Genomic DNA, 252,246 nt, shown 5'->3' with positions numbered 1-252,246 from the left:
GTTTTCCAGTTGTAGAGGTCTGTGGTAGAGAAGGGAGTATAAAGGTAAGAGACTGGGACAGGTGTTGCCTCCGGAGTCGGGGTTTGAGAGTTTGACGGGATCAGTGGGGGGGGGGGGACCCCACTGGAGAGAGTAGGAAGGAGAGAAGATGGGAGCTGAGTGGCCTGGAGGCCCATGGGGGATTCCCTGAGGTCCATGTGGGATTCCCTGCCCGCTATGTGGAGAGAGAAGACAGAGCGGGGCAGGGAAGACTGACTGGCAAAGAGGGAAACAGGAGGAGGTGTGGGGAGGCCAGGTGGGGAACTGAGGGCGGAGCCGGGGGAGTCGGGATACCCTGTGGGGTCTCTTGTGGGCATGGGAGGGTGAGAGGACAGGGGAGATGGTGGGCGGGAGAGCGGATGTGGGGAGGTGGCGGGGGTGGGAGTGGGGGGAGATGGGAGGCAGAACAGAGGAAGGGGAAGCAAACAGAGCGCAGAATGTGCGGGGGGGGGGTGGGGTGGGGTGGGGGGAGGGCGGTGGTGGAGCAGAAGGTATGGGAAGGTTTGGGGGGAAACAGGGATGCGTGGAGGAAGTCAGGTGTGGAGGCGTGGGATAGGAACCCGTTCTGGAGATGTAGGCAACTGAGGTAATCTGGGCAGGAGTACGGGGTAGGGTGGGGTGTCCGTTGGGGTGGGGGTGAGGATGGGGTGGGTGGGGGCTGAGCCAGGGTGGGAGGTGTTGGGCTTTCTCCCAGCATCCCTCAGTTCCTACCTGCTGCAGGGCACAGCTGGCATACCCCACCCTCTACCCTGAACTTTCCAGCCTGGGGCAGGGTCTTCCCTCCCTTCACTCTATACTCCGGACATTTTGGTTCCCTCCTCTCTCTCTTCTCTGTCTTTCTCCTCTTCCCACTTCGTGGTGGCTGAGATCTGTTTTCAATAAACCTGCGTGTATATACTTGCACTTGTCCTGTATTAGATCATATCACCGTGTCAAGCGTGTTTATCAGTAGGCTCACATGCCAGAGGAAGCTGTAGAGAGAGGCGGTTATAAGGGGGTATGGGGAGGAAAAGTTTCATTTCTCCAGCGATTCCTTGCGCTTGCACAGCGGAGTCCAGTAGAGCAGGCGTTGGAAAGGACCCTGAGTCTGGGCCGTGGCTTTCTAAGGGCCCTTTTACCAAGTAGGAGAACCTCCCTGAGGGCAGCTGCACTCCCACACCTGACAGCTAGCTGCACCCTGCCCTTAGGGTCCCCACCTGACCCCCTGACCAGCCACAAGCAACATGGGATCTGCTTTTACCAAGAGGAAAGGAAGCCGGTGCCTTTAATCCCAGCACTCAGGAGGCAGAGACCAGTGCGTCTCTGTGAGTTTGAGGCCAGCCTGATCTATAGAGTGAGTTCCAGGACAGCCAAGGCTACATAAAGAAACCCTGTCTCAAAAAACCAGGGAAGGAGTTGGGTGTGGTGGTGCATGGCACTCGGGAGGCAGAGGCAGGAGGATCACTGTGAATTTGAGGCCAGCCTGGTCTACAAAGTGAGTTTAGGACAGCCAAGGCTACACAGAGAAACCCTGTCTTGAAAAACAAACAAACAAACAAACAAACAGGGAGGGGGAAGGAAGGACCAGTGAAAAGGGACTTTAAGGCTTATTTTTTCTTTGAATAACATATATCAGGTTCCTTGGTCCCATTTTAAAGTAATTTGAGCCACATTGTGGTATCATGTATTTGTTATTCCAGCACATAGGAGGCTGAGAAGCAGGAGTCCAAGGCAGCCTAGGTTGCATAGTGAGATTATATCTCAAACACACACACACACCATACATAAACACACATACACAAACACATCCATACATACATACACACACACCACATACACAAACACATCCATACATATGTACACACACACACACACACACACACACACACACACACACACACATACACACACACACAGGGACTGCTGTGTGGTAGGTCACCTACCACATCTAATAACCTGAATTTGATCCCTGGGACTCACATGATTGAGAGAATTGACTTTTACAAGTTGTCCTCTGACTGCCATGCATTTACCATGGTATGTCCCTGTATTACCCCCCCCCCACAACAAGTATATGAACAAGTAAAAATGTAAGTTTAAGAGGGTCTGGAGAGTTGGGTGGTGGTGGCCCACACCTTCAATCCCAGCACTTGGGAGGCAGAAGCAGGTAGATCTCTGAGTCTAAGGCCAGCCTTGTTTACAGAGTGATTCCAGGACTGCTAGGGTTAAATACAGAGAAACCTTGTCTTAAAAAAAAAAAAAAAAAAAGAGTCTGGACAGATGGCCCAGAGATTAAGAGTGCTGGCTGTTCTTCCAAAGGTCCTGAGTTCAATTCCCAGCAACTACATGGTGGCTCACAACCACCTATAATGTGATCTGGTGCCCTTTTCTGGTCTGTAGTTGTACATGCAGGCAGAACACTACATAATAAATAAATCTTTGAAGAAATTTTAATTGAAAAAAGAAAACATGTACATACACTTTCTAAAAGATTTAAAGCTAGGGTTATGGCCCATACCTGTAATCCCAGCACTCAGGGAAGCAGAGGCAAGCCGATCAATGTGAGCTCGAGGCCAGCCTGGTCTACAGAGTGACTCCAGGACAGTCAAGGCTACACAGAGAAACCCTGTCTTGAAAAACAAAAAACAAACAAACAAAAAACCAACCAGCCAACCAGACCAAAAAAAAAAAAAATCAAGAAAATAAAAAGCAAATAAATATATAATAAAATAACAATAATAAAGTGGGCTGGAGAGATGACTCAGCAGTTAAAAGCGCTGGCTGCTCTTGCAGAGGACCTGGGTTCAGTTTCCAGCGTCCACCCAGTGGCTCACACCCACTGCTCAATTCCTCTTCCAGGGGCTCCAGTTCCCTCTCCTGACCCCCACAGGAGCCAGGCACACATGTGGCAAGCAGGCATACATGCAAGGCAAAACACTCATATAATAAAAGTAAGTAACCATCTAAAACAATGTGCTCATTATAGAAGCTTGAGAAATCTGATAAAAATGGAAAATAAAGAGAGCCACGTATCAGTCAGTTCACTATTCCATTAACGCTTGTTTCCTTGCTAGAGACACCCAGGTGTCTCCAGGAGACTCAAGACCTCTGGAATGGGGCAGTAATTGCATCTTACTGCAGTACCATGATCCTTTATTGGATGTTCCAAGGGCACAGGGCTCAAAGAATCCGAGAGGCGCCACACCACACAATCACATAAGTGGCAGACACACCTTTTCTTACACACACAGCCCAGACGATGCACGCACGTCCCCCCTACTTTGGGTCCATGCTAATCTCACACCAAAATTCACTCTTGGCTCCAGGATACGCTTTTGCTCACTTACACCTGCCAACGTGTGTTGACGCTATCGACATGGATCTGCAATTTGTGCATCACCTCTCTCCCGGCACATATAATATACCTGTGTTGGTGCCCTGAAAACAGTCCAACAGCTTGGCTTGAAGAAATTTAGGCAGGCTGCCAAAGGGTGGCTAATGTCACAGACACTGCTGCCGCCCACAGGCCACATCTTGCCCTTGCAACCTTTTTAGTTTTTCCCTCTGTTTACATCCGCCAGCTGGCCAGTCTGACCCTCATCCTTGGAGCTGTTGGCTCTTAATAAGCATATTAATTGAATGAACTAAAAACACTTTAGTTTTTCCTTTTTGGGAGTGGTGGTGGTAGGGTCTCTTCTTTAAATTAATTTTTTGGGGCCAGGCGTGGTGGCGTACACCTTTAATCCCAGCACTCAAGAGGCAGAGTCAGGCGGATTGCTGTGAGTTTGAGGCCAGCTTGGTCTACAAAAATGAGTCCAGGACAACCAAGGCTACACAGAGAAACCCTGTCTCAAAAAACCAAAAAAGAAAAAAGAAAACTGGGGCTGAAGAGATGGCTTAGCACTTGTTCCTGGACTTAATTTGTAGACCAGGATGGCCCAGAACACACAGCGATCCACCTGCCTCTGCCTCCCTGAGTGCTGGGTTTAAAGGCGTGTGCCACCATGCCTAGCTGGTGGCAAGGTCTCAGGTGTCTCAGGCTCTCCTTGAATTAATTCTCTGTGAGGCCCGGCGTGGTGGCGCATGCCTTTAATCCCAGCACTGGGGAGGCAGAGGCAGGCAGATCTTTGTGAGTTTGAGGACAGCATGGTCTACAAAGTGAGTCTAGGACAGCCAGGGCGACACAGAGAAACCTTGTCTCAAAACAAAAACAATTAATTCTCTGTGTAGCCAAAACTAGCCTTGAACTCGTGATCCACTTCCATCCCAAGTGTTACAGGCATGTACCACCAGCCTCAGCAAACACTATTTTAAAGCTGTCTGCCAAGTAGCCAAGGGCGGCCTTGAAGTCCACATTGTCCGGCTTCAACCTCCTCAATGCTAAGATTATAGGCGTACACCACCAGGCCTGGTTTTATTGGATGCTGGTGACAAATCACGGAGTTTAATGTTGTCTAGGAAAGCTACATCCCCAGGCAGGAAGTGAGTGTTTGTCACAAATGAGGAGCTGGAGGGAGGGAAGAGGGGAAGTGACTTGCCCACAGTCACATGGCTGCTTCTGACAGAATGGTGCTCCGAACAGAAGAAAGAGGTCAAGCTGAGAGTTTTTGCTGGGACAGGAAGGAGGCACAGGCAAGATCCCCTTCCATTAGAAGGTCAGGAGGAGGAGGAGGAGGAGGACCTCCCTCCCTCTCCTAAACTGCTTCCTTTAACTCATCCATTCAACCACAGGCATAGCCTGTGGTGTACCAGGCTCCGTGCTCAATAAAGGGAAGAAGCTAGTGGAACAAGGCCACGCCCATGGCCTCCATCCAATGTTTGGGCTCCAGATGGGCCCCTTCCTCCGTGCCCTATTCCCGAGGGCTTTGGGGACCTCTTGGACTTCGCTTTACAACTCTTTGTGAAGGGGATCGAGGGTCCAGATAAGAGAGTAGGGACAGATGGGCAGGGATGGGCAGGGATGGGTGGGGATGGTTCAATCCCCAACATCCAGCATGAAAACCGAGCAAAGAGAGCCTCAGACCTGAATCCAGCAGACTGAACCCAGCCGTGGCCATGACATCACCTGTGAGCCTGGTCCAGTTCTCTGCTCTTGCCTGTCCTCACTTTTCTCACTCTGTAGACCAGGCTGACCTTGAACTCAGAGATTTCCCCCTGCCACTGCCTCCCAAGTGCTGGGACTGAAGGTTTGCATCACCACACCCCCTTCCCCCCACTTTATTTAATTATTTATTTTTTGTGCATCACCTGCTGCGTGCTTGGTCTTTAAGGACATCCGATGTCCTGGAGCTGGAGTTACAGATGGCTTTGGACCACCACGTGGGGGCTGTGAGTTGAACCCGGGTCTGATGCAAGAGCAGCAAGTGCTCTTAACTGTTGACCCTTCTTTCTCCCCGCTTTTTTCAGTCGTTAAAGCAAAGAGCTGGAATTAGAGCTGTGGTCCCAACTTCCGTTTCCCTATAGGGACAGGAGAGAAGGAAGGGGCCGCCCACTGCTGCTGCGTGCCTGCACACCGGCTGCTTCCTGCAGAACAAACTGCCTCTTGCTTCCTGTTCAGGGTTTCAGGGGATTAAGAATTTGACAGGTAGGGCCAGGAAGATGGCTCAGTGGATCAAGACTCTGAGGTGGTGCCCGCTTTTAATCCCAGCATTTGGGAGGCAGAGGCAGGCAGATCTCTGTGAGTTCAAGGCCAAGTCTGGTCTTCAAAGCAAATCCAGGACAGCCAGCATTGTTACCTTATCTCAGAAAACCAAAAAACCAAACCAAAACCCAACACCAGAAATAGCTGGGCAGTGGTGGTGCATGAGTTTAATCCCAGTGCTTGGCAAGGCAGAAGCAGGAGGATCTCTGTGAGTTTGAGGCCAGCCTGGTCTACAGAATGAGTCCAGGACAGCCAGGGCTACACAGAGAAACCCTGTCTCTCTCTCTCTCTCTCTCTCTCTCTCTCTCTCTCTCTCTCTCACATACAGACACACACACACACACCACACACACACCACACACACACACCACGTACCACACACACACACACACACACACCACACACCACACACACTTGTCACCAAGCCTGATGACCTCCATATGATCCCTGGAACACACATAGTGGGAGAAGAGGACCGACTCTTGCACGTTGTGCCCTCTGACCTCTCTACCTGCGTCCACCCATCCATTCACACTCAAAATAAATAAGCAAATGTTTAAAAAAAAAATTGGAAGAGTTTGACAGGTGTGTTGATGATGGTGCACAGCGGGACTAGTGGACCCACCAATGATTTAAATAATGACACTAGGCTTATTAATATATTAAAGCTTAGACCTTTTGCTGGCCAGTCTCCCAACTACTCTAACTTTATTCCGGCGGGTCCACGTGGGCAGGTCTACCTCTCTGCCCCTGTTTACGTCCATCCATCTGTTCATTTCCTTGCCCCACTGGCTACTCTTGTCTCAGGTTTCTTCCAGAGTCCCGCTCTCTGCCCGGAAGTTCCACCCTCCACTTCCTGTCCGGCTATTGGCTGTCAGCTCTTTATTACAGCCAATAGGCAAGTAAGGAAGAATAAATATTTATAAAATGCGACACCGGTGATGGGCTGCAGAAATGACAATACTAAGATCTAGTTAATGTTTAGCTCTTTGCCGGCTCAGAATTAACGATTGAATAAACAGAAACACACCTTCACACAGTGCACCCCAATATCGCCTCTTTTTAGTTCAATAAATGGCATTTTTTTCTTCTAACACCAATAGGCTATACACAATAAAAACAATTATGGGAACTATCAGGTAAGAATTATATTTACAATGTCCAGTCCATTTGTATATGAAGAAAGTATTTCAAGCCGGGCGTGGTGGTGCACGCCTTTAATCCCAGCACTCGGGAGGCAGAGGCAGGCGGATCGCTGTGAGTTCAAGGCCAGCCTGGTCTACAAAGCGAGTCCAGGACAGCCAAGGCTACACAGAGAGACCCTGTCTTGAAAAACCAAAAAAAAAAAAAAAAGAAAGAAAGAAAGAAAGAAAGAAAAAAGAAAGTATTCCACTGTCTATCTTATATTGGAGAGTTCAAAGATTGTACCTAAATCACTTTCCGTCACTATTCACGTTTTTTACATCCTCTAACCCTTATAACCTGCCTTTTTGCAATGGCCAAAACACCTTCATAGATCTCCCAACCTTTGTAACTTGCATTTATCACCTTTAAAACATCTCCTTAGATCCTTCACAACTTAAACTTTTATGTCTTTATAATCTTACAGCTCTTTGGTAAGTTTTATTTTTTTGCATCTTTTGTTCTGTTTCCTTTTTGACAGAATTTCTCTGTGTAGCCTTTGCTGTCCTGGACTCACTTTGTAGACCAGGCTGGCCTCGAACTCACAGTGATCCGCCTGCCTCTGCCTCCCGAGTGCTGGGATTAAAGGCATGCGCCACTGCACCTGGCTCTTTTTTGAATCTAATAACAAGGAAAACTGTAAGACTATGACTATCTAGCCTTCAACCCCATCGGACACCTGAGAAAGATAAAGTTTATTTGAGTAAACAGGAAGTAGACGGAGACTGCTGGCTACCTGGACAGTCACCCAGGGTTCAGTGTTTTGGTGCCACATTCATCTTCAGCCATCAGACCCAGAAGGTCTGACAGACCATCTGTGAGGCGGGAATTCTGAAGGACTTGCCTTTGTAAAGTTGGTCACTCCTCTTATCAGTGTCTTGCTTGTCCACAGTTTGGACAGCATGCTGTCAGCAGTTGAGGTAAGGCAGTTTTTTGCTTAACAGCCATCTTTGCCACACTTGAAGTGAACTCCAGGTGGAGGTTCTTTGGTACCCAATATCTTCTTTGAAATAGATTGGGGGTGCTGCCAGGAGCTGATGTGTTTCTCTGATAGCAAAGTCTTTTATTATTAAAATATCTTTTTCTTTCTTTCCTCCCCCCTACCCCCCAGACAGGGTTTCTCTGTGTAACCTTGACTATCCTGGACTTGCTTTGTAGACCAGCCTGGCCTCCTGGCCTTGAACTCACAGTGATCCACCTGCCTCTGTCTCCCAAGTGCTGGGAATTATTAAAATATCTTAAATGCTGTTTTCTGCAGATCTTTGAAGGGTTTTAGGACCATTTATCTATCTAAAGTATATCCCCATAGACAATGTTGCTTGTTCTAGCTCTTTACTTTCTGCTTAGCTTTGAAAACATATACAGGATGCAAAATAAAGCTTATTTCTGTAATTAACTAAACTAGTACCTAACAAGACTACAAGTAATATTATTTATTTATTTTTAAAAAATATTTATTATTATGTATAGTGTTCTGCTGCATGTACACCTGAAGGCCAGAAGAGGGCACCAGATCTCATTATAGATGGTTGTGAGCCACCATGTGGTTCCTGGGAAATGAACTTGAGACCTTTGGAAAAGCAGGTGGTGTTCTTAACCACTGAGCCATCTCTCCAGCCCCAAGTAAGATTATTTATAAGTGACTATTAACTTGCATTTCTAGTTATCCTAAGCAGTTTGCAGTAGTAGCTTTCATAGGACTAGACTTTATATTACATTTTTAAAAAGTTGCATATGTACAACACCTTAAACAAGAGCTGAAACTTATATACACTATGTTTTTAACAAATACAGTTTTAAATTTCTATCAGTATACAATAACCCGTACAAATGTAAATATTTGAGACTTGCTGTCCCAGGAGGAGAAATAATAATCTACCCTTTCTTCCTTTTTTAAAAGATGTATTTATTATTGATACAGTATTCTGCCTGCATGTACACCTACCCACCAGAAGAGGGCATCAGATCATATTATAGATGGTTGTGAGCCACCACGTGGTTGCTGGGAATTGAACTCAGGGCCTTTAGAAGAGCAGACAGTGCTCTTAACCTCTGAGCCATCTCTCCAGTCCCCTTTCTTCCTTCTCAATGAGATACAATAAACCACTTTTATTTTTCCTATCAAGGAGATACAATAATCCATATTTTCTGTCTTTATATTCCTATATTACCCCCTTTTTTTCTTTCATTCCCCTAAGACTAGATAAGAGAGGAAGAAGGCTAGAGAGGAGAAAGAGATCTCTGAATTTAACCTCCTTTACTTCGTTTCCTCTCTGACCAAAACCATAAACAGCTAGCAGCCAACCCCCATAAATGATGACAAACATCCATAACACACTGAAGGACCAAAACCCACCCACCCAACATGTCGGGAACGAGGATGTCATGTTCCTTAAATTATTTCCTGCTGTCTGGGGCCACAGGCGTCTTTGGGGGATCCTAAGACAGTCTGGATATTGGCTAAGTCCTGGGAGAGCTAGCTGTTTCACGTGTCCAGTCTCTGTGAGATAGGAAAGTGTAGACTTTAACTAAAGTCCTCACTGGACTTCACTCTGGGAATCTGGACCATTTGTGCTAGCTTCTTTGAAGTTGTCCTGGATGCAATTTTTTTTTCCCCAAGACAGAGTTTCTCTGTGTAGCCTTGGCTGTCCTGGACTGGCATTGTAGACTAGGCTGGCTTCAAACTCACAGGGATCCACCTGCCTCTGCCTCCCATGTGCTGGGATTAATGGCATGTACCACCAGTGCCCAGCCTTGGATGCAGTTTTTGAGGAAACAGCAGCTGAGGCATTGGGTTGAGGCTGGATCATCTGGGATACTTGCTTTGTCTTCATTGGGCCTGGTACCTTTGCTCTGAAAATACACACAATTTGTTGTTGTTGTTGTTGTTGTTATTATTATTATTATTATTATTATTATTATTATTATTATTATTTAGTAGTAGTAGTATTTGTCACGACCCCTCCAGTGGAGTCTGTGTGACAAATACTGCACAACCTGAGGCAACAGCCCCTGCCCAGGGAGAGCCTCTTGGAACGGGGCTGATGTTCCTGCCAGGGGTAACTGATTGCAGCCTTCTTTTCTCTCATTGTGTTATTCTACCCCTGTTCTTTCTCCTAACTTTACTCCCATATCAGGACTTTTCAGGCATGACAACGTTGCTATGAGACAGCCCTAACTCGGGACTGCAGCCAGGGACCGTTCAGGCCCGAAGTAGTTCTGCTCCACTTCCACTTATTAAAAGAAACATGGCTGAGAATTAATCATTAGTTAATAGTTTATATTATGGTTTACAGAGAAATAAAGAGTTTCGCCGGGCAGTGGTGGAGCATACCTTTAATCCTAGCACTCAGGAGGCAGAGACAGGCGGATCACTGTGAGTTCTAGGCCAGCCTGGTCTACAAAGTGAGTCCAGGACAGCCAAGACTAACACAGAGAAACCCTGTCTTGAAAAACCAAAAAAAAAAAAAAAAAAAAAAAAAAACCAAAAAGTTTCAGAAAGCTCCAGATAGTGGCGCTCAGATATTAGAAAGGACAACTAAAGAAAAAACTGTCAAACAAAGGACAAAGAAAGAAGAAAATTCTACAATCTGGATCAGTTGTGTTATCTCCTGCCGCCGCAGCAAAGCCCTGTCTGCCTTTCTTGGAATTTAGGTGTTACTGCTCTGCACAGGGTCCTTAGCAGAAGGAATGACAGGCATCTTGCAGCCAGAGAGCTCTGAGTTCCAGCTGCTCTCAATTTCTTTTTTTTTTTTTGGGGGGGGGGCGGGAAGGCGGGGTGGGGGTGGGGGGAGAACCTTTTTCTTTCCTCTACTCCCCTTGCCCCCATCCCTCGAGACAGGGTTTCTCTGTGCAATTCTGGCTGTCCTGGGCTCACTCTGTAGACCAGGCTGGGCTGGCCTCAAACTCAGAGCTCCACCTTCTGCTGCCTCCCAAGCGCTGGGATTAAAGGTGCGTACACTGCTGCCCCCTCCTTCCTCTAGAATTCCACGTCTCAGTCCTCTCTTCAACTAAGTCTGTTTTATTTTGATCTCTCTTAGAGAGAATATAGAAAACTGTGATCATTGCTGAACATAAGACAGCAACTGAAACTAAATTATATGGGGTCAAAGTATCCTCTTTCTAGTGTTTTACTTTTTGTTTTTAAGACAGGGTTTCTCTGTGTGATTGCTCTGCCTGTCCTAGACTTGCTTTGTAGACCAGGCTGGCCTCAAACTCACAGAGCTCCACCTGCCTCTGCCTCCCTGAGTTCAGAAATTGAAGGCATGCGCCACAACACTTGGCTGTGTTTTCCTTTCCTTTTCTTTTCTTTGTTGTTGTTGTTGGTTTTTTTCAAGACAGGGTCTCTCTGTGTTAGCCTTGGCTGTCCTGGTCTCACTTTGTAGACCAGGCTGGCCTCGAACTCACAGCGATCCACCTGCCTCTGCCTCCCGAGTGCTGGGATTAAAGGCATGCACCACCACGCCCGGCTATATTTCGTTTTCTTGAGACAGGATTTCTCTGTGTCACCCAGGCTGTCCTGTACTCACTTTGTAGACCAGGCTGGCCTTGAACGCACAGGGATCCACCTGCCTCTGCTGCCCGAGTGCTGGGATTACAAGTGTGCACCACCACCACCCAGCATGTTTTCCATTTTTTAACATGGAAAATATTTTCTTTTTAATCTTACTAACTCTCTCCTTCCTTCAGAAAGTTCATATTTTTATGCATAGTTACATAACGTTTTTATTGTTTTTCTTTCTCCTTCCTTTGGGGGCTTTCCTTTATTATTTTCAATTAATATTTCCCTTTATGACTGCATTTAGTTTCTTTTTTCTTCAGTGTCTACACACACACACACACACACACACACACACACACACACGGCATATTGACCTATTTTTCATTCATTCTCTCTCCTTCCTTTGGAGACTTTATTACATTGATAAATATTTCTTTTTTCTTTTCCTTTTTAAAAAATATTTATTACTTATACAGTATTCTGCCCACATAGGTGCCTGCAGGCCAGAAGAGGGCATCAGATCTCATTATAGATGGTTGTAAGCTACCATATGGTTGCTGGGAATTGAACTCTGGACCTGTGGAAGAACAGACAGTGCGCTTAACCTCTGAGCCATCCCTCCAACCCTAAATATATCTTTTTATGACTCTCTATATTCAGTTTTCTTTCTTTCTTTCTTTCTTTCTTTCTTTCTTTCTTTCTTTCTTTTTTCTCTCTTTTCTCTGAGACAGGGTTTCTCTGTGTAACAGTTCTGGCTGTCCTGGAACTTGCTCTGTAGACCAGGCTGGCCTTGAACTCACAGAGATCCACCTGCCTCTGCCTCCCAAGTGTTGGGATTAAAGCCGTGCGCCACCACCACCTGCCCAGTTTTTTCTTTCTTCAATGTCTAAGCTTATTTTTAAATGTTTCTGTTTATTCCTCTTTTATCTCTGTATCTAAGTTTCTATAAACTCTATTGTCTGGAAACTGCTCACTTTAGCTTTTCAGTCACACTGCAGCTCCGGGTCCGTGTTCCTTCCCCGTGGCAGCAGGGGCTCCTCCATCTAGTGCACGCTCTCATGGGCTGCAGCATAGGTGCTCCTGTGCCTGCCTTTGACCTGAAGCGGGCTCTGCTGCTCACAGAGCAGTGTATGGTTCCTAGGATACCAGTGCTGCTTCCTGCTTTCCACCCAGGACTTTCAGCCTAATGCCTCAATCTAGTGAAAACCTTGGACTTCTGCCCCACATTGGGCACCAGCTGTAACAGGAAAAGTGGACCTGTCATTAATATAAACAATGACACAGAAGTTTATTGTATTAAAGCTGAGCCGGCCGTGGTGGCGCATGCCTTTAATCCCAGCACTCAGGAGGCAGAGGCAAGTGCATCTCTGTGAGTTCGAGGCCAGCCTGGTCTACAAGGAGAGTTCGAGGACAGTTGGAGTTGTTATGAAGAGAACCTTGTCTGGAAAAACTGCTTAGGCCTTTTGCTGGGCAGTCTCCCAACTGCTCTAACCTCGTCCCAGCTAATCCTGGCACGAAGTCCCATCACGTGGCCAGGTCTACCTCTCTGCTCCTGTTCACGTCCGGCCATCTGTTCATCTCAGTGTCCTGCTGGTGAGTCTCTTTTTTGTTTCTGATTTCTTCGGCCATAGTCCCTTTTTATGCCTGGAAGGTCTGCCTCCTGCTTCCTGCCCAGCTATTGGCTGTCAGCTCTTTATTACAGCCAATAGTCAAGTGAATAAGGATAAATATTTACAAGATATCAGTCAGGTGATGGGCCCCGTAGAAATAACGATACCAAGATCGGGCTAATACCTAGCTCTCTGCCGGTACAGAATTAACAATTGAACATACAGAGACACACCTTCACACAGTGCACGCCAACAGTGGTGCGTTTTAATATTCTCAGCACTTGGGAGGCGGGAGCAGGAGGATCAGGAGTTCAAGGCCAGCCTAGATTAAATTGTAAGTCTGAGGCCAGCATGGGCCATATGAGACTTTTTTTTTTTTTTTTTACAAAAGCAGTTGACTATTATCTCTTGGAACAGTTGAGGGTCTAAGGCTTTTAGTATTTGAGTTAGGGTCTCATAACTTAGCCCATACCGACCTCAAACTTGCAACAGTTCTCCAGTCTCCAAAGTGCTAGGTTTTACAGATGTAACCCACCGTACTTGACTTTTAAGTTCCAGTGTGTGTGTGTGTGTGTGTGTGTGTGTGTGTGTGTGTGTGTATCTGGGTAGGTTGGTGCACATGTATGTATGGATGCATGTGTACGTGTGTATATATAGGTGCAGAGGCCAGAGGCCACCTTTGCACACACTCTACATCATGCTCGAGGCTTCCCTTCCCCACAATAAGTAACTGGTCCAGCAACCAAAAAGGTAGGTCCGTTTATTCTGACCTCAGAGGGAGATGACAACAGACTGTCAGTCCTGTAGGGGTTTAGCTAACAGCTCTGTCACCACCTGGGGAAACGGCGCATAGGAGAAAAGTCTCCTGACACAGAATAGAAAGAATGGTTCTACAGGATAGGGCAGAGGGTCCCAAAAAGCTACCTGGCTCTAAGCTTGTGGTCATACCGACAGAGCCAGGAGTTGGGTCTAGGGGAAAGCCCTGCCTGGGGCTGTGAAACCCAGACTTACTTCCTGTGTTAATTGCAGAATCCTCCCACACCTGACCTACAGGTCCAGGGTGGCCTCACATTCTCATGCGCCCCCAAAAGGACCTTGGCTTTGGGTTTACAAGATGTGGTATGCAGTTTTTATACAACCTGTTAATTAATAATTAATATAAGGCCGGGTGTGGTGACAGGGTTTCTCTGTGTAGCCTTGGCTGTCCTGGACTCACTTTGTAGACCAGGCTTGCCCTCCAACTCACAGCGATCCCCCTGCCTCTGCCTCCTGAGTGGTGGGATTAAAAGCGTGCGCCACCACACTCAGTGATGAGCCGTGTATGTTAAAGGATTATATTTATTTGATGTAATCCTCATAATTTTAGAACCATTCTTTTTTTTTTTTAAACGTTTCTTTATTTTATGATGTATGAGAGCTTTGCTTGCATGGTTCTACAGGATACCAACTCCTGGTGCCCTCAGAAGGAGTTAGATTTCCTGCAACTGGAGTTAGAGATGGCTGTGAGCTACCACGTGGGTGCTGGGACTCTGTTGGGATAATCTGATGTATTTTGACGTTAATTACAACTTCCTGTCTCTGTGACCCAACTTTTTTTGTTTAATAAAAAGCCATCGCACCTGGGCAGGGCAGGAGATAGGTGGGACTAGGAGAGAGAGGAATTCTGGGAAGAAGAAAGACCGCCACCAGGAAAGGGAGAGAGACCTGAAGGGAAGAGAGGAAGGCCGCCATGGGTTAGATGGAGGAGAAGCACGTGGCTGGTGACGTGGATGGAGAATCAGGCCCAGATAAAAAACATGAGCAAGTATTTGGGATTATGGATGGGAGGTAGTTTAGAGGATTGATATCTGTCCTGCCCAGGTTAACCAAGGCTAGTTTAAAATATAACAAGTGTCTGTGTCTTAATTGATCACTAGCCGGGCCTGCTGATAATACATGTATTTTAAAATAGGACTCGAACCCAGGTCCTCTGAAAGAAGAAGTGCTCTTAACCACTGAGCCATCTCTCCAGCCCAATAAAAATACATGTTAACAAAACACCTCAGATCCTAAGCTTACAAAACAGGCTATATCTCAGTACCCCCCCGCCCTTTTTTTTTTCTTTTTGTTATTTAGGATGGAATCTTACGATGTGGCTCAGACTGGCTTCCTTCGTGTTCTGAGTGGAGAAAAAAAAAAGGGGGGGGGGGGAAACTCAACAGGTCTGTGCTCCCGTGTGAAGTTCTTTCTTAGTGGGAGGAAGCTCAGGGGTTCAGCGTGCAGTTTAGACTGATATTAACTTTATGACAGCCTCATGCCTCAGCATTCAGAGGTGCTGAGATTACAGGCATGAGACACTATGTCTGGCTGTATATTTTTTTCTTTCTCCTTTTTCTTTGTTTGAGACAAGAATCTCACTGTGTACAATGCTGCCTGGGTAGACCAGGCTGTCTGGGAACTTGCCCGTGATCCTCCTGCCTCTGCCGCCTGAGTGTTTGGCGTGACAGGAGTGTGCCAGTGTGCCTGGCTCTAGTCTTTCTCTTAAAACAGACCCCTAAACAAGCTACCTACCCTACAGTCTGGACTCTGCCTGATACTCATTCCCCCAGCCCACCTTCTCCTGCCTCTTTCTCCCCTCTAGTGTTGTGATGCTGGAGAAAAGCCCAAACTCGAGGCCTCTTGCTTACTACCCACATGCTGTCACCGAGCTAAACCCCACCAAGGGCACTTAGAGAAGAGCGAAGGAACAGAATAATGACCTTCATTTAGTGACTCTTAGCAAGTTGTGCAATCTTGCTGTGCAACCCAGGAAAGTCTCTCCTGAAAGTCCCCACCCAGCAACCCCTACGTCTAATCCTTTTATAGGGGTGAGATCCTGGCCACTAATTCCTGGCAGCCAGGGAGGCTCAGCTCTGTGCCTCGGCCCCTTCATCCTCATAACACTAGGTGGCGCCAAACACCGTCTTTTCTTCTCCCTGGATTTTTGAAGGGCGGGGCGTCTCAGCACCTTTTCAAGGATCGTCTCATCTTTCGGGTTCTCCCAGCACATTCCTGTGCTGTCCTTAAGTCTTGCTGTTAGCATTCTGCTTCAGTCCACCTTCCTTTTTTTTTTTTTTTTTTTTTTTTTTTTTGATTTTTCGACACAGAGTTTCTCTGTGTTGCCTTGGATGTCCTAGACTCGCTGTGTAGACCAGGCTGGCCTCGAACTCTCAGTCCCAAGTGCTGTGATCAAAGGCGTGCGCCCAGGCCAGTCGGACTACTTGTAATATCATTGCTTACCTGCCACGGGGGGCGTGGCCCTGCCCAGGGCCATATAAAAGGACAAACCAATCCACGTGGCCCCCTCTCTTACCCCTCTTACTTATCTCTCTCTACTCCTTCTCCCCCCCCCCTTTCTGCTTACTCTTCCTGTCTCTGTCTCTCTCTGGGGTACCCCTTCCCCCTTTCCTTCCCCCCCATGCTCATTTAATAAACCTCATATAATACAATATCTGTTGCCTGGCATCTTATTATCTTATCATCTTATTTTCTTTTTATTAATCATAACACCTGCTCCAGCAGCTTTAAGGGAGGTGTTGATGAGCAGGTCACTTCCTTCCATTTTACTATGAAGCCAGGTGCCTCGTGGGAATAAGGGATGAGGCACCTGGCATCTCCAAACACCCCAGGACTCTGTCATCTTCCTCTCTTCCTCGGGCAGAAGCTCTCTTGGCAGGATTGGCACCAGCCCCACACTGCAACAAACCAGAGGGGCTCTCGGGCAGTGCGGCCTTTCAGAACTCCTCAGCGTGTGATGGTAAAGGGAAAGTCACCCTAACCACAATTTGCACACTCCCTGCCTTTAATCCCAACCTTTTTTTTTTCCTTCTAACATTCTTACTCTCCTACCTAGGGTTGGGAGGTTGGAAGGGAGGTCAAGGCATTTAAGAACCCTAAATAAAGTAGGTTTGTGAAAATTCTAAAGCCTACACCCACCTGCTCTTCCCAGGTTCTCACTGTGTCCTTCCAAGGGACAGTTGACCCCCTCACCCACCAGCAAATCTCCTTCCCCCAATGGCTGCCACACCCCCATAGACTGAGTGGTCCCACTCCCGAGCCATCCCCAAAGCTGTCTTTCTGAGCCTGGGACCTGGCATCCAAGACCTTTCTACACACTGGTTTCCTGACTTGCTCTGTTTTAAAGTTATGCCAAACCATCCTTTGTTCCGGGAACACAACATTTTTACCACTGCCCTATCTTTGAGTTCTTTGTGCTGGCGGCTCCTCCACGTGGAATGTACTTTCCCATCCCTATGTGGTGAGTTCATCCTACAAACTCTAGCTGGGAGGAAGGTCACCTCCTACAGATGGAGCCGCAGTGCCTTCCCAGCTCTGAGTACACACCTGTTCAGGGCTGCCCTCACAGGAGCCCTGAGTCACAGCAGGGCTGCGCAGAGAGTAGCTTACAAATGCTTTCTCTTCTAGTGACTGCGGGGTGGAGGGTGTGGGAAAGGCAGCCGGGCTGTGAGAGCCATTATGTCATTTGACTGATAAAGAGACAGGCTAAGAGGAAGCCAGATTCCCAAGAGTGGCAGAGGTGGGATTTCAACTGCAGCTGATTAGAGCTGCCTCAGGCTGGAGTTTCTTTCCTCTTTCTCAACATGCCTTTGACCTGGTGGAGTTCCTCTTTCTACTCCTAGACCTAGCAGGGTATTGGTCAATCTTTCTGTTTATTGAGCTAATGGCTTTTAGTTTTTGTTTTTTGAGACAGGGGTTTTTCTGTGTATCCCTGGCTGTCCTGGACTCACTTAGTAGAGCAGGATGGTCTCGAACTCACATCGATCCACCTGTCTCTGCCTCCCAAGCGCTGGGATTAAAGGTGCGCGCCACTACGTCTGGCTGTTTTTTTTTTTGTTTGTTTGTTTGTTTGTTTTGTTTTCTAGACAGAGTTTTTTGGAAGCTTCTTAGCTTCATCTTGAATTCATTGTGTAGCCGAGGATGATCTTGAATTCCTGAATTCCTGGTCCTCCTGCCTTCACCTCCTAACTGCTAGGATTGCAGGTGTGCACTACCACATCTGGCAGGTTCTTACCCCCTCCCCGCCATGTGTGTGTGTAGGGCAGAGATCAGTTTGTGGGGCTTGGTTCTCTCTTTCCACCTTGTGGGTGCTGGGGAATCTAACTCAGGCATGACCTTTGCCAGTAAGCCAGTTGGCAGGGTAAGCCCGGCCACCTGGCAGGGTAAAATCTTTGTTTGTTTGTTTGTTTTGAGACAGGGTAGGCAAAGGCTATGGCTTCCTCTTAAGCAACGTTCTTGCCTCAGCCTCCTAGGAGATATACTATGACTAGAGACCCAGGAATAACTTCTTGTTTGTTTTTGCTTTTGAGACAGGATCTCATAAGCCTCTAGGCTGGCCTTGAACAGAGTCTCCTGCCTCAGCTTCCCAAGTGATGGTATTGTAGATATGCTACCAAGCCTGTTTTCTTTTTCTTTCTTTTTTTGTTTTTTGTTTTTTTTCTTTGCAAATAGCCAGGGGATGCTTTGTTGATCTGTCGTGATAGGGTCTACCAAGCTCTATTGAGCTGCAGACCTTTTTTGTTTGTTTGTTTTGGTTTTTTGAGACAGGGTTTCTCTGTGTAGCCTTGGCCGTCCTGGACTTGCTTTGCAAACCAGGCTGACCTTAAACTCACAGGGATCCGGCCTGCCTCTGCCTCCCGAGTACTGGGATTAAAGGAGTGCGCCACCACACCCAGCTCTTTTTGTTTATTTGTGTGGTTTTTTTTTTTTTTTTTTTTTGAGACAGGGTTTCTCTGTGTAGCCCTGGTTTTCCTGGACTCGAATTGTAGACCAGGCTGGCCTCGAACTCATAGGGATCCACCTGCCTCTGCCTCCCAAGTGCTGGGATTATAGGCGCGCGCCACCACTGCCCAGCCAAGGCTGTTTTCTTTGTTTTTGTTTTTTATTTTGTTTGGTTTTTTTTTGGGGGGGGTGTTAACTTTCAATAAAGTATTCAATGAAGTTCTGTTGACAAAACATGTTCCCGTATATGTATAACCACATGTTCCCACCTTCCCCCCATGTCTATTCCCTGGCCACTTTATCACTCAGCTCACGCCCCACTTGGAACTGAGGATGGCACTCAGGCTCTGACAGGATAAGGAGGCTCAGACTTTCTCAGAAGAAGCTTCTGACACAAACAGGGCCCGCCCCCCCCCACACCTCCCCCAACCTTATCAGTTGCCCACAGGCCCCAGCAAACTGAGCCTTCAACCTCCAGAGGAGGAAAGCTGTGTCCTGCCTGTCACCTTGGCAGTTATTTCAGAACTGTGTGACTGTATATTGTCACTTCAGCTCTCTGAGCTTCAGACCCTTCTGACTGGAAGAACTCAGTGATTTAAAAACCAGCAGACAGACGGTCACGGCTGGATGCGGTTGTGCACACCTGTAATCCCAGCATTCAAGGGAGGGCAGGGGCAGCCTGGTCTGCAAAGCCAAGGCTATACAGAGAAACCCTGTCTCAAAAACAAACAAACAAACAAACAAAAAAAAGTGAGCTGTCTCTTCAGGAGGTCACCCCTCACCGGGATTCTCTCAGGTAGGGCCCAAGGAAGGAGGAATTCCCTGGCAGAGGCAGTGACAGTAACCTATATCCCCACAGAGTAACTGAGAAGGCCTTGGTTGTTCGCATAGTGCCTTAATAGGAAACACACACAGGTCTCAGGGGCAGGGCAAAACTCCCTAGGTGGAGAGAGCCCAGGGTCAGGCAACCTAATTCTAGGACACAGAGTCATCCCCTGTACATAAACTCACACCCACCCTCCCCCAGCCTAAACCCCCAGTCCCAGTACACTGACAGGCGACACACAAGTTCACAAACACATTCTCAGATGTATTTCCCCGAGTACAAACTCACACATGCACAAAGGCACACATGCTTATCAGGCAGGGCCAGGCGCTGGTGTTGCTGAGTCACCCGCTAGCAAACCCCAACAGAGCTAGAGTCAGGAGTGGGTGCTGAGAGCTGAGGCCTCTTGTAGCCCTTTAGAATAACTCTGCCCAACCCAAGGCTGGGGGTTTCCTCCCCTCAGCCCTTAGATTTCGCGGGACGCGGGGGGGGGGGGGGGGGGGGAGGGACAGTTGGCAGGGAGCTGTTTACTGAGGCCAAATTAAAGAATTCATAGCCTGCGCTCTCGGGCATGCATGAATGAATACGCGTGGGAGCAATTAAAAAATAATACTGGATCCATGATTGAATATTTGCATATGTATTTTTTTTTCCGCTCTCACTTAGGCAGCACAGTAATTCTTCGTAAGGCTGGTGCAACAACGTGTTCTGCCCGCGAGGCGAAGCGGCTCGCCCACTGGCTCAAACTGAGTTAAGCACAGTCTCCAGCCAAGCTTTGACCAATAGCCGGCACTACCACGGATAGGCAGGAGAGTCGAGTTTCCCCCGGGCTTGGGAGCCTGGAGGTATGTTCCAGATTTTTGTAGAGTGGTTCATCTAGCCAGTCTTGAGACATCCAGATTTCTGGTCAAAGGAGTCAAAAGACTTCTCTGGTGCCCCTGCGTGACCTTCCTTCATGGCAAATACTACAGGTCACCGAAACTCCGGAAGTTACTTGCCGTCCCGCGATCCTCAGTTTCCCCATTCATCCAAACAAGAGACTTAACTCTTCCGGGGGCTCCCTGGTCTGGTTTAACGGTTTTACCATCCTCTGAGTCCTCTGCATGAAAGGGGGATTATGTTTGTCCTCTGTGGGTGGGCATCCTAAAGCAGATTTGTCCTTAATCTCATGAAGAGCCTTTGAAATCCTGGGGTGCTTTAGTTCGGATGAGTCTACGCTGGGAGACAGCCGGCTTCCTGACCTTGTCACTGCGTGAGCAAGGGCAGGTCTGAAATGAGAAGGGGGGGGGTCTTAGGCCAGTGACCACATACACCCCTTCTAGGGTTGATGGGGCCAGATCATTAGGAGGGAGGAAGTCCCCGAGAAGAGGGACAAGGTGGGCACCAGAGAAGCCAGAATTCCAGTTAGTGGACACCTTCTTAGGTCCCAGACTTGGGACCGAACGGTGTTTAACAAAAGTCACTCATTCTCAAGGAAACAATAGGGGATTTTTAGCTGAGGAACCTCAGATTCAGATTATTGGCTTGCTCAAGGTGACACCGAACGACATAAGGAGACAGGTGATCCAGGTAAGTTGTACGTCAAGGTCACTTCCTTAACTAACTCCCCCTAGAACAAACCCCATTCCAACCTAACGCCTTAGGGTCAGCACCACGTGGCAAATTGCTTTATACTTTTGCAACACGACGTCAGCGACCACACCAGCCAATCCAGGAACTCCATGCTTCCCCTCCCCTGACCGCTCTGGGTCTATCAGGAGCTGCCTTAGGCTGGGCGTCCCGGCCTGGCCGCACCTGCAGCTCCCGCCCCTTCCCGGTTGCGACAGTCGGGCTGCTGTGCTTGGGTCCTGCCCGCCGCACCAAAGATTGGCAGTAGTCTGCACCAATTAGAGGACCTCCCGAGGGGAGGGCGGGGCCTCGCATCAGAGTTGCCCTGTCAGTGCAGGTGGAGGCCCCCGGTGGGGCAAAGTGGCAGGAACCTCTTAAAGGGAGAGAGCCGCGGAGAGCGAGGACGCGGCCCGGCCCGGCCCGGCCAGGTCCCTGCCCTGTGCAGCTCAGGTGAGCCTGGACCGCCTTAGGGGGTGGCCCCCCGGTGCCTGGGAGGGACAAGGTGCAGGACCCAGAAGCCGGCACCCAAGGGCCCCGGCCGTCCCGGGAGCGGCGAGCCGAGGGTCACGGGATCCCGGGCGGGGGTGCTGGAAGTCTTGGGCTGCATGCTCCGAACTTGAGGTCCCCAGGGTTCTGGAGTCTTAAAGTTGAGGGTGTGCGGGGCTCGCTCCGGAACTGGAGTCCTGTCCTGGGTGTCCACAGCAGGTCTGGGCGCTGCGGCGCAGCCCCACCCTGTGCGCCAGCGTGCCTCTGGCGGCCCATAGGGCGGTGGGAGGGGGACCCCGGGAGCCCAGCTCCGGTCCTTACGTAACTGAGTTTCCGGACCCCGGGACCCGCGAGCTGTGGCCCCAGCTCGGGCGGCGGTCAGGGTGGCCCTCGGGTCGCCACCCGGACGCGCACACTCGCATCCAGGCTGGACTTCCTCTGCTTCAGGTCCCCTGGGTCTGTCCTGGCTTAAGGCTCCTACTCTGTCGTCTCTGGGTTCCCTGCCTCACATATTTCCCTGTTTCCCAAGAGTTGTCCTGGTCTTCCACCCTCACTTTCCAGCAGGCCCCACCTCTTTGGGGGAGGACCGGACCCTTGCAACCCTACGGGCTGGAGGCGGGGACTTAGTCCTAGGGACCCCAGGCCAAGAAGGGCGAAGGGCGGACTCTACCCTCATGGCTCGTGTAGGGCCCTCGGATTCCCCCTGGGAGGGAATGGCTGCATTTAAAAGATCCTTGAACTGCAACAAGGCAGAAGATAGTCCCTTCTAGTCGCCGCAGAGCCTTCTACTAAACGTAGAGGCTTTGGGAGAATGGCTGCTTGAGGTGGCCTTTAGAGCGGCAGGGTTTCCCAGGGATAGTAGATTAGTGCGAAGTCAGGGTCAAGTCCTCAGCTGCTGAGAGGGAGAGGGAGAGGCCAGAGCACTGTCGCAGAACTGCCCCCCCCCCCAACACTTTTGTAAATTCTTGTCTTCAAGTCTCCAGCTGGGGCACAGGCCTGGAGGTCCATGCTGGGGGCGGGGGTGGGGGTCGGGGACGGAGGAAGAAGGGAGTTAGAAACAACAGAGGTCGGAGACAGACACCTCAGAAATAACTCTTCAGTGGCAGCGGTGGCACCTGCTGCTGTTAGGTGCACAGAGGCTGAGGTGCTGTAGCAGTTGGGAGGTGGGAATTATTGACTGTGGGGGTGGGGGAGGGAGGACGCAGAGGGAGATACAAGGTCCTGGAAGAAAGGGAACCAAAAACTATAGGGGGATGAAGAGGGAAGGCAAATATCAGTACCACACAGATTTTGCACTCGGAAGAACTCGGTTTGTGTCCCAGTTCAGCTGTTACTGCGTGACCTTACGTAAGTCACGTCACCTCTCCCAGCCCCCTTAGTCATTTACTCTGGACCTTAGAGGCCATAGCAGAATCCAATGAAGCATTAAGGATGCTGCGGTCAGATTGGTAGCTGGTGTGAGAACAGGCCTGTGTGTGTGTGTGTGTGTGTGTGTGTGTGTGTGTGTGTGTGTGTGTGTGTGTGTGTGTGTAGGGGTGTGGTTTAAGAAGGGAATGGAGCCAGAAACCCCTATGTATACAGGGGATTCAGCCTGGGCCTGCCAGGTTCCAGCAACATGGGGTTTGGGTGGAGTGGCTGGATGTGTGGGTGACACCCCACACCTCACCGTCCCTTGATCAACACATCCTCCTGATCAACACAGCCTCACGCGGTCTAGACCAGGCTGGCTTCCCTCTGTAGGCCCTCTGGGTGCCAACAGAAGCCCCCAGTACTCCCGGGGTGCCTCACCTATAGGCCAGTGGGAATGAGGAGAGCCAGAACCCCGTCTCTGCAGAGTGGACCCTGGCCAGGAGCCTGGCTGGCTGTGTTCAACAGGAATATCCCAGGCTGGCTGGGAAAAATGCTGACGCGGGGGCAGGCCCGGCTCTGTGAGCTGGAGCTAGGCCCAGCTGTTAGAACCTGGGTGCAGGGTGAGATGGAGGTTACGGTGGGAGTCAGGAGGGAAGACACAAGGAGAGAGGCCTAGAGGAAACTCATAGGCTGAAGCCAGAAAACCTCATTTGGTTATTTCTTAAGCCTCCTGAGAGCCTACTGTGTGCTATACAGTTCTAAACAGTTCTGTTTCCCAGCAACAGAACCGGAGAGGGTATATATACATAAGCCTCAGAGCCGAGGTAGGGGTGGCTGAGATCTGTTAGGTTTACAGAGTGAGCTTTGTATAACAGGTAGGTAGGAGTGTGTGTGTGTGTGTGTGTGTGTGTGTGTGTGTGTGTGTGTGTGTGTGTGTGTTTCAGAACTTCCCCAGGGCCTTAGCTTAGGTTTCTCACAGTGCAGGAGTCTGTCAGTCTGTCCTTTCATAGTCTGTGGGCCAGGTACTGTCCCGCCTGGTTCTCAGTTTCCCTCTATAATATAGTGAGGGAAATGAGCCTAGTCTGCGTGTCTGTCAGTAGCCATTGCTATTGCTTCCTGTATTGGTGACTTTTGGCAGGAGAAAATGGTTTTACCTCAGGAACTGATTTAGAGTTTAAGTCTCAGACCGTGGGAGGAGACAGAATGGCCTCAGATCGGGGGTTGTGTGGGGTGAGCCCTGTTTTTTTGGCTTTGTTCTCTAATTCCCTAGTGCCATTGCCCGTTTGCTCTTCTAAGTTATTGTGTACCATTGACAATGGTCATCTTTAGCACCTCGTGAACAATCACCCTTGTTTCATGGAAGTTCATGGGGGCACATTGACTTGGCCAAAGCCACACAACTATGAAAGTGGCTGATGTGGGATTTGAACCTAGAACCTACTACAAAGCTTCGTCTTCCCTAAGACACTGACGAAGCCTTCATTTCACAGTACTCCACCCATACTGAGGTGCTCATTCCTTAGAACTAAGCTTTGGAAATGCCGCATGGCTTCCAGATGGAGCTCTGAGCTCTGGGATGTTTAATCAGGGAGCTGGAAGCAGGCTGGAGAAAGAGAGAGGGGACACCCGTCGCTCAGGGCCCACTGATGTTTATTCAGAGCGCCATACCGACTCAGCAATCCAGGTGCAAGGGCTGGGCATTAAAAAGTGATCTCAGCCGGGGCGGTGGTGGCACACACCTTTTAATCCTAGCACTCAGGAGGCAGAGGCAGGTGGATCTCTGAGTTCGAGGCCAGCCTGCTCTACAAAGCAAATCCAGGACCACCAAGGCTACACAGAGAAACCCTGTCTCGAAAAACCAAAACAAACAAACAAACAAACAAACAAAGTGATCTTGCGTCTACTTCGGGCCTCCATTTCCTCATTTGTAAAATGTGGATTTGAGTGATTGCAGACACCCTTTGGTGACTGAGCGATGGTTACTGGCTGAGGTCAGCTATAGGAACAGAAGAGGGGTCATAGTGCCAGTGACTGAGCCAAGAGAGGTGGTTTCAGGAGCAGCTTGCATCATGCTAAGCTGGCTGTTTGACAGTAACATTTTCAGATGAAAGCGTTCAAAGGCTTGTCTGGGCACTGCAGAGACCCAGTGAGGGAAAGGAAGGAAGATCTAGAGAGCACAGTCCCAGTGGACCAAGGCTTGGACCACTTCTCTGGGCTTGGCGAGCCAAATGATGCCACCAAGGACACCAAGGAAGGGAGTCCCTTCACCCTCTATCCTTATATGGTGGCTGGTCAGTTTTCAGTCCAAAGCTGCAGTACTGGGTGTGTGTGTGTGTGTGTGTGTGTGTGTGTGTGTGTGTGTGTGTATGTGTGTGACTTGCCAGTGTATGTGTATGTGTGGGCACTTGCTGTAGCCCTGATGAGACTCTGCATGTTGAGGATGCGCTGGAGAGCACCCTAAGTTCTTACAGAGTCATTGCAGTAACCAGGCCTTGTGTTGTGACGTCACCTTTCATTACCTCCCTCGGTCCCAATAGTATCGTTCTTGTCAATGAGATAGGGGTCTCACCCACACTGGGTCCCTCCAAAGCCCCCGTCCACAGCCCCTGGTAGTCATAGTAGACACAGTTATGAACAATTTGCTCGCCGAGCATTGTTCAAAAAGTTTTACGGATGTGAACTCCCAGACTCCTGCCTAGCCCTGAGGGGAGGATCCGAACGTTACTGTCTGTGTTATGGGTAAGCAAAAAGAAAGCATGGAGAAGCTAGGAAATAACCCGAATAGCATAGGGCTCTAATGGAGGCAGGATTTAACCCCAGGTTCTAAAGGTCTCCTTGGTGTGTCCATCACAGCAGTAGCTCAATGAATTGACACCACCAGTGCTATGCTGCACCCTAGGCTCACATGGGTAAGACCCCGCCCCATCCGACATCAGACCGCATCCCAGTACTTGGTACCCGATGCTGCTATGGATGCCCATAAGACACTGGGCCCAGGGCAGCCTGATGAGCTCAGAGTGGATGGCTGCTTGGATGGTATCTGGTGGTCAGAGGGCCAGAAACACACCAGGGGTGGGGTGGGAGGATAGAGGTGAGGCTGGGAACAGGCTCCCCACTGGCTCAGGCCCAGCTGATTAGGACCCCAGAGTTTGTTAGTTGTGCTGTGTCTCACTTCTGTCCTTCGTTTCCATGTGCCACCCTGAACGATGTCTCCACTGTCTCTCCCCGGCTGGCTGTGTGACCACAATGGCTACTTCTGGGTGAGTACTGCTTTGACATAACCTGCTGTGCTGTGCCATTCTTACGGGTGTATGTGCCTCTGAGGCCACCGGGAGGCACAAGGGGGCGGGGGGTCAGGGCAGAAATGCTGGGAGAGGTACTGAGTCAAGTTATTTCTTGATACATGGCATAAATGGATAGTGATTTGGGGGTGACTTGACAAAGACCCAAAGGTCTTTAGGGCAGATGGCTTGGAGTAGAATCCTTACCCAGCCACTTACAGATGGGTGGCTCTTTGTATTACACTTTCGCATCAGCCAATTGAGACTACTGATGCCTTCTAGATGTATGTATTTGCTCCTATACCCAGGCCCCAGGAGGGCAAGGGGTTTTGTTCATCTGTTCCCAGCTACGTCTCTAGCATCAAGGACAGAGTGGCATGTCGTAGGTGCCCAGATAAGGTGAACATTACTGAGAAAGAAGACGTTTGTTGAGGATCTAGGAGGTTCCCAGCCATCGGCTTTGTGTTGGACATTTATAAACCGTTAAGGGATACAAAGTATCCAGTCTCACTGCGCTCAGACTCTGTGAGATGGGTACAAAGTAGCCACTATCTTCAGAGGCTCAGAAAATGTAAGACCCTTATCTCCTCACCCAGTTGTGAATTTGTTAGAGGCTGTGAAAGTGACCTATGACCTGCGTGGGGGCATCCATCATGCAGATAGCGGAGCTAGGCAACTGGACCTCCTGGGAGGGTGTAGCAGAGCCTTTAGCTTTCCTCTGATGGGCAACTTTCCAAGGGGCAGCTGGGAAGGTTTGTCTTGAAGGTGGGTTCCCAGTTATGGTCACTTCCCTAGTGGTGTGACCTTGGGCAAGTGGTAAATGTCTCTGGATCTTGTGACTTTGCCTGTGACATACTACCGACATACCACCGGACCTTTCCCCAGTGCACGTCTGAGGATGCATCTAGATGCAACTCAGCCCTTTGGCTTCCTCTTGCCCTAGGCTCCTTTTAGAAGAGGGCTCAGGAACGCGTTTATCCTTTTGACTCCTTACTCCCAGCTTTAACCTGGATTAGCCGGACCAGAATCAGGGGTCAGGAGTCCTGAACACCCCAGCACTGGGATTTGAACTAGGCTCTGTCTGGGGTGATTTGCTGTGTGACTTGGCTCCTCCTTGGCATTGGTTGCCTTATCTACGCTCAATAGGGTTAATAAAGGGCTCGTCCCATGGAGAGTTGTCTAACTCAAACAAGTAGGTTATTTAGCATTAAATTAGCATTGTTGGTCACTTGGCTTTAGCTGAGGGAAGGGCCCTGGGGAGTACCTTCCCTGAGGTGTAGGTGTCCTGAGACGGTCAAGTCACATATATTACTGTCAGGTATCTTGTTTTCCATAGTCTGGTTTTCTGCTCTTTTATTTTTTTTTATTTTAATTTAATTTAATTTTATTTTTGAGACAGGGTTTCTCTGTGTAGCCTTGGCGGTCCTGGACTCATTTTGTAGACCAGGCTGGCCTCGAACTCACAGAGATCCGCCTGCCTCTGCCTCCTATGTGCTGGGATTAAAAGCATGAGCCACCACTGCCCAGCACGGGAGTTGGTTCTTTTCCCTGTGAATTAAACTCAGGTCCTTGGGTACGCGCCTTACCAAGCGCCTTACCCACTGAGCCATCTCTCTCACTGGGCCTGTCTACTCTTCCAGACACACTCTCTCTTATCTTCTTCCCAGTGACTTTCTGAGCAGTGTTTTCCTACACAAAAATACTTATTTTTATTTTTATGTATATGGTGTTTGGCCTGCTATATATGTCTATGCACAACATACATGCCTGTTGCCGTTGGAGGCCAGAAGAGGGTGTCAGATATTCTAGAAGTAGAGTTTACAGACTGTTGTGAGCCACTGTGTGGGTACTGTGAGTCAAACCCAGGTCCATTGCAAGGGCAGCCAGTACTCTTAACCCCTGGGCCATTTCATCCCCCTACAAAAGCAGGACAGTGTCAGTGCCTCTCTGTCTGTCTTTGATGCCCAGCTCCAGGCTGGTGGGGCTGCTGTTCTAAGCTCTGAGAGGTAGGGTTGGAGAAAGCGGAGGCAGCAGGGTCGCAGGGTGGCTTGCAGGTCAGACAGACCTGGCTGTGAACCCAGCACTGATTACTTACCAATTGTGTGACCTTAGGCCAAATAGCTTCTTGGAGCCTGCCTTATCTTTAAAGTGGGACAATTAAAAAAAAAACACACAAAAAAAATCTCCTTCCCTCCTAGGGTTCATGTGAGGATTAAATAACCAGGAACACAATGGGCACCCAATAAATGGGGGGTAATGGTTGCGATTACTCTCATTACGATTATGGGTACCGTTCTAGGAATGTAAAGATGGCCCTCTTGGGACAGTAGGAATCAGGTCTGGGAGGGCACTTCCAGGCCCACGGATAGCCATCTAGTCTGACAGGTTCCAAAAGATACTTGTAGGGTAAAGGGAAGTAAGAATGCGCCTCCACTTCCTAGCCACCTGCTTTTTCTGATGCCCACTCTGAGCCAGGCTTACACTGGCATAGGGCTAGAGCTGATTCTGCACGGGCCCTTTCCACTGCCCCTGGGAAACCCAGTAGCTAACTGGGCTGAAGGGCCCTGAAACCTCCAAGCCCAACTTTGACTGAAGTGTGAATTAGGCGTTCTTAGGCAGCGACTAGGAGAAAGGCTGTTCCTACTGGAGGGACTGCATGTGACAGGATGTGGAGGTGGAGCCCGGGCCAGCACCTGGGGAGATAGATGCCCCTGCAAAGACAGGCTCAGGACAAAGTGAGGCCTGACCCCCGGGGCAGCGGCAGCCATTGGAGAGCAGAGGCAGGGCCACCTATTTCCGGGAGGAATGCTGAGATATTGGCCCGGGAACTGTGCCATTCAACAGTGTAGGAGGCAGGGACAGGCAAGAGAGGACCGAGGTGAGAATGAGGGCTGGGGGGCTGGGGGGCTGGGGTGACTGGATTCAGGGGGTACTTGGGCTGAGGAATACACCCGAGTAGAGGAGAGACAGAGCAGGGCTGGAGACGGCCACTTCTCTGCGTCTCACCACCTTCCCTCTTCGGCTGCTGTCTGAGCTGGACGGCAAGGCTCCAGGGTCATGGCCACCAGGACTACCGCTCCTACCTCGTGTGACTCTGCGGGGAAGATGAGGTCTGGCAGGGGATAAGCACTCTTCATTGTCGGTGCCTGGCAAGGTCTGTGTGGTGCAGAGAAACCCTGGGTTCTAGGCCTGCCCACGTCACCCCTTTCTTACCCGTCTTTTCCTTGAATACAAAGACGTAAAAAAAAACCTATTTTGCCTGTCTCTCAGATTCACGATGAAAGACAACTCGAGATGACACATCTCTATGAGGCATGGGCTTAGGTTAGATTCTAGGGGCACAGATGACACCCCCCCTCCCAACGGGCTCCTGTCCCTCGGGGGCATAGTGGCCGCAGAGCATCAGGGGACTTCTTCTCGGAATCTGAGGAAAGGACAGAGCTGGAAGATATGAGATCTCTAGGTGCGCAGCGCAGGGAACAGCCTTTAGGTGCCGTGCACAGCGTATGTCAAAGGCTTCAGCCTGTAGTGTGCTCAGGGCGGATGAACGCTGCAGTGTGGCCGGGGCAGAAAGGCTGGAGTAGAGATGGGGGATGAGGCTGGAAAGGGAAGTGGGGGGTCACACGAGGTAGAATTTGAGGGTTGACTTCTGACTCCCCATGCCTTCTGAACCCCACAGCTGTTTGTTGTGCTTCCTGAGACAGCTTGGGCCCTTTCGACACTGTTCTTTCATTTCTCTTGCCTTCTTTTTTTTTTTTTTTTTTTTTTTTTTAAGACAGGGTTTCTCTGTGTAGCTTTGGCTGTCCTGGACTCGCTTTGTAGACCAGGCTGGCCTCCAACTCCCAGCGATCTGCCTGTCTCTGCCTCCCCAGTGCTGGAATTAAAGGTGTGCGCTGGGACCCCCTCCCCACCCCCGCCCCACCCCTGGCCTTTTCCCCTTCTCATCCTCAGGTGACCATTTAGAGGCCAGCAGGTTGCGTTCTCTGCTAGCCCTGTCTCTGACAAGCCATGTGGCCGTTAGCTACTGTTGCCCTGCCCCTCTCTGTACCTTAGTTTCTGCCTCAGGCGAATGGGGACACACTGGCCTTCCATAGAGAGCGGGTCAGAGGCCTCAGTGAGGTGATCCCAGAAAACTGGCCCAGTGTCTACACTGTGCAACCACATACAGAGTTCTAATGAGATAATCATGACCCCCCCACACCCCCTTGTCCCTACCCACGGGTTCCCCTGCCTGTCCTGGCAGCCACACTAGTTGCAAAGGAAGGAAAAGAGTAAGAAACAAGCTTAAGTCTCCAGGGGGATCCTGGCCCTCCGCCGAGCTGGCTCCCCTCCTGCCCCTTGACCCCCTTGGCCTCAGGCCCAAGGCCTCTTAGTCCTGAGGCCTAGGCACCCTCTGTTCCCTACCCTAGATGACCCTCGTTGGTTGGAGGCCAAAGCCAGCAGTGGTCCGGAAACACGGACAAACATTTGGGAAAGTCGTAGCTTTCTTTTCCCCGGAGGTTGATGAGCAGGCTCCCTGTCTTCTGGCGTGGAGACAGGAGTTAGGCTCGGAAGGTCTGTATCTCGAAGGCTGTGGCCACTGCAGACCTGGATCCCCCAGCTTCTGTACCCCATTTCCATGTAGGAGCGGGCCCCTCAGCCTGGTGTGGCAGTCAGCGTCCCCAGAAGGGATGTGGCATTCTGGACTCCCTCCTCTGGCTCTGGTCTGGCTTCACCTCTGTGAGCCTCAGTGTCCTCTGCCGAGGGTGGGGCTGGTCTTGAAGGGAGGATGTTCCTACTAAAGAGAAAACGCCAGTAACTCCACCAGCGTAGGCGGCTGCTGTATAAACTGCAACCGCTGCTTTGTCTGTCTATTTGACATACAGTCTGACTGTAGCCCAGGCTTCCCTTCAGCTCACAACAACCCCCCTGGGGTTTAATACGGTTCCTTTCTTCTTTTTGGATTTGGTGTGTACGCATGTATGTACTATATATGTACGTGGTATACATGCATGCCTCTGTGTGTGTGTGTGTGTGTGTGTGTGAAGGTCAGAGGAGGGCGCTGGGTATCCTACGTCACTCTCCGTCTTACGCCTTTGAAGCAGGGTCTCTCTCTCTGTGGGTGTGAAGCTACCACTGTTTATCTAGGCTGGCAATCAGCAAGTCCCAGTGATCCTCCTGTCTCTGTCCCATACCACACAGTGCTGGAGTTGTAGGAGTACTCAGGCTCTGCCCACTTTATTATGTGAGTGCTGGATATGAACACAGATCCTCATGATTGGGCAGCAAATGCTCTTAACCACCGAGCCATCTCTCTAGCCCCTCTCTTTGGGATTTCGAAATAGGGTCTAGTTTGGTATTCTCCACATAGCCCAGGCTATCCTTAAACTCACATATCCCTCCTGAGTGCTGAGATCACAGGTGAGTGCCACTATGCCTGTCTGGTAGGTTTCTTATTGACTAAATGAAACCTGATAAACCAGTTTTGAAGCCAGAGGCTCCTCGGCATCTTAACCTTCTCTTTCAGTTGGCTGGGATATCACAGCCTCACCCAAGGCGGTTTCCTCTCTGCAGCCTGCCCTGACTAGATGCCACTGTGCACACACTTTGGAAAGGCAGAGAGTAGAAAGGGGCCTGCCCTACCCAGGTCTAGGTCACAGGGACAGAGATGGACTGTGCGTTCCTTTGAACTGACCTCGGGGAGTAAGGATGATGCAGACTTCTGCAGGAGACCGGAAAGGTTTCACAGAGAAACTTCAGCAGGGTGGGAGTAGCCCCAGTTTTCCTAGCTCTTCCTCTGCCAGGCTTTGAGGGTCACCAGCTTCTCCGCATCTGCTTTGAGTTATAAAAGGAGGGTATGGCATGATCACAAGTTCCTGTTACACAACGTAGAGTCCTGGGGGGTAGGGGTATAGCTCAGTTGGTAGGGTGCTTGCTTGGAATATTTGAGACCTTGGGTTGGAATCCCAGCATCTTCAGCATCAGATGTGCCCAGCAGGGCATAGTGCCACAAGCCTGTAATCCTGTCACCCAGGAGGTGGAGGCAGGAGGATCAGAAGTTCAAGCTTCACTTTAGCTATATAGTGAGCTGAGGCCAGCCTGGACTACAGGAGACCCTGTGTAAATCCCAGCCTCAGGGCTGGAGAGATGGCTCAGTGGATAAGAGCTCTTCTTCTTCTTCTTCTTTTTTTTTTTAATTATTTACTTTTTGTATGTGCATTGGTGTTTGCCTGCATGTATGTCTGTGTGGAGATATCAGATCTTGGAGTTACAGACAGTTGTGAGCTGCCGTGTGGGTGTTGGGAATTGAACTCTGGTCCTTTGGAAGAGCAGTCAGTGCTCTTAACCGCTGAGCCATCTCTCCAGCCTGATAAGAGCTCTTCTTGTTGCTCTTGCAGAGGACTTGGGTTCGAAAGTCCCAGTACCCACAACCTTCTGTAACTCCAGTTCCAGGGGGATCTGATGCCTTCTTCTGACTTCTGTGGGCACCAAGCAGGCATATGGTACACAAACATAACAAACATATATCTAGGCAAAACACTTAACACATAGAATAAAATGAATAAATCTAAAAAAAAAAAACAAAAAACTGAGCCCCACCACTCATCACCATGGGGCCTCCAGCCATTGCTTGACCTCAGTGAGCCTGATCATCATGTGGATGCAGATTAGTTTCTTCACATGGATGAAGCTGGGTACCACATTGTTTAATCTGTGTCAAGTTGATCCAGAGCTGACACACTGGGGTGATTGCTGTGGCTATTCTATGGCCACAAGATGCCAGGGGAAGAAAAGACCAGTCAGCAAACAGCTCATTGAGTCCAGGGAGCAACCCCTTGGTGGCATGTGTCCACTCATTTACCCAAGTCATAGTTAGGATTTTCAGGGACAGAGCAGAGAGAGAAGGAACAAGGAGCAAGCAGGTGGCTGGAGCCAGCCCCGCCCACTCTAGGTGCTGCCTCCACACTTGTCAGGGAGCCAAGCTCCTGGTGGCGGATTAGCCTGTGTCTGCCCTCTTCCCCCAGCTCTGCTAATGACTGGGCATAAGCTCAGGCTCTCAGACTTCTACCCTGGGGCATTTGCACATTCTATAAATACCTTTTTGTCTTATTGTCTCACCATAAAACTTTTTTTTTTTTTTTTTATAGTTTTTCGAGACAGGGTTTCTCTGTTTTAGCCCTGGCTGTCCTGGAACTCACTCTGTAGACCAGGCTGGCCTCGAACTCGTAACAAGCAATCCACCTGCCTCTTTCTCTGAACCCTGGTGCCACTTCACCTCCTTCCTTGCCTGTTTTTCTCTACATCACTTATTGCTCTAGTCTACTATGTTTTACGGATTGGTTTACTTATTGTCTATTCCCCCTCACTGGAATGTAAGTTCGGTGGCTTTTGCCTACTCAGTGTTTTATCCTTTGTACCTATGCATGTATGCATGTATGGCACACAGTAGGTGCTTACTACGTGCCTGAGTGTATTGATGAGTAAAGGAAACCTTCTTTCTGAGTAGGTTTTCAAGTGTGCTGGGTGTGTAGTAGACTCTCAGTAAATGGCCACGAGTGCTCGGGGTCTGAGAAAGTGCATGTTCATTGTCCTGTCCATTTGGCTCATAATACTTTGGCTGCGTCGACTCTGAGGCCCTTTGCTCCTGATATTTTCTGCCAGGACACCAGTTTCAGCTGGAGTGCCCAAGTCTTTTGTTCCTAAGTCTGAGCTATGCAGAATTTCTAGTTGGGGCTGTTTGGCTGTTGGGCCCACAATGGTTATTATGTCATTACTGGTAATTAGCACGTAGGCCCACGCGACGGGAGTTTTTTGTTTTTTTTCAGCAGAAATTATAGCAGACAGCTGCAGTAGTGAGTGGGCACCCAGCTCCCATTTCTGAGCCAACAACTTAGGGAGATGAAGATGGGGGTTCCCAAAGCTAGAGACTCGTGGGTCCCTAGTACGCTGCAACATTTCTCCCCAGTACTCTGGTTTCTAGGCCTAGCCTGATATTTGTAGTGGGGTCTCTCACGCTCCCAGGTATGGTGCTTCCAGAACAGACTTGTTCAGACACTCAGGGTTCAGCAAGTATGAGTGGAGAAAATAAAACTGGGTTTAAAAACAGGAATGTGGGGTCCCCAGCGTTGTAAAAAAGACTGGCATATGCTAGCGATGGCTTATGGTTGACAGTGCATGCTAGTCTCACAGAGGGCCAGCGTTCAGTTGCTAGCACCCATTTCCAGCAGCTTACCTCTCCTGTGACTACAGTTTTAGGAAAGCTAGCATCCTTCTTCTGACCTCCAAAGGCATGCACACACACACAGGTAAATCTAAGGAAACACAACGATTAGAGGCCTAGGTTACGTCTCTTCTTAGCTGTTGACTTGCTGGCAACCTTAAACACAACAGTGCTTCCTACTGGGCCGTTGTGCTCTCATCTGTCAGGCAGGCTAAGGATGCCTGCTTGGCTTTCATTGGGAAAGAGGCAGGGTAGTATAAAGCGCAAGGGACTGGAGAAGTCGGACACGCAATTACGTTCCTTCCTGCTGTACGCAGTTAGGTAAACTATCCCTCTGATTTCGGTCCCTAAAGTTAGAAAATGTGGTTACCCCGTGACCTCTCCGTAGGGTGGGTGTGATGTTTTGAGAGACGCGAACACAGCAGCATGTGGACACAGCTGGGAGTGTTACAGAGCCCATCGTGGGAATGACCAGCAGCAGGGAGGCCACGCTGATGTGGCTTTTCTGCTTCTCCATCTGGAAGTGGGAGGCAGTCCTGCCTTCCTTGGGAGGCTCCTGTAGTGAAGTGACATTGCACATAACACTTGGGCACTGAGGCTGACACATGTCATCTCTACCTTATAGATAAGGAGGGTGGGGAGGTGACACAGCATGTTGGTAGTGGAGCTTTGGTTGGAACCCAGCTCTCCTTGCCTCAGCACCCCACAATCTTTTTTTTTTTTTTTTTTAGATTTATTTATTTACTATTATGTACACAGTGCTCTCTGCCTGCACATACACCTGCAAGCCTGAAGAGGGCATCAGATCACATTACAGATGGTTGTGAGCCACCATGTGGTTGCTTGGAATTGAACTCAGGACCTCTGGAAGAGCAGTCAGTGCCCTTAACCTCTGAGCCATCTCTCCAGCCCCCCACAATCTTTTTTTTTAACCTCTTCCTGCCGTCACCCACATTTGAAATGATGCTGGTGGCTGTTACTGTACTTACTCGTCTTGTGTCCTGCTGTGGACACCTTACCTGCTGGTGTCCCCAGACTTGCACGAAAGATGAGTTCAATGGGGATGCTCACATCAGGGAGGCTTTTGCCTTGACTGGAGGGTTCTTTTTATGTGGCTAAAACCAGATTTAAGTTAAAAGTCAAGGCGGGTTGATCAGAGCACTCAGGTCCCAGAGGCAAGTGGATCTCTTTGAGTTTGAGGCCAAACTGATCTACGTCGCGAGTTCCAGACGAGACAAGGGCCTTATCTAGAAACCTTGTCTCAAAAAAACTGACATCCCATACCCCCACCCCACCCCCACGCACAAAAGAAAAGTCCTGGGGTTGGAGAGATGGTTCCGAAGTTGAGATTGCTTACTTACTGTTCTTGTGGAGAGCCAGGACTCAGTTTCCAGCACCCATATGAGGGGGCTCCCCGGCCTGTAACTCAAGTTCTAAGGGAGCTTGTCACCCTCTTCTGGCCCCTGCAGACTTCCATGCGCATGTGATATACATAAACTCATGCAGGCACACATCCATACATCCACACACACACAGACACACACACACACACACACATAAGTAGGCCTTAATAATAATTGCTTTTTAATGTATATGAGTATTTTGCCTGCGTACATGTTTATACACTATGTGTGCGTGTGTGTGTGTCTGGTGTCAACCAAGTCCAGAAGAGAGTGTTGGGTTCCCTGGACCTAGAGTAACAGATGGTTGTGAGCTACTATGTAGCTGCTGGAAACTGAGCCTAGGTCCTCAGTAAGAGCAACAAATACTTTTAACTGCTAAGCCATTTTTTTCCAGCAACCACTCGCCCCCACTTAAAAATTAAAAGTCTCACTCGGGGCAAAGTGATAGTATATACCCATAATCCTGGTGCTTGGGAAGGAGATGTAGGCAGATCAGAGTTTGAGGCCTGCAAGACCTCCCCTGCCAAAACAAAACAAACCAACCAACCAACCAACCAACCAAAAAAACTCCCCCAAACCAAAACCCCTATCTGGTTTGGTACAACGAGGTGCTTTGTAACCTGCAGAACTCTCGCACACCTCATTTGATCCTCTGGCCACCAGATGAGACAGCCTGGTGGACAAAGTCACCTCCACCAGACTGGTGAAGGCAGCCAGAGATCTGCGGAGTGTCACAGTGGCCACAAAATTCTCAGAGGATGGTGTTTGCAGATGGTCTGTAGGGCTGAAGGTCATGAAGGGCTGTGTGGCCCTTATGACAGAATCCTTTCCCATATGAGAATGAATATTAGACAGCTCACTGCCCTGTGGGGAACCCCCCCCTCTGGGGCTTAGTGCTGAGCACGGAGTGACACCTCCAGCCCCATGCTTACTGCTTCATTGATCTATATCTACTTGTGCTTGCTTCTGTGGAGGTCAGAGGGCATTCTGTGTGTGTGTGGGGTGGGGGTGGGGGTCAGTTCTCAACGTCCCCTACGTAGGTTCTGGGTTTCCAACTCAGGATGTCAGGTTTGGCTGCAAGCATCCTCACCTGCATCTTTATCTCACCAGCCTCACGTCTAAAGCCTCTTCTAGCTCGGGTATTTCTAGGCTTTGTGGATATGGAGTTTAGCTTGTTTTCCAGCTCTGGAGAACCAATGTGGATGGACTTGGGAAAAAGCAGCGAATGGAATCTGTAGTGAGGACCGGAAGGTGTCACTTGAGTCCTGTCACCACTGTCTGGTGATTGCCAATACGGCTGCAGAAGTGACTTCCCTGGAGCCACACGGTCAAATTTCAACAGACTGAAGAAGGTTGCAGCTCATTTGTAGGCTTTCTTACTGTTTCTGTCTCCCTTGTTGACACACCCCAGGCACATCATGCAGCAGCTTGGAAACTGAAGTTAGCTGAATGTTCTCTGGGTGGCTCAAGGACTGTCCTGGCCCTCACCACTGAAGGGGTGTGTGTGTGTGTGTGTGTGTGTGTGTGTGTGTGTGTGTGTGTGTGTGTGTGTGTGTGTGTGTTTTCAAGACAGGGTTACTATGTGTAGCCTTGGCTCCCCTGGACTCGCTTTGTCTACCAGACTGGCTTTGAACTCACAGAGATCTGCCTGCCTCTGCCTCCCTGAGCACTGGGATTACAGGTGTGTGCCAATATGTCTGGCTAGAAGCTCTTAGGGCAAGTCAAACAGCCATTTCTGGATACCCAATTAATCCCATCTGCTTACTCTATCTTCTCTCTCTTGCTCTTCTCTCAGTTGAGGGCTGGGCCGGGCCTACGTTACCAGTTTTAGAAAGGTCCCTGTGAGCTGGTATCCTGCGACCCCTCCCTGTCCCTGGCAAACCTCTGTCAAGGGACTTCTTTGTTCATCGGGGAGATATAGTGGGTTAAGCCTGAGTGAGCTGGAGGCTTTGCTGGATCAGGGTCACTGGGCTCATTCTGGCTTTGGGAGAAGAGGATTGGAGAGGGTCAAGGGAGGTCAGATCTTGGCTCTTCTTTTAGATGTCTCAGGGCTACAATCAGAGGAGCGTTAACAGCCTTTCTCTAAGGGTCTTAGGCACATGTTGGTATTTCCTATACATGCCATTTTAATTGCTTTCTGGAGAGCAATATGAGGGTGATGGCACCAGACAGATCTGAATTGTGTGGCAGCAGGCAAGTCACCTAACATTCTAAGCGGTAGTTTCTTCACATGTCATTGACACTAGTTACACTATAAAGGGTCGCTGTTAGGCCAAACGCAACAGTGCACACACAACTTTCAGCATGTATCTAGTATATTCTAAATCCTTCATAAATTTAGTTGTTCTTATTTTCAGATTTTGGGGGGGGGGCACAGAAGAGTTGAGGCAAGGTCTATATGACACAGGCTGGCTTTGAACTCACTTTGTGCCCTCAAACTTACAATCCTCTGTAGTCATATGCTGCTATGCTTGTTTACTATTAGTGTGTGTTTGTAGGTGTATGTGTGTGTGTGTGTGTGTGTGTGTGTGTGTGTGTGTGCATGTGTATTTGTGGTGTTGGGTACCAAGTCCTTATACATACTAGGCAAACATCCTGCCACTAAACTACATCTCACCGCTACTATTTTTTTTTTCAATAATAAAATATTAGTAGTATTATTTTCAGTACTGGGAATTAAACTGAGGGTCTTGTGCACGCTGCATGAGCACTTTATCACGGAGTTATTGCCCTGCTGCCGTGTTTATATCTTGAGATAGGTTCTTATTAAGTTGCCTAAGCTGAGTTCACTTTGCAGCCCAGTGCTGGGGTTACAGGTGTGGGCCACCAGCCCCAACTGGTTCTTGACGTTTTGATCTTCATACTTTAGCCCCTGAGTAGCTGTGATTATTATAGACCTACGCCACGGATTCTTACTTAAAAGCGAATTGTTTTTAAAGGTCTCTTTAAGCCCAGGTATCCCTAGGTATTTTGGCTGTGGAAAATTTTTTTGAGAAGAATTTATTCATTTATTTATTTATTAAATATTTTATTAATGTATTCATGTTACGTCTCAACTGTTATCCCATCCCTTGTATCCTCCCATTCCTCCCTCCCTTCCTCCCTCCCATTTTCCCCTCCCTCCCCTCCCCTGTGACTGACTGAGGGGCTGCAGAATTTTTACTTATAAATGTTTTGAAGCAGCTCTCACTCCATAGCTTAGTGGACCCCAAACTCATTATCTCCCTATCTTGGCTTCTCCTGTGGCAGGGCTACATATAGATGTAACCCCCCCCTGCCCCACCCCCCGCAGGGCTACATATAGATGTAACCCCCCTGCCCCCCCCCCCAGCAGGGCTACATATAGATGTAACCCCCCCTGCCCTCCCCCCCCCCAGCAGGGCTACATATAGATGTAACCGCCCCCGCCCCCCCCACAGGGCTACATATAGATGTAACCCCCCTGCCCCCCCCCCCCGCAGGGCTACATATAGATGTAATCCCCCTCCCCCCACCAGCAGGATTACATATAGATGTAACCCCCCCCAGGAAGCGCTACATATAGATGTCACCCTCCCCTATGGCAGGATTACATATAGATGTCACCCTCCCCTGTGGCAGGATTACATATAGATGTCACCCACTCCTGTGGCAGGATTACATATAGATGTCACCCTCCCCTGTGGCAGGATTACATATAGATGTCACCCTCCCCTGTGGCAGGATTACATATAGATGTCACCCTCCCCTGTGGCAGGATTACATATAGATGTCACCCTCCCCTGTGGCAGGGCTACATATAGATGTCACCCACTCCTGTGGCAGGATTACATATAGATGTCACCCTCCCCTGTGGCAGGATTACATATAGATGTCACCCTCCCCTGTGGCAGGATTACATATAGATGTCACCCTCCCCTGTGGCAGGGCTACATAATAGATGTCACCAGGCCTGACAGGCTATTGAATTTAATTTGGCCTCCAGCTTTGTAGAGTAAATATAGCTGGACTTTAAAAAAAAAAAAAAAAAAGCTGTGAGCAGAGTCCTGTAGTAAGGGTTGGAAAATGTGGGTTCAAGCCTAGACTCCGTTTTTCTTGTGATGTGTGACCTTGGGCAAGTGTCTTGCAGTCCTTGAATCCATTTCTTTCTTTCTTTCTTTTTTTTTTTTTTTTTTTTTGGTTTTTCAAGACTGGGTTTCTCTGTGTAGCCTTAGCTGGCCTAGACTCACTTTGTAGTCCAGGCTGGCCTTGAACTCACAGCAATCCACCAGCCTCGGCCTCCCAAGTGCTAGGATTAAAGGCGTGAGCCAACACCGCCCAGCCTTGAATCCATTTCTTAAGCTGCTAAAATGGTTCTAGTTTGGGCTTGCTGTTCTCTAGAGGTCTAACCAGGTTAACATTAGGTGAACGTAGAGCACAGCCTTCCAAAACGATATTTACTTAAGTATGTGTGCTGTGGTGCAGTGCGGAGGGCAGAGACAGCTTGTAGAAGTTGTTTACCTCCACCATATGGTCCTTGGAGATCAAACTCAGGCCATTAGACCTGGTGGCAAGCACCCTCACCCGCTGAGCCATCTCGTTGCTTCCTTACTCTTTAACAGAGCTCCTTGAACTGTGGATGGACACCCCATATATGGTTGTTTAATTAAATGGGTGTCATGAAAAATTGGTCAAAGGTAGACTTCTGAACCCTTAACAACCAAAACTCAGTTTCAAGATCAGATGCATCAGGGATTGGAGTGTTTTTGGCATTGCTTGCCTTGTTGCATTGTGGGATTTCTTTTTAGCCTTGGCGCTGAACAATTGACAGGGTCACTTTGCCCATGTGATGTCAGCGAATGCTGCCCGAGACACCTGGCCTCAGACTTGAGTCTTCAATGTGCAGTAAACTGCAGTATTTTGAACTCTTTGTATCAAGTTCTCTGTTCTTACAGAAACATTCTGGCTTAGTTACAGAAAACAAAGGCTTTTAGTATGTTCCCACAGCATCCCTCACCATGGAAAGATCAAATCTACATCCACAGCTGAGGGTGTGGTAGCACTTGCTTGTAATTCCAGCACTCAGGAGGCAGAGGCAAGAAGATCCCCATCAGAGTAAGGCCAGTGTGGCTCTTCCCCCCTCCCCCAGCTCCTCCAGATCAGCATTTGTTAGGATTGTATTGTGTTATAAGATTTGGTGTTTTTTTTTTTTTTTTTTTTTTAATTGCTGTTTAAGGTGCTGAGGGGATAGCCCAGTGGATAAAGTGCTTGCAAGGGTGAGGAATGATCCACAGAGCCCCACATAAAAGCCAGGCAGGCACACAGAAGCCCAGCCCTTGGGAAGCAGAAACAGGGGGTTCTTGGAGCAAGCTGGCTAGCAACACTAGCTGGATTGGTGACTCTGGATTCAAGTCAACACACACACATGCACACGCGCGCGCACACCCCCCCACACCCACCACATACATATGCATATATATATATATGGTTGGAGCAATCAAAGAAGACACTGAATGTCAATTTTGGGCCTTCACAAGCACATGAATCCCCCCCCCCCCCCCCCCCCCGCCTCCCTCTCCCTCCCCCCTCCCGTCTCTGTCTGTCTGTCTGTCTCTGTTGCACACATACACACTGCTGTTTGTCTTTCTGACTTGAGTTTCATTAAAAATAAAAATCTGGCTTGAGATTAGGACAGAATTTCTGAAATGGCCCTAAACATACTTCTGTCATTTTGTACCACATATCTATGTGAAACAGTCTTCTCAGAATTAGTGATTATAAAACCAAACTGTGTATCAACGGTGAAAAGCATTCAAGATGATCTGTATATCCTGTAGTATCAAATATTCAGCCAAAATTGAATTCTTTATGTAAAAATAAGTAGACACACCTTTCCATTAGTAATCATATTTCCTTTTTAATAAATTGTAAAGTTATTTAAATACAAAAGAATTGTCTTAAAATAAATTTGCTCAGCCAGGCATGGGAGGCAGTGGCAGGCAGATCTGAGTTCTTTTTTCTTTTTTTTCCCAAGAGACAGGGTTTCTCTGTGTAGCCTTGGCTGTCCTGGATTCCCTTTGTAGACCAAGTTGGCCTTGAACTCACAACGATCCACCTGCCTCTGCCTCCTGAGTGCTGGGAGCAAAGGTGTGCGCCACCACGCCCGGCCTCAGATCTGAGTTCTTAAGGCTAGCCTAGTTTACACAGTGAGTTCTAGGACATCCAGGGCTATACAGAGAAAACCCTAGTTTTCTTTTAATTTTTCAAGATAGGGTCTCTCTCTGGTTTTTCAAGTCAGGGTTTCTCTGTGTAGCCTTGCCTATCCTGGACTTATCCTGTAGACTAGGCTGGCCTCAAACTCACAGAGATCCACCTGCCTCTGCCTCCTCCATGCTGGGATTACAGGCATATGCCACCACTCCTGGCTATAGAATTCTTTTAAAGAGGATTTTTTTTTAAATTTAATTTTTAGATTAAAAATTATATATGCATAAGTGTGTTGTTTGCAAGTATGTATGCATGTCTGATGTCTGAGGTGGATAAAAGAGGGCATCAGGTCCCCTGGAACTAGAGTTTGTGAGCTGTCTTTTGGGTGCTGGGAACTGTACCCAAGTCCTCTGCAATTATGTGTCTTTGTGTCTGTGTGTGAGTATGTGCACATGAGTGAAGGTTCCTGCAGAGGCCAGAAGAGGGCATTGGGTCCCCTGGAACTGGAGGTACAGAGGGTTGTGAGCCTCTTGACATGGATCCTGGAACCAAACGCTAGATCAATAAGTGCTCTTAACCGCTGAGCCAACTCTACAGCCTCTAGATAGGGTTTCTCTGTGTAGCCCTGGCTTTCCTGGAACTCTCTCTGTAGACCAGGCTGCTTAAGAGAATTTTTAATAAGAAAAGTACATTTAGGCAAAGAAGTTAAAAACATGAAAGATATGGTACTATACAAAAGTACTGCATCTGCTAGCTTCTTTTGCCTTTGTTTCAGAAACGATGGGAACAGGCAGCCTTGCATACTTTAATTAAAAGAAACAACCTGCTATGGTTAATGTACCCTTAAAAAAAATAATCACAGGCACAATTTACATACATAAAGGGATAGTTGCTGACTATCATTTATGGGAGAAGAGATGGGTAACAACCTAACTTTACCACAAGAGAGTTGAGTAAATTACAGAACAGAACTATAGCATTGTTACAAAAATGATTTAAATGTGTTTTAATCTATTGTTAAGTGAAAAGTCTGTTCTGAATAATAAGTTTTAAAACAAACAAACAAAACCCAAACCAACCATCCCTGCCCAGAACTCATTAGATAGAGCAGATCTGTGAGTTCTAGGCCAGCTCAGACATCATAGTGAGACAGAGTCCCAACAATAACATCATCAACAACAATAACAACAGTGCTTTAGCTGAGGGGCTGAGGAATGCTCAGTGTGTAAAGTGCTTGCCGTATGACTATGCACCTGGGTTTGATCTTTGGGCCGTGGTGGTGCATGTCTTGATCTCAGTGCTAGCTCAGTAAGTGGGCAGAGAGCAGAGACAAGGAGATCCCAGCGTCTCAGTGGCTAGCCAGTCTACCCAGTGGCCAGTACATACCCACACACAGACAGTGAGTTCCAGGTCCAGTGAGAGACTCTGTCTCAACCAAACAAAACAGAGGTGGAAAGATAGCGGAAGACCTCTGATGTCAACCTCTGGCCTTCACAGGCCCAAACATGCATTGATAGGCACTATACACACAAAACAAAAACTATTAGGCTGAGGCGTATGAAATTGGTGACAATCATTTTTAACATAAAAAACAGCAATTATTATTTATGTAAGTGAAAATGTGTACATGTATACATACGTGTGTGTGCCCATGTGTGAAAAAGTATTCAAAGGGAAAGTTTTACATCAGAACCTTGTGGTAGTTATATTTCTGATTGGTGACTTTATGGTGATTTATATTTTTATTTAACTATATTTGTTTTTTGTTTGTTTGTTTTGTTTTTTGTCTTTTGAGATAGGGGTTTCTCTATGTTATCTTGGCTGTCCTGGACTTGCTTTGTAGATCAGGCTGGCCTCGAACTCACAGCGATCCACCTGCCTCTGCATCCCAAGTGCTGGGATTAAAGGCATGCGTCATCACGCCTGGCTCTATATTTATTTTTAACTGTATTTTTAAAAATTCAACTATTCCTAGTAAAAATATTCCCTTAGAAAGACATTCCTTTTGTATTAATAGTAATTTCCAACCCCATATAGTTTGTTTGGTTTATCATTTGTGTTTAAAAGGCCTAAGATAGCCAGGCTTGTGCTCCTAGCAACTTAGTAGGCTAAGGCAGGAGTACTGCTCCAAGTTACAGGCCAACCTGGGCTACAGAGTTAGACCCTGTACAGGATGGTTGCCTAGCATATGTGAGTCCCTAGTTTTAAATAACGTAATAAATGGTATATGTTTGATGGCAGGGAGACTACGAGAGGCTTGTTTTGCCCTCTTTGTGCAGTTGGTGCCAGGGCTGGTTTTTATTCCGAAACGATTCTTCAGAACATCTTGCTGACGTGCCCAGCTTTTTTAAAGCCCGCCACAATAGATGGCTTTCTCCCTGAGCCTATCACCGAGGCCGGCCAGTTGTGTCCCTAATCCGCCCCTGTCCCAGATTTGAGCATGGGTCAGACTCCACTTGTCCCTCTACCCCTGCACGCCGCCCCCCGCCCCCAGCTTTCTTCCAGTCTCATCTCTTCCAGGTCACCAGAGGCCTCCTCATCTTCGCTCCCTGACTCTCCTCAGTGGTCTTTAGCTAATTTCACTGTCTCATTTCACCCTCTTTTATGCAGCTGGTGTTTGTGTTTGCTGGGGCTCAGTTTGTAACGGGGAAGGATTAAGACCTTTTTCATGCTTTTTTTTTTTTTTGTCTTTGAGCTCTTGACCGCTCCAGGGGCTAACAGACAGCTAACAGGGTCTCTATTCCCTAGGAAGGAGCAGGAGGGCTGTCGTGGGGAGGTAGGGAGTGGGGCTCAGCTGGCAGATGGGATAGAGATGGTCCTAAGGGACCCTCTCCTGGGCCTTGGAGCATGGCACAGGCACTACCCAGATGTAAGCACGGAGCCAAAGTGTTTCTGCCTAGGAAATTAGCCTCAGAGGCAGTGTTTGGGACCTTTACCCTTTGGTACCCAATAGGAGCTTCTGCAGGGCGAGCTGGGACTGGATGTCTGGTTCAGCAGATGGGCCCAGGAGTAAGGATAGTCTTTGTCCTCTTAGTGGCTGTTATTTATATCCCAGTCCTCATTATCGGTTGAGCTCAGCCCTACCCAGAGATTAGACACATAACAGGTGATGGCGTACACGGACAAGAAAACCTCTCGTGTCCAGAGAGTGCTTTACACACACTTCCATCTCCAGGCTAAGAATGAAAGGCCAGCATTGGAACCTGTGACTTTGAGATTTTAAAACTTAGACCAACAGATTTTGCTGTGGGGGGCTGCACAACACTTTAAGTCTAGGAGAGATTTATACCTGCCATATTGTTTCCAATGTTTCCTGCTAGCCTAAGATCTAATGCTCCTCAGGGTGGTGGTTACCAAATACCACAAATACTGTGGACTTCCTTGATGTGCCATTGGTTAGCACACACAGAACACTTAACTTCACAAGTCTGAATTTCCTGAATAACACGGTAGCAGAGGAAATGATCTGTCTGGTGATGGATTTTCAGCATCTATCCTTCATAGTACCAGATTTCCCTGCCTGAGTGGTTGAGGCTCGGAAGAGGTAGCACTGTTGAACCTAAGGGCTCAAAGCCAGGAACCAGGGTATTTAAGAATGGCTGGGCAGTGGTGGCGCACGCCTTTAATCCCAGCATTGGGGAGGCAGAGCAGGTGGATCTCTGTGAGTTCGAGGCCAGCCTGGTCTACAAAATGAGTCCAGGACAGTCAAGGCTACACAGAGAAACTGTGTCTTGAAAAACAAAAACAAAAACAAAAACAAAAACAAAAGAATGGCTGCTTCCTAGCTCAGATCACTTGAACTGTTTGAGTCCCTTTATTGATAGTACAGTCCACTCACTGGCTCAATAAATATTTAATATGTCAGCATTACGCTGTGTGATAAGCAAGAAGGACGGAGACCCTGTCCCCTCCAGTTTGCAGTGTCCTGGATCCAGACTTCAACCATTTGAGAGACCCAACCAGACATCAGTAAATAGGAGGCAGGCAGGCAGGCAGGGGTAAATGCTATGGAAAGTGCTGTGGTTAAAACAGGAAGGCTGTGTGAATGGGCAGTTTTACGTAGTCAGGTGGGCCGCATGGGGTTTATGACATGGTAGTATATGATGTGCTCAGACCTGACAACAGTTGAATGCTTCCCTGCCTGCCATTAGTTCCTATTTTAGTCTTGATAAGTAGTAGTGATATAATTAACACTTAACTGAGATCTTTCTATGTCCTGGGCATTGTTCTAAGCTCCGTACATGTTTCTGTTAATTGTTACAGTAACTATGTTGTCTTCTTTGTGTGTGTGTGTGGGGGGGGTAGGGGAGGCAGGGTCTCCTGTAGCCCAGGCTGGCCTCGAACTTACTACGTAGTGGAGGCTGGTCTTGGTTTCATTTACTTCTGCTGTCACTTTCCAAGTGCTAGGCTTCCAGTCATGCGCCACCACTCCCACTCAGCCTTTATTCTATTTTCCTGGGTTCAGAAGCCAGGCACACGGAAGGTCAAACAATCAGGCAGGGCTGAGACTGAGCGCTGAACCCGGGCAGTCTCAGCTGAGATTGTGAAGCGGGGCTTTGATTCCACACCAGTCGCCAGGCTAGCTGGCACGTGCTGGCTCTGATGTCACATAGCTCGCTTTCTGATCCCGGCAGGGCTAAGCGTCTCTGCTTTGGTTTCCTCATCTCTAAAATGAAACAGCGGAGCCTGTCTTATCTTCTAAGCGCGATGCTTACAACAGAACCCGCTTTCTTTCTGCCCTGTGGGGAGGCAGCCTGTTCAGACATCAGCCTGGCAGGAGGAAGTAAGAGAGGTCAAGCGGCCTCTGAAACTTCTAGAGAGAAATACACTCGCGTGCACTTCTCAGAGCAACCCTCGATTCATCTGGAGACCGGATTGGGGAAGCTGTACTTTAAAAAGAATTTTGTGGCTGGCAGGCAGAAGTAGGAGGATCTTAAATGAAGGGAGGGGACAGGTGAAATCTTGGCATGGTCTCAACAGTTAAGAGTCCATTTCAGGTCTTGCATAGCTGCCGGGAGAGGTAACGTCTTATTGAATGTCAGGGTTGGAAGGGAGCCTAGAGATGGCCAAGCTAGTAGATGGGTAAACTGAGAAGCCGAGTGACTTACCTGAGGTTAGTAAAGACATGGGGGGCGGGTGTGTGTGTGTGTGGCTGTGTTCCTTGGGGGTAACCTGGCCAGCAGCATCTACGTGAATTACGCTTTCCCTGAGAAACCCCCCCCCCCCCCCCCCAGATCACGGCTTCTTCCCAGGCCCTCCATGGGGAGAAAGATCTCACCTTCGTTCCAGGCACTAGTTGCCCCATTCTCCACACACGTGCTTCTAGAGCCCAGAATCCCGGGTCCCAGGCTCCAGACCGGGTTCAACTTGCGCGTGCGCAAAGCAGCTAGCCCCCTTGTCCATCTCCCCCTCCGTCCCCCTCCCCCTTCCTCTCCCCCTCCTCTCCTTACCTCTCTTTAGGGGAGGGGGGAGGTAAGACGCGGGGAGCCCGAACGGGGCCTCAGCCAATGCACTGGCGGGCCGCGGGCCCGGCCCCCTCCTTCCCTCCCGCATAGCCCAATAGGAATTTACTACAATGTTGTGGCGAGGCGGGGGGGAGGGGCGCGGGCGGGCCGCGGGCCGCGCCGGCCTCATCTCGCCAAGGAAAGGCGGGAGGGCGCGCGCCGGGGCTGCTTGCTCGTTCGCTCGCTCGCTCTCTCCCTCGCTCCCTCCCTCCGCCAGCGGGTTTAGTCAGCCAGCCTGCTGCCCGCCAGCCCGCGAGCTGCAGAGGGCCGGAGCCTCGGACGCCGGCGCCGCCTCCTGCCATTGTTCGTCCGGCTGAAGCTGCGGCTGGCGCGGGAGCCCCGGCCGGGAACCGCGGGTAAGGCGAGGCGGGCCCCCCCCCAGCGCGCGCGGGCGCGCTCGAGCCTGCGGCGGGGGGCGCGGCGCTGGCCCCGAGGGGACGGTCGGGGCGGCCGGAGGCGCCGCGGCCGCTGCCTTTGTCTCCAGTCCCCCTTTGCAGGCCCCGGGAGCCGGGGCGCGGGCTCAGGCGGGAGAGCCGGGGGCTGGAGGCGGGACGCGGCCTGGGGAGCCCGGGGCGCGCGCGGGGGAGGGGGCGGCGGCCGGGGCATCATTGAGGTGAGCGCGGGGGGCCGCACGAGGCTGCGTTTCAAAGTTAGGCGCCGGGTGTCTTCCGGTGGAGGGGTCCTCAGTCGGTGCCGGGCTGTCAGTCACCGTGCGGTGGGCGGGAGCTCTGGCAGGAGACCAGGTGGGCAGCGAGCGGTGCGGCGGACAGCGGAGGTGCTGGGTGCCGCTGCGGAGCGGAGCGCAGCGAGTCCCCGGCGATGGGGATGCTGGGCAGACCCGAGAAGTCAGGCGGAATCCGAGGGGGCGAGGAGCTTCGCAGCACTCCCAAGCCTTCCCGCCGTAGACCCCGCATGTTAGGAAAAAAAGCACGTCACATCTCAGAACCCTCCGGGTCCAGTGCCTTGCTCCGTAATCTTCAGGGGTCCCAGCGAGCCAAGGGTTAAAGCTATTCTCTTCAGCTCCGTGACCTCCTTTTTCAGTTCGCGCATCTGTCGGCTTGGAAGTCTTTCCCTGGCTTGCTGGGCTGCCTGTACCTGTGGAGATTCTGGAGCTAGGCTCACCCTCTCAGCTCATCACCAGGCGGATCCTCCTCGTGGGGGGAGCGTCTGCCTAAACAGGGTCGTCTTCCCTGGGGATTGGCTTTCTCTAGAGAGAAAGTGATCTCACGTGAAACAAATCGCTGACGGGCTGGTTTGGCTAACATAAATGACTAGTCTGTGGAGACTTCGGTTTGCGTGCATGCGTGTGTGTGTGTGTGTGTGTGTGTGTGTGTGTGTGTGTGTGTGCAGAGATGCTGAGGGTTGTTGGTTCTTTTTAATTTTAGTAGTCTGGGTGATTTCACAGCTGCTATTTTGTTCCTTCTGTTTTTAGGGAAAATTGCAAGAGATGGTTACGTTTGTGTCTCGAGTGTTATTATAGTGGGTTTATACACTCTCGGGATCTACTGTACTCCATGCAGTTGCTCGTTACTGTTTTTTTTTTCCTATTCTTAGTCTTGGCAAAATTTTCAGTTGGTTTGACCCTTTTAGTGAGGCAGGAAATGCATATCCTTTATGTAATTCTTCTCATCTTAATTTTGTTCCTTTTTGAAGAAGTTTATACTCTTTCTTTTCTTCTTTTTTTTGGAGGGGTGGGGGTCAGGGCAGGGTCTCTATGTAACACTGGCTGTCCTGGAACTCACTATGTAGGCCTCAAATTTAGAGAGGTCGCTTGACTTTTCCTTTTGAGTGCCAGTGTTAAAGGCGTGTGACACCATAGCTGGCCACTTCCTTTCCTATATACCACCACACCTGGCTCAGCTTTAGCAAATTTGAAATTACATATCTGGCTTTTCACCATCTCATTTTTTAGTTCATGGTTGGTTGGTGTGTATGGTGTCTGTCTGTCTTGAAACAGGGTATGGTTGCATAGTTCAGGCTGGCTTCAAACTTGATTTGTTGCCCATAGTGGCCTATGGGCTTACGTTTTGTTTTGTTTTGTTTTTTGTTTTTTTGAGACAGGGTTTTTCTGTGATAGCCTTGGCTGTCCTGGACTCACTTTGTAGACCAGGCTGTCCTTGAACTCACAGCGATCCGCCTGCCTCTGCCTCTCGAGTGCTGGGATTACAAGTGTGCTCCACCACACCCGGCTTGGGTTTATGGTTTTAAAAACTGCTTTATTTTATTTTATGCCTGCATGTCAGTCTGGGTACCCTGTGTATTGCTGGTGCCTTTGGAGGTCAGATGTGGGGTGTCAGATTCCCTGGCACTGGAGTTACAGATGGGTGTTAGCTGTCATGTGTGTGCTGGGGCTTGAACACATGTCCTCTTCAAGAGCAGCAAGTGCTCTTAACCATTGACCTATCTCTCTAGTCCCAGAGTTCATGATATTGTAATTTCAAACAAATTCATGCCCTGAGAGACAGTGTACTTAAGATGCGATTTGTTTTCCTCCCACCCTGTTCCTAAGAAAGCTTCCGAATTAAATTGTTTAAGAAACTGTCTGAAAATGCCATGAGATTTTTGAATTTTCTACAGGTACTTTGATACCTGGTGCCTTGGCAGGTCAGAAGAGGGGTATCATTTTATCATCCGATTGTGATCTAAAATATGCTACCTATAAGTCTTGGTGGAACAGGTAGGGTTTTTTCATTATTATTTTTTTGAATATATGAAGTTTGTGCTCAGGGCTCGAGAGACGGCTCAGCAGTTAAGAGCACTGGCTGCTCTTCCAGAGGACCACCAGGGTTCAATTCCTAGCACCCACATGGCAGCTCACAACTCCAATTCTAGCTCCAATTCTAGGAGGTCTGGCACCTTCAGACACACACACCACAGGCAAAACATCAATGAATATAAAAAATGAAAGTAAATAAATCTTTCAAAAAATAAAATAAGATAAAATTGGTGATCATGACCTGATTTCATGACTTTAAAATGTTAGTGGCCATCAGGGCCAGAGTGTGGTTCTGAAATCAAGGGTAGCATATGTTTAGACAGCAGTCTGTTTCCTTGGTATCTTAGAAGCAGGCTGGTACTCACTGGTAGTGCTGCCAGTGTATTTTCCCAAGAGTCTTACTGGGTTCCTGAGTAGTCAAATGCATATTCAGATGTGGATCCATCACTACTTCTAAAGGATGTGTTTTCCCTCCAATTGCTTGGGCATGACCTCAGCCACTTCATTTTGATTGTGAGCTGAGTAATAATAGTTTCAGTTACTCTTTAATTATGGACAACTTGGCATTTTCCTCTGAATAAGATCTGCAAAGATGAATTTTTTTTTTTTAAAACAAGGATTCCCCCCATGTTGTTGATCAATCACAGACGTTATAAAACAATCCAGAATTAGTAAAAAAAGTAATGCTTTGGTGTGTTTGATAGCTTTTAGCTATAGGGAAAGCCAGGCGCAAAATAGACGTGATAGTTTTTCCTATCAGTTCTATTTCAGTTGTATTTCTAGATGTATTGCCTGCATTGTGGCTTTACCATGTGTTCTTTTATGAGCAAGTTCATGGTGTGTGTGGCAAAATGCAGTGTAGTAGATACTCTGCAGGGCCCACTGAGTTAGATTAGTATTTTGATTTCCTCTGCTGCTATTTAATGAGTGCACAGTGAGAGGAATAAAAGGAAACCTACAGCAATGAGTACTGCTCAGAGTTTGGAGGCATTAGGAAGGAGAACGTGAGCCGGCTGCGGTAGCACACACTCAGGGAGGCAGAGGCAGGCGGATCCCTGTGAGTTCAAGGCCAGCCTGGTCTACAAAGTGAGTCCAGGATAGCCAGGGCTACACGGAGAAACCCTGTCTCAACAAACAAACAAAGAAAAAAAAAAAAAAAGAAAGAAAGGAGAATGTGATGAACAATCTTGTTGATTTTTTTAAACTCTTTTTAAAATTAACTTATTCATAGTACATCTCAACTGTTATCCCATCCCTTGTATCCTCCCGTTCCTCCCACCCTCTTGCTTTCACCCTATTCCCCTCCCCTATGACTGTGACTGAGGGGGACCACTTCCCCCTGTATATGCTCATAGGGTATCAAGTCTCTTCCTGGTAGCCTGCTATCCTTCCTCTGAGTGCCACCAGGCCTCCCCATCTAGGGGATGTGGTCCAATATGGGGCACCAGAGTTCATGTGAAAGTCAGTCCCTGTTCTCCACTCAACTGTGGAGAGTGTCCTGTCCGTTGGCTAGATCTGGGTAGGGACTTGATGTTTACTGCACGTATTGTCCTTGGCTGGTTGAGTCTTTTTTTTTTTTTTTTTTTTTTGGTAGTCTTCCCTCGGGGCCATTGCTGCTGTTGCTTTTTTGTTTTTTTAATATTTATTTATTATGTATACAGTGCGCATTAGATCACATTATAGATGGTTGTGAGCCACCATGTGGTTGCTGGGACTTGAACTCAGGACCTCTGGAAGAGCAGTCAGTGCTCTTAACCACTGAGCCATCTCTCCAGCACCCCCGTGTGGATTCTTTAAATACCAGTTTTAGGAAAGTGTAGTGGGAGAATCAGATTATGATTAAAGTTTGTTTACACTTACTTTTTGAAGTTTTATCCAAATAAGATTTCAAACACCTTAAAGTGTTCAGAAAGAGAGGTATTTATGTGAGAATAAGAAAAATTCTCTGGGGCTGGAGAGATGGCTCAGAGGTTAAGAGCACTGACAGCTCTTCCAAAGGTCATGAGTTCAATTCCCAGCAACCACATGTTGGCTCACAACCATCTATAACGAGATTTGTATACATAATAAGTAAATAAATCTTTAAAAAAAAAAAAAAAAAAAAATTCTCTGACTAGTATAGTGCTAAGAATGCCTTGAGAGGACTTTAGTATCTCTTACTTATTAGTTGTCATCAGTGTCTCCCCCAAAGTAGTTGAAAGTAAATATACAGCCTGAGTAGAGAAGCTGGGGGCACGATGTACAAATATTCCCTCTCTCTTTATGATCAGATTGTTACTTTTAATGTCCTATCATTATAGAAATTTTAGCAAGGGTTCACTTCGTTATGTTTTACATTTGTTTTTATGTGTATGAGAATTTGCCTGCATGTAGGTATGTGTACCGCATGTGTGCCTGGTGCCCACAGAAGAAGGCATTGGCTCCTTATGTACTGTGTGGGTGCTGGGAACCAAGCCAGAGTCCACTGTGAGAGCAGACAGTGCTTTTAATTGTTGAGCTATCTCTCTAGCCCCTAAATTTTCTGTTTTTTTATTCTACTATTTCATTTATGAAAATCAGTTTTTTTTCCCCCAGCTATCTCTTCATTATCTCCAAGATAAATCCATACGGATTAAACTTTGGTTGTTTATTGAATTCATACCCTTTGCCTTCCATGTCTATGGATTCTTTGAGTCACTTCCTTTCAGTAAATCTAGGCTCCTTCCAGTCATGCTTGGTTCCCAGTGTGATCTCTGTTTATAAAGATTAGAATTGTTTTGTTTTTAGCTATGTGGCGTAGAGTTTAGGCATGGTTACAGGAACCTTGACAGAGTGAGTTGCAAGGGGGGACAGAGTGCCTGATGAAATGGATAAGAATTATGACAAAATAGATTGGAAACTAACCAGTAGCTGCTTTACAGTTATCACTCTCTCTGCTATGGCCACTCGCTTTCTCACTTTGTGTGGGTGTCGGAGACCCAAGCCCAGGTCCTCACGCTTGTGGTGAGGTTTCTACCCAGGGAGTCATCTCCGCAGACTCGCTGCATTTGCTTATTTACCGGAGATGCCGTATGGAAACTGAATGCCGAGGAAACCACGAGGGTGTGTTTGAGTATATAGTTTTATAAAGAAATGCTATTTTAATGCTAAGTGTGTGTGTGTGTGTGTGTGTGTGTGTGTGTGTGTGTTTTCCTTTGAGACGGGTTTTCTGTGTGTCTTTTAATTGGCCAGTTTGAAATGCTGCATGTATTCAGGTGCAGGGTATTTCACCTTGTTAATGCGCTAGGTACATGCTGTTGATACTCACCCCCTCCCACTCCCTTAGTTTTTGGCCATATGGACACACAGGCAGAACTGTCAAGGGCTCCAAGGATTTAAGCCCTCAGAATTTACCTGGCAACCATTTCAAGCATGTAAGGGGGACACATGAAGGTAGCCTTACAGTGAAGGCTTTCTCCTTCATTTCCTTCTTTCGTTCTACCACCCACTTGATATTTCTTGCCCATTCTCTCTCTCTCTCTCTCTCTCTCTCTCCCTCCCTCCCTCCCTCCCTCCCTCCCTCTCTGTCTCTCTCTCTGTCTCTCTCTTTTTTAAGAAAATGATTCTGAGAGTTGACATTGTTGCTGGCCTACTACGGGCAGAGTCTTGCCAATCCGAATAGTATTATGTAATCACATAAACCCTTTCTATCATGGTGTCATGATATTGTATATATGCCCTCCCACACATGTGTCTTTAGAGTAATTTCTTCCCATCTGGTATTGGAATGAGCTCGTTGTTAGGTTATTTTTAAATCTTCCAGCTTTCTTGGCATCCTCGACACTCAAAATAACACAATTGCTCTGGGAGGCGAGAACATCTACATAGTCTATTAGTAGCTTTTTCAGTGGAAATGGAAGCAGTATTTTATTTTTAAAATCATACCTTGTGTTCCTTCTAGGCAAAACATGCATTTTATGTTTCCGTAGCCTCTGGTAAATTCGTAAGGCAGAACAAAGTCAGTTGTTACCAAGTAGATAAAGCTAAAGGAGATACACAAAATGATTCTAAAGGTATTTGCTTCTCCGAAGGTTTATTGGTGTTCTTTTGAGCTTTAGCAGCGTTTGCTCCCCCCCCCCCCCCATGTCATATAATACTTGTACTCACAGTAAGGCTTTCAGCTTCTGGAGAGCGAAGGATTGTTACAGTTGCTCTTCCTCCCTGCAATGCAGGTACGGTTTAGTGAATTAGCTAGGCCTACAGCACAGGGTGCATACTGTGATGCGAATGTCAGGATAATTAAGATTTAAACCCCGTGTTGTACTTCTGCTTCTAGATTCATATTTCCTTCATCTGTTCTTCTGTTTATCTTCTTAGAGAGTAAGTTGGAGAAGTCATGGTGCTTTATACTCTCAAAACATTTTGGTATATATTCATGAAGAATAAAGTTATTATCTTACATAAGCATGTGTTAACATGGTTATATGCATAAGACAGTAACAGTATTCCATAATATTCGTCAATGCCCAACTCAAGTTTAGATTTCCCCAGTTAAACTTAAATTTCTAAATTTATTAGTTATGTGCATATGTATGATGTGCACGTATAGAGGTCAGAAGACAACTTTGTGGAGTCAGTTCTCTCCTTTTTCCACCTTTATGTAGTTTCCAGGGATTGAACTTATGTTGCCAGACTTGGCGTGCAAGTGCCTTTATCCGCTGAGCCATCTCAGCAGCCCTCGTCAGTCTTACGTGTAAATATTTGATCGTATCTCCTTCATTCCTTTAATCTAGAACAGTACTTACCCCCCTACTTTGGTCAGTTTTGGTGCCAGCGGATTGTAGAATGTTCTACTCTGGATTTGCCTGATTGTTCCCTTGAGGTTTTGTTTAATTTGTTCTCCTATTTGCTTTGTTTCCTATAAACTGGAAACTTATCTCTGTGTCTTTGATTAGACACAGGTTAAACATTTTGGCAGGACTCCGCATGATGCCATGTTCTTTGTTCTGAATCACGTTAGGAAGTTTACAGTGCCAGTCTGTTCCACACTAAGTGTTGCTAATTTTGGTCACCTAGTCAAAGTGGCTATGGGCAGACTTCTGTGTAGTGGTGTCCATTTTTAGTATTTACAGAGAAACTCTGACATTGTAAATATGCTGTTCCCAATCACATCTTCCCATCATCTTTATCCATGTGTGGATCCTTGGGGATTAGGCATGTTGTTAGCTCTTGAAAACAAATCTGGAAGATTTAAATTAGGAAAGGAAGGAAAGATAATGATCCCCCTTTGCTGTCCTAGTGCACAGGGTTTCCCGCCACTGGGGTTCCTAACAAGTGGGCCTCCGTGTTCTCAAGATGTGGCAAGAGACTGGGGTTCTTGGAAGGATTTTGAGAAGAGGAATGGAATGCTCATTTAGTACATATTAATTATCTATGTTGGGCAGGGCCCTATGAATATATGTGATCATAAAAGGATGTAGAAGACATGGCTCTATTCTACAGGAGTTTAATGACTGGAGTTAGTAGAGCTAGTTGGACCCGTAGACAGAGCGTAAGAGAAAGAGCCGAGTCCACCTGTGTTAACAATGTGACTGTCTCCTCCGTTCAGCAAATCCCCAGCAGTGTTTACTGGGAGCCTATTTAGTGTGCCAGGCAAACAGTATCCCTGTTCAGTGGCTACTTACTCTGGTTCCGGCTCTTAGATACAATGTAGATGTTAAAGAATATCAGCTTGGGGAAGGGGGAGTGTTTTGTTTTTAAAACCTAGTTGTGTCACTCTTTTAAGTAGTGGCCATGGGCAGGTTAGGTCACGTGTGTAACGCTTTATTCATTCTGTAATGTAAGGATATTCTATTCCTCTAATGCTGTGATGACGAAGAGAGTGCAATACAGGAAGTTAAGCGTGTAAGTGTTTACCTTTTTGTTTTGTTTTGTTTTTTTGTTTTGAGGTGCTGGCACAGGCTAGGCAAGCACCCTGCTGTGAGACGCCTCCTTAGTCGGCTGTGAGCTATCTAGAACCCAGGCCAGCACCAGATGCCTGGCAGTCACGGTGACTTTCATAGTTAAGCCTCACCACAGGTCATCTGAGCTTTATTAATCTCACTTCACAGTTTAGGTAACAAGTTAAACATTAAGCAACTTGTTCAGAGTTATACAATTGAAAGTTGGCTTCAAGAGGGAAATCCACACGGGGAGGCTTTTGCTTGCTCAACATGTTCAGGACGAGCAAGTCGGGCATAGATTTGGAGGTAAACCTTCTTCTGTCAAAGCGGATAAGTTCTTAATAATGTTGTCTTCTGAAAGTACTTTTCTGTGCCTGTATTTCTTGTATAAAATGAACCAATGTTTAAATTGGTTATCTGTGTGTCCGTATAACTACTGTATGGAGATATGTAACACAGTTATATGCAAACCATTCAGTTTTGTCTGGTGTTGGTCTTTGGATTTGATTCAGACACCTACTGTAACCTTGGAAGCTTTGGTTTGAGTGTTAGCCTGTGCGTGAGAATTCTGAAGACCTATTTAACAGCCCGTCTGGCTCTACAGCTTCATTTCCGGGTTGGTAGGACACAGCTATGTGGTTGGTGTCCCCATTGTTGCTTTTATCTTTTGAAGCAGATGTGGGAGTAAACACACACACTTGAAAAACAGGAAGGAGTTTGCTTTGGGCATTTTTTTTTTTCACGGCAGCTTTTGCACAAGCCACCTGACATCTGAAGAGTCCGGAATCTCTTTAGAAAGACCCAGTCCCTCACTTTTTATAACGTAAACATTCTAGAAGTGCATTTAGTCAAAGTTCTGAGTGTACATGTATTTGTGCCCCTTTTACATGTTTTACAGAACTCTTGTGTTCCTGTTTTTATTTGGGACAGAGAACTGACGACTGTTTTTCTTCACAGCGCCAAGTAGCAAACTCAGGGCCTCGCTGAGCGCAATGCCTTACTTAGCTCTCCGCCCCTGAGCCCCCAGTGATGTCAGAGCCACCTCGATCCTGGGCTCTCTTTCTGTCTGGAGGAACTCGCAGTCTGTTCTAGTAACATTGTACTTGAGCTTAAAATACAGCACTTAAGACAACCTTTTTGGGGTTTTGTTCCTATGCTAGCTATAAATCCAGATTTTATTTTATTTTATTTTTTTATTTTTAGACAGGGCCTCGCTATGTAGCCCTGGCTGTCCTGGAACTTTCTCTGTAGACCAAGCTTAGACAGGGCCTCGCTATGTAGCCCTGGCTGTCCTGGAACTTTCTCTGTAGACCAAGCTGGCCTCACTATCACAGAGCTCTCCCTGCCTCTGTCTTCCCAGTGCTGGGATCAAAGCTGCTTGCCAGTCACCACACCCAGCCAAATATTTTCCTTCAATATCAGGCTACAAAGAAGTTCTTGCATGTGTGTGTGTGTGTGTGTGTGTGTGTGTGTGTGGTGTGTGTACAGAATGTTCATGCATGTGGGTGTATGTGCACATGTATGTGGAGGTCCAACGTTGGCTTTGGGTGTCTTCTTTAATCACTCTCTACTCTACTTGTTGAGGCAGAGTCTCTTTGAACCCAGAGCTAGCCAGTTCCGCCCAGTCTCGCTAGCCAGCCTAGGGATCCCTTGTGCCTGCCACCAGAGTGTTTAAACTACAGGTGATTGTCACACCTGCCTTGCCTGCCTTTTACGTGGTTCCAGGGATCTGAACTCAGGTCCTCACGCTTGCATGGCAAGTGCTGTGACCACTGAGTCGTTGCTCTAGTTCCACAAATGCTTTGTTGAAATCTCCCTTCTCCTCTTTTCTTCTCCTTTATCTTCTTACGATGACTCTTTCCCATACTTTTCTACTAATAGTCATTTGAGGGTGCGTTTGTTGTTGTTTTTGGTTGTTGTTGTTGTTATTATTATTATTATTATTATTATTATTATTGTATTTGGTTTCTGAGATAGGGTTTCTCTGTGTAGCCTTGGCTGTCGTTCCTGGACTCACTTTGTAGACCAGGCTGGCTTCGAACCCACAGAGATCCACCTGCCTCTGCCTCCCGAGTGCTGGGATTATAGGCATGTGCCATCAGGTCCAGGTGTTGTCCTGATTTTTTGAGACAGGGTCTCTCTATGTATCTCTGGCTGTCCCGGAACTCACGGTATTGACCAGGCTGGCCTTGAACTCAAAAGAAGTGCACTTGCGTCTGCCTCCAGAGGGCTGGGATTAAAGGTGTTTGAGGGCAATGTGGTGTTGGAGCCAGCTCTGGGTTTTTAGCAATGTTATGTTTTGATAGGGAAAAACCCACAACATTTTCTATCATACTAAAATAAGATGAATCATCCAGACTTGGTTTAGAGAGAGTTTCTGTATGTGGGACAGAGTAATTGGAGATCGTAGTAAGGACTTTTGTTCCTGAAGATTCTCTTTCCTCCGGGGAGTTTCCTTGCTGACCTCAAGGAGCGCAGCTCTCTCTTTTATTTGCTGTCCCAGAGGAGAGCCTTCTCTTGGTACTCACGCAGCACACCGCTGTGACCAGCCTGGGACATTCTGTTCCTCTCTTACAAGCTTAGACTTTAGAGATTTAATAGAGAGGCACATGCAGTGCCTAGGACAGGTCTATGTCATGTGACTTAGAAGGTAACAGCCACCCCACATCAGGATGCGGTCGTGTTTGGGATAGGTCCCTTTCTTGGTCTGCAGCACCTGTTTGCTTCTGATGGTGAAACCATATTTCTCTGCCCTCTCACATACACACCCTCTGTCCTGTCTCCCTTCTCCCCTCCCCTGATGCTCCTGTCTCAGCTTTCCACATGCTGTAATTACAGGCCAGTACTTAGTATGCTACCATACCTAACCAAGAGGTTTTTCTTGTTGGTTTTTTTTCTGGGACAGGGTTTCTCTGTGTAGCGTTGGACGCCCCGGACTCACTTTATAGACCAGGCTGGCTTCGAACTCACAGAGAAATGCCTGCCTCTGCCTCTTTGAGCACTGGGATCACAGGTGTGTGCTCGAATTTAAAACATTGTTTTATATTCTGTAAAATAGATCTTTTTCAGACACCTGATACACTTCTCTTGCATTCACTGGCTTGTCTTTTCACTCTTTTGTTGGGAGTACCTGCCACCCTCAGCCAGGGATTGAATTCAGGGTCTCAAACACGCTAGCTAGATCATCACTTTACCACTGAGCTACCAATCCCACCAAGCCTATCTGCATTTAAGCTCCTTTCTTACATCTTTGCTATTTCCTGTCCTTTTTATTGGTTTGTTTGCCAGTTCCCCTGTACTTCTAGTCTTTGTGTGCAGGAGCTTTTTTTCTTTTTAAAGATCTTAAGGTTTTTCTGTTTTTGTACCACAAGCCCTTATTGGTTATCTTTTTCTGTTCAGTCAATCACTTCCAGCTTTAGTCACTTAAAGCTTTTTCACGATCCGTTTGTCAGTCACGAAACAGCTCATTTTTCCTCTGTGTGGCACAGGCAAGGAGGGTATCTATTTCAGTGGCTGACCTGAGGCTGGAGCCTCCGTCAGAGCTTTGTCTTCATAGCTAGTGCCTTGCCTTGTGAGTCCAACACCTGATAGGCTTCATTGCATAGCTGTGATGGATTGCACTGTTGGTCATTGGCAATTAACTCAGTCTTCAGCCTTTTTTTCCTCTCTCTCCCAGGAGGTTGAGTGGTGAGACTAAAAAGCAGCCCCCATCCTAGGCTTTTCCAGGAGCCTTGACCATCAGTTATTTGTGTAGAACAGAAAAGGCACTCACTACTGGTGATTTCAAGAGTTTTAGGAGGTGGAACAGAGGGCGAATGTGTATTTATTTTATTTTATATCACAGTACCACATTAGGTAACACGTAGCTTTATGAGTTTCATTCTCCCAAACTTTCTTTGGTTCTTTCCACTGCAGATTCTTTTAAATGTCATAGGAATATCAGTGTAGTTGACTGGCAGAAAAACATCCCTTTCATACTTAAATGAGTGTAGCCTTCAACTCTGATTAGTGGAACAAACAAATTAAGATGTTACTTTGGAACTGTCCTTTTATTTCAAGGAATAATATTTAAAAGAGCTAACTTTAAAAATGAGGATATAATTCTATTTTTAAATCTCTCAACTTTTTTGTTTTTGTTTTTGTTTTTTGAGATAAGATTTCTCTGTGTAGCCCTGGCTATCCTGGAACTTGCTCTGTAGAACAGACCAGGATGGCCTTGAACTCAGAGAGATCCACCTGTCCCTGCCTCCTGAGTGCTGGGATTAAAGGCCTGGACCACCACATGCCCAGGAAGTTGGTGTTTTTTTTTTTTTTTTTTTAAGGAGCTGTATCATGGATCCAAGTACAGTGAACAAAAAGACAGAGATGGGAAATTAGCTTTTAAGAATTGAAGTAAGAAATTCTACTGAGGAAGGGGCTTAAGGGTCAGTGAAATATATTCATTTTAGGTATCTAATGTTTTGCTTTTCTTTAAGTTAGAAAACAGTCTATATGTTGAGTAATAATAGAATATAATGTATGTTGATAGCTTAATATTTTCCAGTTTAGTTGTTTTGTAGGCTTCTTAAACTAGATTTGGCATCAAAACTCTTTAAGTTTCCTTTCATTGCTACAAAGTCCTGTTGGCTTGTTAGATTAGATTGCCGTCTAATTAGTGAAGATTCCGCAACCACTGGAGTTGTGCTGATGAGCACCGCCTTGGCTGCTGTTGTATTTGTGCGTCGGTGTCCCAGCTGCGACAGGAGAGCTGACTTGTGCGCTATATAGCTCTCCATTGAAGGAGACGTGTGCTTATTTCTTTCGAGCAGATATTGTGAATGACTCTGAGAATAGAAATGTCACCACACAGGTTAGGATTTTTGTTAACTTGTAAAATTTTATTCCTTCAATAACCTTTCATAATAGATGCAACATTATTATAATTGGAAAGAACCTTAAGATTTGTGTACCTCAACTTCTCATTCAACACATGGAACTTGCTGTATGTTTGTCCGCAGTGCGGACATAGTTTAGGATAACTAGGATACTTTGGAGTATTTGACATTTTAGATGCTGCTTCTTTTGGTCTATTGATGCTCATTGGATCATATTTTGAAATTTCTATAGTATATACAAATAAGTGCAACTTGGATAATTAATTGAAACTTGGTTCTTCGTTTCTGTAGCAAGCACAATTTGTCTCATGCTTCTACTCTCAATATGTTACTTTAGTCAATAAAAATAAAATATGAATATAGGCAACTCATTTAAATCTCACAGAACTGTTCTAAGGTTCGTTGGCTTAAAAACATGTTTGACTTACTGAATACATTTATAAGGCAGATACGGTGCTAACAGATACTTCAGGTATTTATATTTTTAACGTGGAATGAAACTCAGCGAAGGAGAGAGGAGTGGTGAAAACTACATCGCAGCTAAAACATCCTGCGCGTAGAGCGAGCGTGTAAAATGAGGCAGGGCTACAGGAGGGACAAGGGAGCTGCCTCATTATTCAGGAGTGGGGATGGAGCAGCTGGGGAATGGAATGGGGAGGCCAAATTAATGGGTCAGTGTAACTTGAGATTCTTTGCTTAATTATGAATCTTAAGTAGGCCTCCTTAATCCCTTAAGGATGAATGGCTTTCTTTTTGGGAGATGCAACTGGGGAATTCTTCCAGGGTTTGAAAGCCATTAACAATAACAGTTACTGTAGATACACACAGAATAGGTTGGGCATCTAAATGGTTAACTTAGGAGGGTTCATATTAATTTTTGCTAACTAGCTAATTTGTTTCAGTCTGTTAGTTCACTGGGCTACAAATGGAAACATTGTTAATATTTGACAAATGGAAATGTGTTTTTCATGTTTTTTTTTAAAAAAAAAAATACAGGCTCAGATGCCTTCTAAGACATACTTGTGGTAATTGTCACATGTATTAGCCATACTTCAATAGAAATTATATTTACTCGATCTTAAATTATGTGGAAAATTTGCTCCTCCAAGAAACTTAATACATTGTCAGAAAACAGCACAAATCAATAGTTCTTGGAAAGCTGCTGAGGACAGCACTGTCTGTCTTCTGTTAAGTGGTGAGAAACGGATTATTGACCCTCTGAAGCAACAAACTGGTGATAGCAAGAATGGGGTGCCATTTCTTTTTTTCTTTTTTCTTTTTGGTTTTTCGAGACAAGGTCTCTCTGTGGAGCCCTGGCTGTTCTGGACTCGCTTTGTAGACCAGGCTGGTCTCGAACTCACAGGTGTGCGCCACCACACCCAGCTGGGGTGCCATTTCTTAAAATTTATTTATTGTATATGGGTGCTCTATCTGCAGAAGAGGGCATCAGATCTCATTATAGATGGTCGTGAGCCACCGTGCCGTTACTGGGAATTGAACTCAGGACCTTTGGAAGAGCAGGCGGTGCTCTTAACCACTGAGCCATCTCTCCAGACCCTGGGGTGCCATTTCTTAATGATTTATCAGCAATATCCCTTTATCCTGTCTTTTATATCCTTATTATATGACATTTAATATATTAAAAAGGAGCAAAGCTGGGTGTAGGTGCATGCTTGTAATTACAGCCTCCAGAGACTGTTGGAGAAGGAGTGGAGTTCAACACTGGCCTGGGCTGTGTATCTAAGCTTTAAACAAAGGACACATGGGACATAAGGTGTAACTTAGGAGGTACGATAACAGAGGAGGCCCTCATAAACCCTCATCTCACTTAAGAACTGGGGAGTTTCCTCAGTATTTGACACTACTGCTCTTCCCTCTCTTAGCTGTCTGGTGTTTCCCATTAGACATAATTGCTGTAAACAAAGCACTATGTATTTTATATTACTTTTTTTTTTTTCCTTGAGGCAGGAGGGTCACTGGAGTGCAAGACTTTAAAGTCATCACAGGTTAAAAAAAATGCATCTTAAAAAATTGCTGTGTCTTATTATGTGTAGACATATTACAATAGATGGAACCTTAAAAACATGTTATCTAGGAGCCAGTGAGACGGATCACTAACTAAAGATGCTTGCCATTAGCCTGAGGACCTAAGTTCAATTGCTGAGACCCACATGGTAGAGAGAACCAACCCCAACAAGGTATTCTCTGACCTCCATATGTGCACCATGGTGCTCACACATGCACATGTGTCTGCATACACACACACACAAATAAATGTAAAAAAACAATGCTGTCTAATTTTAAAGGAAAAATAAAAAGGGTTGAGCTGGGTGTGGTGGTGCACGCCTTTAATCCCAGCACTCATGGAGGCAGAGGAAGGCAGATCTGTGTGAATTCAAGGCCAGCCTGGTCTACAAAGCGAGTCCAGGACAAAGAAAGACAGACAGACAGAAAGAATGGTACTGTGTATTAGTGCTCTGTTTGGTAGTAAGAACAACTCATACTGTCAGCAGTTTAATAAAGCAGCTGGCTTAGAGATGTTATGTATTGAAGAAAAGACCATGTGAGCAAGTTCAGATCTGCGTTTGTTTTGCCTTTATAAGTGTGATTTGGATTTAGAAGAAAAAGAGCAACTGGAGTGCTTTTTACTGAGAATGCTTGGGTCATAGAGATTTTAGAGAGCAAAAATCTATGTGAATATTAAGCAAAAAGCTTTCTTGGAAACATGAGGAAGGCTCTCGATTTCAAAATTTATGCCTTACGGACCTTAACATATGGCTTCACTTCTGAAGGTCCCGAGATGAGTGCTCACACCCAGCCAGCCATATGTGCTCTAAGCAAGAAGACCTTAGGGGATGGGTTAAGAGGCCAAAGGGCAGTAACTTCCATTTATATCCTTCCAGCTGCCTCTGTCAGCCTTTTAGTCGGCAAGGTTCTGCCCTCAATTACACGAGGGTTTTGTTAAGGCAAACAAGGGAGCCTGGTCTTGGACAGGCATCTCACGCGTTCTGCACAGTTACCGCAAGGCTAAGCGAGGAAATAACTCTCGTCGGTTTGCCCTGGATGGCATTAGAGTTACTGGTTTTAATGATCAAGGAAACCAAGTTAATGTGAGTTGTAACCAGGCTGCATCCGAACATGAGGCTAACCCATACGGAAATTTAATTTATTTACTATCCAAGTGCTTAGGTGAAGACGAAGAGGTTGAGCAGGAGAGCTGTCCCAAAGAGAAGTGGTTCGATGTGTCTTGGGGGATTGAAGTGTCAGACTGAGGAGCACGGTAACAGCTCCTCAGCAAATCAAGAGATTGCAGAGTGGATGGCCTGGTTAGGAGTAGGTTATTCATAAAAAAAAAAAAAAAGCTATGAATGTAATGTGAAATTAGGAGGTCTGAAGAGGACTGTGTTTAAAAACCTAGGAGGTAGCTTGAGAATTATTGTTACCTACTTGAGTGGTACCTTGCCTCATCACTGATGAGGAGAAGCAGGGGAAAGGCATGTTGTTCTTACGGGAGATCTGGGCTAAGGATGTGGTTAGAGGGAAAAGAAAACCTGGATTCAGTCGGGTCCAAATGAATTATGTAACGAGACCTGGATGGCTCACTGAGTAACCCTGACAACCCACCAGGTTCCCCAGTGGACAAAGGACAGAACAAATTGTCTAGTTGTCCTCTGACCTCCAATATGTAATAAAACACAATAAAGTTTAATTATTCACTTCTCTTGGGTAGTATCTTAATAGTTTATGCTCATTGTTGTAAATCCGAAAAATACAGAATGAGAGAAAAATACCTTTCCACAAGAAGATAACCAGTATAATCTTTGTGTATTTCTTCAATAGAGTATGTGTGAGGGGGTGGGGTGCTGGGCTCTGCACCCTGGCCTTTTTCATGTTAAGCATGCACTCTGCCACTGGGCTACATCCACAGGGTGGTGTTGGGTTATGAATTACGTTCATTAAGTACATTGGCAAGAAAGGTACTTCCTAGTAAAGACTGTTAATCTAGATGAAGCTTTCCCTGCTTTGTAAACTTCTTATGTGAGCCAGGCGATGGTAGCACTTGTGGGGTGGAGGCAGGTAGATCTCTGAGTTTGAAGCCAGCCTGGTCTACAGAGTTCTAGGACAGCCAGGGCTACACAGAGAAACCGTGTCTTGAAAAACAAAACAAAACAAAACAAAACAAAAAAACAAACAACAAACAATTTCTTATGTGAAGTGAGACAGAGATAAAGAAATCCTGAGAGTTCACTCAGGACCTCAGCTGTGCTTTCCTCCTCATCTCATTTAGGAATTGGTTGGAGTGGCTCAAGGGAAGACAGAGCACATGTGTAGACTACACAGTCATTTAGTGGGCATGGGCAGCTGAGGTCATCAGCATAATTATCTGTACATGCCCTAGATACTAGGAGAAGACAAACTGAGCACTTCACAAGAATATACTCCCTTAACTCAGACTTGTATTTCTCCTTTTTTTTAGTTATATTTCTTTTTTCATATATGTTCATATTATTACACATAAATAAAACTACATACAGCAAGAACCACGAAACAATCAGGAATTACATAAATGTTACATTCATGGTGATTTGCCTATTTGTATTTGGCAAACTTGAATAAAGCATCTTTCCTATTTTGGTGAGTCTTAAATTCAGAATGAAAAGCAATACCTATTATTTCTCATCTCTATCAACTTAAAACATCTATCTAGACCTAAACGCATCTTAATCCATAACAACTTAATAACTAACTTAATCCATAAGAACTAAACTTAATTGTAAAACTATCTGGTCTTCAACCCCATCAGAGGCTTGAGAAGGAATAAAACTTAATTACCTGAGTGAATTGGAAGTGCAGGTTAGCAGCTTCTAAAATGAGAAGATGACAGAGACAGTTTGCTGCCTAAACAGTCACCTAAGACTCCCTATAATGTTGGAGCATCATCTTCAGCCTTCAGGCCCAATATATCTGACAGACATATTTGTGAGGCAGGAACTATCAGGGAGTTGTTTACCCTGTCTTGGCAGAGTTTGGTTGTCCATTCTGCCTGCATCCAAGCTTGCCCATTTTTAGGCAGAATTCTGTCTGTGGCAGAAACAAGGACATTTTGCTCAGTGGCTGGTTTGCCACATTTAAAACCATCTCCATGAGGAAGTTCTTTGATGCTCATCATCATCTTTGAGGTAGACTGGGTGTTGACAGGAGTTAACCTGCTTTTTTTTTTTTTTTTTTGGTCAAGGAATCTTTAAAATAACAAAAACACCTTTACATGTCATATTCTGTAGGTCTCTGAGGTTTTTTTTGAAGACCGTATCTAACTATTTTACCTTATCTATTTATAGAATCCTGTTAAACCTAGAATGTATAGTCTTGTGATACAGAATTCAAATTTAAGATTATTCCTCATACACATTATACATATTTCCACTCTAATATGAGGTACTGTACCCATACAAATTAATTATAATACAAGGTTTACTTCCAATACCTTGAAAGTGGTATCACAGGCTGTTTAGAATAATTAAGTAATACAAGGTAATGTTAGTTTATCAAGCCATGGTCATGTCAATTACTAGTCTATCTTTATCAGACAATTCTTTCCCGAGTCAGTATTTCCTGAGATACATGAGATGAATGCTATCATCACAGACCTCTCATTCTCTTTTAATTTCTTATATTTTACAACTTGTAATGTTTGAGATAATTTCAAACATGTGTAAAGAGTACTTGCTTATACGCTATAATCAGCCAGGTGCTCCTGTCATCCAGCCTTGAGTCTAACCAGCTACTTTTCTTCTTGCATAATATGGATGCAAATCCTAGACATTATATAAATTTAGCTGTAAATAATTTGTTACTTTTCTTTCTTCTCTTCCCCCTCCCTGTCCCCCCACCCCGTCCCTCTCTCTTTCTTTTTTTCTTTGAGACTAGACGGTCTCACTGTGTAGCCCCAGATGGCCTGGAACTCACAAAGATCAGCCTGGCTCTGCCTCTCAAGCACTGGGGCTAGAGATACACACAACACCATGTCCAGTCTGACAGTCGCTCTAAAAAATAACCACACAGAGACGGGGATTCAGCTCATTTGGTGGACTGTTTACCCAGCATGCACGAGGTCTGGGTTTGGTTCCCAGCGCCACATAAAAACCAGGTGTGGCGGGAGGCGGAAGTAGGAAGATCAGAAAGTCCAAGATCATTCCTGCCTTCGTAGCAAGACAGAGACCAGCCTGGGCTCCCCGACCCTGACTGAAAATAAAATAAAAGATCCTATTGCATTGTGGTAACATCTTTTCAAAAAGATAATTATGTACATCAAATGTGCTTTAAAAAGAGCCCAGACTGGGGCTGGAGAGATGGCTCAGAGGTTAAGAGCACTGACTGCTCCTCCAGAGGTCCTGAGTTCAATTCCCAGCAACCACATGGTGCCTCACAGCCATCTATAATGTGATCTGATGCCCTCTTCTGACATGCAGGTTTGTGTGTAGGCAGAACACTGTATACATAGTAATAAATAAATAAATCTTAAACAAGCAAACAAATAAAGAGCCCAGATCTAAGAACCTGCTCAATTGACATGATTTCAAATAAAGATCACATTAGTGCTAACTTAATGATTATGACAAAACAGAGGTTTTTTTTTTCTGAGAAAAGCATGACTTACCTACCTTTGTGTTTTAAGTCTCATATTCATCTTAATAGAGTTAGTGATGAATAGGTGGATAAAAGCCAAGATTCTCAAAACTCACATGCCTTCAAGTAGTTTGGGCGCTGTGGAATCAGTTTTCTGAGCTTCAGCCCCAGTCTCTCATTCGGTTTTTGAGTGGCTAGTGTGAAATTTTTTTGTTTCTAATTAGGTGGTGCTGATGATACTGGCTAGGTAGGGGACTTGCTTTAGAATCAGCTTTTAACAAAAACGTTCTTAAAGACTGGGACCCAGGCATCTATATTTTTAGCATGTTCCACAATGGTTCTGATACATATTCCAGGTTTAAGAGTTACAGATATTCTTATAGATTTTTTTTTCCCCTCCATAATTTCCAAGTAAAGGCTTGCACAAACTGCAGCGCCAACCAAGGACAGTGCATGCAGTAAACCTAGACCCCCTGTTCAGATCTAGCCAACGGACAGCACTTTCTCCACAGTTGTGGGGGGGAGCAGGGACCGCCTCTGACGTGAACTGTGGTGCCCCCAGTTTGATCACTTCCCCTTGGTGGGGAGGCCCAGCAGGCACACAGAGGAAGGGGAAGCAGGCTATCCAAATGAGACCTGAAAGGCTGTGCTTACAGGGGACGGGAGTAGGGCAGAGGAGGACGGGGGGTGGGAACAGGATAATACAAGCCAGGGGATAACAGTTGGGATGTAATCTGAATATATTATAATAAATTAAAAATTATTACAGACTTTTGATATTTGATAAATGGGACAGACAATTAAGGAGGATTCGTTGTTTTACATTGTGCTATTTATCATTGTTGTAGGAGACAAAGCAAAAGTGCCAGATAACAAAGAGCCCTTGGCACCTGTACAACCAATATTAATGTTCTTGTTTGCTGCAAAGCACAATTGCTATTTTAGGATTATTAATTATACCTAAAGGAAAATTAAATTTAGTTTAGTCTGAGGTTGCTTTTTGTCAAAGAAAAAAAAAAGTCCTTTTAGCATGAGAATTTAAACTTCCTTTGACCAGTCAGTTGGATACAAATGACATTTCAGTCCTATAGAGAATCGAATCTTACAGATTTTACATGTCAGTTGTGTGGTAAGTTTTAGGTTCTTAACACACAGTGGTGAGTGCTAAAATCCCAGCATTCTGGAGGCTGAGGCAAGAGGACCCTGCATACTGGGCCAGTAACCAAGAAACTAAGAGCAAGCCACTAAACCAACCAACTAGACGAAAAACAAACTTTAAGGTTTTGAGTAACAATTGCTAAGGAAAGGCTCTCACTTCAGTATAACCCATTAATAAGACTTCTTGGCCGGGCGTGGTGGCGCACGCCTTTAATCCCAGCACTCGGGAGGCAGAGGCAGGCGGATCGCTGTGAGTTCGAGGCCAGCCTGGTCTACAAAGCGAGTCTAGGACAGCCAAGGCTACACAGAGAAACCTTGTCTCAAAAAACCAAAAAAAAAAAAAAAAAAAAAAAAAAAAGACTTCTTAAACTTTCTGAGGCAAAGATTCACTGTGTAGCCTGTTGGCCTGAACTTGCTGTGTAGATCAGGCTAGCCTGGAGCTCCTAGAATTCCTGTCTCTGACTCTTGGAATTAAAAATGTACCCTACCACACCCGGCTGGAAATATTTTCATTACATGTACATATGTAGTGAGTGCACATGGTGCACCTGCCTAAGTCACATGATAGCTCATGGGAGTTCTTTCCTACAGTATGTGTTTTAGAGATTGAGCTCAGGTTGTCAGGGTTAGTGGCAAGTACTTTTCCCCCACTGAGCCATCTGGCAAGCCTTAGCGATACTTTGTGCCTCCCAGTTTTAAGAGTTGAAGAAGTTTTTGCCAACATAAACATTCTCTCTCTCTCTTTCTCTCTCAAACACACACACACACACACACACACACACACAGATTAGAAAGCTCTTTTATTAAGCACTGCTGCTACTGAGTGAAAAGATGAGTTAGACACTGCTTTAGTTCAAGGGGCCCAGGCTCATGAAATGATTTCCAACTTTAATTTCCAATCTTAATTAATGAGCATTAATTATGTAGATTGCCTTGTAAAGTAAAATATTTTAGTGGATTTTCATGTAATAGTTTTAGAAATTACTGATTAGTAAAATTTACGATAGAACTAGTACATATCAGTAAATCTTGTATGCTGTTTGTTTATTTTTTTTAAAGATTTATTTACTTATTATGTATACAGCGCTCTGCCTGCATGTACCCCTGCAGGCCAGAAGAGGGCATCAGATCTCATTATAGATGGCTGTGAGCCACCATGTGGTTGCTGGGAGTTGAACTCAGAACCTTTGGACGAGCAGTCGGTGCTCTTAACCTCTGAGCCATCTCTCCAGCTCTATGTTTTGATTAAAAAAATGATTTTATTTATTCATTTATTTTATTTGTATTGGTGTTTTGTCTGTATGTCTATGTGAGGGTGTCAGATCCCTGGAACTGGAGTTACAGACAGTTATGAGCTGCCATGTGGGTGCTGGGAACTGAACTTGGGTCCTCTGGGAGAGCAGCCAGTGCTCTTAACCGTTGACCCATGTCTCCAGCCCCTATTTTGACTTTATTAATCACAGCAGCATCTACGTATATTTGAAAAATAGTTTCAAAGATTGAGCAGCTGCAATCCAAAAATAAAAAATCTGAAATGTTCAAAATCTAAAACCTATTGAATGAAACATTTGGACATGATATATGAAAAATAAAAATCTGCCCCAACTACACATGGCATATTACAGTCAAAATGTAGGCACACGAAAAATATTATATAACGTTATCATTTGGCTATGGATATAAAGTTATATGTGAAATTAATTTCATGTTTAGACTTGGGTCCTATCCCAAGGTAATGTCTGTCTGTTTGTCTGTCTGTCCGTCCATCTACCTACCTACTTACCTACCTACCTATCTGTTCTTTTATCTGCAAGTATTCCTACTTTTTCAAATCTGAAAATATATGGCCCTAAACTTTTTGGACAGTGGGTGCTCAGCTGCTTATATTGGAGTTGATATCTCGCCTGCAGGCGGTATAGGTACGCATGACTTTTTGAGCCCTATGTTATAAACTGGAAAACCTCTGAAGGTCAGTAATCTTTATGTGTTAGCCTTACTTGTGGTTACGCTGCCGCCAGACGTGCACAGGAAGGTGACAGTGGGAAGTTTGATTCGTATTTCTCTTGTGAAGGGCAAATCTTATCTTCCCATCTGAGTTCTTCCTATAAGTTAGATGCTTGGCAAGTAAGTCGTTGGTTGTTTTCCCTTTATAGTCTGATTATTTTTCTAGTTAACCGTCCAGTGGTTATTGAATCGGTATAGATTAGGGCTTTACTGGTGGCACGCTGTGGGGAGGCTTGATGATGTTAGCTCAGAGTCGGAAGAGCCGGGACAGGAAGGAACGTGAAACGCGTGTGTATGTTGTTTGGGTTGTGTTTGGCAGTGTTGGGGATTGAACTTAGCACTCCGCTTCTGAGCTAAGCCCATAGCCTTGCTGCTTGTTTAACTGTCTTTTGAAGCACATTTTGAAGTGTCTACTTTTCTCTCTTTTGTTACATTTACTTATTTTTTTAACGTGTGTGTGTGTGTGTGTGTGTGTGTGTGTGTGTGTGGTGTCTGTCAGCATGGTGTGTGGCACCTGTGAACGTCAGACAGCAACTTGGTGGGAGTCAGTTCTCTTCGTGGGTTCCAGGAATTAAGCTATCTTGCCAGCCCTGGAAGCACTTTCAATTGCCTATCAACAGTGACTTTGCAGAAAAATTATGGTGAACTGTTATGAAACAAACATGGGGTTTGAACTAATTGGAGGAAAATTTGCCTTGGCAAATGTGATTCACTTACTAAGGTTTGCTTTGGGACTGAATTCTTAATTTTACTCAGTCTCAAATGAGTTGTTTCCCTTCTTGCAATTAGATACATGTGCAATAAGAGAAAGGGACGAATCAATCCAGTCAGTGTGACGAGCCAGTCGCAGCTGCTATGTAAAGGGCCCCCATTAAGTTATTAAAATCCTTTGAAGGCTTGCATGTGCAAAATATTCCTAATTTGTTAGGAACACACATGGCCGTGTGTGCACACATGTCATTGTTCAGTAGACTTGTGCTTTATTAGAAAAGTATAGATCCCTGTGGGGCACTAATTACAGCTCCGCCTAGGAAACGGCAGAAAGGCGAATAACAAAGGCTAGGGAAAATAGAGGAGAAAGGGAGAGATCCCAGCTCTGCTGCTTTACACCTCCAGCACAAACGAGACGTGCTGTGAGTAAACACAGCTGTATGGAAAGCTAGGTTTTTAAGACTTGAAGTAAGGAACTGCCGGTTCATTCGGCAGATCCGCACAGCGCGTCTCTAAGGGCGCTCCCCTAAACTGGAGGATTGTCATAGGTTGATTTCCCTCCTAGAGAGTTGCTTGACAAATTGCTGTTTTCACTATTCCCGTTTCCCTCCAAAAAGATTATTCATTGTTTGCACGGGTGTTAGACTTCTTGTATGTCCGTGTAATATATGCATGCCGTGCCCGGCAGCATCGGAAGACACCGTTAGATCCCCTGGAACGGAGTGACACACAGCTGTGAGCTGCCGTGTGGGTGCTGGGAACTAAATCTAGGTCTTCTGCGGGAGCAGCGAGTTCTCTTAACCTCTTGTCTCTGAGGATGAGATTTTAAAAGTCTCTCGACTTTAAGACTTGACGGTTTTTGAAAAGCTGTCATATTAGAGTAAGACCTGTGGCATTTAGACAGTGGAACCCTGCACGGCTACCGAAAATCACGAGGGCGCGGCGGGGGTGGGGGGCGGGGGAGATATCTGTGCGAAGATGTTCACTTGTCTTAAGCAAGTAATGACTTAGGTGGAGGGATTCGTTCTGACGGGAAGGAAACATGGCGCTCTGGCTAAGCCTCGAAGGAGTTAGCATGCCGGCGAGGGAGGTGCAGGGGTGAATATCACAAGTGCCGGGCAGAAGCTGGGGCGCACAGCCTCCTTCAGGAAGCAAGTAGTTCTAGCCAGGGCTGGTGGCCAATGAGAGTAAACTAGTCAAGCGCAGGGCACATCGCAGCGGTGGGAAAAGGCCTGGAGTCTTAGCTGCAACTACTACAAGGTCTTTGGATTTTGATCTTCTAATATGCATTGGTTAAGTAAGTGAGTAAAAGAGTAACACAAGGTGCTGGAGAGGTGGCTCAGAGGTTAAGAGCACCGACTGCTCTTCCAAAGGTCATGAGTTCAATTCCCAGCAACCACATGATGGCTCACAACCATCTATGATGAGATCTGGTGTCCTCTTCTGGCTTGCAGGCAGGATATTGTATACATAATAAATAAAGAAATCTTAAGGCAACAGGAGACTGACTGTGTGTCACACTAGATGTAGCTTGAGTGTAGGAGACCTCAAAGTCCATCCCCAAAGTAACACACTTCCTCCAACAAGGCCACACCGATTCCCAACAAGGCCTCACTTCCTAACAGTGCCCCCCCCCCCCATTCAAATCACCATACAGGGTCTTTCTATATAGCCTGGCTGTCCTAGAATTTCCTGTGTAGACCTGGACCAGGCTGGCCTTAAGCCACAGAAATCTTCCTGCCTTTGCCTCCTGAGTGCTTGAATTAAAGGTGTATTCCATCATGTCTGTCCAAAACCTTAATTAAATTAATTAGTTAATTTTTGTTTTTCGAGACAGGGTCTCTCTGTGTAGCCTTGGCTGTCCTGGACTCACTTTGTAGACCAGGCTGGCCTTGAACTCACAGAGATCCGCCTGCCTCTGCCTCCTGAGTGCTGGGATTACAGGCATACTACACCATGCCTGGCTTAATTTTTAATTTTTTTAAAAAAAGATTTATTTTTATTTAAGTATACAGTGTTTCACCTTCATGTATGCCTGCCCACCAGAAGAGGGCGCCAGATCTCACTGTAGATGGTTGTGAAGCCACCATGTGGTTGCTGGGAATTGAACTCAGGACCTCTGGAAGAGCGGGCAGCAGTGCTCTTAACCACTGAGCCATCTCTCCAGCCCCAATTTTTAATTTTTTTAAAAGAGTAATTAATACAAGTTGTTTAAGCCTAGGATTAAAAACAAACAGCCCAACCTTTTCCTAGTGCTGGAGATGGCGTAGGCACTAAACAAGTGCTCTGCCAGCGAGTGGCCTGACCCTTGTTAGCTGAAATAGCAACTGTGCATTTGCATGGAACACGATGGGGGTATACTGTGATAGTTAGGTACTTGTATACAATGCGGAGTGTCAAAATTAAGATAATTAGCCTTTCTGTTTCCTTATACATCGTTTATTATGTTGAGCACATCTTAGATGTGATAGTGCACACCTGTAACCCAGCAGGCAGAAGCCAGGGGATTAGAAATTAAGGGCTAACCTGAACTTCAGGGAAGGGGGAAACACTGATTTAAACTGGGAACCTTTGAATTCTTAAAAACGCATGATAAACTGTAAGTTGTAGCTCACTGTACTGATTAAGTGTCTGTAGCAGGAAGGGCTGGAAACAGCGACAGGTTATCTGGATAGTGTTGAGGCAGCTAGAACAGAAAGTAAAAGTTCAAACCAGTCACGTGTTGGGGGGAGGGCAAGAGGATTTGGCCACTGATTGGATTTAACTAATTGGGGACAACGGGGTAAAATAATGCAAGGTTGGGAAATGGAGCTTGTTCCTCCTCACAGTTCTGAATGAAATACACAGAGTCAAATCCTCCTGATTATGCACATACTAATGGAGACCTTGAGCTATGTAGGCTTTTTGGTTTTGTTCTTTATTTTGTTTTTTGTTTTTTTTTTGAGACAGGTTTTCTCTGTGCAATAATAACCCTGCCTGTCCTGAAAGCTATGTAGGTTTTTAATACCTCTGTAATAAATGGTCAAGATTGCTTAATTTTGGATTTCTTTCTTTTTGGGGGGCGGGGTTTGGTTTTTTGAGACAGGGTCTCTCTGTGTAGCCTTGGCTGCCCTGGACTCGATTTGTAGACCAGGCTGGCCTCGAACTCACAGAGATCCACCTGCCTCTGCCTCTGGTCTTATGTGACTAGGGTAGTGAGCATGTTTGAAGTGCTCTTCATCTTTGGGGAATGTCGTTTGTAAAGAAGCTAGCTACACTTGAGTAAGTACTAATAAGACCAAAATATATTGTATTTTCCTACAAGCAATGTATTAAGTGGAGCTGGAGAGATGGCTTAGTGCTTAAAAGCACTAGCTGCTCTTCCAGGGGTTCCAGATGCAATTCCCAGCACCTGTATGACCACTAAAAAACTGTAACTCTTGGGCTGGAGAGATGGCTCAGTGGTTAAGGGCACCACCTGCTCTTCCAGAGGTCCTGAGTTCAATTCCCAGCAACCACATGGTGGCTCACAACCATCTATAATGTTATCTGATACCCTCTTCTGCAGATAAAGCACTCATATACAATAAATAAATCTTTTTTTAAAACCTGTAACTCCAGTTTCAGAGGACCTGATACCCTTTTCTGGCACAGACATACATGCAGGCAGAACACCCATATACATAAAGAAAGATAAAAATATCTTTTAAAAGAAAGATGTGTTGAGTGGCAGAAATGTTGAATAGAAGGGAAAATGGTACACCAGAGAACATCTTTAGGTGCTAGACAACATCAGTTTAAAAACTGAGTTTTAGGTCTGGAGAGATAGCTCAGAGGATAAGAGCATTGCCTGCTCTTCCAAAGGTCCTGAGTTCAATTCCCAGCAACCACATGGTGGCTCACAACCATCTATAATGTGATCTGATGCCCTCTTCTAGTGTGCAGACATACATGCAAGCAAAACACTGTATACATAATAAATAAATAAATATTTTTTTTAAAAGGCCCTGAGTTTTAGGTTTATTTTATTTCATGCGTATAGATGTTTTATCTGATGTATGCATGTGTACGACATGTGTGCCTGATGCCCTTGGAGATCAGAAGAGGACGCTGGATCCCTGAGAACTGTTTAATGATGGCTGTGAGCCACTGTGTGGGTGCTGGGAACCAAGTCCTCTGCAAGGGACCAAGCGCTCTTGACAACTGAGCCAACTCTCTAGCCTCATAGAGAACAGGGATTTGATGAAGTAAACCTCCACTCTTACGGCTCTAGGGCCCTGACCAGCTCCTGTTCCTGCTCTGCAGCTTATTGGTAAATGGGATAATAGCTGCCTTTTCAGCAGTGAAGTAAGTGTTGACCAAATTACTGAATTTTGTCCTTCCTGCAGGTAGTAGTATGCGATACATTTCCCAGGAATATATACTCTGATACTTTCACAAGAGAAAAAATTTTTTTAAAAAAATGAATGTTGTAACAATGCAAATTAGTATCAGCAGTCAAGTTTAAATCTTCCAATCCAAATGCAGGAGTGCAGTGAATCTTGTTTAGAGCTTTAGCAGAAATTCAGTTTATTTTCTCTTCTTCCATGTGGAGAAGTGTAGAGGCCTCCTCTACACTTATCAGTCTAGCATGGGTTTATAGCTTTTTTTTGGTAAAGATGACTTTAGTATACATTGTTTCCTCCTCCTCCCCCTCCTCCTCCTCAATTGGGGGGGAGACCTTCTATGTAGCCTTGACTGGCCTAGAACTCACTATGTTCACATAATAGTAGGAATATATTTTCAACTTTGAATATATCTGTAAAAGGAAAGATTCTGGATAATATAGTTACTCTGTGTTTAAGTTTTTGAAGAATTACTACATACAGGTTTTCTTTTTCTTTTTTTCTTTTTTCTTTCTTTCTTTCTTTTTTTTTTTCTCGAGATAGGGTTTCTCTGTGTAGTCTTGACTGTCCTGGACTCACTTTGTAGACCAGGCTGGCCTCAAACCCACAGTGATCCACCTGCCTCTGCCTCCCCAGTGTTGGGATTACCACCACATGTCCCACCGCGCCCAGCAACAATTAATTATTAATTAAAATTTGAATCATGTGCATTTGTGTTTTGCCTGCATGTATGTCTGTGGGAGGGTGTCAGATCTTGGTGTTACAGACAGTTGTGAGCTGCCATGTGAGTGCGGGAGTTGAACCTGGGTCCTTTGGAAGAGCAGTCAGTGCTCTTAACCACTGAGCCACCTCTCCAGACTTTTCTTGGTTACTTGTGTTTGGCTGTCAGGTCAATGTGAGAAACAGTTGTCTAATTAAAGCTATTAGGTTTATCTAATGTTTGCATCTGAGAGGGTGTGTGTGTGTGTGTGTGTGTGTGTGTGTGTGTGTGTGTGTGTGGTGTGAGTATTTGTGTCTGCAGGTGTTGGACTGTGTATGATGTGGTACCTGGGTAGCTTCAAGTGTCGGACTTGTTTGAAACCTTGTTTGAAGCAGGGTCTCTTCAGTGCTGTATAGACCAGGCTAAGTGGCCCTAAGTTTCTGGAGACTCTCCTATCTCTACTTCCTATTTATTTCTTTATTATTTATTTAATGTGCTGCCCACATGTGTGCCTGCACACCAGATGAGGGCACCAGATCATATTATAGATGGTTGTGAGCCACCACGTGGTTGCTGGGAATTGAACTCAGGACCTTTGGAAGAGCAGACAGTGCTCTTAGCCTCTGAGCCATCTCTCCAGCCCTACTTCCTATTTCTTATAGCCACCTTGAGACTGCAAACATTGTGCTCTGGAATCTGGCTTTTGCATGGATTCTGGGGCTTCAAACTCAGGTCACCAGGCTTATATGACAAGTGTTTTTGTTTTGCTTTGTTTGGTTTGTTTTTTTTTTAAACCACTGAGTCATCTTAACCCCCTGAGAGTTTCATATAGTGGTTTTTACCTTCTGTACTTAAGACTTGTTCTGTATTTAGGGCTTGGTGCTTTTTGAGTTGATGTCTGTATGGTTTGAAGTAAGACCCAGACTTTTTTTTTTTAATGACTATTTTTTAAAAATTATGTGCATTGGTGTTTTGCCTACCTGTATATCTGCGTGAGTGTTGGATCCCCTTGATACTGGACTTACAGACAGTTGTAAGCTGCCGTGCAGATGCTAGGAATTTAACCTGCATCCTCTGAAGAGCAGCCAGTGCTTTCAGCTGCTGAGCCATCCATCTCTCCAGCCCTGGATCCAGACTCCTTTGCGTGTAGTTATCCTGATACTGTGGCAGCGGTTTTCTAAATTTAGCAATTCACTAAATGTATCACATTTTAAATTCTAGGATTCAACGAGAAATGTGTGGATGAGAAATGTCAGTGCATTCTGTGTGCTGCCACTCTTCAGCTTTTCCCTTTATTAATAATGTGAGCTTTTTATAGATTGATTTAGTTATTTATACATGCATGCATACATACATACATACATACATACACACATACATCTGTGTATACATGTGCACATGAGTGCAGGTACCCACAGATTCCAGAAGAGGGTATCTACCCCAATATGGGTTCTAGGATACCCAAGACCTCAAAAAGGGCAGCAAGCATGCTGAGCTGCTGAGCCATTTCTCCTACCCCAATAATGTGAAGATATTTTAAAACAGAGGCTTTAAAGAACGATTTGTTTATTTTTTTGTGTATATGAGTACTCTATCTGCATGTACACCTGCATGAGAGAAGAGGGCATCAGATCCCAGTGTAGATGGCTGTGAGCCACCATGTGGGTGCTGGGAATTGAACTCAGGACCTCTGGAAGAGCAGACAGTGCTCTTAACCATCCCTCCAGCCCCAAACAGAGGCTTTTATGGAACATAAATAATCAAAGGCAGATGGCTAGATTCAATTTTGTGTTCTCATCAAAAGAGAAGAGGAACAGCAGGCTGTGAGGGCGCACGCCTTTAACCCAGCACTCTGCAAGCAGAGGCAGGTGGATCTTGGTGAGTTTGAGGCTAGCCTGGTCTACTTAATGAGTTCCAGAACAACCAAAGTGGTTACACAGAGAAACCCTGTCTCAAAAAGCAAAACAAAACAGGAAGGGGAGAGGTCGGGAGCTCATGCCTTTAATCCCAGAACTCAGGAGACAGAAGCAGGCCGATTTCTATGAGTTCAAGACCACCCTGAGATACAGGAGACATCTCAAAACAAAACAGAAATCTTCTATTACTTTACTTTTCATCTGCTATTGAGTCTTTGTATTTTTATATCTAATCTGTCCAAGCTGTACTACAAATATGAATACTAAAGCAACATGTTTTGAAGAGAAAGTATATTTTTGTCAATACTGTAAGACTTGTTAACTATAGAAAATAGAGAAACATTCAACATTAAAACTAAGTGATATATGCACAAAAAAAGAAAAGAAAAGAAAATAGAGAAACAAATACACTTTGATGGGGCAGGATGAATTCACTAGCTGAAACATACATTTGTCATTTGTTACTATAGTCTGTAAAACTTAATTTTCCCTTCAGAATGATAGCTCATTTAATCACTACAACAGTCCTCTAAAGTACAATACTGTTTTTCAAATGAAAAGACAGACGTCTGACGTGCCTAAGTTCCCAGTTTAGAAGAAGCTGATTCAAACTCGAACTTAGTCTGTCTATTAAAGGCAGAAAAGATGTATTTCAGCTTTATTTATTCTGAGCTTCATTTATTTATTATTTATTCAGAGCTTTCAGGCCAGTGTGGCAGAGAGGACCTGCTTATGTCACTGCAGCCAGGAAGCAGGGTGGCAGAGGAGAGTAGGGAGAGCAGAGAGAAGTTCTGTCGTAGCTGCCTCGCCCCTCCTCTCTCTTATGCCCTCTGGACTGCAGCCTCTGCGATGGTCCCGTCCACAGTCAGGACAGATCTTACCCACTTTGGTTATTCCTGTTTGGACTCATCCTTGAACACCTACCCAGAGGTGTGCTTTACCCGTCTCCCAGGTGCCTCTCAATCCAATCGAAATACAAGTAAAATTAATACCACTTAAAAAAAAAATCTGTCTTTTCTTCTGGCTCACCTACCCCAGTTCAACTCCTAGTGCTTGCTCACGTGTCCGTGTCCCCCCTCCCCCCCCCCCCCCGCACTCCCCACCCCCACCCCGGTCTCTTATGCATTCTGTGAAGAACGTTCAGTCTCTTTTGTGTTTCAGTTTCCTTCCATTTCCTATACCCATTCAAGGGGAAAATTTCCCCCGTTGAATTTGCTGTGGTGATTCCGTATTTCAGTCTTTTTCATGGGCCACTACTTTACAGAATGTTGGATATAAATTCCTGACCATTCCAGAAGGCCGCCTTGAACTTGTCTTGCTCTCCATCTTCCGCCATCCTGCGTTGTCCTTCTGTGGGCACATGTTTGTCCCACTAGGGCGTTCAGGCTTCTTCCTAGGTGCGTACTCCAGGCATGCCCTGCCCTGTGTTCTTTACCTGGTCCACCTCAGTGTTTAAGATTTAACTCGGACTGTCTCTCAAAGTCTTTTGAAGATTTTATTTTGTTTCTAGTTGTGTGTCTGTGTGGGCTTGTGCACGTGAGTGGGATGCCCACAAAGGCAGCCTCGGAGCGTGGTGAGCTACGTCATATAGGTGCTGGTGACTGAACTTGGGTCCTCTGCAAGAACAGAACATAATTTTAACCACTGAGCCATCTTTCCAGGCTCAGCTCAAAAATTATTGTAAGTTATTTTTTTTGGAGACAGAGTCTATCTACATACCCCAAGATGCCCTGAAACTCACTATATAGACCCCTTTTTTCCCCCCTGAGACAGAGTTTCTCTCTGCTTTGTTCATGTTTTGCTGAGGAGTTTATAAGGATGCAACATCTTCTAGAAATAACAGGTCAAGACTTGCTGTCTCTCTGTGCTCTTTTGTTTTTTGTCAACTTGATACAAACTAAGACTTACCCGGGAAGAGGGGGGCCTCACACCTGAGGAACTGCCTCCCTCAAACTGCTCACTGCATGTTTGCCTGGGACACTTTCTTGATTAATGATCAAATTGGGCAGACGCAGCCCACTGTGGGAGGTGGCACCTCTGGCCTGCTGGTCCCTCCCTGTATGAGAAAGCCATGGGAGCTAGCCAGCCTCCACCCGCTGCCTCAGGTCGGCTTCTAGCTCCTGCCTTGGCTGCCCTTCCTGGGGAGCTGTAACCTGTGAGATACAGGGAACCCTTTTCACCCCCAGGCTGCTTTTGGTCATAGTGCTTATCATGGCAATAGAGAAGCAAACCAGAATATTCCGGAAAGAAGGAGGTGTGGTTTTCCCCGAAGGTCACTCATCTGATAGCCTCAGCCAATCACCTTATAATGGGAACCTCAGAGTAGATTTAGGAGGTATTTAAGGAACTAAAATCAATTTCATAAAAATCCACGGGCTGGAGGCTTTCCAGTAATGCGACTCAGTCTCCCTGTTCTTAGGATTTACTCTTAATTTGGACCCAATTTTAATACGGTTGGCTTCTTGACTTAGTTAATGGTAGATTAGTGTACTAGAAGGAGAGATGTTGCACGGCGCTTGCTCGCAGGCCTCCTTGGGAGCAGCAGTGTGAGCTGAGTGCTAGTGAACAGAACTGTCAAAGGCAGACTTCCAGGCTGTGAGAGAGCCAGCCACTCCATGGAGCGCCTTCTCCCTCAGGACATCAGTTCCGCATAGTAATTGAAGCTCATGGTGATGACTAAATCAATGAAGTTTAATTAGGTTCTGTAGATTAAAAAAAAATCTAAAAAGAAGCACATAACTCATTTTATAAAGAGTTCCACCAAGAATAGCTAAAATAACCTATTTTTGTGCCTTAACAGATGTAAAGTCATTCTATGGAGAATGGCTTTGGGTGCTTGGGTTTTGTCTCACGGCTTTCTCAATTAACTGGCTAGATATTCAGCTGGGAAAGCCAGGGTATTAATATATCTAGAATGTATTTAGACATTTCTTAAGTATATGCCCAAAATTTACAGAGAAATACAGGATTTTTTTTTTTTGATTCTTAGAAGAAGATGAGTAAGAGTCTGTTTATTTAAAAAATATGTTTGAATGAGTTGATCCAACGGTATTAGTCACCATAGAGATGACTTAAATTAAAACCACGTTTTGAAAACAGCCTGTTCATGCTGAGTATCAGCCCTGATTCCTACAGCATGGCAAATGAGTCTTCTCAAAGTGCCCCTTAAACTCAAGATAATTTCAAGAGGAGAGAGAGAGAGAGAGAGAGAGAGAGAGAGAGAGAGAGAGAGAGAGAGAGAGAGAGAGAGAGAGAGAATTGCCTTTTGAAAACCACATCACTTTGCTGTGGTTTGGGGAGAATTGATATTACTGGGAAACAAGCTGTTTTCTAGCATATTCTTAAAACTTCAATGTTTGAACTTTCAGTCTTCTGTTTTGTTCCTGTCTGAAAGAATGTCCAGGACTGCATTTCCTGAGTGGAGAAAGGGGCCTTCTCCTTTTTGGTTTTTATTAATTCTCCTACTCCAAGTGGTGACTCTGGACTTTACAATGTAAACTTTTTAAAATAACTCATTTTATGTTACTGCTTTAGTGACTCTTTTCTTTCCTTTCCCACTTCCCTTTCTATTTGTAAAATGTTAGCCCTGGAAGAGAGCCTGGAGTTAAGTTAATGTAAGGTCCCACTTGGCAGAATCCTTTCTCTGCCTCCATGACTCATGGGCATTCATCTTCTGACTGAATGTTTTTGGTGATAGGCTAGTCTCCGTGTGTGCTAGTTTAACAATTCAGCCAACTCTGAACACTGGGAAAAATCTCTCTCATACTAAACTTTTTCTTAGTACTATTCTCTGAGCGATACAGCATAGCCGCTGTTAGCGTTCTCACCGTGTGAGGTGCTGTAGGCTAACTGGAGGTGGTTTAAAGCATGCAGGAGGGCTGGGAGATGGTTCCGTGTGTAAGGGCACTTGCCTTGCAGAGCCTGACAACCCGAGTTCCATCCCCAGAGCCCACAGTAGGAGAAAACCAACTCCTCAAAGTTGTCCTCGCATCTTCACCCATGTACATCCCCTGGCATGTCCCTCTGTCTCTCTCTCTCTTTCTGTCTGACTTGTACGCACACACACGCACACACTTACAAGTAATAATAGAAAGCATTAGGAGAGTGTGTGTAGAGATCATTCAAAACTATGCTGTTTTAAGCCGAGCGGTGGTGACACACGCCTGTAATCCCAGCACACAGGAGGCAGAGGCAGGCGGAGCTCTGGGAGTTCGAGGCCAGCCTGGTCTACAAAGTGAGTCCAGTACAGCCAAGGCTACACAGAGAAACCCTGTATCAAAAAACAAATAAACAAAAACAAAAAAAGCTATGCTGTTTTAAATGAGAGATTTGAGCATCTGTGGATGTTGGTATCCTTGGGGATCCTGGAGCTCATCTCCTATGGCTAACAAAGGGTGGTTATAATAAGCGGAGTTCCTGTGCAGACCATTTAGTTATTAAGTGTCTTTGATAATTATGAATTTATTGTTATTATTATTGGTTTGAAAACCGTCTTTATGATTTCCAGGGACTAGTGAATTTTTCCTGTAGCAACCCCCTTGTGTCAGCTTTAAATTCTGTTATTTTGTCTTCTCTTTGCACTACCAGAACTGAATGGGAGTTTTAAGTCACAATGTAATTGCTGTGAAGTCTAGTCTCATTAGTGTAGCCTTCTAGCTACCATGTGCCTGTAACATTGCACCATTCTCAGAATACATAGTGAATTGTCAACTGTGTGAGCTCTCTGGGCCTACAGCTTTGGAAATGGCTGCTAAAGATTCCTAACTGTCTTAGACTTGCATTTCTCACCTGGGCAGTGGTGACACGAGTTCAAGGCCAGCCTGGTCTAATGAACTGTTGTCATACTGCAGCTGGAGACTGTTGAGGTGGGCAAAAGCCAGATCCTTTAAGGGTCTGTACATTTGACAGACATGATGGTGGTAGAGATGAGCCACTGACTCTGTGTCTCATTTGACTCCATACAGGCAACAGACTGAGCTGGGGAGGATGCGGGGAAGACTTGGATGGCACTCAGGTTTATGGTTTTGCTTTTGTTTTTTTATCTTTTTTGAGACAGGGTTTCTCTTTGTGAGACCCTGGCTGTCCTGGAATCACTCTGTAGACTTTTTTGTTTGTTTGTTTTGCTTTTTGGTTTTTTTTGTTTTTTCGAGACAGGGTTTCTCCGTGTAGCCTTGGCTGTCCTGGACTCACTTTGTAGACCAGGCTGGTCTCAAACTCCATCTACCTCTGCCTCCTGAGTGTTGCGATTAAAGGCATGTTTATGTTTTTATTAAACGACTTAGTGAGCTGAGGAAAAGCAGAGTAGTGTTGATTTCCGTTGTGTTTTTATATGGCTGTGAGATACCTCCCTTCTGTTTTGGTTCCGTTGCTGTGTGTCTTTGTTTTGTGTTTGGTTTGAGACAGGCTCTTTCATTATATAACTCAAGCTGAGCTTGACGCCATGCTTCTCCTGCCTCAGCCTCCTAGTGCTTGGATTACAAGCCTGTACCACCCTGCTCAGCGTGCTGTGTCTTATTAAGTCATTTATCAGAGAGGGCCAGGGGAGAGACATAGACATGTCACAGAGTGCATTTAGGATCAGACCTGCGAGACCTGTGAGTGCTTGTGCTAAGGAGAAGCGCTGAAATGTGAATTTGCCAGGGAGACTAGGGCAGCAGTTATGCTTCAGGCTGCTTTCAGCTTCACACATTCTCTACCCGGTATTACTTTCAGGGTCCCCAGGGATTCATTCCTATTGTAGGTATTCACTGATAACCTGGATTTACCCAGCCGTTTGCCCAGTTTCTCTAGGTCTCCACTTTTTATTTACTTCCTTTTTAGAAACTTTGGTGACTTTCCTGCTCTCAGGACAAACTATTTTTAGCATAATCAAATCTTTCCAAACTGTCTTGACCTTGTTTTCCTGATCCATCTTCAAACAGACCTCATAGGAAGAGAAATTTGTACGTGTGTGGGGCCTTCAAACTGAAGGCCCTAGAGGTGATGCTGGCTAGCTGCAATAAACCGTCCCAACAATCAGGGTCCCTTTAACAGAGTACACACTCTGGGACAGAAACATCCGAGCAGCCAGGTTTATTATAACAGACATTATTAGCCTGAGAGTTTACAGTAGAATTACCACTCTGTGGTTTATTAAGATTTTTATTGAAGTACAGGTTGACTCTGAATTGAAGTTTGTTTTTTTTTTTAATCCTCTGAAGAGGCTGTTTATCTGGGAAGTGAGCATGTTCTTCAGGGTGGTCATAAGATAACATGGTAAACATTAAGATTAGTGTGTGGCATCAACAGGTACTTAATAAATGCTAGCTGCTGCTATTACTTCAATTGAAAGTTGTAAACAACAGCTCTATTCTAGCTGAACTTCCCTATTGTGATTTTATTCCAGTCGGCCTGGAATTCTTGCTGGTCCCTAAGTACCTATAATATTCTCTCTAATGCAGTGAGTTCCCCTGCCTGGACTTCCATTTGCTCACACACCTCCAGTTTCTTTCTCTTGACAACAGTATTCATGCTTAACTTAAAAGCCAGTTTTGTAGGGGTAGCCTTTCCTGGCCACTCTAGTTGAATGCTCCTCTTCTAGAGTGTTCTCTATGACTTTACAGTCCTCACTTCACGTAGAGCACCAGGTCAGACTGAGTAGTGGGTTTTGCCTTTTAGTTTTAGTTACTTGTGTGCTTCGTTGTCTACTTAAGAATTGTGTATTAGAGGCCCAACCAAAACCTTGCACCCAGTTAGCACTCAGCAAACACGGGTAGATACTCTAATTCTTAGATGTGGATGGTAAGGAAAGCTTTTTATAATACTACCAAATTGTACTGTTCTCACAAGAATTTGCACCTGAAAAGCATTAATGGAACACCAACTGTATTAGTTTAAGAAAGACTTAAAAAAAAAAAAGATGAAAGGCCTCATTTGGCCTTCTCAATCGGCTTAGTATAGGGCCTTTAATGATCTGATTTGCCTGAAGATAACAGATGCACTCTGTTAGGACAAGTGCATCTTTGATTCCAAATGCTGTATAATTCTCAGGGTTTGGAGGATTAAGATTGAGTCTGAATGGGAGCTCGTCACTTTGTCTTCAGTGTTGTACTGATTTTTCCCTTTACAACAATCCAAAGGCCTCTTTGTGACGCTGAGTAGATAGATGCTCTCCTTTGGGCTGTCTGCCAGCATGAGAACAGCATCATTCAGCAGCGAGCATCTGTCTGGAGAGGGTGCCCTGGTTCCGCTGCGCCACTTTGTTTCTTCCTCCGAGTATCCACCCTGTCATCTGTAACTTGAGGAACTTGAGTGCATCCTTGATTGGCCAGGGCAAGTTTGAGCCACTAAAAAGAACCAACTATTTGTTGAGCTGAACTGGTGGCGTGCACTGGTAGTCCCAGTACACAGCAGGTAGAGGCAGGAGGATCAGGAGTTCAGGGTCAGCCTGAGGTTAGCCTGGGCTATGTGAGACTTTGTCTCAAAAAGCCAAAACCAATCACTTACTTATTTTCATTTTGTTTTTTTGAGACATGGTTTCTCTGTGTAGCTCTGGCTAACCTGGAACTCTCTCTGTAGACCAGGCTAGGATCAAACTCTGTCTGGCCTGTCTCAGTCTCTTGAGTACTGGGATTAAAGTTGTGCACTACCATACCCCACTCCTTTTCAAAAAAAAAAATGTCCAAATTTGTGGCAAAGTATATTAATTCTTTTGACCATTGTTGTTCTGTAATTCTATGTATGTCTTAAACATTGTGTCCTAATTGTAGCAAAGAGATTTTATGGAAGGAGATGATATCCAGAGCCTGAAACCGGGCAAGTGCCATGTCTGCATTGCCACACTTCTGTGGTTAGACACATTCTAAGGTCTAATTTTTTTTTTTGAAACAGGGTTTCTCTGTGTAGCCTTGGCTGTCCTCGACTCGCTTTGTAGACCAGGCTGGCCTCGAACTCACAGCGATCCGCCTGCCTCTGCCTCCCGAGTGCTGGGATTAAAGGCGTGTGCCACCACGCCCGGCTCTAAGGTCTAATTTTGAGTCCCAAAGAGTGCTAATGGCTCTACTTGCACACTCAATAATAATGGGCTTTGCTTCTTGCTTTTATTTAGCAAGCGTTTGTTGATTAGAGCTTTTCCCACTGCTCATATTCCACTTTCTGGAGGCAGCTCTTTTTTTTTTTTTTTTTTTAAAGATTTATTTGTTTATTAAGTATACAGTGTTTTGCTTGCATGTGTGCCTGCACACCAGAAGAGGGCACAAGATCTCATTATAGATAGTTGTGAGCTACCATGTGGTTGCTGGGAATTGAACTCAGGACCTCTGGAAGAGCAGGCAGTGCTCTTAACCTCTGAGCCACCTCTCCAGCCCCTGGAAGCAGCTCTTTGCCCTTTTTGTCCTTTAGGCATTTTGGCGTACCTTCCTGGAGTGACTGTGTTTGTGGTTTTCTGTGCTTTGCTACTTAAAGTGTTGTCTGTGGGCGGGCAAGATTCTAGCAACAATCTTGATAGAAAGACAGGATCTCAGGCCCCATTCCAAATGGGTTGAGCCCAAATCTGCATTTTTAACAAGATTGCTAGGCAGCTCTGTGCAGGTTAAAGTTTAACAAGCACACAGCGAGCATGTTGTCACTGTCTGCATGTGCATAACAACCGAGTGCCTATTTTGGTGCTCTCTGATAGAGAAGCCATCTTTTTCTATGCAGGCAGTTACAGCGATATCCTTAGAAGATGCTTCTGTCTTTAAAGCTAGAAGAAGAAAAAACCCTAAAACGCAAGAATAAATACTGTCTGTCCACTGCAGCTGTAAGTTCAGGACTATCAGAGGCTAAGTTATTTTCAGGCTAAAACTTTCATGACAGCTTTTGAAGTCTTTATGAGAGAAGCTGGTGTTGGAAAACTTTAGTACAGAGATGGTTTCTGTTCCTTTCTGGCGGGGGACATGTGGAGCTGGGTGCAGTTTCACGGACACTCATGTGCCACCCTCAACTTGCTTAGTTTGGCAGAGGGAGTATCGCGACACTCTTGTCACTCTTGCACAGCAGCAGAGCTTCGGCATCCAGGTCCTCCTTCTGTGTTGTTTAATTGCTTTTAGGTTAATGAAAGATAATTTTGTATATGTGTTTTCTAGACAAAAAATTAAGTCTGAGTGTGGCTTGGTAGATGCTTTGTGCAGTGTTTGCAAAGGCCACAGTAAATGAGATTAGATTTTTTTTTTTAAATCATCATTTGAGCCGGGTGGTGTTGGCTAGGTCTTTAATCCCAGCACTTGGGAGGCAGAGGCAGACGGATCTCTGTGAGTTCAAGGCCAGCCTGGGCTACAGAGTGAGGTCCAGGACAGCCAGAGCTGTTACACAGAGAAACCCTGTCTCGGATTAAAAAAAAAAAAACAACAAACCATCATCATTATTTTAAAAGTACTCTTAATGTTTAAGACTACATTAGAGTAAGGTCCTTTTAAGGGCTTTCTTTTTATTACTGTGCCTTTACTTATTTCGGCGCCATTTGTAGTGGTTTGCAGCCTGCTAGCAATGCTGGCTTGGGCAAGTTACTATGTCTCATCCACCTATTAACCAGCCCTGACCCGACCTGCCATCCAGGATCCTATGAGACAGGGCATGTTCTTCAATTTAAATGTCCTCAGTGACAAGATCAGATGACCGCGACCGGGCTGGAGAGATGGCTCAGCTGTTCAAGGCTAGTAGGCTCATAAGATCAGATAACCCTCCACCCGCTCTGTGGGGTTATTGAAAGGGTTAGCTGAGGGAATGTTGATAAGACCCCTCACATGGGGCCTGATGCAGAAGACACCGCCCAGTGCAAGTAGTAACAGCTTCCCCTTTTCACTGCTGCCTTGTGTGTGTGTGTGTGTGTGTGTGTGTGCGCGCGCGCACGCGCGCGCAGTTATTCTAGGTGTGGCTTCTGCTTAAGCAAGATTTCTGTTGCAATTTTCTTTCATTGTATCAAAGTTGAATTGGAAGAGTAAACTTCTCTGTGATAGAGACCTTGTTTGTTTTGTTTTGCTTCCTGTGGCATCATTGGCACTAAGCCTTGGACCTGTACTAAGTGTTTGATAAGTACCTGATGGATGCATGAATGTGCCCCAGTAAAATTTGAGGGTGCCTCTGAGGTTTAGAGACATCAGATGTACTCAGGTGAAATTAAATCGTTAAGAAGAATTTTTATTTGGCCATTGAGATGGCTTACTGGATAGGGGCACTCATTGCCAATCCTGAGCTGAGTTTAATCCTCAGAACCCATAAAGTGGGCGTGCTGGCACCACACTTTAATCCCAGCACTCGGGAGGCAGAGGCAGGTGGATCTCTGCAAGTTTGAGGCCAGCCTGACCTACAGAGTGAGTTCCAGGACAGCTAAGGCTACATGGTGAGACCCTCTCTCAGAAAAACAACAAAATCAAACAAAAATCCCCAAACTTTTATTAAGGGGCTGGGAAGATGGGTCTGTCAGAAGAGTGTCCCCTGCCCTGCAAGCATGAGGATCTGAGTTCAAATCCTCAGCGCCCATGTAGAAAGCTGAGCTAAGGGTCACATGTCTGCAATCCGCAGCACCAAGGAGGCAGGGATAGATCCCTGGAACTCACTGAACAGCCAGCTTAGCCAAGTCTATGAACTCCCAAGTCCAGTGAGAAGCCCTATTTCAAAAACATAAAGTGGAGGCTGATTAAGGAAGACACCCAGAGTTGACCTCTGGCCTCCCCCATACACATACACACCTACACACATATACCCACCCACCCACGTAGTAGCTGCATAGCTGTAGTATATGCAGGCTCTGTTCTAGGCATTGGGTGTGCAGTGGCTGGATAGTTGGCTCAGTGGTTAAGAGTACTTGCTTCATTTACATAGCACCCACACTGTGTGTGTGTGTGTTTTACACCTGACTGGAACTCCAGCCCCAGGAGACCTGACACCCTCCCAGGCCTCCTCAGGGACCTGAGCATATATATATACTGACATATGCATAGATTTAACAAAATAAAGACTCAAAGTCTTATCCTCACGAAACCTTGTATTTTAGATGGGGAGAAGGGTATGGAAGAAAGGCAATAAACAAGTTAAACCAACAGGGTCATAGGTGTTGTAATGCCACTGCTTTGGTTGGCGTGCGTAGAAGGCCTCTCAAAGCACATGACCTCTGGGGTGGAACAGCAGTGATGGTTGATGCCTCTAGATTCTTTTTTTTTTTTTTTTTTTAAGATTTTATTTATTTACTATTTATACAGTACTCTGGCCCCATGTGTGCCTGCAGGCCAGAAGAGGGCATCAGATCTCACTATAGATGGTTGTGAGCCACCATCTGGTTGCTCGGAATTGAACTCAGGACCTTTGGAAGAGGAGCCAGTGCTCTTAACCCCTGAGCCATCTCTCCAGCCCCAGCCTCTAGATTCTTATCGTGAAGCACTTTTCTGGTTTCTATCCCTAGTTTAATGGTTTCACTTCCTACTTCCAAAAATGCTGAGCATTCAAAACCGTATTTTTTTTTCAGAAGGAAAGTAGTTTTGAAGAGCTTAAAATGGGATGCCTCTGAAAGGATATAGTTTGGTCTTACATCACGAAACCTAAGGACATCTTTTGTGTGATAATTTTGACTGCATGCTTGTGCTCTGATTGCACGTGACCAGAGTTCTGTGCTGTGCTCTTCCTAATGGAGACATCTTCATGCTAAGAGACACAAGGAAGAAAAACAAAAAAGATTTGCAGAACTTTTAAATTTAATCATCTCTAGGGTATGGAATTCCTGCACATCTTGCATTTTCTATGGACACCCCGAAAGGACAGTCCCGAGATACCCTGTTTTAGGAACCGTGGAGATGTGTTTGCTATGTATGGTTCTGAGCCTTTGATTTAATTATGGTGTATTTCATTACATGGCCGTGGTGGATATTGTTTTAAGATAGTCTCTCAATGTACATATCTTTCATGACTTAAGGCATTAATAATTTATTCAGGATGTGTAGGTATAATATTTTTGTACTTTAATGCAAGGCCTTCTGATTAATGGATTGGAATTCTGTTGGCGATTCAATCCAAATATATTAGCATTTTGAGGTTTAGGGGTTTAGTTTAGCCCGCAAAGACGTGTTTTGCTTACGGTGGTTCCCCTTTTCACCTTCCGTGTCACAGGGCGATCATGACAACAGAGAAGAGTTTACTGGTTGAAGCTGAGAATTCTCAGCAGCAGCAACAGAAGGAAGAAAGTGAGGGAGCCACAAACTCAGGCCAACAAGAGACGCAGCTGGAAGAGGCTCCCCAAGCGGCGGCCGCCGAGGGCGGTAACCAGTGTGAGCAGAAGCTGAAGGCACCCAATGGGGGCACTCCCACACATGAGGACTTGACCAAGAACAGGGACCGGACGTCGGAAACCAGAGGCCTGTCACGACTGCTCTCCTCACTCCTCAAAAGGCCCAAGTCTCAGGTGTCTGAGGAAGAAGGCAGGGAAGTAGAGACAGATAAAGAAAGAGGCGAAGGAGGTCAGAAGGAGGCAGAGCTTGGAACCAGCCTCGATGAAGACGTCGTTTTAAAGGCTCCCATTGCCGCCCCTGAGCCCGAGCTCAAAACAGACCCGTCTCTGGATCTTCACTCACTGAGCAGCTTAGAGACACAGGTGAGGCGCGTGGCTGTTGGGGAGAGTGTGACGAAGATGCATCATATGCTGTGCTTTCCATAGAGGAATATTTGGTTTTATTTCTTATGAGCCAGTTGGCTTAGGCATTGATAATGAGAAATTACGAGGTGTTTTTGCTCTAAAGAAATGAATGCAATCAGTTAAAACCTGACTTTAAAAAAAAAAAAAAAAAAAATATATATATATATATATATATATATATATATATATATATATATATGAGAAAGAAAATGAGTATATATCAAGCGAGTATATATGCAGTCCATATATTATCTTGTTGTGACAGTGGGACAAATTTGAGTTTTATTGAGGGAGCAAGAAAGAAGTGAGGTGGTTTCAGCCAGTGTGGCCCTTCTGTGAAAACCTTCATTAATCCATGCGATGGATTCAGTGCATCCCAGGGCGTGTGATAGAGCAGAGCCGTGCCTGCCTTTCTATGGAAGATGTAGATAACAGTGCTTATTCGATCCTTTGTGTAATAGTTTTAATTTTAGAATTACATTTATTTATTTGTGTGTGCACATGTGTGTGTGTGTGTGTGTGTGTGTGTGTGTGTGTGTGTGTACATGTGTCTGTGTGTGTGTTGTGCATGCCTCACAGTGTGCATATGGAGACCAGAGGACAGCTTTGAGGAGTCAGTTCTCTTTTTTTCCCACCATATGGCCTTCAGGAATCAAACTGAGGTAACCAGGCCTGGCAGCTAGTGCCTCTACCTGGTGAGCCATCTCACTGGCTCCTTGTTCAGTATTCATTCCTGCAGGTCTTTAACTTTGTCACCGTGTGATTAAACACAAGCTGTGCCTTTGTCCAGAACACATGTGAAAGCACTAGCAGCGTAACTCAAACTGTTTTCTAGGAGTCTGGCTTCTTTCCAGCCTTACTGCGTACAAAGTAAGTGTTATTTTCAATTTTTTTTTACTTCTTCCGAAGCTTTGAACACCTGGACTGTTTTTTAGTTTAAGTCCTGTGTGTGCTTCAGTGAAAGGGCTAAAGTTTGGGGCACACAGTTTCATTAGACTTCTCTAAAATTATTACACACGTCTCTAGAAATACTACTTATATATTCAGGGTACCAAAGGCAGACCTTTTCAGATGAAGTAGGAGGCACTTGCTGTTAGAGAAGCGATGTTGAAAACAAGGTCCATGGTTGGATAAATGATTCAGGGGATGAAAAGACTTCCTGCACAAGCCGGGGGGGCCTGATGCCAATCCCTGAAGCCCCCATAAAAAGCCCAGTGTGGCAGCACAGATCTGTAATCACAGCATTCCTCTGGCAAGATGGGGCGTGGCGACAGGAGCCTCACCTGTAGGCTTGTGGGTCACTTAGCTTAGAGTCAATAGACCCTGCCTCTATGGAAAATGTCAAGAGCCAAAGTGGTCCTCTGACTTACACACATGCGCACTCACACATACACAACATACACAACATACATGTGGGTCATACACACACACAAACAGAAAACAAGATTCGCTGTATAGTGGTTATAAATGAGATCTATGGCGTCAAACTAGGGACTGCAAATTGCAGGAAAGCGACAGGCTCTCCTGCTTGCGTGGCAAGTGCTTTGTTGACTGATCCATCTCCTTAACCTCATCTATTAGGCTTTGTTGTTGTTGTTGTAGTAATAGTAATAATAATAATAATAATAATAATAATAATAATAATAATAATAATAGTCTTGTAATATAGGCTTGGCTAGCCTGAAACTTGCTATCTAGACCAGGCAGGCCCTCTAAGTCACAGAGACCTGCCTGCATCCATGCCTAGCACGCATCTGTTAACTTTAAATGCTTATTTATTTATTAAAATATAAGTATCGAAAACCTACTGTGTAAGCCAGGTTCCAAGATAGAGGTGCCTTGATGAATTAAAAGCTATACATGGTGGGCCAGCAGGATAGCTCAGAGGGTAAAGGGATTGCCACTGCAAGCCTGATGACCACCCACCTGTAGCTGGAGGGAGCAACCGAGCGGATGGTGACATAAGAAATAGGCTAGTGGGATGGGACGAAGACCTCTTTGAGCCTGCGAATGGGATGGTTGTAGAGCCTATTACAAGTCTGTACCAGATTACCCCTGAATCTAATACAGCAGCAGGCAAGCAATTCAATCTTTTTTTTTTTTTTTGAGACAGGGTTTTCTCTCTCTCTCTCTCTAAATAAATAAATGTTAATCATGTTTTCTTTCTGAAGAAAAAAAAATCATAGAATTTAGTTAAAACTCTCAATAGATTTATTATGTTGAAAGTAAGAAAATAGTTCAGTGTGGCCCCTAATCCCAGCGCTCAGTAGACTGAGACAAGAGGACTATAAGTTTGAGGTTACTCAGCCGTCTTTTAAAAACAAGACAAAACAACAACAACAACAACAACAAAAACCAATAAGAAAATGTGTGTCCACATATTGTCTGACTTTCCTGTGTTGCCTTGTGACTTAATGGTTGCCCGAGGAGGCCAACTTCAGCCTTCCTCTTCGTCCGTCAGCCTCGTTTGGATATAGCAAAGTGGAGCGGCGTTAAGGCGGAGTTTTTAGTCTGGTACCTTCATCTTGCTTAATGCAGGTTTGTACAAGATGTGTAGGCCTCAAGAACTTCTCTTAGCTGTTTATAAAATGTAAATCCTGTGGCAAATCACTTCATTTTTAGTTCACAAAACAACCTTGACGATCATGAAATAGAGACAGCAAAAATTTGATGAGCACCAGAGCCATGTCATGTTATAGTCAGGAAGAATATATTGTATCATGCTGACAGCAGTAGACTGGTGTCCCACATCGCTTACTGATTTGATAGGATTCTACCTGAAAAAATTAAGAATAGTAAAATTGAGCATTTTTGGGAAAATCCTAATACCTTTTAACTAGTTAAAATAATGTGGCTTTTTTTTGTTGCTGTTTGTTTGTTTTGGTTTGGTTTTGTTGTTGTTGTTGTTGTTTTTGTTTTCTTTTTTCCCGAGACAGGGCTTCTCTGTATTAGCCTTGGCTGTCTTGGACTCGATTTGTAGACCAGGCTGGCCTTGAACTGCTTGCCTCTGCCTCTGCCTCTGCCTCTGCCTCTGCCTCTGCCTCTGCCTCTGCCTCTGCCTCCTGAGTGCTGGGATTAAAGGTATGCGCCACCACACCTGGCTTAGTTAAAACAATTTAACCTATTTTTGTTTTACTAGTTTTTTTCTGATTGTATTTTTATTGATAGGGGCACTATCCTATTTACTATAGGTTAGGAGTGTGTGTGGCTCGTGTTGTGAATGTCTTTTCACTGACTTGGTGTCCTGGGTGTGCAGCCAGCTCAGGAAGAGCCCAGAGAGGACCCAGATTCTGAGACTAAAGAAGGAGAAGGGATTGAAGAGTGCTCCGGAGCGGAGGGGAAAGAGGACCCGGAATCTAGAGCCGAAAGAGAGCCCGAAGCCGCCCAGAAGCCCGTCAGAAGACACAGAAACATGCACTGCAAGGTCTCCTTGTTGGATGACACCGTTTACGAGTGTGTTGTGGAGGTGAGTGCGTTTCGGTCCCAGGAGTCAGAGCTCTTCCTGTGGGGCTGCTAAGGGCAAGCCCCGTTCTGTGGACCGGAATGTTAATAGCGGCTTCCTGGAAATGAAGTGATGGGAGCATTGTGAGTCTTGGTTTTTCCCTCTTTGCGTCTGTGAAGAGCTTGGGACTTAAGCCTGTGGTTACTTGCATAATAAAATCATTTTGTTTTTTTGAAGATTTAAAAAATATATATACATATATACATATATACATACACACACACACACACACACACACACACACACACACAGAGATATATATATATAGCCTCTCTATGACCAGATTTCCCCAAATTGGCTGAATTTCCAGCCCCACGTTAGCATCTGTAATCCCTGTCCTCCTTCAAGTCTGTGGGCAGGTAGCCTCGCACAGGCAGTGGCAAAATGAGAGCCCGTCTTTCAAGGCAAGGGACTGACACCTGAGGTTGTTCTCTGAGCCACATGCATGCTGTGGAACACACACACACACACACACACACACACACACACACACACACTCACGTACATACATGTTATGTGTATACAGAGAGAGACAGAGAGAGGGAGATCAAATAAATAATTTAAAAAGAAGTTATGAGGCTGGAGAGGTTCGGAGCATTTGCTGCTTTTGTGGAGGCCTGAGTTCGGCCCTTAGGACCCAGATGATGGCCCACAACTGTCCATGACTCCTGCTCCGGCGCATTGCGCACCCACTCATAGTCTCCTCGGGCACCTGCAAACAGGTGGTGCACACAGATTCATGTGGGCACACAGAGAGTTTCTGTTTCTGACATTTTTGTTCCTCCCGGATCTGAGCCTCAATCAGTCATTTTATCTGATGTCTTTAGTCCCATGAGATAGAAGACAGAGTCACAAATTAGATAATGCCGTTCTGTTCCAGTTGGAAGGAAACCGAAATATAATGCCATTTCTTCTTGCTTGCTTTTCTTGCTTGCTTTTTTCCCTCTCTTTCTTTCTTTCTTTCTTTCTTTCTTTCTTTCTTTCCTTCCTTCCTTCGTTTGTTTCTTTCTCTCTTTCTTTCTCTTTCTTTCTTTCTTTCTTTCTTTCTTTCTTTCTTTCTTTCTTTCTTTCTTTCTTTCTTTCTTTCTTTCTTTCTTTCCTTGAGGCAGGGTTTCTCTGTGCAGTCTTGCCTGTCCTGGACTCACTTTGTAGACCAGGCTGGCCTCGAACTCACAGAAGTCATCCTGTCTCTGTCTCTCAGAGGGATGGGATTATAGGCATGTGCCGCCACACCTGACATAATGCCATTTCTTAAAATCTCTAATATTTTATGAAAGAATCAGGATTGAATAAATGTCAGTTGCTTAGCTTCTCTTCGTTCCTTCAGGACAAACTAAAACATCTATTAACTGTTACTTTAAGTAGAACAGTAGTTGCCTATTATGCCGTGGTTACTGTATATGTGTAATTATGGCAAGGACTAATAGCTTTTATGAGTAAAACTGTGATTCATGTTTTGTGCAAATATAAATGCATCCAACCACAAGCATTCTAAAATATTATATAGAGAATATATTTTGTAGTTTTGTAATGGTGATGTTGTTGAGATGGGGACTCATAGCTCAGGCTGGTCTTCATCAGCTTGTTATGTAGCCTAGGATGACCTTGAACACCTAACTCCAGAGTCTTCTGCCTCTATCACCCAAGTGCAAGGATTACTGGCATGTATCACAATGCCTGACTTGAATGTGTTATTTCTATGGCAAAAAATATAAAGACTTGTTCTAAGATAGGTAAATGAAGGTTATAAGTAGCCAGAATTTTTCAACAAATGAGGTTTAGTGATAAGTTTTGGATTTTCTTTTTTTAAAGAACTCCTGAACTTGTGAATTATGAATAAAAGGGTTAGGGAACCATACCTGAATTCTCAAAATATTGACCCTCATTTAGAGTGTAATCAGAAAAAAAGATATTATATAAATGAATGAACAACTATACAAATTACTAGTAGTCATTGAAATTAATTCATTAAGAGGAGGCTATGTCAAATATATGTACTAAAATGGTCTGTACACTAGCACAGCTCAGTGACAGTCCATGTTCACTGCACACACAAGGCTCTGGATTCAGTCTCTAGGGCAGGAAAAGAAAGATTTATTGTTTTTGAAGTATTTTTACATAAATTTCTCAGAAGGCATTGACACGTTTCTATTTTGTTTTGTTTTGTTTTGTTTTCCTTTCTTTCAGTAAACTGGTATACAGTTTTTCATTTTACAGTTGAGCAAGCTATTATTAATTCAAGTGACACAGTTCGTTAGCTGGTAAATAGAGGAGGCAAGCTGTTGTTGTTTTAACTTAATTCACAGCCTGTAAATTAGGGCATTTCTTAGGCGTGTAAGTGCCCAGCTTTAGAAGTGGTTTGAATTGTAGAGAAAATGATTTGTAGCACTACAAATCGCTACTGTAACAGCTAGGGTCCATAGGCTGCCTGTTTCTTACTTCTCGGAAAGAGATTGTAGGGAGTTTAGGAATAGGCTGTTCTCATTGATGCTTATTTTGAAAATGATTTCCACAGCCACAGTTACCTGCTTTGACAGGTTGAGTCAGTAATTCAGTTGCGCGTGGTAACTGTTAGTGACCCATCGCATGGTTCAGGTAGTACTGCATACAAAGTCATGGGAGAGAAGGCTGGCGTAGAATATGAATGCATGAGCGTGCTTAGCTGGGGAGGGCAGTACACGCCTGTAGTCAAAAAGGTCAAAAAGGAAGTTGGAAAAGAACGCATTTTTGAAAGATTGGATGATGAATACAAGAGTAAGAAACCTTAACGAGTGCTTGTGTGTCTCCACAGAAACATGCTAAGGGGCAAGATTTGCTTAAGCGAGTGTGTGAGCACCTCAACCTGTTGGAAGAGGACTACTTTGGTTTAGCTGTGTGGGATAGCACGACCTCTAAGGTAAGGAGGGGCAGCACTCTGGGTGAGCCACTGATGAACCGCTCTTCTCGTGTTGGTAACAGTGTTTCTACCTGCCTCTCTAAGAGTCTCTCTTGTTCTCAGGAGGGAGGGAAGGAGAGATAGAGAGAGAGAGAGAGAGAGAGAGAGAGAGAGAGAGAGAGACAGACAGACAGACAGACAGACAGAGACAGATTACTAAAGTTTTTTTTGTTTTTTTGTTTTTTTTTAATAATCAGAAGAAGAAACTGAAGCTCAGCAGGATTATCCCATATCTAGCTATACAGCTAATGGGTGGGAAGGTCAGGACACCTGAGCCTTATCCTTAGACCGCAGTGTTTGTCCTCAATTACAGACTATGACTATAGTCACACTTCCTGTAACTAATGTCATTTCTTTATTTAAAACCTTTCAGTGGCCTAGAGCTTGGTGAAGCCCAGGTGTCTTTTGCTTTATTTTGCTTTGGTTTTTTATTTTTCGAGGCAGGGTTTCTCTGTGTAGCCCTGGCTGTCCTGGACTTGTTTTGTAGACCAGGCTGGCCTCGAACTCACAGAGTTCCGGCTGCCTCTGCCTCCCTGAGTGTTGGGATTATAGGCGTGTGCCACCTTGCCCTGCTTGAAGCCCAGATATCAGCATAGAGTACTGTCCTGGCCCTTTTCAGTTGTACCTCACTCTTTTACAATTATCTCTGTGTTCAAGTTCTACTGAACTACACACACAGCAAATGGCTTTTACTTTTGTGCTCACCTAATTACAGTCATTGTTTGTCTGACTGACTTTTATTTTTTAAGACTCAGACTTCCCAGATACCAGAAGAAATATTTCCTAAAGATCCTTTGGATCTGTGTTCCGAGATGCTCTGAGCTTCAGCATAGCGTTGTCTAGTCACACCCAGGCCGAGCAAACTGTTCATTGCTCATCTCTCTCATTAGTGACTGCTCCTTAATGCTGTTTTAGTCTTTTTTTTCATAACCACTCTGTCATCCATATGGAATCATCCCTCAAACATTTGTTGGCTAAATAAAATGCCGAGGATGAAATACTTGAAATTGAGCAAAGGAGTACGCACACTGATTTTTATTATTACTAGAAGGTTTTGAGTTTTTTTTTTTTTTTGCTTTTGATCTTGTTCAAGAAATACATAAATTGCATTACTTCATTTTGTGTGTGTTGCGGGGGTGGGGGTGGGGCAGGAGTTGGGGTTAGGGATGGCACACGTATTGAGGTCACAGAACACCTTTTGGGAGTTGCTGCTCTCCTTGTTCCACAAGAATTTGGGGGTTAAACTCAGGCTTGGCAGTGGGTACTTTACCTGCTTAGCCACCTCACACCCTAAGCAATGACTGGGTCTGTAAGATAGCTTAGACTTTGACGCTCCAGCATCATTGACAGAAATCTGGATTGGCCTGCTCGGTGTCAGTGTGGAGCCCCAAAGTCTTAGAATTGCTCATGGGATCTCTGGAGTGAAGAACAGGAAAGTCTCTTAAAACAGCGGAGAATATGGTGAGCACTCTGCTGTGCGAGCAGACGCCCTCTCTAATGGTGATAGAAAGTTGCCAATAAAGCAGTGTGGGGTGCACGGCAGCCAAGGGTTTTCCGAGGTCCTGCCAGGCTTAGCGTTCATGTCTGAATTCCTGTGCCTTTGGGCCAAATGAGAACCCAAGGCACGTAGATACTCTTCCTTTATGACAGGGCTCCAACAAGTATAACATAATTTTTATGAGTTTGTGTGTGTATTGTGTGTGTGTGTGTGCGCGCGCACGCGTGTTTGTTTGGTTTGGGTTTTCAAGACAGGGTCTCTCTGTGTTAGCCTTGGCTGTCCTGGACTTGCTTTGTAGACCAGGCTGGCCTCAAACTCACAGCGATCCACCTGCCTCTGCCTCCCGAGTGCTGGCATTAAAAATGTGTGCCACCATGCCTGGCGTGTATATGTGTTTTTGAGGGCATATTTGTGTGTGAGTGTGTAAATGTGTGTGTCTGTGTTGAGGATTAAGCCTGGGACCCTTGCAATGTAAGCATCTATTCTACCACCGAGTTTAAACCAAAATGTGTATGTATGTTGTGGTTTTAAGTAGGTTAATATAGTTTAGAGTCCATTGTTGTAAGCTGTAAGCTGAGTGTGGTGGTACCTTAATTCCAGCCCCTGGGAGATAATTGCAGATAGATCTCTTGTGAGTTCAAGGCTAGCCTGGTCTACATACTGAGTTCTAGACCATCTAGCACTATTGAGACTCCATCTCAAAACAAACAGCTGTTCTAAAGACTACTAGAAATTTAGCTGTTTTTGTCTTTAAACATCTCTTAGATGCCTATGAAGAATTGTTCATAGTACGGCTTTTTAAAGAGCTGTTGCGTTGCCAGGGACATTGCAGGTTGAAGAGGCCCGCTCTAGTGGTGTGTAGACTCTTCAGTGTGGTGGAAGAAGATGGGGGTGGGGGTGGGGGGGCTAAGGGGGAGGCAGGATATATTCATTCAGTAAACTAACTGGGTAATGAACTATGCAGAGAGGCTGTGCTGACATACAGAATCTGAGCAAGACCAGCGGTTAGAGGAGAAAATAAGATGTGGATGTTGTCAGTTGTTGCCAGGTCTAGATCTTCACTAACCTTTCCCGTGCGCTATAAATAGCACACACTTAGTTCACATTTGCTGTTCACAAGCAGACTTACATATACGAGCAGCTCTGTAAGATGGATACCACAGCAAAATTCACATTTTAGAGACGAGGGAACTTAGGCACAGAGAGGACGCTCTGGGGTGTGGATTCAAACCAACTTCTGGTTCCCTTTTTGCTGCCGAGAAACCACTGTGCTTTGTAAGATTAGTGCCAAGTCTTCCAGAGGAAATGTAGGATCATCTGGAGGCCAGGGTGGCCAGGGTGCTGCTGCCGGTGCAGAATTGTGTGTGCGTCCTGGGGCTCTGTGTGAACGCCTGTTCTTCTTTTTACAGACATGGCTGGATTCTGCCAAAGAAATAAAAAAACAGGTTCGAGGTAAGTGGATACAGCCCTTTTATATAGTCCTCTCTTTTTAGTCGGGCCAGAGGATCTCCAGCCCTCACTGGCTGTGAGTCAGTAGACGGCTTTGAAATAGAGATAAAACTTTCTCCCTGGAACCGCCGAGTCCATAGTAGGAGAGCATAGTAGAGGCTCATACTGTTGAGATGTAGGTCAGATTTTGACTCTGAAAAACCAAACCAAAACAAAAACCAACTGGGCAAAGCTGGGAAAGTAGGAACAGGTGAGACTAACAGAAGGTTGGAAAATAACAAGGACGAGAAAATGAAAATAAGAGCCGGTTCTCAAAACGGCAGAGACAGAAACTGCACTAGCCACCAGCAGGAGGGTGCCACTGCGTCTTGTTCCTTTTAGGGTTCCAGGCCGCTGTGTTCTTTTCGCCTCTTTGACTTCCTTCTTTCCTCTCTCTTTTTGGCATTTGGGATTGAGCTCAGGGCCTTACGCATGAACTACAACCACCACATCCCTGTGTTCTGCCTTCCTCCATGTTTTCCTCTCTGCAGTAGCTTCTCCTTTTTTCAGTTTCATTTAACTGCTGTAGCCTGGAAACCCCCCCCCCCCCCGAGTTCTGCGCTTTTCTGGGTGGTAATGAAACCTTGTATGGCCTTGCACCACCATGTCTAGGCCATGAGTCACCCTTTGTCCAGCTTGCCCACACTGTATACTCGCACGCACACCAGTTGCTTAGTCGCTGTGAGGTTATCAAATAGGCTAGCACAGGCCTGTGTTAGGTTAACCTTCCTTCATTTGATAATGGCTGCAAAGTACATGAGGAGTGATGTTGGCAATTTGGTCAGGCCTGAGAGAAGCTACCAAGTATGTCCTTTGGGTGAATAGGTGAGTTCTCAGCTTTGTAAAAGATACGTGTGTGTGTGTGTGTGTGTGTGTGTGTGTGTGTGTGTGTACACACAAGGGAAATATTTATAGAGTCCAATACTATTCAAGATTTCAGGCATCCACGGATGGCCCTGGAGCACATACCCTGAGATGAGGGAGGGTTTTGTTTGTCTGTAGTTCTTTTGCAAATGTAAAGAAGGAAAAATGAAGGAAGACTTGTTCGCCTCAGGCCTTCTGGCAGCCGGGCGTCTCTTCTAGACCACACATCCCTTACTGTTGCATGCCCTGCTAAGACTGCTGTCCTGGGACGAAACATGTGTAGGCTGGTATTATGCAGCCCCAGACCCAATGGGCTCTTAAAGATGGCTTGTCTTGATTAAGGCCAGCTAGCTATCACTTTAATTTCTTTTATTTTTGAAGAACCTTGCAGGAAATACAATGGCTAATCATCCTGATTAGCATATTTCAGTTCTGTCACCTGGCCAGAGTTGTTCACTGGTTTCTTGAAACATTTCTGTTACCATGGAATGTTTTTTTTCTTTAGACTTTGTACATGACTGTTTTACCATTCTTTTGTTTCCTTTTGTTTTGGTTTTGGCATTCTTAAAATAGAGAAGCAAAACTTTCTTTTGGACTGGCAACTTTCTACATTTGTTCCTTAATGAAAGAAGCTTAAGTTTATTATTTTACGATTGCTATTTCATTATTATTTTGAGACAGGTTTCACTAGGTAGATTAAGCAAGCTATAAGTCTACATAGCAAGACTCTGTTTTTGAAAAGTGATGATGAAACTGGGTCTGTGGCGCACGCTTTTAATCCCAGCACTTGGGAGGCAGAGGCAGGTGGATCTTTCTGAGTTCAAGGCCAGCCTGGTCTACAAAGCGAGTCCAGAACAGCCGAGGCTACACAGAGAAACCCTATCTCAAAAAAAACGATGATGATGATGATGATGATCAGGAGGAGGAGGATGAGGAAGAAGAAGATGATGACCTTTATCCATCATGAGAGAAAATGCATGTTCCTAAATTAAAACTTTTCTAAAGACTCAAATATATAATGTCAGGAAGTGATCTTTTTGTGATAAAAGGTGTTTCCTTTTTTAACCTTTTCATCATATAATTGGTGTATACTCATGGTAGTTTTACACATGTGTGTGCACACATGTGCATGTATGTAGAGGTCAGTGAACAGCTTTGTGGAGTCAGTTTCTCCTTCGACTTATATATGGGTTCCAGGGGTCAAATCCAGGTAGCCAGGCTTGTGCAGCAAACACCTTTACCTGCTGAGCCGTCTTTGTAGCCTCATGAAATATTTAAACATCATTAAATCTAATCAATTAAACCAGTATAATCCGCAAGATATCCCTAGGCAGATATGAAGTTTTCAAAATGTACCCAGGTGGGTATGTAACTGAAACTCCACGTCCTAGGCTTTAATTACTTGAGGTCTTGTCTCATAACACACAAATCAAAAGCAGCTATCCTATACATGTTTTTAAGATACAATTTTAAAAATAAACACTGCAGGTATACGGTATGAAAAGGTGCGAACGAAAATAGCATGAGGTGAATCTTCCTCCCTTGTATTAGTCATGCAGTTTCTTTTTCTGGAGGCAACCATGGTAACTAGTTTCTTGTCTTACTCCTAGACAAGTCTGAGTATATATAAACACATACCTGCGGTTGTGTCTGTTTAAATGTGCAACTCGTCATTTTATATACAGGGTATTGATTATATCTTTTGCCTGCTTCTGTCTGTTATTTGTATCTATTCATATCCGTTCATCTATCTATCTATCTATATTTCATTGATTTTTTTAAAAAAAATGATCATACACTATAAGCAACCATATTTCTGTGTATTTTGAGTTACTCTTATTAGTTTCCTATTACATTCATGTTTGTATTTGTGGATATGTCTCTGCACTTGCTAAGTGTCTATAGATACTCTGTGTGTGTGTGTGTGTGTGTGTGTGTGTGTGTGTGTGTGTGTGTCCAGGTGTGCACCTGTGTGTGGAGCACAGAAGGCAACCCTGGGTCCCATTTTTGGGCACTGTATCTGTATACCTTGTTTTTTGAAGTTCCTGAAGCTCACCAAGTGTGCTAAGCTTGCTGGCCAGTGAGGACCTGCTGTCTCCATCTCCCAGCACTAGGATTACAAAAGCACATCACTGTACAGCCTTTCTTCCTTACTGTGGGTCTTTAGGGCCACGTTGAGGTTTTCTCTTTTCTTTCTTTCCTTCCTTCCTTCCTTCTTTCTTTTGGTATTTTGAGACAGGGTTTCTCTGTGTAGCCTTGGCTGTCCTGGACTCCCTTTGTAGACCAGGCTGGCCTCAAACTCACAGCGATCCGCCTGCCTTTACCTCCCGAGTGCTGGGATTACAGGCGTGCGCCACCACACCTAGCACCCAAGTTGAGGTTTTCATGCTTAAAAGGCAACTGCTTTAGCAACTGAGCTCTCTCTCCAACACAGATTCTTGGGTAGGATAACGTTTAGGATTGGTCATATAACATAGTGGTAGAGCACTTAGCCTAACATATGCCAATAAACAAAACGAAACACTAAAAATTTGAGTTGTAATGGAAATTCAGCAAAGTATGAAGACCATGTAACGAAACCCATATCCTTCATCTACGCAGAATTAACGTGCGCTGGCCTTTTTGTTTAGGACGGAAGTTTGGGCTCTTTGGCTTTCTTTTCAGGTACATCTCTTCCTGTTGTAGAAGTCTGGTGGCAACTCTGGAGCACTCCTTCCAGTTCTGTTTCTGTACTTTTCGTATGGCCAGCCGTGTGCACAACACACAGTAGTTGCCTTATCCTTTATTTTGGAATTTCCTTAGAGCCAAATCTTTTGTGAGAACCTGTGCTCTCCGAAGAAAGCCATTCCTCGTGGATGTGTGTGTATGTGGTGTACATGCACGTGTGTATTGGGGGTGGTGCTCTCAGCAGAGGCCGGAGGGAAATGTTGGGTGTGTTGCTCTGTCACTCCCCGTCTTCACTGAAGCTGTAACCAAGCTAGTGGTCACCGAGCTCTAGAGATTCCTCCGTCACACCCTTCCCACAGTGTTGGGGTACAGGCACATGGGACCGTGACTAGCTTTTTAGCATGGGTTCTGTAGACTTAAATTCAGGTCCTTAGCTAAGCCATCTCCAGCTTCATGTTAAAGAAGTTATTAACTAAAGGGAGGCAGAGGCAGGCAGATTGCTGTGAGTTCGTGGCCAGCCTGGTCTACAAAGCAAGTCCAGGACAGCCAAGGATACACAGAGAAGCCTGTCTGAAAAAAACAAACAAACAATAAACCCAAACCCAAAAACAACAACAACAAATTATTAACTAGGACTTGGCAGTGGTGGCACACCCCTTAAACCCCAGCACTTAGGAGGCAAAGGCAGGCAGATCTCTGAGTTCAAGGCCAGCATGATCTTTAGAGTGATTCCAGGACAGCTAAGGCTAAACAGAGAAAATTCATCTCAGAAAAACAAAAACTGAACTAAAACAAAACAAAAATTATTAACTAAGGGGCTGGGAGAGATGGCCCAGCAATTGAAGGGTCTTGCTGCTCTTCTAGAGAACTCAAGTTTGGTTCAGACAGCACCCATGTCTGGAGCTCACAACTACCTCTTAATTTCAGCTTCAGGGGATTTAGTAACCTCTGTGGGCAGATACGTACATGTGATGCATGCACACATGTACACGCACACACACACACACACACACACACACACACACACACACACACACACAGAGAGGGAGGGAGGGAGGGGAGATCTTTAAAGTTATTAATAAAAACTTTTAACACAATTTCACTCTTATTGGGAAATTAAAAAGAGAGCAGTATAAAAATTCATAGGCAGCCTTTACCCAGATTTCTCAAATATTACTATTTTGCTGAACTTACTTTATTTTAGTTTTTTTTTGTGATTTAAACATCCATTTAATGCATATGCACACATGAGCCTTTGTTTACTTCAGATAATGTTGACATATCACATATAAGTACTGTCAAAATTACAAAAGAGGGCCCACTGACCTCTGACAGCTCAGAGCAGACTATAAATGACATTTCCAGAACTGGCTCTGAGCACGCCGATCCGTGGGACTGGTCTCTCATCTGCTTTTGTCTGTGCGGCTCTAATCCATGTTAGTGAAGACCGAGCCCTTCCAGCTTTCCTAGGTGCTGTTTCTGCTACTTACAGATTTTAAACACGAAACATGAAAATGTTGAAAGATTTAAGAGGAGGCTGGAGAGGTGGCTCAGAGGGTAAGAGCACTGACTGTTCTTCTGGAGGTCTTGAGTTCAATTCCCTGAAACACACGGTTGCTCACAAACATTTATAATGTGATCTGATGCCCTCTTCTGGCCTGCAGGTGTACCTGCAGGCAAAGCACTGTATACATAATAAATAAATAAAATCTTTTTTAAAAAAGGTTTAAGAGAGAAGAAAAAAGAAAGAGAAAACTGAGTATTTTCAATAAGAAACTTGGATATAAAAGCAAAATTCCTGCTTTATTTTTATAGGTGTTCCCTGGAATTTCACATTTAATGTGAAGTTTTACCCACCTGACCCAGCTCAGTTAACAGAAGACATAACAAGGTAAATATTTAGTCAGTAGTTAAATAAGTAACTGTAATTCTTATTATGAGCTATGGAAATTTCCCTACTGTGAACAGAAGAAAAACCTTAAATGTTGAGTCCAAAATACCAAGTTTCTGGTCCCTTCAAAGCAGGCTTGCAAATACTAAGTGAGCCTAAAAGGTTTGACTGTGACAGGAGCCAGTGCTGCGTCCCACGTGTTACACTACCCTCGAGGGCAAGACCAAACTGTCCTCCTGCCCTTCCCTCAGGGTTGAACAAAGCAAAGTCTCATGGTAGTTACTATAATGATTATCTCCTTTTATGCCTTCCTCATGAACTGGCCTGTCTTTTGAGCCCATTTAATTTATTGCATAAATCTTACATAAGAACCTACTGAATTTTTAAAGGGAATTATTTTATCAAAATAATTTTTATCAAAAATGAAACACAAGGCAAAATGGAATAGTACTGTGTGGTGAACTGGACCACTGTGCGCATTCATGTCCATGATGCCATCATCCGGGAGTCCTCTTCCTAGCAGATGCTCAGCAATGCTTGTTAAATTGAGTTGATCGGTTGCCAAGAAACTATTTTCTAAGTCTGGTTTTGCTGTTGATGCTCTGGTTGCTGAGGAATTTACAATCTCTAGCGGTCAGTTTTTATCTCTCTAAAACGAGGGAGGGGCTGCAGCAATGACCCAGTGGCTAAGAGCATAGGCTGCTGCTCTCCAGAGGACCCAGGTTCAGTTCCTAGCTCCCACATGACAGCTCACAGCTGTCTGAACTCCAGTTTCATAGAACCCCGCAGCCTCCTCTGACCTCCATGGACAGTGCATGTGCACAGTACATAGGCATACATGCAGGTGGAAAACCCATATACAAAACAGAGTTACAGGAAACATTTAAGTGAGGGAATAAAATAAACTCCTAAAAATCTAAAAGCTGTGAGAAGTCTGTCGCATCTTCTAAGTTACTTTGTTATAAAGTCATTCTCCGTGGAGGTGCCGCCCCTCTCCCTGAGGGATTGTTGGTTTTATTTTCATGGTGTACATGTACGTGCTTAGTACTTAATAGTATGTAACTCAATAAGATCCTAGTTTCTTTACTTCCTTCAGACATTTCTTGCTTTCCCTATTTTTCTAAACTGCTTTCCAACTCTGTTCAACGTAGTTACAGTATTTTTGTTTTATGGAAATATTTCAAATATTTTTGGAGGAAACAATATTACAATGAATAGCCGCTTGCCCGGTGTGCTCTTCCGAACAGTTATCACCCCATGTTTCCTTAGCCTCGTTCCTTCTCTCCCCCCCCCCCCCCACACCCCGCCCCCACCAATTCTTCCTCTTTGTCTGTCTGTGTTGTATTCTTTTGTTGCCACTGACACATTTGCATCTTTTCATTTTTGCATGTAGATACTATTTATGCCTTCAGCTCCGGCAGGACATAGTTGCTGGACGGCTGCCCTGTTCCTTTGCCACCTTAGCCCTGCTCGGCTCTTACACCATCCAGTCTGAGCTGGGAGACTATGATGCAGAACTCCATGGCGTGGACTATGTTAGTGACTTTAAACTGGCTCCAAATCAGACCAAGGAACTGGAGGAGAAGGTCATGGAATTGCACAAGTCATACAGGTGAGTGCGTCTCCAGGTAGTCTGTGTTTATTTTGGCCGTGGGTTTTAACCCTTGACTTGAGTCATTGTTTGTCATAGGAAGAGTCACTCTGAGTTCATTTCCCTTTATTGTTTGACTTTGGGAAAAGTCATTCAAGCCCTCTGAATGAACCTCAGTTTTCTTATCAGGGTAATGGAAATTTACTTTTGTTTCCAGGTTTATTGAAATTTCTTGGTTTTTTTTTTGTTGTTGTTGTTTGTTAGTTATCAGAGTTAATGGGCGTTGCGTTGTAGGGTTGAAAACTAAATGAGATAACACATTTGTGTGGGAGAACCACTTATCACAAAGCTTTGCACGTACTAGGTGCTCGATAGCCTTCACTTTCATTTCACGTTTTAAACACATGCCATGCTAGGTGCCTTAAGATCCTTAGAACAAGGGCTTCTAACTTGGGTTCTGTGCTCAGGGTGGATTCAGGGGCCGTGGTACCCTGGGAAGTATTTTGTAATTCACTGACTTCACTGCTTTCTATGAAAATAATTAGTAACATTGGGAGGCGATACACCATGATCAAGAGCAAGGCCGGCCCTTAGTTTGAGGCAGGCTGCCTCTGCTTTGTCCTGGCCCTGTGAACTTACATGATGCACTTAGAGTTTCTCTGGTCTGGTTCCTTGATTGAGATTATTACATTAGAAGAAATGAGGTGATGGATAATTTTGGAAAAGTAAATGTGTGTGTAACATATAATACAACACTGGTATGTCTTTCACATAGTGAAAATACAGTAGCTGTTATCTCATACTGAGGTGACCCCCCCCCATTGTATTTCTTCCTCCACGCACACATTTTTTATTTGAATGACTTACTATAGCTAATTTCACAAGCTGCTTTAATCTGATCTAGGCATTGGTTTACATTGCATTGGCGAAGCATCCTGAGTCACTTGAGCCTGCACTGTGTTACAAAGATTTAACAGCTCACACTGCTCAGAGAGCAATCCAAAGCATGGTGTCAGGCAGTGGCTGTGGTGGCTACAGGTGTTCTGTCTGGCTATTGAGCTGTCCTGGCCTCTTTGAGCCTGTTCTAATAGATTACGTGGACGACTGGCATGCTTCAAGTAAGAGGCCTTTGCCTCAGTTTAGCCTTGTTCTGACTGTCTCATTGCCCCTGACATCTTACTTCATTACCTCAGTCATGAAAACCCATGATAAAGTATTTTAGTTAATTGAGTGTGTGTGGGTGCACGCACATGTGTGTGTATATGCCACTGTGCTTGTGTGTAAATCAGAAGACAGCTTGCAGGAGTCAGATCAGACTCAGGTTGTCAGGCTCAAGGACAAGTGTCTTTACCCAGTAAGCCACCCCACGAGGCTCATAATTAGGATTTTAAAGTCTGTAACCCATGTAGCAAGCAGTCCTCTCGTGAGTCATCCAGATCTCGTGGGATCACAGTGTATCTAATGAGAGATATCAGAGGTGTTTGTTTTGTTTTGTTAAGATTTATTTATTTATTTATTATTTATACAATGTTCTGTCTGCATGCATGCCTGCAGGCCAGAAGAGGGCACCTGATCTCATTATACATGGTTGTGAGCCACCATGTGGTTGCTGGGAATTGAACTCAGGACCTTTGGAAGAACAGCCAGTGCTCTTAACCTCTGAGCCATCGCTCCAGCCCCAGAGTTTATTTTTAAAAGTTTTTTAAAAATAGGTTTATTTATTTTATGTGTCTGAGTGTTTGGCTTGTGTGTATGTATATGTGCTATGTGCATAACTTGTGGCCGTGGGAATCAGCAGAAGGTGCAGGGTCAGCTAGACCTGGAGTTCCAGAATGTTCTAAGTCACTGTTGGTGCTGAGAATTGAACCTGAGTCCTCTGCAAGAGCCACAAGTGCTCTTAACTGCTGATCTAACTCTCCAGCTCCCAAAATTTACTTTTTACATGTGTGCTCATGTGTCCTAAGATACTAATGTCTGAGACCAGTAAAGATACTTTTAATTTGTTAATGATTATAACAATGATATTGCTTTGTGTTTGAGTAAATTTTTAGTGTTTACATTATTATTTTTAAAATTTATGTGTGCACACACATATACAAATCCAAAGCAAGTACTAAAAAGAAATTGGGCTTGGGGATTTAGCTCAGTGGTAGAGTGCTTGCCTAGCAAGCACAAGGCCCTTGGTTCAGTCCTCAGCTCTGGGAAAAAAAAAAAAAAGAAATAGTCAATTTAAATAACTTAATTTGTTAGAAAGTCTCAATTGTGAAAGTTGGGGAACATAGCTGAGTTGGTAGAGTGCTTGCCTAGCATCCGCAAAGCCCAGGGTGTGATCACCACCACAAAAACATGTGTGTAAGTCCAGCACTCAGGAGGTGACATCAGGGCAACCAAAAGCTCAAGGTCATGCTTAGGTACAAGCAGAGTTTAAGGGGAGCCTGGTACATGAAATTCTCTTCTAAACAAATAAAGAATGTCACAATTGGAAGGGAATAATATTCTTTTATAATTCAAAAATCACTTGTAGTAGTATAAGCTTTGGACATTGAGTAAAATAGTAAAAAGAAAACATCTTTATTGCTGCCGTAAAACTAAACAGAAGGAAATAGCGGTGTCCAATTATGGTTGATGCTTTGTCTCTGAAGATACTTTCTTTTCTTTTCTTTTCTTTCTTTCTTTCTTTTTTTTTTTTTCTTCTTCTCAAGACAGGGTTTCTCTGTGCAGCCCTAGATGTCCTGGACCTTGCTCTGCAGGCCAGGATGACCTGAACGCAGAGATTCACCTGCCTCTTCCTCTGCCTCTGCCTCCCATGCTGGGATTAAGGGCGTGCTCCACCACGCAGCTTCTCACGATACTTTTACTAGTCTTTCAGTTACAGTAGAATTCCAATTTGGAAGGACTGTAGAGTCTTTCATCTAATGCTTGACTCTTCTTTATAGCATTGTTATGCAACCCCGATAATTACAGATCACCAGTTGTAACAATCTCTTACTACATGCCAGACAGTGTGCTAAGCCCTTTATGTGCAGTGTCACACTTAACCTTATAAGCACCCTGCAAACTAGCCACAAGCCCTAGTGCTTCTCAAGATCCTCTCAAGAGGTCTCTGAGCTCAGAACAGTTTCCGTGGTAATTCTGCGTTATTTGTCTTCTTCACTGTGTCAAAGCGGGTGAAGCACAGAGTACGGCACACAACTGCTCTAGTGGCCCCATTCTTCACCAGTGTGCGAGGCAAGCACCCATAATCCCAGCCCTGGGAGGTGGAGACAGGAGGGGCCTCACTAACAGCAGTTAGGGAGCTCCAGGTTCAGTGAGACACGCTGCCTCAAAAAGTAACAAAAAGGAGGTCACCTGACATCAACACACGTGAGTGTGAGTGCTCGTTTACATGTACAGTGTACAGCTGAGATTAGTAGTTTTATTTTTAAATAAATGCAATTTAAAATATATGTAGATTGCTGAAATGTATCAACATTTAGATAAATTAACTCAGCCAATGAATATATTTTCATATATAAATGTTTTAAAATAACACAGGTTAGGTGTGGTGGTGCACACCTTTAATCCCAGCACTCAGGAGGCAGAGACAGGTAGATCTCTGAGTTTGAGGCCAGCCTGGTCTATAGAGCCAGTGTGGGATAGCCAGGGTTACACAAAGAAACCCTGTCTTGAAAACCCAAAATAAATAAGTACAATAAAATAATACATGAGTAAAAAGATCCACTCAAAATACAAAGCAGGGCAGTGAAACCTGAAATGTGTAACTTAACAAGAAGTTCATTGATGTGTTTTCAGGTTTCACATTTCATTACTCTTTAAGAAGCTGCTCTTAGACTGAGGGGCTAGCTCAGTCAGTAAAGCTCCTGTCTTGAAAGAATCCCAGAGCCTACCCAACCTGCATAAAAAGCCTTGCATAGATCAGTATGGTGGCACATGCTTTTAGTCCCAGCTCTCAGGAGGCAGAGGCAGGCAAGGCCAGCCTAGTCTCTATGATGCTCTGTCACACAGAGAAAACCCTGTCTTGAAAAACCATTAAGAGTGAAAAGAAGAAGACGAAGCACCAAGCTTTGCATGGTGGCTGGCATGTGCTAGTAATCTCAGCAGTGGAGGGGTAGAGACAGGTGGGTTTGGGGGCTCACTGGCCAGCCAGCCTAACTTAATAAGGTCAATGAAAAAAAAACCTATCTAAAAAGATAAGGTGAGGGGGCTGGAGAGATGAGGACTCAGCGGGTAAGAGCATTGGCCACTCTTCCGGAGGACTCAGTTTCAGTTCCCAGCACCAGCATGGCAGCTCACAACCCCCAGTTCCAGAGGATCTGACACCCTCACCCAAACATACATGTAGGCCAAATACCAAATGTACATAAATAATTTTTTAAAAAAAGACAAGATGAAAGGCACCTGAGGAATGACACCCAAGGTTGACCTCTGACCTGTACACGTGTACACATGCTCACTCTCAAATATACATGCACCTCTACTCCCCACATACATGAACAGGAACATAAACTGCGTTCATGTTTCAATATAGTATAAAAATGCTTTAAAATTTTCATCCTTCGCTAGTATTTTTTCATAAATGTTGTGGTTTTATTTTTTTTTTAATCCAGTGGGTTTATTGTTACTCTTTAAGATTCCGTAAATGAACACTTAATTTTTGGTTAGTTTTAAAATTTATAGAGCAGTGTAACACATAAAGAAAAGTACTTTGTGGTCCCTAGCAGTTGAGGGAGTAGAGCGTTCCTAAGGCTGAGAGGACCTGGGAACCCACTGGGCACATGGATGGGATAGCCCATCTCACTTTGAATCCCATTTCTTTTAGCTCCGTGCCTCTTGGTAAGTTACTTAAGCCTTCTGAGGGTCATTTTCTTATCTGAAAAATGAGGCTTATCAGGTGCATTTTATAGTTGGATCAGAAAATGTATCTAGTACACTTGTACTTGTAGACAGCTGTGGTAGCACACACCTGAGCTCTTGGGGATTGGAGACAGAAGGCTCAGGAATCAAGGGTAACCTTGGCTACAATAGTACGCTCAAGGCCAGCCGGGACTACATGAGACCCTATTTCCCCCCCGCCCCCAAAAAAACCCAAAATCATCAACAGCAATATAATTTTCATCACTGTTCTATAAGCAGTGTAAGTTTGTGTTTGGAGAATCACTCTTAGGACACAACAAAACAATGTCAAAGAGATGATGGGTGTGGTCTGGTTGCTGTTCTCTTAGATCTTTATGACTGGGAAATGTAGATGTCCGCCATCATGGGATTTACTTACTGCATTCGGGACAGACTGGCAATCATGGTAACAGAGACCCAAATGGAAGCGTTAATACGCCCAATAGCATAGTGTCTTAAGCAATCAAAGAAACTCGTGCTGAGGCCTAAGCATCTTAATGTGTTGAAAGGCACAAGCCAAGATACCGCCCTCCTCATCAGACAAACAGAAGACAGCCTACACACAAGGAAATGGGAGTAGTGGCCCTGTGCCCAGACAGGGATTTTTAAATCTATACTATAGTTAAGTCTTTGAATTAACACTAGCAAATCAAGCTTTAAAAGTAATTGCGCTGATTATGGGAACCAAGGAGGCATATAGACTTGTAAGTTGTCCCCCACTTAATTATTTGAAATCACAGTCCTTAGTCAAGAAAGGCAACAAACATTGTTTAAAAGCTGCCACAGAGCCGGGCAGTGGTGGCGCAGGCCTTTAATGCCAGCACTCGGGAGGCAGAGGTAGGCGGATCGCTGTGAGTTTGAGGCCAGCCTGGTCTCCAAAGTGAGTCCAGGACAGCCAGGGCTAACACAAGAGAGACCCTGTCTTGAAAACAAAAAACAAAAAACAAACAAACAAACAAAAAAAAACTGCCACAGAACACCAGGACTCATTTGGTAGTGGTGCCTTTGCTAACTACGTCAGTCACTATGGGTGAAGTGTGCTGTATCTCACTTCTCCCTGTCATAAGCAGGAGCTGTCTGGTGCCAGGGCTCTGTGGCAAAGCCACCCCCAGTGACACACCGTCTCCAACAAGGCCACACCTCCTAATCCTTCCCAAGCAGTTCCACCAGCTGGTGACTAAGCGTTCACACATGAGGCTATGGAGACGTTCTCACTCCAGCCACCACAGAGGTCATGGGCGCTAGGGAGTGTGGGAGTCTGAGTCCAGGCAGAGCAGGGGGGCACCCATGTGTGCGGAAGGCCTGGGCAGAATGTAGCGGGCAGCTGAATGGATGCTCAGAGTGAAGGAGTCCAAGGTGGTCTAACCTGGTCTAACTGGTCAAACCCCTAGCAAGGGAAGGAGGGTATCTGTATGTGGATAGCGGTGGAGAGTGGTGAATTCAGCGTAAGATAAGAAGATGGGAAGGTTATGTAGACGGGGAGAGGTCAGAGGCTGCTGTGAGAGCTTGCGAATATATTAGGTGAAAGAAAGGAAAAGATTGACCAAATCAATCAAAATACTTAGGGTAATTTGTAAGTAAAGGTGATATAAATTATGGGACGGGAAAGAAGAACCTGGTGGTATTGCATTAAAACAACTGGAGGGGGCTGGAGAGATGGCTCAGCGGTTCAGAGCACTGACTGCTCTTCCAGAAGGTCATGAGTTCAATTCCCAGCAACCACATGGTGGCTCACAGCCATCTATAAGGTGATCTGATGCCCTCCTCTGGCCTGCAGGTGTACATGCAGGCAGAACTCTGTATACATAATAATAAATAAATAAATCTTAAAAAAAAAAAAAAAAAGAAAAAAGTAACAACTGGAGGTTTCAACGCACAATCAAGATTTCCAGTGTATAGATGGGTGGTTATAGACAGAGATGTAAGTAGGTACATACGCAAATACTGGCATACTTTAATTCTACACCATGCTGGGAGGGGATGCTGACAAAAAAAAAATTTGGTGAGAAATCATCCTGGTAGAAGCTCCCACTGGTGAAATCCCAGGCACTTTAAGCAAGACAATAGGTATATAAAATAAGTGATTATATATTGTGTGTATCTTATGGTCTTATGGTATATAGTGAGTTCCAAGACAGCCAGGGATACACAAAGAAATCCTATCTAGGAAACAAGCAAGCAAACAAAACAAAACAAAACAAAACAAAAAACCATCACCGCACCCCACCCCCCAAAAAAAAAGCCGTAATTGTTTCAAAAATCTAAAAGTAACATAAAAGGTGTTGGCCAAACTTCAGGTATCGATAGTTTCAAGAATGAAGCCTTGAAGATCCCCTTTTACCTCCTCCCCATAACACAGTGTTGAAGCACACTTACCTAGATGCGTAAGGGTGTGTGTGTGTGTGTGTGTGTGTGTGTGTGTGTGTGTGTGTGTGTGTGATGTATGCAGGTAACATATGCTTGTGCAAGCACACGTGGACATCCGGTGCCCCCCTTCATCACCTTCTACTTTGGTTCTTTGAGAAAGGTAGGGCCTCTCACTGAACCTGCAGCTCATGTCTTTTTTTTTCAGCTGCGCTGTAACCAGCCAGCCCCAACAATCCCCCTGCCTCTGCCCCACTCGGTGCTGGGGTTATAGGTACGCGTGGATGACATCTTGCTGTTATTTACATGAGTGCTACGACCCGAACTCTGGTCTTCATGCTTGCACAGGAAGCACTTCTAACCACAGGGCCGTCTCTGCACCCTTTCCCCAGCTCCTCCAACCTTATAGTTTGAGTCTCACTGAATGTGGCGCTCACTGGTTGGCTTACAGTAACCGGCCAGGAAGACTGGGGTCCGCCTGTCTCCGCCTCTTCAGCGCTGGGGCTGTGGGCACAGACACTGCCATGCCTGGCCTTGGCTATAGGTGCAGGAATTTGAGCGCAGGCCCTCCTCATGCCTGCACATCATGCAATGAGTCATCGCCCCGGCACTAGGGGAGGGCTTCTGGCATGTGTGTTAGTGACAGTTTTAAAATCTGCGTATGGATTTAAGTGATCCAACCAACCCTCCATACCCTCATCCTCTTGAGATAGAAAGCCTCACTGTGTGACCTTGCCTGGCTTGGAACTCAATATGTAAACGTGGCTGACTTTGAACTCACAGAGATCCGCCTGCCTTTGCTCACTGAATGCAGGGATTAAAGACATATGCTACCATGCCTGCATTTTTCTCTCTTTAAAAAAAAAAAGTGTTTGACAAGGGACAGTAGAGGCTCGCAGCTTTTTATGTAACCCATGCTGACTTGAACACGTTATTCTCTTGCTCCCGTATCCCAAGCACTAGAAGTACAGTTGTGTGCCGCTATGCCTGGCTCCAGGTCATTTTTTGTAATTTTATTTTATGGTCTGTATGTAGATGGACCTCTGAACTATTAGAAAACTAGAGTTTCAATAGTAATAAACATGTATAGCTTACAAAGGCAGTTTCACTACCATGGTGATCCAGAACCTATTTATAAACATATAATAATAGGAACAACAAAACATAAAATAACTGAAATTAGCCCCAAGTAGAAGAACATTATCACTCACATAGAAAGATCTATCTATACAGGGCTGGAGAGATGGCTCAGTGGTTAAGAGCACTCACTGCTCTTCCAAAGGTCCTGAGTTCAATTCCCAGCACCCACATGGCAGCTCACAACTGTCTGGTGCCGTTTTCTGGTGTGTAGATGTAATGTAGATGAAGTATCCATACACATTAATAAATAAATACATCTTTTAAAAATATCTATACAATTATAAAAGCTGCCTGAGGTGTTTTGAATACCGTTGCATATAGGTCCCACCCCACCCCTTTGTTTTCACTTTTAATTAATAAACTCAGGTATGATGATTTAGGGCTTGGGAAACATTTATCCAGGGTAGCTGACATGATCTTTTCCTCCTTTTAGTGGTTATTGTTCCAAGAAATCCTTTGTTCTTTTTAATGAGGGTAAGGACAGATGGGTTTGGCAGAGACTTTTCCTTGTGAAGTGAAGAGACCCCTGCTGCTTCTATGGCTCCAGGCAGTCTTAGGGGAAAGTTTCTTGTCCTTGTGTTTTTCCTTGGGGGGATCTGGCTGCCTTGTTGTTACTGTGAACTGTGGTAATTGGTCCAAATTGTGCAGCATTATGAGTGATGTCTTTGTCTTGAAAGCTAACAGCCCAAGAACATTCTTCAAAAAAAAAAAAAGTGATAAAGGAGAGATTGGCACAATGAAAGTTTAAGACAGTGAGACTGGATGTTTTCAAACAAACTAACTCATCATATGCCTGACAGGGAAGACATCTTAATAACAGAAAACAGTCCCATTGTCAGTGTGCCTCTATTAGCCCATTTATTTGTTGAGATCAGTGGGCAGGACACCATCTGTTACCAGAAAATGTCTTTTCATCAAATCTGCCCCCAGTAAGAGCCCCAGTTAAGTACCATCAGCTGCTCTCCAGTTTAATTTCCATAACAACTCGATTCAGGGTATAGAGAGAAAGAGGCGGCTAAGAGGATCTTGTAAATTGTACTGAGGGTTTAATTTGGTCATCTCCTTGGAAAGAAAATTAGTAGGAGGAGTTCATGTGTGACGCAGAAAAGGCTGAAGAGTGGGGCACAGAACTCCAGATGAGGTAGCCTGAAGGAAGCAATTGATTAGGACTTGCTGATAGCTTTTGGGTGACTTCTTGGTTTTTCTATAATTTTGTTTTCTCAGGCAGATTTCAATTACTTAGACTCAAACAGTGAGGAGATTCTCATTCCATAATTACTTTGAGGACTCAATATATATACATGTGGAGTGTGTGTATGTGTGTGTGTTTATGTGAAGTACAGTGAATATTCAGTTATTATAAATTCTTCTGCTCTAGAACTGAATTTTCTATTTTTTTTCTTTTTCTTTTTTTTATTCTGTGAAAGGTCCATGACTCCAGCTCAGGCTGACTTGGAATTTCTCGAGAATGCCAAAAAGTTGTCCATGTATGGAGTTGATCTTCATAAAGCAAAGGTAGTGATCACTTTGGTCCTTATTCACATGTATGTCTAGATGCATATGTCACAGACCTGTTAATGTATACGAGCACTTGTTTCATCTTATACCTCTCAACAACGTGTACTTATGATATTTATTCACTTATGGTTTTTGAGACAGGGTTTCTCTGTGTAGCCCCTTGCGGTCCAGGAACTCTCTGTAGACCAGGCTGGCCACGAACTCAGAGATTGTTCTGCCTCTACCTCCAAGTGCTGCATTAAAGGCATGCACCACCGCAGCCTGGCTAGTTAATGGTATTTTAAAACATTGCTGAAAAACAGTTCTTGGCCTGGTGGGACATGCCTGCAACTTCAGCACTAGATGACAGGAGGGAAGCAGGGGGATCTTGAGTTCAAAGCTAACTGGGGGCTATAGAGCAGCTCTGGCCACTCCTCACAGAGCTGCTCCCAGCCGCAGCAGCCCTAGCTCCAGGGGATCAGATGCCCTCTGCTGGCTCCCCTAGGCACTGCAAGCATGGGATACACAGACATACAGCAGGCAAAGCACCCATAGACATAAACGATTTTGAAAGTTGAAAACTAGCCGGGCTACATAGCAAGAAAATGAAAAGAAGGGAGGAGGAAGAAAAAAAAAAAGAAGCAAAGGAGTGTGGGAGAAGAACAAAGGAAGGAAGCCGGGGGTGGTAGATCACACCTGTAATACCAGTTCTCTGGAGTTGGGAGTTCAAGACAAGCCTGGGCTACAGATTTTTAAAAAGGGGGGGAGGAAGGAGGAGTCAGGTTTTTTTGTTTGTTTGTTTATGCTTTTAGACAGTACCTCACTATGTAGCCCTGGCCTGCCTGTAAATTGCTATGTAAACCGGGCTGGTCTTGAACCTAGAGAAACCCACCTGCCTCTCTCTCTGCCAAGTTTAAAGGCCTCTGCCATCATGCCCAGCTTGAATAGATAATTTTTTTTTCAGAATTCTCAGTATCAGTCCAATTACCCCTTACCGCTTTCACCATCAAAATTTTACAACCAGACAGTGTAAAGATAAAAATGTGAATATCTAGAGAAAAGTAAATTGTATTTTCTAAAATAAAGTTACATTTGAAGATACAGAGAGGCAGCAAGGGGTATTTCAGCTTCACCTAAGAATCACCTGGGTGGCTATTAAATGTGCAGGTTGCAGAGCTCTGCCCAGATTTATAGGCTGGCTCAGAAGCGGCTTTAGCTCTGGATGTAATGACCACCCCAAACAGTGCTAATGATGCCTGAATCAGAACCGTTCCCCAAGGCCAGTGATTCTAAGTGTGGTCCCTGAGTCAGTGGCATTTAGCACCCCCTAGGAACTTGTTAGAAATAAGTGTTTCAGGTCCCTCCCAGGGCTAATATTCAAGGTGGGGGAGGAGCTCAGCAGTTTGCAAGATGAGCTCTCCGAGTGCATCATGTGTACCTACCTAACTAATATGAATTGCTTGGCTACTAAGTGGATGCTAAAATGACTAGGAGTGTTGCAAAGATTGCAAGGGGAAGGACTCAAGGGATGGTCCCGAGGCTCATGTAGAGGAACTTAACTAGTATCTGTGGTGTTATACCTCAGCCAGCAGGTAGAGCGCTTGCCTAGCATGTGTGAAGTCCTAGGTTCAACCCTCAGCACGTAAACTGGGTGTGTTGGTGCATGCGTGCCATCCCAGCCATTGGGAAGTAGAGGCAGCAGGATCAGAAGTTCAGTATCATTCCTGGCTGTATAGAGAATTTGAGGACAGCCTGGGATACATGAGACCCTATTTCAAATAAATAAAATTGCAAAACTGAAAAGCTTTTATCATAGTGTCCAGGCATAAACCCAGAGATAGAAAAATAAAAACTTGATATATATATATATATATATGTATATGTATATGTATATCATTATGGAAACTACAGGGAAATCCACTTTTTAGCTCAACATGACAAGTTGTTTAGAAGCACTCTTCAAAGATATGATAGGCTTCTCTCAGAGGATAAGGAACTACCTCTTTCCCTCTATTTATTCCAGAATAAGCAGAAATTTCACTTGGTAGAAATTTAGAAACAGACATTCAAGCATCTGGTCTCTCTCGGACCTGTGGATGATTTTCAGGATTCTCCTTGCCTGAATGTCTTATGATTTCATGTTTAAGTTCTGTTCATTCTAGTAAAAATTTCATCGCGCAGTCACATGGCTTTCTGGAGCCATCACTGTGCTCTGGATCGGTCTGCGCTAAGCACCAGCTCCGATGAACCGGTGAGGCGCTGTTAGGACTTCAGAGCCTCATCTCAGGAGCACTTTCCCGGGACAAGTCTGTCAGGGTCTACGTCTCGTCTCCTGACGGAGGCTGGTGTCAGGAGGCGATGCAGCCACGTAGTATGTGCCCTTTCAGACTGTTGCAGAGCAAAGTGTTCCTCTAGATAATGCCATCAAAAGAGAAAGGAAGCCTGCCAACTGGTTCAGTGGATAAAGGCGCCTGGCGCCGGGCCTGGTGAGCTGTTGGAGACTCACACTTTGGGAGGAGAGAACCAGTTCCTGCAAGTTGTCCTCCGACCTCCACAAGTACTTAAGTTGTGGCGCCTGTGTGCCCACCCATAATTAGTTAACCGATTAATTCAGTTTTTAAACTTAAAAAAAAAAGAAAGAAAGAAAGATAGTTGTAACCCGTGGGCTTTAAAAAACAAACGTACGAGGGCAACTTCTGGAAAGTTCTCAGCTATGCAGTCATTGAGTTGAAGCCGTATGTGATTTATCTCTGTAATTCTTGTATTTAACACATTTGGGTGCTAATAGTTTTCTTTATAGCCATTTTTAGGAAAAAATAGGAACCATTTAACTTTGGGCTTGATTACTTAACTAGATCATTTAATCATATGATTAATTAGATAGTTTTTCTTGAACTATGTGATGATTAACATTTTAATTTTTTTCTTAATAGCTAGGTACATTAATCTAATGCCATTTTACTTCAGTGTTCTTTCTAGGCTTAGGAATAGTACTTATTATTTTTATTTTTTCGTTTTTTGAGACAGGGTTTCTCTATGTAGTCCTGGCTGTCTTGGACTAGCTTTGTGGACCAGGCTGGCCTTGAACTCAGAGCAATACGCCTTCCTCTGCCTCCCGAGTGCTGGGATTAAAGGCCACCATGCCCAGTTTAGGATTAGGTCTTAAGTTAACATACTTAACGTCAATTTTTTACTCTCATATCTCTTATGCTAACATTTCACAGTGGATGTGTGGAAAGCCGGGCTGGTGGTGCACGCCTTTAATCCCAGCACTCAGGAGGCAGGGGCAGGCGGATTGCTGTAAGTTCCGGGCCAGCCTGGTCTACAGAGTGAGTTCCAGAGGACAGACAAGACTACACAGAGAAACCCTGTCTCAAAGAAAACCGAGCAAACAAACAGTGGTTGTGTGGAGATCAGAGGACGATGTGGAAGATTTTTCACTCTACCGTGTAGATTCTGGGGATTGAACTCAGGCTGTCAGGCTTGTCAGCAAGCACCTTTATTTGCTGGGCCATCTCACTGGCCAAGTAGTGATGACTCTTACCGTGCTGCCTAGCAGGGTTACTGAGGTCGTCTCCTGACATAGAGCATCCAGTTGGTGGTGGCTGGCTTAAGTTTTGTTTTTTGTTTTTGTTTTTTAAAGATTTATTTATTTAGGTATACAGTCTTTTACCTACATGTACACTTGCACTCCAGAAGAGGGCACCAGATCTCTTAGATGGCTGTGAGTCACCACGTAGTTGCTGGGAATTGAACTCAGGACCTTCGGAAGAGCAGCCAATGCTCTTAACCTCTGAGCCAGCTCTTCACCTCTAAAATGAACTTTTTTTCTTTTTTCCAGGGGTGGGGGTGGGGGGGTGCGGGGTGGGGGTGGGGGGGGGGGTAAAAGGTGCATGTAGTACCTGTATAAGCCAGAAGAGGGCAGCCTGATCCCGTGGAAGTGCAGTTAGAACTGTTTGTGAGGCATTTATGGAGGTGCTAGAAATTGAAATCTTACGTTTTGTTTTTATTGCATGCTTTGTAACTGGGTTTTTGTTTTTGTTGTTGTTGTTTGTTTGTTTGTTTGTTTGTTTGTTTTTTTGGCTGTTGATCTCTTCAGATTATTTAATAATAGCCAGTAATGTGTTGAACACTTCGCTCAAGTGAAATGCTGGCACTTCTCTCTTTCAGGACTTGGAGGGAGTGGATATCATCCTAGGAGTCTGCTCCAGTGGCCTTTTGGTTTACAAAGACAAGTTGAGAATTAACCGTTTTCCTTGGCCCAAAGTGCTAAAGATTTCTTACAAACGTAGCAGCTTTTTCATCAAGATCCGGCCTGGAGAGGTACACAACGTAGTTTCTCTTCTCCCAAAGCAAACAGGCCGAACCATCCCTTCTAGCTGGGTGTGGAAACAAACGCTTGCAGTCCCCGGTCTTGGAATCCCCGAGGCTGAAGCAGGAGGAGAATTGCAAGTTCAGGGTGAACCTAAGTGACATAGGGAAACCTTGCCTTAAGAATGAATGAATGAAGCCGCAGGACTTCCAAGTCTGGCCTCATGAGAACTGTCTCACCTAGAAAACGAAACAAAATTGTAAAACAAACAAAACCGAGTTCAGTTATTAGTAGTCAATTTCAGGATATACCCATCTAATTTTAGCTTTTATTTTGAAAAGCTATTGTGGCATAATAGAAAATTGTTTAAATAGGAATTAATTTTTTTAGGTTTTTGTTTTGTTTGTTTGTTTTTCTAGACAGAGTTTCTCTGTGTAGCCCTGGCTGTCCTGGAACTCATTCTGTAGACCAGGCTGGTCTCGAACTCACCTCTGCCTCCCGAGTGCTGGAGGAGCCACCATGCCTGGCCCATTGCCTGACTTGTTTTTACAGAGGTCTCTCTTTATAGCTCTGGATGTTGTAGAGATTTATTTAGGGGTGTGTGTGTGTGTGTGTGTGTGTGTGTGTGTGTGTGTGTGTGTGTGTGTGTGTACTATGAGTTTGGGTCTGTGCACATGACTATCGGTTCCAAGGACACAAGAGACACTGAATCCCTGGGAGCTGGAGCTGTAGGGGGTTCTGAGCCCCATGAATTGGGTGGTAAGAAACGAACTTGGGTCCTGTGTGAGAACACTATGTGCTCTTAGCCACTGAGTTCTCTCTAGGCTTGGGACTTTTTTTTTTTTTTCCTAAGCTCTAAATTCTTTTCTGCCACTTCCTAAACAAGAGACTCTGGGAAGGTAGGAAGCTGAGCTTCCTAGCATTCAAGAAGAATAACTTTTCTGACCCAGGCAATTTGAAGATGGTATGAGAGAGGCCCCCTTGCTAATGAAGGTGGCTTTGTGTGTGTCTGTCACCATCTGCTGGTGAAAAGTGGTGCTGTCGCGGCCTGGACAGTCTGGATGTTACCTGCGAAGCACCTGTTGGTATTCTTCTTCCCTCAAAGTTTCAAACCCAGGACTCTTAACCACAAAGATTTTTTAAAATAAGATTTATTTGTTTATTAAGTATATAGCGTTTTGCCTGAAAGCATGTCTGCATGCTAGAAGAGGGCACCAGATCTCATTATAGATGGTTGTGAGCCACCACGTGGTTGCTAGGAATTGAACTCAGGACCTTTGGAAGAGGGAAGAGCAGGCGGTGCTCTTAACCTGTGAGCCATCTCTCTAGGCCTAGGCTCCCCCCTGCCCCCCCCACCCCCGCATGCCTTTTTTTTTTTTTTTTTTTTTTGATACAGGATTTCACTGCGTAGCCCCAGCTGGCCTGGAACTCTGAAAGATCCTGCTTGCCCTGTCTGCTAGTGCGGACATTAAAAGACATGCGCCACTGTGCCCGGCCAACTACAAAATGTTTATTCGACAGTTTCTTTGTGTCAGTGACTATTCTAGGGGCTAGAAACGTAACAATGAGTGAAAGGATGCCATTCTTCAGCCAGCTTGTATTTTAATATAGGAAGGCAGAAAAAGGCACATACAGAGAAATGTTAACAAATATTATGGGAAGTCCTTGGCTTTGGAGTCTCTACTGTCCAATATATAGTGAAAATACATGCCTCTTTCTCTAATCAGTTGGAAACACCAGTATTCTGAGAATTGGGGTGCTGTGACTGCAGTAGAAGTGGGGTGCTGTGACTGCAGTAGAGGGCTGTGCCATTAAGGAACCGAGTGAGCAGATAACTTCTGTGACATTGGCTTCTTCATGGGTAAAATCATAATTGTATCTGCATACTGTGGCTGGCCATCACAGCACTCAGAACAAACCTGTTCCCTTTTCCACTTACAAAGTGTGCTTGAGGTGGAGACAAAGAGGCCAGACCAAAAGTATGTGTTTCCAGTAGCCCTGGCAGTGTCAGGAAAAGAAAAAGTGTAATAATTCAAGAAGAGGGGAGTAAGTACCAGAGACTTATTGGGCAATGTGTGTGGTGACTGTAGGCTCCAAAAGGATGAGTTCTTGAAAGTTGCTGGGGGGAGGGGGGGGGGCTGGAGAGATGGCTCAGAGGTTAAGAGCACTGTCTGCTCTTCCAAAGGTCCTGAGTTCAATTCCCAGCAACCACGTGGTGGCTCACAACCATCTATAATGAGATCTGCTACCCTCTTCTGGTGTACATGCAGGCAAAACACTGTATACTTAATAATAATAAAGAAATCTTAAAAAAAAAAATAGAAAGTTGCTGAGAGGCACACTAGTGTGTGTGTGAGGCCTGTGTTTAATCTACAGCACTGACCTTCCCCACAAAGATCACACATGCGTACACACACACACACACACACACACACACACACACACACACACACACTACTCGTGAGTTAGTCCAAAGCCAGTTAACTTCATCTGGCTATTCTGTAACATGTGCGTACACCAAACATGGCTGAGCACTGGCAGTCCTTGTAGTTTTCACTTGCCAATTTTAAAAATGAGAAGAATCAGGGCAGGACAGGGAGGGCACACACAAGGAGTTCCAGAGCTCTGAGGTTTACACAGTCAGGCTGGCCAAGGCAGCACAGTGAGACCCTGCCTTTAAAAGAGAAAAGAAAGGAAAAAGTAATCTGGCTCCGGACAGATGTGTAGCTCCCATTGCTAATTCCTATTGCGTAATCACATTGACTGGCTGGAAAACTACTGGATGCCTCCTTCCCTGATTATTGAGTAATCTGAGGTTACAGATGCAGGTCTGTGACTAAGGAAATGCAGTTCTAGACAGTCAAGGGTTGACTAACGCACGTCTCAGAAGAATGCCCATGTATTGTGTGCGTTCTAAAACAACAAAAACAATGCCTAAGTAACAGATGACGTATCTCCTGGCCTTATCGCTTTGGAAAAAGCCTCCCTCGCTGAGCAGATTTCTTTTAGGAAGAAAAAAAAAATAAGGTAACTTCTTTAATTAAAAAAATATATCACTGGGTGTGGTGGCGCATGCCTTTAATACCAGTACTCAGGAGGCAGAGGCAGGGTGATCTCTGTGAGTTCAAGGCCAGCCTGGTCTGCAAAGTGAGTCCAGGACAGCCAAGGCTACACAGAGAAACCCTGTCTCAAAAAAACAAAAATATATATATGTGTGTGTGTGTGTGTATTGTGCGTATGGATGTTTTGCCTGCATGTATGCCTGTGCACCACATGCATGCCGAGTACCCATGGAGGTCAGAAGAGGGTGTTGGATCCCTGGGGAATGGAGTAACAGATGGTTGTGAGCCACCATGTTGGTTGTAGGAATTGACCCCTAGTCCTCTGGAGCCATTGAGTCATTTCTCCAACCCCTAGACATTCTTTGTATTTAAAAACATTTCTTTAATAGTATCATATTGTGGCACAGGTTTTTAATCCCAGCACTTGGGAGGCAGAGGCAGAGGCAGGCTGATCTCTGTGAGTTCAAGGCCAGCCTGGTCTACAAAGCTAGTTCAGGACAGACAAGGATACACAGAGAAATCCTGTCTCGCAAAAAAAAAAAAAAAAAAAAGTATCATATTTCTCAGGCTCTGTGTCACTGTAATTGAATAATACTTACGTTTGTGTTTATTTATATCTTTATAGCAAGAACAATATGAAAGTACCATTGGCTTCAAGCTTCCCAGTTACCGAGCAGCTAAGAAGTTATGGAAAGTCTGTGTGGAGCATCACACGTTTTTCAGGTATTGTTCCCACTCAAGTGTTTCTCAAGGATACGTCATTTGTGTACATTTCTTTTTTGAACCTGCTATTTGAAATTCTCTTCTCTGTAGGGCTGGCATTTTATTTAGCTCAGGCGAGAGCGGCTTAATCAAGACTAAGCAAATCTAGTTCCCCCCAGTTGTTTTGGTTGGAAAGCATGCCTCAGCATTCCCAGAGTGCCTTTCCCTGCACTGTAAATGGACGACAGAAGTAAGGAGTAGGACCAGGCGCAAGCTAGCAGGACTGGCTGCTTTCACAGCAGCTGAACCCAGTCCTGGGCTTGGGTTGCTACTGCCCCCACCTCCTAATAGCTTTGTAGCCTCAGGCAAGTAACTCCTTCTTGGGAGTTTCAGTTTCCTGTATCTGTAAAGTGATGGAAACATTTCAAGGATGTAGGGTAAATCCTGCAGTGCTACCAGAGGTGTTTTCGAAAACCACAAAACCTTGCTTATAGAGACTTAACAATGTTTTTAATATAGGTCCCAACTAAATTAATTCTGGTTGACTAGAAATCTCTTAACTACTAAAATAAAAGACAAGAATTTGAAAACATTTTTATTTTTGGTTTGATTTTTAGTTATATAGTCACAATGATAAAGTAATGCAATGAGATAACACAGTTATCATGATTTTTTCTCTCCCAGACTGACTTCTACAGACACCATTCCCAAAAGCAAATTTCTTGCCCTGGGTTCCAAATTTCGATACAGTGGCCGGACTCAAGCACAAACCAGGCAGGCCAGTGCTCTGATTGACAGGCCTGCTCCACACTTTGAGCGGACAGCAAGCAAACGGGCATCCAGGAGCCTCGATGGAGGTTTGTGATATTATTGATATTGTTGTCATCTTTAGAGAAAGATAAAGGAAGAGTAAGGAGTTTATTTGTTTTTGTGTTTTTTTGTTTGTTTGCTTTTGGTTTGTTTTGGTTTTGGTTTTTTGTTTTGCGTTGAGATTAGAACTGGCTATACCTCAGCCTGGCCTCAAGTTCTTTAGCTTCCTGTTCTGACCTCCTGAGTGCTGGAATTATAAACCTGCCGCCGTAACCCAATGGGAGGTGTGTCCATTTATAAGCATCCAACTATCTCTGATTTATTTACAAAGAACCTCAGTGGCAAGGTGAAGCGGATGTTCCTGTCTAATTCAGACTTAGGAAAGCCAGGCTGGAAGTGGGGTGTAGGCCACTAATCCTAGCATTCCCAAGCACTTGGGAGGAGGCAGAGGCAGGTGGGGCTCTGTAACAGCCTAGCTTACACAGAGTTCCATGCCATCCAGGGCTGCATCGTGAGACCGTGTCTCAAAAGCCCATAAACAACAACAACAAAAAAAACCCAGCAACAGAGTTAAGAAAACCATCTTAAGAGAAAGAGCAGTGAAGTTTCGCTGCCGGGCAGTATTGGATGAATACCAATAGATTTAGAGAGGTGTTTAACTCGGTTTGTTTGTTTTGCTTTGTTCTGTCACGTTTTGCATTTCCTGTGTGCCTAGTGCTGTTCCCTGGAGATGCCGCTGTAGGTATTGAACTTGGTCTTCGTCTTCATGGGGTTTTCATTCCTTAGGACAAATAACTTCAGATAGTTGTGAGTGCTATGAAGAAAATAAAGCGAGAGAGAGAGAGAGAGAGAGAGAGAGAGAGAGAGAGAGACAGACAGACAGACAGACAGACAGACAGACAGACAGACAGACAGACGGGCGTGCTAAGTCTCCCCAGGTGGGGGGGATAGAGGAGCTGTTTCAGATTAGGATCCAGTTAAATTCAGAAGGTTCCCCAGAAGAATATCATTTGATTGAAACCTGAACTGTGAGAAGTAACTAACCATCCCAAAGTCTAGATGAGACGCTCCAGACGGAAGAGCAGCCAGTGTGTATTCCTGAAGGGAGGAGTGAGCGTTTGCCAGTCCCATAGAACTTTCTGCACCAGTGGAAATACATGTGATGTTGACTCAGAATTGCTGTGGTTATTAGGTTCAAAAACCTAAAACCAAAAAAAAAAAAAAAAAAAAAAAAAAAACCCAACCTGAAATGTGGCTGCCATAGAAGAACTGAGCTTTCCATTAAGATTGATAGATAGCCAGATTGATAGACAGACAGACAGGAGAGCAACATAAAGTGTGGTCAGAGCAGCAGGCAGGGACCAGACTGTGGAAGGGCCTTATATGCCCGCAACAAGGAGTTTAGATTTTTCTCTTCACTACGGTGGGAAAGTATTGGAAAGAGTGACCTGACTGCTGTTGCCTCGCATCCTGGGCAGTAAAGGCTCCACCTGCATTGAGGGTTAAACCAGAAGCGGGATGGGAGGCCGACAAGGCAGCGGTGAGAACGAGGGCAGCTGTGGACAGTGGAAAGCAGCTGGGGATTCTTTTGGAAGTAGGGCTGACAGCATTGCCAGTAAACTAAATATTGGAAATGACACGGGAAAGAAGATCAAGTTTTATCCCTGGGGTTGATCATTTAGTGGGAGGAGAGACTCCAGAGAGAGAGCAGAGTCTTCTGCTTTGTGTAGTCACTCAGCCTGCACGCCTTTGCTGTGCAGACGTGATACCACGAAGTAGCGCAATCCTTATCCCGTAAGTCACCCACCCTCCGCTGATCTTCCGTGTGAGGAGCTCATTTTTAAAGCTATTTTTCGTATATGAAAACTGATGTTTTTCAAGATCTCTGTGACATGCAAAGCGTGTGGATAAAGACCCGGGTGTGTCACACACCGCCTTTCAGGGCCCTCCCACTCCATGGGGTTTCAGAGCTATGTGCACACTGTACCTGATGTGACACTCGTTTCCCAGAGTCAGAATTTAAAATTCAAATGTTAATGATCTTTACTAATGTGAACAAATTAGAAAGCTTTATTTGTAGAAATTATATGTATTAATTGCCTAGATTTCTCTGCAGACAAATGTTCTACCCTAGACCCAATTTTAAGCTTTTTTTTTCCCCTGTTGTATATTTTATTTTAAGCCATCCCAACTCATATCTTTCCTTTTCCTTTTTTCTTTTTCATTTTGCTTGGTTTTGGTTTTAAGACAGGATTCCTTTGTATAGCTCTGGATGTCCTGGAACTTGCTTTGTAGACCAAGCTGGCTTTGAGCTCAGAGATCTCTCTGCCTCTGCCTTTCTAGTGCTAGGATTAAAGGTGTGCACCACCATGCCTGGCAACTTTTCTTTCTGTCTGTTTTTCTGTCTGTCTTTCTTTTTCCTTTTTAAGATTTATTTATTTATTATGCATACAGTATTCTGCCTGCAGTCCAGAAGAGGGCACCAGACCTCATTATAGATGATAGTGAGCCACCAAGTGTTTCTGGGAATTGAATCAGGACCTTTGGAAGAGCCGTCAGTGCTCTTAACTTCTGAGGCGCCTCTCCAGCCCCTGGCAACTTTTCTTTACACTTTTATTGAACCAGTCCTTTTCTGATTTCTTTAGATAGTTGTCTTCTGACAGTTATCATTATTATCATTTATTTATTTTTATTTTATGTGCACTGGTGTTTTGCTTACATGGAGGCTGTCGGGTCCCCTGGAACTGGAGTTACAGACAGTCGTGAGCTGCCACGTGCACATAGCTGAGAATTGAACTTGGGTCCTCTGGAAGAACATCATGCATTCTTGATCACTGAGCCATCTCTCCATCACCTGCTCATTCTAACTTAACCTTAGAATGAAAGCAATTCACCAAAGTCAGAGAGCTAGTTAGAAGTAGAAACAGAAGCCAGGACTGTCCTCTGAGATGTGAACTTTATTTTATTTTTGATCACATGTATGTGTGTTTGTGTGTGGGTATGTGCACATGAGTATGGGTGCCAGAAGATGATATTAGGTCCTCTGGATCTGGAGCTACTGGTAGTGGCAAGCTGACCAGTGTGGGTGCTGGGAACACCCAGTTCCTCATGCTGTGGTGACACCCCCCCCAACCATAAACTTATTTTGGTTGCTACTTTATAACGTAGTTTTGCTATGGTTATGAATCATAATGTAAATATTTTTGGACATAGAGGCTTATGAAAGGGGTCATGGTTCACAGGTTGAGAACTACTGCTCCGAGCAGCTAAAGGCTTTTCCTACTGGATCTACTCTCTTTTTATTTTGTTTTTACTTCTATTATTATTGCTGCATGTGTGGGGGTGAGCAGGTACAGATGTGCTTAGCAACAGCATACGTGTGGACATATGAAGACTGTTGCTATGTACACGAGGCTACCTGGCACACGAGCTTCTAGGGCTTTAAGTCTCTGTTTCCAGGGAGCACTGAGATGACAGATGCACACTACTGTACCAGCTTTGTGTGGATTCTAGGGATTTGAACGTATGTCTTCACATTTGTGCAGCCAGCTCTTAATACACCGAACCATTCCTAGCCTATTACTTTCCTTAAAAATATATAATTAGAGCTGGAGAGATGTCTTAGTGTTAAGAGCATGTATTGCTATTACAGAGAATCTGAGTTCACTTTCCAGCACCCACATCAGGCAGCTCACAACTGCCTGTAACCACAGCTCCAGGGGATTCCAAGCCGCCTTCTGGACTCTGCAGGGACCTGCACTCGTGTGCACAATCCCCGACACACACACACACACACACACACACACACACACACACACACACACTCCTGGTCTTGTCAGCCAGCAGTGGCATGTGAAGCCAGTATTTCCGTGGGTCCGCACCAGCACTTTGGTCAGAGCCTTTAGAAATGGAAGATGCTGAGGTTTTAAAGTTAAGTGTTCTCTATACGGACTCAAGAATCCTGTAATAGCTAACAGGTGAGGTAACAGTGCTCACTGCCAGTTACCTTTTCCTTGGTGCAAAGGCTCACACCCGGAACTCAGGCACACTAAGCAAGCGCTCCGCCGCTGAGCTGTGCGCTAGCCTGCAATTAAAGCAGTGTATGTGCGTGCGCGTGCACATGTGTGCTGAGCAGGTGTGTTGTACATATGTGTTCATGTAGGTGTGTGCACATGGAGGCCAGAGGTTGGCATCAAGTGTCTTTCTTAGTTACATCCCACCTATATTTTGGAGACAGGGTTACTCACTGAGCCTGGAGCTCACCAGTTGGCTAGGTTGGTTTGTCAGTGAGCTCCAGCCATCTGCTCTCCAGCCCAGGGCAAAGTTTACAGATGTGTCCTTAGCTAGTGCGTGAGTGCTGAGAGTCTGAAGTCAGAGCCTTAGGCTTGCCCACAAGCACATTACCAGCTGACTCACCTCCCTGACTGAAGCCGAAACATTTTAGAAACAAATCGCTACTGTACTAATAAACATTCAGTTATACTTTAAATGAGCAAATGGTACAATATGTAAATTATATTCCAATAAAGCTACTGTGATCTTTAGTTTTCAGTCTCCTCACTGCGAAAATGAAGGAAAGTGGTATCTTTCAGTTGAATTGTATGCCACTGTGTGCATAATTAATTTTTGCCCAACATATTCTTGAAATAATATTAACCCATAACAAAAAGAATATAAGTACTGAAGTATGTTAGAAGTTATTGATATTTAGAATTCGTTACATATTTTTCTATCTGTTGAGTACTCTCTCTCCAACTCTCCTACAGTTAGCCCCCTCCACATTGCACAGGAAACTTAAGTCTCTTTTCCTAGCACCACTGTGTGTGACTGAGGTTCGGGATTCAGGTCTCACCTGTTTCCTGTTACTTTTCCTAGTGAGGGACGTTCGCTGTAACTGGTATTTTCCAGTTTCTGAACCATTACCACCTCTGTGTCTAGCCATTAGTTTTCATATCTGTGTCTGCTTTCCCCTACACAGTAGGAGCGCTGAAGACAAATCATTTGACTCTGCAGTATTAGTCTGGGGTTTGAACCAAATTCACATGGTAAAATAGCACATGGTGAAAGCAAGGGCTGTGCATCTATGATTTCAGGCAGAGTCGAATTAATTCTTTGAGAGGAGGTGTGAATGCACACGTAATAGGAGTCTTTAACACAACTGTGAGAAAAATATTTTGTCATTTCGCTTGTTTTGTTAGGTTTGCTTTGCCATCTGCCACTCTCGCGTTGACTAGCTGAGAGCACCCATTAGCAGCAGGGACTCGCAAGCGGCCATAGATCTGTCACCACAAGATGAGACAGGCTCTGTACTTCGGCTATTCCTTTGCTAGGCATCCTCTGAGAAGTCTTTCCCTGGAGCGTGTTACAGGATAATGAACATTTCTTTCTTGGGGTAATATGTATAAGATAGGTGTTACCTTCCATTTTTCAGTCTGTTCTGGCTTTTAATTTTTCCTTTGTTTTGCTTCATTTTTTTTACAGTTTACAAATCTAAATGTATCAGAATAAATTATCTTCAGTAGTCTGAAGAGGAAGGAACGTACATAATAAAAGTGTGAGGTTAGGCCGGGTGGTGGTGGCGCACGCCTTTAATCCCAGCACTCGGGAGGCAGAGGCAGGTGGATCGCTGTGAGTTCAAGGCCAGCCTGGTCTACAAAGTGAGTCCAGGACAGTCAAGGCTACACAGAGAGACTCTGTCTCAGAAACAAACAAAAAAAAAAGTGTGAGGTTTCCATGAAGGAGTATTAAAATCTATAAGTCTCAGTTCAAGAAAGCATGATGGTCTGTTATCTGAAATACTAAATCAGAGCCCTTGAGACAACTCAGTGGGTAAAAAGAGCCCTTGGCCTGCAAGCTTGATAGCGTGAGTTCAATCCCTGATCCCAAAGTGGAAGGAAAGAATCAATTGCCCAGGGTTATCCTCTGACCTTCACACACATGCTGTGATATGTGTTTACACACACACACACACACACACACACACACACACAAGCACGCATGCACAACATACACACAGACACACTGATAATGAAATTAAAAATTTTTTAATGAAATATTAAAGGTAGGTGTGATGGTACATACCTTTAGTCCCAGCATTTAGGAGACAGAGGCAGGCAAATCTCTGAGAGTCTGAGGCCAGCCTGGTCTATACACTAAATTCTAGAGCAGCCAGGGCTATGTAGAAAAGATCCTCTCTCAAACAAAGAAACAAAATTAAATCATATTATTAAAAAAAAAAACCCAAGCCCCCCACAAACTTAGTTTCTAAGACAGTGTCCACTTAGTAAGGTTTACTACAAAATGCACAGACATTTTCTTTTCAACCCTGAAAGAAAGTAATGTCATTCAAAACTAGCAATAGTGATCATTTCTCGTTTTCCTTTGTGATGTTGGGGGACCTTCTGTGTGCTAGGCAAACAACCTATCACTGAGCTATAGTCCCAAGCCTCGTTTTTAAATAAGTGACCTAAGGAAGATGCCAGATAGTTCAAACCCAAGCAGCAGTTAGCTACATGCAGAGGTTTTTATTGTCAGCTTGTATTGGTTCTTCTCTCAAAAGCTGCCCAGGCAGGCTTCTCCTCAGCTGTCTTTGCCCGCGTGCACTAGACGTCAGTACCTCCCTTCTCTCTCTGCCCTTCTCTCTCTGCCCCAGTTTCGATACCAAAGCCGTCTCTAGAGGCTGACAATGTGCCCTTGGGCGTGGGTGGGGTGGGGTGGGGTGGTCAGCCCTGCTTGAGAGCCAGTGCTCTAAGTACCTCAGAGAACAGGGCTGGAAGACTTCGGACACGTGGAGAGAGAGCTCCATTAATTTTGGATGAAAGTCCAATATTCTTCGAGATAATGCTAGTCAAGTGATTTACTAAAGAAAGAATGTCTGGCTCAAAGATTTGCCTTCACACACATCAACCAGTAGTCCCTGTTTTTATCAGAAGAGCCATTTATTTATCAAGTTATTTCATAATCATTCCGTAGAGACTTCACAGAAAACAACAAGACAAAAAGAAAGCAGACATCATTTCCTCCACTAAATTAGATGTCTTGGTTCTTGAAACCATCTGAAAATAAACATATTTGTGGTTTTGAAATTAATAAATTTAGTTTTGTTTTTGCTTTTTTATTTTTTATTTTTTGGATTTTCAAGACAGGGTTTCTCTGTGTAGCCTTGGCTGTCCTAGACTCGCTTTGTAGCCCAGGCTGGCCTCAAACTCACAGCGATCAACCTGCCTCTGCCTCCCGAGTGCTGGGATTAAAGGCGTGCGCCACCACCGCGCGGTGGAGGATGATGCCTTTTTCTTGTTGCCGTCACCTACCTTGAAAAGCACTAACGGTTTGTGTTTTGCCTTCTGTATGATAGACACAGGATACCGCAACATTCATGAGCGTCCCGGATACCCTGCCACTTTAAGGTCCAGACGGTGACACTTGACTTCATCTATTCCCTCTTTTCCTCACATAGCAGCAGCTGCCGAATCCACAGACCGGAGTCCTAGGCCCACCTCCGCACCAGCCATTTCTCAGAGTCAGGTCACAGAAGGGCCAGGCGCACCTGCCAAGAAAACGCCAAAGGAAGCTGTGAAGGTTGAAGTGAAGGGGGAAGGAGAGCCGCCTGAGCCAGCCGAGCCAGAGCCCACAGAAGCCTGGAAGGTATGTCTCAGCTGCCTTAGACCAGCGAGTTACGTTCTGACCCACAGGTGCTTCAGAGCAACTGAATCTTACAGGCCCCCGACAACGTTGCTGTTTCTCACTGTTCCTGAAAGCAACCGCCTTTCATCCACTGCTTTTGTATATTTTTTGTAGAATTTGATTTTTAAATTATAGATATTGCCTAAAGTACACTTATATACCTATTTAAGTCTTTTCTGTTTTTTTTTTTTAAGGATTATTTTTAATTTTATGTGTATGAGTGTTTCGCTTGAACTTATATATATGTGCACCGTGTCGTGCCTGGTGTCTGCAGAGGTCAGAAGAGGACATCAGATCCTCGGGGACTGGAGTTACAGGCGGTATGCTCCACTGTGTAGGTGCTGAGAACCAAACCCGGGTGTACTGCTGAGCCGTCTCTGCAGACCAGTTATTTAAACAGCCGACGGCTAGATGTGAAGAAGATCTGTTGTGTAGGAGGAATGCTTCTGAGGTGATCATTCAGAGTTGAGCAAACCCGGAGTCACTGTGCTGTGTTTAAAAAAAAAAAAAATCACATTAGTTAGCAAATCTCCCAAAAATCATAACTGGGCTAGTCTTATATATATATGTATATGTTCAGGCTTTTAAATAACACTGACACAGACCTAGTTCAGGTTTGTTAAACGAGATGCAGGTCTCACTGTTGTGAAGGGCCTTCATATGAACACTTTGTGTGAAGGCCTTAGGAAGTGCTTTCTCTTTTGTATAATGATTATCCTGCAGATCAGGCCGGTTCTTATGGAGCCAGGTCAATATCTGGTTAAGTGTAGAACAGTGGACAGCTATTTTTTAAAAATAATTTATTTAATTATACTCTTATGTGCATTACTATGAAGGTGTTAGATCCCTTGGAACTGGAGTTACAGACAGTTGTGAGCTGCCATACGGGTGCTAGGAACTGAACCCAGGTCCTTTGGAAGAGCAGACAGTACTCTTAACCACTGAGCCATCTCCTGGCCCTAATTTTTTTAACTCTTAAATGTGACACACAGGCTCTCTGTCTTTGAGTGAATTGCAGGGTGTTTGTATTTTTGTAACTGGCCTGGTGTTCACGACATTGGTCTTCAGGTTCTGTATGGCCTTTGAATACCTGCCTGGTTTTTACTGTTGGAATATATCAGCTAGCAACTTTTGACTGTCCTTTTTAAATACTGATAAAGTATCAGGCTATTGGAGTTGTCAAGGGGTCTTCCTGAGTGGCCAAGTCACCTCTGATCTTTTGCTATCTCATCAGTTTTCCTTTTGTCCTTAAAACATGCAAGTAACTTCAAAAATAGGTTCCCTCTGCCCTTGAAGCTTTGGCAGAGTGAAATGGAGTTTGCACATTTATTTCCCAGGCTGTACTTGAACACCTGCACTCAAGAAATCCTTCTGCCAGGCCAGGCGTGGTGGTGCTCGCCTTCAATCTCAGCAAAAGAAAATCCTTCTGCTTTAGTCTTCCTAATAGCTGGGATATAGCAATGCACCACTGTTTGCTTCTTTGGGGCCTCAATTCTTTTTTTTTTTTCTTCATTTAACTTTTTTTTTAAATGTGCAGTTGTGTTTGGTCTGTATGTATGTCTATCTAAGGGAGTTGGATCCCGGAACTTGAGTTACAGACAGTTGTGAGGCCATGTGGGTGCTGGGAATTGAACCCTGGTCCTCTGGAAGAGCAGACCATGGTCCTAATGGCTAAGCCATCTCTCCAGCCCCATGGTGCGCTCCCTCCCCCCCTCCTCTACTTCCTCATTTTTATTTATTTATTTATTTATTTATTTATTTATTATAAATATTCCCAATGTCTTCTGATCAAAAGTTCTTGGAGACAATTCCATCAGCTTTAGCCAAACAGAAAATAGAATCATCTGACTCACCCATCCTGCGAATGGCCCTACAGATAGCATGGGTTTTAAACTTGCCATTAAACCGGCCTATGACCCTGTCAACCTCGGCACAGTCATCTGGTTGGACGTGTCGTCCTTGGCACCGATGTGGTTGCTTGCAGAGCATTTCCATGGCACGTACAGGTCCACGAACTCGCTGTGTCGTTCTCTCTCTCTCTCTCTCTCTCTCTCTCTCTCTCTCTCTCTCTCTGTATGTGTGTTTCTCTTTCTCTGTCTCTGTGTGTGTGTGTGTGTTTCTTTCTCTGTCTCTCTCTGTCTGTCTCTGTCTCTGTCTCTCTCTTTCTCTCTCTCTCTTGCTGCTAGATTACTAAGGACCCAAAAGATGTTATTGAACCTAAGCTTTATGAAATAATTTAAGACTAGTATTTGCAGAGTATACATAGTTCTCTCAAGACATTACATTTGTTTTAAGTTAGCCATGGTGGCACATGTCTGTAATTCCAGATCTTGGGGGACAGTTGGAGGTCAGCTCAGGCTCACCTAATGAAACTCTGTCTCAAAAACAGACAAACAAACAAACCAGAAACTGAGACATTATCTTTTTCTTTAATACTTAAGAAAAGTTAAGCTCAGACAAGTGAATGACCTTGTTAACCGGGATCCGGAGAGAGGCGACCCAATTGTTAATTATGTCTGGTAGTAAAAAGTGCCATGGTTGGCTGTGCATGTGTGTTTGGCAGTATTGCAAAGTCTGGTATTAACTAATGGTTTTTATATTCAACCTGGAGAAAACAGCACAGTGACACTGCTCTCCAGAGCAATGCTGCTTTGTGCGAGTTAAAAGAATATGCCAAGACCACAAGTTGATGAGGTTCTATAAAAAAATGAGTCATAATAACAAAACTGATTTAACCCTTAGACAATTCAGTTTCTAAATTTGAAATACACAGTGCTTTGTGCAGTACCTCACTCTGCTATGTTTTCTCGTCACAATCAGAGTTTTAAATAATTACTCCAGTTTCCGAGTACAAGGTGGTTATTTCTAGCTGCATCCCAAAGATACACAGGCATCCTTAGGGTAGTATTCCTCTGCTGCTACTAAGGATAAATCTTGTCCATCTGCCAAGCATGTGGGTTCCTAGAGAGGAAACTGCAATGTTGGCTGTTGCAGTTGAGGCGGAAGTAGTTGTTGCATGTGTTAGCTACGATTTGCATGTAATTTATTTTGGTGTTCTTTTTTCAGTAAACTGAAGAGTAAAACTATCTCCTTAAGTGTATTGATCAACTGATCAACTAATAGAATCTTTTGTATTTACGGGTCTGGTGTCTTATGTGTTTTATTACATGTGCTTTAACCACACACAAAAAAAATCTTATTTCTATCATGTATATTACACATCTATAGCTTTATTTGTAAATCTGTTCTCAAATATGGTTTAAAGTACTCTTGGGGTGGGGGTGGGGGGTCGATTCAGTGCCTAGAGTGTTTGCCTGTGTTCAGATCCTCAGAACCCTCAGTAGCATTTGTGCCTATAAACTCAACACACATCCCTACTGGGAGAAGGGAGGCAGAATCAGGAAAGTGGAGCTTGAACCTCAGCAGGCAAGAGAGACCCTGTCTTACACAAGGTAGAAAGTAAAGACGGACACCTGGGATTGTCTTCTGACCTCCACACAAGTGCTACGATGTATACACACACACACACACACACACACACATACATATGCACGTGTGCAAGCGTGCGTGCACACGCACGCACGCACACTCACCCACTCATTAAAATACTTCCAGGTCATAAACAAGAGCGTATAGCTTAGCACTAGGCCTAGGTTCTTGCTTTTGTGAGTACCTTTTTTTTTTTTTATAAATAAATATTAAAATGCTTTTGCATTAATAGAATGACTAACTCAGTTGTCTTTTGATAGTTTGGCCACCCATCTTACTTCGTCAGCCTTGAAGCTGTCCTGATGAGCTAGCAGGTGGCACTGGGAGTGAAACCTTCCGTGTTGTGTGGTGATCCTTTCTCAGTATATTTTACGCCCAGCTTCATGAAGCAGCTTAGCTATCCATGGAAGCCTGCTAACCTAAAACGTTTCGCTATTTTATTTCTTAAATGTAGGTGGAACAAACCCACACCGAGGTCACAGTACCTACCTCAAATGGTGACCAAACACAGGTTTGTGCCAACAGGCCACTTGTTCCTTTCCTCTTCCACCCCTCAGTTTTTAACTCTTCCCCCATTCCCTTTTCCTAAAATACATAAAAGGTTCAGACAAACTTCAATGAGCCAATATTTTATCTTTTTTTTCCCCCCTTTACTGAACCGTGGCAAAACAGAAGCTTGCAGGAAAAACTGAAGATCTGATCAGAATGAGGAAGGTTAGCCATTTTTCACTCTCACACAACTGTGCCACCATTTCACCCGTGCTGATTACAGTGTGTTAAAAAGACAGTGGTCCAGCCTTTGTTTTTTTTTTTTTTCTTTATCAGAAATTACTCCGAGAGAACCAGTATGTGGGGAACCTTCAAGCAGTGTAGTTGTCATGTGTATTTACACACACATATACGCACACAAAGAGTTAGAACGTTAGACTATTTATGGGCAGGCTTTATCCAGGTATGCTCCTGGTAGAGAAATACCTTAGTAAAATGCAGTTGTGAGGGAGGGCCAGACCTATCTTCCATGTTCAGGCTGTACGAGAGAACTTTCCCGATGGCATCATTAGCCCTATTTGCATATTATACACATTTATCACAAAAGCCATCATGGCAGTGACTTCCAGCATCAACAGTAGGAGTTCAACTGCTGCGTGGTGTCTCCCAGCCTCAGGATGGGATGAGCCAGTTCTCACTGGGTAACCTTGTTAGCTGATTGAATACAGAACACTGCAGAGAGTCGGATATCGCAGTATTTGCAAGTTTAAAACTCCCCCAAAAAGCTAAGTGTTGTTTTGGGTTTTTTTTGGTTTTTTTTTTTTACAGCATTTCTCCACTCTATGGGACACAGTGTTTAAACCTTTTTAGAGTTAAATGTTATCTTAGGGTTAATAGCCTAATACTTCAATTTCAAAAACAAATATAAAATATCTTATTGCGTTAGAAGCTATGAAGCCAGGAGCACTGTCTATTTAAACGTCATCATCACAGCTTTCCATCGTTTGCAGACAATGTCATCCATCCCCTTATGGTACCCGTGTTCTCTGTGTGTCCTTGTGGTTCCGTGACCATCTCATGTTGGCACATGCTGCACTGCAGACATTTACTTTTAATTGTTTTTGTTTGTTTGTTCGTTTGCCAATTTGCAGTTTGTTTCCCTGCAAGAACAACATTTTAATTTTTTATGCTTCTGTTTTCCCCTCTTTCATTTTCACAGAAAAAGAGAGAGAGACTAGATGGTGAAAACATTTATATCAGACATAGCAATTTAATGTTGGAGGTTTGTATGAACTTGAAAGCGCATTTCAGTTGGCTGCCTGGGACCTTCTGCGTTCTTCGCTGACCCCCTTTTCTCTGTTCTGTGCTGCGTTTGGTTCTGCATGCCCACTGCATGAGAGACTTTTAGGTTTAAAAGCTTTTGCATGTTGGTAAACATGATTGGTAAGCAGTCATCTCTCCGAACTTTAATTTTCCATCTCTCATGCTACCTAGAAAAATATATGATTGGAGCTGTCTCTCCCACTCGTGGTCCTGCTGTTTTACCCCCTTTCAGAACGTTTAAACATCGTTGCTAAATGTTTCTTGAATTTTCCAAGAGTATAAACTCTTAAATGTCTCAAGAAACAAATTTGCACTCTTTTTACCCCCCTCCCTGAACTGAGAAGAGTATCAAACAAGAGGGAAAGTGGTCCTAGTTCACATGGGCTTATGCCTTGGAGATAGCAAAGGTTACCGAAGAAAGGTTGGAAGGACACGGAAGAAGGGAGCCTAAGCATTCGAGAGGCTGTTATTGCAGGCGGAACTGTAAAGCAAGCTTCTGAGGAGGTTTCACAGTTTCAAGATGAAAACACTTAAGCTGGGGAAGCTACGCCATTTCTCCCTGGCCACAAAGCTGGCCAAGCTGGAGTTTTTATTATTATTATTATTATTATTATTATTATTATTATTATTATTATTATTATTATTATTATTATTATTTAGGTCAGTTTTCTTCACAGAAAGAGTAACGTACAGGAGGCCTAAGGTCCTTTTCCCATCACATTCACTTTCACCTCAGTTCGTATACTTTACGTAGTCTGGAGTCCACATTGGATATGAAATGTAAAACCAATTTGGAGATTAAAGAAACTCCAAGGGAGAAATTTAAAGAAATTGTGATTTCACTATGGAAGAAGTTGAGACGAGTGTAGTTCATACATCAGGGAAACTCCTATCTAGAAGCTGAAGGCTACATTATATAACAGCTCAAAGCAGAACCGAAAGACATGAGTGTAAACTCTTGTACCAGGGCTCTAACTTCCCTGTGAAGGAAAAAAAAAAAAAACAACAACGTGGCTTCTGCTTGCAGTGTGGGGAAATGATGGGGAGAGAAATAAAGATGAGGGAAGAGCGATGCCATGGCTACAGGCAATTAGAAAGCTGTAGGAGAGAGACGTGGTGCTTTGCTGCAGGGCAGCGACTCGGAGCCTGGCAAGGTCTCTGGGAAGTTATCGTTGTCAGCAGTCTTCTCACCGTGGCCTCCCGAATGTGGGCATTGCAGGTGCATGCCGCTGTATCCGGCGCGATAGCATTTAGCTGAGACCTGAAAGAAGAGCCGTGTATTATTAAATGTCTCCAATGTGAACTTGGAAGAAACTTTAAAAAGGAGATTTCCAGCCAGGCATGGTAGCACGTCTTTAATCTCCGCACTTTGGAGGCTGAGCCAGGAAGATCCAGGGGACCAGAGTCATTCTCAGCTCTATATTATAAGGCCAGTCTGGACTACATGAGATCTAGTCTCAGTATGTGTGTATACACATATTGTATGTGTGTACACACACACACATTTTTTCTCATTAATATATGGCCTGTAAGGATTATTTAATATTTCATTTTTTAAATATCTGCTATATAAGGTACCTTAATACAAATAATAAAAATTATGGGTGACCTTCATTAATTGTATACTGAATGATGGCACAATGTCAAGTGCTTTACATACATTTGTCTCCTATAACATAAAATTCCTGAGCTCAAACTCGTCTCTGTCTTAGCCCATATCTGAGACCTGAGTCCTTTTTTCTTTGGAGACTAGGGAGGACAAGGCATGTCTAATGATCACTCCTTCTCGGGGAAACGTCTCCCGACTCCAAATACTCCCCAAACCTGCTGTGCCAATCATATATTTGTCATTGGTTCCACAAGGTGTGTTGTGGCTTCTGAAACTCACAAAATTACTGTGTCATGCTGTGTTTTCCTCTGTGGCATTATAATGAGAGGGGATTTCTGAATTAAGTGTGTGTGTTTGAAATTTAAAACTACTAACTGCCGTTTGAGAACATTTTACATTTAACCAAGTGTTTGGTTTTTACTGCTGCTAAAATCATAAGATGATGGACCTCAAAAATTACTAACCTGAACATAACCTGACATAATTTGACCAATATTTCTTAGTTATTATAAAAAAGTGCCCCCAAGGAAGTTATCTCAAGTTATCTGTCGCTCTGGCAGTTTTTTTTTTTTTTTAAAAGCATCCCCTCCTGCCTTCTCTTATCACACCCCCACTAATGCTTTGTTCTGGCACAAATAAGGTCGAGTTCATTTTTAGATCTACCGCCTCCTCCTCCATTTCCCAGAGAGAACCTGTAGCAAATGTCTATGACAAATTCTATTTGGAACAGGTCCCTTTGAGATCTTAATTTTATTCTGTAACCCCCACAGGTTTCCAATAAAACCAGCTGAGAAGGATGGAGAAAGCTCCCCTCAGAAGCTACCACTTTTATTGAAAAGGGTATTTTCTTAGGTGCCAAGCCAATCAAAAGTGAGGCAGGAAGAGTTACAAAATCAGCTGGCTCAGCTCAGGGCTAGGTGGGAGCTGTGTTTATCACAGCATCTCTTGGGCGTTTTATGTTTTGTCTTGTTTTCACTTTTAATCATCTCAAATGTGTTAGGTTGTTCTTGGCCCAAACAGATCTGAAAGCCAGGAGCTGGGTCACACACAGACTCTCACATGCCTGCCCAGTTTCTGTTGCTCAGCCTGAGACTGAGTCTTGAGTTTATCCACCCTTTCCTTCAGCTCGTAGCAGTACCTTCCTTGCTTTCAGCTGTAACACAGGGGTTTCCCCTGAGAGGCTCATGTTCCTGAGATACGCACGCTCACGTTTCTTCTTAGTAAGCAAGAGATGCTCTCTTTGTATAGAAAGCTTCAGTTACCTTTTGGAGTTACTTTTCTCTTTGTTCTCAAAGCAAATACACATGGGTCAGTCTGGCAAAAGTAGAAAGCAACCCCAGGGTTCAGATATCACGTGAGGCCCTAGGTTTTCTTTTCTTTTCTTTTCCCCCTTGATAACACATTGGAGAAAGTTTTATTTAGTTAAAAATCTTTCTTGCCTGCAAGGAAACAAAACAAAACAAAGAAAAATAAAAACCAAAGCAACAACAAAGCTTATAAACACATTTTGATCCTGAAAAAGTGCCATTTTGTTTTGTTTTTATTTTTGTTTTCCAAAATGAAATTATTTCCCACGATGCCAAAAATAGATGAATCCCAAAATTCACACAGCTTGCTGGGGAATCTATTTAGTATTATGCTCTTCTTAGATACAGTGCTGCCCTGATGGGACATAAACACAAGATTGTTTTATAGCTACTGTAACATGAAACTCAAACTCTTGAAGGTATTTTTTTTTATGTGTGTATATGTGTATTGTTAGACAAAGAGCATTTGAGTCTTTGTCTTCAGTTTAAATTTATCAGACTCCTTTTGGTTTGATTCCCTATGTAAAAAAAAAAAATTGTGCTTTTTAAATTTTTTTTTTTTAAATAAAAAAACTCTGGTGATGGGCATAGGGGCACACGCCCCCCAGCACTCGGAGGCAGAGGCAGGCGAAACTCTGCGAGGTCAAGGCCAGTCCGGTCTACAAAGAGAGTTCCAGGACAGCTAGGGCAGATAAATCCTGTCTCAAACAGAACCCCCAAAAATCTGAATATGTCTTAGCCTACGTTTTATTAGCCTTAGTTTTGATCATCTCTCCTTAAATTATTACCTTGACCTGCTTTTCATCTACCTCTAATTGCCCAATATTCAAAGTTCTTAATTATTATAAATTATCAAGGAGAGATTTGAGATTTAAGATTTGAGATTTGAAACTCCATTAGAAGTCTTTGTGGGTGTTGCTGGTGATCAAAGCCAGAGCTGTGCTTGTGCTAACAAACACTCTATCACTGAGCCTCAAGCCCTAGTAAGGCCCTATTTTGAATTACATTAAGAGAAATGAAACTGGAAACCGTAATGTTTTTATATTGTAGGGAAAGTACTAAAAAGGGGAAGAAATAACATTATGGGGGTGAGGGGTTGGCTCAGTTGTAAAGTGTGAGGACCTGAGTTCAATCCTTAGAGCCTATTTAAAGGTGGCAGGTGTGGCGATGCATGCTTACAATCCCAGAGCTTGGGAAATGAACATGGGGCGATGCATGCTTATAATCCCAGAGTTTGGGAAGTGAACATGGGGCGATGCATGCTTTTAGTCCCAGAGCTTGGGAAGTGAACATGGGAGCATCCCTGGAACTTGGTGGCCAGCCAACCTCACCCACTGTAAGCTCCAGGCCAATGAGAGACCCTACTTCAAAAAGTGGACAGTGTTTCAGTCCTCAGGGGGATATCTCAGGCTGTCCTTTGGCCTGACTTGGACATGCACACACACAAAGACATGAGTAATTTAAAAAAAAAATCTTTAAAGTTTTTTTTTTTTAAAGCTGTAGTAGCAATTAACTTTGGAGGCTGGAAATAGCGATTTTTAGTAATAAATTCTTGAATCAAAATAGGTCTTAATAATATAGAAGCAAGCTGGGAGTGGTGGCCCACGCCTTTAATCCCAGCACTCAAGAGGCAGAGGCAGGATGTGAGTTCGAGGCCAGCCTGGTTTACAAATAGGGTTCCAGGACAGCCAGGGCTATTACACAGAGAAGCCCTGTCTCGAATAACAAAAAGAGAGAGAGAGAGAGAGAGAGAGAGAGAGAGAGAGAGAGAGAAGCAAAAATATTATGGCAGTCAGAGAGGGACTCTGCAGCGTTGCAGCTCGCCAAGGACTAGTGTCACCAAGTCCGACATTGGTCAGTTTTCCTAGTGCTATCTCCATCCTGTCTGAGCTGAGCCTAAGTCAGCTCTCATTAAGCTGAGGCCAATGGAATTGTGGGGTTACCTTCTCGGGATGAGGAGGTGGAGATCTGATTTTGCATCCTTTGTGGAAGAGGAGACACAATTAAGAAGCAAGCTCTTCATGGGCAGTTTAACTGCAAGAGCTATGGGCCTGTGATGCTTCACTGCTTCCAAGTACGGCACTTTGTTAAGGGGGGAAAAAAAGAGGCAAATAAATATACAGTGTTGTATATTTACAATTCAAATGCACACTACAGGCCAGTCACATCTGTCCTGGATGTGGTGTTTCCTGCCAGTGCCCAGTCTCTGATGGGTTGCCTTTGGTGTAGTTTTTGTCTCTCAACTACTTATTGGTTTGTGTCTTTTGTCCTTTCAACTGTAGGATTTAGACAAGAGCCAAGAAGAGATCAAAAAGCACCATGCCAGCATCAGCGAGCTGAAAAAGAACTTCATGGAGTCGGTACCCGAGCCACGGCCTAGCGAGTGGGACAAGCGCTTATCTACACAGTCACCCTTCCGGACTCTCAGCATCAACGGGCAAGTCCCTACCGGAGACGGAGTGAGTACTTTGTCCACGTGACCGTGAGGCTGAATGCTATAGGTATTTTAGTCATGTATGTTAATAGTCTATATCTGAAAGTTTAGAGCTGAAGTTTGGCTTTGATGCCCTCGCAGTCTGTTGCCGCTATAAAAACATTAGTAGTCAAACACCCCCTCATCGTTTACACAGCCCAGTTCAATGGCAGGAGTCCTCTAGGCTCTGAGAAATGCTCAGAGCTGCTTGCTTCTGGCTAGTTTGTGTCTATAAACTGACTTCATGCCAGTAGAGCTTTGTTTATGTTCAAAATGTGCCTTCCGGGGCTAGAGAGTTTGCTAAACTTAGTAAGGTCACAATTGGAAGGGAGTATATTTAAAAAAAAAAAAAAAGCAACTTTATTTGAATATTTGTACAACTTAGAAATTCCTGGAATGGTTGCTAACAGTTATATAAGAAACAAGAGAGGCCCTGAAGCCAGAGGATGTAGAATGCTCAATTTCAGAAAAACAATTGACGATTTATCTTGCATAACATGACCCCCTTCAGCCAGCTATTTTTATGAGACGTTACGATCAGAAGAGAGCAGAGACACCTTTCAGAGTCCGTTCTGTATTTATTGTTACCATTTCCTACTTTGGAAACCCTACCCCCAGAATAAATAAGCTGTCTAAAGGTAGTAGCTTGTCTAACTTACATCTAAAAGTCTCTCTCTTTAGCCGGTATGCCCTCTGTATAAATGATCACCGGAACTTAATGACTGATGGGATATTTTGTAACTGTGTGCTTACCTTGCCCCCCCTCCCCCACCAAACCATAGCAGTTCTAGCTGAGAAAGGCAAAGCAATATCCCCAATAAAAACCTGAGGTTATCAGGCACACACCTGTACTGCTACTCCTTGTGGGGGCTGAGGCAGAAGGATTGCCTGAATATGGGATTTTGAGGCAGGACTGGATAACATAGTGAGACTCTTTCTCAAAACAAAACAAAAATTGGGTTTAAATTTTTTTTTTCAAGATTCTTGGTAAACTATCCAGTTGTGATTTATTACTTAGTTTCTGGAGCTGCAGACGTGGATAAAAATTCTTCTGAGAAAACCTTTTATGTTTTTCAAATTTGGGTTAAAACTAGTTGACAGCTTCACAAGTGAGTCAGGAGGGAACCTCAGCAAGAGGCAGCTCAGTAGTTATAGGGTGGTAGGAGAGATTCAGTTGTCCACACACGTTGTCCTCTCAGACCCTGTTCCCAGACGTACATGCACGTTAGTTTTGCATTCTAAGTCTATAAAGTATGTACTTTGAACTTGGAAAATAACCTCTCTTTCTGGATGAGACCATCACTCTGAAAGGCAGGGAATTCATTTTATGTGTCCTCAGAAATAAGACTCATAAAGGTCCAAGGATAGTTGTGGTTTAAATTGACTGAGAGGGTCTGGCCAACCAAAGCATAATAAATGCTCTGAACAAGCCGTTTGTCTCGTTGGCCCTGTTTATAGATTAGATAATCTTAGCTGTCCCTGCTTATTCTGGCTTGTTGCTATCTCATCTGTTAACACACACCCCCCCCTTATAAACTGTAACTGCATATTTTTCTAGAAGTTCTGTTTTGGGACTCTGAAAGTAGCTTGAACTTGATGCTGTCTTGGATGGCGTTGGGTACATTTGTATTGGTCTCCATTTGCAGAAAGTAGGTTATTTATTTCAATAGAACTCATCCTAGGGCTGGTTTGGGGATGGCAGTGCCATCTTTTAAACTGTAGAGAAATGACTTCTAAACTCAAGTTGATCCATGAGAGATGCTCAAATAATTTTCACTTTGCACACACATACACACACACACACACACACACTCACACACACTCATTCACACTCAGAATGAGTGATGAGATAAGTAACTATACCATCTTAGTCTTTTGTACCGGCACAGTTCCACTTTCTGGCATGTCTTTTTATGATCAAGCTAATGTGTTTGTTCCCTGGGGATAACTCTCCGACCTTTGGCAGCATTGTGTGTTGCATTTGCAAGGCAGCTGAACTTTATATAATTTGTGTGTGACCAGGTGAAGAAAACTTCTACCCTCCCCTCGGAAAGAAAGGTTGGTGGGCCAGAGGTAAAGCCACTGCTATGACTGTGCTGCTCACTCAGAACTTGCTCCTGTCATGGCACTAAGCAGAGAACCCCAGAACTCAACCACCGCGGCTGAGTAGTTTTTTTTTTTCTTTTGGCTGTACCGGTAAATCCGCACCCACACAGCCCTTTGGCCTAACACATCACATCCCCACTGCTGCGGCATCTGCAGTACTCAATTTGCTTATTTCTGCGCATGGCTGGTTGAAAAAGCTGCATGAAGATGTTAATATGTACTCAGAGAGAAAATTAATTTAATTATACCCTATTCTTTTTATGTTGTCTTTCTTCTCCCACCTTATTTTCATTTAAAAATCATTATAATTTTGCATCCTGTCTTCTCCTTTTATTCTTTTTGCTGACCAGTCCCCTGGCTACTTTCTCCCTGACACATATCACTTAGGGGTGTGCAAAGAACCGGTGTTCAGCTTCCAGACCGACCAGAGAAGGCTAGCTCAACTAAGAGAACTCAGAGCCAAGTTCTTCCTTTCGTAGATACCGTCTGCTTGACTGTGGAGAGCAGAATACAGAGACGCAGGGGGGAAGCGTTCCTGAAAAGCTATCAGAAGCAGTTACTAAGTGTACAAACCTCCGTGATGCTCATTTCTCTCCTAGTCAGGAATCCCAGGCTGTGCAGCTGTGGAGGTCTTGTAGGGGTGCAGTTTCCTTTCTTGTCTTTCATTAGCACCATCCCCCCACTCCTGGGTAGACCCCGGAGGCACATTATAAATTTTATAATTTTGTCCTGACTTTGCAGTCTTTACTACTTCTGTTTCCCTAGGCAAAATCTAATTTCTCATACTGAGCTACTACAGTTAAGTCTTTTGAAGAGACACAAAAATTGCTCTTTACATTCTGTTAGTAAAAGTGACGTTATTCATGACAAGCAGAATGCTTCCCTGTTGACGTTGCCTGATCCATTGATGATTGGCATCATCAAAGGAATTAAAAAATGACCTGGAATCCATATGTGAAAAATGTTTTTACGCATGAATAAGCTCAATAAGAAAAAGAAAAGAAAGAAAAGGAAAAAAGAAAAAGAAAGGATAGAATGAAGGGAAGCCAGTGATTGCTTGAACTTTCAGGTGTTCCAATTATTCAAAACATTACATTTTAATTTAATTACATAGTTGAACCTGCAGGGATATAGAAACTGCTAGGTAAATTGCCAAAGCAAAGAGAAGCTTAAAAAATATATATATATATAGATATATATCATGAGGGTCCAAAAGATCTTTCCACACCTTTGCACATCCCCAAGTATCACCACTTCTAAGCATTTTCCATCTGTCATTTTGTTCATCTTTCTCTGTCTTTCTTGGTCCTCTACTGTGAAAGCAGACACAGGAGCGTGCTCTGTTAGTACAGGGTGAAGAGAGAGTTAAAAGGCCAGAGAGATCCACTGAAAGAACCTTGCCCCAGCAAGAAAATGAAGAGCTCCCTCCCAAGGTCTCTATTCCAATCCCCGAGGAACACAAGGCTCTCAGAAAGTGCCAGCTCTACCCTAGTACTTTCCCATCTCCTCGTATTCCTTTCATGATGTCTTTCCTCCTGGTCCTTGCACTGGCTGTTTGGTGGTTGATCTTTCTGTGATTGGAAAACAGGGTGCTCATCTGACACGTCAAGACTAAAACCATTGAACTATGTCTATGGCTTCAAACGTGCAATTGCCTACGTCACGCCTCCAATCTTGGTCATTCTCTGTACTAGGGACCTCTTGGGGTCATTTTTCCTGTCATTAATAAAATGTGAATTTTTGCAAAGTACACATTGTGAGGAAAAAGGAGTAGCAATGGATTGTCCAAGCTATCGTTTCTGCCCCAAAGTTAACACATGTAAGCAAGTGAGATTGAGGTGCATGGCAGGTGGTACTCAGCTCAAAGTACCCTGCATGCTCTTACTGTTGACCGTTGCTATGTCCTCCTCTCCAGCGTCTCACTTGGACTGGGACCCTCTGAAAAATCTGATGGACGATTTCCCCAATCTTCTTAGCCATTTGTGTGGCATGGGCTCTGTAGTTTAAGAGGAAATTCAACTTCCCAACCTTTCAAAAGCCTTAAAATGATAGTTTAATTCAAAAATCCATAACCACTCCTTTTCTTAGAGTGTTAAATCAGTACATACAAAGGCCTTTTCTGGAAGGGGCTTTGACACCTGTGGCCTTTCTGTGAGTGTTTGTGAGCTGTACAGGATAGACCACTTTATCCTGTCTGGTGTGTAGAAGAATCACGTAGAGGTTAAATGCTGTCTTTTCATACATAGAGAGTTGATTTAGTTTAGGGAAATGGTGCTGGTGTCCATTGGCCTCTGGCCAGGGCTGAAAATTTTAGACTACCTACCTTTAAAAGTCCTGGAGTACAGATTAACTCAAGATCTGTATGTAAACACACTTTTCTCTAAGTTAAAACATTTTATTTCCTTATGGCATAAGTAACTATTGCTAGAAGCAATATTTTAGCTGTTAAAATAAGCTGCAAAGATACTTTGTTTCCTTGTACTTGGACCGTCCTCACACTGGTGTTGCAGGCAACTGTTACTAATCATTAGCCTTGGAGCTAAGCTGTTACTGTGACATGTGTCCTGTCTGCCCTGCCGCTGATCATGAGGCTCCCGTGATGTAAGGGGAGCACACCCTCCTCAGAGCACCACTTGGATGCCTACACTGGTGGTCCTTCACCTTAAACTCTATTAACCTTGCATGATGTCGCTTGCTTTCTACGGCATTTGAACGCATCGATCTGGATGAGTTATTAACTTTCTCAAATACTTTTTTGGACTCTGAGTTAGTAGGATCATCAATTTGAGACTGTTATGTCTGATATTACTTCTTAGTGCTCTTTGGTCAATGGAATTTCTAAAGGTGGTTTGAAAAGATGGAAGGGGAGGGAGAAACAGTAAAACTAAGATTTTTTTTGGTTTGTTCTTCAGTGTTCACTAGTATTGATCTGTTGTCTTGACAGATATGATTATCTAATATTTACTGAAAACTGCTATGGTATACTCTGTCATTATTGGACTTTAAAAAAAAAAAGCTGGAAAAAGAAGCAAGGACCAGGCTAGATTAAAAAAAAAAAATCTGGATCTATATGGTTTGTGTTACAAGTTATGTCTATTTATAACAGATATTTTGTAAATACGCATATTTACTGATCACTGGTAAGAAAAGAGGAATTGCAAAGCCACCTGAAGTACTGCAGAACTGCTTTGCAAGGCGTAAGGTGATAATCCTACGTATGTCCTTTGTTTGTGAGACAGATGTAGATTTCCTTAATGAGATAACAAATGAAACTAGCATTGGTTATGTTATTGTAAGTCTTTGTCTCTCTTTTTTTTTTAAGAATTAAAAGAATAATAACCTTAAAATTTTATCAGTACTTTTGTAACTTTCAAATTATATTTCCTAATGTTCCAGTTTTCATCATTGTACACGACTTTTTATTAATTATTGTAAACATCACCCTGAATTTTGTTTCCTTTTATATTGGAATTACTTCAAATCCATTAAAGGTTTAGTGTGAGCCAACGGTGCTGTTTAGTGTTCTGATGTGTAGCAAGGATCTTCAAGGATCTTTGCTGACAAGAAAGCCATTAGTAAAGCTGCTGACAGGCGGGTGCTAAGTCCTTATACTGAACAGAGCTGACGAACATGGCCTCAAAAGATAACGTGTCATGGTTCTCAGAGGACAGACATCGGCTGCCCCAGCCCTGTATGATCTCAAGCTAATGCTGCCAATATTTGTAACAAGAAGCTTCAAACAGCATTTCTTAGTTTCCCCCACCTCATTCCATCCTCAGTACCTTGGGCATCACTTTACCCTTTGCCAGCTTCTTTAGGGCAGAGCCATAGTTAATTTGGACCAAGGCTGTAGATAACAGACCTGTGTCTTGTTTTCCCTGTGAATCATTTCCAGAGTGACTTGAGGAGGTCACTTAGCTTTTTGGTATCCATATTTCTACCTAGTTCCTTGCAGACAAATCTACCTCATGAGGACAATGAATCTGCAGCATGTCTCAGGGAGTAATGATGGTTCGGTCCTTGGTCTCTGAGGGGCTGGGAAGACAGAATTTGAGGAAAAGGCAGACACACACACATGAACCTCTTGAGATACTTGTTTCTGGAAGAAGCAGACAGCCGTGTTTATTGTTGTCTGTTCCTGCTTGGTATTTGACCAAGCACTTAAAACTAGTAAGGTTAAAAAAAATGCCTTGCCAAATGTATCCGGCTCTTAATAAATCCAGATGGTATTCTTCGAGCAGAGCATACTTGGAATTAGCCTAACTTCTATTTTAGACTTTTTTTTTCCCTTTAGCTGTTTACTTATTGCTAGCATTTGTAGCATTTCTAATATGAAATAGATTCCATTTGCAAATTTTACAACTTTGTTTACATTGTTGGTAAAATCTTCAATGAGGGCACTGACTGTTGATCAAGGGTAGACTGTGGTCACCCCCTGATCTGTCCTGCTGTCATCAAAGAACCCAGGGACTTCTTCAGTCTCTTCTGTAGTAGTTTCTATGATAAGCCCACAGGACAGTACACTGTTTTAGAGGTTGTCACCAATAAGAATGCATGCTTACACTTCACCTAGTGGTCGCTTTTTATAAAAGACAAAACCAAAATGAATTATTGTCTCACTGTTGCTCCTTCGAGGGTTTTGACTAAAGATCGGAGGAACTCTGCAGAGCTGCCCTTCTTCCCTCTTACACTCCACATGTGATAAAATCCTGAGCTTTGAGTGTTCTCCGCATAGGAACATCACTTTTTTATTACACCCTAACTACCCTCTCCACGTTGATCTTGACAGCAGAACTGGAGACAATCCCTTCTGTCCTGCACTGTCTGCTCTGTGGGATTCCTTCAGATGCCTCCTCTACGCTGCTGTACAGTGTCACTGAGTCTGTTCTCCTGGCTGTCGCTGTCACTTCTCACACCTTAGGAGACGCGCTAGCTCCCAAGATAGATGATAGAGTTTTGTTGGACAGCTGAGAGTTTGTATAAGTAACTCTCAGCTTAGGTCAAGGTGTGGTTGTACAGACTGGTAATGCTCACATTCGGGACACTGAGGCAGGATAGCCAGTTGAGGCCAGAATAAGATCACATTATGAGAACTTGTTTCAGCAAAGAAAGAGAAAGAAATTTCTGGCCTCTACACGATGGTTCTTGTCGAGGTTAAAGGCGTTAACCTTAGTTCTTACCCTTTAAGGACTGGTGTCTGTATCGGAAGTGAGCCCTCAGTTCATCTTTGTTTGCCGTCTGTTACCTTCGTGTCCCAGGTCCCACCTTGCCTTGTATATAACGATCAATTTGTTAACTAAATTACTAATAACAAATGGTAATGGATACGCTCTAACTTTTACATGGACTGTCTTGTATTGAGATAAATTTGATCGCTGTATGCCTAATCGGTACGTGCAGGCAGCCTAGAAAGCCTGTGCAGAGCCCAGAAGCTATGCCTTTTCCTGTTAATGGTCTGTAGTCCCTGCTTTACTTAAAGGTCCTCAAGCCGGATGCCGCTATGGTAAATGTCAATTTCTCTTGTTAACATCTTGTAACTTGGTTTAATCATCCTTTACCGAAGCTAATAGTCAACTATTTTCATTCGAGAATAATAGATTACCAAGACTGTTGTGTGTGTTCATATGTATAAACTCATCTTAATCTGACATCAGTCTGATAATTTTTTCTTGCATTTTATATGCTGTAAAACCAAGAACTATCAAGCTGTCACAAGTTTTGTACCTTATGCAGATGAGTGGCTGGCAAGGTTTCCCTAAAGAGTGGCACAGTAAGATGTCAAAGGCCGTGTGGCCTCACCACTACTCAGTGCTCCTACAGCAGAGTGAGAGCTGCAAGCAAGCGAAACGCGAGTCAGTGTGACTGCATACCAGTCGCACTTTACTGGACACTGAAATTTGATTTTTGTACAATTTTTATGCCACTAAATATTTTTCCATACCCATTTAAAAACAATCTATTCTTAGCCCATGACCATACAAAAACAAAGATAGATTGGAATTTGGCCTGTGGGGACTAGTTTTTAGAGCTCTCTTACAGAGCAGAAAGCTGATTGGTTGCTTTTTTTTTTTTTTTTTTTTTTTTTGTTGTTGTTGTTGTTGTTGTTGTTGTTCTTGGTACTGTTTTATTTATGGCTAGAAACTGGAAATTGGCATCAGGTCCATCTTCCCTGGAACATGAAGCCTCATAATGCCACAGTGCCCTTGTCTTTATTCGTCTTCCGAAGTGCTCTGTGTTGGCTGCGGTCTCAATAAACTTGCTGACATCTACCCACTTTGTTTTGTTTGGGTTTAAAGGATCTGTCTCAATTTTCCCATAGAGAATAAAGAAATAGAAATTCCCAAATAGCAACTTCTCTTTAAACAGATTCTAGAATTAAGTAATAAGTATGGTTTAAAATAGGCGGGAGGGGAGCTGGAGAGATGGCTCCGCGCTTTAGAGTGCTTGCTACTCTTCCAGAGAGCCTGAGTTCACTTTTCAGCATGCGTGTTAAGTGGCTCACGCCTGCTTGTAACTGCAGCTCTAGGAGGGATCCGGTGCCTCAGGCCTCTGCAAGTACCTGCACTTGTGTGCACCTACCAGTCCCACACACACACATGTACGTAATTTAAAAGAAATCCTTTTTTTTTTTTTCTTTTTTAGTGAGATGGGTGTCGCTTGAGCACTTAGTGTACTTCTGTGTTTCAATCAATTGCATACATTTAAGATTAGGCATTTGAGGGACATGTTTGCTTTTCTTGTTGTGACTGTCAAAATGAAAAGACTTCATTGATGGGAAAAGTCCCTGATTCAGTCTGTTGGTGGTAAGTTAGCAGAAAAAAAAATAATGTGATTCTGAAAATGTCTTTGCTCCCTGCGTTTGGCCTTAGGTAACTGCTTGTTGGAGTGTTTCTTAATAAGCCTCAAGCCTCTTTCCCATCAGTTTCCTTGCCCAGGGCCCTTTGGCTCTTATACTTAACTTAAATAATGTTTACCCATTAGCGCTTCGGCGCGGTACTAAGCCCAAAGAAACCTGCTACAGAATTTCTCTTTGGGGACATTTTCTTTGATATTTTCCTCACGTTAATTGCTTTGTTGATATATAGATTTATGATGAACGGTTCTCAGTGCACCCCGGCTTCTAGTTACTAAGTAATTGTTAAGAAGTTAGAGCTGGGGTTACTGGACACAGGCAGATCCAAAAAGAGATGGGGGCAGAGGGGGAGCCTGTGTTCCCGCCCATCGGCTCAAGATGCCTGCCTAGAAAATACTGTCTGTGCCCTGTAATTGCCTTTTGCTTAGTCCCGATACAGAGGCATCTATCTGCGTGTCTTCAACCCTCAAAATATTGTTTTAACCAGCTTTGTGTTTGTTTGACTTATTTGTGTCAAATTTTTAAAATGATTTTTTTTCTAACCAATTTAACTAGTTACAGTAACATGTAATTGTCGCATTTCTATTATGCTGGTTTGCCGTGTGTGTGTGTGTGTGTGTGTGTGTGTGTGTGTGTGTGTGTTTTAAAGAACACCGAATAAATTAGTAGTTATTAACCATCCAGTACTGCCACTCTAATCAGATTAAAGATTGAAGAGTGGAGTGGGTGTGACTACGTGGGCGTGGAGAGAGCTTATTCCTGTAATGTGGAATTGGTAATATGGTGTTGTCACTGCCTTCACCTTGGGTAAACCCTCTCTTCGTGTCACTGCACTAGATTTTATTGTAGTTTTCCGTTGATGGCTTAAAGCACCAAGCACCCACACTTTGAAGTGGTCTGTTTACCAGCTCAAGATATATACCTGTGGCTATGTCTCAGTAATAGAAAAGTGCCGAGGTGTTTCTCTGAGCCGTATTCCTTTTCAGAATTTGTTGAAAACGTTAGCTGGACAGAAAAGCCGTTTTCATTACTGCAGACTTTTCTTAACGTGGAGAAGAGGTACGGCTAGTTAGTTACTGAAGCTAATTTTGTGTTGCATTTAGTTCTGGGGGACCAAGATGCTGTTTTCTAGACACCAAGTTGAGGTCTAATTTTTAAAAATTTTTGTTTTTAAGACTTTAATCAAGCCAGAAGTGGTGGTACAAATCTGTAACCCCAACACTTGGGGGGTGGAGGCAGGAGGATAAAGAATCTAAGGTCAGCTTTGTCTACGTAATGAGGTCAAGGCCCATGTGAGCCCCTGCCTCTTAAAAGAAAAGGGGAGTGGGCTTTAAGAAACTTGTGGAAACGAGGTTTCTGTGAAGTTTTGCTAACAAGTTTAATGTTGTTCCATCACAAACGACCAGAATTTTTGTGCCAGCTTATGGTTCCCTTTCCTCTCCTCCACTGCTCTGTCCGACCTTTCACAGTGTAAGGAAGTAAAGCTGTGGGGAGGTTTCTGCTCTCTGCCGCCACCACTGTGTTCTGCATAACCTTTAACATTTGCTTAAGCGCTCTGACTTCTGCAGATCTGCTCAGGGGTGAGATGCTCATGTGATCTGAGGAGTCCGTGCGGGTGAGTGCAGTGCAAAGGCAAAATTTTCTATTAGCTAAAATAGTTAAAATTTTGCATCAGGCATGGTTTCGGAAGCTGTTTGCTTTTACAGTCACCTACTTGGGGATAATCTAATAACAGTACCATTTAGAAAGTCATAAGGACTATGTTTGGGGCAGCAGAGGCTAGCTCAGAATCATGCCTAGCATGTGCGAGCTGCTGGGCTTGATCCCAAGCACTTAAAAAAAAAAAAGAAAGAAAGAAATCAAAACTACTTGAAGGATTAGTGTTATTGACAAGCCTCACTGCCTTCATCGGAAAAGAAAGGCCGCTGCGTTGTGTGTTCTTATCCTGAAAACAATTTTATCAAGTCTAGTAAAATAACAGCTTGGTGAAATGTTTGCCCCAATGAGCTCTTTTATGCAGCTATAAGCTCTGTATACTAGAAAGCAGCAGTGACCCTTGAACCCAAATGAGTCTCATGGGCTCCTGGGAGCCCTGGAGATATTTCTAACGTACAGACTTTTTAAAAGATGGGGAAGGTGTGACCAAGGGAGAAAGGATAATGAAGGCGAGTGCATCGCATGGTAAAAGGATGTAAACCATCCCCTTCCAGGCCCGTGTGACTCTGTTGTTAGTTTATCCCCATCTGCAGGGTCCCTTTGAAAGCTGCTCCCGGCCTGAGTTTTAAAGTTGTGGGAGCTACCGTTTACAAGCTTTTGGGGGTGGGGACCAGGGATGTTTTCCTTTTCAGTAAATTCTGTCCTTCATGTGTTTCCTTTTTTGGCTGAAGAATGGGCTACTGCTGCTTGCCTTGTCGTCTTTAGTGCAGTGTGCACACGGCTCTGACCAAAGAAGCCGTTACCACGTCTGATTTATCCTTTATTGCGAGTGCCCATTTGAAAGCAATTTTGAAAGAAAATGTTGTTATTTTGTTAATTACCAGGTCTATATTCCTACTGGTTATTTATACAGTCAAGGCAAACGCTGATATTTATAGTTTCTCAAAATAGGAAAGAGATTATAAATATTTACCATGTTAATGTGTAGTGACATATGTTGGATTTTTAAAGCCTTTTCCTGAGGCAGCTAAAGCCATTCTTTTCCTGAGACATGGAACTTTGGCCATGTTTTTGTTAATAAGAGAAAAATGTAGAAACGGAGCACTCGCAGTTAACTGATGTTATCAGCATTGGACTCTGCATTCTTTAGCGTGCATGCTGCAGACCTTCTGGGACTATTGCAATGCTGATGATGTGTGTGACTGTAATGTTTATTGTTTGCTTTAGTTAAGGACCAGGAGCTGAACTCTTCCGTCGGGCGACTTCCTTCTGTGCTTAGCAAGATAACCTCAGTTCCTGCCGGTTCTGTGGGCCCTTGCAATGCAGCGCAGTGCAGCTCTTACTGGGTTTGCAAGTCAAGGGTAATGTGCCCCAGTCCTACTGTCACTTCTGTCACTCCCTTGTCTTACTAAACTTGCTTTTAGGGCAGGGGAGATGGCTCAATGGTGAGACGCTTGCTATGCAAGCATGGAACTTGAGTTTGGATACCCAATGCCCACAGGAAAAGCAGGCATGGCAGTGTGTACCTGTAACCCTGGGGCTTTGGGGTGGGCAGAAAAAGGAAGGTCCTACAATAGCCAGCTCTAGGTTCAGTGAGGGTCCCTGCCACGAGAGACAACATGGAGATCAATTGACCGAGACATTTAAGCCTTTGGACTCCAGGTGCACGAACAGGTTATTGTACCTACACACACACACACACACACACACACACACACACACACACACACACACAACTTTAAATCAGTGTACAACTTAAAAAACAAAAAACAAAAAAACTAACAGAGGGGCTGGAGAGATGGCTCAGAGGTTAAGAGCACTGACTGCTCTTCCAGAGGTCCTGAGTTCAATTCCCAGCAACCACATGGTGGCTCACAGCCATCTATAATGAGATCTGGGGCCCTCTTCTGGCCTACAGACATACATGCATGCAGAGCATTATGTACATAATAAAAAAAATGAGTAAGGGGGCTGGAGAGATGGCTCAGAGGTCAAGAGCACCGGCTGTTCTTCCAGAGGTCCTGAGTTCAATTCCCAGCAACCACATGGTGGCTCACAACCATCTATAATGTGATCTGATGCCCTCTTCTAGCATGCAGGTGCAACACTGTATACATAATAACTCTTTAAAATATATAATATATTTTAAAGATATAAAGATATACTATATACTTTAAAATATATAATAATAAATAACTCTTTAAAAAATAAATGAATAAATCTTTTTTTAAAGCCTAACAAATCCCCGATAAGTTTGGTGTGTCAACTTTTGAGTTATTTGTGTTCCAACTAGCCACAAGCCACAGACAGACAGTATTACAGTTAATTGTGCTACAAAGTAACTACTTAAGCCAGTTTTTTTATTTTGTTTTATTTTGTTTTTTATACAAACTACAAGACAATATGAAGAGAATGTGAAAGCCTCTGTTAGTTTTTTAGTAACCATGGTGGGTTTTGTTAGAAGGTGCTAAATCCAAGGCACTCTTGGGGGATATTAGTTTAGAAAGCCAACTTTTGGGTAATTACAACATAGAAAGATACACTTTGAGGCTTAGAAACAGCAATGAGCTAATTATAATTTAAAGTGGTGGTAGATTCTGTGACTGATCCCTATTGCCTGCTTTAATATTGAATATTTATATAAGAGTAGCCTTTTATAATGGCCCATGGAGCTGGGGAGATGGCTCAGTGGGTTAAGTGCCTGCCTGTGAGCATGAGGACCTGGCTTGAGTCCTCAAGTGATTTACACCGATCGGTGGGCGTGGCAGCTCAGGAGCATCAGCAACCCCAGTGCTGCCACAAGACGATGGGAGGAGACAGGAGATTCTCCAGAAGCTTCTGAGGCAGCTGGTCTGGCATACAGAGCAGCAAAACTCAAAAAGACCCTGTCTCAGATAGCACCAAAAGTTGTCCTCTAACAGCCCCCCCTACTGACACACACCCTGTGCAATGCATGCCATGTTTGCATGTGCACACACATACACACACACACTCAAAATAGCCTGTCCAACATCAACATTTCTCAGAACCTGGATTTGTAACTTATCAACACACACACACACACGCACACCCTGCTGAAGGATTGGAGGACTTGTGACAAAGGGTAAAAAGATGAGCCTCCTCCATGATGTCTGTAATCTTGCTGCACTTCAGATGTCCCCCGTGCAGGGACCAGACGTCTGTTCTGCTCTGCTTCATGCTTCTTTGCCAAAAGTAACATTTTAAGGAATATAAAAAGGGGCTGAGAAGGCAGTGGAGGCTCTGGTTCAATCCCAGACGCTCCTCCTGTCAAAATCTAGACATAAAACATGCTGCTAGTGTACATCTTCAGCATATATCTCTACGCAAAGTTATTTGGATGAATATGGGGGGACACTGTGATCATTAATATCTTATATTTCTAGTTACTAGTATGACTTTGGACTTGTACTGTTTTTTCCCTCCAGTACTGGAGTTCAACCCTGGGTTTTGGTGCCCGCAAGGCAAGTGTTCTGCCACTGACCTATGCCCTCAGCTGACAGGAGAATGATAGTTTCTGTTGCATGTGTTCACTGCTCCAGAGGCAGATTCTAATGTAAAATTTTACTAGGGAATTAAATCAAGATATAGTCAGATTTGTATTTTGCATTTTTAATTTATATTTATATTTGTAATTATATACATAACTTAAATTTTAGCAATTACTTTTCTATATTAACTATTCCATCATCATTGACTTTAAGATGATGATGATGATGGTGATGATGATGATGGTGATGATGATGATGATTAGTGTATTGGGGTCATGCACATATCAGAAGACAGCGTTGTGGGCTCTGTCCTCTCCTGCCTATGCACGGGTTCTTAAGTTCACTGGGATTTGGTTGCTCATTTTCTTTCCTTCCTCCCTTGTTTTGAAAAAGTCTCATTATGTCAACTAGCACCAAACTAAATCACCCAGTCCAGTTTGGAACTCATGACCCTCCTCTCTCAGGCTCGCAAGGGCTACGATTACAGGCATGAGCCCCACACGTGGTTGACAACTATAATTTTTAAGTGTGTGAGGACCTGATACAGCACATTATTAAGAAGAGGTTAGTCTTCGAAGTGAGCATCTTTTGCTTCCTTCCCTCATTTTGGCAGCTGGTGGTGGCCTGAGGTGGTGGCCTAAGGTGCGTCTCTGGAGTCCCCTGGCAGGTTCTCGAGTGCAGCCCTGCTCTTCACTTGTTCTCTTCTGTCCACCTAGAGTTTTACTCTATAGAAAGAGAAGACAAGCCATGTGGGAGTGATGGCACACGCCTTTAATCCCAGCACTCAGGAGGCAGAGGCAGGTGGATCGCTGTGAGTTCGAGGCCAGCCTGGTCTACAAAGCGAGTCCAGGACAGCCAAGGCTACATAGAGAAACCTTGTCTGGAGGATGGGCGGGGGAGATAAAATGAGACAATGCTAAGCATATTTCTTCCTCTCTGAGACAGGCGCTGGCTTCTCCAACAGCCTGACAGCTCAAAGGCAATACTGACCTTCACCAAGAAGAGAACAAGAAACAAAATAAACATGGGAGGAGCGACTACCCGCATTCTTCAGAAAAACTTACACACTGACTCCTGCTTAAGCAGGACATTCTTAGAAAGGCTTTTCAAACAGTTTTTACTGTGATTCTCTTTTATTAGTCTTTTCAAATAGTGAGTCTCCCAAAGGTAACCTGGAAAGACTGGCTTGGATTTAATGCGGAGCAGTGGATACCTAGTACTTATAGGAAGCTCTCAGTGCTGTGTGAGACATGCAGATCAAAGAAGGGATGATTCATAACTTATACACACACACACACACACACACAGACACGCATGCACGCACGCACGCGCACGCACGCACGCACGCGCACACACGCACACAATATTTAAAGATTTGGAGATATAATCCCATAGAACAGGTAGAAAGCCTTTTCAGGGGGGAAGTCTATTTCTTCCATAAAACATATTGAATTCTCATACTTGGCATGCCCCATGGACTTTTTTGTGTGTGGGGGGTTGTACTTTTAAGACAGAATCTCATGCATCCTAGCACCTCAGACTCAGTGCATAACTAAGGATGGCCTTGAACACCTGACCTCTGTGTCTACCTCAGGAGCTATTAGCTTTTAAAATAAGATGGAACCTTCAACTAAGTATTGTCTAATGGACTTCCTTTTCACTTTTTTATTTTTATTTTTTTATTTTATTTTATTTTATTTTATTTTGAGACAGTGTCTCATTGGCCTGGATGGCCTGGAGCTCACTCTGTGGACCAGGCTGGCCTTCACTTACTGAACTCTGCCTGTCTCTACCAAGTGCTGGGATTCGCGGTGTGCACCACCTTGCCTGGCCTTTCTCATGTTGCCACCGTGCCTTGTACAGGTCTCCTCTGGTCTGGTACTGTAGCCTGCTGCTGCTGCTGCTTCCCGTGAGTCTCCCAACAGTCCAAACCGACAAACACCTCGATTCTGCCTTTTCACTGTGGATGGTTCCGGCACAGCCATATGTCAAATCGTATTTCTGGCAAGATCCCTTTTCATGGTTTCTAGGCTAATTTGGTTTCATGCAGTTGTGCAGTGTTATGTAACATAGTAGCCTGTGCTCATGGTTGTGGCCAAAGGCGGCGGCAGCATTGTCAGTTACAATTCCTCACTGATGTTAGACGCCGGATTATGGCTTTCTCTTGTCATGAGACTTCATATCCCCTGGCCAGTCTTATCTTTTTCAAATGTCTTATGTTTGAAAGTGTAACGACAGCCACTAAAAATAGGTCCTTCTATGGGTTCTTTGAACAGTCATTACGCCCCCCAGGACTGGACCGTGGTGATGGCCATTCTTCTGAGCAGTCAAACATATGTGCTGGTCCTGCTCAGAGTACTGCCTAGTGCTGTTGGGAAGAGAGGAGGTCGGACACGGGGACAGAGCCGAATCCACACCCTAATTCTAACCTGCCTAAGCTCGCCACGCCTTCATTTATAAAATAAGGAAAGTGGTTACCTTAAAGTGAGATTGTAAAGAACTGAATGCGGGGCTGAGGAGGTAGTCTGGTCAGTAAATACTTGCTGGGCCAGTATGAGGACATGAGTTTGATCTTCAGAAACCAAGTGAAAATGCTGGCCGTGGTGGCACATGCTTAGAACCCCAGCACTAGAGTGGCGGAGAGACAGGAGGATGCCTGGGCTGGCTCACCAGCCAGGGATCAGCAAGCCCCGCCCACACCGGTGAAAGACCAGCTTCCCTTAAAAACCAGGTGGAGCCTGAGGGAAGCTAGTAAATGTGAAAACAGGGACAGTTAGCTAGGGTAAGTATTACAGGTGGAAGATGGCTTGGGCTAGGGAGGTGGCCATGAATAAAGGTGCCTGCTGCCACGCCTGACCACCAGAGATCCATCCCTGGGACCCACATGGTGGGAGGAGAGAATTCGCTTCCAGAAGTTGTTCCCTGACCTCCACGTATACAGCCACACGTTTGTATATGAACACACAAACACACACTGAGTAAAATAAATGTAGTGGTAAAAAAGAAAGCATGGACATTGACCCCGATTCTGGCCTGGCGCATAAGGCAGACAGTACCACCACTTACCGGTGTAGATGCCAGGTAGCAACCCAGGAAGTCTAATTTGGAGCATGTTGCATTGCTCCTACGGGAGATCGGGGATGCCCAGTATGTGGTTGTCTGTGTTGCCCGTGAGATCAGACAGAGAGGTCGACTTGGCCTTAGAGTGCGGCAGATGCCCAAAAAGCCTAGCTGCTGGTGGTCTTTTCTCTATTTGTGACAGCTAACGCACACGAGGTACTCTTGAGTGTTTATGGAGTTGACATTACTCTCGCTGCAGCTTGGACCTTTGATCTTTTCTGTATTTGCTTTGGGGGGAGGGTCAGTCTGTTTAATTTCATTCAGCAGTACACAACTTTAGTCAAGAGGCCAGCCTAGAGATGGCTCAGCAAGTGAAAGCACTTGCTGCCAGGCCTAATGACCTGAGTTTAGTCCCCAGGACCTTCCGAGTGGAAAGAAAGGGCCATCAGCCCTGCCCAGCCCTGCCCAGGGGCATACAAAATGGAACAAAAGAACCAAAAAAGAGGTGCTAGCCTAAGCAGTGTTTAATTAACAAATTACTTCTTGATGACAGACTTGTGGCATCATTTCTGCAGACCTGCCAGGCATGGTGTTGCATGCCCACAATCCCCAAACCTGGTCACTTGGGAGGATTTGATCACAGATTCAAGGCCAGCCAAGAACACAAAGTGACAGTGTTTAGGAAAAACAAACAGCAAACAACAAAGTTGACCGTCGTTTGGTTGTCATGACTAGCCAGCTTTCCAGCTGTAGGAAAATTATATAGAGAAGTTTTGGTATTCCTCTGCATATGAATGGGCTTGCTACTTCTCAGAGCTGGGGTGGGTGCAGATTGTGAGAAAGCCCATTTGGGAGCTATTTTTCTTTAGGGGGAAACCTCCCCCCCCAATAAATTTGTGAGGTGGAGGTGCCAGAAAATAGTTCAGTATGCTCCTAGCAATGACACATCAGCTCTTGTGTCCTCTCGGGCAAGCACAGTATAACTGCCCTGCTGATTGGTTGGTTATGTGAGGGGTTGGCACCTTAGAATTGTAAAGTGTTTCCGTAGATGTTATCGTATTAGATCCTAAGAAGCCCAGCTAAATGTTAGTCTCGTTTTAAATATAAGGAAATTCATATGCTATAAGCCAGAATATTTTGGTGTCTGATCTAGAGATAGCTGGATTCGCAGCCTCTCAGTCCTCTGGCATGCCCTGTGTAATACTTAAAATTGACCAACGGGAGATGTCCTGGTCTGATTCAGCGTGTGCCTGTTCCAGATGCCTGTTTGAAGATGGCTCAGGAGCTAAATGGATCCAGAGTTCAGGGCCTTAAGAGGGCATTATTTTATATTTGTCCCAGTGTGGGCTGGTTTCAGGGAAAGAGCACTGATTCTTATGTATAATTAGACAGATGGTAGGTAGATAAATGATTGATTGATTGATTGATGATTGATTGATTGATTGACATTGAAATGTATCAGCTAGTCCAAGCTGTGTATTTTTCTCCAGGAACACCTTTCTAAAAGATCTCCTTTCTGCCGCTAAGTTCCCTCATAACTTGTAAAGTGGTAAAATGATCTTCCTGAGATTTGAGGCCTGAGTAGACTTAACTCGCAAACAAAGGCAAGTCTCCCAGTAACAGCCAGAATCAACGACCCTGAAGATTGCTAGGAAGTAAAGCTAAAAAGTAAAATGGATGTGTGGTGACTCTTAAGTTCATATTAGTTTATGTATGTGAATTCTTAACTTTTTATGATGAACTGCTTGAGAACTACAAATTTTAAAAATGATGTAAGCCGAGCCCAGTGGTGCACGCCTGTAATCCCAGCACTCAGGGAGGCAGAGGCAGGCAGATCTCTTAGTTCGAGGCCAGCCTGGTCTACAAAGTGAGTCTAAGACAGCAAGGACCACAGGGAGAAACCCTGTCTTGAAAAAAGCAGACAAATAAATAAATAGTAACAGCTAAATAAATATATACATATATGTGTGTGTGTCTGCGTGTGTGTGTGTGTGTGTGTCTGCGTGTCCCATGAAGAGAGGCATGCAGCCAGGAGGGAGCTCACTCTGTGGTTGGGATGTTGTACCATTCATCTCTGAAGAAACAGGACAGCCGCTGGTCATTTCCCTTCCCTTGGGAGCAGGCCTGACATCAGGATGGAGACCGAAGAAGTCACCACGCAGCGTGTGCTGCTCTCCTGTCTCCCTGCTGACAAGCCTTAGGGACCAAGGCTCTGTGCACACAGTCTGGGGACACGAGAAGTCCTCAAGAACATGCTTGACCAAATCCCAAGTTACACTGCCTTTTGCATCATTGAGCTGGTGGGTAGGGGTGACAGAGCGACTCTCTGGGTATGAAAGCATGCTCTGCGTTCCAAGGGCTGTAGGCAGATGCCGGTGCAGGACACTGAGGCGCACCGACGTTGCTCTCCTATTGACCGTGGCCTAGAAGTAGGATCAAACAAAGTTGAAACAGCGTAAGCTCCTGATTTGTGCCCGAATGGCCGTTAAGAGTCTTGGTGGTGATAGGGTTAATATGTTGGAGATTGATTTTTCAGTCTGGCAGTTATTTCCTCATTTGCTCATAATCTTGCCTTTTGTGTGTGTTCGTTCATTTGTAGAGTGTAAATGGCATTCGCACAGAGGAGGTGGCTATCGTGACCGAAGGGCCGCCCACCCACCCTGCCTCTGAATGGGAGTGCCCCAAGCAGTCAGTAGTTGCTAGTCAGAGCCTGATGACCGTCCCGCCAGCGTCTCCACAGAGTTTTGGTTCTGGCTTCCTCTCCATAAACGGCAAGGAGGCGGAAGAGAAGGAGCAGGGTACAGCTGGCTATCTTGATGCTAACGAGATGCCAGCAGGCCCAAGTGGGGAGTGCTTAGGAGTGGAGGAACAGGCCAGTACCTTAAGTGTCTCAGTAACTCCAGCTTCCTGCCAGCTGCGACTCGGTGGAAAAAAGGCAGGCGGTAGCGAAGAGCCAGTGGCACCCGCAGAGACCCTTGAGACCCACAGCGGATCCTCTCTTGACTCTTCTGTGGGTACCCAGTTCCCCACCCTCATTCGAAGTTTCCAGGTAGTAACTGATTTGACAACACAGGTCTAAATGGCACTCCTTGGGAGAGGGTCCCATCCGGTGTGTGGAGGAGGCGGCAGTGGTGGTGGTAAAAGCCCCTGCTGTTGTCAGTGCGACGGTTAAAAGTGAAGCCTCTGATGCCGTAAAGTAAACTCAGTCAGAGGGATTAACTAGTCATGTTTTCTCTGCTGATGACTTAAACAGAATTCTCAGGAGTGACCTCCAGCTTCCTACCTTCGAGGAGGCGGTCTAAGTTTGTTCTTTCCTGTTTCAAGGAAGAGCTACAGCAAGGGATGAATGACAGAGACTCCTGCAGGGCGGAGCCTTCAAAGCTCTGAGGCTGTGCTCAAAATGTTTCCAGCACTCCTCACTAACATTTGGTTTTTGAATGACATTCTGCACTGCTATATTATGCAGCCCACCACTTCCACTGCCCCCTCATAAGGGCTTCTGTGATCACAGACACTAACTTCTGTGCTAGGTGAATGGCCACTTAACCTTATCACAGTCAAGTGGTGGTTTTTAGGGTGATGGCTGTCCTGGGAGAGGTGAAGAGATAAGCAGAAGGGGCCTGGGCCGGTCCACTAATGTTCGTTCTTTTTGGAATCCTGAAATTAATCACCAGGTGGTGGGAGAACTGATTCTTTCCTTTCTGGTTTTCCAACTCCTGTTTTCTTCTCAGTAAATCCAAAGTGAACATCTGACATTGATCTGGAAGAAGTTAATGAATTCCGAGGAAATGTGTTCCAGAGCCATTGCTGCTCCGTGCACATTTGTACTGAGTGGGGAGATGTGCCTGTTTTTCTTAATTACAATGTACAATCACAAGGACAAATGAAAGTGGTTTCTATTTGGCAAACAATTTTATATTCAAATTCTGAAGGTCAGTCCGAAGTGTTTTATATCACCGGTTGGTCATAAACTGTCTGGTGTTCTAATTTCCATTAAGCTTATGAAAGTGACTCCAGTAATGGCACTTTTAATACACTTCTCAAGATGTAGCACCTTGTCAAGGCTTCTTGTGAACTGTGTCCGTCCCTTCGGAGAGTGACACTCCAGCCTTTGCTTGATTCGAGCCTAACACTTTGATCAGATCAGAGTCAGAAGGTTTAGTAGCTCTCCATGGCCTGCAGGATGTTTTGGCCGACTCTGTCTCTTTACCGTCCACAGCCTCCTCTGGTAAAGACTCAGACTGTCACCATCTCAGATACTGCCAATGCTGTGAAAAGTGAAATTCCAACCAAAGATGTCCCTATTGTCCACACCGAGACCAAGACCATCACCTATGAGGCTGCCCAGGTAAGACAGACACTGTCTGAGGCTTCCGCATGAAAACTGGATGAAACACAGTAACTGGGTTCTCCCTTCAGGCTGTGGTCACTCACTGTGAGGTACACCAGGCTGGCTGGGATAGTTCTCTGAAGATCACTGACTTAAGGATGTCTCAATATGCTTTGCTCAGAGCAGGCCTGATTCTTCAGATGGAAGCTTGCGGGCCCACTAGTCTGGCCTACGTGTCAGTGAAAGACCCTGTCCCGAACAAAAGATGAAAAGCTACCCATGGCTGTCCTCTGACCTCTCCACGTGCACATACACACACACACATAGAAAAAGTTAAGAAAGAGAAACTGGGTGTGGTTGGTGCACACCTGTAATGCCAGCTGTTTGGACATGGAGGCAGATGGATCAGAAGTCCAGGGTCATTCTCAGGTATATAATGAGTTTGAGGCCAGCCTGGGCTACATGAGACCCTGTCTCAAAAATAATTTATCTTGAAAAGCAAATAAATGCAAAATGTCAGCCGGGCGTGGTAGCACAAGCCTTTAATCCCAGCATTCGGGAGGCAGATCAATGTGAGTTGGGAGGCCAGCCTGGCCTACAAAGCAAGTCCAGGACAGCCAAGGCTACACAGAGAAATACTGTCTTGGGGGCGGGGGGGGGGGGGGAGGAAGCAAATTGTCAGGGCTGAGGGTTTAACTCAGTGGAATAACATTGTACTTGATGCGTGTGAAACCCCAGTTCACTCCCCAGTCCCGAAGAGCAAATGAAATTACTGTAGAGTCTGTCTATGCATGTCCACCCACCCATGCCATTTCGGAAAATCATTCTAAAGTGAGGAAGAACATAGGCTTTGGGTCGGATAAACCAGAGTTCAGGTCTTGCTCCTCTGGTTTCTGTTAAGTCAAGGTGGTGTAGTGGAAGACAGTCCCCACCTTCTAGGGAACATTCCAGTAAGGAGAGACCGGCAGGCAATAAAGCACTGTGACCGCCAGACACAGTGGCCCCCCAGTCCTGAGGTGGAGGCTGCTGACTGGGAGCTTGAGGCCCTCCCTAGGCTAGCCTGAAAGACCTTGACCAGAAAAATTAACAACCAGAAATGAAAAAAGAAGGGGAACCCACATACCACCAACATCAGACACTAGAAAGTTCCATAGAGACACTCAAATGGGGTAAAGAAATAATCCAAGGAGCTGGGGCTGGAGTGCAGTGCAGAGGGCCCCCCCCACCCCCCACCCCCAACCCCCGCTGTGTAGCTCTGGCTAGGCGCTAAGACTTCCAGTCACCCTGTGAGCTGGATGGCGTTAGCCTCAGGGAGAGTGTGTGCTTTGCAGTTAGACACAGCATTGTGTCCCCGCAAGGGGGAAACTGCTTGCTTAGTAATCTTAGACAAGTCTTCAGCCTCTCCGTTCCCTGGCAGGAAGTTTAGGTGAACTGGTATCTGCTGGGCGCTGGCATCCCCCACCATGTTCAGTCAGCATCTGTGGGCCCCTCTCCTCTCTCGTTGTGGTCTAGAGTGTGGGATTTCACTTGGTGAGTGACAGTTGCTTTAAGTTTTTTGGTGGTGGGCGATAAAATGACATCATTAAAGCTGTGTGTTGACTGTATTAAAGTAGGGACAGGCCAGGAGAGAAGGTTCTGACCAGGGCAGGTCTGTGGAGATGATTATAGGAGCAGAAGTAAGTGTAGCCTTAGGAAAGGAGAAAAGAAAGACCTGTCAATCAAGAGAGACCGGACAAAGCTATCTAGTAGGCCTCGGCAATGGAGGGGACTGACAGGAGGGAAAGAGAAACTGCTTCGTGATTGCACACACGGCTAGCCTGAGGGCGCAGGAGGGGGTGGCTTGCCTATTCGAAGGAAAGAATCCTTTATATTGTTACCACCGTGGAAACAACCTAGATGGCCCTCAGTGGGGGAGCCAGGTAAATAACTTTGTGGAGCATCCTGTTGAGGTACTTCTGTGTGGTTTCTGGTGGGAACCAGTCTACATGATAAAAATAAGGGGCTGAGGAGATGGCACAGTTGGTAAAATGTTTGCTATACAAGTATTAAGTCCTGCGCTCGGATCCCCAGCACCCATGGAAGAAACCAGGTTCAGGGTGAGCACCTGTATCCTCACTGCTGGGGGTCAGGGGTCAGGAGTCAGGAGACAGGGGCATCCCTAAATCTCACTGGCCAGCCAAGCCGTATGAATTGATGAGCTCTAGGTTCAGTGAAAGATCTCATTTCAAAAAAAAAAAAAAAAGATAGAAGCCAGGTGCAGTAGAGCAAAGCTTTAATCCCAGCATTCGTGAGGCAGAGGTAGGCAAATCTCTTGAGTTTGAGGCCAGCCGGGACTACATAGAGACTGTCTCAAAAAACAAACAAACAAACAAACAAGCAAGATAGAAGCCAGGTGTGGTAGTGCAACCCTTTAACCCCAGCACTCAGAGGCTGAAGAAGGCAGAACTCTATGGGTTTGAGGCTAGCCTGGTCTATATAGTGAGCGCCAGGCCAACCAAGGAATATATGAAGACCCTGTCTTGAAAACAAACTAGGTCCATTGTTAACCTCTGCTCTCTTAGACGCACACCCACTTGTTTGCTCACCTCCATACACACGTGTACACATTTACACACAAACACTTCTACACCACAGACACACACACACACACCCTCCAAGAATGGAAAGAAAATATAAAGGGTGAGCCAGATATTGGCTCTGGGAAACTGAGGCAGGAGGACCGTGAATTCAGGGCCAGCTTGGGCTTGGAGAGTGAGCTGAGGGTCCACAGCTGATGCTCACTGCGTGGAAACTCCAATTCTAGTCTTCTTCAGACAGGAGTTTCATGCCGTACTATGCCGTTTGGACATCTGTCAGCTACAGGACCTGGGACAAGTGAACCTTCCTGGAGCCCAGTTTTCCTGACCGCACAGAGAGTGTAACAGTCTCTACCTCGGGTATTGAGAGCTGTTGCGTGGTGTGCTTGACATACAATAGGAGTGCAAAAAGCATGTGTGGATGAGTCTTCCGTAGATAAATGGCCCCAGCAAAAGAAAGTATTAGTGGAGGAGGGGAACCCAGGGGAGGCAGGGAACCCAGGCTCCACCAAGGGTTCTGCCCTTCCTACTCTCCCTCCCCACTAGTACCCCCAAGTTTTGTTTGTCTGGATGAAATGTGGTCCTGCTCATTGAATGAGATAAAGCCAGTCGCAGTGTTCCGTACCCGTGGCCTCAGTTATTCACAGCTGAGGCAGGAGAGTTACGTGGGCTTAGGAAACCAAGGCCAGCCTGAGCAGCATAGTGGGACCGTGGTGTGTATTTGTTTGTTTGTTTGTTTTGTTTTGTTTTGTTTGAGACAGGGTCTCTCTGTGTAGCCTTGGCTATCCTGGACTAGCTTTGTAGACGGGGCTGGCCTCGAACTCAGGGATCTGCCTTCCTCTGCCTCCGGAGTACTGGGATTAAAGGTGTGCGCCACCACGCCTGGCAAGGACCATGGTTGGTGGTTTTTTGTTTTTTTTGTTTTTTAATTGAAAATGACAGCACAGCTTATTCTGGTGACTTAAATAGAGAAAGGGGGAGCAGTCTACTGCATGTTTGGCACGGCCGCCTTTATGGAAGTAATTTCCGTTCTCTGACTTCCCTAACACCAGTGCTTGGTGTTTCCTCATATCTAGGAGCATCCACCTGTAGGTAAACTCCGTCTTCATCTAGTTTTCTTCTGTCGTGGCCATGGCGGCCTGTGCCGCTCTCACCGCCCACAAAGCTGCTGATAACGATGGTCGCTGGCCCCGGCCACCACCTCTTCAGCTTCTTGCTAATGCCATTCCTAGGCTAGTCATAACATGGACCTTTAGTCCTTGTTGGCGAAGCCTGGCGTGTAAAATCTGTGTGTGCCTCCTGACGAGGAGGAGCCCTTACAGCAGCAGTCACTGAGGCCACCGTGCCCTGTGCCCTGCTTTCCAGTGGTGGATGCGCAGCTCCTGGCTCACACCTGCTAACGAGAGATTCCCGTGTCAGTCTGTGGTGTAGCTCACTCACGCGTCAGCCACCAGGAGCCGATGCCTCAGCTCTCCTGCCTTGGATGTGTATAAATAAAGAGCACGGGGTCTTTCTTTCTTTTGGTCTTTTTTTTTTTTTTTTTTGAGACAGGGTTTCTCTGTGTAGCCCTTGCTGTAGACCAGGCTAGCCTTGACTTTAGAGAGCCACCAGCCTCTGCCTCTGCTGGGATTAAAGGTGTACCACATGCCTGGCAAGGTCTCAGTTTTCTAACTGGAGGGTGCAAATAGTTCCCTCCTTCCTGTGTAAGGGTTCGAAAGTCCCCAGAGTCAAATAATGTGTAAAAACAAAGAGCGTTCATCCCACAGAAAGAGCCTACAGAATAAATATCCATGCAAAATGGTGGCGACCCTGGCCAAAGGTGCGCAGGCCTTTTTATAGGGAGCTGGGGGACCTCTAAGGGGGCGTGCTATCTTCTGATTTGATTGGGTGGGCTAAGGAGCAATCACAAGGAGGCATAAGCTGATAGGGTGGGGCCGAAAAGCCGATCACTAGTCTAGAAGCATTAGGCCATATATGGTCACATTATCAGCTGATTGGCTCAGAGCTTTCCTGGACCAGGAACTTCCTGTTACTCCGACTAGGATTGGCTGGTGCTGTCCAGTGCCTGTGGGGGCTACAGGAGCACTGGGCCCAGGACTCCTTTACTCTAGCCACAGGCCTTTTAGCAATGTCTGACCCTCTCTCACTTGTGGCTGAGGACAGCTTTACTAAAGATGCTTCAAAGGCCCTTTGTGAACTGCAGGGCGTTGCCCCCTGTGTGGCTTGGAGTCTTTCGTGAAGCTGTGCCATAGTGCTGCCTCTTTCAGACCCACTTCAGTTACTGACCTAGTGCTGAGGAATACGTACTCATCAACGTTTTGGCAAGCAGGACACTGTGCAGCCCTGGCTTTCCTAGAAGTTATAGACCAGGCTGGCCTCAAACGCACAGCGATCTGCCTGCCTCCACCTCCCAAGAACAGGGGTCAGATTTGTATGCCACCACACAGGACTTCATTCATCATTTTTGTTTGGTTGTTTTTTCAAGACAGGGTCTCACTCTGCAGCCCTGGCTGTCCTAGGGCGTTGGATCCCTTATAAGGGATTTACAGATGATTTTGAGCAGTCTGGAGGAGCAGCTGGCTGGTGCTCTTAGTCAGTGAGCTGTCTCTCCAGCCCCACTCATCAGTTTTTAAGAAGGGGCCTTGCTTGTTCCCAGGAACCTGGTTCTGCTTATCAGTTGAGAGTCACTGTGTGGGAATTAGGTCTTTTTGGTTTTGTCTTTGTTTTTCCTTTTTTGGTTTTTCGAGACAGGGTTTCTCTGTGTAGCCCTGGCTGATCCTAGACTCGCTTTGTAGACCAGGCTGGCCTCCAACTTACAGAGATCCGCCTGCCTGTGCCTCCCGAGTGCTGGCATTAAAGGCGTGCGCCACCATGCCAGGCTGGGAATTAGGTTTTTGAGGTAGAATGTCCAGCCGAAGAGCCATGTTGCACCTGGGGGTTTGTCCCCAAGGCCTCCTGAGGGGCCTGATGACTTGTCCTTTCTTACGCAGACTGAGGAGAGTAATGGGGACCTGGACCCTGGAGTCTTGCTGACCGCTCAGACCATCACCTCTGAGACCACAAGCAGCACGACCACAACACAGATTACCAAGGTAACGGGATCTACGTCAGCCATGGCTCTCAGCTCCGTCACTATTGCCTTACATTACTCAAAAGCGTCCCAGGTGGAAGGACCTGATGATGCCTTCCCCAGAATACAGCTGGGAAGGCCATATGTAGTCATTTTTTAAAACTACAGATCGGTCCATCCTGCTGCGGAGGAAGCCTAAATGCAGCTTGGGGTGGGGGTATAGTTCAGTGGCAGAGCGCCTACCTACCACGCACAAGCTGTGGGTTCCATCCTCAGCGTGCATATACACACAGACACACAAGCACACACACACACACGCACGCACGCACGCGCACAGTTTAAGGACGTGGATTGTTGGTATGGTACAGTCGTATTTTCTGAGCTAGATACCAGAACCCTGATCTGATGAACTGGTTAATGCTGCGTCCTGAGAGGCCAAGGAAGCCAAGGTTTGGAGCTGAAACGCTGAAAACCATCAGACTGCTTTACAGGAAACAATGGGGACAAAGTGTCAAAAATTGGAATTATCCCTCAGAAAATTGGGCAGTCCATGTTTGCTGTAAGAAAGTCATGTCACCTCCCACCATGTTCTTTTTTTCTTTATGTTGAGACATCTCACTCATTCTGTAGCCCAGGCTCATCTGGAGCTCATAAATACTTACCTCCGGCTCAGAAGGGCTGGGATTACACCTGGCCTGCAATTTGTTATAGGTGTAAAAAAAAATTTAGAGAAGAAAGAAAGAGAAAATTTTAGCCAGGCTTTGTCATAATACACAGATGACAGCAAGCCGGCTATTCCATGTGTCTGGATCTTGGCGTTCCTTGTTTGTCCCTACTTGAGATTGTTTAAGTCTCTTTTGACGTTAATGATGGTGAAATGCTTTAAAATAGGAGGTCCCAGTTTGAAGCTGTGTTCTCATCCTGAACAGAATCAAGTGAAAATACAGAAGAATAAAAAGGGACACCACTGTTCCTTGATGGGTTTCTGTAGTGTCTGGGAAGAAGAAAAAAAAAAGTCAATAACAAACTGTTTCCTTTTGTTAGTGGCCCAAGGTTGGGAGCAGGACTGTCCTCCTGGCGGGGCCTGTTCTGTCCTGGGTGGTGCTGGCACCGTGGCGCTGTGCCTGGGCTACGTTCACAGGAGGCATGTTGGATGGGAGCTTTTCCTTCCTGCTGTGCGTGGCTCTCACCCGGCCTCTCCTTCGGTTTCAGACTGTAAAAGGCGGGATTTCCGAGACCCGGATTGAGAAGAGAATTGTGATCACAGGAGATGCCGATATTGACCACGATCAGGTGGGAAGTGCGGGAAGGGGGCCTTGGTGGGCGGGCCGCTTCAGCTCTGAAGATGAGCCAGGGGACCCAAAATATGGAAGCCTGCGAGGGGAGGGGGGAGCTGTGAGCAGGGTAGACAGGCAGTGCGTGGGCATGGTGGCCACCCACACCTGCTGTCCTAGCACTCAGGAGGCTGAGGCAGGAAGCCCATCACAGGCAGCCTGAGCTACACAAGTGAGACCCTGTCTCAAATAACAAATAGGTGTGTGTGGAGGAGAAGGCTTGCGCATGTGGGCTCCAAGTTCATGGAGTCTTGGGTAGTCATTCGGGAGTGGCGGGGGGCACAGAAACAAAGGGGAGGCAAGCCGATTGCATTGCACAGAGCAAGAGGTGGGCAGGACACCAGGAGATGTGGAACTTACTCTGTGCCCTGAGTCTGTCACCAATTGGCTGTGTGACCTTGGGTAGATCACTTTAGGTCTGACATCTGTAAAAGAGAGTGGGTTGATCCAGATAATTCCTGGGTCCTTCTGGGTGCTAAAATTCTATGTTTTTATGTTAATTAGGTGCTAATTGTGTGCTACAAGCAATTAGCGAATAATAAGGTCAGAATTAATGTTCCCAATTCTCGGCACGGTGAAGCTGCAGAGGAGAGGGGGTGGAAGAAGCCGGTGGAGGGGGCAGAGCAGCGGCCGGCCTCTGCTGATGTGCCGGAGAACAGCCAGGAGGAGCCGCAGGGCTGCAACTCAGTGTGGTGGACACTGCGCCCAGGGGCCTGGAAGCCTGGCTGGAAGCCAAGTAGGGGCCTTGTGGGCTGTGTGCTGAGCTCAGGGGGTCTTCTGGGCTACCAGCCCTGCAACCTGTGGCCTGAACCCTGCTGTGGGTATTATCTGTGCTCTGGACACAAGAGCTGTGGAGCGGAGGGTATTTGGCATAAATGCCTGAACCCTAACTCTGCCCCTGATCTGTTATATACAACCTTGGGCAGCTTCGAGCTGTGGCTTTTCCCTGTCAAAGGAAGATCAGCATGGGTCAGAGTCTTGTAATGGTACTTGATGGCTCAGGGAGAGCTCCAGGGCCCCTGGGTTTTTCTAGGAATGGAAGGCTCCTGCGGGGAGGAGGTGGAGTGAGCTGCCCTTAGGAAAGCCAAATGGCGCAGGCTTTCCTAGAGGGAGGTGAAGCCTCCGGGGAGAGGGCTTGAGGGGGTGGCCGGGAGGGGGAGGGGGAGGGGAGAGGGGTGGGTGTTATACTGTAGCAGCTGGGTCAGCGAAGAGGAGCAGGGGTCAGCAGAGACAGCAGGTTTTGTGGGACTCTAAATGCCAGAGAAGCTGTCTCTCCCTAGTCCTGTCTGGAAGCCTCAGGCAGACAGCTCTCACAGGCTTCCCTGAGAGTGGTGCGCTGCCTGCTGTCACCGTCCCTCCGTGCTCTGTAGCTGTGCTCTGTAGGGTGCCACAGTGATTGGCACCCTGGAACCTAAGGGACTATGTGGCAAAGAAGAGACTTAGATTCCGAAGCCTGGTTGTGCTCCCAGCTGTGAAGGGACTTGGCATCTATGTCCTGCCTGCGGCTGGCCTTGTTTATAGAGTGCAACTCGCAGCAGCGGAGCCCTGACTCACTCTGCTGTGAAGACTGAGTAAACGAGTGTGCTTAGGCCAGTCCCTTAGCGTGCCGCAGGTCAGCCTGCCTGCCTGCCTGCCTTCCATCCACTTTTGCCAGAGACACCTCTTCTTTTTTAAAACCTGTGTTCTTCCTCACCTTCCTGACATGGTTTCTGCTCTAGAGATTCACGACAGAAATGAGTCTTCCCACTTCTGAGGTTGCCTGTTCCTCTGAAGAAAAACCTCTGCCTTTCCCTGCTTTTGTGGTCTGAGCCCAGGCACCTTCCTCCGCAGGGCAGGACAAAGCACTGATCCAGTTGGGGTGTGCTGTGTGCTGCCCTGGTACCACCACCGTCACAGAAGTGCCCCAGGCTTCCTGCACCAGCTAGGTTGCTCTTCTCCTGTCTATGGGGAAAAACAAACAACTCTGACTTTTTTCACAGGTCCTTGTACAAGCCATCAAGGAGGCCAAGGAACAGCACCCAGACATGTCAGTGACCAAGGTGGTGGTCCACCAGGAGACTGAGATCTCTGAGGAATGAGCTCAGGTAAAAGTGTCCCCACTGGGACCTGGGAGGGCCACCACCTCAGCCAGAGAGACTCTGTGGCACTCTGGACACTTGCGAGCTCCTGACCCTAAGACATGTCTCCACTGGGACTCAGTGACGTTAAGGCATAGCTGGTGTTAACGGTGTGAACCCCAGCCAGTGCAGCCAAGTCATGTGTGTCCCTCTGCCTCCGTGCTGCCAGCAGTTTGAGTAGGAGGAGATACCTCTGACTTGGGTCTGAACCGTCACCCACCTCTGGAGTCCCCTGCTGTCTCTCATTGTTATTCTGCCCTTGGCGACTCCAGGAGCTGTTGGCCAGACCCGAGGAGGGCTAGCGAACAGAGCTGAGAGGAGCTGGGCCAAGCTTCTGCAAGAACGCACGCATGTATGCATGCACGCACGCACAGGGTGTTGGGAGGCACGGAGCTCTGACAGCTGGGCATGCAGGCACCCAGATACATGCCTAAGGAGAATGCCCGAGAGGGCGTCAGTGCAGCCCCCTGTCACAGCCAGGAGAATTTTGTTGGGGGGAGTTCCAACTTGTGCTCTTTCTTCCCTGTAGGGACTGTCCTGCCCCGTCCCCACCCTTCCCCATCCAAGAGAAGCCAGCATGTGATAAAGAAGCCAGCCTGCAGCAGTCAGACTTCAGACTTTGAAGACTGTTCCGCACCACAGAAAACCAACTTCATTTTCTACTCAGAATTTATACCCAGAGACCTTTCTAGAAGCCACGGATGTTCTCTATATTGTGATATGCAGAAGTTGTCAACTTTTCACTCTATGGACTGTTTTTAAGACATTTTTGTTTTTTGTTTTTTTTTAATGGGTTGGTTGGTAACCCCTCAACCTAGCCTCTCCGCGCTCATTTTCAACTTGGACCTCTGGCGGGATCCACAGACCTCTCCAGGATCCTCCACAGACCCTGTCAGCCAGCTCCGTGGGACCTCCTGCTCCTGTCCCAGCTTCTGATGACACAAAAACTTCATGCACCAGCGAATGTCAGGCAGGCGCAGATGCCCTGGTCACAGACCCTAGGAGCATGACCTCCCCCTGCAGGGTGTTTGGTGAGGCAGAACTCTCCGCTGAGCATGTGTGATGTCACAACCCCCCTTTCTGTTTGGAGCTAAAGTCGAATCAGTTGCTTCAGATAGAGCCGATACTGTGAGCCTTTGAACGCATCTGTGGCCTTCACCTCCCTGCCCCCCTCCCCCGCCCCCCCCCCCCCACTGCCCTGTCCCTTTTTGGAAACAGCAGCTTCATCAAGCGTTCCACAGCTCCCGTCTCGGGAGACCGGAATGCACGGAAAAAAACTCGGCACTTTTGGCGGAAAGTGCCAATGGAACACTTTTAGTTGTAGTTTGGGGGAGAGAAGTTAATGAGGTTTTTAGAAATCATGCCTTGTTCAGGGAGTAAGTTTCACCCCGGGGGAGTGGCCGCCCTTACCTCAACTGGATGCCTTGAAGGAGTGCGTCCAGCCTCAGCCTGGGCCTCACGGTGAGGGAGGAGGGTGTGTGCTTATGCCCCTTCTCTCTGCATAGGCCTGAGGAGGCCCTCTAGGAGCGAGGGACTTTCCCATCTCCTGGTGGCCATCCCCGGCCAGGGTGGGCGTGAGCCAGCTCTGCTCAGCCCACTCATTGCCCGAGAAGGCTTGTCAGGTTTTTTTGAGGGCTTGATTTTATGGTGGATTTTGGATTTAGTTTCCTTTTTCCTTTTTTTAAATTATTGATTTTTTTTTTTTTTAAAGGGAGCCTGATGTCCTCAATTGGTGGTAAGAATTTGAAGGATTTTTTTTTTTTCCATCCCCCAAACCAGGCCCCTGTAATCCTCCAGCTAACTTCCTACAAACATCTGCCCCGGAAGATTAGTTGAATCCTAATTCTTGGGCTGGAATGAACGTGATGAGGGTTGGCGGCGGGTCACTGGCAGCAGTGGCGGGGGGGGGGGGGGGGGGGGGGAAGGGGGGGGGAGGGGGGGGGAGGGGGGCTGAGAGGCAGTGCGCGGGAGCGGAGGCGGAAGCCACCGCAGTTTCTGGCCTCCTGGCTTGAATGCTCTGTATACAAATTCAGCAACTTTGAACTGGTTTTGAGTGTGCAGTTTTCTTTTAGCTCTGGTGAGACTGTTACCAACGGCAGCTTGCTCTAAGGAGGGGGAGCGGCCCAGGTGGCAGAGGGGCAGGCTTGCATTCCACTCCCAGAAGCAAACTTGCAGAGTGGGGCTGAGCCAGAGACGTCTGTGCCGCAGGGACGCCAGCTCCAACCGGGCTCTGAGGGAGGATGCCCGCCCACTCAGCACTGTGCTCCACGCCACCCCTGTCAGGACCTCAGGCTTGGGTTCCTGAACTCCTGAACTCTGCTCCCCTTTGCTGCTGCCTTTGTCTGGAAATTGGTCCAGAATTTCTGCTGTCCCTCCAGCTTCCTCCCCCTCCTTTGCTGGCTCTGGCAACAGATCTTGGGATCTGGTAATTGTTTGGATTTTTTTTTTTTTTAATCTTTCTTTCTTTCTGCAGTTGTGTGTGAGGAACAGACTCTGTCCAGGTAGAAGGAGTGAGGGGGGAGGGCAGCCCCATCTCCAGGGTCATAGACTGACTTGGCAGGAGTTTTCCTAAAGTGACTCAGACACACACACCACAGTAGCAATCCCAACTGCAGTTTTATTTTTACTTCAGAAGTAGATTTCCTTCGAACCACATGAGATCTCTGTCACCCACCCACAAAGCAAGCCCTATATTCGTAAGCTGAGGGCCCAAGGAGGCTAACTCCGCGGACCCACCTCAGGCCAGCAGTATATTCTGGGGTGCCCTGGCCCACCTTGAGAAATAGAGCCGGGGCTACAGCACAGCCAGCACCCCCAGTGCTCATGGGACGTTCCAGTCCCAGGCTGGTTGTTATTACAAATATCTCTCAGATGTATTATTTTGATGACAAAAATGAAGGAGCTTTGTAAATTTTTTTTAAAAAATAATGAATCATATCAAGTAGTTGTTTACATTTGACAAAACAGGAGCTATGGCGGCAGAGTCCAACTGAAAAAACCCTTAGGTGAGATAGGCAGTAATCCTAGTCAGGCCTGCTGCTGTCTGCGCCTTTCATAGTGACAAGTGTGGCTGTAGTGTTTAGGTGTTTGGTCTTGCTTCTTGTATGGCATTTTTCAATAAACTAAAAAAAAAAAAAAACCCTGTGAGGATTGATGCACTTTTAAATTTCTCTTCTAACAAAAGCATGGGGGAAAAAATTAAACCTGGGCAAGGAGACGAAACAGGAAGAGCCGCTGTGTACAGTAAGCCGCCCACAATGGCTAGAGTGCAGTTCTGGGCTGAGGAAAGAAACTGCCGGGTGCCTACTGCCAACATGGGGAGGCTTTGCGGCACGGGCCAGACTAAAGTGAGACCTGTCTCCCCGGGAAGCAGTCCCACCCCAGGGTCGGGGGCATTGGCAGTAGTTAACCCTGCGGGGGACAGAGCCCGAGTGGCTGAAGAACAGACTTGAGGTGGTGGCAGTTGGAGGTGCGGTCACCTCCTACCTCATGGCCCACCTTCCCCCAGTGGGCCCACCTCCATCACCACTGCATCCTGGAGGGAGCCTGTCCCAGTTTGGGACATCCCAGCCTACCTACCACTGTTGCGTTTGCCAAGATACCTGGTGCATCTCTGGATGCTCTTGGCCTAGCCTGCAGCCCCTCAGGTACTGGTCCTGGGCTAAGGCCACATGGGCTGATGAAATTCCTGAGGCTAAATCATGCTGGTGTCCACATTAACCCATGTCCCGGGGGGCTCGCCCGATGCAGCTGGCATTGCTCTACACATGCAGGTGAGGAGCCTTAGCGACTGCTACCACCACAGCATCCAGCCTAGCATCGGAGGTGACTGGAGCGGCCATTGGACAATGGACTTGTGGTGTCCCAATCCCATGGTCCATTCTTGGTAGCCTCCTAGCAAGTTATCCCTTGCACCTCAGACCCGGGCCCCCAAGTCCCCTCCTAATTTGGCATAGCCTCCCAAACTGACTCGGTCCAGCCGTGGCCAGCTTCGGTGGGCACAGTCCCGAGCTGCAGGGGCCCCCAGTAAGAGCTCCCCCAGGCCCAGGTCCAAAGACTTGGAATGTTCGATGCAGGAACCAGAGGGTTGCACTGTGATGATCACATGGCCAGTCTGAGTCCGAGGACCCCAGGGTGGTGGCAGCCCTGGCCCCTTCAACGGGTAGCTGTGGAACAGTGCAGGCAGACCCGAGCGAGGGTTGGCAGGTTCAGACCGCAGGCTGCGCACTGACGGGACGGGCGAGGGGCCCCGCCTCGGGGCCAGGTCCCAAGTCTCCGGCTCCGCGACGGCGCCCGGGGACCCATGCGTGGGACTGGGCAGCAGCGTATCCCAGCCCGGGCCGTCGGGTGGCCGCAGCGCCTGCGCCCTCAGCACGCCCCGGCGGAGTCGCCGCGTCTCTAGGTCTCGGTTCTCGTAGAGCAGCGTGTTGGCACAGATGAACACGAATAGGCCGACGCCCATGATCACTGGCCCCAGCAGCCGCAGGCGCTCGTGGGGCCCGTGAGAGCGGCCGGTTCTCGGGCCGTGGGCGTGGGAGGCGCGGCCCGGCCAGTAGCCTGCCACGGCGATGCCCATGCCCACCAGCACCACGAGCGCGCCCAGTGCCGCGAACGCCCCCGACGGCGAGCGCAGCCGCAGCCGCGCCCTCACCCGCAGCGGCTCCGGCGGGGAGCGCGGCCGCCGGCGCCGGCCCAGGCGGCGGCCCAGGCGCGAGACGCGGCCCTCGGGGCTCCTGCGCGCGCCGCCGTCTCCGGAGCTCCCGGCCGTCATCGCGCAGTCGTCCGGGCGCTCTGCGGGGACAAGCAGAGAGGCAGACACTGACCCGACGGGCCGGGCTCCGGAGGAGGGACGCTCGGGGCCGCTTCGGCCGGCCGCTTGGAGATCCCTGGCGGCCACCCCCGGATTTTCCCGGGGCCGCAAGGCAGGGAGCCGCCCCCGCTCGGGTTTTCCGCAGCGGAGCTGGGAGCCAGCGTTGGCCGGGCCCGCGGGCGGTGCGCAGGGAAGGGGCTGCAGGGCTTGGGTGCAGAGGGGCTGCGGGGCTCCTGCAGCCTGAGCGCGCTCCGCCCGCCCGCGTGCACCCCCCCCCCCAACCCCTGCGGCCGTGGCCGGGGTAAGTACCTCCCGGGCTGGACCCCACCCTCGCACGTGGCCGCCCCGAAGTAACCAGGGGAGGGGGCGCTCGGACCGCCTGGGGCTGCAGGTCGTGCGCGCGCGCGCACCCCACCTCCCCCCTACTGCGCTTTACATACCGCAACGCAGGCCGGCGGGGGTGTCTCTGACTCCGGCTTCGCCTTGCTCGCCCACTCCTTGCAGACTTCCTCAGCCAGCGCTGGAACTGCAGCAGGAGAGACTTGAGCTAGACTCTGGGAAAACCGCTCTGGCCGAGACCAGCCAGTCAGAGCAGAGGAGGCAGCGGCAGACTTTGTCCAGGATTCTTTTCCACTCCTCCAGAAGAGGCCTCCCCCTCCCCCCACGGCCGGGTTAGGGCCGAGGCTGGAGGCAGGAGACTGCCAGTACCGGGCGCAGGTCCTCGCGGGACGGACTCTCCTCCTGGATCTCTCGCCGGCCCAGGCAAGGCTGTTCCCAGATTGCAGTGTTTCCGATTCGGGCTCCCGGGGATGAATCATCCCCTTTTCCCGCCGCCTGGCCTCTTTTTCAGCCTCCTCCGCCCGAGGCCTCCGTGGGCCGTGTCTGGGCCGGAGCAGCACCGCCCCGGGGTCGGGGCCGCACGCTGGAGCTGCTCCAGAAGGCCGTGCGCCGTGGCCCCGGCAGCAGGAGGCCGCGGGCAGCGGGATCGGGGCGTCCGGTCTCGGCCGGAGGAGGCCCCAGGGTCCCGGAGAGAAGCGGCGCCAGGCCCGGGCCTCACACGGAGCGACCCCTGCCCGAGGTCCCGCAGACCGGGCCCCCTACCCTCGCCGTGCCCTGGGCCAGCTCCAGAAAGGGCGCGGGGTGGCTGAGCTCCGCCCCGGACCCCGCGACCCCCCTCCGCCCGCGCCCTCGACGGAGAGGCGCCCGGCCGGGCCCCGCCGACGGCCCCGCTGGCTCCACCGGGCGCGCGGCCAGTTTCCATGATGCGGACGAGGCCCGGGAGCCCCCGCCTGGGATTGATTAGCCCGCGGCCCACGCTAATGAGAGACGGCTGCGCGCGGCCCGCGCCCCTCTGCCCCCGGAGACCGGCATCCCCCGGCCGCAGAGCCTCCCAAGTCGATCTGGAGACGGTGCCCATGCCTCACCGACGCCCGGCCCTCCCGTTCCCCCTCTGCTCTCCGGGCTAAGGCCGGAGGCATCTGCTTTTACTAATCCCACTCTCCAAGCCTCCGTGTGACTTTCCTGCCTCCCGGCCTTTCTGTCCTCCAGAGGGTCCCTCCCCCAACCCGAATTATAAACCCTAGGCACAAGCTTCACTCTCTGCTGCCTGGGCCCCCCAATCCGTTCCTGAACCTCTACACCGAGGGCCCACTCACCACCAGAGCACACTCGGGTCTCGGTGCTCTCCACTCCCCTGCAGCCACACCTTTCATCTAGAACCAGCCCCGTTCGCACTCCTGGTAGCCACTGTCCTGTCCAGGCCACTCCATCCCTTAAGAGTCCCCGTGGTCTGGCCGCCACTTTGCTCCTGCTAACTGGTCCCGCACAGGAGCATCAGTTCACTGTGAATCTGACCCAGCTGAAAACCCTCTATGGCTCCCTGGTACTGTCCTAAAGGTTTTGGAGCCCCCTCCCCCAAAAGGTTTGCGCGTGCTCCTGGCCCATGTGGCTGAATCTCTCTAGGTCCCCAGCCCCTCTGAGCTCTGGCCCCAGGGCTCACCAGTTTCTGCCTTTTCCTCTTTTTTTCCCTCTTTTCTGCCGATTCCTCTTTTCCATAGCAGGCTCCTCCTGAGCTTTGGGCCCTTGCTCCAGCGTCCCGTAGCCCCTCCCCCACCCCTCCACCCCCAGCTGAGAATGCTCTTGGGGATCGCTCTGTTTCTGGGGCCTTGGCTGGTCCGACTTGCTCCTTCCTGGAGCCTTGTGTTCAGGGGCCTGAGTGTTCCAGCTGGCCTCGGTACCAGAGCAGTGTGTGTGAGGCCTGTGCCTTCCTTGACACCCCTCCTGTTCTCTACCCTGGGCCCTGGCTCAAAGTGAGAGGGAGGGAGGGAGGGAACACCTAAGCTCTCTGTGGCTCAGTTTCCCCGTCTTTATAAGAACAGAAACAACACCACAGAGTGTTCTCGGAGTTGAAATAAGAGCACACATGTTGAACACCTGGCACAAAGTACTTGCCAACAGCCCGCCTGCCCTCTGACTGTGGCTTCAGGCCTGAGCTGTGAAGGGGGTGGTGATGACTGGTCCCTTTTCCCACGTCTAACCCTGTCTCTGATTCTCCCCGAGAGAGCTCCCGAAAGGATGACTGAAATCGGAAGCAGGAGGCAAGCATTCCTAGGCCTCCCCTGCAAGGGGACCTCCCAGCCTGGTGCTCCATCCTGTCTCTGCAGATGTGTGGCTGGGTTGGGACAGTGACAGTCCCCAGGCAGTCTGGATCTCACTCAGTTCCACCCTGGCCTCTGTGTGACCTGGATGCCTGCCTTCCCTTCTGCACTGGGAGGGGCCTGGAGGGATGAGGTGGAGGCTGGAAATGTGACACCATCACCCTGAGGCCATCCTGGGAACCAGTGCAGTGTGCCCCTTACACACTCACACACACACACATCCTGGGAAATGATGCAGTATGTCCCCCTACACACACACACACACACACACACACACACACACACACATCATCCTGGGAACCTGTGCAGTGTGCCCCCTACACATACACACACACATCCTGTGAACTGGTACAGTGTGCCCCCCTACACACACACACACACACACACACACACACACATCTAGAAAACGGTGCAGTGTGCCCCCCTACACACACATACACACACATACACACACACACATCCTGGGAAATGATGCAGTATGCACCCCTACACATACACACACACACACATCCTGGGAACCTATGCAGTGTGCCCCTTACACATACACACATACATCCTGCGAACTGGTGCGGTGTGCCCCCCTACACACACACACACACATCTAGGAAACGGTGCAGTGTGCCCCCCTACACACACATATACACACACACACATCCTGGGAAATGATGCAGTATGCACCCCTACACACACACACACACACACACATCCTGGGAACCTATGCAGTGTGCCCCTTACACATACACACACACATCCTGCGAACTGGTGCAGTGTGCCCCCCTACACACACACACATCTAGGAAATGGTGCAGTGTGCCCCCCTACACACACATACACACATACACACACACACACACACACATCCTGGGAAATGATGCAGTGTGCCCCCCTACACACACACACACATCTAGGAAACGGTGCAGTGTGCCCCCCTACACACACATATACACACATACATCCTGGGAAATGATTCAGTATGCCCCCCTACACACACACACACACACACACACATACATCCTGGGAACCTATGCAGTGTGCCCCTTACACATACACACACACATCCTGTGAACTGGTGCAGTGTGCCCCCCTACACACACACACACACACACACACACACACACACACCTAGGAAATGGTGCAGTGTGCCCCCCTACACACACATACACACACACACACATCCTGGGAAATGATGCAGTGTGCCCCCTACACACACATACACATACATCCTGGGAACCTGTGCAGTGTGCCCCCTACACATACACACATCTTGCGAACTGGTGCAGTGTGCCCCCCTACACACACACACACACACACCTCTGCCATGCCCAGGGCCTGGAATATCTCATCCTCATTTTAGGTAAGCCAGGAGGTCTGCGCTGCTTGAGCCATCTCTAGAGCACACAGCTGATGGCTGTGTAGTGCGCACACCCTGTCTCTGGTTAGTCTAACCCAGAAATGTGCCAGCTCTGTCAAGTCAGCTAAGACTTCCAAGTTGTCCAAAGGATGCAGTGCACCTCTGTTCCATCTTTGCAGAATGGTAGAGCCGCTTTAGGAGCAGCCCAGGGAGTTGTGCTTCGCGAGGTGAACCCCAGACCCCGTTTCCTAAAGGCAGAGCCCCACACAGGGAGAGTGACTTGCCCTTGCCCGGGGGTGACCCTACCAATGGCAAAGCTATGCCCTGTTCTGCAAACTCTGCTGATGTTGGGCTCCTTCTAAGTGGCCTTAGGCTGCTGGCATAGTCAAAGGAAAAGAAATGTGGACTCTGTGGCTCTCAGAGCCCAGAGAAGGCAGAACTTGGTGACGCGGGAGCCAGCGAGAGAGCAAGGTCCTTGTGACGACAGGGCAGCGTCCCACAACAGTGCTTGGGTGGAAGGTTAACAGCTCTCCCCAGCGAGGTGGGTTGGCACCTGTATCTGTGGAACCAGCTAGTGTGGGGATGGGGGTGTATCCAGGGTTGCCCTGTCACGTGGTAGTAACCACCCAAATGACTTGGAGGCTTCTGGGCAGTGTCGTCCCCCCCCCTCCCCCGCCCCGCCATCACATGAGAAACTGAGGCCAGTCGTTTTCGCTAGCCACTTTTCTGAGCTGGCTGTTGAGGGGCAGGCTCTGGGCCCTTCCACGTGCTTCTGTCCTGAGGCAACAGCCCTGTCCACCGAAGGCTGTGGAGGCCCCAGGCGAGCCCCAGCTAGTCCCGCTGAAGACTTCAGGAGGCAGAGGCCAGCCGGGCTTAGCTGCAGTTATTTAAGCTCCACCCACCTCCTGAAGGTTCCAACCGGGCCAGCTCAGAGCAGGCGCCTTCCCCTGGCCCTGTCAACTGGAACAGCAGGGGACAGGCCAGGAAGTCCAAAGGACCGTTGGCTCGCGCTCGGGAGAGTCAAAAGCCGGGGAGGGAGTGAAAGGGAACCGGAGCCTCGCCACGTGTGCTGCCCTGTGGCTGTTTCCTGGGGTTATTTTGAGCCTTTTGGGTTTCACAATAGGGCCTTTAACTGCTGGGGAGGCTGCAGGCGTGTTGCTCCACCATCCCTGGCTGGAAATACGACCACAGGCCGACCTTAGTCCTCCTCTCCTCAACAGGTGTGTCCCTAAGGGCTGCCTTCCTCCCTCTGAGTGCTCCTGTAGGGCAGGGCACAGCAGGAGCCTCCCAGACAAACCGAAGAGAAAAGTGGCGGGGGGGGGGGGGGGGGGCAGGGGGCGGAATATCTGCCTGTTGACCTCCCTGGGTAGTTAGGCTGGAGAATGCCATCTTATGTACTGGTATGGTAGCACCCGTCTAAGGCGAACCTCCGTGGATCCGCACGTTATGCCCAGTAGCTGTTTCCATGATGGTTTTGCGCATGGGCTGTGCCGTGCAGGTGGAAGGCTGCCTTTTGCTCTTCACAGTAGGGCTGTCTGGGAGGCTGCAGGACTGTTGACCCACCATCCACAGGCTGTGGCAGGTACCTTGTCTTTGTAGTCAAAGACGGTTGCCTAGCCCTGTCTCCAAGGAGCCTGACCCCAGAAAATGGGCAGAGGAGTCGGGGACCCCAGAGGACACCAGGATCTCACGGGAAGCTTGGAAATGGGACCCATGAGACAACTAGGAGTTAGCCGCAGACACCATGGGAATGTGGCAGCTCGTTTTTTGGTAACAGACTAGGTTGCCAATGAGGCAGTGGGCTCCGTGTCTCAGGGAGGGACTCTGGGTAGTGGAGGACAGGGGGGTTCCCAGCCTGGGAGGAAGTGGAGAATGTGTGGGGTGCTCCCTGGCAGCCTGGCTGCAGGTGTGCATGCTGCCCTTGACGGTGCCCACGCACGCTCTAGCTCGTCAGGAACACCCACCCCCAGTCTCACGTGTGAACTCCGCGCAAACCACCCTGCTGCTTCCCTGGAGAAGAAAAATCTCCACCCAGGTCCCTGCTACGTGCAGCTAAGGTGGGCAGTGTAATATGCCCTTAACAGCCAGAGAGAGGCGCACCACTCGCCCCTGAGGTACCCTCTGGAAAGTGAGGCTAAGAGGTACAAAAATCACTCCATAACGTCCACCCTGCACTACGCAGGTCCAGCTACACATTCTGCCCCGGTCTGCCTGTGTGTATGCGGCCCTCACTTGGGCACCCAGCAGGCCCGTGGAGGTGCTCCCACCCCCTTCATCAGACAGAACAGATCTCTTGAGGTTTGTGGTGACTTCCACCAGCACGGGAAACAGAGACCCCCCCCCCTCACAAGTCCCCCTTATCCCTGCGCAGCTAGCTTCCTGGTGAGCCTTTGCATCTACATCACTTCATTTCACAGCACAGGGTTGCAGGCCGCAGTTGGTGCCCACGATTGTCGCCCTCCTGGTGTGAGGCGGTACCCAGGCGGCTCCAGTGTGCCATACCGTGGGAGAGGATGCCTCCCTGCTCAACTCTGAGCCAGTTCCTGCAGATGAAAGGGGGGGGGGGGGAACGGCGACAGTGTCTAGACCTCAAATCTCATCACACAGAGCTAGCACACAACTGTGGCCCAGAAGATGTAACTGACCCAAGGCCATCCAGCCGGAAGCGTTTACCCAGAGCCTCACTCCTGCACTGCACCTGGCATTTAAGGGTGTCAGGTCAATCACTTTTTCTCAATCACACTCCTTGATAATCACCACAAGAGAGGGGAGAGAGTGTCTCCCCCCCCCCCCCCCCCAGCCCCAGAAGTTTCTCCCTAGCGGACACCAGTGCGGGAGCCTCAGCTGGATGGTTCGAAACTCCCCTGTCTATGTATGGGTCTGCGTCATTGGCGCCCATCCAAATTTCTGGTTGGAGGATTCGCCCATGATGCCCCCAGGAGGTTTCCCCAACATCTTCAGTAATTTCTTTCTTGCCAGGAGATGCTGGAGGGGTAAAGATGAAGATGAAAGTTCCACAGTCAAGTCGGATGGGAGGTTCATGGCTCACCCCCACCCCCACCCGGGCCGCCCCTGTAGCTACTGAAGCCTGCGCAGCGGATTGTGAGGAAGGCAACTGCCGCGCTCGGCAGCGGTTGCGGCTTGGTGCCTGGATTTATGAGCGGCCCCCGTGGCGGGGCTTGGCTGGCCTCCTTCCCCCAGGTCGGTTATAAATAATGCCAGCGTAAACGCCTTTTGTACTGGGGCGCTTTTCTTGGCCCTCTCGGGTTTAATGTCAAGGAGGGGACGACTGCCCAGCTTCTGCCACGTCTAAACTTCCTCTCACCCCCTGGGTGGTTTGTGGATCCCACCCAGCAGCAGTTCACCATCAGGTCCGCGGCCCTGGTCCATAACTGGTGGCAGGTGCGACGCCTCGCGACGCCGGGGGCGATTTGCCTTTCTTTAGGAGTAGCCCAGAGTTCTTCAGTGGAGTGGAAGCATCTAGGTTGCCTGAGAAGTGAGGATTAAAGATAAACGGCTTCTCTTACTGACGAAAAGAATTGTGCTTCTAATGGCATCCCCGAAGCCCTCACTTGTCTTGGGGGGAGGCTACTTTCTTCGGATTCCCTCCGGGAGTGTAGAACCTCAAATTCCAGCTACTGAAACCATCCTGGGGCAAAGCCCTGAACACTCCCGCCAGGCAGGGAAGCGCCGGTCCCTCCCCCACAGCCAGCCTGCTCTTCCTGAGCCCCAGCGCTCACTCGGGTTCTGCTATGATCGCTTTAAAAACAGCTCCCCGTGCAGTTGTGCAGTTTTGACGATTCCCCCCCCCCACGTGTGGAACCGGGGTGTGCATTCTTTTCTGTGTGGCTTTCAGTTTGGGGAACATCCAGGAGGCTTCCTGACCTGGCGGTTCTTCTCCCAGGATGTGACCTTAGGGTTTGCACAATCAGAGCCGAAGCCCCCTCCTGGCCCCCTGTGACACCACCGCAGCCCCTAGGGGTTGCCCTTCTTGGAGGATGAACGGGCCTCATCCTTTTTGCTGAAGTTGAGGAAACCTGAGCCTTTTCCAGCCCCTACCATGGCCTTGAGTACTCCTGGCTCCCATGGATGGCCCCGGTCTAGCCCATCTTCCAAGGAGACCTTCCAGCCGCCGCAGGGAATAAAAAGTCCCAGAGACTGGGGTGGAAGCCGAGGGGTAGAGCTCTTGCCTAGGCTGCACTGAGCTATGGTTTGAAATTCCTGTTTCTCTTTGTCTCTGCCCCTGTGTGTCTGTCTGTCTGTCTGTCTGTCTGTCTCTCTCTCTCTCTCTCTCTCACACACACACAAGCCACAGAACCTCCTCCCACTGAGAACTTCCATCAGCTTCACGGGAGAGAGATGGCACAGCACAGCACTCAAGAGCACTGGTTGCATGTGCCAGAGACCCAGGTCCCAGTTTGGCTCCCAGCACCTACATGGATCTGACACCCTCTTCTGACTTCTCTGGACACTAGGCACACACAGAAATAGAATCCTCTTATATCAGCTTCATTGAGGTATGTCACTGAAATTCATTCCTGGGCAAGAGAATAAAGTGGGCTGTGTGGCCTCTGCTGACTGTAATAAAGTGGTTCTTTTCTGGCTGTGTCACGTGTAAATTTTTAATTTTTTTTCTTCTTTCCAATGCCTTCGGTGTGGTATACAGGCTGTGGCTGACTACACAAAGCTGCCAGCTCCGCTCAGTGAATGTTTTAGGCCCTGAGAACTTTCCAGACTAACTCTGCTGCCTCAGACAAGCTCTAAGCAGACAGGTGTGGCGGGACCCAGGGTGGGCCTGACGTGACTTGGTGTGGCTTTTACTTTTACCTCCAAGCATTTGAAAGTACTGAAATGCTTCTGAGTGGGGGCAGCAGGTTACTTCGGTCATGGGTTCAGGCTTGCCAACCCCTAACCTCAGACTACAGAGTGCCAAGGTGGGCGGGCTATGCCTGTCCCTCTGCACGGACAAAATGCCTGGCAGAAGCAACTGGAGGCAGGGCTTGCATTTGTTCACAATGTAAGGACGTGCTCCATCGTGGCAGGAGTGTGAGGCAGCCGGCTACATTGTGTCTGTCAGGCAGGAAACCGCAAGAGGTGAATGCTTGGGGCTCAGCTCCCTCTCAGTTTTTTTCATTCCCAGACCCCAGTTTATGCAGTGTTGCCACCCACGTACTGGGCAGCTCCCTCTCTTCAGACATTTTCTGAAACATCCCCGCCCCAACACAAACACACAGTGGTATACTTCTGTGATTGTCCACCCAGCTGACAAGAGGCAGACATGGTGGCTCACGCCTGTAATCCCAGCTGTCAGAAGGCTGAGGCAGGAGGTTGCCAGGGGTTAGAGGCCCGACTGGGTTATATAGTGAGCACCAGGGCAGCCTGGGCTACAGAATGTGGAACAGTCTCTTAAGTTTTAAAAGCCAGGCTTGGGCCTGGTGGTAGTGGCGCACGCCTTTAATCCCAGCACTTGGGAGGCAAAGGCAGGTGGATCCCTGTGAGTTCGAGGCCAGCCTGGTCTACAACGCAAGTCCAGGATAGCCAAGGCTACACGGAGAAACCCTGTCTCGAAAAAACAAACAAACAAACAAACAAAAAACCCCAAAAAAACAAAAAACAAAACAGGCTTGGTGGTGTACACCTTTAATCCTAGCGCTCAAAAGGCATGACATGTGCATCTGTGGGCATCTGGCCAGCCTGGGCTACATAGTAAGACCCTCAAAATGAAACAGTTCTGAGGCCAGAGGGGTGGGGGGGGAAGCGCCACAGTTTGTACCTGGGTTTGAGGTTACACTATCTCCCTCCAACACTACCGTCTGAGGAGGTCCCTAAGGAGCCTACTTCTGTTCATAGCTGGGGTTGCCCACTGTCGCACACACAGCACAGTCCCCTGTTGCCCCCACACACGGTTGGGGCATTCAGCTGTGCCCCATTGCAAAGGATAGTATCAGCTGTGCTCGCTGACTTTGCAGGTGTTGCCTGTGGGGCGGGGTACCACACTCCTGTTAAGTGACCCCTCGCCTGTGCTCGTTAATGAAACTCAACAAACTCACTGGCTAGGCGAGGTGAGCTCTGGCGGAGTCCCACCGTGGTTCGGCACTGAGACCTTGGGAGAAGAGTAGACATGGCTTATTTCCCTGGGGCAGAGATTTTTATTAACCCTTGGCATCGGGTAGGAAAAACTGAAGGCAAGTTTGGGAAGAACGAATGTGGAAAATGAAACAGATGAAGTTGAGTGGTGAGGGTGGGGGAGGGGAGAGGCAGTCAAATGCGGTGTTTGCAGGGGACATTTTGACATGGTGGTTTGTCCTTGTAAGGTTTGTGGGGTAGTGAGGCTGGTAACTAAGGTGTGGCCACCAGGGCAGGGGCTGTGGTTGGAGGCAATCCCAGGTGGCAGTAAGTGGAGTTGGTTTTTTTGTTTGTTTGATTTTAATAACGTATTTACTTTTTTTTTTCTTTTTTAGTTTTTCAAGACAGGGTTTCTCTGTGTAGCCTTGGCTGTCCTGGACTCGCTTTGTAGACCAGGCTGGCCTCGAACTCACACGATCCACCTGCCTCTGCCTCCCGAGTGCTGGGATTAAAGGCGTGCGCCACCACCGCCCGGCTAACGTATTTACTTTTATTATATGTGCATTGGTGTTTTGCCTGCTTGTATGTCTGTGTGAGGGTGTCAGATCTTGGAGTTACAGACAGTTTGTGAGCTGCCATGTGGGTGCTGGGAATTGAACCCTGGTCCTTTGGAAGAGCAGTCAGTGCTCTTAACCGCTGAGCCATCTCTCCAGTCCAAGTGGAGTTGTTTTTAAACGCGGGAGGTCTACAGCAGCTATGGGCAGCCCTGGGAGCCTGGGCACAGTAGTGTATCTGGAGTGGGGGTGTTGCTGAGCATCTACGGGGAGGCTGGGAGGCTGCTATGGGTAATCAGAGATCCATGGAGGGGGCAGCCTGCAGGGAGAGTGCAGCTGTAGGGAAGGGACACTAGGCCCGCACTTCCGTGCTGGCTTCCCACTTAGCTGCTAAACCGATTGAAAGAGGAGGAGAACGCGGGTGTTGGCCTGCTGTGTTTGTTGATGGTTGTTTTTGTGGCTAGGGGACCAACGGGTTAAGAAGGTCCAAGTGGTTTCTCCATTTGGAGACTTAGCTAAGAGACACGTACATGTCCCTGAAGAAGCGAGCCTGGCGGAAGAGTTCTCCAAGGCTGCGAAGCCAGTGTTGAGGAATTCTCTCCAGATAGTTGGGCGATACCCACCAAGGTGACTGGGGAAAGTTACACTATCCTGCACCTGTAACTGTGAGAGTTCCCAGCAGGCAACACAGGTGCTCCCAGAGGCCATAAGGTGGTCAGTTGGGAATCCCAGGGCTAGCAGTGACCTCCCTCGGAGCTGTTAACCCTACAGGCTACCAGACCAACACCAACACAGGCCACGGTCGGTCACAGTTGTTGGTTGCATTCGGAGCTGCCGGTGAGATCCTGTTGCTGAGATTGGGAGGTTGGCCGCAGAACTCAGAAAAATAAATCTAGGCTGGGCCGGAAGGGTCCCCTCTCAGCGAGCCAACTCCTACAGTGCCAGAAGTTGCTTCGAACTGTGCTGGGGGAAGAATTAAAGGCTAAAGGCTATGGCTCCTGCACTCTTCGCAACGGAAGTGCCAGCCAGTGCAGCACTGGTGTCAGCGGTCATGGATGGAACCAGCTTTCTGACTGGACCGAAGGCTCGCTCCACAAGAGGTCACATCTGGCTCAGGGAAATTAGGCACAAACCCTGTGACGAGGGACTCACCAGCTCCAGCGGAGAAGCAAATGCTCTTGATTGGGTAAGTCCCCGGCTAAAAGTGCTTCTCACACGGGTGTTTATAGTCGTAGGTTACATTTTCCCATCTGTTTTTGTCTGTTTCTTCATTTGTGTTTTGTAATTGGGGGGGAGGGAGGGAGGAATCAACCCAAGACCTGCCAACAGCCGTGTTCTGGAAACAGGCTTGATAAGAGGACATGAGGGTTCCACAAGTATCCTGCCTGAGCTGGAGACCGCTGCCAAGCCTCAGGGACCCTAGTGAAAGGAGGTGGGGGGGTGGGGGTGGAGAATGTAAGAGCTAGGGACGGGGTGGAGGGGGTTGTGAATGATTGCCCTCCGAGACAAGCAACTGCCATTTTGGGGCTTTCGGCGCTAATGCCCCATTGCAAAATACCGCGTTCGCTGGGCTTGTTGGCCGCTTCCATCCTTTGTCGCCTGAGTATCCAGTCTTTCTTGTCACCTGTTGTGTACAACTCTGTTGTACCTGTTCAAGGCCTAGGGGAGGAGCTAAAGGACGTGGCTCAGAAGACTGGGTGGGGGAGGGGCGTTCCCATTCTAGTCGCTTCGTCTGATGTGCCCTCACGCCCCGCTGGGTGCAGCCTGTTGGGGAGGGGCACCCACGCCCTGTGGGTAACCGCTCTCTTATGCTCTGTGAGGAAGCACAATAGACACTTTGGCTGCCAGAGTGAACTTCGGTGAAAATATGCATTGGTTTGTCACTGGGACTTTTCAGTGTGTGTGTGTGTGTGTGTGTGTGTGTGTAGAAACTACTTCTCCCTATAAAGGACTTCTTGCACAAACCACTGTGTTGTCTGTTTGCCACCCACTAACCCCTAGGTGGCTTTCCATGGCTAGCTGTACTTTCTTCCTTTAAAGACAGAGTCTCGTGCAGCCCAGTTGGCCTGCAATTCCATATCCTTTATGGAGACAAGGAAAATCCTGAGCTACAGATATCCAAGGTGCCTCTCAAGTGCTGGCATTACAGGCGTGAAACATCAGACCTGACTGCCCCCTTTTTTAGTGTCTCTGCTTGGCAGTTCTGTCAGCTAGAGTCCGTCTGGGAAGAAGGGACCTCAATTAAAAAGGTTCCTCCCTCAGACTGGTCTGTAGGCAAGTGGGGGGCATTTTCTTTCACTACTGGTTGATATGGGAGGGTCTAGGCCATGGGAGGGGGGGGTTACCACCCCTGGGGCAGATGGGCCTGGCTTGCATAAAGCAAGCTGGGCTGATCATGGTGGTGCACGCCTTTAATCCTAGCACACAGGGGCAGAGCAGGGGGATCGCTGTGAGTTCGAGGCCAGCCTGGTCTACAGAGAGAGTTGACTAGTAAGCCGTGCTCTCTCCTGATCCTGCTTCAGTGACTGCCCTTGTGTTGACGCCCTGGCTCTTCTCCAGGGTGGACTCTAACCTGTAAGATGTCAGGGGCTGGGGCTGGAGAGATGGCTCGGAGGTTAAGAGCACTGGCCGCTCTTCTGAAGGTTCATTTCCCAGCAACCACATGGTGGCTCAGAACCATCTATAATGAGATCTGGTGCCCTCATGCAGGTAGAACACTGTATAAATCTTAAAGAAAGATGTAACGGGCTCTTTTCCTTCGTAAGCTGTTTTTTGACCACGGTATTTATCACAGCAACAGACATAAATCTAGGATAGTGCCCATTCTGATTTTTGGCTTTTTTTTTTTTAAGTGGACTATTTTGTTGAGCTTTGAGAACTTTATCTAGCTGGGTGTGGTGGTGCACGCCTTTAATCCCAGTACTTGAGAGGCAGAGGCAGGTGGATCGCTGTGAGTTTGAGGCCAGCCTGGTCTACAAAGTGAGTCTAGGACAGCCAAAGCTACACAGAGAAACCTTGTCTCAAAAAACCAAAAAACAAAAACAAAAACAAAAAACAAAACTTTATCTATAGCCAGGCAGTGGTGGCACACACCTTTAATCCCAGCACTTGGGAGGCAGAGGCAGGCAGATCACTATGAATTTGAGGCCAGCCTGGTCTACAAAGCAAGTCCAGGACAGTCAAGGCTACACAGAGAAACCCTGTCTCAAAAAAACAACAACCAAAAAAGAACTTTAACTATTTTGGATACGAGTATGTGTGTGTGTGTGTGTATGTATGTATGTATGTATGTATGCATGCATGCATGATGTATGTACCTGTGGGGGCTAGAAGTGGACATCAGGTCACCTGGAGTTGGGGCCACAAGCTCGTGTGAGCCACCATAGAGGATGCTGGGAATTGAACTCAGAAGAGCAGCGAGTGCTCTACACTGTTGAGCTGTCTCTCCACCCTTAACACTTCTGCAGACAGGCATGTTTTAATGAAGTCGAACTTAACAAGTTTTCTCTTATGAGCTGCTACTTGTATTATGTCTAAAACAGCCTCCCCAGGCTCAAAGTTACCTAGGTTTTTTTCCCCCACAGCATCTGCTAAGCATTTTATAGTTTTGTGTTTTACTTGTGTGTGTGTGTGTGTTGTCAAGTGTGTCATGGTGCAGGCATGGAGACGGGAAGAGGTCACCTTTGGGCCTCAGTCCTCTCCTTCCACTGCTTGGGCTCCTGCCACTCAATTCAAGCCGCCAGGTTTGGTGGCAAGCTGCAGGCTGGATCTCCTGCCTTAAAATTTTGTTTTGCATTGATATTGATGAAGTTTCAGTTGAATGGGTTTTTGTTGTTGTTGTGTTGTGTAGCCCTAGCTGTCCTGGACTCGCTTTGTAGACCAGGCTGGCCTTAAACTCACAGAAAACCACTCGCCTCTGCCTCCTGAGTGCTAGGATTAAAGGTGTGCCCAGCAGAAAGTTCTGGTTTAGATCCATTACTGTCTGTGTGGATGTCATGTCTTTTCTAAAGGACACATTGAAAGGTTTCCTTTATCTTTTGGCAAAGAGCATTTGGCCTTGTGAGTTCACTTCTGTGTTTGTTTACTCTCTCACTGATCTAGTCTCTAAAAACACAATTTCACTTGGATCCCTAATACTGTATTGAATATTCTTAGGTTTTTTTTTTTGGGGGGGGGGAATGTATTTCCTTGTATGTTTGAAAGTTGGCTTGCTTAATGGGGCAGTGGTGGCAGCTCACGCCTTTGATTCCAGCACCTAGGAGGCAGAGGCTGGTGGATCTCTGAGTTTGAGGCCAGTCTGGTCTACAGACTGAGTTCCAGGACAGCCAGGGCTACACAGAGAAACCCTGTTTTGAAAACAAATGAACGAATGCATTGAAAAGAACCAGATACTAGCTGTGGTGGCCAGCTTGAATGTCAACTTGACACAGGCTAGAGTCTCTGAGAAGAGGGAACCTCCATTGGGAAAATGAGCCCACTGGATCGGCCCGTGAGCAAGCCTGTGGCGCATCTTGCTAACAACAGATGTGGGAGGCCTAGCATACTGTGGGCAGTGCTACTGCTGGGCTGGCGGGCCTAAGAGAGTCAGTAAGAGGCCCTCCTTCCTGGCCTCTGCAGGAGCTGCTGCCTCTAGGTTCCTGTCCCAACTCCCCTCAGTGACTGACTTATAAGCTGTAAGAGGAAATAAGCCGTGTCCCCCCCCCCCCCCCACTTGCTTTTGGTCATAGTATTTATCACAACAGTAGAAACCCTCACTCAGGTACCACACAATTTTTTTTTTCTGATACTTTTTTCTTTAAAAATGTCTTGAAAGCACTTCCTTGTCTGCGTGGGCGCGTGTGAGCGCTTGCCTTCATTCTCACAACACAGGGAGGGAGGAAGGGAGGGAGGGAAGGAGGGAGGGAGGGAGGGAGGGAGGGAGGGTGGGCAAGAGGGCATGAAGGCGTCTTAGCAGCTCAGAGCACACAAGCTCTGGGTAAGGCCCCTCAGATTGACTCTGGAAGAGATGCTTCTGCTCCTGTGATCTCTAACAGATGGGGGACAGGTGGTCTAGGATTACTCCCTTTTAAGCAAAACAAACAACAACAACAACAACAACAACAACAACAACAAAAAACAAACCTGGGGCTGGAGAGATGGCTCAGCAGTTAAGAGCACTGACTGTTCTTCCAGAGGTCCTGAGTTCAATTCCCAGCAACCACATGGTGGCTCACAACTGTCTATAATATGATCTGATGCCCTCTTCTGGCCTGCAGGCAGGGCACTCTATACATAATAAATACATCTTTAAAAAGAAAAACAAAAACCCTGAAGGCTGGAGCCGTGGCTCAGCGGCTCTTCCCTAGGACCTGGGTTCAATTCCCAGCACCCATGTCGTGGTTCACAACTGTCCATAGCGCTAGTCTCTGGGATCTGATGCCCTCTTCTGACCTCTGTAGGCACTGCACACACAAGGTGCACAGACATGCATGGAGGCCAACACTGATACACAAAAATTCCCAAAACGTTTTTTTTTAAAGAAAAAAAAATCTTAAGACAGTCTCAGGTACGGAGGCTGACATCAAGTTGCTATCTTGAATTCTTGAATAATCTTGAATTCTGATCGGCTTCCACCTCCCAGGACTGGGACTACAGGTGTACTACCATGCCAGGCACATGCAGTGCTGGGGCTGCACTCAGGGCTTTGCACACACTAGACACAAACACTGCCAAGGGCACGGCCCCAGCCCGAGTTCAAGTGCCTGGCTGGTAGGCTTACTGGTGCAGCTGTCAGAGCAGCTGGGGACCTGCTTTCAGGAAGTCAGCTGATTCAAGCCCTTGAATTTTCCCCACATTTATGTTTTGGTCCAGTTCATCCAGGACATCAGACTAATGGGGTTAGAACTGCCCACAACAGTCCGGCTGTCCTTTCAGGCTGAGCCATCTCTCCAGCCCTGGCGATGGTGGTGGCAGTGGTGGCACACACCTTTAATCCCAGCACTTAAGAAGCAGAGGCTGAGGGCTCTCCATGTTCAGGACAGCCAGGACTACACAGAAACCCTGCCTTGAAAACCCCAAACCAAATCCATTTTTTTTTTTTTTTTTTGGTTTTCTCAATTTCTTGTCTTCAGCTTCATTTATACCCTTGTATCTTTATTATATTTCTGGTACTTGCCTTGGGTCCAATCCCCAGCCCTACTTTTTTTGTTGTTGTTTTGTTTTTTTAAATCGAGACAGGGTTTCTCTGTGTAGCCCTGGCTGTCCTGGACTCATTCTAAGTCAGGCTGGTCTCAAACTCAGAGAGATCCACCTGCCTCTACCTCCTGAGTGCTGGGATTAAAGGCGTGTGCCACCACTACCCAGCTTTTTTTTTTTAAATTGATTCAGTACTGTAAAATTTCATCTAGGGACTACTTTGGCTATGTGTCATCAATTTTGGTAAGTTGTAGTTTCATTTTGCCTCAAAAAAAAAAAAAAGTGGAAATGGTCTCTGTGTCCACTCCGGTGTGTTGGGCTCATAACATGTTCCACCATGTCCAATGTTCACGCAGTGCTGGTGTCAAAACCCAGAACTTCATGCAAGCTAAGTAAACATGCTACCAGCTGAGCTGCACTCCAGCCCCTTCATGTTTCCTCAGCTCGAAAGATTTCTGACTTGGGCCTGCTGGCTCACTTCTGTAATCCCACTTATTCAGGAGGCTGGCCTGTGTTAAAAGACAGACTGTCTTTTGGGGAGAAGGAGGTTTTGAAACAAGGTTTCTGTGTAACCTTGGCTGTCCTGGTCTGGCTTTGTAGTCCAGACTGGCCTCCAACTCACAGCAATCTGCCTGCTTCTGCCTCCCCAGTACCGGGATTACAGGTGTGCACCACCATGCCCAGCTAAGAGTAAGACCTCTGTCTTAAACAGAAATTCTTCAGTGTTGTTTTTTTAGAGACATCCCTTTGGATAACACATTAATATCCATGTTTTTGAAAAAAAATAATTATTTGTGGTCTAATATCAACATGCTTTGAATATTTAAACATTTTCATATTAAAGTTAATTATGTAATAATAATACCTGTGGAGGGCAAAAGACAATTCGCAGGCATCAGTTCTCTTCCTCGACCACAGGCGGCCCAGGGACTAAACTCAAGGTTGTCAGGGCTTCTTTACTCACTGAGCCATCTCACTAGCTGACCTCTCTCACGATTAAAACCCTTTGTGTGCGTAGTGTTGTTCTGCCTCCGTGCATCTGGGTATCACATGTGTACCTGGGGCCCATGAAGGTCAGAACTGGGTATCAGAGTTCCTGGGACTGGAGGTACAGATGTTTGTGAGCCACCATGCAGATGCTGGAACTGGAACTCCACACGAGCAGCCACTGCTCTTTAACTGAGCCATCTCTCCAGTAACCTTTCCATGGGTTCTAGTAATGTTACGATCTATCTGATAGTCCATATTGATGAATATTCCATTAAGTTGGGAGAATGACATTTTTTTTTTTGAGACAGGGTTTCTCTGTGTACCCTTGGCTGCCCTGGACTCAACCTGTAGATTAGGCTGGCCTTAACTCAGAGATCTGCCAGCCTCTGCCTCCCAAGTGTTGGGATTAAAGGCATGTGCCACCGCACCTGGTGAGAATTATTCACAATTGTATTTTTGTGTATGGGTGTCTTGTCAGGACATGTGTATGAACACCAGTGATTTTCAACCTTCCCAATGCTGCAACCCTTTAACATTGGTGACCCTCAACCAGAACTTGTTTTTTTACAGTACACTAAAAAAATTTAATTATGTATACAGTGGTTTTGCCTGCATGTACTCCTGCAGGCCAGAGGCAGGCACCAGATCGCATTACAGATGGTTGTGAGCCATCATGTGGTTTCTGGGAATTGAACTCAGGACCTTTAGAAGAACAGCCAGTGAGTGCTCTTAACCTCTGAGTCATCTCTCCAGCCCTCATAAATTAATTTTTGTTGCTGCTTCATAACCGGGATTTTGCTAGTTATGAATTGTAATGTAAACTTATGGTTTCTGATGGTCTTAGGCCACCCCTGTGAAAGGGTTATTTCACCCCCCCAATGTGTATGTGTGCAGTGCCTGCAGAGGCCAGAAGAGGGCGACAGATCCCTGAAATTGGCTTTATAGATAGTGGTTAGTTGCCGTGTGGGTGTTGGCACTCAGACCTGGGTCTTTTGAAAGAGCAGCCAGCACACTTAGCCTCTGAGACTTGGATGCTGGGACCCAAACTCCTTTGTAAAAGCAGCAGTACTCCTAACTGCTGAGCCCTTCCCTCCAGCCCAGTGTGAAGTCTGTTTTAAGTGTCAGACCCAGCTGACGGTGTGTTTCTGATTTTCTGCCAGGTGTTGTGTGAAAATACTGATCTGGGTAGTTGAGGTCACCTTTTCTTTTCCTTTTTCCTTTTCCCAAGACAGGGTCTTACTATGTAGCCCTGGCTGGCCTGGAATCTTACTGCGTAGACTAGGCTGGACTCAAATTCAGAGATGGGCTTACCTCCACTTCCCCATGGATACACCATGATGCCCAGCTTGGTGGTTTGAACTACCATGGCTCTTTCTCTGTCCTTTACAGTCAGTGCCCCCTTTTAATTATCCACATATCATGGAATAAGAGAACAAGCCTAGGCCCACTTGCTAGGCAGGCACTCTACCACCCGGCACACCTGTGGTCTACTCAGTACACGTTTCTTATAAATAACATACGGCTGGGTTTTGCCATTTCAATCTGCTCTAACCGCCTCCTTACACCATGGAACCTAGTGTTGGAACAGCCTTTTAGTTTGTTGGCCATGTTCCTGTTTCTATTTTGTCTTCTACCCCACCTCCCCTGCACTGGAGTGGTGGTGCAGAGGCCAGGCATGGAAGGAGGCATGTGTGGACTCAGCGGTGTAGACTGCAGTGACCTTGTTTCTTGGAAATCCTCTATTGCACATGTGGGGAGCGAAGAGACATGAAGTGGGGGAGGCACATACAGTTTTCACTGCTGAGATGAACGCGAGCCTCTCTTCTGCCATTGCCAGGGTGTGGTGACCTGGGCTGGGCCAGATGGGATTCCTGGGCAGGTTCTTTTTGATCAATGTTAGAGCAATTACAATCATCACAGCAGGAGCTGAGAGATGCGTGGCTCAGTGGGCTACAGCACCTGCTACTGAGCTGCATGAGTCCATATGACTCACGTGGTGGAGCGGAGAACTGGTTTCCTGAGAAGACACCATGGGTGCACGATTCTCCTCACACAAATTTAGTAAATAGAGTAAAATATTCACGGTGGAGCTGTATTATAACCTTTCTTTTGAGAAGGTCTCTGGCCTGCCTGGTTCTCTTAAAAGGTGGGATTAAAGGTGTGTACCATGCTACCCAGTGACTTGTAAATTGGAAATAATTCTGAGTGCAGGAATATACATGCAGCGTGGGGCATGTGACCAGAGGACAGCTCTTGGGAGCTGGTCCTAGCCTGCCACCTTGTGGGAATCTAGGGATGGAACAATGGCGTCTAGTCAGCCCCAGGTCTTGGGAAGGGAAAGCACATTTAGACCCATGGCAATCCTGCCTGGCTTCCACTAGGTCTCGGATCTCAACTGTTACTCCCACTTGATGTGACTGGACATGTCTTTATGTACCAATCATAGATGAGGACCAGAGGAGCTCTATAGCTGTCCCTGACCATGCGTGCCACGCTGACTGAGGCCTTCCACCTTTGTCTAGAGTGGATGACCCAGTACCATCCCACCCCAGTTAATGCTAGTGCTGGAAATCAGGCCTTCCTCTTTCAGTTGCCAGGTCTTTCATGCACGGGGCTCACAGTGGACAAAGGAGCACGGGACCTTTACCTCAGCCTCGACTGTACTATCTTTGGGTCAGTATAAGAAACATAGTCCAGACCAAAATGAACATTACAGACAAACCTCAAAGGGGAGGCAGGAGAGTTCCCAGTGATTTTTGCCCGACAGTAAATGAACGAATAGCATGTGGCCAAAAAAGCATCCATAACCGCCAAACACCAGCAGTTAGCACCCCAGACAAGCAGCGGGCTATATACTCCACAAGAAGAGGATGGCTAAGTCTTGCCTACCCTCCAGATGTGCCCCGATGAGGGAAGGGCTGCCCGGCACGCTGCACGCAGCTGCTTTGGCTGCAGTAGGGGCACCGACAACAGATTCTGAGATGTTACTGACAACAGAGTTGCCCAAGAGTCAGGAGAGGACACCTTATACCTTCATGTTATAGAGCTGCCAACAAAAGCCACCACCAGGGACCTGGGCACGGAAGAATTTTCCTAAGGTTGCAGCTAAAGAGTGCTCCAAGCACCCCTCAGTGAGACCTTCCTCATGCTCGGCTCAGAGCTCACTGCAGAAGCACAGCAATGTGAGGTAGAAAAATGGTGAGTGACAAACGGCTAAATTGTTAAACATTTTAGGGGCTGGAGACAACATGGTGGTTAAAGCACTCGCTGCTCCGACAGAGGATCTGGATTCCATATGCAGTGCACATGTGCCTCATAATCTGTAACTCCAGTTCCAGGGCATCCGATACCCTTTTCTGGCCTCAACAGGCACTAGGCACACACATGGTATGTACATACATGGAGGCAAAACACTTGTACAAAAACAAAAGCCTTAAAGATGCCGAAATGCCCCCACCTTTACATGGGTACAATGAGGAGACAACGTATTTCCACCACCTCCTGAACACCTGTAGCATCAAGATTCTGAGGCATGAGAACATGGCCAGCCCAGACAGAGATGGGAGGAAGTTCAAGGTCTTTATTTTTGCTGCCTAGACCGTTCTGGGGACCCATGGTCCACGCTGAGCCTATCCACGTACCTGTTCTCCAGAAGCTTGAATGACTCCATCACCACAGCCACCCAAATCTGCCTGCCACGCCTCACTGGTCTCATCACTGTTTCTGCCCTGACTACATTTCATAACGTGTTCTCATCCTCACCAACCCCCAAACAAGGTTTCTCTGCATAGTCCTGGCTGTTCTGGAACTCACTCTGTCCAACAGGCTGGCTCCTCCCTGGCACTGAAGCCCCCTCCCACGTGGTCATCTGGGCACCATCACCACTGGGCTCGCCCACACAGCTCGTGCTATTCACCAGCATGGCTTTGCTCAACAGTTGCTTCAGTGCATGCCTCCTGAACCCAGCTCCTGAGCCCCATTGGCTGCCGTCCCCGAGCCCACGCTGGCCCTCAGTGTTGATCATTTACAGACGGGTCATAAGCTCTGGGAAGGGAAGAAATGGTCTGAGTCTGTATTTCCAGGGCCCCCTGTAGGTCTGGTCTACGGATGAACAGCGCCAACCCTAGGGACAGATCCTAACGTTCCTGCGCAGCAGCTCTACCCTCCCAGGCTGCCACACATACTAAGGTGCCCAGTGTCATCCTTGCTGCGCTGCGCCTTAACACCAGACAGGAGCCACTGACTTCAGGCACCCCCTGAGCTGCGGAACAACTGGGGCAAAAGTGACCGGGACAAGGGAGTCCAGCAGCTTTCCCCGTTTTCAGATCAGATTCTACAGTGGGGAGAGGACCGTGGTAGGGTAGACTCACGACAAGACCACCAAGCACAGGAGAACAAACTGTTGGTGAAGAACTCGCTGGTGACGCTGTTTCCAAATGGCCTCATTTCTCCTCAGCTTGACCACAAGCATCTCAAGAGAACCCCCGAATCATAAACTCTGGGAACTTGCCTTCACTTTGCTGGGTGAGAAAGTCCTCTGGGAAGTATTGCTTCCCACCAAAGGGAAACAGCAGGACAGATGACATCAGGAAATGCCACTTAGATTCAAGCACGGTGAAATTTTGTCAAGCAAAAATAGTCTTTATTCAAATTTAATGGAAACAGGGGTCACTATACTTTGCAAGACGGGGAAAAATAAAATTAAAAAAAATTCTTTTCTTTCTTTAATATAAAACAATATAATCACAATACCAGAATATGGAGCTCTACAGTTTACTTCCTATGGGCTATGCAGGTATCAATTTCTCTTGACTGTGCTATTCACAACGTTGTTAAGTCCAGAAATAGGAAACCAAAGTGGTGGGAGACTGAAGACTTGCACTTTCACTACGTGGCACACATCAAAGGGCATCGATTCAAGGGCAAAACGGTTGAACTCACCACACCTACCTATGCCTTCATTCCAGCCTGAGGAGCCATCCGGTGCCGAGCTCCCTTTAGCCATGGCCAGGCCTGAGAGCCAAGGCGTTTGGGTGTCCTACTGCGAGTCAAGGGGAGGTCTGAGGAACTGCTTTTCAGTGGAGCGGGAAGGCCTGGCGCCGGGAGGCGCACCGAGGAAGCACTGAGATTGAACAACTGGAGACACACCATTAGGGGAGTTGAATGTACAGCCGTGACGGTGCTCTACTTCACTCTTGTGCTACGGCTACCAACATGTACAAAGACTTCTCGGCAGTTCCAGCGTGGCATGGCCGATTAGGACCTTGAGTGGGACCTGGATCTAGACCGGGATGGTGACCTGGAAGCAGACCTGGAGGGAGACTTGGACCGAGAGCGTGTTTTTGAAGCGGATTTTGACCTGGAGCGCGACTCTGCCGGGACACTAGGTTTGGATTTGGAAGTGGATCTTGACCTGGCCCGGGGCTCTGGATGGGGGCCCACGCTCTCGCCCTCAGCCCGGCTTTCCCTCTGGCCAGCCTCTGCCTTGGCATGTTCCCGCTCCTTTGACACTGAGCGGGATGGTGACCGGGAGTGGTCGGTGTCGTCCTTCTTTTTCTTGCTGCTGCTGCTGCTGCTGACCTTGCTGTCCCGCTTGCTGCTATGTTTCCGGCTGCGCTCACTCTTGCTGCGGCTCCGGCTTCGACTTTCTTCCCGGCTTCTCTTCCTGCCCTTCCGCTTGTCTTTGCTTTTGCTGCGGCTGCGGCTCCGGCTACCCCCTTTACTGCGACTGCGGCTGCGGCTCTTGAGCTGGTTCTTGTCCTGGCTGTGACCTCTGCTCAGGCTCCTGCGCTTCTCCTGGCTCTTGCTCCGGCTGGGGCTGCGGCTCCTGGCCCTGCCAGCACTGTCGTTGTTCTGCAGCTTGTCTTCTGTGTGGTCTTTACTCTTGCTGCGGCTCTTGTCAGGGCTGCGGCTGCGGCTCTTGTTGTCTTTGCTGGGGCTCCGGCTTTTCTCCTTCTTACTGCGGCTGCGGCTCTGACTGCGGCTGCGGCTCTTGCTGCGGGAGTGGGAACCTGACCTGGAAGACACAGAGGCTGGGTGAGTGACAGGTGAGTAGACACTTAAGCAGGCCAAGGGCAGCTTTCTGGACCCCCGTATCAGTGCTGGAAGGGAGGCTGCAGGCCCACCTGGATCTGGAGCGGCTCTTTGAACGGCTGCTTTTGCTGCTGCCACTTCTGCTTCTGCTCTTCCGGGAATGTCTGCTTCGGGAGCGAGACCTGTGGGGGAGAGAAAACAACACACTTTTTTCAGACAGGGAATCGTTAACCTTCACTGGCCTGGAACCTGCTAGGTAGACCAGGCTGTCCTGAACTCACAGAAATCCACCTGCCTCTACCTCTTGAGTCCTGGGATTAAAGGTGTATAAACCACACACAAGTTGGAAAAAGAAAAATTTAGATTGCCAACAAGGGGCTGGAGATTTGCTTAGTGGTTAAGATTGCTGGTTCTTGTAGAGGACCTGGGTTCAATTCCCAGCACTGACAATGATAGCTCACAATTGCCTGTAACCCCAGTTCCCGTGGATAAGATGTTCCGGCCTCGGTGGGTACCAGGTACACATAATACAAATACACACGGAGGCAAAATACCCTCCTCCCCACAAAAATTTCAGTTATGTAAAAGAGACTGTCTAGAGTCAACCAGGAAATTCCTTTAATCAAAATACATCTGTTCCACATTAACATTTGGGCATGGAGTGTGCATGCTTGTAATCCCAGTGCCAGAGATCACAGATAAGAGGTGGGAATGTTCCAGGTTAGAGGCTTCACAACTGAGCTGGATCCTGGCCAGCAAACACTCCAGCATAAAGACAACCATGGATGAACCAGGTAAGTATGAGTAAGGCGTGGATACTGGTGCAGACACAATTATGCATGTTTGTGTTCTTGGGGACATTTAGGTCAGTGCTATGACTTACTCAGCTTTTCAATACAACATAAACATACAGTATGTAAGTTGGACGTGCTGGCACATACCTGTAAACCAAGTGCCAGGGGAGGCAGAGGCAGGCTGATCGCTGTGAATTCAAGGCCAGCCTTGTCTACACAGAGAAACTCTGTCTTGGAAAACAAAAAACAAAACAAAACCCATAGTATGCAATATAAAGGAACGAAAGGGAACAAGACAGAATACTCCTGCAAACACATTTACAAACTGGTCTTTCAACTTTTAGGTCTGAAATGACCACAAGGAAAGGTATGAGGAAGCAATAAAGTGCATTCCCATGAAAAGCAAACAGAACAAAAGGCAGGAGGCTGAAGACTCAGCGCTTCTGATGACAGCTGACAGAATCAGCCAAGTACTAACATACCACCCCCCTTACCCCTGACAACTAAAGATCACCGTTATTCCCTGCTGACACTGCTCAGCACAGTTAACACTCACACAGACGCTCCTTATGCTGTGTCAGGAGTTAGGTACAGAACACTATCAATGCTGTAGCCTTGCTGAAATATGCCATCTATATTGTCACAAGCCCTAGCCTTGAGTTCATAGGAAATAAACAGGTAGCACATCATGCGATTTGTGTGTCTAAACTGTGGGAAAACTTCAACACAAATGTGTGCAAAGTTGCAGCATCTCTACTCTGGGAAATTTACCCTCACCTCAGGCCTGTCTGCTAGATGGGTAGCCCAGTCTACCCATCACTTCCAGTTTTATGAGCTCTGTCTTTATGATGACTCTTACTGACCCCCCAGATTAGCTGGGCTGGGTTACACTGGCCATCACTTGCCTGTTTTCTCCAATGAGGAAAGAGACCAGATCTGTTTTGTTCCCAAATGCCTGACAAATCTGGTTGTCTTTACTCACCCATCCCTTTTTTTTCTTTTTTGTTCTTCAAGACAGGGTCTCTCTGTTAAGTCCTGCATGTCCTGGAACTCACTCTGTAGACCAAGCTGGCCTTAAACTCAAGATATGCACCTGCCTATGCCTCCTGAGTGCTGGGATTTGAAGGCACGTGCTACCACCAACATGACTTTCACTCAGGGTTAGGGTTAAGAGTTGCTCATAAAGAAGAGTAAGTACAGGCACCCTGGCCATGTGTGCTTCCAGCCCAGTTTATGACTCAGTTCCCCAGAAGAAGGTGAGAAAGAGGCCACTGAGTGAGTCCTGTCTCGGGAGAAGGACTTTACTTCTGTTTGTATTTGTGATGTAAGAGGTCAAGGGTTTCACAAATAAGCTTTTCAGTTCAAAGGTCTGAGTTACTGAAGTATATGAAATCATGCTATGAGAAACCGGCAAGAGGACAGGATCGGGCTGCCCATGCCGACTAGAGAACTACTGTAGAGTGCCCGGACTCTCAATTTATCAATAGTACCTTGAGTGACTCCGGCTTCTAGAGTAAGACCGGCGCCGTCTAGAACCTGGTTTGTCTTCAACTAATCTGATTTTTCTGCCATTGACTTCAGTTCCATCCAACTTTTCCAACGCTCTTTTCATATCAGAATAAGATACAAATTCAATCACCCCTTCGTTTTTGCGTCCCTTGTGAGCATCTGCATATGTCACTTCACCTGCCTGACGCATGTAATCCTAAAGAAAAAACAAAACAAAACACGCAAATTAAAGTGCAGAAGGCAAGTGAGGCTGTGATGCATGTAGCAAAAACAATCCCTGTCCCTTTCACAGCCATAGGCCTCTGTCCCCACTCTCTCTCAGGAGTCAGTGTGGTTCAGTCAGAGCAGAACCAGGCCTGACGTGTGAACAAAGGAAAGCTCACTAAGTGACAGGAATGAGCCTGGATCAGAGATGCAGGCCTGGGCGCACTTCCCAGGGTTACTATGTAACACACTCCCTGGCCCCCCTTGGGTTTCTCTGTGGCTGTTGTGGACTCGCTTTGTAGACCAGGCTGGCCTTGAACTCACAGGGATTGGCCTGCCTCTGCCTCCCCAGTGCTGGGACTAAAGGTGTGCGCCACCACACCAGGCCAGTAAAACACTCTTAATAAAACAACAAAAACAAAAAACCACTCTTAATAGACATTTGTGCCCCGAGTTCATTTTGTTGAGTCCTGTCCTGGTTTGTAAACACTGAGCATGTCATTTCCCTATTTGCTACATCACAAGCATGTCTTGTCAGTGTGTCTTAGTATACACAACCTTTTAGTCGCCATTCCTGCGTAGTTCACAATTGTCAAGAGTGCAGGTCACACCTCAATTTGACCATTACTCATAATTCAGCTAAGGATGCCTCTGTACAATTATTTATCTCAATTATTTGCAGAAGTATAGGTCCCGGGAAAAAGACTGGGAGCCATCTGAACTAGGACAAGTTTAAGTGAACGTGGATGTGAGTCACGCTTAGACCAAGATGGGACTGCCATGACAAAACTGGGTGAAGATGACAGGTGAAAAGCTGAGCTAGTGTTACTATCTTCTGAACTTTTATCTTACATGTATGAGTGTTTGCCTTGCATATGTGTCTGTGTATCACATGCATGCCTGGTCTCAAGAGGCCAAAAGGCGTTGGGTCCCCTGTAACTAGAGATGCAGAGGTTCGTTTGCACTCAGAGATCCACCTCTGCCTCCCGAGTGCTGGGACTGAAGCTCGTAACCCCAAGCCTGGCTTTGCAGAGTTGTGAATTGCCATGTGGGTGCAAATCCAGTTCCTCAGAACAGCTCTTAACTGCTGAGCCACCTCTTCAGCCCCACTATCACTGCTGTTTCAGCTGGCCACAATTCCAAACTAGTGATGGCTGACAGACTGCTCCTAATAGCAGCTACCACAGCGAGTGCTTAATAGTGTTTAAAGTGTACACTCCCTATTATAACCACATAGGCAGATGTAACCCATCTTACAGATGTGGACACTAAAGTACAACAAAAGTGCTAATTGTTCAAGGTCAGTGAGATATTCATTAGGAAACAAAGGTGGTAGGAACCAAAGTTGGGGATGATTAATAGAAACCTAGAAAGATAGACCCCAGATTATGGCTGTGGGTAAATCCTTCAAGAGTTGCCTCTTTGCTGGGTGTGGTGGTGCACGTCTTTAATCCCAGCACTCTGGAGGCAGAGGCTGGCAGATTGCTGTGAGTTCGAGGCCAGCCTGGTCTACAAAGTGAGTCCAGGACAGCCAAGACTACACAAAGAAACCCTGTCTCGAAAAACCAGAGTTGCGGGAGCTGGAGCGATGGCTCAGAGGTTAAGAGCACTGACTGCTATTCCAGAGGTCCTGAGTTCAAGTTCCAGCAACCACATGGTGGCTCATAACCATCTGTAATGGAATCTGACACCTTCTTCTGGCCTGTAGGTGTACATGCAGGCAGAGCACTGTGTACATAATAAATCTTAAAGAAAAAAAGAAAAAGAAAAACGAAAAAACCAGAGTTGCCTCTTTCATTCCAGCACCCAGCAGGTAGGGGCAAGGATCTCTAATGAGTTCAAGGCCAGCCTGGTCTACATAGACTCTGTCTCAACATTCTCCCCACCCTGCACAAAGAGGGCTGGGTAGGTATTTCAGTGGTATATCACTTGCTCAGTATGTACAAAGTTCAATTTCTAGCGTAAAAAGAAATTATGTTAAAATTATATTAAAACTGGTGGGAGGTAGAGAACCCCAATCTTTTTTTGTTTTGTTTTTTTGAGACAGGGTTTCTCTGTGTGTAGTCTTGGCTGTCCTGGAACTAACTCTGTAGACCAGGCTAGTTTTGAAATTATAGAGATCTGCCTGGCTCTGCCTCCCAAGTGCTGGAATTAAAGGTGTGTGCCACCACATCTGGCTTGAGAAACCAAATCTTTAATGAGAAACCAAGTCTTTAATATCTATCATCCTCATTTTCCAAAGAGTAAACCTGCCAAGGTACAGAAGCACAACGCCAACTAAGGACTTTGCTAACACAACCAAAGAAAACACGCCTTTGAATACTCCATGCAGCCACATGCCAGAAAGTTAGTCGTGTTTTTTTTTAATTAATTTTTGTATGTGTATGAATGTTTTGCCTCCATGTATGCCTGTGCACCATATGCGTGTGGTGCCAGCAGAGGCCAGTAGGGGGCCTTGGATACTAGGGAACTGGAGTTACAGATGGCTGTGAGCAGCATGTGGGTGCTGGGAATTGAGCCTGGATCTTTTGGAAGAGCTCTTTTGAGCCACCTCGCCACTCCCCGCAGTGCCCGCCCCCCACGCCCAAGCTTGGAATTTTTGACTCAAAATTCAGAATAAATTTTCATTCCCTTTCCTTTTTTGAGCAAGGTCTCATCATGTAGTCACGGCTGGTCCGAAACTCACTACGTAGGTCAGGCTGGCCTCCAACTTCTAGAGCTCTGCTTGCCTCTGCCTCCCAAACGCTGTCCTGCCCAGCCTATAATAAATGTTTCTTGGAAGATGGCACAACTCCCACTCCCTTTCTGAGCTAAGGTTTCACCTCTGGAACTCACCATGTAGCCCTAGCTGGCCTCAAATTCATGATCTTCCCATCTCAACTGTTTATCTATGCACACCACCATACCTGAGAAACAATCTTACAAAAGAACACAGGCTGTGGGGGGCTGGAGAGACGGCTCAGAGGTTAAGAGCAGTTAAGACTGCTCTTCCAGAGGTCTTGAGTTCAATTCCCAGCAACCACACGGTGGCTCACAACCATCTGTAATGAGATCTGGGGCACTCTTCTGGTGGGCGGGTACACATGAAGGCAGAACACTGTATACATAATAAATAAATCTTTAGAATTTAAAAAAAAAAAACACAGGCTAGACAGCCTTTATTGTGTGGTTGCACACTGGAAGCTGAAAGTTTGGAATATTACAGCCTGGGTTTATAGAAACATGGGTGGTTTTAGCTTTTTCTATGGAGCTCCACCCCATTATCTCTCTAGAACACTCTCTGCAGTGGAAAATTTTCATGTAATACAAAATGATTCCTTGGAGCAGCTGGCCTCCATATGCAAAGTATGAGTGAATTTTTGACGTCTTCTGCACTCCTATAGGACCTTTACCTGGAGAAGTGCCCAATGCTCTGGTGGTTTGCAAGTATGTAGTTCATTACACTATGAATGCCTGGGCCCGCATAAATACACTTGCTTCCTACTCTTACCCATGCCCAACCTTAGCTGAAAAAGTTAACGAGGCCCAAACCTTTAGGTCTTGCCAGCTGCACCGACTTGACAAATTCTCCACAATAAGCCTGTACTCTGTGCGAGTAGGAGGGCCATATTTATCTCGACCACTTCTTCGATAACCATATCCACCTTTAGAAATTTCAAATAGACAAGATTATATAATGTATTTAGAGATGATGACACAACACACTCTTAAAACATGTAACTCAACCCCTCTCTGCAAACAGTAGCATGTATATTTCATCTATAGTCTCACTTTAATTCTAGAGTTTAAATATGAAAATTCAGTAAGTTACAGGCATATACATTCACCTATTTCTATTTTAAGTTTGCATGTTCAGCCACCAAGACCAAGACGGCCAGAAGAATCTCTGCCTTCCTTAAGAATGTCTGGGCAAGGAGCCGGTGCTGGTGTTGTCCTTCTGTGTCTGGGGCCTTGCTGTAATTATGTCCATGGTCAGGCCCTACACCAAGTATGCAGAAATGATAAACCAGGTCACACCCTACAACTCCCCAGTGCCCGTGGGAGGTGACGGGAACCTGCCTGATGTGACCAGCCACCCCCGCCCCCAGCTTGGAATGGCGGAAGAACCCGTGAATACTCCTACTCCTGCTGATGGAAGAGGCTCCTTCCCTGCTGACCTTCAATAAAAATGTGAAAACCAAAGTAAATAAATAAATTAGCACGAACAAATTACAAAATAACCATTTAGAAAAAGCAAAAAAAAAAAAAATTTTTTTTTTCTTTCTTTTTTTTTTTGAGATGGAGTTTCTTCGGCTGTCCTCAAACTTAAGAGATCTGCCTGCCTCTGCCTCCCCAAGTGCTGGGATTACAGGTGTGCACCACTGAGCCTAGCAGAAAAGCAAACTATCAAATCAGTAACTATTATTACCATGGATACTTTAAACATTTGTGAATATTTTATATGAAAAAAATACAGGCACCCATTTCAGTTGATCTCCTCCGGTCTAACTGAGTGTGACTGTGGCCACTGCATGGCTTCCGTCAGCCCAGGGCCACCCGTGGAAAGGTAACCAAGGGCAGCAAAGGGAGCAGGCGGTCATCTTAGCCTCAAAGAATTCTTTTAATTAAAAATGAAATTGAGGTCTTTGTTAAATAAAATACATGCCAAATTGTATTACAGAGGAAAACAAAAGAAACCATTAAACATTATAAAGTATTAAAACAAATTCATGCATTGAGTATTAAGATTTGCAATTCTGTATTTTATATGATATAATCTTACAGAAACAGCTTAAATATAAGTACCTTTAAATAAAACACTAAAATACTATAACAAAGGCATGTTACTGATACAAGTGTGTCCTTCAAATGCTTACTGCGTCCAGAACCGTAGCTGCCATCCCGACGTGGGCCGCGGGCATGCTCAACAATGACTCGCTCACCACAGAGGTCTTTGCCGTTCAGTTCATAAACAGCATCATCTGCGTCTCGCAGATCATCAAACTCCACAAAACCATACCTACGAGAGAGCAAACAAACCTGGTTGGCACCATGGCACCTAGCTTCATGAACATGTCAGACATCAACGGAGTTCATGCTTAGCACAGGCTGGGGTTGCAAACTAAGGGCCAGCTTTCTCTTTTCTGCAGCCCAAACCACCTTGCTTTGTGCCAACAGGCAAATGCAAGAGTCGGAAGGCTGTGTAACATCTAGCAGGAAGCCGCAGCAATTCCAAGGGCTGCTTGGTTTAAGGAATCAGAACTCTGATCTTCATGGGATCAATCTGTGACTTTTCAAAGACCACATGAACTCACCCTCTTGCAGTTTTACAAGTGGTACCTAGGTGCTGCTGGGCCTCCATTGATGCACTGTCTTAACTGGTCAGTCATGTTCAAAGTAAAGCAGGTAAGTCACAGCATCTTAAGTTTCTTTTGTCAAAAGATCTTTTCTTTCAAAGTTCCTGTTTTCCTACCTAAACAGATTAGTTACAAATGAATTGACTTTTCTAGAAATTACTAAAAAACAAAAAAACAAAAAAACCAAAAAAGCCCAAACATCTGGAGCTACTGGCTTCCCTGAGGGATTTCAAGTTCATTTCCATGGTGTCTGAATAGGCTGGAGTGATCTACATCTGGCTGTACAAGCTTCTATCGTATTCCCAGAACTTTGGAGCAGATACGGTGGTTTAATACATGCGGGGGAAACTCTCCCCAACCCCAAATCCTTTTAATGCCTATTACAGACTAGTTTGTAAAGCAAAGTGCAGAATCTGGAAGCAAGGTTAAACTTCCCTGAATGAAGATTTAGTTTGATCTCTGAAAGGCCTGCTTTGTGAGCGCTGTCTGTATTTTAAAGCCAGAATCATCCTTCGGATCCTGCCACATCATCACAAGGGAGTTACAAGCCAATTCTTTAGACTCTTACAAGCTTGTGCACAGGCAAATAAATGGTGTTCTTCTGTGCTTAAACACACTGACACTGGACACAGGCTGTAACACTTGCCAGGGACAACAACAACAGCAACACCACCTCAGGGGGTTGTTTCTGTGGTTGGGGTGGGGTGGTGGTTAGGCAGAGTTCACTATGGAGCCCTGGCTGGCCTTGAACCTCCCATCTTCTTTCCTCACCAAGCCCCGAGTGTGACATTACGGGTGTGTTTGCACCATTATGCCTACCCAATTTAGTTTCTTGTCAAGTGGGATTTCAGAATTGCGAAATTTATCTTTACTAAAGAGTTCTTTCCAAACAAATCTCTCTAGGTGACAATGGTTGAGGTTACAAGGTGACATGGTCCAGGTCAATCTTTGGTGAGTTAAATTTTAAGTCATATTCACACACACATACATGTATATAATGTGTGTGTGTGTTTTATCAGGTGAAACTCAGAGGAGTTGGTTCTCGTCTTCCACCATGTGGGTCAAGGACTGAACTCAGATGGGCAGCCTTGGCAGAAAGTGCCTTTTCCTACTAAGCTATCTTGGTGCCCCCCCCCCCCCATTTAGTGTGTGTGGGTTTTTTAATGCTGAAATGTATGAGTGGCATTCAACCTTTAAGATGCACTGACTTGCCATTAAAAACAAAAGACACACCTAGTTACTTTAACAGAAGTATTTTCAGAATAACTGCTCTCATGTAGCTCTGTGGAGTCTCCCTGCACCTCCCCCAAGACAGGGTTTCTTTATACAGCCTTGGCTGTCCTGGACTCACTTTGTAGACCAGGCTGGCCTCAAACTCACAGAGCTCAGCCTGCCTCTCTGTGGAGTTTTTAAACCAGGCTTCCACAGGCTGGAATTAGGAGCAGCTTAGTAAGAATGGTCTTGAGCAACATGCTGTTGCATTTGTCAAGACAAATAAAATAAAGTCCTCCTAACCATTCACTACGTTCAAAACTGCCTCATTCACTAAAAAACCTTAATGGATACTAGGTTTTATCTGTTCCTAGATAAAAATGAGTCACCAGGGAGGTGATCATTTAACAGAGATAATTTGGTTTTGTTTTTTGTTTGGTTTTTCGAGACAGGGTTTCTCTGTGTAGCCTTGGCTGTCCTGGACTCACTTTGTAGACCAGGCTGGCCTCGAACTCACAGCGATCCACCTCCCTCTGCCTCCCGAGTGCTGGGATTAAAGGCGTGCGCCACCACGCCTGGCCCATATAATTTGTTTTTTTGAGACAAGGTCTCATTATATAGCCCTGGCTGGCCTTGAACTCATAGAGATCCACCTGCCTCCAGTGCTGAGATTAAAGGCATGTGCCACCAGATCTGGCAAGGTAGTCTTCTAAAAGCAGATTTTAAAAAAACAAAACAAACCCAACATTACTTTACTTTGGCTTTGTTTAGATCCATTTAGAGAGAGAGAGAGAGAGAGATCATAAAATACCCAGAAGAACAAAGTATGGTCCTTTCTGTAACTGTGCAGACCCGCCCTGGATCGGCTCTGCTCACGGCATTGCTGCCCTGCACCAGGTGAGAAGCAGATACCAAGCAGAAGGACGGGCAAGAAGAACACTTGCCATGGACCTGATGAGATGGCTTTCTCTAAGTGGTACCCATTGGCTCAGCACCAACTCCTAAACACTGAACAGATAAATTACAAGAAAAAAACATTTCTCCAAACAGTTAAGGTTTATGACTACAAATCAAGGAACCACAAAACCCAAGACCCTAAGCTCCTCAGGGCAACTGAGGCAGGAAACCCAGCTGCAGTGGGCTCATGAGACTTCAGCTTAGACTTCATGGGTGCAGCTCTCATCAGAGATCACCCTGTTCTATGGCTTACATGTACAGCTCATGTGACCTTCAGGGAAAGCCATGACAGCCTATTCAGGGGAGGCACAGTCACTGAAACATAAATCAATGTTCAGGCAGACCAGTCTCTACAGCTGAGGCTAAAGCAAGACGAAGCAATTTGTGATGCCAGAGGGAAATGGCCCCTGTAATCTTTCCTAATAGATTACCTCTAGAAACGCCACAGGGGGTCACTTAGTAGGCATTATTTGACTAAGTCAAATAGTTGACTTCAGGTCCAATTTATTTCACAGGAAAACTCTGGTGACTCCTCTGTGAAGTGCTTAAAAATCTATGGAGTATTTTAATGACAAAGTTCAGATTAAAGATGAAATCAGGGATCATATTATCATTTCTCTCTGCCAATGGCATGAACAGAGTTGAAATCACAAAAATACCTTAGAGAAAAGCAGAAATGGTGGGGGGAGTCCTGTTCTGGATAGAACAGACACTAGGTCAGACTCAGCTTTGTTTTCTGCAAGCAGGTCCAGTGAACCAGCTATGAATAGGCAGCAGCCTGGGTAACAGGGATAAAATGTCACCTAGTATTAACAATGTGACTTTATTTAATATTCATAGCACTCAGGAGCCAGGCACCAGTAACCCTGTTTCACAAATGAGAAACTAAGGTACAAAAATTAAAGAACTCTCATTAGAAGGTAGGCAGGGCCAGTGTGCAGAGCCCTGTCCTGGCTGTAGGCTCAGTTCTGTTAGGAAAGAACCCAACAGTATATTTACTGGTGTGTGTGTGTGTGTGTGTGTGTGTGTGTGTGTGTGTGTGTGTGTGTGTGTGTGTAATTGTCAAATAAGGGTGCATAATACATACAACCAAGGTTTGTCCCAACATAAGAGTATGATAAACGTTAAAATCTGCACTCCATTGACTTGAGTCAAACTTTTGACGTAAGGAGTTAAAAGTTTCAAAAGTGGCATAGTCTAGACCAAGAGAGAACAGCACCAGACGTCAGGGATAACTTTAACGTTTTACTAAGATATCTTTTAAAACTATGGGCCCCAAATTAGTTTTAAACATCTTAGCAGTCCTTTAGCTGAAGTTTCATGTCTTCAAAAAACAAATCTTTCTCGCAGATACCGGTAATTCTTAAAAACCAATCTGCACCCCTCTTCTTTAATAAATGGCTCCCCCACGCCACCCCAGGGTTTCGCTGTGTAGTCCTGGCTCCACTCTGTAGATCAGGCTGTCCTAGAACTCAAGAGATCTGCCTGCCTCTGTCTCCCAGGTGCTGGGACAAAAGTGGTACTCCATCACTGGACGGCTAATAGTTGTGTTTCACATTTTAAATATTAACTTGAACACTATCCCCTTTGTAATTTACAGCTAATTACAAAGTGGCCTATTCTCAAAAACCAAACAAACAAAGCTCTTTGAAATCCTTCTGTTCAGGTAGGGAGGGATCTGAGACATGCATGTGACTTTATCACATGACACAGCGCCTGGTGGACTGTAAGGCTCATAAATCGTAGCTTGGGCAGATACAATTTCTCCAATTCTAACTATAAATCCCCTGTTGCTGCAGAAAGAGTGTCGTTAGGAGATTCTAGAACGGGAATGATGAATGTGAGGAATTGGGGGCAAGGAACAAGCGCAGGCTCTATCTAGCAGAGACGAATAAACCCTCACCTTCAAGGGAGGAAGCATTTCATGCCGTCCCGTATGCTACGTGTAAGCACTCACACACAACACTTCAATTAAACAAGCAAACAAAAAACCTCTTTCTTCAAGGTTTCTTCTATTGTCTCTTGCCAAAGTGTTTTCCTCTGGTCCTGGCATATCCTGACAAATGCAGTCAAAAGGATGAGGGGAGAAGGGAGAGCTGGTATCATTTTCTCCTTTAAAAAGTGAGCTTTACAACTTTGAAACAAGTCAAGTGGGTACCTGGACAGCATAAAGCAAAGCCATGTTGCACCCATGGATGTTCAGGTCCTTGGTCCATTCTCACCCCTGTGCAGTGCTCTAGACTTCCTCATGCACAGCTTATGTCTCACTCAGGTTATTTGTCAAACTGAAAAAGTACACCTGGAATGACATGTTTTCAGTCCAAGGTCCCTTAGCATGTTCATTTAGAAAGGCTAATCACATTTCTTGCAGGAGTTACCACCCAAGTTCACACTGCTGCCAAACAGGCTTTCTCTGATCCCAGTACTTGTCAATACCAGAGGTCCCGAACACCACAGAAGTGCCTTTTTCTTTATGTCCTAATGAAGAGGATGTCACTTAATTCACCCTCTTCACAATGGTTTAGGGCTGTCTGTCTTCTGCACAGCCCCACTCATCAAGGAGACTGAGCACAGGCCCAGGGGAGAAATGCTAAGCATGACTGGCCTGGAAATGGGCTAATGGAGCAGGGATGACTGGAGGGTGCTGCCGGGGAGTGGATACAAGGAGCAGGGAAAGCAAGCCTCCATGCGTAACTGCAGACACCCACCAACACTGCTCACCGAGGAGCATGCCTCTGGCGGTCTCTCAATAAGGGAAATGTGCCCGTTTCCACAGTGGATCTCTGCTCACCTTTGTCCTAAAACTGTGCCACATGCTTTTCTTTGTATGTGGACATGACAGTCCTCAGCCAACCATCAGCAGGATGTGAGTTTTGCTTTCCCAATGTGGTGAGCCATTCCCACATTCACTCATTTTTCTTGTAAGAACCGAACCTCTCCATGGCTGGTCAGGATTAGGGATGTTGCTGTAGCCAAGGAAAAATTTTCATCTGTTGAAGTAAACCCACGGGGTGGCTTGAACCCTCAATCTAGAGCCAGTAGCACTGTATTTTGAGGGCAGAGCCCTTAAATCTGCCCTGAAAGAAATGGTATTCAGTGAACAGGAATCAAACAGCTTTCAAAGCACTCAGTAGATCCTAGGCTTCAACCAACTTGGGTCTTAAGAGGTGAAAAGGGCACAATGATAGGATAGTAAAGAGTAACTCTTGCTAGCTGCATCAAGTGCACAGAAACCTGTAGAACATAAACAGTTCTACAGCCAACTCTCGTGCTCAGGTGAGGCCAACTTGGAGAAGCTTGTGAATGAGAACAGCGTAACTGGCCTGATTCCACAGGCCTGCGGCATTCTAGGGACCCAGCAGCCAGGCCCTCACAGCACATTCACTGCTTAGCATCAGTGGTCATGGATGCGAGCTGACTGAGGGAGTTTACAACCCACGGTGGCAAGCTGCTGCTCCAGGAGCAGGTTCCTGAGACCCTTTCCTATTCTGAGACAGGAAGGAGGCTGCTCTTGGCTTTCTGCCCTCCCTTTCTTTAGTCTCAGAGGAGGGAGGGCCATCAAGGCCACCCAGAGAAGGTGGAAGACTTACCCGTGCTCACTCAGTGGCAGAGCTGGGGTGCGACTTCAGGGCTCACCATTACCCAGCCTGGGGCTCTTTCACGTCGGCAAACTGGCAGTTCCCGCACACCAAGAGAGCTCTCTGATTAGAGCTAGTGTGGATTCCTGGTCTGCAAACGGTTGGCCACAGCTCAGTCTGCACTTGATCTTTCCCCACCTTCAAAGAAGAAAACCTACCTCATGATTCCTCTCTTCCAGAGCCCCTGATCACCTGATTCACTCCCAGCAACCTTGCAATCATTTCTGACTACTCTCCTCTGGTTAACCACTGCATCTATTGTCAAGTTCAAGAATTTTCTCGTTGTTCTGGGTCCTTGGGACTGTTTCTGTCTGATCGTATTCTGATGATAGCTATTTTCACTCAGGCAACTTGTCCTTGTACTGTAGTGAGGAAAGCCAGCAGCTAAATCACTGTTGCTTAAAAGTCTGTGCCTCCTAATGTCTTTATGTCCTTCTAAAGGCCTTGACTACACAAGCTGAATTCTTCTGGCTTCCTAGGGCTGAGAAGCACCTCCTCCAGGAAGCCTCAGCACCTTGCTGAGTGATGCTCATCCAGACAGCCATTTCTCTAGCACTTCCATCAGTTTTATGTCTTACAAGGCAATGCTTTTCTTTTCAAGCCTTGTTTCTTTTGTTGTGCTTATCTTGCTACTTAATTATGAGGGCTCTCACATAACAAAGGCTAGTACCTGTTGGATATTTAGCACAGTATTTGGCTCATAGTAAAGAACTATTTTTATTATGTGTAATATTTCATTTGTTACTCATACTGAATACAAAGAGCAAATTATTATTTTTACTCACAATGTGGTAACTAAGGCTTGGAGAGGCCAGGCAGCTTGTTCACAGTCAGGGAGCTTCTACGTGGAGGAGCTAGAGGTGAACCCAGCTCACGACTCTTGAATCTCAGCTTTAAGCCACAGATCCCACAGCCTTTGAAAGGCAGATGGCTTCTCCTGTTCTCCCAACAGTCCCGAATAGAATCTTTTCTATTTAGTAAGCACTGCTGCTTGAATTAACCATAATCTAACCTCAGATAAGCCAGGTGGTAGTAGTTTTTGATACAGCAGGGTGAAGTCTCCAGAGAAAAAGGACATTGGTCTCAGAGTGGGGTGAAGCACTCTAAGCCGGGGCATGAGACAACCAGGTTACTTTCACTCTTGTCTTTTGGTTCCCATTAGCCAGTGTCAGCCATCTGGTCCTTCCGAAAACATGTGTGGGTTCAGAACATAACAGACTAGAAGAATAGAGGAAAAATAAGATTATTCTGTGCAATCTCCATTCTGGAGGTCCCGCATCAACCCCTGAAGTCTGTCTTTGCTTCTAAGGCTCAGCAAAAATTAGATCAGGATAGAGATACTTGGACCTAGTTGTAGTGATGTCAGTGATCACCAATGATATACTTAAGGATACATTTAATTAGTTTTGTAATGAATGGTGATTGGGACCAAAATATTTGTGTTTATACATGAATATTAGGAGGAAAAAATGGGCCAGAAGTCAAATACTAGGTTTACAGACTTCCAAATATAAAGACTTCAGTAGCCATGGATGATACACATCTAAGACCTGATTTAATTTTGATTAATTCCAAGCTCCTCGACCCCATTATGACTTTCCCTTCAAATTCCTTTGTAATAATAACCAACTTCTGCTTCTCTGTCTTGCTATGTGTTGAGCGTTATAGGAAGCACACTTTGCTTTACTCAGTTTTCCCTACTCTGAGGTCTACTGCCATCTCCAACAAAACAGAGAATTAAGACTTGGAGCTGCTGCAGCTGCTGGGTCTCCGGCCAAAGCTATTCAAGATTCTGAGCTTCTTCAAACTCAGATCCTAACCCAGAGCCCTACACCTCATCAGAATCTGTCATTTCCCAGAGCCAACGAAAAGCAGTCCTTAACAGGAGAGCCTGGAAAACAAGGGTTCCAGGAGTACAGGCATAAAAAAAAAAAAAGACAAATGCCCAGATGCTGATCACAGCTACAAGCATAGTAAAGGCAGACACGCCAATCCTGGAACTGGTGTGTATGAATACTACTAAGTTGTAAATACTTATTTTCTACTAAGCCACTAGTAAAAACAAAAATAACTATAAAGTTTTCAAAAGTTCAAGGGCTCTGATCTCATCAATGGATTAATCTATCAATGAGCTCATATTTTGATGGGAATTATTAGGAAGCAGTGGGAACTTTTGTGGGTATGGCATAGTTGGAGGACATAAGTCCTGAGTGTGTATTTGGGGGGTATACAGGCCCTTTCTTATTTCTCATCACAAGGTGAGCGGTCTCCACCACCACCAGTCCCAGCTGACAAGACATTCTCCTTAACAAAGAAAGCAGAGGAACATGGACCAACCATCTAAAATGGTAAACCAAAACAAGTCTTTATTCTCGTAAGTTCATTTGCTCAGTTCTTCAGTCACAGCAATGAAAAATGACTAACATGAAGCAAATCATTTGGTGAAAATAAAAATCTAATGAAAAATAACTAAATTCAAATCTCCGGGTTTGTTTTGATTTTTAGCTGGAGACTGGGCCTGCTAGGCACATAATGTACCACTGAGTCAACAATCATTATAAAAATTAAAAACGTACTCCAGAATAAGTAGATTTTAAAAAGTATTACTTTGTAATTGTTCAGACAACCTATCTACCAAGTGGTTTCCGTAATCCTAAACTTTACAAACAAACAAACAAAGTCAGCAGGCTCACAGTAGTGTGGCTCAGTGGTGCAAGGCCCTAGGACTGGTCAGCCCTGGCTGTCCTGAACTCACTCTGCAGATCAGGCTGTCCTTGAACACAGATTCACTTGCCTCTGCCTCTGGAGTACCAGGATTACAGAAGTCCAAGGCCAGGCCAGGCCTTGGAACCACATTGTTACAGAGCTAAGTCTGCTAGGCTGCTTCGCTGGGCCCTTACCATATTCTTAGCCTAAGACACAGGACACCTGGAAAACAACACAAACCATTTAGTTTGAGGATCAAACTATACTAACCATAATCTCCCTGTCATAACTAGTTATTTGCTTTTCCTTAATAGAGTTTGAGGTGTATGGGGCCCACAATAACACCTGTGTCTCTTTCAATTTTCTGACACTTAAAAGTCTCATGAAGCTCAAACCATAGACTAAAAACAAGTTTACACAGAACTCATCACTACCAATTCAGAACACATCTCTGGGGACACAAAATAGTATGCATCACCATGTCCATTACGCCCACTCACCAAAAACAAGGATATACTTAATGAACAGTGCTACCAAATCCACACTGAAGCCAGACAAAGCCGTTTCACCCCTCAGCAGGGAGCAGGGCTGTCAGGTGCTGAGCCTCTGGGACCATCTCGGCTGTTTACACGTTGCTCTTAACTGCCCCGGGTTGCAGTCTATTCCTTCTCATTTCAGTTTTGTTCAAGATGCCAACACCATGCTGTCTCGGAGGCATGTTTCCCCCATCTGCACACTTCATTATTTTTACAAAACTGTCAAGTTCTTTTAGATCTACTGCTTCACTGCACCACATGATCCATGCCCGGAGTCTGGACCACCTGGCCAGGCTGCTTTCTAAGCTCCCTCAGTGCTCCTCTCTCTAGGTCTTGGAGTCTCTTCTGGCATTAGCTGGCATGTCTTTAGTTGGCTATTTACCCCTAGCCTGGGACTTTCACCTCAACCCAGAAAAGCTATCCAGGGCTTTGCCTTAAAATATGGCTATATAAATGCAGAACACTATCTGGCCCTTCACTTGAAAGATTTTTCTAAGAGCAGAGGCTGCAGGGACAGCCAAACAATGAAACATGGCACATGCCCTACTTCAGGTGGCTGTGACAGCCTCGGGAGGGCTAACCACATCCCCATCCAAGGCCAACATTATAAAAAGTACAACCTATCCCACTGTAGGTTCATCAGTTTATTGGAAGCCTCTACAAAAACTTCAGGGCAAACAGGCCAGGGAACCTGGATCTCCCCTGCAGGCAGGAAAGGAGCAACAGGGGAGGAGCCTGACAGTCTTGGCAATGCTATAGCAGTTTTCAGAGCTTTCAAAAACTCATCTTGTAATCTTGGCCTGTCAATCACATGCCTCAGTTTTTGTATTAGCACAAACCAAGCTGGTGAGATAGGACAGTGGGTAAAGGTGTCCATTGCCATGCCTAACAACCTGAGTCGAATCCTGGGAAACCTCAAGGTGGAAAGAGAGAACTGATTTCAGCAAGTTTTCCTATGATCTCCACACATACCATAGCATGCCCCAGCCCCCATAAATGGATTAAAAAACAAACAAACAAACAAAACATAACAAATGCAAGCAGTTAATACTTTCTATAGTTTTTAAGAGCTCAGTGTTAGCTCACACATTTATAAGTACCATTCCCAATAGTCTCTCAGATATGCGGAACACTTTTTTCTTCTGAGGATGCAACATACAATTTTCTGTGTCAGTTACCTAGAAGCATGCTAAATCTCCAAGAACCCAAACCACATACACTATCCAGTCAACATTCTGTGTGTTAAGAAGAGATACCTCACACAGCTCTCTCATTTGTGTAGTCATCTCAAAGGGAAAAGGAGGAACAAGACACTAAATAAAGGAGTTTTAAATAATTGACCAAATAATTGCATGTAATGTTTATTTATAACATAAACCAAGAGTCTAGCACCCAGGAGGAAAGAACTTGAGGCAGGGTAATTATGTTTGAAATATTTAGATATAATTTAAAGTATAGTCCTATTTTTCAGTGTTGATTTCTTAGAAAGTTTAAATCTCCCATGTTTTGGGGAAAGAAGTAACATAATAAAACAGTGTAATGGTTATATGACTACTAAAACAATGACCGCACATTACTTCATTCAGGGTCCTGTCCTTTCCTCCTTTTCTTTTTTTAAAAGGCACGTTCTCACACAGTCTGGGCTGTCCTCCAACTCCCTGAAGTAGCTAAAGATGACTTTGTTGTATTCCTGACTTTGCTGCTTCCACCTAGGTGCTGGGATTACAAGCGTAAGCCACTACACCTGGCTAGCTCTGTTGTTCTTTGGAGGTAGCACCTCTGCCTCCTTCTGTTTCTTTCTTTCTGAGATATTGCCCAGACTGGCCTTCAACTCCTGGGCTCAAGGAATCCCCAGAGCATTAGCAGGCAGCACCACGTGCAGCTCAATGCAAGTGGAAGGCCATGGTGTGTGCATCCCTAGCCACTGCTGGGTTTCTTGTAATTGGTATGTTCTTTCTGTTTTTGCAGTGGACAGACATGTCTGAGCAGAAAGAGGAATCAGACTGACCTACTCTTTTTGTTTTTGAGACAAGGTCTCACTGTGTGGTCCTGGCTGTCCTCAAACTCAGAGATCTGCTTGTTTTTGCCCAGTAGGATTAAAAGTGTATGCCATCATACATTAAGAGTTTTGTGAGGCCGGGCGTGGTGGCGCACGCCTTTAATCCCAGCACTCGGGAGGCAGAGGCAGGTGGATCGCTGTGAGTTCGAGGCCAGCTTGGTCTACAAAGCAAGTCCAGGACAGCCAAGGCTACACAGAGAGACCCTGTCTTGACACCCTGCCCCCCACCCCCACCCCCGCTTAAAAAAAAAAAAAGAGTTTTGAGTTTTCTTTCATTTCCACTGGGACTAATGAATTTTGTTCCATGGAATATATCTTAACAACAGTGCAAAAGATTTTCATGCACATGATATTCAATACAGGGTTATTTTTAACAGCTAGAATTAGGGGACAACTTAGAGGAATGGCTAGGCAAAGCACAACTCAGCTAGACAAGGAGTTTAGGCAACCAACAGTGAAAATTTCAACATAACAAGAAAAAGTACACATGACAAAGCAGAAAAAGCGGCACACAACACATGGAGATGTACCTCAGTTGGAGTGTTTGCTTAGCATGGATGAAGCTCTGGGTTTGATCCCAGCACTACATAAAATGGATAAAGTGGACCACACCCAGAATCCCAGCACTGGGGAGAGGCAGGAATATCAGACGGTCAGGGTCATCCTTGGCTACATAGTGGGTTTGAGACCAATCCTGGCAACAAGAAATGGGGTCTATCTGCAATATGTGCCTTGAACACACAATTGTTTTGCCTCAGTTCCCTAAATAATATGAATACCGTAATATATCATCAGAAAGCCTCAAGACCTTTAGCATCTGCTTTCTGGTTTTTACATGGTCAGAATTATCCACAAGCTGTACATATTCTCTAAGTCAGAAGTTGCTTTGTAAAGTTCTTAACTCTGGTAGGCTAGATGGAAACAACACAGTGCTTAAAACAGTACAAAAGAGTTCAGTTGAAAATTCAAAAAACGGGGCTGGAGAGATGGCTCAGAGGTTAAGAGTACTGGTTGCTCTTCCAGAGGTCCTGAGTTCAATCCCCAGCAACCATATGGTACCTCACAACCATCTCTAATGAGATCTGGTGCTCTCTTCTGGTATGCAGGTGTGCATGCAAGCAGAATACTATATATGTAATAAATTTTAAAAAGAAGAAAGAAAATTCAGAAAACAACACAGGGAGGTAAAAAGAGCATTTGGGCCTGGAGAAATGGCTCAGCAGTTACTAATACTGGCTGCTTTTCCAGAAGACCCACACTCAGTTCCCAGCACCACATGGTAGCTCGTAACTGTCTATAAAACCATTTCCAGGAGATCTGTCAGCCTCTTCTGGCACCAGACATCCCATGTTGCAGACATACATGTAGGGAAAACACCAGTATACATAATTAAACAAACCAAAACCTATTGGTATAGAAATCAAGGGATGCCCCCCCCAAAAACAAAAAACATTAAAATGTGTTATTTATTTTTATGCCCAAATCCTAAAAAGGTGTAAAACGTTCCAGGGCTAGAGAGTTAGCTCAGAGGTAAAGAGGACTGGTTGCTTGCTCTTCCAGAGGTCCTGAGTTCAATTTTCAGCAACCACATGGTAGTTCACAACCATTTATAATGAAATCTGGTGCCCTCTTCTGGCATGCAGTCACACATGCAGGCAGAATACTGTATATATAATAAATAAATCTTTAAAAATATTTCCCAGTACTACATAGGCATAATATACTGAAAATAAAAAATAATAAAAATATCTTGTGACCTAGTCTTAACTATATACCTTAAAAACTTATGTTACAATTCTATATAATCATTATAAAGTTAGACTGCAGAGGTTGGATGGAGGTGTGGCTCAGTGGTAGAGTAACTTGCCTACTATGCATGGAGCCTGGGGTTGGATCTTTAGCACAACACAGTACAACGCACTCATCATACAAAGCAGGTTGTTGGAGTTAGAGAGCATTCTCAAAGACAGATCAGGCTTTTAGGCAAACAGGTAATAATATGCCGCATAATCTAGAGATGGTTGAAAAAACGGTGGGAGGGTGGAGAGAGGAGAGACAAATGTATGTTTGTATAACTGGGCATGGTAGCACACACCCACTCAGACAGGAAAGGCAGGTGGATGTGTGAGTTCAAGGTTAGCCGGGTCTACAGTGAGACCCTGTCTCAAAGAACAAAACAAAACAAAACAAAAAACCAAAAACCTAAATGAAAGATAGAAATGTATGTATGTGTGAAAGATGTAGATTTGAGAAAACATCAGACCATGTGCCCCAAATGCAAGCAGGATCACCTCTGGAGGACCGTTTATGTTAGAAAAAAGTCAGACATGTGAAACTGTCATAAATGGGAATTATACTGTATTTTGAAGAAAAAGTAAAATATAAATAAAGAATCTTTTTTGTTTGTTTTACTTTTCTTTTTGTTTTTCCAGACAAAGTTTGGCTGTACCAGGCAGGCTGGCCTCAAACTCACAGAGATCTGCCTGTCTCTGCTTCCCAAATGCTGAGATTATAGGAGTGTGCCATCATCCCCTGGCCCATACATTAAAAAAACAAAAACAAACCTTAAATTCATGTATAAAGCTGTTCAAGTACTCCGTAACAAAGTTAGGTAAGCATTAAATCACCAAATTTCTAAGCAGATTCAAACGCTTGAGAGACAAAAGTTCAAGTGGGACACTACTTTTAAGACTAGCAGATGGCCTATGAATGCATGGTAGAGGGGTAGTGGGACTTTGTTAAGAGAAAGAGTAGCCTTGTGCCATCACTGAACAGAGACACATTTTACCTGCCGTTTGGCAGTGGCTCAACTCACCAGAAGTCTATAACCTGGGATATATTAGTGTAACTAGACCTCCTTTCCTTTTGAGAAGGCTTCAGTTATGGAGAAAATGCCTGTGTAGGTTTCTGGGAGTGAAAGAGACGCCTCTCATTAAATAAGGCCAGTGGTTAAGAATGGGGAAAAAGCTGGGCGTGGTGGTGCACACCTTTAACCTCAGCACTTGGGAGGCAGAAGCAGGTGGCTCTCTGTGAGTTCAAGGCCAGCCTGGTCTACAGAGTGAGTTCCAGGACAGCCAGGGCTATGACACAGAGAAACCCTATCTCAGAAACAAAAACAAACAAACGAATGGGGAAACACAGTAACTTACTGCAAGAGTTTTTAAAACACACACCCCCAGAGCTCCATATCACTTAAAATATTAACCAAAGGTAAAGACAAAAACTATCCAATGGTACATGAAATTAAAAAAACAAAAAACAAAAAACAAAAACCAATCACCAATTTAAAGTTTTCTTTTGAAACTCTAGCCATCTACTTCACATCACTTCACATCAAATACATTTTGGTTTTTTACATTTACAGCTCACTTTTCCCTGAGTGCTTTAATATGACTTTACTTGGCTAAACCTCAATAATTTGGGAATTTAACTCTTCTAACTATTAAGAAATAAATCACCTCAGGATGTAGTAGCTTTTACCCAAAAAATTAAAAGACCCTGGCTAGAGAGATGGCTCAGTGGTTAAGAGCACTGACTGCTCTTCCAGAGGTCCTGAGTTCAATTCCCAGCAACCACATGGTGGCTCACAACCATCTATAATGAGATCTGATGCCCTCTTCTGGCCTGCAGGTGTACATGCATGCAGAGCACTGTGTACATAATAAGTAAGTCTAAAAAATGAAAAGATCTGAAACTACAAGATGTTTATAGCAAGAAAGACATTTTTGTACACAAAACCAAAAAACATTCTACACATTACAACAAAGTGATTTATTAATAAAAGAAAATCTATATACTCCACATGTAATCAAAGCTAACAAAAGCTACCATAAAGCTGAAAGAGCAGAAAAAGGTACTGGTAGTTTTGTCTCCTTGACAAACTCCCAGATTTCCCTGTGGTCCACTCTTGCCCACAATGGCACAGGTGGATTATCAGGCAAGTAGCAATGTATGACACTAAGGCAATCAGGAATGGTCAATGTGGCCCCAGGGAGATTTGCATCACACTTGTAGTCCCCAGAACAGCCATCTGTTTCCAAGTTCTCTAAGACAGAAGCAGGTTGCCTGGTATTATAAAACGGCAGGCAACAAAATATTGAACTACTTATACACATGCCTCCTCCCAGACCCAAAGAGGCTGTAAAACCCTTTCCTGGACATTTACTTTGTAGCCTGCAAGTATGAAGTATGTTACCCTTAGCTCACCAATCTGCAACCTCGCCCACAACTCACCCGCCAGCCCTTAAGACAGCTCCCTTAACAGGCGTGAGCTCTAGCAGTTCTGCTCCAGCTTCAATCCAGGCGAGTCAAAGACACCTCCCTGTAAGGAAGCCTGCCAGCACCCAGGCTAACGCCCAGAACAACGCCCATAGCCACATTTCCCTTTGTTCTACTGCTTCCTTTCAGGCTCCCCTGCATCTCTACCACCTTGTCTTCTTCTCCAAAGTCATTTTCCTGTAATGATTTCTGAATGGTCAAGGTCATACTGTATGGAATTAGATGTCTGCCACACCTGTCTTTAAATCTCAGAAATGACTTTCCGTTCTTACTTCACCCTTGATCAACAATGATGGGTTTCATGCACATCATCCATTACTTGGCAATTTAAGAATCAAATTTCTATTTTTTTTGAATTATTTATTTATTATGAGTGCTCTATCTGCATGTACACCTGCAGGCCAGAATCAGATCCCAGTATAGATGGCTGTGAGCCACCATGCGGTTGCTGGGACTTGAACTCAGGACCTCTGGAGGAGCAGTCAGTGCTCTTAACCCCTGAGCCATCTCTGCAGCCCCCAAGAATCAGATTTCTAAAGGAGGCAGTTGAAGCTTGGAGAGTGTCTGCCCTCTTAGCGTCCCCTGAGTTGTTCTGCTCCCCTTAGAGCCTTTGAATTCTATTCATGACTTAAAATTCGTCTAAAACTTTTTCTCTATTTTTAAAAAAATTTATTTATTTATTTAGTATACAGTGTTTTTCCTGCATGTACGCCTGCACACCAGAAGAGGGCACCAGATCTCATTGTAGACGATTGTGAGCCACCATGTGGTCACTGGGAATTGAACTCAGGACCTTTGGAAGAACAGTCAGTGCTCTTACCCTCTGAGCCATCTCTCCAGCCCCAAAACTTTTTCTTTTAAATCGTTTTATTTACCTTCTATTGTTATTCTTTTAAACTTATTCATTTGCATGTATGGATGGATGTTTTGCCAACATGTATATCTGGGCACCACATGCCTGCCTAGTGTTCAAGGAGGCCAGAGAAGGTATCAAATTCCCAGGTATCACTAGAGTGGAAGTTGTGAGTTGCCATGTGGAGGATGAGAACTGAACACAGGTACTCTGGGAGAACAGCCAACGCTCCTAATCATGGAGCCATCTCTCCACACCCCTTGCGTAAATAAAACTCTTAATAGCTGTTTCTGGCTTGGTGTTAAATTTCTAGATTCTTCCATGAGGTTTGATCGAAACTGGATTATATTTTAGTTGTCCTTACTGAACCACCTCTTCACCAATTCCAACATGTTTTCTGGACACTTTCCTTTCTTCATTTTAAGCTCTAGTAATTCCACACTTCAAAGCTCATTTGAAGAAGAATCTATTCCAGGCCAGAGAGATAGCTCAGTCGTTAAGAGGATTCATTGGTTGCTCTTCCAGATGATCTGGGTCCAATTCCCAGCACCCAAATGGCAGTTCACAACTGTCTGTAACTCCAGTTTATCAATTCACGTAAAATAAAAATAATAAAAAAAGAAGAGGAAGAGGAAGAGGAAGGGGAAGGGGAAGGGGAAGGGGAAGGGGAAGGGGAAGGGGAAGGAGAAGGAGAAGGAGAAGGAGAAGGAGAAGGAGAAGGAGAAGGAGAAGGAGAAGAAGAAGAAGAAGAAATTGGAGGCTGGAGAGACGGTTAAGAGTCTGCTCTTCCAAAGTCCTGAGTTCAATTCCCAGCAACCACATGGTTGCTCAATCTATAATTTGATCTGATGCCTTCTTCTGGCCTGCAGGTGTACATGCAGGCAGAGGGCTGTATACATAAAAATAAATAAGTACTAAAAAAGATCAATTTTAGTAAACTACTCCACATTTTACTTGTCTGAATTTTTAAAAGAAAAGCACTCTTTGATTCAAAATGTACATCAATCATAATACATTAGTCAGGAATAGAGCTGTTTCCTTCAATTCATGTGGTACAGTCGTGGGATTCCTGTTGGTGCTTGGTAACACATCTGCTCGAGTGATCACTTTTGCCCAACTACCACCCACACCTTGAGGAAACACACCTCACCAAATACACTGTTATCGAACACTAATGGGCTAAGATGCTTCCTAATGACTCCAGTACAGCAGACTGCAAAAGCTTTACACTTACTCTGTCTGTCCTTCCTTTTCCATGTGAACGAGAAAACAGGCTCAGAGAAACTAAGTCACTTGCTCAAAGCAACTTAAACCGAGGGCCCAGGATTTGACTTATCTCGCTTCCAAACCCCATGTTTTCCCTCCCAAAAGCTATTCTGTCAACTTACTTGGGGAGTAGGGGGTTAAATGGGAGAGTTTAATCTCTCACAAGTAGGGTAAGTGCCTCAAAAAACAATGTAAGTTCACCAAACAAAACGAGAAATTGTCTAAATCTTTTATGAGAATCCAGTACTCATAAACATTTTATCGAAGTCTTGTTCTCAGCAAGGAGCTTCTTCTAAGTATCAAATCAAAAATCCAGACAGTTTTAAGAACGTGTTGACTCATACTAAGGTAGATTCCTTCCCAATTATCAGTTACTACTGGTCTCATTGGACCAACCGCCAAGTCTCAAAAACAAAACAAAACAAGCAAGCAAAAAAGACAGCAAACCCAAGGTTTAGTGCCTCTGCCTCCAATGCCGTTCCAGTGCTTAACGCCTTTCAAAAGACCAAAGATACTCGGATCTTCTCCAGGCCTGACAACTCAGCCGTCTCCCCTGAACCTGGTAGCCTCTGCTAGCCCTGTTTCGCCAAAGCAGATTAGGACTCCAAGCCCAGACCGTGCGGGTCTGTTAAGTAGACAATTTCGAAATGCGTCTCCACCTGCCATCAGTAGTCGACGCAGACCTAGTTAGGGTGGCCCCTAACCTCCTCAACAAATCCTAAGACAACAGTCATTTCCCCGGTAAGTTGGAGAGTCGAAACCACAACGTGGAAACTTTAAGGACTCCCCCAAGCTAGGACTTTAATTTACTCTCGTAGAGAAAGCGGGCAAGACAATACTTTGGAAGCTGTCACCACACTACTCAAACTAGAGTCTCCCGCCCCCCCCCCCCACAAATAGTACGGCACACGCGCCGGGAAATTCTCTGGCGCATCAGGCTAGGGAAAAGGGAGCCGGAAACCTCAGTCTGCTCCCAGCAGCCCCAGAGCAGGAACGGCCCGCCTCTTCCCCGGAGACGAACCAGGCTTCGGTCCTCCCCGGGGCCCGGAGCCCCAAGTCCAACCCGGGCCGCCGTCCCCATTATCCCGCCACCACCCCCGCCCGCGCAGGCGCAGTGGGTGCCGGGGCCTACCCGCGCCCCCGAGGCGCCGCCGCCGCCATGGCGGAGCCCAGGAGGCCGGCGGCGGCTTAGCGTCCAGCGAGCACCGCGCTCGCGTCCCCGCGGCCTCCCAGCCTCCGCCGCGGCCCTGTCAGCCCCCTCCCACCCCCCGGCGGGCCCCTCCGCCGCCCTCCTCACCCGTTCTTCAGATCCACCTCCAGGATTTTCCCGTAGCCCTTAAAGAAGCGCTCCACATCGCGCTCCCGGGCCTGGTAGCTCAGGCGGCCGATGTACACCCTTGGCATCCCGGCGGCGGTTTGGCCCCGGCCCCCCCTCAGGTGGCGGCCGGCGAAGGGAAAGCGCGGCGGCGGCGGCGGCGGCGGCAGTAACGGGCGGGCGGCGGGACGGACGCAGCCGAAGCCCGGCGACGTACGCGAGCACGCAGCTCGAGAACGCGCGCCTCCGCGGCCCGCCCCCTCCGGAAGGGGGAACGGGAGGGAGCGCGCGCGCCCGCTTCCCGCCCGGCCAGGGCCGGGGTGGGGGTGGAGCTTTTCTGGGGGCGCGCCGGCGCGGGGCGGGGCCTGGGAAGCGACGGCTGCCGCACGTCTTCTCGCGAGCTCGGCCGTGGCGTCGGGACTTCCCCCGGAAGTGTCCGCGCAGGTGCGCGCCGAGCGGGTGTTCCGCCTTTGTCCTTTGCTCCGGGTGTTTCTGCTCTGCGGAGGCTTGTGTTAGTGTTCCGGTGGGAAGTTAGTAGGTCCGTGACCTTGGGCCCATTTCCTTTTCTCACGGCTCTCTGAGCCTCCTTTACCTACCTTCCTTGCACTTTCAGGGTTGCCTTGACAATGACACTAGGTACGTAGTAGAGCATGCCTTTAAATCCCAGCACTCGGGAGGCAGAGGCAGGCGGATCGCTGTGAGTTTGAGGCCAGCCTGGTCTACACAGCGAGTCCAAGACAGCAAAGGCTACACAGAGAAACCCTGTCTCTAAAAACCAAGGGTGGGGGGGGGGAGAGAAATGTTCAAGTAAACAATTCCGCATTATTCTGTGGCGTTGTGGGCTGAACTCGGGGCCACACGGATGTTAGGCAAGTTCTCTACCAGGCTGGCCTCCAGCTGCCTGCCTCTAGGGTGCTGGGATGAAAGGCCTGCACCCGGGATGGCTCAGCAGTTAAGAGCACTGTCTGCTCTTCCAGAGGTCCTGAGTTCAATTCCCAGCAACCACGTGGTGGCTCACAACCATCTGTAATGGTGATCTGATGCCCTATTCTAGCATGTAGATGTACATGTAAATAGAATAGTCATACATAAAGTAAATAAATAATCTTTAAAAAAAAAAGTGTGCGCTACTACGTCCGGCCGGTTTAGTACCTTACAGGTTAGGCATGACAGAAAATTTCTCTTTCTTTTCTTTGCTTTTTTTTGTTTGTTTGTTTTTGTTTCGTTTTGTTTTTTTGTTTGTTTTTTGAGACAGAGTTTCTCTGTGTAGCCTTTGCTGTCCTGGACTCACTTTGTAGACCAGGCTGGCCTCGAACTCACAGTGATCCTCCTGCCTCTGCCTCCCAAGTGCTGGGATTAAAGGCGTGCACCACCACCGCCCAGTGGCTTTTCTTTTTTACGAGAACTTTCTGGGGCTGGAGAGATGCTTTAGAGGTTAAGAGCATTGGCTGCTCTTCCCAAGGTCCTGAGTTCAATTCCCAGCAACCACATGGTGGCTCACAACCATCTATAATGAGATCTGGTGCCTACTTCTGGCCGGCAAGCACACATGCAGGCAGAACATTGTATACATAATAAATAAATCGTTACAAAAAAAAAAAAAACCTTCTAAATCCAATGGCCTTGAACTCCTGAAACTTCCTGTTAAAGCCTTCTAAGAACTGAGGTTGCAAGTGTGCACCACACCAGATTTTTGGCTCACTGTATTTTGAAAATAATTCCAGAAACATATGAAAGGCATTCAGGACCATCTTTTGTCTCATAACACTTTTTTAACATTTATTTTTAATTTTATGTCCATTGGTGTTTTGCCATGTATGTCTGTGTGAGGGTGTCAGATCTTGGAGTTACAGACAGTTGTGACCTGCCATGTGGGTGCTGGGAATAGAACCCGGGTCCTTCAGAAGAGCAGTCAGTGCTCTTAACCGCTGAGCCATCTCTCCAGCCCCGTAACACTTTTTATACACAGTAGCTTACATAGTCGCTACGCTAGTGAAGGACTGAGACTGGGTCCGACCTTTGGTTTTTTACAATTGCCCCAACTGGTAACCCTGTATATTCAAATAGGACCTATTCCTGGAAATGGGAATATCATTAAGGACATATATGGCAGAATACTTGTCTAGCTTAGGTCTGATCCTCAGCAACAAGTAGACAAAATTTGGAAGTAGCAACATTAGGTTAAAGGGTGTGAGCAGCAGCCCCCCCCCCCCCCAGCTTGATCCTCAGCACCATTTGCAGCTGCTCCAGCAGATGCTGTGTCCTGTGCCCTGGGCTTGCCAGGAAGCATTGTGGGTATGGCTAAAGACAAAAAGATAGTGATGACTGCAATACACAAGTTTGTGCAAGCACTTTTCTCCTGGGCTTGCCTTCTTCCCCTGAGGACACAGGGACTCATCAACACTGTGGCGGAGGCAGAGCTGAACTAGGCTGTAGGTGACTCCAGCTGTCTGAAGAGGTCACGGCTATTTGTCTTATCTTGGGAACCTAGGGCTCCAGTTACAAAGGGTGTGCTTTACTCACTGGGCCTAAAGGGTGACCCCGAGTTCCACAGCCTTTGTGTAGAAGGGATGAGGCACAGGAAGTCACCGTCTCTTTTTGTCTGGTCTTCAAGTATTGGCTCTGCAGGGGTGGCTGTGGGTGGAGGGTTTACATCTCTGAAATTTGGAAGCCTGGGAATTTTTCCTTTTGTCATCTTTAGTGTTTCTGTCCCTCAGTCCTCCCAGAGGAGCTTTCTAAAGCTGTCTCTACTCAATTGTCTTCTGTTCTCTCAAATCTCTTGACTGAAGACCCTGAGCTGCTTCACCACCCTTTGCTGCACCTTGGCTTAGTTCCAGGCAGATCACTGGGTGTCATCACTTAAGATCAGGCTCAGTTAAAAGCCAAGGCAAGGGGGCTGGAATAAACCGAGATTCTGAGGCAGGCACCCGAGGGTTTGTGTGTGCGCACATCCTGGGCTCCTCTGACCTTGTGGCATTCTTGCCAACACCAAACATGGCGTATACACTCCAGGAATCATTTTTGAAATCCAGTGGGAAGGGAGAAAGGGAGAAAGAGACAGTGTATAGCAGCTACATTTGAACAAGGTTCTGAGACACTGACACCCAACACCTGTCATTGTATCACACTGGTCAACCTTGTTTGTTGCAAGGGAGGCAGGGAAACACACTGGTTATAGCCTACTATATGCACCCCGTAAGGCTGCAGGCTTTAATAGAATGGGTGTTCGGGGAGACCTGGTCTGAGCCCTGCTGTCTGCCTTCCCTTCCTGAGTAGATTTATGAAGACCAAGCCTCAGACTTTATCTTTAAGGCACAGTGCAGCTCCCTGCACATTCTTCCTGGGGTGTTTGCTGTGCTCGGCGCAGGGACTCTCCTCCTCCCACACTTGCCGTCTTGAAGTGGAACAGGACCTCCCTTACCATGGCTGCAGGCTCTAACCTAACCCCTAACTCTGTGACTCCTCCAAATCCTACCTTTTATTCCTGCCTCTGCCTCTGGGCTGCCTCCCTGTACGCTTAGGCTTTCTCATTTGTCTACATGGCCCCTTGGTACAAAACACCTGTCCTAGCAACCTAGAGGCTGGATGGGGCACGGGAACAGGTGGAGGCTGAGCCTGAGCCCAGGTGCACACGGCAGCTCTTTTTACCCTGGAGACACCTGCCGACCCGCCCCCAGCCTGGAGTGAAGCAGGCTTTTCCTCCAGAGAGCACAGATGCTCCCAGAGGCAACCTGAGTAAACGGAGCCTGTGTACACAGCAGTGTGCAATCACATCCTCCCACCCAGCCGTATCACCCTTGCCTTGAAATCCTGTGTTCTCAGGCAGGTTCCAACCTATAGGATCTCTGTGATCTGAGCCCCGCTGCCTGGTCCCTCCTTGGTGTTCAAGCTGCAGCCCCTGAGGCAGTAGCGTCACTCTGGTTGCAACTTCCCAAAGCCTTTCTCACATCCAAACTCACACTAGCTGCTGGCTTTGCTGGGTTGTTTTCCTCCTTGGACCTCAGGATTCTGCAGACAACACTGCCTCAAAGAATCCTGCCTCTGGGAACCCTCAATTGACAGAGCTGCCTCTTTGTCCCCTCACAGCTTTGCCCTTAACACTGTAATGGTCTCATGTGAGGAGGCTAAACCATCTAGCCTTCATTGCTAGCTTTGGGCACCCAGTAAATGCTCCCCAAATGAGGCTCAGTTGGAGACACAGTGGGTCAGCTAGCTGACAAAGGAGACCACCTCAAGTTGTACTTGGCTTTGGGCAAAGTGACCATGAAGCAAACACCAGAAAGTCAGATTCTTCTTTCTTGGATGAAACCAACTTTTTCTTCACAGTCAACCTGTCAACTTGTCCTTCAAGCAAGCCCTACGAGGCCCCCAGGCGTGTTTGCAGCCCTGCAGCCTTGTATGCCTTCTGTTCAGCACCACTCACGGTGGCTCCACTTGGGGGTTCCATGCAGGTGTTCTCAATAGCAGCACGAGGGACCTTTGGGCAGGATGATTCTTTGTGGGAGTCGGTCGAATATGACGTATTTGTTCTTTTGACAGTTACGGGAATGGAACCCAGCGTCTGATACATGCTAGAGAAGCGCTCGAATCACTGGCCTACACCCCTGGTCCCCTCGAGAAGAGCTTTGAGACACAGTCTTGGTGTGTAGCCTAAGCTGGCTCCCTACGTGTGGCAACCCACCTGACCTAAGCCTCCCCATTACTGGAATTGCAGGTGTGTGTTACTCCCAGCTGTAAAATATTTAACAGTACTGATCTCGGCCTGGTTGAGGCAAATAACAACTCCCTCCCCAAGTTGTAAGAGCCAAAAATGTCCCTCTGGGGTTAAAAATGGCCCCTGGCTAAGAACCACAGGTGTAATGTTTATTCCCTCAGGTTCATCTGAAGTTCCCTGAAGGTGGCCTAGACACCTGAGATCCTGTGTCTCTTAAGCTTTAATGATCTCAGCCTGGCACTCACCTTCTGGGGAGCAGATCCTCTTGCCCTAGACAGAGCCACACACCGAGGGGAAGTTAGCCACTTTCCCTTTCTGCCAGACTGTAGGGCTCACACTGCTGAGGGCAGAGCGTGACTTCTGCACTTGGCAGGAATCTCTTAGCCTCTGCTTCGAGTGGTCAGGCTATGGGCAACGGGTGGAGAGGCAGGGCAGTGCTCTCTTATGGTTGGGAGGCAGCCCGCCCATGGCTTCCTCCACAGAGACGACCACTACTCTCCAGCCTTTATTCAGGAAGTCCAGGCATTATTAAGGACCCTAGGGCGGGCCTCCCTCCTAGTGAAAAGAGGCAGTGAGGAGCAGCAGCCTGGGAAAGGGGCCTCATGGAGGGGCTAGTAGCCAGCCAGTCCTGTCTCTCCTGCTTTCCTCCTGGTCCTCTGGGGGTAATCACATGGTGAGAATCTGTTTGGACGAAACAAAGGGCGTCATGGAGGCTTCCAAGGCCTGATGGTAGTCCTGCAGGGCAACCTCGGAACAGGCGGGGGCTGAGAGTTGTCCTTGGCGGATGAGGCTGCAGAGAGTGAGAATCAGCTCCTTGAACTCGTCTGCAGGAGGTAGAAGCAAGGTGCCACAGGTGAGGTCTAGTGAGATGACCCTAAGCCAATGAGACCTCAGAGCCTTGGCTTGTCCCCACCGGGGTCTGAGATGGTGAACATGAGACAGAAACATGCAGAGTGGTCCTAGGAAGTGTAGGGTGGGCAGTGACTACCCATCTCAGTGAGGGCTCAGATCCACAGGACAGGACTGTGGGGAGGGCAGCATAACTGAACTAGGAAAGCTGGAGGAGGCCAGAAAGGCAGAGGACCTGGCACACTGCGTGATAGCAAAAGGCCAGATGTGGAAAACTCTCCTTGACAGCCCTGAGCTTCCACTAGACTCCTCAGCTGAGGCAGCCACTATCCCTTCCTGGGCCTGTCTCTTGCTGAGGGCCAAACACAGTGTAGGAACAGAGGTGAAGGCTTTGGCTGAGAAGTGCTTTTCATAGAAATAAACTCAACCTTCAAATCTAGTCCTGCTTCCTAATGAAATCACAGTGGTGCAAGCCTTTACTCCTAGCTCTTGGGAGGCAGGTGCAGGTGGAGCTCTGAGTTCCAGGCTAGCCTGGTCTATATCGTGAGTTTCAGAACAGCCAGAGCTATGTAGTGATATAGTGAGACCCTGTCTTAAAACACACACACACACACACACACACACACACACACACACACACACACACGCTCGCGCTCTCTCTCTCTCTCTGTCTCTGTCTCTCTCTCTCTCTCTCTAACCAAAATCTACCATGCTGGCTCCCTAGTTATTTTCAAGGCAGCAGTATGAATTTAAAAAAAGGCTTCTTAGGCCTTTCGTAATCTGATCATTATCTGCCCTCTAACTTCTCAGTCCCAGACCAGCCCTGATGCTATAGGTGTCAGGACCTGCCCAGTGTAGTGGGTTCTCTCTTTTTAAATGTTTACTTTTGGTGTAGTGTAAGAACTTCTAAGTGTGTATAGGTGTAAGTGAGACCAACACACACTTATTGTGGTATCTTCCTTTAGTCATGTTTCTTTCTTTTTTTTTAAAGATGTATTTATTATTTTGTATACACTGCTCTGCCTTCATGTATACCTGCCAGACTGAAGAAGGCACCAGATCTCATTATAGATGGTTGTGAGCCACCATGTGATTACTGGGAATTGAATTCTTGAACGCATGACCTTTGGAAGAGCAGACAGTGCTCTTAACCTATGAGCCATCTCTCCCAGTCATGTTTCTTATTATTTCTTTTTCCTCCTCCTCTGCTTCTTCATCTTCATTTTTCAAGGCAGTGTTTCTCTATGTAGCTTTGTCTGTCCTGGAACTCATTCTGTAGATCAGGCTGTCCTTGAACTCAGAGATCCTCCTGACTCTGCCTCCTGAGTGCTGGGATTAAAGGCGCGCGCCACCAATGCCTGGCATGTTTCTATATACATACATACATACAATTTATGTCTTTATTTTATGTATGAGTGCTCTATCTGCATGCACACCTGCAGGCCAGAAGAAGGCATTAGAGGGTATAGATGGTTGTGAGCCACCATGTAGTTGCTGGGAATTGAACTCAGGACCTCCGCTGAGCCATCTCTCCAGCCCACATTTCTTACTTAGAGACAAGCTCTCACCATGTAGTGGTGAGTGCCCTGGAAGTCTCTATGTAGACCATGGAGACCCACCTGCCTCAGCCTTTCAAGTGCTGGGATTAAAAGTATGTGCCATCATTCTCAGGACCCCGCCCCCATTCAGGGTTTCTCTGCGTAATAGACCTGGTTGTCCTGGACTCACTTTGTAGATGAGGCTGGTTTCGAAACGCTTGCCTCTGCCTCCCGAGTGCTGGGACTAAAGGCGGGCACCACCATGCCTGGCTGGCACCTTTATTTCTGAGGCAGTCTCTTGCTGAGGCTGAAGCTGTCTGGTCTGGCTAGGCACGGCTACTCTCCCCTCCCCCTCTCTGCTGGACGAGCTTCTGCTCATGCCCCTTTTCTACCCCTGCCTCCTTCTCCTTTGGCCAACTCCATGTCATTCTTCATTCTTAGCTTTGGCTCTAACCTGGAGAGCTAGGCCCCAGCAGTCAGAGGGCCACCTGCTCACTCCGGCAGCCTCGTTCCTAAGATGGGATAGCTTTGCGTAACTGACTTAGTGGCTCTGAACTTCAGTTTTCTCCTCTGTCAAATGGCTCAAAAGAATTTAAATTCACAATGCTTAAGCTAAGGCAGAAATTCAGTGACTTACCCACAGTTCCCCATCTAGGGCAGGCCCATGCTGAAAGCACCACGTGAACTGTTTTTTTTTTTTTTTTTGTCTTTTGAAATAGCATCTAGCTGTATAACCCAGGATGACCTGGAACTCATAATCCTCCCACTGAGGCCTCTTGGGGGCTGGGATTACATGTGTATAGCATTGCACCTAGCCTGCTCTCTTTACTTGGCAGGCTTCCCCATGACCCCAGTCAGCTGCTCTCAACTGATCCATCTTACTAGACTCTGTGCCTAAGGACCAGCCAGGTGCACCCAGAAGTGATCTGCTGACTATGACTATAGTAAATGCTGTCCTTTATCCTGCTGTGAGGCTGAGGACTCAGTCACTGTAGGTTTTAGACGGCTGGTCACTCTGCAGCCATACCGTCCCGTGACCCTTGGTATTAAGGCCATCAGGCACTCACCTGGACTGTGGTTCTTCTTCCACTGTGACAACCAAAAGCCCCGAAGCTTGAGGTCCTTAAAAATGAGCAGGCTCTGTGGACACAGAAGGATGTGCTGGGGCTCTGGGGCTTAGAGCACTGCTTCAGGGATGGGTCCCCTGAGTTTACACAGCTGCAGTGCAAGGAAAGCAGCATCTGAGCCTGGTCGGCAGGCCTCGCCTCCCCAGCTTACCACAGAGGCGGTTACGGGCTGCTTGGCCATTCCCCCATAGGTCACCATGGTTCCTCCTGGCCTGCAGAGTCCAGAGAATGGAGAGGGGGTTCAGGCAAAGACAGAAAATATCATAGCCTAAGGTCCTCCAAGAGGAAGCCGCTAAGGTACTTACAAGAACCAATTCTGGCTCTTAAGAGTCCCTGGGGAGGTTAAGAAGAAACAAACAAACAAACAAACAAACAGCTTTTCAGTTTTAACCTCTGACTTAAAGAATTAGGAGGCAGGGACTTATACTGAAAATATCTTGTGTGCTTGGCAAGTGCCTTTAATCCCAGCCTGGAGAGGCAGAGGCAGTCTGATCCGATTGGAGGCAAGCCTGGTCTACATAGCAAGTTCCGGGCCTGCTAGGGTTCCAGTGAGACTGTCTTAAGCAAACAAGCAAGCAAATAACATATCTAGGCATGGGGGCAGAAGCCAACAGCCTCAGCACTTGGGAGGCTGAGGCAGGAGGATTAAGTTAAGTTCAAGGCCAGCTTCAGCTACAGGGAAATACCCTTCTCAAAACAAAGTCCAGGGGACATACATGCTTATGCTCCAGATGGCCAAGATGATGACCGAAGACTGGGAAACCATGTCTTCACCCCACCCAGGAAGGCTGTGGCTGTATGCTGCCTTCTGGATGGAAGAGCCAAGGCTAGCGTTAATCTGGGCTCTAGGAAAGTGTGACCTTGAGTGACGTAATGAAGATGGCTCAAGACTTGTCTCTTCATCTGTAAATGCTCACTAAAAGATCAGTGCTGGGATGGAGAGATGGCTCGGTGGTTAAGAGCACTGTCTGCTCTTCCAGAGGTCCTGAGTTCAATTCCTGGCAATCACATGGTGGCTCACAACCATCTATACTGGGGTCTGATGCCCTCTTCTGGCCTGCAGGTGTACATGCAGATAGAGCACTCATATACATAAATCAATAAATCTTAAAAACAAACAAACCGACAAAGACCAGTGCTATGAAGTAGCTCTTCAGCTGCAGGGTGATGTGGACAATGAAGGGGCCATGATCAGTGCCCTCTCCAGAAGGGCTGACACCCCTCTCCACAGTCAAACAGACACGACACAAATGCAATTATTTGGTTTTGTTTTTGAGGCAAGGTATTGTCATGTAGCCCAGGCTGGCATCTAAGTTGTAATCCTCCTGCCTCAGCTGAGATTCCAAGCAGGTGCCAACATGCCCAGCTGTAGTGTAATTTCTTTCTTTAAAAAAAATTTTTTTTTTGGAGACAGGGTTTCTCTGTGTTATCTTGGCTGTCCTGGACTTGTAGACCAGGCTGGCCTCGAACTCACAGCAATCTGCCTGCTTCTGCCTCCTGAGTGCTGCAATTAAAGGCGTGCGCCACCATGCCCGGCTCTCTCTTTTTAAAAAAAAATTGTTTATTTATTATTATATAGCGTTCTGCCCGCACGTGTGCCTGCATGCCAGAAGAGGGCGCCAGATGTCATTATAGATGGTTGTGAGTTATGTGGTTGCTGGGAATTGAACTCAGGACCTTTGGAAGAGCAGCCAGTGCTCTTAAGTGCTGAGCCATCTCTCCAGCCCTTCTAGTGTAATTTCTTATAGTGAGTTACTGAGGATAGCATGTGCTAGATTTATCCTTTGTTGCTGGGCCTGCTTCTTGAATCTTCTGGGAAGAAAACAAAAAAGACAGCTAAACAATTTCAAAGCCACTTAATTCAGACTGTGTGACCTTTTTTAAAAAAAAAGATTTATTTATTTATTATTTCTACAGTATCTGCCTGCATGTGTGCCTACCCACCAGAAGAGAGCACCAGATCTCATAATAGATGGTTGTGAACTACCATGTGGTTGCTGGAAATTGAACTCAGGACCTCTGGAAGAACAGACAGTGCTCTTAACCTCTGAGCCATCTCTCCAGCCCTGCCCCTTTTTTGTTTTGTTTTGAGACAGGGTTTCTCTGTGTAGCCCTGGCTGTCCTGGAATTCCTTTTGTAGACCAGGCTGGCCTTGAACTCAGAGATCTGCCTGCCTCTGCCTCCCAAGTGCTGGGATTAGAGGTGTGAGCCACCATGCCCGGCTAACTGTGACTTTTTAAGAGGCCCCCAGGTGATGACTCCTGGGTCCTGGGGGAGAAAAGGTTGGCCAGGCTTCTCATTGACAGGGCACAAGGGTGGGAAGTATAGGCCAGAGTGCCAGAGACCTGCATGTTGAGGGACTTACGCCAAGTGCCGCAGCAGCTCTGTGGAACTCTTCCCGCCAACACAATTGAGAGCCAGCCGCGGCAGGGGCAGGTCCTGCAAAGTAAGGAGCCACAGTGAGGGCGCTGCCTGCCGCGTGTGGGGTTTGAAGCTGCTACAAGCAGCACTTTGAAGATCAAATGCTGAGTCAGCAAGAGAAGGAAACGGAGTGTGGGTGACTTCTGGGCTGGCTCTTGTTATCTGTCTGGGAAGGGCTTTAGCAGCTCCATCCCGCTGTCCATCCCGGGATGATGGGAAGCACAGACAGGGAGCATCTGTTCAGAGTCAAGGAACACAAGTTTACAGGTGATGTGCTCACCTCCCCTGGCGGCAATGCTCTCCAGGGCAAACTGTTCTCCACAGCAGGACTTTGGTCCTTCCGCATAGTGAAGAAAGCCTCAGAGCGCATCTGCTCACCTATGGGGCTGCTGGAGTGGGCGCTCTAGAAAGGCATGGGCTTTGAGTTCAGAGCAACGGGGTCCAGCCTCACCACTTAGTGATGACGCAGTTCTGAGGCAGTGCCTTCTCATCTATGCAGCATCTGTGTCAGCTATCTTCTAGAGCTTTCCTGAGGAATAGCTGGAGGCTTAGGAAATGGAGCTTCTCTCCTTCCTTCTCTTCCATGCCTTCACCCAGCTCTGATTCCCACCTGCCATCCGGCTTGATGGGGAACACCATGTTTAAAACCTCGCTTTCCTCATGTCTGTCTGCTTCTGGGCACTCGCTGTCCCCAGGCTACAGCTGGGTGGGCTTTACCCAGAAGAGAAGGTGATTTGCAGAGCAGAGCAAGGAGCCAGCACCCAGATTTCCCAGTTTCAAGGAGATAGCATGAGATGGGGGGGGGGGGGAGGGGGCGGGGAGTGTTTTTAGCTGGGTTTGTTGGTCTTTATTTTAAAAATTTTTAAAGACTTCTTTTGTTTTGTGTGTGTGTTTGTATGTGTAAACGTTAATGTTTTGCCTGCGGGTTTGTCTCTGTGCTGTGTGTGTGTGTGTGTGTGTGTGTGTGTGCGCGCGCGCGTGTGCGCGTGCGTGTGTGTCTGGTGCCCATGGAGATCAGAGGAGGGTGTCAGATCCCTTGGAACTGGAGTTATGGCTGGTTGGGAGCCACAATGTGGGTGCTGGGACTCAAACCAGGGTCCTCTGCAAGAGCAGCAGTGCTCTTAACTGCTTGAGTGCCTCTCCAGCCCCTGGCTGGGTACCTTGAAGATGGCTTTTGTCTCGGGCATCCTTAGCTCCTCCTCTGTGAGGACATAGTCAGCTCCCAGTTCCTTCAGTCTGTCAGTCAGCTTTTGGATGTCAGGTCTGGAAACCAAACACAATCAGAGGCCTCGGTCACAGTGGCTATGTTCCCTCCCTCAAGCTCCCAGAACCCTCTGCCACAGCCCTGAGAACACATGTTTTGAGGCCTGGGACTGAGGTTAAGCCAGATCTTAAGCAGGGGCCGTCCACATACTTTAATTGTATTGCACTAGCTCTTGCCTCACTTTCCTACTGGCCATGCCTCCCTGGACAGAGCCAGGCTGGGAGATAATCTGAAAACCCTGTCAGAGCCCAGTGCTACAGTTCTGTGCCCAGGAAGGAGCCATTCTACCCCCTAGTTCTCCGTGGACACCACTTTCTTTCCTCTTGCTCTCCAGGGCACTGCAGGGTGTCATGCAAACACTCCAGTACGCAGTGGCCCTGGACTCTGGCCCAGGCACACAGAATTACTTCATCGTCACCACCGCAGAGGCAGAGGCCGAGGTAAGTCCTGACCCTGGAAAGAACAGACTCAAGGCCACACCGGAGCTCACTGAGGCTTAAAGGGGCTGGAGGGGACAACGGGAAGAAAGGAAGTCTGTTACTGACTTGCTGTGTCTTCCCGAGCAAGCTGCTTCCTCTCTCGGAAACTTCAGCTTCCTCATCTGTAAAAGAGAGATCACAAGCCTGCCCCACCTCCTTCACAGCTGAGTTTAGTGCACAAACGCAAGCAACAGGGCTAGAGAGTTTGGAGAACTGTACAACTCAAGACTTTCCCAAATGGGAACTGTGGTGTCGAAGGTCGGAGTTATCCTAAGCCAAGTCTCTGACACTCCTGACTGTTGAGTAAGGACCACCTCTCCCTCCTTCTGTCATCTCTCTGTCTCCCCAGCACATCATCTGCCCGTGGAATGCTTGCGCTTCAGCAGCCAGCCGCTCATGCTTGTGCAAGGGCGCCACCTGGTGGAGACGTGGGTACGCACAGGGACACGAGGGGGAAAGGCCTACTTTCTAATATAGGTTTGGCTTCCCCTGTGTACCTGTCTCGGACCACATTGATGGTCTTTAGGCGAAGGGCTGAGGCGATCTGGATGACTGCTTGCCCCACTCCACTGTTGGACGCATTCTGGATGACAGAGTCGCCTGTGGAAGAGACCCAAGTCAAGCGCTGCAAACCAGCGGGCTCCCAGCTTGGGTTTCTAGGAGGGATCCAGGACCCAGCAGTGGAGCTTTCTCAGGCCCTGATCTATCACTCACTGTTACCTCCATATGTTCCACATCTCACCACACCCACAATGCTTCAGAGAACTTGGCCACTCTGACCATGGTTCAGACCCTGCTGTGTGACTGATCTTGAGTATCTTTTGTGTCCTCTGGTCTCTGCTTGGGCCATTTGGTTGCTTGCTTATTTAGTCATTCACATTTCTTTGTGTGTATGTGTGGGTCAGAGGACAGCTGGCAGGAGTAGGTTCTCCCTTCTCCCACATAGGCTCAGGGACTGAACTCAGCTGTCAGCCTCGGTGGTAAGCACCTGTGCCGGCTGAGTCATCTCGCTGCCCCACACTAAGTTTGGAGTGCGTTTCTTCCATTTTAAGTTCTGCTCACTGCAGCTTCCTTCATCAAGTCCAGAGGACTCTGGTATCTCATCAATGGTCAGACCGTAACCGTGTCCCATACTCAGCTGTGCACAGGTCCATGTCTATCAATTCCCTATAGACCTGGGGAGGCCATACTTTATTCCCTTTATTTAGTAATGGTACACTTGAAATAGATGTGAGCCATACTGGGGAAACGACCAGCTCCAGAGCCCTACAGGATGCTGGCTTTTGCCTTGTGGTGCTAGGGATGGAACCGAGGGCCTTGAGCACGCCAAGAGAGCAGTTATCGCTGAGCTGTACCCTCTCCCCTAGAGAATGAGTGTGGTCAAAGTCCAGGCTTAGCCTTGCAATTCAGCAGTGGAGAGGCAGTGGGGTGCACTGGGGAGTGTGTGTGTGTGTGGTCTGGCAGATAACGGAGCTGGGTGTGCATCCTGCTTCCCTGATTGCTGTAACTAATCGAGGCAGCCCACATCACATCCGCCTAGAGCTTCAGTGTGTCTTAGAGAACAGGAGGCCCGAGAGCACTTACCAGAGCATCTCAGACTGAAGCCAAATGAGCAGGAAGATGCTCTTTCTGTTGACTGGGAAACGCTGTCTGGTTTTGAAAGGCAGCAGGAGGCAGTGGCGAATGGGCTGCAGCTAGTGGCAGACTCCTAGATCAAGGATGCTCATCTGCCTTGGCCAGGGCTCTGACCTGTCCCTACTAGTGCATTCTCAGCCAGCTGTGTAGGCTGACAGTAGCGTTGACTTGTTTCAGTTTGAGTTGAGTTCAGGAACACAGAACAGTAACAAAGACAGTGTAGGCAAGTACTTGGCTGCCAAGCTTTGGTTTCCATTATCCGTGTTCATACATGTCTGCGTTCTAGAGGACAGTGTGACATTTACTCTTCCTTTGAGACAGGTCACAGATTTGTTTGGCCTCATCAGCCCTAAGGCTGCAAAGTGGAGAGGTGGCTGCCGGCACTCACAGTGGGTGTTGTTAGAAGGCCTGGCTCTGCCAAGCACAGAGCTGCCCTAATCAGGAGTGACCTCAGGAGCAGAACATGAGATGAGGGCCCAGTGCTGGCTGTACCAGGGATCCAGCAGAAGTCTCTCCTCATTCCTGGTTTTCTCCACCAAAGACACCTAAGACTCCCTGTCACGGCTGAGAGCCGTGGTCAGTGGTATCTAATTCTATCATAGTCCAGGAGCTCTTGGCCTCAAGGCCTCAGTTTCCTTGCTGGCAGGAAAGAAGGATGGTAGGTGATTTCTCAAGCCCTGTGTGCAGAGAGCTCCCCCACACAGTGGGAGGGTGGGGCTGGGCTGGGGGCAGAGATGAGGGGTAGGGTGATTGCTTGGCGTGCCCAGGCCCGGATTCTAATCCTAGAACTGTAAACAAACCAAACCAAACCCCTCAAAAGCAACAAAATCAAGCCGGCCAGTCTTCTGACTTCGGGGTTAACTCTGCAGTGTGTGTATGAGGAACCTGAGGGGATCCCCAGCAGGACCGGGGCTGGACTGCTCACAGCAGCAACAGGCTCCCATGGGCTCTGCCTCGGGCCTGTCTTGCTGTCCCATTCCTGAAGAAATGCCCCAATGCCTCCTCAGTCTTTGCCTTTGGAGTGACACTTGTGCTGAGCAGCTTCATGCAGTAGCACACCTCACTGATGAAGAGGACCAACCCTGTCATGACCCACGAGTCTCCAGCACCCCTCACTTCCCATCTTATGGGTGAGCAGTGATGTCGGTGGTGAACTCGCACGGCTGGTGGAGGTGAAGCCTGGTCCACCTTGACTGTCTGCCTGGGGCTTGAGTCCTTCATCACTTACAGGCCCCTCTACCCTGCTCTAAAGATGCACGCCACAGGGAGGAGGCCTGCACAGGCGCTCATGCGGGTGGAAGTGCTGAGCGGAACCATTACCACCGACTTCAGCATTTTATTGAAAACAGTGACTGTGTTGGTCTCCCTGGCTTTGTGTCCCCAAAGCTTAGCACAGCTCAACACATTTTCGCTGGGTGACAGCATTCTAGCCCCACCTTGGGGTGGGGGTGGGGGTGGGGGGAAGAGGGGAAATGTGACCAGTACTTCTCACAGTGTGTCCTCTGAGTGTTTTCCAGGAACCCATTGACATCTTTTTACCCTAGAGCAGTAAGACTTACCCAGGTTAGAGCCTGTCACTGCCCCAGGGACCCCTCCCTCCGTCATGTGTGCCACTTAGTTTCCAAGTCCTTTGAGCCGAGATTTGGTGCACCCTGGAGGAAAGACCTGGGTTTGCTTCCCCAGTTTGCAGGCTCCTACCTGGCTGCAGCTGTTCAAAGTCCACCAGCATCCTGTAGGCTGTGCAGGGGTTAACACCTAGGGTGGCAGCACTCCGGAGAGGGATGTCCTTAGGGACGCTGATCAGTGCTCCCTCACTGAACACGGCCTCGGTCCGCCAGGTTCCTGAGGCAGGATGAGGCGGGGTGGTGAGGGAGGAGCCCCTGCACACCCAACCCCAGGCCACCCTTCTCGGCACAAGGGCCCTGAGGAGGCCCTTCGAGGAGCGCTTGGAGGGAAGAGAAACGCTCGTGGTGTCCCATCCTCATGACAGTTACATGCAAAGTGATGTACACTAATGACGCTAGTTTAATTTAGGCTGTGAGTCACAGCCCACGAGTCCTGACAGAGTACAGTGGGACACGCAGGAGAAAGGGCTCCACTGGACTCGCTCTCCCTTTGGGTTTGAATCTGAGCACATTTGCTTCCTCAGCATTAGCGCCTCACGAGCCACTGGCCTGGGTGGATACTGCCTGCCACCCCCTTGGGCAAGGCACCAGGGAATCCGGGGAGGTGAACTCTAAAAAGGTCAACTCAAGATTCAAATGCTAGACTTTCCATATATGGCACCCTTAAATGCATGCCATTGTTTTGTAGAAATGAACAAACAAAGAAGACTGGGGCCTCAAACTGATGCCAAAGATAAAGGGTAAATTAATGGCAATAAGTGTAGTGAGGTGCCCACCCTGGCCAACAGCTGGGGGCAGGGGGGAAGGCTAAATGCTAAATGGTAAACCTAGATAGTTGATTCAGTTAGCTATCTGCTATCTCAGACACCTACTGTTTGGGACACATAACAGGCTTTATCACCTTAAAGTTAAAAACTAGAAGAAACAGGGCCTGGAGACATGGCTCCAAGTTAAGAGCATTGGCTGCTCTTCAAGATGACCTTGCCTCACTTCCCAGCACACACATTAGGGCTCACTCACAACCTTTATAACTTCAGTTCCAAGAGGACCAGACGCCCTCTTCTGGCCTCTGAGGGCACTGCACACTTGTGGTACTCAAATGTATATGCGGGCATATACTAAACTTTATATACTCAGCATTTACTAAACTTGAAAAATCTTTTAAAAGGTGGGTGTGGTGGCGCACACTTTTAATCCCACACTTGGCAGCTAGGGGCAGGTGGATTCAATCTGAGGCCAGCCTGGTTTACACTGTCTCAGGGGGAAAAAAAGCCAACAGAAACAAAATGTGGGTTAATTATTTCTTCAGCTTGCCTAAGAAGATGAAGCTGTTTTCAGATCCCAGGCTCATTTCATCCTGGGCAGAAAGCAGTTCTCACACTCACCTTAATCAAGGCCTCAATAGACAAAGCTGAGAGGCACCAGTCCTCCGCTTCGCTGGTGTGGTGTGCGCACTATCTTCCTACCTCTACTAAAGCTCTCTTATCCTTTTCTTTGGTCTCTCCTTCACCCTCTCGGGGAGGCGTCGCTAACCTTAGGCCACCTCACTCATCCTCGGGAACACTACCTGCTTGTGGCTGCCATGAAGGTCCATTTGGATAATGGACGTGCCTTGAAAACACAAGGACTGGAAAGCAGGACACTAATGACTCCTTTCCATAGATACACCAAATGCTAGCCTCAGCTTGGCTCCTCTGGGCCATACCCCGTGAGGCCCCACCCCATTTCTGGAACCTTCTTTCTCATTATGTAACCTCTCCCATAGGCAAATCCTCTGCTGGGGCTTCTCTGGATTTTCCGTTTCCCAAACTCACCCTGATATTTGCTTGCTTTGCTTCTTCCACAGGAAATGCCTTTTGGCTCATCTCTGCCTAAACAACTTCCACCAACAACCTGCTCTAATGGACTCTCTTACACAGTCTTGCTTGAATTCAAACATCTCTGTCTGTCTCATGGACGTGCATTTGGAGCAGCCACAATTATTTCTGCTTTCTGTGGCCTTGGGGTACTCCCTCTTTTGAGGTGCTGCCCGACACTTCAGTCAGATTGGAGCCTTCTGGAGGCAAGGAGATGTACACACAGGCATGGCCCTCCAGAGTACAACAAACAGGACTTGGACGCTTCTGGCTCAACTCCACACTGTTGGAGGCAGGCCTATTAACTTAACAGTGAATCCTGCACTGCTTAGTGACACTGAGCCAGTGGGGGTGCAGCTGCAGGGTGGATGCACTAGCATGCGGAAGAAGGCGTGGCTGCTCACACCTGGGGGCGCTCACCCAAACCAGCATTTGCTGGGATCACCCAGTCTCCTGGCTTCAGTCCAGACACGCTGCTGCCCACTGCTATCACCTGCCCAACACCTTCGTTCCCTCCGACAGCAGGCAGCTTGGGAAGGAGGCCGTAGTTCCCTGGGAGAGAAGAATTCAGAGGGTAAAGGGGGTCGCTTGGATAAAAGTGTCACCCATGGACTTGGGGATCTGAATGCTTGACCCTGAGCTGGTGGCACTTTTGGGGGAAGTTTAGGAGGCATGGTCTTGCTGAGAAAGTGTGCCACTGAGGTTGGGATTCAGTCTTTAAAGTGTGTGCCATTCTTAGTGCTCGCTCTGTGTTTTGGGTTCAAGATGTGAGCCTTCGCCGGGCAGTGGTGGTGCATGCCGGTAATCCCAGCACTCGGGAGGCAGAGACAGGTGGATCGCTGTGAGTTTGAGGCCAGCCTGGTCTACAAAGTGAGTCTAGGATAGCCAAGGCTACACAGAGAAACCCTGTCTCAAAAAAAAAAAAAAAAAAAAAAAAAGAGACGTGAGCCTTCTGCTTCCTGCTCCTGCTGCCCGCACCCTGCCTCTGGAACCACACGCCCAAACAAACTTTCTTCTGTAAGTGCTTTGGTTGGGTGTTTTACTGTGGCCTCAGAAAAGTAACCAGTCACACTGCGAGGATAGGCTGAGACTCTGGAGGGCCTAGACTTTGGGGTCAGTCACATGAGCTCAGCAGGGCCCTGCTCTCCCTAGCTGGCCACCTAACAAGGCCCTGGCCTTCTGCTTGACTGCTGGAGCTAGTGCTTGTTGGGTACATGCTTACCATGTCCAGCATGCCAGAAGCTCTCCAGAGGGGTGGGCTCTACCACTACTGCAGTTCTCCCAACTCACAGAGCCTCATGCTCAGAGGTTGTCCGGAGAGGGGCTGACACTGTGTGCCCACAGCTCCTCTAGGGGACAGCCGCTGCTAGTCCTGAGAGCTTCATACCCTGCCCGAGGAGGAGTGGGAAGGAGGCAGCTGCTGAGCCAGTTACCACAAGCTCCAGAAACCAAGGTTACCTTGGATCATATTTATGTCGGATGGATTGATAGGGGCTGCCAGCATTCTCACGTGGACGTCAGATCCTTCCACAGCGGTGAGCTCCAGGTTCTTCAGTCTAAGCACAAAGCCACAGAAAGACGTTGTCAGTAGCCGAGACTAAGTGTCTTCTGTCCAAATGTCTCCCCATAATAGGTCAGCAGCTGTGGAGCCCAGCAATCTGGTTCTGATGGAAATGAGGTGCCTCGAGGACCAGCAGCATACGGGCTCACACCAGCTCAGCGGATTATGCTTGGTGGCCTCTTAGTGCCACTGCTCAGTTGGGGACAGAAGCGTTAGTGAACCTCTGTGGCCTGGCCGTAGGTTCCCCAGAACCTGCTTGGTTCTAAGAACCATGCAGTGTACTCAGTGTTAATACAGCTGCTGCTGTCAGACCAGTGTCACCAGGTGAGGGTACCCCAAGTGGTTCTTCCAAACAGGCACAGCTGGGAAACTCTGGGTCAGCCCTGTCCACCCATGTGTTGTTCTGTTTGCTCCAACATGCATGGGCAGAGGAGACACTTCCCTTGGCTGCAGAAGGTGACGCAATGGCAAGAGAACCTCTGTATCTATAAAATGTCTCTGCTGACTGTGACTCCCACCCAGGGAGATGGCCCTTCTGGGTCGGGGTCCTGGTCTGCTAGAAAGGATGGGGGGCAGGGGTGGAAACCTTGGCGTCAAGCTCTACCACAAGGTGGCTGCACGCCATGAGCACATTTCTTCTCTGCACTAGGCTACTTTGTGATGAAGGTTTGAACTGTCTTCCTCCTAGCAGCTTTCAAGGTTCCTGCGCAAGCACGGCCTTCAGCACTCACATAAAAGCCTGGAACTCCAGGGCTGGAGGCAAGGTAGGGAAAAGCAGATCCTGGGCTCACGGTTAGTCAGTCAGTCTAACGGAAATGTAAGCTCTAAGTTCAGTGCGAGGCCTTGTCTCAAACACGAAGAAACACTGAGGAAGATGCCCCAGTGTCAACCATTAGCTTCTACACATGCCTGCATAGACTAGCTGACACGTGGTACAAGCACACACATGGAGACCCCACACATGTAAAAAGACCTGCCAGGGGACTTTGAGGGAACTTTTGTTATATAAAAGTTTTAGTTTTTGGGGTGGGTATAGTGGTATACCCTTTCCCAGCACCTAGGAGTCTGACACAAGGGCATGGTGAGCTGGAGTCCAGCCTGGGCTATGCGGTGAGACCTTGCCTCAAAACGTATAATGTGTATGACTGTTTGCCTATGTGTATGTATGTGTAGCACACGTGTGTCTGCCTATGGAGCCAGGAGAGGACACTGGGTCCTCTCAAACTAGACCCATCATGTGGGTCCTCTGCAAGAGCAGCCCGTGTTCTTGGCTGCTGAGTCATCTCTCCAGTCCCAAGATAAATGTTCTTTATTATTTTACTTTAAAAATTATCTGTACGTCTGTCTGTGCATCTCAGGAGAGGTGTCTGGGGAGGCCAGAGGTGTTGGATCCCCTGGTGCTGGAGTTACAGGCATTTGTGTGCTGCTTAATATTGGTGCTGGGAACAAACCTGGGTCCTTGTGAGAGAAGTCTGCACTCTGAACCATAAAATCATCATCTCTGCAGAGGCCATGGAGGGGTGCTTACTGGCTTGCTCAGCCTGCTCTCTTATAGCACCCAGGACCACCTGCCCAGAGGCGGCACTACCCACAATGAGCTGGGCCCTCCCACAGCAGTCACTAACTAAGGAAATGCCCTAAAGGTTTGCCTGCCTATAGCTTGAGCTTATGGGCATTTTTTCACCTCTCAGATGATTATAGCTTGTTTCACTTGACATATAAGCAGCCAGCAGAGCTGCTGAATAGACAGCACTTACCACTGCATTATACCAGAGAGTCCCTGTTGTTGGGGGATGGATTTGTGCACTGTGTATTCAAATGCTGATTTCTGTACCAAGACATCTGGTTGCAGTCCAGTCAGTATTTCTGTACCTAGCGATCTGGTCATGAGGCTGGACTTCTGATTGCAGGGATGGGTCCCAGATGGGGACAGGAGAGAGAGGGTTGCCATGAGAGAGAGGTCATGAAGGAGTCACCATGAGGACACAGATGAAAAAGGAACAGCCAGAGTGAGACCAAGATGGCAGGTAATGGGCCATGTGGCTGGGAAGTGGGCCAGACCAGCAGTCAGGCTAGAATAGATGAGTGTCTGCCCAGCTATAGTGCTCGAAGCTTATTAATAAATATAATAGGTCTCCATGTCACTATTTGGGAGCTAGAGCGAGCATACAAAGCACTTAATTTTACACCCTGTGACTTTTCAATGACTGCAAACTCCTTTCCTTTCCTGAAACAAAGCTTCAGGTCTGCAATACTTCTCTGCCCAAATATATCTACAAAGTAATAATTTTCCTAATTTTTACTTAGCAGAATCATATAACTGTCAATCAGAGGCTCCCAGCTTGGCGCCACAGTATCCTCACACTAAGCTGAGGTAATCCACTGGCCTCCACCCGAAAGCTCACCTTTTTAATTAGACCCGAGGCATGATCTTAGGCTAAAAGTGTGATTTCCCCTGAAATAATGTTTATACTAATAGTAACAACAGAGGCAGATTCTCCCCCCACCCCCAGGCTCTGTGCTGAGAGCTTTACAAC

At 46.5% G+C, this 252,246-nt stretch overlaps 4 protein-coding genes and 1 pseudogene across 35 annotated transcripts in view; 1 reads left to right on the top strand and 4 right to left on the bottom strand.

The window, feature by feature from the left end:
• The first annotated feature begins 21,339 nt into the window (after window positions 1-21,339).
• On the top strand, window positions 21,340-176,208 carry EPB41 (erythrocyte membrane protein band 4.1). Of its 22 annotated transcripts, XM_084787462.1 has the most exons (23): window positions 47,697-47,888; window positions 90,620-91,100; window positions 94,399-94,608; window positions 97,436-97,540; window positions 100,487-100,529; window positions 105,912-105,987; window positions 107,381-107,599; window positions 117,403-117,490; window positions 121,643-121,795; window positions 125,472-125,569; window positions 126,233-126,405; window positions 133,815-134,002; window positions 137,985-138,041; window positions 138,203-138,244; window positions 139,239-139,301; window positions 144,541-144,717; window positions 146,754-146,804; window positions 164,515-164,964; window positions 166,135-166,263; window positions 171,812-171,913; window positions 173,104-173,184; window positions 175,205-175,309; window positions 175,872-176,208. In XM_084787462.1, the coding sequence occupies exons 2-22, from the start codon at window positions 90,627-90,629 to the stop codon at window positions 175,301-175,303; spliced, it is 3,078 nt and encodes a 1,025-aa protein (XP_084643588.1). In that variant the 5' UTR covers window positions 47,697-47,888; window positions 90,620-90,626; the 3' UTR covers window positions 175,304-175,309; window positions 175,872-176,208. The 22 variants fall into 22 exon arrangements, with proteins under 22 accessions (XP_084643592.1, XP_084643578.1, XP_084643579.1 ...); XM_084787466.1 differs by lacking the exons at window positions 47,697-47,888; window positions 146,754-146,804 and adding an exon at window positions 21,340-21,593 and having other exon boundaries at window positions 90,637-91,100; XM_084787459.1 differs by lacking the exon at window positions 146,754-146,804 and having other exon boundaries at window positions 47,698-47,888; window positions 133,818-134,002.
• On the bottom strand, window positions 134,545-137,576 carry LOC311600613 (annotated as a pseudogene). The gene has a single exon. The product of its transcript is annotated as an uncharacterized misc_RNA (transcript).
• Window positions 176,209-176,520: 312 nt separating the features above from the next.
• TMEM200B (transmembrane protein 200B) lies at window positions 176,521-183,023 on the bottom strand. Of its 3 annotated transcripts, XM_084787540.1 has the most exons (4): window positions 182,152-183,023; window positions 181,808-181,966; window positions 180,593-180,678; window positions 179,415-180,133 (listed from the first exon to the last, which is right to left on the bottom strand). In XM_084787540.1, exons 2-4 carry the CDS (start codon window positions 181,862-181,864, stop codon window positions 179,551-179,553), a joined length of 726 nt encoding a protein of 241 aa, XP_084643666.1. In that variant the 5' UTR covers window positions 181,865-181,966; window positions 182,152-183,023; the 3' UTR covers window positions 179,415-179,550. The 3 variants fall into 3 exon arrangements, with proteins under 3 accessions (XP_084643665.1, XP_084643664.1, XP_084643666.1); XM_084787539.1 differs by lacking the exon at window positions 181,808-181,966 and having other exon boundaries at window positions 176,521-180,133; window positions 182,152-182,207; XM_084787538.1 differs by lacking the exons at window positions 181,808-181,966; window positions 182,152-183,023 and adding an exon at window positions 180,861-180,917 and having other exon boundaries at window positions 176,521-180,133.
• A 19,541-nt stretch (window positions 183,024-202,564) lies between these two features.
• Window positions 202,565-230,943, bottom strand: SRSF4 (serine and arginine rich splicing factor 4). 6 transcript variants are annotated; one of them, XM_084787508.1, is made up of 10 exons: window positions 217,580-218,718; window positions 216,781-216,955; window positions 216,148-216,288; window positions 215,893-216,045; window positions 211,779-211,936; window positions 211,341-211,483; window positions 210,016-210,128; window positions 206,262-206,476; window positions 204,070-204,159; window positions 202,565-203,960 (listed from the first exon to the last, which is right to left on the bottom strand). In XM_084787508.1, exons 5-10 carry the CDS (start codon window positions 211,823-211,825, stop codon window positions 203,201-203,203), a joined length of 1,368 nt encoding a protein of 455 aa, XP_084643634.1. In that variant the 5' UTR covers window positions 211,826-211,936; window positions 215,893-216,045; window positions 216,148-216,288; window positions 216,781-216,955; window positions 217,580-218,718; the 3' UTR covers window positions 202,565-203,200. The 6 variants fall into 6 exon arrangements, with proteins under 6 accessions (XP_084643634.1, XP_084643633.1, XP_084643635.1 ...); XM_084787507.1 differs by having other exon boundaries at window positions 215,893-216,288; XM_084787509.1 differs by having other exon boundaries at window positions 215,893-216,274.
• A 4,539-nt stretch (window positions 230,944-235,482) lies between these two features.
• MECR (mitochondrial trans-2-enoyl-CoA reductase) overlaps window positions 235,483-252,246 on the bottom strand; it is a 26,795-nt gene continuing 10,031 nt past the window's right edge. For 2 of the 3 annotated variants that reach the window (XM_084787524.1, XM_084787526.1), the window contains exons 2-10: window positions 249,607-249,704; window positions 248,569-248,700; window positions 246,366-246,509; window positions 243,530-243,632; window positions 242,450-242,552; window positions 241,234-241,307; window positions 239,020-239,080; window positions 238,809-238,881; window positions 235,483-236,035 (exon numbers count right to left, since the gene is read on the bottom strand). In XM_084787524.1, the coding sequence (XP_084643650.1) occupies window positions 235,860-236,035; window positions 238,809-238,881; window positions 239,020-239,080; window positions 241,234-241,307; window positions 242,450-242,552; window positions 243,530-243,632; window positions 246,366-246,509; window positions 248,569-248,700; window positions 249,607-249,704 (964 nt within the window). In that variant the 3' untranslated portion in view covers window positions 235,483-235,859. Of the gene's footprint in view, window positions 236,179-238,808; window positions 238,882-239,019; window positions 239,081-241,233; window positions 241,308-242,449; window positions 242,553-243,529; window positions 243,633-246,365; window positions 246,510-248,568; window positions 248,701-249,606; window positions 249,705-252,246 lie in introns of all 3 variants that reach the window. The other variant, XM_084787525.1, reaches the window with a different exon arrangement.

Source organism: Acomys minous (assembly GCF_964271855.1).
Source record: "Acomys minous genome assembly, chromosome: 6".
NCBI lineage: Eukaryota > Metazoa > Chordata > Mammalia > Rodentia > Muridae > Acomys > Acomys minous.
This window is presented reverse-complemented; position numbering and strand designations above follow the sequence as displayed.

Excerpts from the sequence above, each read along its gene's own strand:
- EPB41 (XM_084787462.1), top strand. The coding sequence starts at position 90,627 with ATGACAACAGAGAAGAGTTTACTGGTTGAAGCTGAGAATTCTCAGCAG. Across the intron at positions 117,491-121,642 it reads TTGATCTTCATAAAGCAAAG|GACTTGGAGGGAGTGGATAT; the intron begins GTAGTGATCACT and ends TCTCTCTTTCAG. Across the intron at positions 138,245-139,238 it reads ATCTGATCAGAATGAGGAAG|AAAAAGAGAGAGAGACTAGA; the intron begins GTTAGCCATTTT and ends TCATTTTCACAG.
- TMEM200B (XM_084787539.1), bottom strand. The coding sequence starts at position 180,113 with ATGACGGCCGGGAGCTCCGGAGACGGCGGCGCGCGCAGGAGCCCCGAG.
- SRSF4 (XM_084787506.1), bottom strand. The coding sequence starts at position 230,729 with ATGCCAAGGGTGTACATCGGCCGCCTGAGCTACCAGGCCCGGGAGCGC. Across the intron at positions 210,129-211,340 it reads CAGCTACGGTTCTGGACGCA|GTGGATATGGTTATCGAAGA; the intron begins GTAAGCATTTGA and ends AAATTTCTAAAG. Across the intron at positions 203,961-204,069 it reads AAGAGCCGCTCCAGATCCAG|GTCAGGTTCCCACTCCCGCA; the intron begins GTGGGCCTGCAG and ends TGTGTCTTCCAG.